This window comes from Lepisma saccharinum, chromosome 3 (assembly GCF_977018435.1).
Source record: "Lepisma saccharinum chromosome 3, izLepSacc3.1, whole genome shotgun sequence".
Classification (NCBI taxonomy): domain Eukaryota; kingdom Metazoa; phylum Arthropoda; class Insecta; order Zygentoma; family Lepismatidae; genus Lepisma; species Lepisma saccharinum.
In genome coordinates, this window is record NC_139231.1 from 106,783,444 (window position 1) to 107,071,801 (window position 288,358).

Consider the following 288,358-nt stretch of genomic DNA (forward strand, 5'->3'; position numbering starts at 1 on the left):
GATTTCCAGTGTTCCAACTTGGAGTGTACTGTGACTGATTGTTAAAGTTTGTGCAAATATCGAAATGAGCAATATCTCCAAAAAACGTAAGATTGAAAATTAAAATAGCTTATCTCCAACTTGAATTGCGTGATTTGCAAGGCGATGTGTTTTTTCAAACTAGGCAAGAAAAGGGGCCAGAGTTTTACTAATACCTTTCAAAAGAATGCTTTCCAAACCTTCGTAGTTTTGGGCAAAGAATGACATCGATGTTCGACAGCACATACATGTGTGATAGTGTTTTTTTCTTCAATGAAGTTCATCAAAAACCGTTACAGAAGCAGACTGGCAGATTCTTCACTGCCTCACCTTCTGAGACTTTCAAATACAGAAATTCAAATACAACTTTAATAAAAGAAGCAGATCGGGCTCAATATTCACATTGAACATTTACTATGAAGGATTCTTGTTTGTATGGTGTCTATAATTTCTCTCAATTCATCAATAAGTATTGGGTTTTTGTGAAATAAATTGTAATTATACAATTTTGATTTGTAATTCCATTGTTTTATTGCCTCATTTTAGAAATGTAGGTCATGCGAAAATACTACATTTTCACTTCAGTACTTACATTTTTTCTAATTTTTAATCCCCCACCCAAAAAAAATGCGGCCCGCCTATCAACCGCTGGATATAATTTTGGCCCTCGGACCTTTTGAAGTTGGAAACCACTGTTCTAGCCGCAGTTGGGGACTTTCTTAATTGTACTCTTTATCTGTGAAAAGCTTTTCAGTTTTACTGTAAAGTTCTCATAGTATCTAGAGCATTCATCACAATTTAGCCTCTACTCTTTCTTACCCAAGAGCAGTGGCGGTGATTAGGTTCCAAAACCTGGAGGGGGGCAAGGTGCCAAAACGGGGGGGGGGGCAAAGATAGTATATTTCCCTTTGTAGATAAGATTTAGCATAGTGCGGGGACAAAAGTGGCGAAAAGTGGAGGGGCAACCGCCCCCCCTCTCCCACATCTGCCCACGAGACGTCACAGAACTGCTTCAGAGACTTCAAGAGATTTCAGATGAAGAGTTCAACCAAATATTTCAAACTGCTTCTGAAAAATGTCAACAGACATTCAATTCTGAAATTACGATTTCAAGAATAACAAAACGCCCAAAGGAGATAACTATCCTCGTGCTATTATAAGGGAAGGGGGACGAGCCATTGACCTTAGGGAATGCGCACCCCTGACTGGACCTACCCCAAACTTTCGTTCTGGATACGCCCCTGATCACATAGCTGCATTTTGGCTAGGAGCCGCATACACACTAAAATATTTCGTAATTGCCATTTTCAACCCTAGATTCAAAAGCTGTTAAAAGACCAATATAGTAATCGGGAGTCATTTGAAGGAGAGTTTGCACTTCGGTTTTTCCCGAGTTTTTTTTTTATGGCTTTCATTTGAAAATTTTGATTTTGGGGGAGGGGCTGAAGCCCGACCAGCTCCCTCCTCATACATCAGTGGTTGAAGTATTTTTGCATTAGTCAGGACGATGGATGCAAGTACGCATTCACTAACTAGACAGTCCAGTGGCAAGAAGGTAAAGGGCAGGGACGTAGCTAGGTTAATCAGTTCGGGGGGGCCAAATCTGAAATTTGTTCCTATGTAAATATTTCCAGACAGTAAAGGTAAAAGGGCCTCCCCGATGGCGCAGTGGTAACGTCTTCGCCTTGTAATCAAGGGGTCCCGGGTTCGATACCCGGTGGAGGCACAAGTGGTTCGGATCCCACTTTAAACTGTAGGTCCAGTCCCGATTAGCCTTACTGTGCATAAAGTGGACTTAAAATAACAAATCAAATCAAGTAAAGGTAAAAAACTCTGTGTGTGTAATGTACACACACACACACCACAGATATATATATATATTATATTACATTATAATATTGCTACATATATAGTGCATTGGTATATTAAACTACTAAGAAGTGTATATAATATACGTATATGTGAATACTGGAGGTCAAATAAAAATTAGAGTTCAACAATTTTCAGGAAGCAAATCAATTTATGTAATTACTATTAAACTATTACTTTACAGTTTTCCTTCATGTATTTTACTTTCTGCTTGTCTCAATGACAACCTCTTCTTTTTTATCGAAACTATATCCCCTGTGGAAGTGCTAAACTGATAAATTATTCTGTGTAGGATCTTTCCTATTCATTCTGGAGGATACCGGGATTTTTTTCACCTGTTCGAGCGGCTCCGGTGCCCACCCAGCGTCGTACGTATAAAGTGGGTACATGGAGGAAACACTGGCAGGTAAACGAGGCCAGGGACGTGGTGCTGATTGATCACATCACCTCCACCTTCGGCCGTGATCAAGAAAGTGTGGAGCCCGAACTACACACCCCTAAACGCTTTCATGGCATAGCGAAAAGCACAGGGGAGCACATTACTTTACTGTTTTCATTATTTGGTATCCAGTACGTCATCATTAACAAATCATATTACATACACGCACACGCACACATATACACAGTTTTTTTGGAGTAACAATTATAACTTGTTACTTACCTTTCATTCTTTCAAACAGGCAATAACAAATACTTTCACGAGTCATCATGTAAGTAAACTGCTACATTTTCTTCGTCCTCTTGCATCTGCCCCTCCTCCCTCCCCAAGCCCTCCTACCTCCTCACTAAAGTTATTGCTTGCTCGAAGGCAGCGAGGTCATTGGACTGTTCTGGTACTTGGCACCCTGGATAGAAGCAAAATCTAGCAGAATGAACAAAATGAATCGAAAACAAAGGTTTACTGGGAAAGGGAACATTTAACCGTATTTGCGTATTGCCTTACAGAAACGGTGCACTGAAACAGCAGGGGTACAATAACTCAACCCAGGGATAAGTCTTCCCTGCCATTTGAATGCCATTTCCTTCCCTTAATCCCTTAAAGCAAGAAAGACCGCTCCCTGCAATTTGTCAGGTTCGACACAAAGGGGTCTAGTCATACAGTGACGACCACAGATTAGAAATAGGTCTCGCAGGAACATTTTATGACGGGCAGTTCAGAGAGTATTTGGGACGCAGTGCCGCCTTTGGTTGTCCCCAACCATCTCGCCAACATTTGTTGAACAAGCTTGTTGTATTGTCTCCATTCAAGCTTTGTGCTGGTCTTAGGGCCGCCTGTAAAGATGTTGCTTTCCTGAAGTAAGAAGATCGCGGTTTATTCTAATTTCTGGGCCTTCCCGATGCGCAGTGGTACCGTCGTTCCCTTGTAATTAAGGGGTCCCGGGTTCGATACCAGGTGGAGGCACATAGTGGTTCGGATCCCACTTGAAACTGTAGGTCCAGTCCCGATTAACCTTACTGTGCACAAAGTGGACTTAAAACAACTCAATCAATCAATCAATCTTATTTCTGGCTGTGAATTTAGGCAGGGACGTAATTATAACAATAATAGGACGTTATAAAAACATTAATAATAATAATAATAATAATAATGACGCTTTTAACATTGAAATTATTGTCAAATTTAAATTCTAGCACATTTAGTAGTATTCCAGCGCAAACAGCACTTTAAATTATGCGAGTGATTTGTAACTCTCCTCTAGACACTAACGTGTGCAGGTTTTTTTTTCAGAGGGAAGGGGGAGAGACAGTATAACATATTTCAAAATTAACCACTTTTAAGCTTCCTTTTGAAAGTTGCTCAAAGACAGAAATTTCGGGAGAGTTATAGCCGCATCAGCTCCCCCATGTGTACACCAGTGCCTCGAGATGTAGTAGGAAAAATAGATGCGTGCCACTTTTTTTGCGGCAATTTCGAAAATTGTGCACCTCTTAACTTGCACCCTACATTCTCCCAAAACAACGTTGATAGTTTGTGCAAGTATCATGCACAAAGACACTGAAGTAGGTGTTTTCACACTTGTTTATTTCTGTCTTGAGTTCGTGTTATCAGTAGGGAGTGGGTTTATAATAGCCACAAAGCATGCTAAATAGACAGGTAAATTGGCGCCAAAAATGACAAAATTTGACAACTTCAAAAAGCACAAAAAATAGGTAGTAAATATCAACTTGTTATTACCTTTCTTTTTCAGTTTCACACCTATTTTTTTTATTCTACGTATATTATATTTTTTTAAATGTTGTGCCGCTTTTCTGTTACTTTTAGTTAATCGCAATGTTGACGATCATGAATGGCAATTAATGAAGGAAAACTCACAAATCGCCATCACAATTATGATATGTAATATATTCGCGACTCAAATGTTCTGTTTCTTGTTGTTGTTGTTTTTTTAACATTCTTAAGAATAAATTCATGTTTTTGCTTTATATTGCATATTTATTATAACGTCACGTTCACCACGGCGGACCTCCTCGGTGTGGTTTACCACGTTGCCTTATAACCAAAGAGTGCCAGGTTCAAGTCCCGATGGAGACGCATTGCACAATGGGTCGGAGTCAAATTTAAATTATAAATCCAGTTCCAATTAATCTATTTGAGCATAAAATGGACTTTAAACTATTTTTGATTATGACGACAATGGGATCAGTTATTGTAATAGTGAAAGAAAATAATATCTCCTTCAGGATTCAAACCTCGGACTCAGTTTTACAGAAATTGTAATCTCTAGACCAGTGGTTCCCAAAGTGTGCCCTGGGGCGCCCTGGTAGGCGTACGGGGCCGCTGCAAGATGTTCCAATATTTTCACTGAAATTCAGTCATTGATATGATTGTTCCAAATACATGTTCTTATTTATTCCATGTTTCGGAATTTGAAATATATGTTTATTTTTTAACTTAAGGAAAGCAACCTATGCACACTAACAGAGCGTTACAAGTGTTAGATAGGGCCTCCCCGGAGGCGTAGTGTTAGAGTCACCACCTTGTAATAAAGGGGTCACGGGTTCGTTACCCGGTGCAGGCACATAGTGGTTCGGATCCCACTTTAAACTGTAGGTCCAGTTCCGATTAGCCTTATTGTGCATGAAATGGACTTAAAACATCAATTCAATCAATCAATCAATCAAAGCAAGTATTAGATAGGCCTACATTCTGATTTGGACGCCGTGAAAAAATCTTGAAACACTAATGGCGCGGCGAAACGAAAAAGTTTGGAAATTCCTGCTCTACACCATAAAGATTAGCTTTGTTCCTTCGTTCGTCAGTGCTATATATATTTTTTAAAACAATGCAAATATAGGTAAAGATTATTTCTCCGTTGTGTGAGGTATCAGTAGACCGTTAACATCTGCTAGCAATGCCAACAATGCATTAGTGTACATTGTTATTAGCTAGGCTTCCACTCACCCCGACATCCATTCTAAACAATGGCACTACTTATTTAATTTATTCCAGTGTTCGTGGCGGAGTGGTAAGCGTAAAGGGCTACGGAATCAGAGATCCCATGTTCAAACCTCCACCAGCCATTGGTGACTCATCCTGTTTGTCTATGCTCCCATCACCTTTCCATCCGTCCATCATTCATCCATTCACATCGACTTGTAAAAATTAACCTAATAGGTAGGAAAAAAGGTAAAATAGCCAAAATGAAAACCTATTGAATTCTAGCCGCCTCAGTGGCTGAGCACGTTAGCTACCGAATTACGATTTTGTCCCAAATTGATCTAAGTTCGAGTCCGTGAGTTTTTGTATTAAGTCCTCTTCATGCACAGATAGGCCAATCGGGACTGGACGTACAGTTTAAAGTTGGATCCAAACCACTATGTGCGTCCACTAGATATCGAACCAAGGCCAGGACCTCTTAATTATATGGTGACGACATTACCGCTACGCGATGTCCTCGCCTGGAGAGGCAGGCGCTTTTTTTGTTACTGTCTATGCGTTACTTTCTTGTATCACCGTTGCATATCTTTGACATTAGCTAGAAGTGTCAGTAAAGTAATGTAAAATCAGGAAATGAAAATCAAAGTACATCCAGTGTTCAAATTGAAATTTTTAATTTAACTCCTGACCAGGTAAAGAATTTTCCTCTTAAATATTCTCGATCATATTTTGCTATTGCTAAGAATTTGACGTAATCATTTCTTTCAACTTCAAGTAAATATTACATTAATATCAGCATATAAATTGTCAGTTTCTGTACTGAATTTTACATTAAAATTAATACTGTTGTTGCTTTGCAAATTACAATATGTATTTGATGAGAAAATATTTCCCGATTAATTTGCCTTCCTCTAAGAAAAATAATTCTGATATGAAATAAAAGTTCACTGAGACGACATCTGTGATTACTGAACTCTTGTACATTAATTGGAAAATTTGTGTTATTTACTTTGAACCATCAGTCCGTATGTTTTAGGTACAAATCTCAAAATTTGAAAAGGGAAGCTGACATGACTTTTCTCCTCAGCATTTTTTCAATTTGAACACTCGATATACAGACATATACATATTTCATTATTTAAGTTAAACTACGAACACACACACACACACATATAATTGTTTTACAAAACTGATTGGTACTCACTTTGTAATTCGCCCACAGTTCCATGCATTTTAGATGATAGGACGTTCCTCGTTTTCCTTAATTTTTTCACATGGTTTCTTCCAGTTGCGAATCCCTATTTTCCTGAAACTTGATTCTGCATATCCTGAATCTGTGCCAAATTTACGGCATGGAAAACAAAAGCATGTGTCAAGTTCCACACTATATTCTAGCCACGGCGCAGATGCAAACCAGTGTTTTTGAAATGACCGCTTTCGCTTTCCGAACGTAGTATTTGGATAGTTTTGCAAAAGTGGTTGCCTAGGATTATCTACCCCAAGATACGGTTGCATATGGCGATAAAAGAGTCATTCTTCGGGTGGTTATATCTTCGTTATTTGTAGAAAATTATCGTGAAACTTCATTTCCTTGTGTTCTTTGATGTTTATTCTTTGTATTTCAATCATGAAATTCTACTTTCATGATTTACTACTATCCGAAATGTTCATTTACATATTGCCTGGGAAGGTCTGGTTTCTGGGATTGCAACCCTGCCGTAAGGGGTGCGGCGTGGGCGTGGCTTGTATTTGTGGCTGAGGAAAATGTGGAGAACTTCACAGACGTCCCCAAGATCAGTAATTGTTTTCACATTAGTACATTCACTTGTTTTGTCTAACTTTGGAACGTCAGAACTTGGACCAACACTCTCTTCATTGCCGTCATCTTCCACATGTTTTGAGATAGTTTTAAAATATCCGGTTTTGATAAATTTATCCATTCAAGATGGAAATGCACAACAACGCTAGAACTCTTCCCACACACGAACAAATACAGTGACCGTAGGAACCCGATAGCAGACCTTCCTCGCAAGCAAGAACACAAAGCTAATCTGTACCTCTGAAGCTGAAGCATACAGCAATTTTAAATCTCAGAACAATGTCAGTACTGGAGAACTCTCTCCATAGCCTATGTCGCTCGACCACCTACTGTTGACCGCTCGGCCACGGCGGAGTCTTTGATTCCATCTGTATTGGAAGGGTCATTTGCAACAAAAGGGTCGGATCTCTGGTTTCCAGGAACTTAGGGCAAGGGTAATAACCTCTAAGCAGGCAGATTTTATGAACTTGGTTATAATCTGGTAAGCAAGGAAAGGGTGGAATTTTGCTGTCCTACATTTGCTTCCGAAGATTTTCTTCGGAACAGTGTTTCCAACTCTGCTACAAATTTACCAGAAAATAATATGTAGTATTAATTTAGGATAATTTTTAATCGATCAAAATTTTGTTTGCGGGGGCCAGAGTTACAACTGCCGGGGCCAAAGCCCCCCCAGGCCCCCCCCTAACGACGTCCCTGGTAAAGGGTAGAGATAGGACCCCACACATTCTCCACCATTCGTGGAGGTGATGTGATCAGCACCGTGTTCCGGTCACGTTAACCTCATCCCTGTCGCAGGTATTTATTTATAAGAGACTGGATGAACCCCAGAGCAGGTCCATACACGGACTTTGCTGGATAATTCCCACATAACATACCCCTGGAATCGAACCTAGGTCTCTCGCGCGGCAGTCAATATACCGCATGTTGTGTGTGTGCGATTTCTACTATCCACATTGATAAAATTCCACTTTAATACAATATGGTGATCATTAAAAGAAATCTAAATTGGTGTTCGTGTATGTGCTGATTTTGACACGTGCCAATATTTTCCCACACCACATATTTATCCTACCACAGAACTGAAGATGTAGAGTTTGTCTCGTAGGCATTCAATCTTTGTGAGGATATTTTGGGAGATGTTCATAATTTAGTCCCAAACTGGAAACAAATTATATCACTGTGATAAATTATAGGTAGTGCTACCAGATCACTGGAAAGGAAAAGTAGGACATGTTGTCCCAAAATGTAGGACTTTTATTAAAAACGTAGAACAAATCATGAGTAGTAAATAATACGCATAAAATTGACACATTTTCAGTTTTAAAAAAATAATGTTTTTTTTATGCAAAAGTTCCAAATTTGTAATCAATATTAAACAATACACTTCTTACTGCACGTGTGTTTTCAGTCGTATTTCTCAGAGGAGCCAATTCATCTCAAAATTTCTGAACAGTCAAACTCTGAAATTATACTGTACCAGTACCAAACATTTTACAGACTATATGAAAATCTATTTCTCTAAACAGTCCATTGTGCTGAGGCTAATACAAATACTCACTTAACATTTATATTATGACCTGGGATCTCTTCCTCGTTCATGGTTTTGGATTTCCGAAGTCAATTTTTTCTTTCATCTAGAAATTGAAATTATCGATTACTATGATTGACAAGGGATCAAAATAAATTTCAGCATTGAGTTTGGGAGTGCAGTCCATAGACTTATATCTTGCTTAATTTCTATTTTTTTTTCAACTCAAACATGCATTGTCTAATTCAAATTCTGTGACGCTCAAAATGTAGGACGTTTATGATTTTTTTCAAATTTCTCCCGGATGCCGGGCATACGACTAAAATGTAGGACAGGTCCGGTAAACAGATGACGTCTGGTAACCCTAATTATAGGTGAGTGTCGTGCAAAATTGAGGGGGGGCAGGGAGTGTGTGGATAAAGCGCTATTGAAGACAAAACAAAGATAATAGAATAGAATATATCTTGACGCCTTAGATTACAATACCAATAGTCTTTACTAAGGAAGGAATCTCCTAGTAGTACTGCACATGCTTGAAAGATGGCAGCAGCAGCTACGGTGCATTAACCTGACCTCTTGCTGCAACTTGTTGAACAACTAGAGCATTGATGTAAAGAGAAGAATTGCAGATTTATCTCAATACTTTAAAAATGTGCGTGAGCTTATCAATATCCAGCTTTAGGATATCGATATCTTTCCGTCGGTGTTTTCGTGATGAAAATAAGCCTTTCCTAAGCCAGTGAAACTAAGGTCCTAATAATTCTTTAACTGAGCTTACTCAAATGGCAATGTGAAGAAACTTAGTAATCATCAATCAACGTAAATTATCTGGGAATATATAATTTTACTGCATAGTGAATCATTCTTCGGCAGGGTAAATTTTCTTCCTTCTTGCTCCACCATATTCTTAATCAGTTTAATCTTTGAACGTGGATCTTATTGAATTGCTATTTTGAAAAATTGCCTCCACTCACATTCTGTGAATTTGTGCTTTTGTTGAGAGTATCTCTGTATCTCCGTTAATAAAATATCTCTACCCGGTAGCAATAATTGTTATGATTCGTCGGAAGGAGAGGGGATGTTAACACTTGAAAAACTCGTACGTTTAAACATTTTTAGTTTTCAGATTTTATGGTGGTTGCAATATATTATTAAGGGGGACTAGGTTGAACGATTTTTAGGGAAAACTGCCACTATCGTATCGGAGGGGCGGGATACTATTATTTGAAAGTGACATCAATAAATAAAAAGGTTTGTAGGAAACTGATGTTGTTGGCAGGCAATTTTCTCCTTTTGGTGTGAGTGCATACGCCGGTATTTACACAATCAACAGTGACATTTGTTAAAAAGGTTTTGTTATTGCATTCTCATTCATGAAGAACTTAGAGTTCCTATGCTTGCCGTGTTGCCACGCACAGCTTTACTCCGCTGAATAAAAGTCTGTATAAAATCGGTTTCGCAATATGAATCGACAATAATAATGCATTTTGAAAACAGATGCAAGGGACTTCAAAACAAGACCAATATTGTATTGGTAGGACTACCCAATACTAAGAAAATGTTGTTTCGCAAAATTGCAAAAAAACGTTGTTTTTTTTTTTACAAATTTTGAAAACCTGAAAATTAATAATTGTGTTTTAAAACTTTCTGCCTGCAACTTACTAAAATTTCATAACGATCGGACAACCCGTTTTTGATTTACAAAATTTCGAAGAGAGGGAATCGTTTGCAAAACTAAAAAAAGCCGGCCCTATTTTTGTTCTCACGACGGTAAGAAATAGAAGGCATACTCGGAAAAAATGTTAGCATAGATTAACGCAGAATTGAATAAGCTAAATTGTGATGTAATTCGTTTTTATGTAGGTCTACTTGTTAATTTTTAATTGGAGTCCAAACTCGAATATCTATAATTTTTAATCCGATTGCAAAGTCTGCCTATTAACTAATGGCTTTTTACTGAAGTGTTGTGTGGTGTCGTATGCTTTTGAATATCATATTTGAAGTGTTTGTTGTTTGTTGTTATTTGTGATCTCTTTTCCAATGCGAGTTATAAGGCATAATGTAAATAAACAAGCAATAAAAATCCACCTTGACAACGAACCTCCTCCTATTTTTAGTTTCCGAATATTCCGGATTTTATGCAGCGATTATGGATATGCGCAGGATTTTTTCCAGGGAGGGGCAAGCAAGGTATTTTCCTCCATAATATAACGATAAAATCTTGCTAATTATCAGGTAAATCAATTAATCATCGTAATAAGCAATAATATGCATTGGATTGTGGCTGTTCACCGGGAGTTGGACGGCGGAGAGCGAAGGACTAGCCTGTTTCCCGAGAGAAGAGGCCGAGCCTCGGGTAAAGAAATATAAAAATACAACTTTAGTACCAATGGTCAGATTCAACTGAAATTAAAGACAGCCCAGCAGCAGATTATCATCGACGAAATCCCCAAAGCAGAATTTGATAGGAGATAAATTAAGCCCGATATTAAAGGTTAAACAGCTAGACTGGATAACAATAGCTACAGACTCCCTGGCACTGTCTTCGGAACGAACGTGCAGGTTACAATAGGCCCGGTCTTAGGGTAACCTCTCTTCGAGGTGCTTTTGGAGAAGGGTCAAAGAACTCCAAATATACGGGCGAAGATAGCAGGAAAAGAGCCTACGACTTGAGGACAATTTAGGAACGCTTGGACAGAGAGGGTACCGTAACGAACCTTTTGAATCGCAAATAAATAGACGAGCGGAGAAGCGGAAGACACAGTTTTACTCAGATTTTCTTCGGCGTGTTATCGTACACAATCTCTCGCGAACCAGCCGCTTAAAGTATCCGCTTTGTGTGTCGCACCGTTCCGTGTTGTGTTTATTTCGAACGTGGCTGTTTACTATCAAGATGGAGTAGAGACAGAGAAAGGTCCTGCTGGGGGGGGGGGGGGGGGCGTCTGACCTAGTTGCCAATCCTTGAAGATGCGGAGATCCAATCTTATCGTCCGGAAGCCATCTATTGACCACGCCGCAAACATCCACGACTCCACCACGAGGACTTTAGCCTGAGCCGACAAAGGTAAGCCGGAATGGACGTGAAAATGGATAAGCTTCGTTAGCCCCGTCGTGACATCCAATGAACTCGCTTAATTATATAAAAAATCTCGAAGAGACATTGCTTATTACGGTGATTAAATTGCATCAACTATATTTTTAACATGTAAAACCGTACAGCTTTCATTTATTCAATTATCCAAAGTATTTAACATGCAGATTGTACGACGCTATAAATTGTCAATATAATTATATAACAGTGATCCTAATTAACATCAAAAGTAACAATATAAAGATTAACATTCAATTACAACAACATAAAAGGAGTAGTGTTTTGTCGTACAGGTTAAGCTCCTACCGGAACATGGTTTTCCCGGAAAGCAAAAGTAAATGTCAAATTAAGAACAGTTTAAATCAATGTAGCTAACTTTAAACATGCCGCCGAACTATTATTGTACTAATTACTCATGTCTTTTGGATTGCCGAGATATGAATGCGTGAGTGAATGTCTGAGTGAAATGGGCAATGATGTAATGTTTATGCATGTGCTCTTTTATAGAAATTACAGTATATATAGAACTAACCCTGTGGTGTGATTTGTTCTACCCTATGTAATCTCTTGGGCTCCGACTGATGGCACTTACCCTGGGACAAAAGGTAAATAGGTTATTAATGATTGCCTTTTGTTTATTTGTTTAATTGTTTTTGTGGGTTTGACATTACCATTGTAATGTAGAACCAGAACGACGTCAGGCACGTTAAATAAGTAGACGTCGCGTTACAATAATAGTATTGTCCTCTCAAGAAACATTGAAGTTATCACGTTCCTGCAACACCCTTCCAATAATTAACACATATTACTGTAACTTAGTAAATAATAATTCCCTTTATTACATTATTACATTACATACTGAATTTGCATTATCATATAATTTAGACAATTATCAACTATAAGCAACAATCATACACAAATATACAGCTATTCAATACATGTAATAAGGGGGGAACCCCCGAAGTAAGCCCGGCTCCTCCCACCTACATTCGAGGGTATGGTCTTATTGTCCTGGTTCCTAAAAATATACCAGGACGTCAGTTGCTCCGAATTTGACGGTTCCCCCGACTTTATTTCCTCTATTTCTTACTATTTGCATTTTAAAATAGGTATAATAATAATAAATTGTAATGTTATACAAGGAACATATACATGATATAATTGATGTACTTTATGTGATATTATTTCTGTTCTGGAATCCAGAACAGATGACATGACATTACATTACATAACAATATTAATAATATTATTTCAACAACATCATGAAGAACATCTTCAATAACATTGTTATTACTGTAACTGAAATTCTATGTGCGAAATATGTATACATTTATGAGAGATGCGGATACACGTATGTATACTGAGTCCAAGATCTGGGCTATCTCACTATGTCACGTGGTCCTAGGCTATGAATAGAAATAAGTTTACCAACTCCTAAGAAATCAGGTTGCCAACTCATAAGAAATCAGTTGCCAACTCATAGGAAATCAGGTTGCCAACTCTCAAGAAATTAGGTTGCCAACTCATAGGAAATCAGGTTGCCAACTCTCAAGAAATCAGGTTGCCAACTCATAGGAAATCAGGTTGCCAACTCTCAAGAAATCAGGTTGCCAACTACAGAAACACCATCATCATTTCACTGATATGAATAATATTATTTACAATTTCTGATCGATTTTCCTCCTGTATTTCATAGCCTAACTAGCCTAGAATATACGCAACTTCAGGTTGAAACAAAAAATATAATTATTAAAATTCTTCTGAACCGTGTATAGCAGAAAATCAAAGTAAAATAAAGGAAATCAAAGCAAAAAAAGTGTACAGCAGGTGACAAGGTTCGGCCCTTGAATTGATCAAGACTTGTAGAGGTATTCTGGACTACTTGTTTCCTTTAAATACGACCATCTTGCAAGTTTTCTTTTCTCCCTTCTGAGGGTACTCTCGATGAAGATACAACTGTGTTTCTGACAATGAATATTGATCTCGAGGCGCACCCGAACACACTTGAGCTCTATTTGTAAAGAGAAAGTAAAAATGCCATTTCCTTAATGATGACAGGACTTTGGTTCTTTCCCACATGCTACCTCGTCGACAGGAGAATGGACGAACACAGGGTTCGGAGTTTTAATTGCCTGGGAAGGGAATAACGGATTTCACGCAAGGATTGAGTCGATAATTACATCCGAAGTTATTCTTTCGACTCTCCATGGAATCTGAATTCCAAGCGAGGAAGTAAAAAGCAGACACGGACTTCCGTTGTTCGAGCGTGTAGGAAGGAACCAATTCTAGGATGCGTTCTCGCCAGCGATGTGTACTCTATCCTGGGAAACTCTGGAGCAAGGCCGCGCATAACGGTAGAGGAGGGGAGAAAGCGGGCCGAGCGAAGCAGTGCACGCTGATGCAAACAGCAATGGCCTTTTCCCCTCCACGCAATCTCGTTCCGCGCACGTGTTCATTGGTTGAGTCCTCGCTCCCGCCAGAAATTCCCGGGACAGAGTATAGTACCCAGGATGCTCGGCAGAGGTCTCTGCCAATAGTGGCATAATAGTGATATTCAGTGGCGGTGATTGGGTACAAAGAATGGGGGCAAGGACAGTACGCTTATCTTGGCGCAATCGATGCAATTGCACTTCATAAAGAATATAAGGAACACAATTTCTATGCCCTGCTGCTTCTGCTTTCCAGAATTTACATTAACAGCTTTGGTTTTCCAGCTCCAAATTGAATACATAACAAAATTCGCCGTCGCATAAACAGGCTGACAAATGACAAACAAAAGTTAATAACGCTGTTTTGGTCCCCAGAATAGCGAGATGAACCAGAATTAATTATGTAAAAAACTAACAATGTTTGTATTATTCTTTATATATAGTTTACTATGTATTGTATTATATTATATTATATATTGTAAGATTGAACCAATGAGTAAGAAATTTAAAGGCAATGTAAAAATATCACGCCATTGACATCCTGATATACCGTATTTTAAGGAATCAGGTCAATAAGCTCATACACTCGAATGTATGCGGGAGGAGGCGGGCTTACTTCGGGAGTTCCACCCCCTTTATTATCACTATTCTCTTGATGTACTTCTCTTATCTTCCTTTCTACATAACTTTCGTATATTCTAAATTCTCTTTATATGCATTATTACACTACACTTACATCATGCCAGAATACGTATCCATTTTTACACGTACTGTAATATATATTTGCAAACCGGGCTGTCCAAACTACCGAACAGCCTCGTCACATTGCACGGTTGTTTGAAGCCAAATTTAAACTGTAGATCCAATATCGATTAGCCTATTTGTACATAGAGGGAACTTAAAATAAACTTTGGCAAACTTGGAATTCTTGTAATTTTCAAATTACTATTTGATACAAACCTTTTTTAGGATTTATAGCTACAAAGTAACACGAATAACATTAATAAGTATAACAAAAAATAATTCATGCCGGGTGTTTCAACACAAACGCCGTGATTTCAAATTATCCTAAAAACATAGTTAGTATATTCACAGTAATAATTTGTATATGTTATGACAAAAGTCTAAAATTTAATTTAATTTATTTTTCTATCTGTATTTGTCAGGTGTTTGTAGTACAGTAGTACAGTAATGGAGGAAGGGAGACTTTCACTCCAGCAGAAGTTTCAGTTGGTGACCTGGTCTATTGAGCCAGAGCCACGCTCTCTTGTTTCTGTCCAACGACGTTTCCGGCTGAAGAATGCGTGCCCTGGTCTTCGTCGGAAACGTTGTCCAATTCGTCAGAAATGCTTCCAGCAAGACGGAGCTAGGACGCATACAACTGAACCTGTCCTGACCTTCCTCCACTCAAAATTCAACAATCGTGTGATTGCAAATCGTTACACACATTTCTTTCAAAATGGTTTAGAGTGGCCTCCAACTAGCCCTGATTTAAACCCATGTGACTATTTCTTGTGGGGTTACCTAAAGCAGGAAGTTTTCAAACGAGGACCGCGATCACTAGATCATTTGAAAGCAAACATCGAACAGTGTACTGCAAAAGTTAGTCGTGCAACCCTTTGTCAGGTATTTGACAACATGTGCAACCGGGTGAGATAAGTGATAAATCGCCAAGGTGGACATTCAACATTTTTTTATTAGACTTTTGGGTTTTCATTATCAGATTATGTATTTTTTCTTTTGTGTAGTTCTAATAAATATTTTAAAATGCCATTTGAAATCACGGCGTTTCTGTTGAAACACCCGGTATAAATTAAACCTACCGTATGAACTTTGAGCCAATGAAAGGCACACGTGGATAAAATACATTAAATTTTGATTCAAGTACATAAAAGCATTCCAGTGTCTTGATTCAGCTCAACACTTCAATCCCCCCCCGGGTAACGTCGTCGCCTTGTAATACTCGAGTTTGTTACTTAGCAGAGGCACATTGCACAGTGGTTCGGATCCTACTTTAAACTGTAGATCCAGTCTCGATTAGACTATCTGTGCATAAAGTGAACTTACAACAACCATGCAATTTCCCATGATGCATTGAGAAGTTATCGGATGGATGTTTCTATCAACGACGACCGATGAAACAAAAAAACTACAGGCACTAACTCTATAACTAACTCTCTAGCATTCTTAAACCCGAAGATTTATGGCTGCAACAACACAAGCCTTCCTTCCATCTGTCCCTATCCTGGGCAAGATCAATCCAATCTTTTTCATCCTTACCGATTTCCTTTAGGTCCATCTCAACGTTATCCCTCATCTTCTTCTTGGCCTTCCAACAGGTCTCTTACCATCTGGTTTAACAACAAGAATCATGTAAACTCTTCTTTCTTCTCCCATTCGTGCCACATGGCCTGCCCACCTAAGTCTTCTTGATTTAAGTATTCTAATAATACCTAGACATAAATATAAGTTATGCAGTTCTAAATTATACCAAATCGTCTCTCTCCATGGCACGGGCGTATCAGTTGATGCATTTGGATAAATGAAATTGGATGCATTTTCTTTTCTATTTGTTGACAGTTCGTTTACTCTCTTTTCGTCGTCGCCTTTGCTGTTACATCAGAGGTGACGATATAATGAATTTTGTTTCCACGGTTCGCGGGCCACTTTCATCGCCGTTTGTGTTTCCGCTAATGGATGATCCGCGCGTTTTTCCTGTTTGCGCTGCTCATTTGTCACGAAGAAGGGAAAGAAGTGTACTCGCGTTATGCCGCTTGGTTACAGCTAGTCGTCTGGTGGAAAGGACACTTGAAGATGAAATCCGATTATGATTTTCATCTCCATCAAACGCTGCTCTCTGAAACCACACGCTGGAAGAAGTAACAAATGCCGGAACAAAAATGGACGAGATATAGATGAAAATCCATTCCCTCTGTCAAAAATGGACGTTGTGGTGATGGGAGTCGAATACGTCAGTTTGAGTTTTTATTTGAAGTTTACTTTGTGCACAATAAACTAAATGGTATTGGACCTACAGTTTGAAGTAGGGTCAAACCACTGGGTATCGAACCCGGGATATCTTGATTATAAGGCGAGGATGAGTGATGACTAGACCAAGTTGATGAATGGATACTGACAGTAACATCCATGCCCAAGTCGGGAGTCGAACTTGGGAACTTTGATGCAGAGATCGAATGTCAACATTGAGCTGGCAAGATTCTCTGTCTCTTACCGAGTTGTAGTTGCTATATACAGCGGCTCGCTGTAGGTAAAATTTTTCACAGCGTATAGAGCTCATGACGGCTAACAGCTTTTCTTAATAAAGTTTCGACGCTAGCTACCTACCCTTGAAAAATGCAATGTTATCACAAGTATGCAACCACGGAGCACAGTTGCTACAAATGGATTAACTTTACAACTGCTATAAACAAAATATGACTTGTCTATAAATAATCAGGTAGATGTCTGCTTGGTATGAGTAATTGATTGATTTGGTTTATTTTACTTCGCTGTTCTGTCACTTACGGTTAATCGCGAAGAGGATGAGTGATGATATGATGAAACTGATGAAGAGACCGGTATTCCAACCGGACCCCTGACTTCGTAACGCTTTGCACTAACCACTCTGCCACGGAGGTAGGTTTTTTGGATTGATTGAGACGATTAAAAGTTGTAACAAAATTTGAGAAAGACTATGTATTTCAATGCATTAATGGTGTAAATATGAGAAAAGGAAAGGATAAGTTGTTCTAGGTATTCTCTGTTCTCCCGTCTGATGGAGCGTAGCTCAATGTAAATTGAATGCGAACGTTTTCGTTTGTTTCTGTGTTACACAATTAACAGCATTTATAGAAGTTCCAGAAAGCACTACTTCCAGTAAAAACTATATAACGTTGTGGTAGTTTAGTGGGGGCGTTCTATTCTCATGTGTACCAAAAGAAGTTGGTCAGGTTTCACCGTTTCCAGTTACCTTTTGGGATCAAAGGAGTCTGAAAGTTTGAAGAGGTGTTGGTAGATTTGAATGAAGGAGATTCTTCTGAAGCGAATTCCTAAAGGGTCAGCAGGTCCTGTTCGAACGAGAATCTTTTATATACACAGGATAATGCAATGGCATCACTTTCCGCTCCATGTGATCTGTTGCCAAGGTAACAAGAATAACATATCGGTAACCAGATTCTGATTCTCAGGATATGAAATTTCCTGCCGAAGACCTTGAGGAACTAAGAGGCTTAACAACACCATCTCCTGGCTCCCGTAGAACAAGACTCAAAGCTATCGGATGCTGCGAAGATGCTTGGATAGAGTCCTCCAAGCAATGGATAAATTGAGCTGTGCTAGGAGATGGTTCAAGTGCCTACGTAGATAACATGGTAATCTTTCACTGTTAGAAGTTAGCCGGAACGACGTCCCGGTACTCTGTTTAGGCGTAAAATATGTTATTTGCACCTCTAGAGCCGAAAATTTGCAATGGAATCTTTTAGACATGGTTAATTCAAATTTAGTCTATTTGAAAATCACGGCGATATACAATACATTGTCCACCCTTAACATGTTCCGATCATCATTCTAAGTATGTGAAGTCGTTCCACTCAGCTGTGGACACTCACTCAAAGTGAAGCAAGGAAAAGGGGGAAAAAACAACAGAAGATATGTTGAAAGTATTGAAAATATGCCAGTCTTGAACAGATTTTATGTTAATTAGGTTATAAAAATTTACGAACAAGATTTAACGCTTTGTATTTTAATAAATAATAACATATATATTTGTGTGTGTGTGTGCCTATAGTTCGTACAGCATTAAGATATATATGACAAGCTTTCAAATTTACGTAACCATATGTAACCATAACATTGCCATCAGATCTCACCTAAGAACACAACGCTTCGATTCACCCCCTACCCCTTTTTTTTGCGGTCGTCATGGTTACAGATATGTCGAAGCAGAAAAACTGACCAATATGATCTTTCAGACCAGTTGTCTCCTCAACCGTGCAATCATCAAACGGGGTAGACTATTTATCTTTCAAAATTCCCACGTGAAGATATAATTTCCCTCGCGCCCATTCTGCGGACACTTAAGCAAATATCAGAATATGAAAGTTGAAATTGCCTGGGTGGGAATAGGAATGATATTGTGATAGGGTGGACGGACACTTACATTCGGTAATTATGAAGCCCAACGGTGATTTTTCAGAAGGATCAATACAGTTGCGTAAGGCAGTTCTCTGGGGTAAATGCAAGTAAAATATTGGGGGCCACCTTAGTATATATATATATATATATATATATATATATATATATATATATATATATATATATATATATATCGAGATGATGCCAGAGTGGGACGCACGTACTGTAGTCAGCTAATCACCCCTCCCCCCCTCAGCTGTACAAGAAATTAACTTTTATCCAAATATTCTTCCTTCCAATTTTGTGTTATCGACTTATACGAATATATCAGATTAGTAGCTTCTTGAATCTAAATCAGGATGGCCTGAATCTCTGAGATAACTGGAAGATGAAACGGGAAAAATTTTCTGTTACTTCAACGCCAGGATTTTCTTTTGGAGGAGGGAGAAGCTTCACGCAGCCAAATAAATTGTTCGTGATCTTTTTTTTTTTTTTTGCTTGAAACATTTTTTGAAAAAATATCAGGTTAGATATAATTGCACAGATTTTTAAAAAAATACTGGGACTCCCCGATGGTGATGGTCCTTCCCTTGTAACCAAGGGGTCCCAGGTTCCAAAGCCGGAGGAGACACATAGTAGTTCGGATTCCACTTGAAATTATAGGTCCAGTCCCGACCAGCCTATCTGTGCATAAAGTGGACTTAAAAACTTAAAACAACAATTCAAACAATTCAATTTAAAAAAAATACTGTTTTGGGGAATTGTTTAAAGGATAGTAAACACTCCTCTATGGTAATTGGAAGTGGATGCGCCTTCAACTCCAAAACCATCCTCTGGCTGCGCCAAGCCAAGATTAAGAGTCGCCCACATTAGCCTCCTAATGCTAATAGCGGGTTATATACTCAAGCAAACTTATCATTTCAGTTTTGGGGGTTGAACTGGACCTCTAGATTGTCAGTGGTGACCTAACATCACAAGGTCAATTGCAATCTGCTACGAAGAAATTTCAGCCGCGTCCAATTTTGAGAGGTAGATAATAAAGTGGCGATGGGGCAGGATTCACTGAAAATCTGTCACTCAATGAAATGCCGATTGAAAGGACTGTCCCCCCCAAAAGTATTTCCATACGGACACGATGTTTAATCTTGCTGTTAGTGGACCTCAATATCATTATTCAAAATTTCAACGATGCCATTTCTTTTCGATAGACCACGGAACATATATTTCTTAAAGACTTTCTCATATAACAAGAACCGTTATATTAATAGATCATCAGTGCTCGAAGTATGTGTGGGAGGGAGGGACGAAGGAGGGATGCTATCCCCCAGCTAAGAAAAATTTCATAATGCATCCCCCACAGCTATGATAATTTGCATAAGCATCCTCCTCCACCTACTGGATTGTCTTCAAGTTGATCCAAAACTGCAGATCACAGAATCGTAACAAATTGGAAAAGTAGAACTGGTTCGAAATGTGCAAGAAATTTCAATATATCAGAAAAATGAACTTCACAAAATACGTAATGGTAACATTTAACTCATACACCCTGCGTGACAGAAAAGGGGGTACTGGCCCTTAGGGAAAAGGGATAATTGCCCCTGGACTCCACCTCCTACTGAATTTTGGGCCCCCTTTAAAGTAAAACATAACAAGTGTGGACAATGTGGGAAATTTATCTCAGCACTTATTTCAATATGAAAAGGCTTGCCCCCCCCTTGAAAATATTTGGTGGGAAGTTACATTTTAAATATCACGTGCAACTAATATTAGTGGTAAAAGATCATGAATTACCAAGTTTAGATTGTTTATTGTATAGCAATAAGGCATCGACTGGTTGAGCAACTGAACACTGCTCAAACTGAATTCATAATTGTAAACAATTGAATTGACACACTACACTACGTTTACGACAAACTGCGTAGCGTATTTTCCTATCGATGGTCATCTACGAGCAAGTACGTTTAGGCCTATTCTGCATTTCGGAGGGGCCCACATGTCAAACTGCATGGGCCCCTATGGCTGGGACAACTCGCTGCTTATTATCGTATACTCTGATATGTTACTGGGAACCAGATTTTTGTTTCGTATATCGATTTTTTTAAAAAATATGAGAGACTCTCTGTTGAATTTCTGGGAGTATATATAATTTCAGGGGTACAGAGAGAGAATATGGCGGGGCGGCCGCTACGCCACTGGATCGATACTTATACGTGTTTTATACTGATTATGGAATCACGAGTAAGGATGATTGTGTGTCTGTCAATTTTTCTTTCTTTTTTACTCTCTTTCTTCGGTTTTCTTTCTTTCTCTGATTCTCTTTGTCTCTCTCTCTCTCTCTCTCTCTCTCTCTCTCTCTCTCTCTCTCTCTCTCTCCACTCCAACCCCTCAACACGGGACTGCCTCTGTTGGCGAGTGTGTTTTATGTTCGACTCATGATATTCGGTCTCCATATTTCCGGGTTTGAGCCTGGATATAGGCGTTTCCCTGTAAGAGTCCCTTCACCAGTTTCATCTATGCATAATTTCTTCGTATCATCACGATTAGTAATACGTGTCAGAAAGGCGATACTAAATAACCACAATATTGAAAACAATACGCATGGGCGCAAAGGAGGTTTTTTTGGGGGGAAAGTGTCAGAATTCCTGATCTTTGAGTTACATTTTTCTGAAGCAAATAGGCCAATATGATTATTTAGCATCATTTCCTATTCGAAATAATATTCATAATGTGTATTCAGAACTTAACCACCCCCCCTATAAAATTTGTGTCGAAAATCTTACATGAAAACCACATTGGTAACATTCTATAATATTTAAAGAATAATTGTGAGTAATGTTTGCTTATTGCAAACATAGAGATTCTGCAAATTGTGTGATTTTTGGTGCATTTTCATTAAAATGTAAATTTCCCAACTACAGATTTTTTGCACTTGCCGTACAAATTTACAGGGCGGATTTTAATAGTATCTTCAAGAGTGCAGTATCTCCTTCTAAGAATTTACATATTGTACATGAACTGCGCCGTTTTATCTCCTCGATGGCGTAGTGGTAACGTCGTCGCCTTGTAATCAAAGAGTCCCGGGTTCGATACCCGGTGTTTTGGAGTGGACTTAAAATAAAAAATAAAACCTCTTACCCCATTGGCTATTTCCTCTAGGACCGTTTCTAGTCGTAAAAAGAGGAGAAATATCGGTCGCAATTAAGTATACTTTATTATTTATACACGTGATACATTGGACTGAATCTGTATTGTTAAGGCTCCGCCAGCAAAGTCGTTTTCGAAAATTTATCTTCTTTCGAAAAACTGCATGATATTCCAAATTCTGGAAAGTTACACCAGTTTGAAATTCTATCCAGAGCTTGCAGGAGATCTTTACCAGGAATTTTCCCAGATTTCCTAATTTCTGCGCGGCTCTGAGGTTCATTCAGCTTCGTGTAAATGGGCACCTTTAAGCAACCGTAGGGGATACACCTCGGCCGGGCGTGATGCTGATCACATCATCCCATCTATGACCGAGATCAAGAATATGTGGAGCTATATACCTCCACATCACTCTCTCTCTCTCTCAGAGAGAGATAAAGAGAGAGAGAGGGAGAGATAGAGAAAAAGAAAAAGAAAGAGAAGGAGAGAGAGAAAGGAAGAGAGAGAGCGAGAGAGAGAGAGCGATATATATATATATATATATATATATATATATATATATATATATAGAGAGAGAGAGAGAGAGAGAGAGAGAGAGAGAGAGAGAGAGGGGGGGGAGAGAAAGAAAGAGAGAGATTGAGAGAGAAAGGAAAAAGAAAGAAGGAAAGAAAGAGAAAAAGGGGGACAGATATATATGTATAGAGAGAGAGAGAGAGGGAGGAGAGAGAGAGAGAAATAGACAGAGCTCTCCTTTTCTTTCTCCTTCTGTCCTTCTTTCTTTCCTTCCCCATATGTGTTCATGGCATGTGTGCACACCCATAGGGGCACCTTTACGTTCCATGCAAGTGAATCTTTGCTTATTTTGCTTTCGCTGCTGTCTAGATATCTGCATAGACAATACCCCTACAGTGCTAATAAACTGTAAAAAATATCTAGGCAATAGTGGTAGCAGATCAGACGAAGGTTAACTTGAATGCTCTAGGAGGAATTCCAAACGAATGTGACTTTTCAGAATTGGGAATGCGATTGCGGTTTTCATAATTTTAAAGAGTTTTCAAAAGGATTTTTGTTGGAGCTGGTCAAAGGTCATGGAATCAAGGCTTGACAAGTTACCACTAGGCTATCAGGAATGACATATATAGTACCAACAAGCTATAAAAAACTAAGCACATCTCCTTTTTATGACCCTTTCACGAGAATCCTGCATGCGCTGCTGCTACCCCTTTAAAACAATGGTTACAATGAGCGAGCCGTTTACTACTCACTAGATTCATTTTTTCTTCGCCTTTCATGCCTTTTACACTTCACTAGACCATTATCTCTCCTCGTTCTTCTTTTGCATGCATGAAGCCCTTTGAAAACGCAACAAGGAAGGAGCTGGTTTGTAGTCAAAGAGTTCGTTATGGCTGCAGAAGGTCTTGAAACGAGGTGACAATTAGGGGTGAAAATTAACGATGGGGGAAGTCGAGGACCCCGGAGGCATGACCTCTTCGGAGGTAATGGAATTACGCTTCATAAGCTTGTAGATTAGGACGAGTTCTATACTGATCGCACTTCCATCTGGCGGCTGGGAAACAACGAATCAGCGATCAGTTGAAATCTCTTCGACTGATATCGGTCAATTTCCAGTCACAAGGCACCGAATGTAACTGGCGGGACGAGACAAATGAACGTCGCATACACAGAATGTTGCAAAACGCTGTAAAACGGAGGGGAGAGAGAATCGATCGGCACCGTTACTGGATAAAAGTTGTACAATAGTACACAAAGCACGGAAAATTAGTATACAAAACACCCAAACACTGTACAAAGAAGCTAAAAAAAAAACAACTGACAAAACAGACGTACGCTTGACAACATTGTAACGATAGAGCGATGTTACCCCTACAGCTTTCCATTCGCAACTGAGGTTGTTGACACTCTACGAGCCACACCCCCCGATGACGATTGGTGCACAAATGGAGCTATACAACTTTTCCGGAATGTCTCGACGCGCAGAGGCGAAAGATTGTGGGCGGGGCCAGACTAGGTGGGGAAGGGTGCGACGTTCTCCTGAATGCAGAATTCTTGCGAGCTGTCATGTTTACTACATAACTACTGAACCGCGAATGACCAGTCGAGTCGCCCCCTCCCGCTCGACCCCTTCCCTCCGCGCGTTCGTTGGACGAGGGACACACCCGCAACATGCGCCCAGGACGCGTTCTCTTACTCCAGACATTGCGGAAAAGGAGTATATGTAGATCAGCCGGCAGTTGGGTCCACGATCAGTGGAACTCCCTACAGCTGACAGCTCTCACGGACAGCAGATGCTATGATGTTTTGTTCTGTTCATTACTCTGCCTCTCGACCAGATATACGTAGAACCCCTCCGGAGGGGCGGCCCTCATGAAATTGAGGAAGTGCGAGGGTGAGGTAAATAGTCGCTCATGAGAGTGAGAGTGAGGTCAGATGTCAGAGTGGAACCATGAGGGTGAGGGTGATGGTAGCAAAAGTCAGCTCGCGAGGGTGGTTGAGCAAGATGCGAAATTCTGTGGAGGAACACAGGGGATTTCCCTCTCACCAAAAATCTTATCCAAAAAAATCTCCCCACCAAAATATTTCGGTGCAGAGTTTCTGTTTCACAACAAAGATGAGCAATTAGTTTTGACTTCAAACATACTATAATATGTCGATGATATGGAAAATACACACAAAATAACTAAGGATTATGTCTATCCCTGTATGTGTTTGTGAGTACTCTACGCTCCTTCTTCTCTCTCTCTCTCTCTTTCAAGAGACCATTAAGAGATCTACACCATGTAGCGTGTCGCAGTGTCCACGTTACAAGAATATATAAACTTAATATTCTTTTTGTATCTATATTTCTATACAATATTAATGGTTGATTACCTAGTAATGTGGAACACACCTCGTATATAAACTATACATCCCGGTGTTAATTTAAGTTTCAAGAGTTTGTTCTTTCTGCCAGCAAGCTGAGCTGGAAGTTGTTATAGGTGACAACGATGCAGGAAAGCTATCGCTAGGGACATTGAATTTTCGCGATGCGCGAAATCGCGAAATGTAAAAAAAAGATTCAATTTTGAACATTCTGCACGTAACTACACCCCCAATGATGAAATATGCATGAGTTTTATTCGCGAAGTAATGCGAAATGTGTGCTTTTCCACGAAATGAACGCTTTTTCACGAAATAACCGTGAAATATCATCAAATTAAGTAGAAAACACGCAAAAACCGGCAATCGAGGTTGCGAGCGCAAACTGTCGATTTGTAACGAAACGTTTGCCTAAAGTTTCCTACCACTAGCAGCTGAAGAACGTTTTATGTTCGATCACATCAGGAAGACGCTGCAAATTGGGATTTCCCATGCACATAATCTCAGTTCGAAAACTTCGCTCCCTGTCAAGCTGCATTCCTTTCTTCCCCCGAATGTCTACTCAACTTCCAGTTTCATTGAACTTGCTAGCTGTAGCAGCCATAAGATTAGTCTGTTCTCGCTCATCAAGGGAAACAATGGTGTCATTGGTGTTCAGTCATGAATGAATTTTGTTTATCATCAAGTGATTTTTAACATGTGTTTGTGTATGTGCAGATGTGATTATTTTATTTGTTGGACAGCAAGGATATCCTTTAAATACATACAATGAATAAATCACTTGAGATATGCAATTTAGAAATGAAGTGATTTTGTGTTGATGTTTTCTTTTTGGTTGGACAACTAAGTACTTGTGCATGTGTACAGTATATAAAATGAAGTAGTTTATCAATTTATAGGTATTTTGTATGTTGTTTCCTCTCATAATGAAAAAGTGTGTGCATTTTTTTTTCACCGCTGTATATACCGCTGATCTAACATTTTATTTACCGCTCTCCTCAGTTTTTATTTACCATAAATTTGTGTCCCTAGCTATCGCTATTGTGTAAGAGCCAAGCAGACACGATCTTATGAAAATGTTGTCACAGGGAAAAAGACGAAAGATTAGGCTGTCTTTCCCACTCTATATCTGTCGTGTCCCTTGGCGGACAGTAATTAAATGTATATCATAATAATCCCTGATTCTTTAGCTGCAAGCCAGTATTTTCAGAATTTAGCTACGTGGACGCAAAAGAAAGTTATTCCCGCGCAAAACAAAAACCTGTATATTTTATTTTACTCAACATTCTTCAAGTTGTATACTTTTTTTTTGTTTGTTTGTTGGCTTATAGCGTAGCCGTTGCGAGGAGAGAGGGGAGTTGAAAAATGCCATACTCCCTGGCCAAATTAAATACTGAGTATAACATTTAAAATTATATTGTATATTTATTAATCACAAAAGGGTAAATGTGATATTTCATACATGTATTGATTTGTATTTTATTGCGAGGTAATATTTATGTAAAGAAAAAGTTTGTAAATCGATCACGGCACCGAGAAATCAGATATAAGCAGCGCGGAGCTCGGTGGCCCGTGGCCTTTTGTATTTGAACCTCTGATAAATGCGGAACTCGTATAACCGTCTTTTCTTTCAACGCTCGAACTTCTGCCTTTACATCCACTTCGATCTTAGAAATTAGTTCATTCTGGGATTACCTTAGAACAGTTACTTAGCTTTTCTGGTCAGAAGGCGTATATTCTCTCTGTTCTATGCTCCTGGTCAGGAGATACAATTGAGAGAGTTGTGATTGTCTTCAGATATGCCGGAATTCGGGATCGGCCGATAGACTATTGGTAGTCAACGTTTGTAACCCTGGTCAGGGTACACCTTTTCTTATTCTGTGGTCACGGAAGAATCTTCGGATCTCTGGTTAGAGGCTGGGGAGAGAAAAGGAAGTTGGACACTTAACTGGATATCGACAAAACCTAGTGGGAAGAAGGATTGTCGACTGCTTGTAGGATCTTGGTCAAGATCTATAAGTAGATTGAGAACCTTTGACCCAGAATTACGACGGAACTTTCATCGAGGATTGAAGCAGACGGATTAACCCGAACCTTGAGCCGAGGAGACTCAAGCCCCGAAGAGTTACTGAGCGTGAAGCCGAGGCTCAATAGACCCATCAACCAAGTAACGATCCAGGGGCGGACCTTACAACCAATAACAATATATGCACAACAAAGTAAAAAAGTATACATAATAAAACCATTTGAACAATTTTGTAATTTATTTATTGTCATTTTTAACCAGTTGGTAAAATTCGATACCCGGTAGAGTTACATAGTGGTTCGGATCCCACTTTAAACTGGAGGTCCAGTCCAGATTAGCCTTACTGTGCATAAAGTGGTCTTAAAACAAGAATTCAATCAATCAGTCAATCAATAACCTGTTGATAAAGGAATTATTGTTCTACTTTATAAATATTTGATGTAGATAAAAGTAACAAATAAATTCATATATATAGGTATATATATATATATATATATTGTGTGTCATGCAATTACAGAACAACTATATTTCAGAAAATATAGACATTTTCAATCTCCCCCTGCTCCTCTCCGACACGTGTTTTTGAATCATAGGGTAGGACACCTGTACTCCGTCACCTCATTTGTGATAGCTGTAGTTCCATGAATTATATTGCTAGAGGAAAACGAAAGTTGTACGGTCCTTCATTCTAGCGATGACAGCCAACGATGATGGATTGTTATCTCAGAAGTTTCTGTGTTCCTCAACTACCTGGTATGTTCACAGAGCAAGAGACTAACACAATGAACAGAACTGTACTGTAGACATATGAGCCAAGCAGAGCGCTGAGACATCACGCGTCCACGGTTCGAATCCCAGAATAAGACATGGATGTTTGTTTTGTTCTTGTTGGATAAGTAATAGAAAAAAGTCAGAGATTGCAAAGGCCGGATATTAAGAGAAATCTACTCGGAAACGACCGAAAAATGAAAAAAAAACTCGGTATAATAGAAGACTAAAATTGATAAACGCTGTAAGTGCCAAAATAATTCAAACACCGTTTTCCACGTTAAACCGTGAAATGTTCCATGCTTTATAATGTGGTAAACGTGAAATGTGACTGGTAGCCCTCTCAGTAGTTCAAAGGGCGTGTAAAGAGGTCACTAGTGTGAACGTTCTTACGGGCTGATATGCGGAATGATGCGATTTCCCAACACTTTCGCTTTTGGCACTTACAACGTTTACCACTTTTAGTCCTCAATAATTGATGTCTATGTTTGAAAAATCGGTATGGCGTCTGAATGAAATTGGGGTTCGAGTCTCGGAGTGGGTGATTGATCACAATTAGGATGCTTTCTCACATAAAGCGTATGTAACTGTCACCTTGTTAGTAACCTTGGGGGTAACGGAGGCTGGAGAGGTATGGACAAGATTGAGAATATTTTGTGTCCTACTCCCCACATCTCTTATGTGTTTTCATGACACTGTTCAACACGAGGGAGAGCTTTACCTTTTAATTATAAGCACATATGCCGAAGACTCACTCGATATTTATGATTAGTAGAATTCTGTTGTACCTGCCATGGTACAGTCCCGCCACGCTTTCAGTTTTGTTTCGGTGGCAGTGACCCTCTGTTGCCGCGTTTACCTACGAGGGAACCCACGGTCAAACAACCAATCAGGCCTACTGCTTGGGCAAGAAGCGGCAAATATTAACATTCCCCTCCCCAAACCAGCCAGCAGGGAAACAGGATTTTGTCAAAGTAACCGTGCTCCAGTTGGTACGGCGGCTTCATTATTGTTCGCTAATCCAACTGTCTCGTCCTCCGTGCGAGCAATCCCGGCTTCGATTCTCGGTGCGGGTCCCCAGAATTTCGGTGGTGACCCAGCTTCAGTGGACGTCTGCTCCTCTACTTCCTTTGTGTCGTCGCTGAGAATTGCAGATATATTATATTTCTGACAGGTTGCGATGGGACACGATGCACTGGTCATGTGTTAATCAATGGAAAAGCCGCTTGGCTTTTCCAGAAGTGCAGTTGGACATGGAGTTTACACTTTAAGAGAATACAACGCTTCCACGATAGCGTAATGGCTTACTCTGTCACCTTTCAATTAAGCGGTTTCGATCCCTTTAGGAGGCTCATTATAGACCAATCACCGCTGGCATGGAAGCGTGATTCAATGCCCTGTCCAAACTATCTCTGGAGCAAGCGAACGAAAACGAGTCTTTGCGCAAGTAGTGACGCGAGACGGCTCCAGCAAGGAACACGTGAGAGGGAACGGGATTGCGTGGAGGGGGGAAAGCGACTGCAGTTACCAGCCTTCGCAGCAGCGTGTACTGCTTCGCTCTACCCACTCGATTTCCTCCCCTTCTCTGACGCTCCAGAGATAGTTGGGACAGGGTATAATGTCGCTAGGTTGTTACGGTGAAGCTTGCAATTCGCCTATTTTCCGAGCTTTCAGAAATCTTAGCACTACTACACAAAAAAAGGGTTCGGATCCCACTTTAAACAGTAGGTCCAGTCCCGATTAGCTTGTCTGAACACAAAGCCGTCTTAAAACAAATTTTGCCAAGATGATAAATTAGCAGTACATATTTAATTAGCTTATTGAGCAAGTAACACACTTGAGTGAATTATAAATGAATTTCGTGGAGAGAATACTACCTTCCATAGGATGGATCTTAATTTTCCATTTGGTGATTTTATAGAAAATTAAGATCCGAATTTCTACTTACAAAATTCAATTTGAGAGTGCCCTTTCGCTCGAGTCGAAACGCTCAATTGTTCCACAACTCTACCACTAGTCTTTCTCTTACACAGCGCTCTCTGTTCCACAGGATGCCCCAGTTCTGTAATAAAAACTGCCCGCAAACATTGACATTTTCTTCCCAGAAAGTGCTTTCCGAACGTCACTAACAATCCATCTGTAGATCTCTTGTTTGTTTCCTTGTTTATGTCTTGTCATGTTTATATATACTTTTCTTTTCTTTACCTAAAACCATCTTGACTTGTTTTTGTTAATCTATTACAGTTTCAGTGTACAATGGCCATTACAAGTGCTGAAACTTGGAATAAATAAATGAAGAAATCAGTGCGTACATTTTAAATCCGGCCCAGGAACGTATTGTAACTAAATTTTGTTTGTGTATATTGTTGTACCTTGTTGTTCAATTCTTGCATTTGGTAGGGAATGGAGGGGGGAGTTTTGTAGTTGTCGAAGCGGTAGGGAAAGAGAAAGGGAAGAAGAAGCGGAGGGAGAGAAGGGAGGGGGAGTATAAGTTAAGTTTCCGTGAGTCACGCCGCATATTAGTCAGTCGCATTGTGTGTTTGTCTGCTGTGCCGTGCCGTGTCTTGAGTGCTGAGGTGCCCTGTAGCATGCAGTTCAGTGTACAAGAACGTTCAGAACGAATTCAAGACTGAAATTGGTAAACGCTGTAAGTGCCACAATAATTCAAACACCGTTTTCCACGTTAAACTGTGAAATGTGCCATGCTTTATAATGTGGTAAACGTGAAAAGTGGCTGGTAGCCTCGAAGTAGTTCAAAGGGCGTGTAAAGAGGTCACTAGTGTGAACGTTCTTACAGGCTGATGTGCGGAACGATGCGATTTCCCAACACTTTCGCTTTTGGCACTTACAACGTTTACGACTTTTAGTCCTCAATTCATATAGAGACTTGAAGTATGGTCTTGGCGGAAGTGACGTCACCTAGTACAGTTCGAAAGCGCCAAGGACAGAAGTACGCAAGTACACAGCTCGCAGTACAGATGGTTGGTGACTAGGTCACGTGGTTTCCACACTCGTTGTTCATTTGTTTAAAATCACGGAGGTAGAAAGCGAGCAGCACAGGTAGATATACGTCATGGACCAGCAAGTGGTTGGTTATAGTTCTTCTAATGTGTGGAAATGTATGTGTAAGAGCATTTGAAAATGTTATGTGGTTTCTATGGTGAAAAACAAGTGTTTAAATGGCGCTGCAGTCGAAGATCAAATCGAAAGACTTTCACTTCGAGACCACGAGTTGAAGACCCCACTCCGAGACCATACTCGGAGGATGCTCGCTTCAAGTACGGTCTTGCACCTTTCGGACACGGCCATAGTCTCGTAGGAGGTCTGTATTAACAGAGGAAGCAGTGGAAGATATTCGAGTCATCATGACAAGATCTCCAAACAAACCTTTGCGGCGTCTAAGCCAAGAGAAGCAAATATCCCTGGGGTCAGCCAACGTTGCAGTGAAAAAGATTCTGAAACTTTATCCATATCGTCTACAAGTTTTCCAAGAATTGAAAGACGTTGACTTCGGTATTCGCGTACGGTACTGACAATGGCTGAAGACCTTCATTGGTAATGACATCAGTGTTTTAGATTATGTGTTTTTCTCTGATGAAGCGTGGTTCCACCTGAACGGCTATGTCAATTCGCAAAATGACCGAACATGGAGCGCCGAAAATCCACACATTTTTGTTGAGTCTCCCCTCCATTCTGAGAAAGTTGGTGTATGGTGTGTTATATCAAGGCGACGCATAATAGGGCCCATCTTCTTTGAAACCACAGTGGACAGTGATATTTACCAAGCCATTATTATGCAGTTTGTTGCAATGTTGGAACCTGATGAACGAATGTCCTGGTTTCAACAGGAAGGTGCAACTTCTCATACGTCTAAATCAACTATGGCGACGTTGAGCGATTTTTTTGGCGACAGGGTTATTTCACAAGAACTATGGCCCGCCAGATCTCCTGATCTCTCCTACTTCCTATGTTGTTTTTTTATTATTTATTTTAACAAACTGTTTACAGACAAAATCCACACATCTTAGAAGAACTGAAGCATTACATCACTGTTGCCATTCAGAATATCACCGCAGAAGTACTCCGTAAGGTTGCTAGGAATATGGCAAAGCGTCTGAACATGTCTATGCCGCAAGAAGGACGTAATTCCAACATTTGTAGTAAGGTACTAAATGCGCAGATCACTATATTGTAACATTTCTCATATTTGTGCTCGGGGCCGGTTTTAAAATGTACGCACTGTATATACACACAGGGTGTTTCTGTGACCTTGTTACAGACTTGCAGGGATGATGAAAGGGAACAAACGCAACAAAATGAGATAGGGAACCCTGGTCCGGAAATGCCCCAGTCAAAAGTTACAAGCCAAAACCTTCGAAGGGCAGGCTGTGACGTTCACTAGTCAATCATTTGCACGATTACATTTCGTTCATAAATATTTGAAACTAAAACGCGAAGGTGAAGGTACAACTTCTATGGGTCTATATATTAGTGAAATAACTGAGAAATATGCAGTTCACTATTACCTATATTTCCATTTTTTTCAGACACACTACCACACAATGACTATTGATTCTCGTTGCTATAGCAACGTTAGAATTCCAAATATCTCGTTTATACAGCGTATAGCGCAATAAATAACATAAAACATAATTAACGTAGTACAAAGTAATTATTATACATTTTTTTTGAACAGTTAATATAAAGTGATTTGTATAATATGAAATTAATAATTTCAATAAACATACAATTATATTGTGCGGATTCACAGGACCGTCACAACATTCCCCTCCTCCGGGAAAATGAAAACTACCAAACAGCGAGGAGGAGTTTTCATTTACAAATCAGTCCGTTGTTTGTCAACATAACTAAAACAAAGTTACAAATGGACAATATTATCTGACATTCGACAACAACATGCACATAAACAGATTTGTGCCTAACAGGTAATAACAAATCAGAACATAATACAACATTCAATTGTACATTATGATAAACAGAATGGTTTCCCTTTTCCAGTATCTACTCTCATAAATTTAATTCTCAGACAAGAGTTGATTCCTCTTTTCTTCCGAACAGTTAAACACTCGAAGATTTGAAAAGTTCACCTTGTCATAATATTGCTGGTTCATTGTGTAAAGAATTGCATTATTGTCCTTAATTTCCTTGACAAGGAATGGCCCAATATACAAGTTGAACAATTTATGAATCTGGCTGTTAATTTTAGAACTAACTTGCCTATTTCTTATCATAACCAAATCTCCTGTTTGAAGTTTAATCGAGTTCAATGCATTCTTAATCTTTCTACTTCTTCTAGATTGTCTAGTCCTGATTTCCGCTAAAAACAATTTGCGTTTCCATGGCAAAGATTTAATTTGCTCCGGCCAGCCGATTTCTTCAAATATTGAGTCCTTCATATCTTCATGTAAGAAAAGTTCACTAGGAGATAATCCGGTAACTGAAGAGCAAGAATGATTTAGTAACTGAATAATATAATTTATTTTTGTATACCAACTGGTGTGATTATCATTGCAGAATTATCGCAGTAATCTAACAATCTCCTTATTGTACCTCTCAATAGGATTAGATTTCGGATTGTATGTAGTGGTAGTAATATGCTTAATTTTTCTTGAATCCATGTAGGTTTTCCACTCATTTGATGTAAATTGGCTCCCACAATCTGATAATAATATATTACATACAGGGTAATGTTTAAAATATTGTTCTTCAAAACGATTGATAATTTCTCTGGCAGTCGCTTTTCTTAACGGATAAATCATAACAAACTTTGACATAACGTCTACAATTGTGAGAAGATATTCATATGTATGTGATCTTGGTAATTTTCCGATTAAGTGAATAGAGAGGAAATCGTGCGGTTGTTGAGAAACGACGTGATATTCATCTCTCCGCAATGGCCGACCTACAATCTTGGTTCGTGCACATTCTAAGCAATCTTTCAGGTAATTTCTAATAGATTTCCTCATGTACGGCCAAAAATATGCCCTTCTACAAGCTGATAAAACCTTCTGATGACCAAAATGTCCATTTAAATCATGCATTTTGTGCAATACCAAAGGTATAAGCTCACGTGGCACTACAAGTTTACAAATTTCTTCTGAATTGGGTTTATAAAAAATAATTTTGTCGTGAAGAAGATACTTTGAAAAGTCTTTATCAGTTGTACTATTTTCCAGGTGAGAAATTATATTATTACATTTTTCATCTGCTCGTTGAGCTTTTAGCCAAATAGAAGAAGTACCATCTTGTGAATCTTCCACAATTACTTGATTGATATATAATTTATCATCAAGTGCACAATAAGTAGTACAAGGCGGAAATCTGTTCAACGTATCAGCAATATTATTCGAAACTCCTGGGACATGATATAACGTGAAATCAAAACACTGCAGTTTGAGAGCCCATCTCGTAAGACGAGAATTAAGTGATTGTGCAGTTTTAAGCCAAGACAACGACTTATGATCCGAATATAAGTTGAAATCAGTTCCTTTAAGATATATAGCAAATTTCTCCAGAGCAAATAATATAGCTAAACATTCCAATTCGTGTGTACTATATGTAATCTCTGCTCCTCTAAGAGCACGACTGCCGTATTGTATTACACGAATTTCACCATTATCAACTTGCCAAAGTACACAACCCAATCCTTTCTGGCTTGCATCAACAGAAACACAAAACCTCAACTCAAAGTCGGGTTGACTCAATGCTGGTGCTGAAATTAGAGCATTCTTTAGTAACAAGAAAGCTTCTTGACACTGAGGTGTCCAATAAAAAGGCACATTCTTGCGTAAAAGATGATATAATGGACTAGCGATATCTGAAAATCCCTGTATAAAACGATTCCTCCAATTTGCCAGTCCTAAAAATTTGCGAAGTGACTTCTTGTTTTGAGGAACAGGAAACTGTAGAATAGCTGAGTCCTTATCATGATCGACCTTAATCTCGGAACCAGACACCACATGACCCAAAAACTTAATTTCAGTTTGGAAAAATTTGCATTTGGAAAATTTTATGGACATGTTCGTCTTCTGCAATGTCTGTAGAACATAATCAAGATGTTCAAAATGTTTCTCTATTGTTGGGCTAAATATTAAAATGTCATCCACATATATCATCAGAAATGAATGAGTCTCTGGTCCAAACACCTTATTCATTCTCTCAACAAAAACAGAAACAGCTGATTTTATACCAAATGGCAAGTAACAAAACACGTGCTGTCGTCCTCGATACGAAAAAGCTGTGTACTTATACGAGTCGGACGTAAGTGGTATTTGAAAATATCCACAGGAGAGATCAATCGAAGAAAAATATCTTGCACCCTTAAAATGTTGAAGTAGCTCGTTTATCGGTTCAACATGGGTAAGTGGTGAAATTACATGTTGGTTTAGGCGACGAAAATCCACCACTGGACGCCACTCACCGTTAGATTTTGGTACGATATGTACAGGATTTAAATAAGGCGAAGACATCTCTTTAATTATTCCCCAGGCTTTCCATTTTTCTAGTTCCCTTTCTAACGATGCTCTTTTGGCGAACGGTACCGGATATATAGGTGCCTTAATTGGTTCCTTTGTGTCTAGTTCAATTTGATAAGGTTCTACGAATGCAGATCGGGGTCGATCAGAAAACAACCTATGATATTCTATTATTAGATTCTCAAGCTGAGACTGCTGCTCCGTGCTGAGTGATTCACACGACCGTACCTTCGTTGTGATCTGATCTAGAGAAACGATAAGTAAATTTTCTGCTTCTTCGACTATAGTAACTTCCTGCATCTGGCAGCGATCCCTATCAGTTGTGCTTTTGCTAGAGTTAAATGGCTGAACTAGTTCGGAACCAGTAGACGCCATCAAACTAATTTCGTTTCTTCTAAAATCGAGTACAGCTTTGTATTGCCTTAAAAATGGTATTCCGAGAATTAATTCAGCATGCAGTTGCTTCAATACAAACATCTCCAAAGAAAAAACTTCCGAGTTAATTGAAATACTTATAATCTTCCGACCAGCAACACGAAACTTCTGATGTCCTGCAAACGGCAATAACTTAAGTTGATCCACTGTATCCAGTTTGGCACTCGGAATAATTGATTTTATACTGCACCATAATTCATAACTGACTAAATTACACTGGCTTCCACTGTCGATGACACACTGTATTGTAATACCGCAAACTGTTCCTGTGATCAGAGGTTGATCAGTAATAGGAGTAGGTATGCCAGTATCATTTAAAGTCCAAGTAGATTCATCTTCGTACCAATCTAACTGGAAAAATATTGAAAGTGGATAACAATGATCAACTTCAGATAAAACGGAATTACTTAATACAGCATACTGACAAGTTGTGCTTATATTATCACTACGATATGATTTAGACGGACCCTCCATTATGTTAGTGCGAGCAAACTGGTCCACGTTCACCCGCGACGTTCGTTTAATGTTGCTTCAGGGGCAGAAGAAATGAACTGTTTACAAGAAGTTTCTCTTGGATCGAAAGATGGAGCATTTTCATTCAATGGAGTATTCGCCACTGCAGTTGCATTGCAACTGTTTCCCGTTGACAACTGAGAAGACGAATATCCGCAATTGGCACATACACTGCACGGTTGGAATGAGTGGAAATTATTGTTAGGGAACTGAGAGTTAGGATGCAGTGTAAATTGCTGTTGTTCTTGCTCGTTTCTGGCATTGAAACTATTGCTCATAAATCTACCATTATTGTTGAAGTATCGAGAGCTTTGTGGACTTCTATTTTGCCGGAAATTTTGAGTTCCTGCACCATTACGTCTGTAACGATTATATGGTCTGTTAGTTAGGTTAGGCTTCCCAAAATTATTATTTCTATTAAATATCATCGTCTTCTGGCTGGAGTTTGATTGTTGGTTTTCAGCAACAAACGGAACATCTGTACGTGGAATCTTAATTCTTTTATTTTCATCGCTAGAAGAAACAAAATGAACACTATCATTAGGTCTTACGTTACGTCTTGAACCTTGATTTCCATTAGGTTCATCATCGTTCACAAACGATGAACTTTTAGCAACACTTTGAACTCTCAGTTTTGCCCTTGCACTATTATTGTCGGTAAAACTTTTAGAATTATTCCCATCAAGTCGGAAATTTTTTTCACGTACATTATCATGAACATTAAAACTCTTGTTCGATCTTGAATTCACTAAATCCAACCTCTTTAGTAACGCAATTACATCATCCATTTTAACTAATCTAGCAGCTAATATTGTTTGTGCAATAGATGTGGGCAACTGATTGATTAAAATGTCAATAACTTCTGCATCATTCGGACGATCAACTAAATTATAATATGCTGAATGCGTACGAATAGCAAAAACTTCTATACTACTCGTCGATTTAGGATCATATTTACGACTTCTAAGTTCAGATAATTGAGCCTGAGTTAACGAATAAGACGTGTAGTGATTCAGAAATTCGTCAACAAACTGTTTGTACGATGTAAACGAATCGACATGAGTATTATACCAACCTTCTGCAGGTCCTTGGAAACAATTAGTAATACATTCAAGCCTTTGCATGTCAGGAACTTGCAGTAAGTCTAAGTAGGACGATAAAGTTTTAATAAACTTACGTGGGCTTGATTTTTCAGGATCTCCAGAATATTTAGGAAGAACAGTAAGTTCATTCAATCTTACCAACCGTCGAGGTTCTTGAGTAAACGAACGCACACAATTGTCAGGATAATCACATCGATGATTCTGCGGGTTTGATGACTTTTGGTTAACTTGCCTTTTTCTTTCCTGCCCAGAACCATCAGAATATAAAGAACGGGTTGATTGACATAACTTGTTAGTATTACTAGCTCTCATGCGATTATTTCTAGAACGTTTGTGTCTTTGTGAAGCAATGCGATTGTGTTCGTCATCAGAAACATCACACGCTGAAGAATTAGATGATTTAGGAGAGGTTAGGTTCCGTGCAGGAATACCAGGTTGACAGTTACCATTCACATGAGAACTGTAAACTTGTACAGGATTACTTGAGTCAACATTAGTCGAAATATTTGATGTTAACTTAGTAATCTTTTCCTCACATGCTTCTACGCGCTTCGTTATTTCGTCCTTGCTCACAACGACTTCAAGTCTATGAACTTGCCGAGACAACCCTGAAACATTGTTCTGGCATTCTGTAATCTGATTATTCAATCCAGCAAGTTTATCAGAATTCTCTGCACAAGTAGTGTTGACTTCCTCGATTTTCTCTGTTAGTCCTTGCACTTCTCTTTCCATTTCCTGATGTAATGAACGTGTTGCTAATTTGCAGGACTCGGCAACTTCAGCTAATTCCTTCCGTAACGATGTACTCAATTCGTGGAAGTCAAGGTTGAGTAGTTGCTGTGAATTTTGAATTTCCTGTTGAGATTCCCTGATTTTTGTAAACTCAAGCTGTTGAGACTCTTGAGTTTCCCTCATTTTTGTAAACTCAAGCTGTTGAGAGACTTGAGTTTGCCTCATAGAATCTTGAGTTTCCCTCATTTTTGTAAACTCAAGCTTTTGAGTTTCTCTCATTTTTGTAAACTCAATCTGTTGAGACTTTTGAGTTTGCCTCATAGAATCTTGAGTTTCCCTCATTTTTGTAAACTCAAGCTTTTGAGTTTCCCTCATTTTTGTAAACTCAAGCTGTTGAGACTCTTGAGTTTGCCTCATAGAACCTTGAGTTTCCCTCATTTTTGTAAACTCAAGCTTTTGTGTTTCCCTCATTTTTGTAAATTCCACCTGTTGTGACTCGCTGATTTTCCTTAACTCTGCAAGTAGATCAAACATTTGAAAAGGAACATTACTTTGCCCCATTGACGTCTCTGCCAACACAGAAGGACGAATGTCAATTTCTTGAACATTCTCTTTACTTCTTTTCCATTGCACGAAAGCTTCAATACTGAACGGGTCATAAGATGGATCACAATCTTTACAGAAATAATTTTCATTTAACTGGTATAACTCCCAATGCTTATCTGACAAACCCAAACATTGTAAATGATACCAATGGCCACAATTTTCACAAGCTACCAACCTTTCCTTATCGGGATCTTTGCAGCACTTCACCATATTCATGGCACCATTCTTATTTTGTGATTCATTAGGATCGTCACCACAATTGATAGATCTTGCTGTAAGACTTGTTTTGGATCTCAGATTATAAGGATTACTTGATGCGTACATAATAGAAATTTATGTACAAACTAGATTCACGAAAACAATGGTGTAAGTTAACACATACGCAAAACACATCACTTAAGATCGTGCTGATAACGTTCCACAATACTGGACCACCAATTATACTGTGACGTTCACTAGTCAATCATTTGCACGATTACATTTCGTTCATAAATATTTGAAACTAAAACGCGAAGGTGAAGGTACAACTTCTATGGGTCTATATATTAGTGAAATAACTGAGAAATATGCAGTTCACTATTACCTATATTTCCATTTTTTTCAGACACACTACCACACAATGACTATTGATTCTCGTTGCTATAGCAACGTTAGAATTCCAAATATCTCGTTTATACAGCGTATAGCGCAATAAATAACATAAAACATAATTAACGTAGTACAAAGTAATTATTATACATTTTTTTTGAACAGTTAATATAAAGTGATTTGTATAATATGAAATTAATAATTTCAATAAACATACAATTATATTGTGCGGATTCACAGGACCGTCACAAGGCAACCACGCACAACGCGGAGGGGAGCCGTAGAAGAAAGGGGAAAGAATCCACAGCGCATGCCGTGGAGAAGACGTAACGTCAAACTCGATGTGTGTAGTCTAGAATCACGAGTGTCGCGGCTGCAATCAGTGCAATGGAGTATACGGTAGAGGAACTGGCTGATATGGTGCTTGTGTATGGACGAGCAAACTGTAGAGAACTAGGAAAGCAGAAAGGTTGTATCGGACCACGTATCCACGGTGCAGACATCCAGCGCACACCATGTTTCCCAGATTTTTCCAACGATTACGGGAAACGGGGAAATGTGCGACCTTAATTCCACGAGCAAGGAGGACAAAGAACTACAAGGACACCCAACCTTGAAGAAGCAGTGCTGGATCGGGTGAAAGGACAACCATCCATTAGTACACGGAATGTGGCACGTGAAATGGAGGATATTCAATGTGACGTCATCGGCGGAGAGCATGAAATCTGGCCAAACCACACGTGCTCCGGCACTCAGTCCGCCAAGCGATAGCAAGCTTGAAGCGAAGCATATGCTGCGTTTCACGAGAGACGGGATGCTAAATAATAGCAATAGCCAAGTGTGGGCCGATGAAAATCCCCGTGCCACAATCGTGGAGGGCCATCAAGACAGATTTGCTGTAAACATGTGGGCGGGCATTGTCGACGAATATTTAATACGTGGAGGAATCAAAAAGTAATGCCTCCTGGTATATTTTTTGGTAATGTGTAGCGCGTTGTTGATGTGTTATTACTATGTGATATATTAGACCTTCACTAACACTTGTGTAGTTTATGTTTCAGATTGACTGAAGAAAGCCATGGATTTGAGGCATAAACAAAGAGCTGTGATTGAGTTCTTGGCAAAAGAGGGTTGCCTCCCTGTAGAAATTCATAGGAGGGTAACAATTGTCTATGGGGACACTGTAGTGGACGTGAGCAATGTCAGATGTTGGTTGAAGAGGTTCAACGAATGATATTGCAAATAAACCGCGCAGCGGACGTCAATCAACATCACTGACGGAGGACAAGAAACGCCGGGCAGATAAATTGATTCGTCAGGATCAGGATCGGCGCATCACAATCGAGGAGTTGGCAGCCGTACTTAACGTGTCTTCTCAGGCCTTAGTCTGTGACTTAAAATACCACAAAGTGTGTGCTAAGTGGGTTCCCAAAGCACTGACCGCAGACATGCGCACTAGGCGTGAGGAAGTGTCGCAAGAGCTCCTGGCCGCGTTTGAAGCACATCAGAACGACTTTTTCAAAGACTGGGTCACTGGAGATGAAACATGGACTTATATGTATGACCCAGAGAGTCAAGTGCAATCGATGCAGTGGCGCCATAGTGGTTCTCTACGTCCCAAAAATTCAAGTCTGCAAGATCAACGCAGAAAGTGATGACATGGTGCAGACAACAAACTCCAGAGTTTTGCCAACATGGATTTGACACTTGGGTTCAACGTTGGCGTACATGCATTGAACTGAACGGTGATTATGTGGAACAGTAGGCATATGTAGAAGTGGCTTCACGCTTCACTATGATATATAGTGTAGAGATATGGAGATTATTAAACCGAGAAAACCTCGTCATGGTAATATTCACGCTTGTTTATTTCCTGGAATTGTCCGACCAGCGGGCGATCCCAAGAATGCGCTAACTTTGTAACTTCCGTGAAAACAATGACTGAAGGCAACCTTTCGAAGCCTAAGATTATAAAAGGGAGCTCACTCCCGGAGCTCAGGCTCTTTTGGATTTTGACGCTCATTCGACGCTCATATGGATAATTAGTCTCTGATTACATTTTACTCTACAACACATTAACACTACTGAACTACGACGACGGAACACGGAGTTCCGGCTGCCTAGCATGCAACGAGTCGCGCGGGATTGCTCGGTTTGGTGAGCCAAGGGTCGCAGGATAGAACCTTGGCACCAGTCACAATTCGGTCTGCAAGAAGCATCTGGACAAGAACATCACACACCTACCAGGTATGAACAAGCGTAAATAACCTTTACATTCAACATTCCATATCTCTACCCTCTTAATCGGAGCAGGTTCAGCTAACAGATACAATTAAGTTCTACCTAAAATGTATAATTGAAACATCCCTGTGACCTCAGATCCCAGGTAAAACGGGATTACAACAATAGTTTATCTTGATTGATGCATTATTATAAAGATCTGGGATGGCAGGAGACATTTCTTTTTGATACCCCGTAGTAGGTCCGTATCTTTTACCGCCACGATTAACTGGACCAGTGTACACCGTGTTTCTGAGAGACATCCTCCCTGAGTTATTGGAACATGTCCTACTTCTCGTTCGTCAACGCATGTGGTTTCAGCATGATGGGGACCCAGCCCACTTCGTAGCTGGTGCTCGTGATATTCTGACGCAGACCTTCCCTCAGCGGTGGATAGGGAGAGGCGGACCTGTTGCTTGGCCTGACCGTTCACCGGATCTGACCCCACTTGATTTTTTTTGTTAGGCCATGTCAAAAGTGTTGTCTACGAGACACCTGTGAGTAATGTAGAGGAACTCTTGGCAAGAATCCTTGCAGCCTGTGATCTGGTCCGAACGACTCCTGGGATATTAGAGTGGATGCGATAGAGCTTAATTCGACGCTGTCATGCCTGTCTCGAGGCGGGGGTGTCACTTTGAACAACTGCTGTAATAATGGCTGCAGTTACTACTCATTAAAGCCACTACAGTGATTCTTCTGTGTTTGTTTTCCAGAGACATCTTTTAAGGGTCCCCTCCGCATTGTGCGTGGTTGCCTGCCCTTCGAGGGTTTTGGCTTAAAACTTTTGACCGGGGCATTTCCGAATCAGGGTTCCCTATCTCATTTTGTTGCCTTTGTTCCCTTCCATCATCTCTGCAAGTCTGTAACACCTTCACAGGAACACCCTGTATAAATAAATATAAGACAATTTCTTAGATCCAACAGAAATACGGGTAATAAATTCCTCGGTAAATTGAAAATAAAAATGTTAGCTGCAATAATTCCATGGAGGAATATTATATCAGAGAAGTCCAGATCCAACCATGAGCTTTGCAAAGGGTACATACGAACAAAAGCATTTATCTATTTTGAAACTGTTTTTGAACTGTTGCAAAGAGACAATATAAAAGTCAAAGTTATTGTTGAGAGGCTTAAAATAATTGGCGAACATTTTCCTTGTACTGGAAAAATAGGGGCATTTGAACATCGATCGAGCCAGAAGATATTTGAACTTCTTTCGCATTGCTTACTGGGAGCAGTAAGCTATGTTGGAGCTATTGAACTTGATGAACATTTTGTTCATTCGGGTGAGTTTAATGACGTACCAGGAATCGTCTGTGCAGTAGTGTGTAAACTGCTCTTAAGCTGACCGATGCATCACAAAAACCCAGGAAACGTCGAACAAATGTTTTCGTTGTGTTCTTTCAAGTTAACAGTCATGCATTGCGATGAGCTGCACGTGATTTCTCTCAAACTAATCTCGATTGAGAGCTCAACCGGTGGTGAAGATAACAGTATGATGTGCCTCCACGATGGCATTGTGATAACGTTGTCGTCTTGTAATCAAAGGGTCCCGGGATCTTTACCTGATGGAGGCACATAGCTGTTCGGATCTCACTGTAAACTGTAGGTCCAGTCCCGATTAACCTATCTGTGCATAAAGTGAACTTAAAAACAAAAACTCAAACAGTATGACAAATTTTCAATTTGTTGTTGCTGTTGATATTTTCTTTTTCTTTGATATTCTGTGCGATTTCATGGAATGGAATTGCTGAAGCAGAGGATTTTGATGCAGTTATTGAACTTTACATTGCAGACAAGGTGAATGGGAATATTGTTGAATAATTTGCATGCTATTAGCTTTGCCGCTTGCTGAACGTACAACAGTACAATAACACAGATAATATGTTACTTATTCTAATACAGAGTCTCTGTTCACGACGTGCATGCTCATTGTGCGAGCCTCTACAAGATCCTCTAACAATTAAGACACCAGAGTACTTGTCCGCTCCCAGCAGACAATGGGCCTCTCCGATCAGATGACATAGTAGTAACGTTGTCGCCTTGTAATCAAACAGTTCCTGGTTCAGTCCCGGTGAAGGCACGTTGCACAGTAGTACCGAATCCACTTTCTAGCAAAATCCAGCCGGCTCCGTGGCGGAGTGCTGAGCGTCAGGCTCTGCAAAGCCAGGATTGCTGTGCTGTATCATTGTGTTTGTTCATTCATCATCACTACAAAATACTAATACATTATATGCACTAATATCCACCAACCCATCGTCCCGTGGCGCTTATGCAGTTTTTATCTCTGTCCCAGGTCATTTAAACGAGTTTTGTAAGGTTTAGCGAAAATCGGTATAGCTTCATTTCTATGGCAGATAATTTAGTGAAACAAGAAACATTTTACTAAGAATAAAATGTACTTTGACATAGAAAAGAAGAAGTATTGCAATCTGTATGTATTTGTTATTATTCGTTGCTTCAAATGTGAAAATTGAAGAAAAGAAAAGACAAAATTTTGCCTCTCCCCCCTCCCTATTGAGACATGGGACAGGAACAAATTCTATATCCTATTTACAACCACATGTCTACATTATAATTCAATATTTATTTTGTTCCTAATGCCCTTTGCTATCCGAAGAAAAAATGAAAAAGAAACGAAACGGTGGGACTGTAGGCCCCACACTGCCCGCCCTTGCCCGTCTCTGGAAGAAGTTCGTCATCCTCTGAATCGCCAGCTGCTGCTGACGTAATTAGGGAGTAGAAGGGCCGCTGTCGATGCATATCGACTCTTGGTTTCAAGTTCAACGCACTTAGAGTCATGAGCATAGAAAATGAACAGGGTTGCTAGGCGACGAAAAAAGGTTCTCTTCCATCGGTCAAGGTATGACCGACCGGGACTGTGGCCAAAAATGCCATCGGTCAGCACATGACCGATCGGGACTGTAAAGGTACCCTCATTGAAATTTTTTCCTCATTAAATGCTGGAATTGTACTCTTATCGAAGGCTGCGAATGTTCCTTCCATTTTTCCCTTGCGGTTAACCTAAACACTAGAAATAAACGACGTCAAATAAATCCATTCACCAACCCTTCCTATCTTTAAAAACATAAGTAAAGTAAAGTGCTCCCCTGTGCTTTGCACCACGCCATGAAGGCGTATATAGGGTGTGGAGTTAGGGCTCCACGGTTTCTCGATCCGGCCGAAGGTGGGGGTGATGTAATCAGCACCACGCCCCTGACCGCCTGTAACCCCCCCCCCCCAATCCTCCAGAGTTTCCTCCAAGTACCCACTTCATACGACGCTGGGTGTGCGCCGGAGCCGCTTGAACGTGCAAAAATCCCGGATTTCCCTGGTCTCTCGCATGGTAGTCAGACACCCTATCGACTGAGCTACCGCGTCTTTAAAACATTTAAATTTATAATAGTCACATTGTGAATGTATTAGTTTTTGTATAAGTATTTCAAGAACCTGGATGGCAAGTCTTGATACGAAATTCTGTTTCTGTGTCAGAGAGCATGAAGTGGTCGACTTTGTAGCTCACCACCTAAGTCCTTGGATTCGAGTCCCGGCTTGTTTGTGTTCTGTGCGATTAGCCAGAAATTGCAGAAAGCCGATGCTAAGTACTAAAATATACAAATACGAACCTGAGATTTCACGTTGTAGAGTCACGGACATTGCCTGGTTGTAATGAATACATTGACTTTCAGTGGAATCGTTACAACCCAGCAGTGTCCGTGACTGTACAAACAATTTCTATGCAGTATAATCTCAGTATCTAAAACAAAAAATCTTTAAATCGCCATGTACAGCGACCTCAAGTCTGTTTCTTTGCTTACGTGCACACTAAGCGACTTCTTGACATAAGTGTACAATCTGCCCTTTGTAAATGATTTTAAGTATGATCCACTTTTTAATTCGCGTTTTCTTATCGATCACGAGGGTAAGGAAATAATTAATTACTAACAACTGATGCTTACACGACAAATTAATCTTGATTTATTCTTCAAAACAGAAAAAATAACCAAAAGATGTTTCAAGAGAGCAAAGGATCAGCCTGAGGAATTCCAGAAAATTTGGCTTAAAGCCGACAGGGTGTCACATGTTAGCAGCTAGCAACAATGAATTACTCCATGGTGACAAACCAACAATGGTATTTTATACAAAGGCGCTACACGGACTTCTTGCAGGCAACAACTAAACATACAGAAGTCTTTTTTTTTTAAATTAGTCCAAATTGCAAGATACAATCATTTTTTTAGGTTTATTTTATAGTTTTTCATTATTGTTCTACTTTTTTGTTGACACACGCTACTTTTCCTGCACCAATTTGAAAGAAATAACACATTGGGGGTCAATAAGGGGATGATGATGCCACAAGAATTTCCGGGTAACTTTACGAGGTGTAGTTCTTCTCTTCTTCCCATGATGCACTGCGCCTCCTCCTGCCAGGGCCTCCGGCGTAGTTGGCCGCTGCGAGGCCCATCAGGTGCTTAGCTGCTTGGCTTCCAGAGAACCCTCGGCTCAGACCAAGATCCAATCCTCTCTTAGAGCTGCAATTAGAAGAATTTAGAATTCAGGATAGTTTGTATTTCTAGCATGAGAATTTACGGCTGTGCATACGCTTCAGTAGGCATTGGTAGCTTTTTGTAATCATATCTTGACCAGCCTGTAACGAGTACGTTACAAAACCAGATATACTAGGATCGAATCCTGGTGAGAACAGTGGCGACTCTTGGCTTTTTCGGAGTGTAGGAAGAAGTTATGGTAAACCGAGGAAGATTTGGAAAATGGGTTCAATTACATTCAGACGTCTTGCTTGTACAGCCAACGGCGAAAGAAACAGTAGACGAATTGTCCACAAACATTTTCATTCGGTCTGTATTACACAATGTGATTACAATGAATTGAAATAATGACGTCAATAAGCAGAGAACAATTGCTGCTTCGAATAAACATAGTTTCATTCCTTAAAACAACACAGGATATAGAATAAAAAAGTAATGAAAATAGTGGTTGACACTTTGCCTACCATTATCTTTGCCGTTGACTGTACTACACATTGCATTTAGAATGTTAGCTGCAGGCCCGTGCTCAAGGTGTGGCAAGAGGCCCCTTTCTCTTCACTTTGAACTACGAAATATTTAAATGTGAACCTATAAAAATCGACGAAAATAACATTGATGGTATTTCAGATTTTGCAAGAATTTATATTTTCTTCCACCCCCTATCGTGTGGATTGACTATAATAAAAAAATGTTGCTTCTACTTCGAAATTATGCTAAATGCTTTTAACTTGTCGTAGGATTTATTATTAATTATTTATTTTTTCCGGATAATTGTAATTCTGCATCTGCTTTTCTAGAGTTTTGAACTTGCGTTACTTATTTTTAACAGTTATGTAATAGTGTAAATTTCCCCCCAAAATTGTTTAAAATGGTGGAACAAACGACATGGCTTCAACGTCGAACATAAAAAGGTTTGAGAAAGTTGTTTACCCCCAACTTTCTACAGATTTCCTACCATAAAATCTCCTGACGAACTAAATTCGGACAGGATGAAGAAAAGATAGAGGATGGATTGTGACCTGGTTGTATAAAAGCTTTCCGCAGGATCGGCATACTCCCTTTAGTTTGAAACATGTCCGATGGTGAAGTAGAAATAAGATTTGGACATAATTTTATTCTTATTTCCTGAAAACATATTCCTTTGAATTCGATTTCCCTCTCCCAGGTATTGGCTTTTGCAGATTATGCTAGAAACGGTGCTAAGTGCCAACAAAGATGAAATGGTCTTTGGTTTAGTAACATTTTGTTGGGGTTGGCATCGCTGATTGAGGAAAGTCTTGCTGGTTCCTCGATTCTCGCCAATCTTCGTAACCTTTCCCCACTCCCTTGCACTGCCCCTTCCACCCCTCACCCATCTGCCTGTAGGATGAACGCCGAGGTTCCTCAGCAAGCGGCAGAAAAGCCAGTGTCATTGTCTTTGGACTGCTACTGGAGCGAGCGAGAGCAGTCAACTCTTGACAATAGCTAACCTAGGCAATTGTACGTACATTGCACTCATAATTTTATAACACGCATTAAACTCCTAAAAAGTAGAGAACTGGAAATAAGTAAAAATGAACTGTAGGAAGTTCCTCACTTCCTACATGGAGGAATCGCCCCTGGAGTGAGATATGTAAGTTTCAGTGCGTTTGTTTCCTCATGTACTTCATCACATCACAATTTATTCTCATCATCGTAGAAAAGAGATGTATAAAAATAGTGTTTATTTAAGTGATTAGGACGGAAAAAAAACCAAGTACAACATTGTATATGAAAAAAGAGATACAAAATTTACAGAATTAAATATATGAATAAAAAAATAATGCAATAGACATTACAATCTTACACTTCATCATATTTCATATTGTAATTTTCAGCCAGTTCAGCTATTAAAGCTCTATTGAGTGACAGGAGAATTGAGGTATTTTTCATATTCAATTTGAGAATTGATAAGATATAGTATTACTTCCGTATAAAATCGTTCCTTTATTTCTTGTATCTTCTAAGGTAGAAATACCTAACTGTATTAACCAATAATTATTATAATAAGCAACACGCATACGTAAATGCATTATCGTTATCAAATTTCCCTTTTCACCTTCCTGGAGCATGTTCTTCCCTCTTCGGTTAGTGCCAGGATTTTCCCGTAAAGGCTTATTTCGTTAGCATGAACAGATATCTAGGCTCTCCGTACAGAAGTATGCTTTGGGATACTATTATACAATTGTGCATAAAATTATGTACAAAAGTGTGTTTTGCTATAATCCTGTTGAGATTCTCCCACGGGTAGACTATGGGGGCAGGGGATAGCAGTTCCTACCCACTAGACGGCTAATAGAACGCAATAAACCCTCCATTCATATAAGGCAAGATAAACAAATGTTGTTTCATAAACGGAAAAAAAACAGTAATATTTAAGATAATTCGAAATGAGAAAATCGAACTGCACATTCATTAAATTATTTCTTTTACTTGAAAGCGAATCTCGAATTACATTAGTCATGCACATCTATCCTCGTCCTGATTTTGTGTGTGTATATGTGTGTGTGTGTGTGTGTGTGTGTGTGTGTGAGGGAAGGGGGGGTTACTCGCTTTCGTATGCATTAATACATCTGATAAAAATTCAAGGAGCGAGTATTTAAATGTAAGGGAGATTTCTGTTATCCATCAGTTTTAACATTTTCCCTCTCTCAATCAACCAACAAAAGACAGAAGAAAAGGAAGAAGAAAAAAGCAAATATTTTCCTTTCAACATGGATAACCGAAGTCACGCAAGAAAAAAAAAAAGGAAAAATGTCTCAGAGGACTTATCCCTTTCGATTTGAGAGAAATATCGGACAAAGGTGGTTGAAAAGCAAAAGAAGAGGGTAAGGGGAACTTGGGAGAAGGAGGAGAGAATGTGTACATAAGCCGTAAGAGTTTACAATCGAAGAAAAGAGCCGCAGCAAACAAGCGAGACCAACTGGACGTTGAGTGGCGGACTCTGGTGGAATGATAAGGAACTACAAGAACGAGGATTGCTCTCCGTCGAGAATACAGCCACGTCTCTATGGGGTTGGTCGTGGACAGATTCATTGTTATTTCTTTTTTCCTCTTTCTTTCTCCTCCATCTATTTACTTTCCCTTGCCCTTGGAAGAACTACAATGCATACTTAGAAAACTGTTTTGTTAGGGAAGTCGCCCTGAAAAAAGTTGTGCAAATAGTAACCCTCGGGGTAGAATCACAGAACATGTTTCCTTTTCGTTGTGATTTTTCAATAGATCGTCAGCTACAACTGGGTAACTGGAACTGCCAAAGGTAGAGATAGATGTATAAACATTGCTACTCTAAATTCGATTCTTTTTAGTTAAAAATTAGTTTGGTTGAGCCTCTTATCCTCCCATTTTAGTGACAGTAATGTGACAATGGTTAAAAAAAAAAGAATGGTAGGCAACAATCCGACCTTATTTGAGAGCAAGTTTCGAAGGCAATGATAAGCATTCTTTTGCACACTGTTAGTCTAAAAGGACTAAGGAGGTTAATCCAGTTAATTTTGTTCTTCGTTATTTACATATTTACAAATCATGCACTATCTCCTTGTAGTTCTTTGTAATGAGTAAAATAATTGGGCCCAAGTTACTTTTGTTTTATTGCAATTTCATTTGTACACGGTTCGATTTCGATTTACGTCTGTTAACACATATGCGAAGTTTTAGCGATTACTTACTGCGTGTTTCCTTGACACTGGTTTTTTACTTCTACGTGTTTCTATATAGTTCTTAGGCGAGTCAGTTTTAGTTCGCTTAGCATTTTAATAACAATTCTAATTATTTTTTTGTGAAGGTTAGGCGGGTCAGGTGGTCTATGGAATGTGTCATGCCTACGAAATGGAGAGTTTTGCGCAAGGTACCTCCAACATCTTATTTTTGGCCATAAATTGGACTTTTTCGAAATGAAATCTGTTCTGATTAGTTTCATGAAGAATCCAATTGACTTCTACATTCGTTCCCACTAGTCTACGATTCTTATTGTCGCTTCTACGTATTAACGGAGAGTGCCTTGTCCATGGTAAGTGCGTATGCTTGCGTAAGGTAATTTTTTGTCCCCCCCCCCCACATAAATAACCTTTTCCGAAATCCAAACAGTGCTCATTACTTTAAGGAAGGTTCAAATTTCGTATGACAATGATTACCAAAATTCTAAGACAATTAGTCTTTCTGCTAGGAGAGTTTGAAAAAATTCATAAAACAATCGGAATCGTTATCAACAATTGGCCTGAGATAACAAGGTGTCTTGTTCTCGTCTCAATTTACAAATATCACTCTAGTTCTCATCTCGATATATATCGTATAAGCAACACCATGTCCACGCACAAACTATCCCAGCGTGTAGAACGTGTTGATCTAACAAATGCAAACAAATTTCCCTGATAACGTTTTACTGTTTCACTTATCTTCTCGGTGCTAAGAACCATCAAATTACTGAATTTTATCCTGAATGTAACTGAATCTAATCTCTCTGTTCAGGTTCCCAGTTAACACTCATGAATAACTTTTTAATTGCGGAAACCAAATATATGAACTTCCTATATACATATAGATATCCGCTTGGTTTGTCTGAATAAGTCTCATGATGAAGTGATTTTGGTTAGGGTAAAATTTTCAAATAGTTACCAAAATCTCGAACATCAAGTCTCGAAGGACCTGGTTTCTTTTTGTCTTCATTTTTTAAAGGGTCATGTCGTTACCATACTTAATAGGAACAAATACCCAGCTTTATAAAGGTAATAGTATCTTATTGGACACTTGAACACCAAGGAAAAAGGAAGAATACATTTTCTTTCTGCAGAGAAGTACAAATCTTTGATTTTATATTTGAAGAGTAAGTTTCAGAAGTTGAGTTGACCCAGACAGAAGGAAGAGAGAGGAGGGGGAAGAGAGAGAAAGAGGGAAGTTTTGAAACAGCCTTGGAAAACTTTTAAATAATTTAGTACTCTACGTTCGTCGCAAATCAAATCAATCTGACGGAATGGAGGTCGAAGATGGTCTTTGCCAAGTAACCCTCGTCTTCTTAACTGTATTACATTATGACCGCAGGTTTTTATTTAATTTTGGTACCCACAATGTGGTTTCAATGATACCCTATGTTCAGTGAGGCTTATAGGAACTTGACTTGCAGTTCAATATGTAAGTTTATTATGCTGGCGGGGATGTCCACAGCAACAAGACCAAATTCCCAAATCATATCTTTTGTCAGATACTGGAACTGATGCTGCTTTGGGAAATATTTAATTGTTAGCCTTGTTTTTCTTTCTGGATCACTTAATTTAAATTACATGTTAAAGATACCAATTAAGCCTCTTACGTGGGTAGAGCACGAAGAAATAAAAAGCCCACCTATCTGTGTAGAATGAGTGTGGTATGCAATGAAGTAGATAGCCGACAAGGACCATGCAAATCTCCGAAATTTAAAGGCACAGTTATGAATAAACTTACTGAAGAATGTTACGTATGTTGTGCAGATCTTATTTTGTGTTTGTATTACGTACCTTCCATTACTTGCCATATGAACTCTTCGGGCATTTGGTGCGGTGTGAGAGGGGAGGGCAGCTGCCTGTTGAGTGCACTATAAATAACTATAGGACTTTCTCCATAGCGCTGCATCCCTGTAATCAATAGGATTTGGTTTGTTTTTCTGTGGGGCAGATAGCTATTAGGTGTTCAAATCGCACTTTTGAACTTTAGATCCAGTCCCCATCAGCGTATCTCTGCATAAACTAGAACTCAATGAATATCTTTCACAAACTTTGATTTTTGTGTTACAAAGTCAACAAGGGCACGGTTTCTGTGTCATGTTCATTTATATTCTAGTAAAACTTTGCAAGTACTATTGTATTTAGATTATTTTACGTTGCTTTTTGTGCATCTCTAGATTTTCAACGACATTTATGTGTTTATGTGTAAATATGTATCGTGAGGATTATTATTTAACGTAGTGAGTCAAGAAAGATGATGGTACGGGAGGGGAAATTTTAAAGCATTTTGAATTGAAGGGGAAATGAAAGATTTTTCTGAAAAATTTGGCGAAATATAGGGAAAAACGGCAGAAGCAAAATATAGTAACATTTCTTTCAGCTTCTGGTTCATTGCTTTTTCAACGGGAAGAATTTCACTGGACTTTCGCTTAATATCTCCTTTCATTGGTATAAAACACCCGTGAACCTTTTATAGTTAAATTAATCTACGACTTTGGCCTTTGGGGTTTGAGCAGGCGTCAGGAAATAGTTTAGAAGTGTAGATGTTCATTTACAAGTGTACTATGATAAAAATTTACTAGCCTTTATTTTAATTAAAAAAGTATTCTATCTTCTGAATTCATCTTAGTAGTTAATATGTATTGTAATTATTATTATTCAAATCATTAAATAACAAATGCAGAGTAACGTGAAGGGATTTTTCGGAAGAAAAGGGAAATTTTTGCCTTGTGCGAGGAGAAATTATAAGAAATGTATTACCCTAATTGAGAGAAAGTGTGTAAATATCGGACATGTACAGATTTATTGAACTTACAGTTTCTACATTATAACGGTTTCCATGGCTTTTTGAACTTGGGGTTGCTCTGGACTCCTATCATGAACGCCGGGTACAGAGGCGGCTTGCGCCCTTTGTACACCTTCCCGTCGGTGCCGTACAGAGGGATTTCCTCCGACGTGATGCAGTAGGGGCTCCACTGGTTGTAGAAGTGTCCCATCCTCTGCACCCTCTGCGGTGGAGTCGTGATGGTGTACTTCCCCCCACAGAGCCTCCTGGGCCTAACCTCCGACGGAAACCTCTTCTTCAGCTGGTCGGCCGCCCTCACCTTGGTCATCCTCTTCGGCCGTTCCCCGTGGAGAAGGACCTTCGCCATCTCCTGGCTGTTCCGAGGAGGGGTCTTGCCGGAGCTGAGCAGAAACGCCTGCTCCACGTTGATCAGGTTCATGGAGTCGGCTGCGGCGCTCATCTGGTGGTTGAGCAGGTCCAGCTCGTACGTGAGCAGGTGCTTCATGCTCCTCAGTGGCGGGCTGAGGGACTGCACGTAGGGGGGGATCTCCACGACGTCCGGAGTCAGCTGAAGAGGCTGCTCTCGGATCTCCTGCTGCCTGATCCTCTCGCTTTCCGTCCTCACCACTTCCTTCTTCCTCTTTTCCATCTCTTTCTGGATTTCGTCGAAAGTCATGTCGGCAGGAATCTTCTTGTCCGCCATGTTTGAATATCTGCACCTAGCACTCACACAAGTTGAAAGCCGTGCTAGGATGCACAAGAGTTACGACCACCTGTTCTACACCCTACACACTTGTACCCAGACAACATCCATTCCTCTTCAGGTGGATGTACTTACAGTACGCTCAGAGGCGTGCGGAAGAGAAGAAACACCGCCAGCTACACAGGTTCCATTTTCATCCGAGTTCCAATGATACACTTATAATTTAATATCCCATTAGCCAAGACTATTTTAAGTCTACATCATCTCTATTGCTAAGGCTACCTGTAACAATCAATAAGTAACAAAACTGCAGAAAAATGTTGAGTCGTCGTCATTTTGTTGGCTCGCACCGCCTATTTCTTAGCGGTTTCTAGCCAAAGGTGCTGAGATTTAGATCGTTCGCTTCTTCAGGAAGTTATGTCCTTCATTATCGCTTATTGAACGCTGTTGGCCTTTCTGCTTCGAGATTTTGTTCTATGGGGTTCAGTATTTTTACATTGCTATGTTTTTTTTTGGGCGTGGCTATATAGTATTCATATAGCAACAGTACGAGGTTCAGAGAATAATGTTGATATGGGTATGGGATTCCTACATGTGGTTCCTATACAGAGTATCACGATGTTTTTTTGTCGTATTTGGCATTGGAAGATTAATTGATTGTATATAAAATATAGTAAGCTTCTCTAACGTAAAAAGGGCCTCCCGATGGCGCAGTAGTAACGTCGTCGCCTTGTAATGAAGGGGTCCCGGCTTCGATACCCGGTGGAGGCACATAGTGGTTCGGATCCCACTTTAAACTGTAGGCCCAGTCCCGATTAGCCTTACTGTGCATGAAGTGGACTTAAAACACCAACTCAATCAATCAATCGAACGTAAAAGAATGATCATAAGTGTCTATTATCACCTTGCATGTGGGCACAATAACAATGAGGACACAAATGAATGTGGACACTTTGGTTGACATGCTGCACCTTTAGACCTTGTCCTGCAAAAGCGTCGTCCTGAGGTTCACCTTGACTTGAGACGAGGACAATGAAGATTCGACGCTTGCTTCCGCTGGAGATCTATGATTGATGGCGGTCTCTCAGATGTTGCTCCATCAACTCCATGGGTCGCCAATGGCCACCTCCGGGATGAATTGAACCCAACGGTCCGTCACTCAGAGGACAATGGACAGCCTCGCGTCTAAGACTCCCGTCTCTCTAAGAGCTGGGCGGAGATATATGTGAGAAAACAAGTCACTTAGAGAGAATAGAAGAATGAGATGGGTCTATGTTGTAATGCTACATGGATCCTTCCATAGATGAAACCGTTATCAAATTCTGCAGCTCTTTCACAGCATGACGAAACAACCGAAAAATATATAACGCAAAGAAAGATGGAACAGGGTTTCCAGAAATTATGGTATGCTCGATTCTACATACTAACAGTAAGCTGGGATTTAGCAGTTACACCTCGTGAGATATTATTGACTTGCATGGAAAAGTAGGCTGAGCTACAGTACTTGTGTATAGATAATTTCTAGAAGTGGGAGGGACGGAATTTCTCTTTTGGTCAGGCCAGGATATTTTAAAAAATCTTTGACGTTCAAGTTCCCGGCACTATAAATATTGAATTTACACACTATTTCTCCCTGAAGTGATTATTTTTCGCATTTTTGGATTGAAATTGCCTATTCCAAGAAATTTCATACATTTTCGGTGCAGAAAACGACAAGTATCGTGCACTTTTAATACATGACCATTCAAGATTTCCGCCTGTTCGGAGGTTCGAAAATCGAGAAATCATTTTCCGAAGTCAGGATAGCGACGCGATTTTTTAAATTTTTTTTTCAAGATCGTTGTAACGACTAAGTACTGGGCTAATCTAGTACTTGCTGGGTTTTCCAGTGAATTACATTTTATTCTTTTACTTGTACTTGCTTACCAGAAGCCGACCTCTGCGCCGGAGTGGTTAGTACTGCGCGCTACGACGTCAAGGGTTCCGGGTTCGAATCCTGGGCTAGATACGGATTTTGTTAGTGAGTGTCTCTTCATCAGTTTCATCATATCATCACTCATCCTCAACTTCGTGATAGCCAAAAGTGGCAGAAAAGCGAATTAAAATAAACATCAAGTATTGATGTATTTTCCACAGAGTACGCCTTTCGGTCTTCCATCAGGACATATGTTGTTAAATAATATCAATCAGTGACATCTTGACTTATTGTTTTAATGCTTTGTGTAATTTTGTTATTTTTATTATTGTTCTTTTCATTGTTGTTTCAGTGTAAAATGGCCACGTGCTGTACCTGAAATTTCTCAATAAATAACAAAATCAATTGGATTGGATTGACGTTTTAAGACCACTTTATGCACAGTAAGGCTAATTGGGACTGAACCTACAGTTTAAAGTGGGATCCGAACCACTATGTTCCTCCACCGGGGATCGAACCCGGGACCCCTTGATTACAAGGCGACAACGCTACCACTGCGCCATCGGGAAGGCCTATAACAAAATCAATCAATCGCTTCTCAGTTACCAATAGGTCATATAGTATTGCCGATTCGATTTGAGAAAGTACGATTTACATCACAATAAACCCATATGAAAGACAATCCGAAGGAAAAAAATGAAACGATACCAACAGGAAAGAATCGTAAAATGGAGCGAACACGAAACCAATGAGGCACGAAATAAACTAGCTGAGATGGATTCCCGATCGAACCTCTGTGGGTGTTATTCGAGGCAAATCAGCAATTACATTCCCGGCTAACTTCTCCCTGTCTGCAACGACGTTCAAAAGCAAACTTTGCCAATTCCTAAGGCTAGGTAATTCGGAACGAGATGAATACAACATGTAATATTAATGCCTTAGCCACAAATCGAACTTGGTTTGATTTCAAGGTTTCGAAGCGATTGCGTTCGACGAACGTCGTTTGCTGTAAAAACGTCTTCATCTTATGTACGATAGAAATGTGATCTGCTGCCGATGAGAATATATATTTTTTGTTGTTAAAATTCATCAACCGTTGCTTTGCCACAGTCACTTTGTTTGAATGCTCGGATACAATCTTTAACGAAGGCTATGAACGCTTTCTTTCTTTCCGTCTTCCCTGCTCCTTCTTGTCCCGGTTAATCTAACGATACACGTATTTGACTGATGGATTGATTTCGTTTACTTTACTTCTCTCTAGGGCCTCCCCGATGGCGCAATGGTAGCGTCGCCGTCTCGTAATCAAGGTGTCCTGTGTTTGATACACAGTGGAGGCACATAGTGATTCGGATCTCACTTTAAACTGTAGACCCAGTCCCGATTAGCCTTAATGGTGGACTTAAAACACCAAATCAATTTACTTCTCTTTTCTACCACGTTTGGCTGACGCGAAGATGAAGATGAGTTATGATATGATGAAATTGACCACGAAGAACACCCATGCCCATGCTGGGATTCGATCCAGAACCACTCGCGTGGTAGCGCATATAGCTAACCAATCCGCCGAGGATGTTGGCACATATTTGACATTGATTAACCAATTGCCGAATATCTTTGTTCCGTTGACTCTGCTGCGTACACGTTTCATTTTGTTGGCTATTCTACTACAGTTTGATCCAAAAAAATATCCCCACTTGCAATATTTGTTTATTTCATCATATATTTCAACTTATATCTGTTTCAATGTCATAGGAACGCCAATATTATTTATTTTAGAAACAAGTATCAATTAACTGGTGACTATAGATAAGAATGCCTATTATTGACATCCTTTCACACAGATAATCGACGTGAATTACATCATACATACACAAGAATTGAATTGTATTTTATTACGTATATGTTTCATGGCAATGTTGTAGATGGTTGTGCTTCTTTTTATTTCTGCTAAACAATTTTATTTGAACACCCCAGAGTAATTTTCTTGCATGCGTACAAGCATCTGGACAAGTACTGACTCGACCAATTAACGCATGAGAGTGGAAGCGAGGGCATGGAGGGGAAAATGCGGCTGCAGCTACCATACGTTTGCATCAGCGTGCACTGCTTTGCTCTGCTCACTCGCTTTCTCCCCTTCACTACCACAAGGTCTTGCTCCACGGATTCCCAAGACACAGTATAGGTCGTTCTCTATTAGTAAACTTCAAAAATATTGTTTAAATTAGGTCAGTTTTCATTCTCATGTGCTTTCAATAAAACCTTTGGGTGGGGATATATTTTTTTAGGACCAAACGTATTCAGAAACTTAAGCACGTCAATAATTTTGAAATTGTAATTCGTTCTGTATTATATTAAGATTGTTATTATTAAAAGAGTATGTGATTAAATGTAGGTGTAAGTGAAATTCTGTTGTGTTTGTCCATTAGATTTTTATTGTTTAATTTTACCTGTATTCATATGTCCTTATGATGTCTTAACTATGTAGGAAATTACAAACGTTCGGTGGCAGAGTAGTCTGTGGCCGAATTTGACCCTTTAAATTGCAGGAAATGTTTCAATTCAAGGTATTATAGAGATTGCAACCCTTGTTCAAGAAAGCTAATAGTGACGGAGTTTATACAAGGTGGCGCAAAAGTCATCACCTGATATTCTTAGCCTATAGCTTGGGTTTTAAATTAAAGAAAGTAGATTTTTGTGTTAAACTTTTATTGATACTTGTAAGTTTTATGTCCTAAAGTTTTAAAGATAACATCCAATAATCATTCGAATTGATGCAAATTTGGGCTCTTCTTATTGCATTTTCCATGGTGTTGGAAATCTGCGGCGGGGAAATGTTTTCAATTTAATGCTGAATATTGTCCTTTAGTTGCTGTAACGTATCTGGCTTATTCACATAAACCAATGACTTCAAATAACTCCAAAGAAAAAATCTGGAGATCAAATCGGGGGACCTGACCGGCCATGGCAAATCACCAAAACGGGATATTACTCTCTCTGCCCGGAAAAGTGTCATGCAAAATTGTCACACTTTTTCCACGTTCTTGTAGGGTATACTTATTCAATAGTATCTTCTATTTAACTGACTAAACACTAATGATATAAACAACAAGATGTCAAAATAAAGGTCAGTTCAAATAGGATGATGACTTTTGCGCCACCCTTTACTTACGTAAAACCTGAACTTAGAATCGAGCCCACAGCTATTTGACTACATAGTTAAATAATTATCGTAAACATAATTAATCAGTTTTTAAAGATGTATTTACAGTGCACACAAACGAAATTTATTATCATTATATATCTTTATGCATGACAAAATATTTGAATCTAAGTTTCTATTCTTTTATGTGTGTCAATGCTATACCATAGGCTTTTACCCACACCAGGTTCCTTTCTCATTCTAATCACAGCACAGAGAAGTGAATACACGAATGCGCCTGCACCGAGAAAAATAAAACGGCAAGGTCCCGATTTTGATATTCTTGATTTGTTTTTCTTCGATTTTCAGTCAGTTTTGGCCGATCGCGAAAAAATGAGGATCAAACGCCATAAGATGAAATTGTTGATTACAAACACACCTAGACAGGACAACAAGAGTACCACAGAGGAATATACTGGCTATGAGATCAGGCGCCAGAGCCTTGATAGTCTGTAAGTACGTGAAAGAGAGTTTGACATGTCTCTTTTCGGTAAATTAACAAACGGACTGTTAAATTTTAACGATAGATTATTGTAAATTTTGCGATATCATTTACCAGTGCACAGGAACAACAACTCTGACACAATTCCACACATGCAATTGCGTTTATTTGAGAATGGAAGATTTTTATGCGGGAACTAGCAAACAAGGTATATAAATCCACTCTTTCTGCCAACGCCTATTGTATTTTTTCTCATCTGCACGTACCATATAGGGACAGATTTGTTATGTTTGCCATCCGCTTACAAGCACAATTTTTTTTCAGCTCGCTGAACTAAAATAATAAAAAAATAAATACACAATGCCCTAGTCTCCCACCCTCTTCCGAGAAATTATCGGAAAATATTTTATTATGAATTTGTATTCATTAGAAACCGATAAACAGCTCGCAGTTAAAGGAAACCGTTGAGGCTCCACGTATTATGTTACATAACGTAACATTATCATCAAACTGTTTCACCACCAGGGTCGTAGCTGGTGATTTGTTCTCCCGGGGGCTGGAATAGAATTCAACTAGAAGCAAGATTACTTTCGAAAGATATCCAGCCACCTGCGCGAATGTAGCTAGCGAGCCTATCAACAGCGTAGAGCTTGAGCAAGATTGGAGGCTTCGGGAGTTACAACTCGCACCCAAGCTGCATGTGCAGAAATGCCAGAGATGTTTCGAAACTAATCTCACTCTACATCGGCACCGATTTTGGCACTCCTTGCTTGGAGCAAACGTTAAATTCTCGCTCTGTAAGAACCACAGGCATTATATCCCATTTGTCCTAAGTGCGCGCGCTCCCCCCCTCTCTCTCTCTCACTCTGTCTATATACATATGTAATAATTCTTTTGTCTTTAACTGCAACAAAAGCTTACGTACCTAGGTATTAAGGCAACACTTTCTTGTGACAAAATGTTCGAAATGCGGATTTGTTATAATTTATATCTGTTGAGCATTCTTCCAATGTCTTCATCATATAGCAAGCATACTGATTAAATTATTGCAGAATGCAGAAAACCGTTAATAGGACTACATTGCAAAAATGATGCATACTCTAAATATAATAGAACATCACAGCAAGGTATTACAATTATAATTGATAGTATGAACCACAACTGGACATATGTTTATGTTACTATAATATACAGGGTGTTTCTAAAGGTCGTTTACAACGCTTGGGAGGTGATTCCTCACACGAAAACAAGCAAAAAGTCTAAGTTCCATTTTTACGACTGAGGCTTCGTTTCCGAGATAGGAGCCTCGCAAAAGGTGACAAAGTGAACGTCACACCTGACTGGGACGAATACTATCACAGATAGAGAGGCGGTTCCAAGGGAATCATAAAGGAATCGTATGTGCTCAGTCCGGAAGTCACTATGAAAAGTTCACTGCACGCATGCGCAATGGAGTCCTCAAAGGAATTGGGGATTTCCAGCAAGAACAATGCATGGAAAAGGTATGTAACGCAGCAAGAAGGACCGTGACAATGAGAAATGCGTTCAAGACAACACATCCCGACCTCAAACATCAAAACATGAGCACCGAACACAAAATCCGAAAAGTTGAGCACGGTTGCATACCCCAGTTACACGCGAGGAATGAACGAATCATGTCATGTGGCATACGAGAGACACATTACTCCACCAGGAGGAGGGAAAGAAAAACACAATATCAGATGATTGCGACAACGTGTATTTTTACACGCAACAACTACGTAATATCCCCCCCCCCCACACACACATACAACAAACAACAAATGCTACAATGTCTTATGCACAGACAGTGCGTGTCACTGTACACCAACTGAAGATGTCACTTTTACCACACAAAGGGGGTGGGGAACAATACCAAGAGTGTTCTCACTGGTATTTGCCGAGGGCAATAATAACAGACGGTTTTCAAAATGTCTGCCGTTTACTTCTACGCAGAGATGACAGCGACGAATCAAGGATTGTCGAGTACGAGCAAACAAGCCAGGTGTATCTGCTACCGTCGCGGCGGCAACGTTGATGCGAGCAACGAGGTCCTCAGCTGATGTGACAGGTGTGTCGTATACGAGGGTTTTCATTTCTCCCCAGAAGAAAAAATCGAGAGGGTTGAGATCTGGCGACCTCGGTGGCCAAGGCACAGGCTCATCCCTACCAATGAACCTATTGCGAAACACGTCATGCAGGAAATGTCGTACATTACAATCGAAATGAGCTGGTGCACCATCGTGTTGGTACCACATTTCTTGCCGCAGTGCCAAAGGTACGGTCTCTCACAGTTCAGGCAGAATCTCACTAAGAAATGCATGATACGTGCGACCATTCAGGCGAACAGGGAGAATGTATGGTCCAATTAAATGATCATGTACTATCCGGCACCACACATTCACTGAAAACCTGTGCTGGTGATGGGCCAAAAAAGTGCATGTGGGTTGTCAAAGTCCCATACATGACTGTTTCTACTATTGAAGACATCCATCCTGGTGAAAATGGCTTCGTCTGTCCACAATACGTTTGCCCCGAAGTGAGGGTTTGTGTCCAGCTGATGCAACAACCATTGGCAAAACTCCATACGAGGGCGAAAGTCACGAGGTAACAGTTCTTGTACTTTCTGCAGTTTAAAAGGGTGCATTCCTTCCTCTCACAACACTCGCCAAACATTCACATGAGACGTGTTTCCTGCCCGAGCGAGCACTCGCGTACTGGTGCCAGGATGTTCTGCGACCGCTGTTAACACATCTTCTGCAAACTGATGTGTGCGTACACTTCGGGGTCTTCCAACTTCTTGCCGCGGTGGTAACACTGACCCTGTTTCACGCAGTCGACTGTCCACTACCTGAAAGAAGGTGTGAGACGGTAAACGTCTATGTGGAAAGCGTTCTCCATAAAGACGCCTTGCCTCACGGCCATTACCACGTTCCTCCCCATACATGAGATGCATGTCTGCTAGCTGCTGGGTCGTATACGCAGCCATCTGTGTAATAGGTAGCTGGAACTGGAAAGTTATTGTTTTTGTTTAACACTGGCACACTGCACAAATTGGCCGTATCACCGTACGAACACCACAGACCAATTATTGCGATACTTGACTTGCCCACTCCACCACGTCAACTTCTTTCAATACAACATACTAGTACTCTTCAATGCGTATGACAACCTAGAGCGAACTGCTGATCATATCCCAGCACCTGCAACACGACTGGAACGACTGCCGGAGAGAACCAACCCTTCGAGCTCCTCTCGCGGGAAGAGCAGTCATGAAGGTCAAAGGTAGACTACGAGAGCCAGACTTGCCTGTGCAGCGCTTCCAAAACTGGTCTCTTTTACGTCACAATGATCGCGTGCGAACACTTTTGGTATTGCTCCCCACCCCCTTTGTGTGGTGAAAGTGACATCTTCAGTTGGTGTACAGTGACACGCACTGTCTGTGCATAAGACATTGTAGCATTTGTTGTTTGTTGTATGTGTGTGTGGGGGGGGATATTACGTAGTTGTCGCGTGTAAAAATACACGTTGTCGCAATCATCTGATATTGTGTTTTTCTTTCCCTCCTCTTGGTGGAGTAATGTGTCTCTCGTATGCCACATGACATGATTCGTTCATTCCTCGCGTGTAACTGGGGTATGCAACCGTGCTCAACTTTTCGGATTTTGTGTTCGGTGCTCATGTTTTGATGTTTGAGGTCGGGATGTGTTGTCTTGAACGCATTTCTCATTGTCACGGTCCTTCTTGCTGCGTTACATACCTTTTCCATGCATTGTTCTTGCTGGAAATCCCCAATTCCTTTGAGGACTCCATTGCGCATGCGTGCAGTGAACTTTTCATAGTGACTTCCGGACTGAGCACATACGATTCCTTTATGATTCCCTTGGAACCGCCTCTCTATCTGTGATAGTATTCGTCCCAGTCAGGTGTGACGTTCACTTTGTCACCTTTTGCGAGGCTCCTATCTCGGAAACGAAGCCTCAGTCGTAAAAATGGAACTTAGACTTTTTGCTTGTTTTCGTGTGAGGAATCACCTCCCAAGCGTTGTAAACGACCTTTAGAAACACCCTGTATACCTTCATAATCATTTCCTCCCAACGCCGTCAAAATGCCTGTGCACATACTACAGAGCATTCCCTGACATTAGCTACGAGACTCGGCGGGAAGCAGCCCGGCGTCAGCGATTGTCTTTCCCGGTGAACGGGGTCCGCGACAGTCGCACGCTACAGTCTGTTTTTTTTTTTTCGCTCTCCCTGCCTTCGCTCTCTTTCCCTTTCTGTTGACGTTCCAAAAAGACGCCAGTGTAATACTCCCTCGGAAGTTGTGTTGTGTCGTGTCCGTGTGTTGAAGATTGTGGCTTAATATGGCACCACAAAAGTTTACATTACACCAAAGGATTTATCTTGTCGAGTGTTACTTCGGAAAGAGGAATTGTGGAGAAGCGCGGCGACGTTTTGCAACGAAATTTCCAGGTGTTCCCGTTCCACATAGGACCACTATATTAAACCTCGTAAAAAGGTTTAGAGTAACAGGGTCAGTTCTGAATAAAAGTAAAAAGAAACCCACGTGTACTTACTGAGGTAAAACTCGATGAGATAGGACAAAGGATCGAACAGTCTCCTCGGAAATATATCCGCCGCCTCTCACAAGAAACGGGTGTTTCAAAAACCACAACATTTAGAGCCGCTAAAATTCTTAAATTTAAGTCCCACAGAGCCCCTATTTATGGGGAAATCTAAAAAATAAAGTATACAAAGACAATCCGCACACCATCCGTGAGTTAAAAGACAGTATTGTACGAGAAATCGGGAGAATTACAGTAGACGAACTTGCACGTGTAAATGCCAATTTCCTTCGGAGATGCCAGGAATGTGTTGCAGCAGAGGGACATAATTTTCAACACCTTCTGTAGTCAAGGTTAATACACAATATGAAAACTGTAAATTTAATAGCCGACTCTAGAGACTGTTGCGGACCCCGTTCACTGGGAAAGACAAGCGCTGACGCCGGACCACTTGCCGCCGTCTCTCGTAGCGAATGTCAGGGAATGCTCTGTATTAATACTTACTCGGTACCTTGCATACATCATCAACGTTTACAAATCGTTCCAGAGATAAATATAAACTTGATGTGACTATTATAGAAACAGATGAATAGCGAGTGAAACAAGGTTGCAAAGTATCTGTGTAACGAAATGTATAAAAGGCAAGAAAAGAGTCAAATTCCGTCTCATCTCTGGCGAGTAAACTCTAGAATCAGCTGACTATAAACTGCAGAAATGAATAAAATATGGTGAAATTGAAACCAAAGATAAGGAAGTTAACATACAAGAACTGACACTATGTCTCATTTACCTCAGTGTGTAGGATATCTCCCATATTCATATACACTAGTTGCAACATTGTCATTGTTTACTTACAATTCTAAATAATTTAAATGTTATATTTGATATTTTCCTCTAATATGCATGTTCATAATTTGTTAGTATAATTGCACAAAGTGACCCAGAGAAAGGTAAACAAAATATTGACTACTTAAAACTTTCTAGTACCTTCATAATGGTGCTCTCTTTGTCTTGGCTCCTCGAGTGAATACTCGCTTACCCCCGCCCTCCACTCGCCTAGTTACAGAACCAAACACACAGGAATACTTACTTTTCTAGGTCGTTTGCCCTCATTATGCTCTGTCCTAGTCTGGCCAACATTTCCAGGATATATTCGGGGTCGGGTTCGTCTAGTTCTGACAGGTAACTTTTATGGCTGCAAAGACAAGAAGAAAGAAATTCCATCAGTTCAAGTCCTGGGAGAGTATGGTGGGAGTTACCTGCAACCAGTACAGGCGTATCTGTATGGGGTAAGGGACGTGCATTGGACACCACTTCAAGCACTGAGGATTAACAAGTGGAACCAACATGAAAATACAGCGTGGTTCATAAAGATTGGCTCAATTTCGTACGTCTATATTTCCTAAACTACCTATACATCGTATGTGAATGATCTACATAACGGGTCCAAAAAGTTTCATATACCACCTCTAGAGCGCTCGTGTAGCGCACAGCAGCGTCAGTTGAGAGCAAGATGGCTACTATACAGCACAATATTTTATGCATTGGTGAGTTGATTAGAACTGAGTCTGTACAGCATGCGGTTCGTCTTCAACATTGAACCTCCAACGAGGAAAAGCATTTGTCTTTGGAATCGCCAAATTGAGCAAACAGTCTGTCTGTGTAAAGACATTCTTCTTCGGGTGTGGAACGAATTCAGCTACTGTCTACCTAGGTACATTAATAAACTTTATTGTGACTAGAATTAAATGTAATTTGAAACTTTAGGATCTCCTCTTTCAAATGTTATGTACATTAATCACAAACGATGCATAGTTTAGGAAATATAGCCGTACGAAATTGAGTCCACTGTTTTGAATCACGCTGTATAAAGGGTTGAAGAGATTCAGGAATTCTAAACTACTTTCCATCCACTGCAAGATCGAAGTTGATGTAACCACGTGACTTCTGAGAAGAAGTTTCTCCGTTACGTGTTAGTTCTGGTGTTGTTTTGCCCATTAATATACCTATTGGTTGTAGTTGCAAATCTCATAATACAAGATCCTATAACTTCAACATAGCAGCTAAGGTGAGTGATATGCCTTTATCGCACTCACTGTATTGTACTCAGGAATCCTGCACATCTGTCATTGGAACAACCAATAGGATTTCTCAGAAAACCACTTGTATTTGTTTACATCGACTTCGTTCTTACTGCAGACAGAGAATATTTTCGCGCTTGAGAACTTTCACGGATGAAGGAAATACTATGATCTTTTCCCTGGATTGATTAAAATGACTAGCTGCGCAGCCAGGGGTCGTGAGTTCGAGCATAGATTTAGAAACACATCAATCTTTACCTACCTTATGCACATGCTGCTATATTTTCATTATTTTTTTTTTAAAAAAAGAAGAAAATACAAGGAAATTTTGAATTTAATTAAAAGTAATCAAAGGCTTATGGTTTCCAGATGGAGCTGTCAGAGAAGAGACATGGCTGCGAGCATTGTCAGACACAGACTGCACGTGCTTGGTGTCGAAATACGAACAGAACGGGCTCGGCTTCAAAAGGAGTAACCCCAGAGCCTTACACAAAACTGGAGGCAGAGAGGTATGGGAGGGCAAAAGACGAAAATGACATCATTGAAAAAGTCAGTAAGAGCAGAAACGCTGGAAAGAGAACCACATATTATGTTCCATCTCTCTCTACATTTTGGAGGAAAAATTTTTAAAAAAAAGAAAAAAAAGGGATCAGCAGTATCAAGGTAGTACGTTCATGAAGATATCTTTTAACTGCGATTGCAAAATGCGTCATTGGATTCTGAGCCTGTGCAACATCTGGAAGCGGCAGGGAGACAACTTCTTGTTACTTTCGATGACGTAATTCGAAAAAATGACGCAGTGGTGACTTTCGGAGGTAGAATAAAACATTTTAATTTTCGGTGTTCTCATAGCACGAGAAATGTAAGGTGAGGACTGAGGTGAGTTGATTAACACGCGGAGGAACCTAAATTGACCCTGTGTTCTAGAAAACAAACTTATTTTTTTACCTCATGCTGTTGTATGGTTCTTTCTAGTTCAATTTACACTGACTGTAAGAAGAAATTAATTGTTTCTGAACATTTCAGTGCAAGCGGCGTGTAATTTACAGCCGCGTGGTTGTATTAGAATGTCGGTCAGTTTTAAGTAAAAGAAAAGGCTTCTCAGGAGAAGTCTTAATTGACTACAGGAATGAAACAATTTTTAATTCTCTTCTTTTTCTAGTTTCTCTTTAGGCGAGATTCACTGCTTCTGGTTAAGATTGGCTGAGGAAGGTAAGATGTAACCAATTCTATTTTGTCTGCACGTTCTAACTAACTAACTAACTCTCTAGCCTTCTTAAACCCGAAGGTTCATGGCTGCAGCAACACAGGTCTTCCATCTGTCCCTATCTTAAGCAAGATCTATATACTCTTTCCCATCCCTACCGATTTCCTTTAAATCCATCTCAACATTGTCCCTCCATCTTCGTCTTGGCCTTCCTACAGGTCTCTTACCATCAGGTCTCCCAACAAGAATCCTGTAAACTCCTCTTTCCTCTCCCATTCGTGCCACATGGCCTGCCCACCTAAGTCTTCTTGATTTAATTATTCTAATAATATCTGGACATGAATACAAATTATGTAGTTCTAAATTATGTAACCTTTCTTCTCCACTCACCTGTCTCCTCATCCCTTTTAGGTCCAAATGTTTTCCTAAGGATCTTATTTTCAAATACTCATGTTCTATAAGTTGTCATTCCAATATCTTCGACATGCGCTTAGTCTAGTCACATCATTAACCACATGATGTTGATGATAAAGTCAAAGAAATGACGGACAGAAATATATATACAGCTCTCCACTGAAAGATATTTGATACTGTTGCTTCATAAGCAACAGACCCCAACAGCGTAACCGTAGGCATAGCTAGGGGTCGCTCACTTGGTAGAGAAAGGGTACGGTATACCAGAGACCCGGATTCGATTCCTGACCTAATTTGTATTTTACACTGTTTGTGAAATAGTGCATCTTCCGTACGCACTTGTTTCAATTTTAGTAATTTTACGTTGCTGGACTACCTTTTGGGTAAATCGCGACAATGAGGTTAAATGGGCACACAATGAAACCGTCTGTCTTGAAGGGGATTCGATCCTAAGGTCTGGCACACCTGTGCCCTATGTGTACCAAATGGTAAGAGTACCCAGTACTTTATAACCAAGGGGTCCTGGCGGAGGTACATTGCACAGTGTTTGGATTTTGCCGGCCTCCGTGGTGGAGTTGTTAGCACAGCGCGTTACTATACCCTGTACCAGCTAACTGTAGACGAGGCGAACGAGAACAAGTCTCTGCGCAAGTAGTGACGTGAGACGGCTCCACCAATGAACAGTGAGAGAAACAGGATTGCGTAATGGGCGACTGGAGTTACCCGCTTTCCCTGCTTCCCTCTGTCAGCGTTGCAAACTTTTGAAAGCGATAATACCGAACGCACATGGCAAACGGACCGTACTTTTGTCTCCGGACACGCACGCTTGGTTTGAGAATTTCTTAGGGAAATATTAGGAATTAAACAGAAAGTGCAAATTTTGACAAGCCGTGCATTTAGCGTACGGACTAAGGTCAGGACCGTACAGTTGGCAACGCTGCGCTTTCACTACCCGATTTCCCTCCTCCTCCTCTGCCTCTTGCGCGGTCCAGCTCTACAGTTAGCTGGGACAGGGTGTAGGTCAGGGGTCCCGAGTTCGAATCCAGGTCTGAGCATGGGTGTTCTTTGTGAGAACATCATCAATTTCATCATGTCATCATTCATCCTCACAGTCGCGATTAGCCAAACGGTAGCAGAAAAGTGACGCTAAATAAACAAGCGGTTCGGTCTCGATTTGCCTATCTGTGCATAAAGTGGACTTAAAAACTCAAACTAAAGCAAGAGTGAAACAGGGTGTGGAATTTCCCCAATTGGCCCCCTCAGCAGACAATACAATTTTGATAATTAAATAAAGTTGTTTTCTTTTCAAACAGGGGTATGAATAATGCGACAGTTACCTACAAAAATATTCTGTCCATATCCACCCCCCTCCTGTTCAATGTTTGTTGTGGAGTTTGGTTGAGGTCCTTGTGAAGTATTATGACGAGGGACCGGACAACACATTGTCCTCATCTACGCACATATTTCACATTTATGCATCCCCCTTTTTCAAAACACCCGCAGACGAGGAAAGTGCCGCATCAAGCACAATCGCGTTCTCCCCCCGTGGAATCATCACTATATCGGTTTTCTCTTGTGCAAAATGTCAAATTACCGTGGTTTCGAAATTCGTTTATCCTTTCCCCAGGCTCGCATGTTCCTGACGCGAGGACAAACCTTTTGGTCGCACGCCAATTACTACTTCAAAAGATAGTTGAATTCACAAACATATCGGTTCGTACGCAATTACCTCGTCAGTCCGTAAAGATAAGTGGGAAGGGGGTGCACGCGCCCCGTGGGGACACACACGCGGTTTGTGGCGGTGGAAATATTCGTTTTTTGATTCCTGTGAGAATCGCCGTCTGCGGTTTTGCTTTTTGGAAAGAGGAACCCCGCGCTTGGATTGTTCAATTTTGGACACTTGAACTGTCCTCTACACTTGTATCCCCCGTGAAGCTGGATTTCTGTAAGGGTGACAATCGGGCTACCACACAAAAGAGAACAAAGCGGACACGAAAATACCTCGCCCTCCTTTAGAAACCAGATTAAAAATATATTTTTATACGTGGTTGTTACATTCCAATGGTGATTTATTTAGGCCATACATTAATCCTGGAGGAGGCAGATTGAAGTCTCATGGTTTTCCTTGTATCTCAGCAGTTCAATGTTGGAACGAAAAAATGGACTATTACTCCTACTTTCCTGTGCCTATCTTTCACGTAGAAGTGTGTCTGTGCGTATTGATACATAGGCGTCGCCAGAATTTTTAATAGGGGAGGTCAGGCCATCTATGAAACTTGAATAATAGAAATAATAAAAATAATAATTATCATCATGGTTATTATTAAAGAATAATACAAATAAAACCATTTTATTATTATCCTCAGGGGTATAAAAATTAGTGTTGCCCACGAGACGAGACTTTGACCTGTCTCGTCTCGTGGAAATGCTGTGAAATGCTGTCTCGTCTCGAAAATGTTCGTTTGTCTCGGGATACATGATCAATTTCGTCTCGTCTCGAATTTATAAAAGCCTGTCCCGTCTCGTCCCGTGGGCAACACTAATAAAAATACAGGGCACATGAAAATTTTCACCTGACGCCAGAATTTTAAAAATTCAGTTCTAAAAAAATACATAAAATAACAACAGGCTGTAAGGGCCAGGGCCAACCTACAGATTGCAGGCCTCATTCCCATCTGCCGAGGTGGGAGATCATTCGCAACCAGTTACGGGGTGGCGTGTGGTCAGCACGACGAACCCCCAGTCGTAAGTTCCGTGAGCGGGTTACGCTACTCATTCATAGCTCCCGAATTCGCTCATGATTGTGGGTGGCCATCGGTTCCATACACAGGTCGAAATCTTAGGAGGAAAGTTGTCACGCTTCCCCCAGGAGACTCGAACCTGCGCGCGTCCCATAGCATGACGCCTTAGACCGCTTGGCAACGGTGCGGGACTTATTGAATGCATACCAGGGGTGCCCACAGAAGGGAGGGGGACATTTTTCTAAAAAATATGTAAAAAAAAAAGTTTACACCTTGGCACCATTTTGCAAAATGTGCGATGAGGTGGGGGAATCAGGATATATTTCCTTAGCAATTAATTTATTTTAGCTGGTTCCAAATCACTTTGCTACTAGGTGCACCATATTTATTCCGTTACATGAAGAAAAGAACGTGGGAGGGGGGATCAGATGAGGTGTAGTGTTGAGTAAGGCTAAAAGAAGCGACTTTCAGTAATATAGGAGGACTGTCGTAATTAAATCCTTTATAGGGATTATAACATGATCTTGGGGGTGGGGGTACGCGCCATTAGCTTTAGGGTCCAACAGTCCAAAAACTCAACATGAACGAATCACCACTGATCAGCTGCAAAGAAGAGGACACAAATTTTGTTTCTTCATTTTCTTTCTTTCTTTTTCTTTTTTACTCTGTGGTAGTTCATTAAAAGTGTATTTACATACTATGTTTCAGCGTGAAGTAGTGTAATTTGGGATATTTCTCTATATAGCACTGTAAATACTGTTTTGAAAATAATATATATATATATATATATATATATATATATGTATGTATGCAGTGTCGTATTCTAACAATTCTCAGTGGAGTGGAGGTAATCCCAGTAATTACTTTTGAAGCATCGATGTATTATATAAATCTTACAAACAATTTAGTCCCAAGAGTAAAAAAAATATCAACCATAGGGTGAATGCAAGAAACTAGATGGGAGGATTCCCCATGATCCCCTTTCAAATACACCCTGCACACATACATACACACGAAGCTCGTGTTAAACCAACAAGCACTGAAAACATAATTTCGCACACCTTCACATATATTGTGTTTGCCGATAAATCCATACCTGCGATCACAATAGTCTTGTTTTAGTACCGTTCGCGCTTGAATCCGAGAACTGTCATTGAAACAGACACACAAACACGCTCACAGACACACCTCCCTTGTGAAAAGTATCCACCATTTTTCATTTGGTACATTTTTATGAAATTCGATTCCCCAGAGCCCTAAAACGGACCGAATGGTATCTCCGGGAATTCGCAGTTTTAATGGACGCTCCTGCGTAGATTTTTCCATTGGACTATGGAGGTGATGAGTTTTCATTAAAATGGAACGGCACGAAAAAGTTTATTCATTTTTTTTACCAGTTCCTGGAAATAAATGTGTCTCCAATCAATATTTTCCGTGGAGACTAGAATCAATCCCAACAGTGAACTCGATATGGGCAAACAGAAGAATTTCCAGATGTAAGATTATAGCATTTTCAACACCTATGTACGCAACTTGACTACCTACATCTGAGTATTGTGACGATGATAACCCGGGTTTAGAACCCATTTCTCCTGACCTCGCAGGACGTCATTCTGAGCACAACACTGGTGAGGCTGACAAGCACGTAATGTTATGTAGTTTGCATGAATGCATGTTCTCTTTCCATAACGAAATTTGAATATATTTTTCAATATACTCGTATGTACGGTGAGTCACATAATTATTCGGACAGATAAGATTTCTGAATATTTACTGACGTAGTCGTGATATAATACGATGATAAATGTTTAATATTTATTTAACAAATAAAACTCAATATGAGCACACTGTTAATTATCTTCAATTATGTTTAATATAATATATTAGTAAAATATTTTCATTAAACAAAATAAACATTTTTTGTGGATTAAACAAAATTATTCGGATACATGGAAGGAGAAACAGGAAAACACGCTTGAAAAGCAAGGAACAGAAATGTCAGTATCTGGTAGGCATCCCTTTCCTTTTTAACACCTCGGATAAACGATTTGGCATACTTTCTACCAATTTTCTGGTGTACACTGGCGATATGTTGGCCCATTCATGTTGAAGTCTCTCCTTGAGGTCTGCCTTCGAGGTTATAGGTGTTTTCCTCAATTCTTTTTCCAACTTACACCAGAGGTGCTCAATGACGTTCAAGTCTGGAGACTGCGGTGCAGGATGGAGCACTTTTGGGCAGTTGTACAATAACCATTCTTGTACAACGCGGGAAGTGTTCTTCGGGTCATTATCTTGATAAAACATAAAGTTACAGAGAATGCCCATCATTTCAGCACTAGTCTATAGATTTTACTTCAGAATGTCAAGGTAACGGTACCTGTCCATTGTCTGTTCGATGAAAGCCAATTTACCAACTCCTTGGGCCGACATGCAGCCCCAAACCATTACGTGACCACCCCCGTGCTTCACTGTTGCTTGCAAATTTTTCCCTCGGAGCTCCTCATTTGGTTTACGCCACACTGCTATCCTCCCATCTGACTCACAAATATTGAATTTACTCTCGTCAGTGAAAATTACCCGATTCCACCATGTCTGATCCTTTCCTAAGTGTTCCTTTGCGAACACCAGTCTTTTTGTCCTGTTTGGCTTACTTACAAATGGCTTTCCTGGCTACACGGCCATGATAGTTTGTCCTTCTGAGCACTCTTCGTATAGTTTCAGAATGACTATGCTTTCCACACTCCTGAGCTACCTCAGCACACACCATTGGAGCACTCATCTTTTTTTTTTTTTTTTAATTTTCCTCACGATTACGGTCTCTTCTCTGGGGAAAAAAATTCTTTCTCTCCCTGTATGTCCGTGGGACTCGATCCTGTCTTCATCTTTAAATCGCTTAATAATATCTGCAACTGTACTTTTTTTCATTTTCAACAGTGAGGCTATTGCACGGTAAGTTTTACCCTTAGCGTGGTGCCATATCACTAACTGACGTTGTTCAAATGAACTTTCCTTTCCTCTTCGCTCCATTTCTACATAGAAAATGTTCTTATATCACAACTTTGTTAAACAAAACGGGATCGTAATTGCTACAGAAACCTACAGGAAACCAGAGTTAATATATATGAACAGAGTATCAATCAATTCGTGAATCGAAATTGTCACTGTATCGCAAACTTACGTTAACATTTACTATCTGTCCGAATAATTTTGTGGCACTATTTTTGCACCGGTAGGGATTCATCCTTCTTTATATTGTTGCTGATGTTCGTTTTTTAACTTTTTATCGTTCAATTTTGTGCTAAACATGACATTTTTTAAACGAAAATCAACTTCAACGCTGTACACAGATTTCACTCACTTCCCGCTCTTAAACGTTAGAAATTTACTGTGTGTCCGAATAATTATGTGACTCACTGTATTAAGTTTGCATTTGCGAATTTGGTGTACTGTCTACTGGGGTGAAATTCTATAACGCATTGCATAATTGAAGAAATTGTGTATAATTCTGCATTGATTCATACAATTGTGTTAGTGCGCAATTATATGTATGCAAGGTAATGCATTATCTTTCTTTATGTCGCTTTTATGCTTCATTAGGCTAATCGACACGATGAATATGATCGAGCCTCGGATGGAAATGATTCAAAGACACTCCACCCGCATAAATTCAGATGTATGCGCTTGTCCTGGTGACATAAAATTTTAAAGAAGCACGTTATTTCCTTAGATTTATGGTTTCTCCATTTCCTATTATGCTTCTTTATTTAAACATTTTTGTGTTTTTACAGTATTTTTGTAATTACAGTAGAGTGAGAAGTGAAAAGTTTAGATTTTATCATTATGGTATGGACATCATTCCTGTTCTGGGTTCAATTACGGGCATGGTTTGCTACTTTATCTGCGTTATAATGATTTAGGTTGTTCGTTAGTATAATTCTAAATATTGATCTTCGTAACTGTTTGCATAGTCTTGATGGAAATGTTGCATTTCTACTGATTTAGCTTTCCCCATGTCGTTTTCACGATTGCGTCATATCGAATCTTCGCATCATTACCTCTTCTTGGTTTGGTTTGGTGAATCTGCATCTGCCCGTGAACAGGATGCATTTGGAAATTAATATTAAAGATGCACGCCTACTACGGTGCCGATACATTGCAACTCGGATATCCGAGTTCCCTCTTCGGGTTGTTGGATGTTGAAGGTCAGCATTCGAGCACAAGTTGTCAGGGCCGTACATTTTTGAAAATGTAACAATGGCTTGTTAAATATCAACTAAATAAATTATTTTTAAAATAAAGATTACATTCTGATATCAATAAGCTATAACATCACTCGCATCTGTTTTGTTGCCAAATCTCTCTGGTACGGGAGGCTGGGGGTGGCTTGTGAGTGAAGTAACCCAGAGGTTAACCCTACAAGGATTAAGAAAAAAACTAAGAGAGCCTTAGGTTTATATTCAATCAACGTAGAATTGAACTACATGTGTGGAATTTACTTACTAAAGGTGAAACCAGACATCACATTTTTAGGAGTCTAGCTCTAGGACTATTAGTAGTAGCTGAGTTTCGTGACAAGAGAACCTACGGAGATACCTACGGGATTGGATTGTATATTCTCTAGTTTTCCCACGCTTGAGATGCTCTAAGAGTAAGCTGATTAAGTAGTCTCCGTTTTTGCCACAAAGGGAGAGAAGGGGTATTATTGCTTTGACTAAAGACAAGAGTAACGCCACAATTTTATACTTCCCTTCGAACTTGACGGAATTCATGTGTGGACTACCTGACACCTCCAGTTTCATAGAACTAATTAATTTGTGTGACATGCACGAATGAACATTGATATATGTTACATCTCTAAGTTTTCAAATCGGGCTCGCACGAATTGCGCATCTACCGTGGTGCAGGTGTCTCACCGAACCCGAATTGCGCACCGGACCGAAGATCGCCCCCTTCCACAGAGCACGAACTGCGCGCCAAGCGGAAGTTTGCTGGAAATACATACAGAAATGGAACAAATTCAAAGCATGTAACAATTAATGAAACTAAGAATAATAATTTTATTTCAGATTTGGGCAAAATTGTCAGTAATCATATACCAAATAACATTTTAATATAGACATTAAAAAATTTATTATGATTAAACAACTCACTTCTAGTTAACAAGATACCTTGTAAGATACGCATTTCACAAAACTCAAACGATCAATATTATCATTTCTAAGCTGTGTTAATTTATTTTCGATGAATGCGAGCTTTTTTTTGTCAGTCTGTGGAACATTTTCTTCTCGCACACTATTAACACTGACGTAAGTGTCTGTCTGGGCTGATTTGAAGCTCCTCAAGAAGTTATATATGTTCGGGTGCAGAGAATTTCACGAAGCATTGAATCTGCAGTGAAAGCTCTCACATGCATTTGTCGTCCTCCACAAAGCTGCTGAATCGGCTGCCCAAATGCCTAGTGGGAAAGTAGCGTGCTCGTCTTGGTGAATATAATTTTCTACAAGATACTCTGCAAAAACCAGTCAATTTTTCATCCTGTGGTTGTACCCCAATTATATCGCAGAATGCGCCCTCAACATCTTCGGGTTTTAAGAACGTTAGACCGAAGCAATAGTGGAGCCACTGCCCTTTCTCGGAGTCCTTGTCCTTGTATGTTGCAGACAAACCGAGCCTCTGAAGTTTCTCCCCTTTTCTTTGTCGTTTTTTAACAAAAAGTTCTCATCACGAATGGTCTTCACTTCTATTTCATCGAGCGTCAACGGAACTTTATCCGAAGTTTTGGGTAATTTAGGATGTACTTTCAACCGAGCATAATTGATGTTGTTCCTGACGAGCTTCATGTCCTTTCGGGTTAAGGTTTCCACAATGTTCCGCTGCTCCTGTAATTCTCTGTGTATTAACTTAGAAGGCATTTCCTCAATCTCATCTCCTTTTCTCTTGATGCTGTTACTCAGGGATTTTCTCCTTGAAACCTGGTCTCGGAGGGCATCATGATTGTGCTCTTTTTCCATCCGCGAAAATGTAGTTCCATCGCCGAGTGTGTAAAGTATGGCCTTACATGATACGCAAGTCACTTTATTCTCACGAGTTCAAATTAATGTCACAACTGCAAATGAAAGAAATGGCTTCACAATTTAACAGATTTCATATTAGGTCGAACGTTATTGCCTGAAATCTATCACTAGCACTTTCACTTCAGTGCTCTATTCGCTATTCGTGATTGACATCCACCTGCCAGCGCACCTGGGCCTGCTCCTATCATGTGCCGCTCTGTACGTAATTCGTGCTCGGAGATTAGTGAATCGGTATCAACATTCAACTCTGGCCAGGTTTTGTGAGCAATTCGAGTATGCCTGACTTAGGAATATTTAAAATTTAAATTCCCGTGTGAGCCTTGAAAGAGTAGCAATGCATACTTCTCATATACGCCAGTTTCGGTGAATGACTCTTTCGAATCGCATTTTGGCGACAATGCGCACCTCAAATCGAATCCAGAAAGAACTTGGTTAATAAGTTTCAATATGAACGACTTCAAAACAGTGTTCGAAATTAGCCGTCTCAAGGCGCGACTAGCACATTTGGTCTTGTGCCACTTTTGGCGAATCACTGCGTTCAGACAGAATCGGAGAACTAATATCTTACTAGAAACAGTTAGGGTTTAGCCCGCAGTAACTAAAATTTGCAATTTTTCAAATAGTGTCAATGGTTCAAATAGTGTCCTCTCAAAAAGGGTAGCTACTATTTGTTACAAATTCCCACACAGTACAAACTGTACTTGCCACGCAGTGAATAAATACTAACGATTAATCTTTTTTACATTCAACAAACATCTACAATTTTATGTGAAATTACATTATATTGCTCATTTGTATGAACATCAGGAATTTCAGACAGCTTTGTGAAAAACTGGTGAACTAACTGAATAGTGGTTGGTATTTTTATTTTCTACAATTTTTTAATCACTTACAAAGTGAAAAATAATGTTTATGTTTTTCGGTGCCTTAGTTTTCAACTTTGGCGACTAGGTTCAGTAATTTAGAAGTTTCAGTTTTTAACACGGTTATAAAAGTTTACAAACATTTCTTGGAATATACATTTGGCGAGGTTGACGCACGGAGGAGGTATTGAATGTTTAGCTACAGTTGTTCCGGCCAAAACATGGACTTGGAAATTATATTTTTATCTTTTCTGTCGAAAGCCAAAGGTCAAATGAGTCGCTGAACCAATAGGCTTTCTCCAGTTGCTGTGGTGAGGCGTTGCCGGGACGAATAGACAAAAATCAGGCGTGTAGCAACCAGTAGCAACACAGCTTTTCACCCCTTGAACTGGAGGCGGAAAGTCTGGGTTTTCTCAAGTCCATTCTTTAGCCGGGCGAACTTTAGAAATTTTTCCATCGGTGGAAAGATCGAAATAATTGGTCACCGCAAGATGAGATAAGAACCGCTCTCTTGATACACAGCCTTAGAATAGGTAAAGAAATACTGGGCGAGTCTTTTAAAAGAGGCCCCGTGAAAAATGTGCTCCTTGCATGTAGGCAACCCTGGTACACCGAAGAGAATAGCGGGGTAGAGTACAGTCCAGGATATCGGTGCCAAGTAGTTTCGACAACATGACATAGAGTGTTCAATGATGACCTTGAGGCAGGCAGCGCGCAGGTCAGTTGAGTGTAGTTGAGCGGCGAGGAAAGTTGTGAGTGTGGTTCCGTGGGTCAGGATGGTGTTAACGGTGCAGCAGCGTATCTTTGTTGTCGAGACGTATGCACGCCTCGGTTTTTGGAAACAGTGTGGAGATTTGTTTACGACGGAGTTCGCGGCGAATGGAGTTCCCAACCAAATCAGTAATGCAAAAACTGATTGCAACATGGCGGGAAACCGGATCCGTGCTGAATAGGCCGAAAGTGCGTCCAAAGACTGTCCGCACTGAGGCAAAGGTGGTCGACGCAGCGCAGCTAATGATACGCAGTCCACGAAAAATCATCTCGGCGTTTGGCCCAACAGTTGCAGGTGACCCAGTCAACCGCTATGCGGATCCTGAAGCAGGACTTGAACTTGCACGCATTCAAAGATACCGTGATGCATCAGGTGCGGGATGTGGAGAAGGCAGCTCGCGTGCAGTTTTATGGGTGGTTTATGTCCATTATTGTTCCGGAGGTGCTGCAGGATGGTTACTTGTTCATTTCCGATGAAGCATGGTTCCATTTGTCAGGCTACATAAACTCCCAGAACACGCGACACTGGTCAGGTGACAATCCACACGTGTTCATGGAGGTTCCACTGCACGGAGGTTCTGGTGTGCCGTGTCGTCACGCCGCATCATCCCCGTGTTCTTCCATGAGACTGTGAACTCGACTCGTTACATCAGTAACATATTCAACGTGTTTGTTGAACAACTGACTGAGGATGAGCGAAGGAACGCTTACTTTCAGCAGGATGGAGCCACGGCGCATACAGCATGTTCAACGATCACGCGCATGGAGTGAGTGTTCCCGCCTGATCGCGTCATCAGCCGTGGCACGAACCAACCTTGGCCACCTCGTTCTCCAGATTTATCACCCTGTGATTTTTTGTTGTGGGGAGCTCTAAAGCGACAGGTGTATACCAACAACCCTCACACACTCGAAGAACTCCAGAACAACATTATCACAGCTATCCAGCACATCCCGCAGGATGTCCTCGCCCGTGCTTTTCCGAACATGTGGTATCGTCTGCACACGTGCCTCGAGGTCAATGGAGGACACTTCCAGCACCTCTTCTAGGTAGGTTGTTGTCACGCTGTACTGTATTTACAAAAGAGATGTTTCATTCATTTACGTTTATGTCAAGTTGTCTAAACTGCTTGGCACAGATATCCTGGACTGTTCTCTACCCCGCTCTTCTCTTCGGTGTACCAGGTTTGCCTACATGCAAGGAGCACATTTTCCACGGGGCCTCTTTTAAAAGACTCACCCAGTATAAGCCGGCCTCCGTGGCCGAGTGGTTATCACAGCGCGCTACGAAGCCAGGGATCCTGGGTTGGAATCCTGGTTTGGGCATGGGTGTTCTTTGTGAGTGTCCCTGCATCAATTTCATCATATCATCACTCATCCTCATCTTCGCGATTAGCCAAAAGTGGAAGAAAGGCGAATAAAGTAAACCAAATCAATCAATAAAATAAATGAAAAATAAACAGACAACAGAGAATTAACATGCATGGAACATGTACCAAGTAACCTATCGTTCTTATTGTGTGAACCATTGTAGCCTGATTCATAACGTTACTGTAAATTGTCCCTATTTATCCATCCATAAACTGCTGATAATGTCTACAGAGAGTATTGTCAAGCCTTCTGGATGACTTAAATTCATGGAAGAACATTAAGTGAGTTTAGCCAAACAAGAGTAACTCGGCGAAATTAAGGTTAACAGCTTAACACGAACTCGAGTAATATTGTGCAAACACCTCTAATTTTAATGAGTGGTACGTGGACTGAAAAAAAATGCAACTTGCATGTTGCTCCTACAGAAACAATGCAAAGCAAACAAATGATTAAATGTCTTACCAAGGGATTCGTGAATGTTTGGTTTAGAGGAATGTATAAGCTCTACAAACATGAGCGAACGGGATGGATGCTGGTTAGAGTCAATTGTAATGAGGTGCCCGCTAGTCTCCTAAATTAAACTTTGGTGTGGGTTTTCTACAGTTAAAGCTCTGGGACGAGGTTTTTTAATACTTTTGGTACTTTGCATTGCGGAAGTGTAGGCTTCTAGAACGTTTGTGGGAGCCCGGATACATTAATTTGGATTGGGCAACTGGGCCACGGTATAAAAACTTGACTGGAGAGAGATAACGGTCTATAACCGTCAATTTTCGCTGCCGTTCAACTACCGTAAAAAATGACCATGATTGATTGGGTGTTTTAAGTCCATTTTATGCACAGCAAGGCTAATCAGAACTGGACCTACAGTTTAAAGTGAGATCCGAACCAGTACGCGCCTCCACCGGGTATCGAACCCGGGACCCCACTGCGCCATCGATGAGGCCCTAAAAATGAGTATGACTGTCCTCGAAGCAGTAACGCCTATTACGTACTTAACTTTAATTATTGTATTTTTAATGGTCCACTTCAAAAAATATATAAAGTTAAATATGTATTTCTTAGACCGCTTGAAAAGTTTGATAATTTAAAACTTACGAATAAAAATATTTGAGCTGAAAAATGTAAGACTTTGCAGTTTTTGTTTACTCCGTGGGCACATGCATAAAGTAGAATGAAATGTCTAAGGGTATGGTTATATTCACGTATTTTTCTTACTTTTGGGTCGGTATTCAGTCACTTTTGGCTAATGGCGACGATGAGAATGGATGGTGATTGGATGAGGAACGATCACGAAGAAACATCCTTGCCAACGTCAGGACTCGAACCTGGGAACCCCCGATGACGAAAATGAGAGTTCTCATATCACGTTATCATAATCAGAGACTAAATTGCAAACTTTTCAGTAGTTCGAATCCGACATTAACCTGTTTCTTGCGTTCTAAATTAGCTCTCCTAAGAATGCGAGGATATTCAAATATTCGTAGTAAAGGTCGATGAGAACTGATTGTGTAAGCAAGTGTAGAAAGTTGTGCTGTAGCTCCAATCTTTAAACGCACAGACGGATATGTAATACTACACAACTGCGTCACCAGCGTTATTACTGAATCCCCCACCCACCCAGTTCATTTCCTACATGTTATTACCATGAAAACGAAGCTAATATTTGAATCCGTGAGTTACGGAATGAAACATGATACCGAATACAAGCGAAGGCAAGAATTGTGGTTGTTTTCCAAAGCGGGATCGCATGAGTCATCAATTAGCAAGAATCTTAATTGCTGTGGTCATTAAAACTAATCTTAGGAAAAAGCGACTTGCGTCTGTCATTTGTAGATACCTAACAAAGAGATATGAATGGAATTTCAGGAACTGGAGAAGTAATTCATGGAAGGAAGAATCAAGTGAAATCCTTGAAAATGCAACAAGATTTATAAGATGTAGCTGAGTTTTACAGCTGTTACTTACAGAACATCTCCCAGGATGCAACACTGATAACCAAAATTGACATTCGTTATTGTGTCTTTAAAGATGCAACTCCAATACAAAATTGCACCAGTGAAGACCACAGGTTGCTCAAAAAGTAAGCCAGTTGAAGTTATCGTCACTTTAAAAGGTAACGGCAAGCTACTGTTATTTTATTCTTGATTATTTATAACTCGTATTACGTGTTGCAACACTGTTGCATGTATGAATAGCTACACTGTTAGAAGTTACGTAAAATTTACAATTTTCCACCGTTAAAATTTAACAGTCTGCCTGTTAATTTACAAAAAACTTTCCTTAAAGTATTCGTTGTAGCATGACAACGCACGAGCTCATATTCAATATGCAACTACCAACAACTTCGAGCGCCATGGCACCTGTTGTAATCACCATACAAGCGTCTTACATGTGTTTGGAGAACTGAAAGGAGGTTGGATGGAGAAAAGTTAGCACTGGGACGAAGCAGGGCAAGGAGACAGAACAATCAAATACACGTATCATGGCGCTAGAAATTTGTGTATATCGATAGAGGCACCATGTATAAAGATGTAAAAGTTATACAGTCCTATATGCTGTAAACGAACAGAAAAAAAATAATTAGGTTTAATCTCATTGGATGGAACGTGAATTGTTGTTTGGATTTAGAAATGATCAGCGTAGCCTTATTGGTTAGTTTCTTTCAGAAGACTTACTGCTTCACCAACCACGGTCATCGGCACAAACTTTTTATCTGAGGATGGAGGTTGTTGGGGAAGGAGCGAAGCAATGCGCGCTGCTGCAGACGGCTGGTAGCTGTAGCCACGTTTTCCTCTCCATGCACTCACTCACTTGCTTCTCGCGCGTTTATTGGTCGAGCCCTCCGAGTTGCTACTTGTGCAGACACTTGTTTTCGTTCGCTTGCTCCACATATTCCCGGGACAGAGTGTAAGTATTGGAAACTTGCATTTCTAGTTTTCTTCTTTTACGTCACTTATATGGCTCTTTACGTTAATTACAACGATTAGGATGAATGATGATGACACGAAATTTCTCAAAACACACTAACAAATAAATTCCCATACTCAGATCGGGACTCGAACCCAGAACGAGCGAGAGTGTGAGTTGACTATTCAAAGCATTCCTTCCACCAAGAAATTCATAACAGTTTACGGAGTAAACTTTTGCATCTTGCAGAATCAATTCACACACACACACACACATCAGCATTTCGCACTCTTTGCAAGGAACTGACAAGTAAACCTTCAACCTGTAGATGAATGAAGAAACCGTCTGTACAATGTATTGCCTACAATCCGTTCCCACAAATGCATCCTAAGTCAAAATTGGAAATGGCTTTCCGAGGCAAATATGGCGAACGCAAAAACTTCATGTTCTGTGTAAAGCATATTTAAACTTTTCCTGCCCGGAAGCCGCAAGGTCTCATTGATCCATTTTCATGCACGCTTGGAAACTTACCATTAGTTGCCCTACACAAATATGTCTTTGGTAATCTTGCAGGTTGTCACATGCAGCTGCGATTTCTCGGTCAACTGAATATTCAGTTTTTTCGCTTCCAAATCTGCAATTTTTCTTCATGGCTGTCCCTATGCTAGATAATTGGATTTTTCTTTAGCTGTTGTTCTCAACAGCAAAACAATGCCTCGACTGTATGTATGCTTGCGTGTCAATACTGCAGCCTGTATAAAAACTCTTTACAGGCGAATCTTGAAATTCCGATGCCGATTCCAATTCCGGATTGAGTTTCCTAGCTGTTGCAAATGCTGGGATGGTAACTTTAAGAAAGCATCGTATTTCCTTATCACATTATTTCCATCGCTGGTACAGTTAACGTTGGCATCAAGTTGAACTTGGACTGAAACTTATTTTGCGGTGGCAAATGTTATGTGATTGTGACTTTAACGATATTGTAGTATCATCCTTTGGCAAGCTTTGTGATGTATTCGAACCGAGAGATGCCGTGGTCGATTCCCATAGGAGGCGTTATTAGATAATCCCGATTGACTGGGTTCCAGGGTGGACTCTCTTTTGGTAATTATGCCAGTTAATTCTGGTTTCTTTCTTCTATCTGTCTTTCTTTACCTACTTTTTCCCTTTTTCTTAATCGGTTCTTCTTTGCTCAGTGATATCTTATTCTTCCCCTTCTTAATTGTGTTTCTCGATTCTCTCTCTATCTTATCTTTTTCTGTTTCCTTTATTTCTTTCTTCCTCTGTTTCCCCTATATCTTTCTTTCTTTCTATCTCACTCTCTCTCTCTTTCTTCCTCTGCTTCTTCATCTCTTGTTTTCTCTTGTATTCCCTTCTACTTTGCTATGTTCTTTATCTTGATCTTTATATATATATATATATATATATATATATATATATATATATATATATATATCCTCCTATCTCTCATTGTGTGTGCGTGCTTCTAACTCCCTTATAAACACTGCTGAATATTTCTAATGCAGGCTAATTTTGATAGATAAGAAGGTGGATTTCTTCGTTTGGGGTAGAGCCCACTCTCGGTCTTCGTTTGGCGACACCCTGAGGCACAATGCACAGTGGTTTGAATTTCTTTAAGCTATGGGTCCAGTCCCAATTAGCCTGTCTGTGCCCAGCGGATGACTTCAGAAACAAACTCTGAAGATGCTAAATTGAAAGTGAGCAAAAAACTGAATATTATCTGATTACAAGATGTTTCGTTGCAATTAGGCGTTATTTGGGCCAAGAACAACGTACAGTCTTTAATGTCTTAATAGTGATTTTTATTAGAACTGGCAACAGTGAGCATACAAACCACACCACAAGATAAATCATGCGTACTTGCATCATGCAACATTAGAACATATTAGGAAAATATTTTTTTCGTATATTTGTTATTTGACGTCACTTTTGCACATCTTTATGTATCACGAAGTTGGTGCTGGAGATTAGATGAAATAAGTGAAAGAACAAAGAAACACCCATGTTTTGGACGGAATTCGAATTTAGAATTTTGTGAGTCGAACACTCAATGTTCCGAACTGCCAATCACGTCAAATGTTTATTCAAAAGTTTACTAATGTTAATTTTAAAGTGTGTCATAGTAAAACAAACCTATTTCGCTGAAAATTACTCGCCCATTGTCTCTCAATTTACAACAGAGTGTAAACAGTTTTCTCGTCGGCCATCTTGAAATTACTTGACGTCTCTCAAATTTAATTCCAAACAATTTCTATAAAGTATCTAGGTGCTATTAACATGCAGTTATTGTGATCACTATTGTTAATGGGAACACTTCTTCGGACGGCATATTTGAATTCAATTCCTCAAGCCGGACCCTATGGTCGAGTGGTTAGCACATCGCGCTGCGACGCCAAGGGTCCCGGGTTCGAATCCCGCTCGGGCTTGGTTGTCTGTGAATCTCCATTCATCAATTTCATCATTTCATCACTCATCCCCATCTTCGCAAATTAGCCAAGAGGGACAAAACACGAAGTAAAATAAACTAAATCAATCAATCAATCAATCGATACCTCAAGAACAATGCATCACGTAGTCCTGGGACGAGATTGAACCATGTAATAGGCATTTCCCTTTTAAAATATCCTTGTTCAATGTGTATTGTGTATGCGATATGCGGCGTAGCTGCAGAATATCTTTGTGCATATGTTGGCTTCTTCAAATGCCAGATTTATCTAAATCGTGCACTTTGTATGTGCATAAAACAAAGTTGTTAATATTACCAAGTGTAGCATAAGAGTGTTCGTCCTTTTTTGGCCTTTTCGTTCCGAAAGGACCACAAATATGAACCAGTTTTCTGGAAAGATTGATCATGTTCGCTTCATGTTGCATAAATCTAAAAACTTAAGGAGGACCATTCATAGGCCATGCAATCTAACCACTCGACCGTTTAAGCACTTAAAAGGATCTCGTTGAACCTCTTCCAAGCTCCTTTGACCAAGTGACCTCTTGACGTACGCCGGCCGAGCGACTGATTATTTCTCAGAGTCCTCTCCTTAGCATCAACGACGTAATGGGATTCCGTATTTGCCTTTGACTCTTTGCAGAATCTCTGAATGCATCCTCTTCCCGCAGATTTTGCTGTTATCCTCTGTCTTCGATTCTGTTTATCTTATTCTGTTTATCTTTTCTTCTGTCTCCCTCGTTTTTTTCTCCGTTTTTTATTTCCTTTTCGACTTCCCTTTCTTTTTCTCTGTCTCCGTCTTTTTTTTCTCCTTTCACGTTTCTTCTCTCTCTCTTCTCCATCTTCCTTGGAGCTGGCCTCTCTCAATAACGCTGACAGTCAGAAAACATCAGTCAATCCCATCTCTGTTAACAGATTCCCCTTCCCGCTCTTGTTTTATCCTCCTTAAAATTCCATCATCCTTTCTTTGCACATACCTTGCTCTTCTCCTCGCATCTCGAGTGCGCTTCTTGACTTCCCTATATCGCTCCGGCAGGTTAAGAAAGAAAAAAGAAAAAAGATGCGTCGAATGACAAAAAAGACGAGAGCCCCTTTTGCAAAACAAGAGGCTTCGCAAATGATCATTCCGTCCACTTCTCCCCCACTCTTCCCCGAAAGTTATCGTCGCCATGGTAACGTAGGAGAAAGGGGATCACGGTGGACACTCAACAGTTGCCCCCCAGCCTTGAATTCTGCATTTTTCGATTCCGTGGATATATTTTTCCCTTTCGCGTGTTCGATCTCGTCCGCGGTTTCGTATTCAACCCATAAAGTGTTTTTTTTTTTTTTTCATCTCCGAGCGTTTTAGCTTGGAGAATTCTTCCGTGCGTCAAGTTAAGGTTACTGTTTCGCCTATGCGTTTCCAAGAATCCTGTCGCTTATTTTCTTTGTGATTTATCGCGGAAGATCGATTATGACAAGTATAACCTTCGCGTTGTCTCCAAGATTCCAGAATTTTCCTCCCCGCTCATCTACCGCCCACTCGTTATCTTACAGTACAGGAAGTACTGTGTACTATGTGTGCAATATTTAATCTCTTATTTAGTTTTCTACTAAAATTAATTTCATTCCCACTCTATGAACTTGTGAACTTTTGTCTCTAGAATGAGAGAGCCCGTCATGTTCTCGGTCTAAAGTTGATAATGACGGTTGTGTTATCAGTGGGATCTGAATGACTCTCCATGTGCAATACTGAGAATCGAACTCGCCACCTCTTGATTGCAGATTGAATAGAATATTTATAAAATTTATACTAGATTAAAACACAACTCACGATCACTGCAAGGTAATCTTATGGGGAAAAATATGAGTTAATACAATCAAGAAAACATAAAGAAGAGATTGAACTTTCAAGAAAACCATTCTTAGATGTCTAGCAAATATAAATGGCAGGAAATGAATGTCGCACAGGTAATGGAACGATGCATCAAATAAACTTTGAATGTCGACCTCATGAGACATTGTGTGATTGTGTCATAAGATGAGAGATGAAATAGGACATAAATTCGCTACATTCCCTATCAACAATCCTGAAAAATCCGAACCAGAAAATATTTTTTTTTACATTTGAGTTATATAAGAACTGAATATATTGAATTACAATATAAACTGTCAAATTGTAAAAAAATGTAATTACTGCATAGCGAAATGGCTAAAAACAACTTCCTGATTGCTAAACTATCTAGGCTCGAAATGGTGGATTGAGCAATTTTGATATAATGGAGCGGTATCCTTTGTAGATAGTACAACTCCACGAAGCTATACAACGTCGAAGTTCGGATAAAATATGAAAAGAGAAACATTATGATTTTCTATACTGCAACTATACATAGAAGAAAGTTATAAAATTATTAAAAATGAAAAATTATACGTGAAATAGGTGAATGTAGTATTCGCACGCCCTGAATATCGCCATGGTAAAGAGTATCTCCCTATTTATACACATAAAGTGGCATGTTGAACAGTTGAAGAATGTGCTACTCTATATGAAGCTTGACTTGTTCTTCGTCCAAAACCGAGCATGACTGGAGCAGTGTGCGGCGGCAGAAAAATGAACCAGAGCTCCATTCGAGGTGTATCAATACTTTTACACTCCCTGTACCTAGAACTGCAGCAAAAGTAACAAGCACGATGTTTCTTCTTAACGTCTCCACTATGAATTCTAAACAAATCTGTATTTTTCAACAACGTGGTTCTTCTTAACGAAATACATTTTCAAAAATTGATTAAGTCAACCACAATAAATTCTTCTTTGCAACGCTTGCTGCTCGTTTAACGAACAAGAACTCCGACTTGATTTACAAACGACACACGCTACCTTAGCTCGTGCGTACGTCATTCCGACGATCTGCGAATGAATACGAACACGTAGCAATTACATGCCAGTCCGCATGAAATATGAGCTCAACTCGTTTTGAAGAAAGGATATTTTTTTTTGTCCAGAAGGCAAGAGAAGTGCGGTCACTTACGTTTATGACTCGCAGGTCATTAAATTTTAATGGCCTTCCTGACTCTGCGCTGCAAGTTATGAACTTTTATCTCTTGGAAACACGAAAAACACAAGAAGAGCCGAGGGGGAGAGGCTAGTATGGATCTATTAGTGTTATTGTGAAGAAGAAGTGTACTGTACAACTTGTGTTTCATGTTCGTGTATGCCTGAAGCCTTACGAGATTATATTTGGAAAATGAAGGTTTGTTCATTTGTTGTTTTAATGTTATGTTTTCCTGTTTGATTTAGTACTTGGAGATGCACATATTAACGGTGATAATTCTTTGGAGAGCGAAAATATCTGAGGTAGAACAATGAAAATAGTAAATGAAGTTATGCAGGTTAGAAAACAGTCCTAATGAAATGAATTTGCCAGGAATGCTATATGAATAGTCTTAAAGAAACCTATACTCTGTCTTTAATATCTTTGGAGCAGGCGAACGAAAACAAGTCTCTGCGCAAGCACTGAAGAGAGGCGGCTCCCCAATGAACACGTGAGAGGAACGGGATTGAGTAGAGGAGGGAGGAGAGCGACTGCAGCCTCCCAGCAGCGTGTACTGCTTCGCTCTGCCCACTTCTCCCTTCCCTACCGCTATGCGCGGCTTTGCTTCAAAGATAGCTGGTACAGGGTTTACATAATTATGAATGCACAATATAGAATATGGTGTGCTTGTAACATTGTGATAACAATAATGATTTTACAAACAATTTAATGTTGGTAGAGGCATGAGCTCCAAGCAATGCTTCTTTCTGCACTTCGGTGGCATTAGCCAAAACATTGATAACAGGTGATGTCACGTAAGGACATATGATGGGAAAGTACTACAGCCACGAATTAAACCATTGGCTCCAGGGGCAGTTTTTTTTTAATGCTTCGGGATCCAACAGGTATGCAAATGTCGTCAGAAGAATCAAAGCGAAACCGAAGCTGGCGGGCATCGATATTTTTTAATTACATTTTTTTACGCCAAAGTTACGGTCGTGACAAAGTGCAGGAAACATTAATCCGGTAAATTGTGACGCTCCTCGGGGCGGAAATTAAACGTGCGATTCTGATCTGGGGGGCAATTGATTCCGTTCGCGGTCGCTACGCCCTATGCTATGCTTTTGTATCTCGAGATGCGATCGGGGACAAGCTGGGCCAATCTACCTGGAGTGTTTACGATGGATTTCGCGAGATCGAAAAAAAAAATATCCTCGGCTGCGATTACCGCACTTTTGTAGGCGGGTTCTTCAACTAACCGTCATTTGCTACAAGAGGCAACTTGCTTTTTTATGGGGAGACGTCACGTATTTGATCAGAAACTGGTTAATAGAGGGGATGTAATTAATTTCTTTATGTTAACATTGCTAAGATCTTCCTTCGAGCCAGAGGAACGAATCACACTGAGGGTATTTTTGTTGTTGGAAGTCCAATCTCCGTACAGGACTGTGATATGTCGCAAAACTCACCGTGGTCAGTGTCGTGGGTGAAATTTTAATAAAAACTGGGGAAAGGAGTAAGAGTGTTTCTGGCGTCCCATTAAAGGGATAGGACCACTTTAGTTTCATTTTTATTTGATTTTTGTTATTTAGCGTCGTTTTCTGCCACTTTTGGCTAATCACGAAGATGAGGATGAGTGATGACATGATGAAATTAATGAAGGGACACTCACAAAGAACAAGCATGCTCGGGCCGGGATCCGAACCCGGGATTTCTTATGGATGAAGGAAACGCTTCCGCTTCAACTAAATGTCTAGAAGTTTTAAGCATTTTTGAACAGGTTTTTCTTACTCATCGATGTTGTTTCCGGTCACGTGCTTTGTGCAAAATTATTCAGTTGCGTTTTCTCCAAAACCTGGTAAAATTCCCAACAATATCGGTCTTCATCTGCTGGTGAAGAGTCTTCACCAGCAGATCAGAACAATTCTATGAAATCCATCCTTCTTCTTATGCAACCCGCTCAACCTTGGAATGCGCCGGGTTGCAGCGCGTTGTAGGAAACGATGCCATGTCTGCTCCTTTTGCTTTACGACCGGAGATGACAACATACAGTATTGAGTTTTGAAGTCAATTTTGTGCACAGATAAGCTAATCGGGACTGGACCTACAGCTTTAAAGTGTTATCCGAATCATTATGTGGCTTTACCTGGTATCGAACGGACAATATGTTTAATGTAACGACAACAAATCGACAAATACATGCGATACACAGTATATAAATCAACCTCCGGTATTTGCTTGGAGCGACCAATGAAAAAGACCCACTCAAAACTTCATTTACTATAGCAGATGGTGTCGGAATTTGTGACCGTGACTTGAAAATATGAAGCGCATTGTCTGAACCTCATGCTGAGGGGCGGTAAACCTCGCATTGTCGATAATAAAGAAGGCCGGAGCGTGGTGCTGATCACATTACCTCCAATAATGGCTGACATCGAAAATGTGTGAAACATTAATTCTGCTACATACTTGTTTTGTGCCTTCAAGGCACTGTGCAAAGTACTCGGGGTACTTCACCAATTATAGCCACACGTGTAAAAATTGTTACTCATATTTATCTAATGGAGAATATCATAAAGCCGTTAAGACAATTGACTGGTTTAATTAACGTCTATTCTTTGTAACATTAGATCAACCGTGACAAGAAGATACGAATGGGAAAGGAAAGAGAAAAAAATAATATGAAGACTCTATGGCTTTCATGAAAAGTACCATCACAGTATTCGACTGAAGTCGAAGTCGAGAAAAATCATTATGAAAAACATTCTGGATGACAAGCTGGTGCACTTGTTTGTTTGAGTTGGTGTTTTAAGTTCACTTTATGCACAGTAAGGTTAATCGGGATTGTACATACAGTTTAAAGTGGGATCCGAACCACTGTGTGCCTCCACCGGGTATCGAACCCGGGACCTCTTGATTACAAGGCGACGAAGCAACCACCGCGAGTTGGTTCACTTGAATCTGCTTATGGGTGGACCTCAGTGGCGGAATGGTTAGCATAGTGCACTACGACGCCAGGGATCCCGGGTTCGAATCCCGGCCATAGCATGGATGTTATTTGTGAGTGTCCCTTCATGAATTTAATCATTTCATCACTCATCCTCGTTGTTCCGATTAGCCCAAAGTGTCAGAAAAGCTACGATAAATAGTATAAATCTAATCAAATCAATCTGCTTGTTCCGGAATATCGTTAAGGCTGCGGAAAAGTCCAGCATCTGTCCCAGCATCACATGTGTCGTATGATATTTCACCTGTTTGCTCTGGAGACTTGGAACTGGAAATTAGTTGCTTCCGATAACAAAGCGTTGTTTACTTACTGATCAGTTGTGAAATTTCTAATTAGTGCAGACAATGGACTCAATTGAGTAATTTAGTGCATCAGCTGTTATTGCATCTGCGTTGGCGATTCTAGTTCAAGCGCACCAAATCAATGTTTTCTTCTTGAACTGGTCAAAATCCGCAACGATCATCAAAGAACATATAAATAAATGTAAATGGTATAATGGTAATTCGCCTACATTTGGTCCGAAGTATGCCATACGGTTTGCCAAATTGTAACAACTGTGATTCCTCTCAGATATTCGCTGAGGTCGCTTCTTCGTTGAATGTGTAGCTATTTTAGAACTTATATCAGTTCATGAGTAGAGTTTTTGTTCAAGAAGGGAAGGGAGATTTCACACAGAAGCGACAGCGACACGCGAATGCAGGCTTGTGCGGCCTGTCTTGTGTCTACTGTGTGAAACGTTGCTGTTGATTGGCTCGCTCTCAAGCGACAGTTGCTGCATGTCGTTTTGGTGTGAAATATCTCTTAATTTTACTGAGCGTTCAAGGGAAATAAACATGGCTTTTGGAACGAAGGCTCACAACAGATTATAATTAAATGGGTGAGAAAAAGAAGGCAAAGATTCAACTTTTTGGTCATTTTGAATTTTGCCATTTTATTACTTAAGCTAAGCTGCATCAACTGACACAGAGAAAGCAAACATTCTCCCCCTCAGCACGTAGTAGCCAGTAAGAAATATCATTGAGGGGAAGAAGGAAAACATTCCTGGAATGCTTTTTTTTTAGCTCTCAGCACCGACAAGAAGCAGTCAACATTTGAAGTAAAAAGTGTTGAAAATATACAAATAATCAACTTTGAGCAATTGTATCCTATGATGTTTATAAAGTGCACTAAAAACTTGTAAGGCAGAGAAGTGTTTCAAATTAACAAGTACAGGTATCTCATGTAAAAAGAAGAAGAAAAGGACTATCTGACAGCACACGAGTTTATAGACTGCACTAGGAGAAGTATTCAAGTTCTACAAAGACGATGAGGTTGTGCTTGTTACTACTAATGCTTATGTTGGGAAAGTTCCAATAAACAGAAATAATTTAAAATATAAAAAATGAAGTAGTATAATTGATGCTACAACCAGCGCACTTATAGCGTACAAATGATGAGCCCCCCTCAAGCAGATTTGGCTACACTTAAACCTAGCTCAACATGCCCATATGAGTTTTTTGCTCAAGTGTAGCACCCCGTCTAATCCAAGATTTTTGTAAAAATGCCCGAAGCTACAGCGCACAAATGATGAGCCCCCTCAGATTGATTTGCCTACACTTAAAACAAGCTCAACATGCCCATATGAGCTTTTTGCTCAAGTGTAGCACCCCGTCTAATCCAAGATTTTTGTAAAAATGCCCGAAGCTACAGCGTACAAATGATGAGCCCCCTCAGATTAATTTGCCTACACTTACAAAAGGCACTTCTGTGAGATTGTTGTCCATAAATTTCTTAAAAATATGCCCCTCTTCATATTTTTTTGGATACACTTAAAACTAAGCTAAGATACACCCACACACACACACACACACACACACACACACACACACACACACACACGCACATATTTACTTCCGGTTTAAGTTCAATTGGACACCAGCCTCAATTTGTTTATCTAATATTAAAACAATGTAATATGCAGAGACTTTCTAGAATTGCTCTGTGACTCTCTCATTTCTTACATCATAAACATATGATTTTTCAACTATGAGAATAACACTACATATAGTGTCATCAGGGAGTGTATTGTGGAATTCACAGATAATTTTAATGTTTGTCCTGTCATTAACCACAACTTGTTTCCTTTTTGAAGTGTTGATGACAAACATGGGTCTCTGTGCTTTGAATTCATCTGGTGTGTAATACATGTCAGTATTGCCAGTAGTGACCCTTTTGTATGCTGTAAATGCCTCATATAATTTGAGGAAATCATCCTTGGACATGTCTAAATTATAATTTTCTCTGGGAAATACCTCATTTCTGCCATTTTTAAGATATATGTTCTTGATGTTGCAGTTATCAAATCTACTTGAATTTTTTTCCTGATTATTGTGTCTTCCAGTCTGAAACAGTACCACCACAAAATCCGGCATGTCGTATTGTATACTGGAGAATGAATTTGTAGCATCAAACTCATAATAAGTACCAGCGGCAGGCTTCTGTACACATTGATATGTATAAAATTGTAAAGGAATCTGTGGATTTTTTATTATATCTGCTTTGTATTTAAGAGCATAACTGGCTTCATATTCAACAACTGGGATTCTTAGCTCCATAGTCTGAATAATGCATTTGCCTTCATCAGGTAGGGTATTGGGCAGAGCTTCCCCTGTAGAGTTTAATGTGCTGTACCTCATCAAAGCATTACTATCATTGGCAGCTCTTCTAAATGTGATTCTTAAACCACCCTTCCACATAATATCTTTGTAATCTGAGAAGAATCCTGGCAACAGGCGCATAGGGAACAGCACTGTGTGGCTCTTGGATAATATTTTATCACCAGCCTCAAATCCACCTATTTTGTAGTAAGAAGCCTCGGTTTTGGATAATTTTACTGTGGCCAAAGCTGTGGAGGTAATGCCGGGATAATCCACTCTGTTTATAACAACACCATGCTTTCTGATCTCAATTTCAGAGAACAGATGCGGCACAAAATTATCCAACAATCTTATATTTGAATTTGCCGGATAATCTGTTCCATCGAGCTTTACAACATCAAATTTGATGTATAGATCTGCTCTGTGGGGGTGTATAAAGCCATCCCCTACATCAAGATCAACCTCAATTTCTGTGTTGGGTTGATTTAAATTTGCAAATGTCCTCCTGTTTGGGGGGAATGATTGTAGCTCATAACTCTCAATATTTTCCAATTTTTTTGTATGTATTTTTATTTAAATATTAATCTCTATGATTGCAGTTGTTGTGGCTCCAGCAAAATCAACTAATTCTTCTTTTTCATTAGTGACCATCAATTCAATGTTATCTATTCTATTATGGCACACAGGAAAATATAATGTTGGGGATGGAGTGTAGATGATTGGCTCCATAAATTCAGAATTAGGTTTAAATGTTGCAATGATGCCAGTTTGTTTGTGAGTGCCTATGCCATTTGATTTGGTGATCATACCCTCAGCCACATTACAGTGAATATTCAGAGTCTCTATGGCTAAGAATTTAGGTATATTAATAGCAGTGTGTTTGATGGCCGGTTCAAGTTTTGTGTTGTTCTCAAAGCCTAACAGCTCTCCTATAGTACCCAGATCCACTGTTTCTGTAGCAGATACAATCTCTACTCTGTGAGTGACAGAATTTTGAGTTAATACTATACCTCAGGGTAATTGAGCATTTAGAGTGGACAGATTATATTGCCCTGGAGTGATGACAATTTTTTGATCCCCTACTGCAATTTTGTTGTTGTGGTGTGTAATATTAGGGATCAAGTACATGCCATAAAATGCTTTGAGAGCTATTGTTTTGGGATACACTATATCATCATGCAATTTGAGTTTCAATATTGAATTTTGGCTGGTGAGATGGAATACCCCCATGATGTTTTAAATACCACAAGGCCTTTTGAAAATTTTCAATTGATGGTTTATTTATTTGAGACATATATCTAAGAACAGATAAACACAAATGTCCACAATTAAAATCTTTGAAATTTTGAACACGGGCATTATTGTAATAAAGATTAGCTGATTTTAGATATTTTATTAAATTTTCAGGTGGAACACCTCCAAATGAATCAAACACAAATGCCTCATTGTTTAAATATTTAAGATAACAAATCCAGTGAGTGCCCTGATTTTTGTACTTATCCAAATTAACAATGCCACACTCTGTTGAGTGGTTGCTCTGGCAAAGAATCAGACATGTACACACCTCTAAAATTTTTGATGCCCAGTGGCTTGATTAAAGCTTCAATATCTTGGTTTGTAAGCGGCTCTTGTTTTTTAAAACTTATTTATGGCTCTCTTAACACCTTTGCCTTGTTTCTCCATGGCCAGGTTATGGCGCTTCAATTCATCGAATTCTGCCTTATTTTTCTTGGCATCTATTACTGTTTTTGCTATGGCAGCTGATCCCCCAGCCAAGCTCCCAACAGCCCCAAGTGCTGCTAAGATGGCCGGGATAGTAAATATGAAACCCCCCACATGTGATTTTTTTCTAGATTGTTGTAATTTTTTTAATTGGGGGGTACTAAGCAACAATTTCATACCATGGCCCTTTGCAAGACAAGAATTTTTTTCTTCCGCTGCTTTTTGGTTAAAAGACTATCAATAGTTTTAAGAGATTTAAGATCTGCATAAGGTATTTGATACATAACACCCTTGGCCTTCATCCTAGGTTTATTATATACATATTCACAGCCCCCACCCCAGTTTTTGTTTGGTGTTCATAGCTATGGTGGTCCCCAATGCTGCTATTCTCTCACTCAAAGAATCATCTTTGCTTACAAATCTACCAAATGCAGCCTCTTCTAATTTTTTGTCTGCAACATGTCTCTTGTCAAGATCAGAATGTGTGTTGTATGCTATGTCATGGTCTCTACAAGCAGCATCTAGGGGATTAACACCAGGATCACCTCTGTTGGGCGTTACCCCCACACCCCCTATACTCCTTCATGGCGTCGTGCTAAGCACAGGGGAACACTTTACCTTTATCACCTCTGTTTAATCTATGATCCAATTTTGTGCCTGGACCACAATACTGATAGCCTGGAATGTGTAGTTCAAATGGCAGCTTGTTTATAATGTCATTAACCAGTCCCCGGCCCTCAGAAATATTCCAAAATTTAGGTGGTAGAGTATTAATAATTTTTATAAGATATCCAATCCCCTTAGTGTCATTCACTATAAAATTAGACAATTTTGTGCTTATCATGTCCATAATTCCAACCTTTTCATTGTAAAAATTGTGGTTGCCAGCATTTTCCTCCCCAGCTATCACCAATAACCTATCTACAAGTTTCCTGACATCATCAACCCAGACAAATTCTTTAGGCAGGGTGTTGTATTGTTTGATTCCACTGCCTGTCTTAATTTGTGACCATATGGGCTTGATTAAATTGTTGTATTTTGCTCCACTGCTAGACTTGACTCTTTTTTGTGTGGGATCATTATTCTGGTATAGAGCATCTGATTTTATTAATATTTCTTTGTAGTGCTCATAATCTTGATCTGTATAGGTGCCAGGCCTTTTCCTAGTCATCAGTTCCCACAACCCAGGTGTGCCGGGATATTTAACAAAACCACCTCTTTGTCCAAGATGAGATTCTGAATAAACAATTATATCATCTCCCATAAATGTTACTCTGAAATTGCCAATTCTATGTATGATGCTACCATCACGCTCTGTGTCAGCATATAAGCCAAAGACCTCATCTTTGTTGTCTTTAGGTGTGCTTAAATATTTTTGAGCAAGAAGACCCAATTCAATAGGATCCTGAGTAGCTTCAATTCTTCGAGGAGCAACAGGACTAGGTGTATGAATACTGGAAAGTGGGGTGATTGGATAATCTAATATGTTCCTAGCAGCTACAGGTACAAGCTCTGTGATCAAATTTTGATTTTGCTCTGTAACAGTTTTGATATTTTTACCTAATTCACTAATAGCATCAATAATAGGCTGTTCTGTTTGTTTGTGTTGTTCATAAATTCCTCGGTTCTGTTATTTCCATCCCTTAAATCTTTTTACAAGATAATCTCTTAATTTAAGATCATCAATGATTGGCCTTTTCATGGTTATTTATATATGTTTCAATGTCTAGAAAATTGTTGATTTTATTTCTGTATTTGCCACTATTGGGTTTTCTTGTCATATCAATTGTGACAAACCCATAACTGTCCTGGTTCCAGCACCTACTGCAAAACTTGGAAAAATCATTGTAGCTCAAGTCCCCACCTACATATTCATCATGTATGTGTTTGAGGTTGGTATGATCTTGATGAAACACACATATAAAATTGCTGTTGTCTCGGATCAGCTGCTTCGGTATTTTTGAAAAAGTCTGTGCCAGGTAGAAGCAATCTATTTTTTTGTGCCGCCCCTGTGTAAAGAAATTTCTAACCTTGTTTTGATTATCCAGTATAATGTCATCAAACACAACAACAGAATTATCGAAACATTCATGGAGTGGCTTAACATCTGGTTCAAAAGTGGCTATATCCAATCCATCATATAGCTTCATCAGCTGCTGATATTTTACTTGTTCCAAGCTCTTAGAGAAGACATACAAGTGCCTGTTTTTCCAGTCTAACCAGTTGGGTGCCAATAAAAAATTATCAATCATTAGTGTAGTTTTACCACAAGCCGATGGCCCAACAATAAGACATCTAATATTTTCAGGCAGCAACTTGCCATTTCTCTTAACCTGCTGTTCAGGTTCTGGCAGCCTTTTTATAACATCCCAGGTGCTCATATTATCACTTTGTCTGCATCGATCCAGCTGTGTTCTGGAAGTCCTAGCCATTTGACAAATAACTTGTTGCCTTTTCTGCGGATGATTTTTTCTATGAGATATGTGTCAGGCTGTTTAGTTTTGCTGAGTTCTTCTTCATAGAATCTGCCTTTGAGAATTTCTCCTCGGTGATCTTTTATTATATATGTGTTAAGGGTCCCAGGTTTAACTTGAACCACTGTAAATAATTCAGTGTTCCATTTTCATGTAAAGCCTCTTTTGAATAAGTGCTTATATTTGCTGATTCTTACTTGATCACCCACCCTGTATTTGGCCTTTCTTGTTGTTGGCTGGTATCTAGGATAATAAACAGTCCTGATCAATTTTTGCTCATCAGATGAAGTTACTTCAGAGGGTTTCATGTTGATTGTGGAATGGACCGAGTTGTTATATTTATGTAGAAGTTCGGGAAGAATATTAAGCCATTTATAATTACCTTGAAGTGTAAATTGTTTATACATAAGATTTTTTAGGGTTTTGTTGAATCTCTCTGCAATTGAGGCCTTGAGATCACTGTAACTCGAGTAATGTTTTATTGACTGGCTTTTAATAAATTGTTGGAACACAGAATTATAAAATTCTTTGCCATTATCTGTTTGCAAATAGCGCGGTGATCTTCCACTCTGATTGATGATTGTCCTGAAGGCTTCTGTAACACATTTTCCAGTCTTGGATTTGAGTGGCACAGCCCAGGCAAATTTTGAAAATGTGTCTATTACAGTGAGTAGATACTTGTAGCCCTTGTTGATTTTGTCTAAGTTTTTCAACTGTCCACTTGCCATCTCAATCAAGTCCCCTTGCCATAAATCATCTATGCCTTTTGTGACTACTGGCAGTCTCTTATAATTATGTCTGGCTTGTCTGTGTAATTCATCAACAATAATTTGTCTAGACATAATATGTAAACAAGAATATTGCAACTATAGGGTGTTCAGCATCTGATACTACAGGATTTTCTAAATATAATTTGTCTCCTATTTGTATATGAAATTCCAGACAGCCATCATCTTCAGCATAAGATGTTTCTAATGTATTGGGATCTGTAAAATCCTCTAACTCTACACTGGTGATTTTTGGTTTGTTGTCAGCATTTGTTATTGATAAGGTGGGGTAGTGGTGTGGCTGTGGTTGAAGCCAATATTTGATCTTGATTGGTCTCAGTGTGCCCCCAACAAAAAACTGGTAATAAAATTGTGCAGGGGACAGCATATATATTTTGCCGCCTGGTGTAAATGGTGAATCATATTCTTTGTTGGGGATGCTGTACAATTCAAGAATTACTGTATGTTTAGGATTCTCGATTATGTCTGTTATTTCTTTTTCTGCTGTAAGCAATCTGCTTGTTACAGATTCAAGGTGCTCATTGATGGTCCTAACAACATCATCATGGCCTGGCTTGATTTTTATGTCCACAATAAGTTTCTTGTATTGTTGCACAATCTCTTGAAGCTGGATGGCAAAAACAGACAGAGCATTTGCTTGATTGGATTCCATGGTCCCTAGCTGTTGCTTGATATTAGCTACAATTTGTTGCAAATTTTCAATAACTGCCAATTTTGAATTTTGAGCAGTAAGATCATGGACCTGTCTTCTGATATCCTCAAACAGGGCATGCAGTTCATTAATATGTTGATTAGTTGGTAGAGTGGCCACTGTCTGAGTAAGTTGTTTGATCTCTGTCTGGATATTCTTGATATCTTCTGATTTCAATATGCGATTCACTCCTCTCTTAATATTTTTAAGTTCCTGTGATGTAGGCAGATTTGTTACAGTATTTTGCAAAGATTCAAGTGCCAATTTCACATTATTTAATTCAGATGCATCAGCCACATTTTGCATAGCATTTTGGAGCAGGGCTATATCTGCCTGAGTGGGTGTTGATTGTTGTAAAATTTCAAGTTTTGTTTGGATATCATCGATCAAGTGATGAAAATGAGATAGTTCAGATTCAGTGTTGAGGTTTTCAAGCTTTGTGATCTGTTGCTGGACACTGACAAGTGTGTCTACAATACCAGGCAGGCGAGATTCTAGAGATTCTTGTACATTTGTCAAATCACTTTGCACTGCTGCTATTGTACCCTCAAGATGGGTTATGGTACTTTGAATTTTTCCAAAATCTTGATATGTTTCAAGTTGCAGCTTAATGTTGGCAACACTCCGAGTTACTGCACTCAAAGCATCAGAAGATGGCAAGTTGTTCATAAAATTTTCAAGTGTCTCAATTTTTTCTTTAACCTCGGCTATGGCATTGTTCAGAGGGTCCAGATTAGGTATTTGGAGTGATTGAATCTGTTCTTTTAGAGTGGAAATCACTAGATCAAAATCTTCTTGTGATTTTATGCTTTTGACAATTGTTTGGAGCTGTGTCTGGACATTATTTATCTGCTCTTCCAATTGCTGTTTCAATTGCTCAGAGTTGGTGGTCTGGGTCTTAAATTTGGCTTGAAGAGCTGCTACAGCTTCTTCTAAACTTTGAAAATTATCCAATGTGGCCAGGTCAGTATATTTCTTAAGCAATAATTTGAGTTCAGAATCAATTTTAAGAAGAGGGTCCATGCATTGTGATTGTAAATTTGTAATTTCTAGTTGAAGACTGGCATTGAGTGTGGTTTGTAAAGCTTGTAAATCACTTCTTAATTTCTTGACTCTGACATCAAGCATCAGAATCTCATCACTGTGATCTTCATGCCTTGTATGGCCAAATATATCATTAGGCATTTTGTTTTAGTGGTTATTTATTATTGAATATCTGATTCTTAATTCTATAAAAAAAGGTATAAGCTTGTCATATGATCCCGGGACCTCAATATATAAGCAGTCACCAGCAGAAACAGTATATACAGTGCCAGAAATCATGTTTGAGTGCTTAATTCTATAAATATTTCTCCCTACTGAAATCTTGACATTACCCTCAGGGGTTGTAATAAATTGCAATTGACCACCTACAGGTAATTGGTAATGATTTAAATTATTGTTAAATATGTACAATGTTTTACCTGTTTCATCATCAACATCTGTAAATATGCTGTTCAGATGAATAATTAACAAAGCACTTAGTTTAGATATCATATCAGAAGAGGGTTGTGGTGTTGGCAGGTCCATAATAGCCTGTTTTTTGAACCCAAATAAGTTCATAGGCATGTTTATTTATTTCAAATCATGCTCTGTAATTGGGCATTGATTGCTATTTTTCAAATCACAATGACCCCATGGTAAAGTATGTATGCCACATGACAAAATGCATCTCTTATCATCATGTGGGTCCAGAGCCACTTTTCTTACAATATTGCTAGTCAATAAGTGATCCACACTCTGAATTCTATTTTCTGATGTTCTGATTGTGCTACATGATTTGAGACAATTTTTGTAATCTTCAAATTCAAGCTCTTTGTCAACAATTACTCTGCCAATGCCCTTGGCCTTTTAGGCAACAGCGCCACTACATGTTTCAAAACTGTACATCTTGGCCCTTAACCCAGCAAATGCCACAATAACATCACCAAGTGTCTCATCTTTTAACTTGCCAGGCACCTTTTTGTTGTGGTGTTGAATCTCTGTATGTTCACTGGTATCAAAATATTTAAGCAATTCAGGCTGTGCTATATCTTGATAAACATCTTCTGTTTGAATATCAAGAACAAAACTATCTGTGTCCATGTACATCAGTTTTACACGATCCTTATAAAAAGGCTTCAACACATCATAATACAATTTTAACATGTGTAATTTGGCCAATTCCAATATCACAGCCCCTACATAAATAGGCTTATCAAACTTAATCTTTGTTTTTTTCATGTTGAAAAGTGCCATATTTTCATCATAAATTCTTCTGTAATTGAAGTTGGGCTTTGCAATCAATTTTTTGCTCCGGCTGGGGTCAGTAATTATTTTAACATCAATATGTTTTCTGACATTTTCAATTGTTTTGCCATACACTGAATTGACCATCAATTTAAACAAAGTTTTATCAAATTGGCTCAATGCAGATGTTTGAAGCTCTGTGTTTGTATCAATATATGGCTTCAACCATCTTGAGTGCCTGAACCTCAAAACTTTTCCAACTTTGGTCACTTGAACACCATGTTTCATCAGGAACTGGAGGTTTTTGTAATATATGACATAATCCTGTTTCGGCTCTAGAGTCATCATCAATTTCTTCTGTTTAGAGCCAGGTGAACACTTAACCTCAGGAATTGGGGGCAGATCAGAAAATGTGTTGTGTAAATTATCTGGAATTGTCAGATCAACCTCTAAGAACAGGCCATAGTTACTGTCATCAAAATCTTTAAGATCTTCAATGTTGAAATCTTCAACCCACTCAAGGCCTGCATATGGCAATTTTTTCATCATGGCATAACCATACAGGCTGTTTGCATCCACATACAATATATAATTTGATGGCAGAGCTGGATCATAATCAGGAATATATTTGTTATTTGCTCTGGCATATCTCTGAGAACATTGCACCATGCCTCCTCTTATACATTGTTCCATAAACAGATACATATCTTGATCCTGGATCAGATCCAACTGCATTTTAGTGTTTAAAAACATTGCAGACCATGCTAGGCCCGGAGCACTGTAAAAATACATTGGATCCAGCTTATAATTTTGCATGGAAGATTTTCTGAATGCCTGCAGTATATCAGCTAAGAGGGTCACATCAAGTTTTAAATAAGCCTTGTGATAATCACCAAATGTCTGGCATTTTAAATTGTTCCACATCAATTGGGCATGGTGATAATCTTCATCAGTGATTCCAGATCCTCTGATTTTGCTGTAAAACTCTTGTTGTGGTGGCAGAGAACACTCATCAAATTTAGAAAAATCTGTAACATACTCATATGGATATACACCCTTCCGCCTAATTAATTTCAGGTCCTGATTTGGAAACAAAGCACATGTGATTTTGAATTGATCATCAGATAATTGAGTGGCCAGTGTAGCCAGACTAGCAGATAAAATTCTGTATGAATCAAGAAATCTTAAGTGAATAGGAAAACTATTAACTTTAATTATTTTGCTAATGGCAATATATTTCTCATTATTTTCAGCTAAAATATTTAAATTCTGCTTGTCAAACCCCTCGTACCTGATCAAATGATGAAAATCATAATTGGATGCACCATGGCAAAATATAGGGACAAATTTTGGTCTCTGGATCTTAATATTGCAGCTATTACACAGGGCCATTAAGAATTTACCATCTGTATGAGAATGGTGATGAACCTTGATATTTGTATCTGAAAATTCAGAATCACATACCGGGCATTTTTCTGCATTGTTGAAATCTTCAATCTGTTTCTCTGTTAAAGGCAACATAGGTTTTGATTTTAATAGGACATTAGATGCTATGTCATGGCACTCATTTTCTATTCTATGTGCAAATTCTTTGATGGCATCTGCTTTCATGTATAAATATTCTTTACTAATCACACCACCCTGTACAACCACATAATAAAAGCTGGAAGGTTCATGTAATTGATATGATGTAATTGAAGATTCCTCAGGGTCTGGGCTGCAGAATGCAAGGGGTTTGAGGTTTGATTCAAAATCACAGACTATATATGCTGGGTGTTCCAACAAGGCTTCAAACTTTTTGAATTTTGCATTTTCACTTGGCATTGGCATCACCATATGAAAAGGTTTATGGTTGCCACAGTATTTCAGATGCTCAATTAACTTGTTTTTAGCAATTTCTGCATTTTTTCCCCGAACCCCATTCACCATTTTTTGACCATCAAATACAGTCAAACATCTTCTGCACAACTTGAATATTTTATGAGTTTTGTCTAGTTGTGTTCTGACTAAAGCTTCAAGATTATGTATCAGAGTGTAATGATTTGTGCCATCCCCTTTAATTAAGGGCAGATCAATCGGAATAGCAGATTCATCATCAAGTGTACTGATTCTGAGAGGATCTATCAAGCAATTGTCACGGGCAGTAGAACAAGTAAATACATTAATAGATAATTGTTTGCCATTGATGTGCCTGGCCTTTTTTTCAAATTTATCAATATTCTGAACAAGCATTGGATATTCTAAACCCTCCATTGCCTCATCAAAATTATTTTCATGTTGTTTATAAAAAGTTATTCGCTGAGGATCCTTTGAAACTGGATACAAAGCAGCTACAATACACCACAAAAAGCATTTCTGGTCATTATTTTTTATATTAACCACGGCTGTTTTGTTTTTGATATTGGCAGGTAATGGCACATAAGTGGAACCTTGTAATGGGCTGAATTCAGAAATATTAACATATAACTTGTGTGAAGATCCGCATAGGCTCCATCCAGACTCTTTTGCAGCAAATTCAGAGTGTTTAATATTCAATTGATCTATCAAACTGCTTATTATTTTGTCTGAATTTACATTTGAATATACCGGTACAGTTTCTGTTATGTGGGGCTGTGTAAATTTTGTGCCATTTGGCTTCTTATATTGTGTAAACAATTTGAGAGACAGCTTATAAGAGCCATTTTGAGCATTTAGAATTGCCTGCACATCTGGATTTATACTGTTCAAAAAATTCTTAATGTCACATCTTGGCTCTGATACAAAACGGTGATCCCTTAATTGGCCGTTAAAACTGCTATGGATGGGTTCATAGCGTGGCTGCTTTGCCGGTCCAGCATTAACAGGTGTTTCATGCTTCCTTTTCAGACCAGATGTAGATGGTTGAGGGGGCAATGTTGATAACTGTGCAGAACAAGAACCCACATGTCTATTGAAATATGTCTTGCTAAATATTTTGTGGCATTTAGGACATATTTTAGTGGGAGTTCTATATTTTCCTGGGTCACAATTCTTTTGGTGTCTGGCCCAATTGGGGCTGGATATATTTTTATTACACTGAATGCAATATTTTTGATTTGGCATTTTTGTTGTTGGTTTATTATATAAGATTTCCTGGGGTTCAATTCAAAATTTTGTACTTAATATATATATATATTTTGTTCAGCTGTGTGCTTTGTATATTTCTTGTGTATATTTAATATGTTAATATTGTTAATTTTTATTCTCAGTTTATTATATAAAATTTTTTGGGTTTTAAACCAAAACTCTATGCTTATTATGACAGGTTGTAAAGCTAATAGCCTACAAGTGGAAAAAGAGAATAAATATTAATCTACACTGACCTTCCGCAAATGCCTGCACAGACATGCATGTCCTAGAAAGGCAATGACCTAGCGCTGAGTGTTATGTATTGATTTTTGTATAACAGGCTGGGACAGATATAAGCCTGACTCTAAATAAGAGTGGATTACAACAAACAAGCTGGATGCAACAAATATCAGATTTTTTATACAAAATATAAGCCCCTTTTGTTCAATATACCAGAAATATATTTAATATGAATTATATATTAAACCAAACAGGCCTGTAAGTATGAGAAGCACTGTAACAACACATCTGTTCTCCTCAGCCACTCTCACAATACTGGCTGATATGCAATGCAAAATCTCTTTATATACCCTAAGCATGGATTAAAACATCTGAAACAACAAAGCAATCAGAATATAACACATCATCACATTATGTCATAATTAACCAATCAGAAAACAACACATGCATAATATTGGATAATAATTTGTTGCACAGCATGATGCAATAGAAATAAACCAGAAGTAAGCATGTGTGTGTGTGTCTGTGTGTGTGTGTGGGTGGGTGTGGGTGTGTGTTTTATGAGAATTTTGGCTTAATTTTAAGTGTATCCAAAAAAAATATCAGGAGGGGCATATTTTTAACAAGCTTATGGACAACAATCTGGTAATGCAACTTTTGTAAGTATGGGCAAATCAATCTGAGGGGGCTCATCATTTGTACGCTGTAGCTTCGGGCATTTTTACAAAAATCTTGGATTAGACGGGGTGCTACACTTGAGCAAAAAACTCATATGGGCATGTTGAGCTAGGTTTAAGTGTAGCCAAATCTGCTTGAGGGGGGCTCATCATTTGTACGCTATAAGTGCGCTGGTTGTAGCATCAATTATACTACTAAATGAAAAAATGAAGACATGGCCAAAATTGTGCGTTAAGTACCAGACGACTGCAAAGACTTTTATGACATTATTTTATCAAGGCCTACATCCGTGCAGTCCGCATATGATGAACATTCTGATAGTGACTAGCAATGCTGTACAGAGAATACTGTTCAAGGTAATGATCATGTTACAAGTTCATCTGTACTTGAAGAAAATGATGTGTTACTTAAAATTTGTTATCGAGACTTGTTAATGTGAACATTTTTATTGGTCAGAACACTTATCTTGCATTCATAGTAATGCTATATCAACTAATAACTGGGCTGTAATATTTAAAAAACTGCATTTATTGCTTGCTACGTTTAAGTGAACAATTTACAAAAAGTATTGCTTTGTATTATAATTTCAGAATAGAAAGTTTATTTTATTTTTTTTAATTAATACAGTATTCTGAGCCACAGAAATATTTCGTTGATTTCACAAAATATACACTATGTGGAATATTTTTCTTCTTTCTCTGACGCATTCAATTCTCGACTAGGCATTCAGACTATTCCTCTTATGTACGAACTGAAGTGAATTGTACGGAACCGAAACAGGCTCTTGTGGGTTACTTCCCTTTCAATTTCCTTTCAATTAACTTGTCAATGGCAGTCTGCGTTGTGGTGTGCCGTACCGTGTCGGCCGTTCATAACCGGTTTTCTTCCCAAAAGCTTCATTCTATGAATCAGTCAGAAGTTCGATTCTTACAGTCGACACTTAATATTTGTCGTATATTCACAATGGAGCCCTAACGATAATAATCTTTGTCGCAAACACGGAACAAGAAAACAAGAAAAAGATGTAAAATAACCTAATTGTTATTTTTTTTCAATATTGATGCAGCATCATAACAAAAGCTCGACGATGTTGAAGCGGATTGCAGAAAACGCGCAAATGATCGATTCTGTTGTTATCGCATGGCCATATACACGCGTAAGTGCTCAAAGAATAGGAATACCGCTATGGTTCAACACCTAAAACTGAGGTTCCCAATGGAGATCGAACTAAGATGATTCGAGCTGCCGGAAGACCTCTAACTACTTATCGCTGTGGAGAGACTGTAGTTTATCTGATAACAAAATTCATATCCATATACCACGCGACAAGGTCTGGTCATGAAAAATCATACTCATATACCAAGAGTGCTGGAGATTACAATAAACGGTGTGAGTATCAACTAGACTGCTCCAATAAGCATTCTTCGCTCGGGCAGCAAATAGTTCGCATGGACGGCGCTAGATAGTGTACAGAAGTGACAGCTTTTTCTTCACAAAACGAGTGATACACACGAAACGCCCAGTAGTACACGTATAACCGTCATGTCTGTGGTAGTGGGCCCTCAAATATGGATCGTGAAAAGAAAGTCGCAGTGTGATTAAAACTTAAGTGAACATAGTTATCATCTCTACGTTAAAATGTAGTTTATCTATCTTACCAGTACATAGTGATATATGGAAATGAAATAGATGATTATGGGCTGAAACTACCAGGGCGGATTTTTACATATAACTATATTTCTACGATTATTGCAACATTGAAATGTTGATTCTGTACGACCGAGTAGGAGATTCGAACGAGTATGACTCACTGAAAGTAGCACCATGCAGTACTCTAGTATCTACATTGAAATATGCTGTTCTTTAGCTAAGAACTAGAATTGAACTAACGCCTGAAATATCAAACAAAATCGTCAGTTTGGAGAAGAACTAAAAATTACAAGGCATCAGTGACACGAAGCTAGAGGAGAGAGGAGAGGAGTTTGTTCAAACAAAAAATTTACATGTAAAAGCTCCGTATTTCACAAAATTGTATAATTTGTCTCGTACTGTGGTATCATTTAAAAATAAAGCAAGAAATAAAAAAAAAGTGTGGTTTAAAGAGAAATTGTGGGGTGGGAGTATGAATTCTCGTAGTATTCCACACAGGTTCAGAGCAGCTGATCCCATATTTATACAAGATCAAAACTTTCCCAAAGTTGCCTGTAACATTTGTTGTGTTTACGTTCCTAACCACGCAGGAAAAGAAATTCCCGAGACGCTCTTCAGCTAAAGTTCAACATTTAACGAAGCGCGAACAAGGTATACATACACGCACGTCTCTTGACACAGGATTTCTCTCTCTTGGCGAAACAACCACCCGGAGAACTGCAGATTTATTCCGGGAGGATTAATTCAAAACTACCCTCGAGCACGAAGCAATACATCCGAGAAACAAGCTGCATGAGGTATTTCACACTAATGCTCCTATATACACTACGGTAATTTTTTTCTGCCGGCACGAAAAATCGAAAGAAATGCAAACAAATATGTACACAGCGTTTATTGTTAGCTTTGCATTATAATTGTACCCACAGCAAATCAACTTTTGGAGAGTACCAGAACTTTTTTTTTTTTTTTCGAGAAAAAGACGTCACGTGACAACCGTGATAAATCGGACAGGGTGAGAGGAAGGGATAGATGCACAATAGAGCTAAGTATGCCGGCCTCTATGGCGGAATGGTTAGCCTGGGGCGCTACGTCAGGGGTTCGATGTTTGAATGTTTGGCAAGACATAGGTGTATGTATCTTCCATCATTTCATTCATCGTTTTCATCATTTACACTGATCATAGCAATAATTTGTAGAAGTATAAATGGAACGTGAATATCTAAAAGTAAAGAGAAATGGAAGGACGTAAAGGTCTGCATTGTTACCAAATGCTTGGATGTTGTAGCAGACGAATCCAAAGGGAATACAGGAGGAAATAGTAAAGAACAGAAGATAAACGGTATTGAATAGAAAAAATGAACTAGCAAACAGTACGTTGATTCATTGATTAATTGATATGGTTATTTTACGTCGCTTCTTCTCTACATTTGGCTAATCGGGACAATGAGAACGAATGTCGAGAAGATGAAATTGATGAAAAACTATCACAAATACGTGGACAAGACAACAGAAGTTCCACAGACGATTATACTTGCTGTGGGCCCAGACACCAGAATCTCTTTAGTCTGCTAGAATGCAGTCGAGGAAGTGCAAGAATGGTCCACTATTGCCTTCTGAATGTCCACTCCTTACATCTTTTGCAAACAGTACGCGTTTCCACGGCATCGTATATAAAGCTTTCTTGACGATGTTCGCAGAAAGTCCTGTTTCATTGTTCTGTTTCCAATTGATGGGGAACCAGAAGCGCACATACTAAGATGTACTTTTTAATAACACTTTTTCCTCGGGATATTTTACTCCAGAGGAACTGGCTGCTTCTTGAACTGCAAATCCACATGTGTCTTTGTATGTATTTTTCGTCAGGACATTTTTTCAACTTCTAAAATATTTATTGTCAAAACTGGTTTTCGAATTAAACCGAGATGTAGATTGGAGATTGAAAATTTGCATTCAAATGTAATTCGAAATGTGAAAGTTTGAACATAATCTACGCAGTATAGAAATCAATTAACCTTCAGAAGTCAAATTAAGTGCAATTGGCTTAAGTCACATTTATCTGATGTTCGAAACATTGAAGATTAGGACAAACATTCAGACACATTGTTTGTGTATACTACTATACATGATACATGCATACGAGGGCAGCTGGAAAAGTTTCTGCAAACTACCACCGACAGTAGCGCTAGTGTTTCGCTATTATAAAAATCGGAAGAATAGAACATTTTTATGTTTAAATTATCTTTCATTGTTTGTTTAAGCCTGTTCATTTATTTTTCACAGCAGTTTGAAGAAGTAGTTTCGTGTGAGAAATGGAAATTTATCGTGAACACTTTCAGGCAATGATTTTTTATGATTTCAAATGTAGTTTAACACCTAAGCAATGCATCGAGTGACTTCATTTGGCTTTTGGGGATGAAGCACGATCCAATAGGACTGTGTACAATTGGTTTTTTTATTCCAGCGGGGTCGCACATTTCTCAGTGATGAATTTCGTGAAGGTCGTCCATCCACATCTGTTGTTGCCAGTAATATTGATGCTGTGCGTGAAATGATTGATAGAGATCGGCATGTGACATACCGTGAGATTCAGGCATCCTTGAACGTTGACATGAAAGCAATACATACGATTTTGCATGGTCATCTGAACGTACGGAAACTTTCAACCCGTTGGATCTCACAAAACTTGACCGAAGCTTAAAAACAGGCTCGTATAAATTGGTGTAAAGAAATGCTCAAAAAAATTCAACCAAGGCAAGTCAAATTTGGTGTACTACATCGTTACAGGGGACGAAACTTGGATCTATTCATACAAACCCGAAACTAAACAGCAATCCACTATTTGGGTGTTTCAAAGTGAGTCGAAACCAACAAAAGTTGTTCGTTCGAGGAGTGCTGCTAAGCAAATGATTGCTTGTTTCTTCTGTTATACTGGACATGTGGCAACAATAGCTTTAGAAGATCGAAGAACTGTAAATGCTGAACGGTATACAACAATTTGTTTGTCAGAGCTCATCAATGAATTGCGTAAAACAAACCCAAATCGTCGCATTATTCTTCACCACGACAACGCCAGTTCCCACTCAGCCCACCAAACTGTTGATTTTTTGTCCAGTAAAAATGTATTATCCGTACTCACCTGATTTATCACCTAATGGCTTCTTTTTGTTCCCACACATGAAAAATAAGATGCGTCGTGAGCGATTTGCGACGCCTGAAGCAGCTGTTGACGCATTCCGAACAGCGGTTTCTGAGGTATCAGCTTCAGAGTGGAAAAAATGCTTTCAAAATTGGTTTGAGCGTATGCAAAAGAGTATCGAGATTAAGGGTTAATACTTTGAAAAACAATAAAGCCATTCCCAGAATTTCACATGTCTTTTTTCATAATGATTGCAGAAACTTTTCCAGCAGCCCTCGTATATTTTTTTCAGGGATATGTATGTGCAATTTAAGCACACGACATGCAATTTTAATTTAATCTAATGAACTTTTCATGATCATTTAAATAGTTTAAAATTAATAAAATATTACTTTTAGATAATTAAAATTTACAGTGTAACATTAGAAGGCATCCTTTACAAGATACTACTACACTTATTACTTACCTATTGACGGGTGCACTTTGGGAGATCTGGACGCTGAGGAATAAAACGGCTCCAAGCAGCAGGGAGTAAGAGGCCAGGGAAGTTGGATTCATGGCTGTCTGATTGAAGATGGGCTGGAAGATCTGGAAATATACATTCATTTGTCAGATACTCGGTCGTAAGACAATGAAATGTGTAATATTACAGATGAACTTCACACTAATACTGAACGCTAGTTCCTTAATTTAGAGAGAACCAAAGCATTATCTTGATTTATTAAAATTGGTGTATTTACTTCGTAATAACCGTAGAACTGCACATGTAAAGTATTAAATGGCTTCGTTGTGCTATGTGCTCCACCACCATACTTTACCGAGGTAGACCGAGACAGAAATATTGCGTCATAAGTAGACCTCGAATTTTAGGTTTTTAACCTATTTTTCCTTTACAGGTATGTAATAAATAATAAGTTATGTCAGCGTTTCGTTAAAAAACGCAACAACTGATGAAGTTTTATAGTGTCTAAAACACTATTTTGCTTGTTAGAACCTATTTTAGATTCATGCACCTAAATCAAGCCTTTTTTAAAAGGTTTTTTTATATTTTTAAAGGTTTTACAGGAATTTTATTATCACACAGAGGCATTTACTTTGTTTGGTCAAGAAAAAAATCAATGACGAACGTGTTTGAAACGTACTCTCTGTCGATTTTCCTTTCTCCAAGTCTATGTTGATTTTTCAAAGCTCTAAACAAGGCAAGATGTTTGATGCCACTGTTACCTGTACAATCCAAAGTGGTCTGATCTGTGTGGTCTTACTCATTTTCGCTTCACTTCAGTGCTTTGGGGCATTCACGCCTTGCAAACTAACATTTCAGCATTGAAGTTTGCATCACTGAGTATGTTTTTGTTGAAAGACTATATATTTTCAGCACATAAGATGATCCTCACAGACAAAATTGCGGAGTTTGACTGTGGATAACATGGAAAACATTGTTGCCTAACTATACGGCGAAGAGTGAATTCTAATAGCAAATATCCAATGGTAAGTTCTGCCATCGCCGTAGGGTTAGGCATAGCACACAACGTTATGGAAGATAGTGCGTATTTCAGGATATAGTTGTCCCATTTTCATTGCCGGTGACTATACCTAATCAGCATTTTTCAATAATTTTGAACTATTTTAAGTATTTTTAAACCTACTTCAGGATTTTTCGAGCCTAACTTAAGATTTTTAGGATCTATTTTAGGATCTTTAGAACCTATTTTAGGGTTTTTCGAACCTATTTTAGGATTCTAAAAGCACAATTTTAGAACCTAAAAATCCGTGGTCTAGTCATAAGCAAGCGTCAAATCTAGTTAATATTGCATAGTGACGAACACGGAACACGTGTAACAGAAAGAGGCAACTGCCACAGTGTGGATGTTCATAATTTCAGCGTTTTCGTTAAAAGATCGTGGCGATATTTAAATTTTGTTAACATTACTCATTATAATATATTATTATACTGGAAAGCAATATATATCTTACACGCATATGTCTAAATGAGTTGTGTATGTATTGTGACCCAAGATGTTCAATTGTTTAATTTCTTACTGTTCTACTTGTTGCATGGCACACGCAGACTTGTAATGCATCTTATTTTTGTTGCTTACCGTCGCTTTTATGTCACTTTTAGCCAATCGCGACCATGAGGATGATTGGTGATTAAGATGAAATTGGTGAAAGGCCACACAAAAGGACATCCATGCCTAGGCCGGGACTCGAACCCAGGAACTTCATTTACGAAATCGAAAGTCTACAACTTGACGCGCTCGGCTACAGAGCCTGCTTCAACACCTGTTGTTTGTTATTAATTTAAATTTATTGCATTTCTTAATTATGTGGAATTAATGCGATGTATTCTAGGTTTACCTCCAATCAAATTACACTGTATAAATCAATTTTGAATATGACGGAAAAAAAAATGTGTTAATAACATCTAGCTCTGAAATCTTGCTATCAGAGTGTAGCAAAATTTCGCATATTTTAGGCTTATGAAACGGACTCGCTTGAGCCTCAGGCATGTAAATCTAGTTGTACGCGACTCAAATGCGGAAGTTGATCAACATTTGCGTTAGCATAGAGCCACAAGCGCCTTGCTCTTTCCGTTTTAGAAGCTTCTCTGCCTCCACTTTATCGAAGCAAATTACGTGGCCATTTCTCTTTCCCTGCTTCGTTCCTGCTCTTCTGCTACGGAGGAAGCAAATACAAATAATTCAACTGTCAGATGCCCACTCGGAAACGCTCCTTTTCCATTAAGGAAAATATGAACCTCTCCCAAATGAAGATTGCCAGTCCTGTCAGAGAGTGTATTAGTCTTCAACGGAAGGAGGAGGAGCGGTTTATCCTTCGAAAGGGAGACTCCATGGTAACCACTGGTTAGCACTAACGTCATCATTATTATGAATACCAAACAGCAGCCCGCGAGCCCCTTGACGTGCCTTGACAGCTGCCTGCTTTCGCCTTTATGCAAAAGAGAAACCGCACGTTGGCCAATAAGTAGAATTTGTTTTGCGCTGTCCGAATTTTTATAGCCTTATTGGTTATTATTGTTTCTATTTCCACTTTCGTATTTTTCCTACTTCTTGGTTAATCGTGGCGAGGTAGGTGAATGATGGAGTAGATGACGGGACAGGGTTCGGTTCCTATAAGGATCAAACTCGTACCAAAGGCAGTCCGGGAACCCTGTTGTAAAAAGGTAAGCTATTTTTTTCTCTCTAGGAAAAATAAAGGAATATTTTGAATATAAGATTGCAGTAATTCTTGTGGTACGGTTCCTAAAAGTCTTGAAATGAACCGATATGTGTCCCGTATGTACTGTCAGGCACATATCTAGAAATATATTTGGGAAGCAAGTGTCTCAGAAATATTATTAATAATAGCATAACAAGAATAATAATATAAATGTTTGAATTAATATGTTAACATAATTTATAAGCCTATCCAATTAATATTGTATTGTTATTATTACATGAACATGTTAAAAGACGGTTTAAGAATTGAGACATAACCGTATGTATTCATTATCTAGCTCACGTGTAATTAAGATCGCCAAAATTTGTATAAAAACAACTGTCGTGGAAAGCAAATTAATGTGAAAAGATAAAGATATGAATATTTATTGTATAACAAAAAAGTATGTTAAATCCAGTTGACGAAAAGTAAAGTTTTTGATTTGTATTTAATGCATATTATTATAATTAGTAGTGTGCATAAATCTTATTTGAAACTGTCATTCAAAGCAGTATGGTCCCGGTTTAATTCTAGTGTTGCAGTAATTTTTGCCGAAATAAAAAACACTCGATTATACAACAAATACAAAACAAGTTATATCTTCATTATTTAATTTCCGTACTTCCTAAGTTTCTCCCTGTACCTCCCCAAAATACGTCCTTAGTAAAAGTTGAATCTTTGACGACTAAATGTTATTCATCGGTCGCCGAATAGCGACTAAATTAAGGAAACTGCAAAGGTGCGTCTGCTAACATTATTTTCTTGTAATAAACCAAACGGGCAAGTAAGACGAGAGTTGACGTGCGACTTATTGACGGCGTTGGCGATCGTGACTGCAGGACGCGTTGTCACTTTCCAGCGCTTGACTTCTCCGTCAGAATGCGCTGGCGATCGAGATACGGAGCCTTTTGTTCGTCGCTTTTGAGGAGAAACAAAAGGGTGGGGAGCAACACGGGATGCACAATGAAACGCGGACAACAGCGGAACAATCGCAGAGGAGGTGAAGAACCGGTTGGTACACGGAACAGCTGTTCCCGCGGCTAAGACAGCCTCGGCCGTGATGAAATCCACACACTAATGTGGACTTGCATCATCAATTCACTTTTCATCTGCTTGGGCAACTACCCATTAACTTTGTACCTCATTTTGATGTAGCCAAACCGTGCGAAATATGTAGGCTAAAAAACTGAACTATGTAAAAAATTAAGTAAATACATAGGTACGTCAGCAACTAGGTCACAAACGTTTATATATAAAATACTAAGTGAGATACTGGCTTGAAAACTGTTTTTATTTTTCAAGATAATCTCCACCAACATTGATACACTTATCCCATAGCTTTATCATTGCCCCAAACCTATTGGATAATAGTTTATGGGCTGCTGTCCCAGTCGCAGTGGATCTCACGTCCAACATCATCATCCATGTAACGTTTGCCGCCACCTTGCGCACACGTTTATGGGAAATTCAAACGGTCATGGATTATACTGTAGGCGTAGGGCGTAGGCTAAATCATGAGAACACCCTATTGCAGTTGCTATGCTGTCTATCGTCACTCGCCTGTCAGCTAGAATCATCTCATCCACCCTTAATATCTCCACCACGAGTACGGTCGCTTCTTTTAAACTGAGCTGCCCATGCGTGCGTCTGCCACTTGAATATCAAGCTGGATTGTGCTGCCACCTAATGACACCTTTATAAACTACTCACTACTATTTTCAGCTATCCGACATTAGGTTGTGACATATTTAGCGACTTCCCCTCGTACATTAAAACATATTTCGACTTTCAAGTTCGGAGCCAATTAATTGTCCTAAACATGATGGTCCAACTTCGAAATTTTGGAAATCTGACAGAGAATCTCACCTACAGCGAATGACGTCCGAATGTCTCCCGGTGATGTTAGTTGTCTGTTCGCTACTCCCATGTGCAGTTATGAAACAAATCTTGTACACGAAACTCTTATAAATATTTCATTTATGAAATAAGTCTTACGACATAATATGTCTCATAATAATGTCTTATATGACGAGGATATTATTTTACACCGATACATGGGTGTGATACGGACAGATTAAGCCCAGGTCGGAAGGTTAATGGCCATACCGGAACAGTTAACTCTTGGGCTGATGATGTCAATAAGTTAGCTGTCGAAATAGGGATCAAAAAAATTACGGAGAGGTCGATCATTACAACAGGACTTTTGAAACAGAAAACTTGATTGTAGCCGGGGGCCAGTGACTTGCCGTTCATGTTTAAGAACTGAGAGAGAACGAAACGCAGCTCGCAAATCAATTTAATCACATTTTGTTCTTTTCCTTTTTACTTTAGACCTATTATTTTTTTCTGTGATAGGAAGGTTGCTCTCAGGGCGGGGTTTCAATTAAAGTCGATATACTCAATGGAGAGGTGTGCAGAATGAGATAAAGAGAAACATAAATACAGCGAGAGAAAACTAGAATATCGAGAGAGAACTGGAAAACGAGAGAGAGAGAGAGAGAGAGAGAGAGAGAGAGAGTTGTAAAAAGATGAAGAGAGAGAAAGAGAGAGTTAGAAGACAATAACGAAATAGAAATCGAGGTAAAAGACGTAATGAGAGACAGGAAATTAGGAAGTAGAGATGCATAACGTGAAGGGGCACTTGAACAGTGTAAACATTCATCTGGTTACTTTGTTTTCGGTGTTTGAACAAACAGGTTGAGGCTGTGGTTACGGTACTATGGCATATGTTGCTAACGTCCTAACCACCAATTTCCCTCTTGTAACCGCTGCGGTTACCCAAGTTTCGATCACCGATACGGTGTGTATATGACGCAGTCTTCCGTGGAAAATGCGCTAACCTGTTGCTTCGGGGAAGGCACTTTACTGGATCTAAAAGCAATACGAGGGTCACTATTTATATTTTGAGCCTAACAATGAATAAACAGGAATTTGGCATTGAAAACTGCTTTATTGTTTTTCGAAGTATTCTCCTTTATGGTCAATACACTTTTGCATTCGTTCGAACCATTTGTCAAAGCAGTTTTTCCAATCTTCTTGAGACACCTCCATAATATGGTTTTTGAACGCATCAACGGCGTCTTCCGCCGACGAAAATCGTTGTCCACGCAATTTATTCTTGACATTCGGGGACAAGAAGAAGTCATTGGGTGACAAATCAGGACTGTACGGCGGATGACCCATCATCTTGATGAAGAATGATCCGACGGCGTTTGTTTGTTTTCCGTATTTGACCGAAGACCTCTGGCAAACAAATTGTTGTGTACCATTCAGAGTTGACCGTTCTACGTTCCTCTAAAGGCACAGTTGCCACATGACCAGTTTTCCCGAAAAAACAGGCGACCATTTGTTTCGATGTGCTTCGAGCGCGAACAACTTTTGTTGGATTGGGTTCATCTTGAAACACCCATACAGTCGACTGCTGTTTACGTTCCGGCTCATATGCATATATCCATGATTCGTCACCTGTTACAATCTTATATACGTCTTTTGAAGCACCACGATTGTATTTATTGAGCATTTGTTTGCACCAATTGACGCGAGCGTCTTTTTGAGTTTTTGTCAAATTGTGTGGGATCCAACGAGAACATACCTTTCTCACAGCTAAATGATCATGTAATATTTTATATATGCTGGTGGAACTAATGCCTATGGTTGCCTCAATCTCACAGTATGTCACATGACGATCTTGCAGTATTAGGTTTTGCACAGCATCAATGTTTTCTTGAACAACAACTGATTTTGGACGACCTTCGCGAATCTCGTCGGTGAGCGAATGGCGGCCACGATTAAATTCGTTATACCAGCGTTTCACAGTGGCAAAGGATGGGGCTTCATCGCCAAATGTGGAAGTAAGTTGATCTATGCACTCTTGTCTTGATAATCCACGTCGAAAGTCGTAAAAAATCATCGCACGAAAATGTTCACGAGTTAATTCTATTTTATTGTTGTCGCGCAATCTCCAAGGCAACATAAACAACACAAATCAAGCTATTGACAAAACATTTGAAGTACGTTATGGTCAATAATGCCAGACGATTCCGTGCAAACGTCAAATCGCGCCTAACTTCAATCAGTGTTGCCAAGGCTCAAAATATAAATAGTGACCCTCGTAACGTTTTACCAAGCACAAGAGCCAGCTAGGGTTATCAATACATGTCGTGAAACCACCGGCTCTAGGTCGAATGTCGAGCATTGCGTGGATGGTTCTTCGTGATGTTTCCTCACCAATTGTTCATCATTGTCGCGATTATCAAAGAGATGGCAGTAAGAGACGTAAAGATTAGACTGCATGAGAACTTGCTGTTACTAAACTCTGCGAGACAAGGGTCAACCTGCTTTTTCATTGGTCAATTCGTGGCCAGAGCATCGAATCCCATCGGCCCTGTTTTCCACCTTTAGAGCCCGACACTTCTTTTCAAGTAGCTCGCCAGACTCCCGGGTTCGAATCGCGACCTGGACATGGGCGTCCTTTTTGTGTGTCCGATAATCAATTTCATCATATCATCACTTATCCTCATCGTCACGATTAGCCAAAAGTGGCAGAAAAGCAACCCTAAATAACAAAAATACAAAACAAAATTCGTACAGAAGTAGCTCGCCGATTGTCCTCAGACTGCCGGTGGGTCAGTACCACTTGACGTGCGTCCACGTGTAGACAATGCAGTCTGATTTGATTTGTTCTTTAGCGTCTCAATTAGATTACCTGTGCATCAAATGTATTTAAAGCAAATCAACCACAACAACCTACAGTTTAAAGCGGGTCTGAGCCGCTGTACAATGTGCATGGCTGTACAAGGCGACAATGATAGCCGAGAATCAATATGAATGTATAACTTTTCTATACGCATCTAGTATTTGAGACATTGGTCGCAGCAATATTAAACTGTATATTTCCATTGAATATAATGCAAAACATACTTAACATATTAATCCCAGAACAATAGGTAGCAATGAGAGTCGCACGAAAAGCCTCTGCTGGTCGGATGTGTACTATGGGCAGTAGATTGGGCAACTCTACATTAGATGACGCAAACGACAGAGCAAACACAATTGAACGTCCTTGCTCCAGTCGGGGATCAAACTCCAGAGCTTACGGAAGCGAGCCTTCCCGCCAAGACGCCACTCCTGAGCGTGCAAGTTCGTGGGCGATGCTCAGGTAATCAAAGTCGCTCTAGAGTAACTCCGGGACACTTAGGGGAGACCGGCATCCTTTGATTCCATCGTCCTCCTCAGCAGAAACCTAATGGCTTGGCGAGCGAAGATCGCAAGAGAGTTGATTAAGGGGAGTTAATTGCCGCAGCCTTAAACAAGAGACGGCGACTTCTCGCTCTTGGACGAAACGCTTGCTCGCCGAGCGCGAAACGATTTAATTGGAGGGGAGAGAAAAGAAGCAATTAGATTAATCCAAACACTCTTGGGAGACGAAATTAATTCTCCTTTCCAAGCTCGTATTTGTTGCGCTTGTTACATGGGTGTTTGTATACTTCCTCTCACACGGTGATTCGTAAGTCCGGAAACCTTTTTTTTTTTTGACAATCACCACAGATAAACTATGCAGTGGATAGTGAAAATTCTGATGCCGTAATACAACAAACACTCTAAGGTTCTGTAGGAAACCAGACGAGTTCATAGTTACCATGGTTTGCCGCTAGAAAGCAGTAGAAGCAAATATATCTCTAAGTAAACGTGAGAAGGTGTTTTGCGCGTTGGAACACCTTGTCCGCTGTGAAGATTTCGAGTTGTCACAGGGATGACGCACGTGGACATGGAACAGTGGCTGATGCCACAGCTTACTGAAGGCAGTCAAGATTATATCTTTCAGATACATGGCTGTCCGGCTCATTACCACCAGGAAGTGTGACGGCACCTCAATGTCAATTTGCCTCAAGTCGAATAGAATGCGCAGCTCAGATGACGTGTGCATGCGATGGCCACCCCGGTCCCCTGATTTAACTCCATGTGATTTCTTCATCTGGGGATTCGCGAAGGAAAATGTCTTTGTTCCCCCAGACCCATCTAATCTCCAGGAACTTCGCAGCCGTATCTTTGCGACTGTGACGCTGATCGACCGTAATACGTTAATACGACGAAATGCAGTATCGGTTAGACATCTGCCTCACCAGCAAAGAAGGACACACAAAGCATTTGGCATCAGAATTTCCACTGTCAGTTGTATCGTTTATATTTAGTAATCCTCTAAAATGTTTCACAAGCTCATGAATCAGCCTGTGTAAAGCCTCTCCAAAAGGTGTAGACGAATGTGGAAGATATTCCATATCTAAGAATAGTGCAGAGTCTGTTAAATCGAGACTAGTTCTAGACCTTGAGCGCCCAAAATAGGGCCAGTATCCGCTTGCGCGATCATAGCTGACCATACATACGCTGAAAATAATGCTCACAAGATATTTGCCATCTTCCTCCTTCGTTACTCTTCATTCATTTTCTTCTTTTTTCCGTCATTCTCTTTCTTTTTCAATTTTCATCACTCTCTTTCTTGTACTTTCATCCTTGAATTCCTCAAAAACAGAACAAATTCTGTAATCCTGACATCCATTTGTAATGAACTCAAATTATAATGTTCCAATATCAACTTCCTCAAATGATCTTTAACAGTGCGTATGTACAGGGATGAGCAGAAATAAAACGAAGGCGTATCACTATAGCATATTATGTAAATGGAATAGATTATTCACATCTTGGAGATTAATTCAAGAGACAGAAGCAATTAATCTGTACACTTGTTGGAGATTAATTTAAACACAACACTCACAAACTGATACTAACCAACAATAATGTCTTTCAAGTGGTCACTTTGTGATGCTGCACAGCATTGGAGTCTTATCAATCGAGAGTATTGGGAAGCATGTTTTGAGGAGTGTGTTGTGAAACATCAGAAAATGACTTATTCAGACATAAGAATGGCTCACCGAATATTTATCAGTACTTGAAATTTACTTTTTAAATATAACTCACAAAGTAACTAATTTTGAAGTGGCTCAGGTACCTGTTACTTTACTGTGCGTTACTTCTACAGTTATTTTATTCTAGATAAGATAAAACTCGTGAAACGTATTGCGTGTATAAACTGTGAGCATCTGTTTTTACTTTTACTGATGACGGTCTTAAATTAAATTAATTTTCCTTAAATTATAAAAAGCCTCATATGTTTAAATACGAAATATACTCTTTGGCGGGGTGGTTTGGACACCGCTCTACGACGCCAGGTGTCCCGGGTTCGAATCCAGGTCTGGGCATGGTCGTTCATTGTGAGTTTCCCTTAATCCATTTCATCATATCAACACTCATTCTCATCTTCGCGATTAGTCAAAAGAGGTAGAAAAGCGAAGTAAAATAAACCGAACCAAATCAAATGAAACGAAATATATGAGCATTACGTTAATATGGATCCGCTCCGCGTAAAGCACTTAACCTTTCGATTTAAATTCATGGCGTAATTTTAAGTGCATAGAAGTTCGTACGATTAGGGAAAGGAAACACGTACGTACATGTGCATACCCCATTTTTTAACCTGTAGTTCGCCAACGGAGGAATTTTGAATAGACACTCGAACTAGATCCTTTTTCATCTGCATGCGGAGGGATATTTCTATGGTGGGATCATTTTCCTACAGCTGCCGATCACTCGACTCCTTCTTGGTTATTTCTGGATGCAGCCCAATCCGATGGATCTGGGATGACGGCCTTACGTCCATGCGCCGATCGAAAGCCTGGGTCAGTAAGCGTATCCTGTGGCGGAATGAGGAAAATGGGACTATTTTTTGTGCTCATTAAATCGCAAGCGATGAAGCCAGTGGCGATGTCATTATCCAGATCGTATTTCATAGACTAAAAACTTTTTCTTCTTTTAAATAAAAGAGGCGGACGTCCACACGTGTCCTCAAGGGTCATCTATTTTAATGACGAATCCATATCAGGGTACTGACACGTGTTGTCTTGATGTTAACATTGTGCTATTTTAGCAGGGAACTGTGGTTGGACTTTAGGTGTCATATTTTGAGTAAGCTCTTACTATTCCAACTTTAATTTTTCTTCAATTTGCGCCGATGAAAATTTAAACTCGTTACCTCCAGATCACTGCGCCCCAACAAATATATTGATTGATTTGGTTTATTTTACTTCGCTTTTCTTTCACTTTTGGCTAATCGCGAAGATGAGAATGAGTGATGATATGATGAAATGGATGAAGTGACACTCATAAAGGACACTTATGCCCAGGCCGGGATTCGAACACAGGACCTCTGCATGATGGCCGGCCACAACAAATATATGACTATACTCCCTCAGTACCTAGTGGTAACATTGTTACCTTGTGATTAAGTGGCCCCGGGTTAGAGAGGCACGTAGTGACTCTGATCCCACCTTAAACTTTAGATCCAGTCCCGATTAGACTATCTGATCATAAAACAAACTTTGAGAAATGAACTGAGCACAATCCCCATAGAGATTTATACTGGCTCTGGGGCTCACCCAGCCTGAAATAAAAATGGTTATCTGGGGGCAAACCCTGGGGGAGGGGTAAAGGTGGCCGGAGCGTTGTGCTGATCACATCACCTCCAAAATGGCCGAGATCGAAGAATGTGTGTGAGGCCTTACCCCCGTCATGGCATGGTGTAAAGTGTACGGGGAACAACAACAAAAAAGACTAGTGAAGGCGCCAAAGCCTCGTTGGCGAGCAAGAATTTAGTTTTCGGAGCGTAATAAGTGGAACTATACTCTGTCCCGGCTAGCTCTGGAACAAGGGAACGAAAACAGGCCTCTGCGCAAGTAGTGACGCGAGACGACTCCTCCAATGAAAACGTGAGAGGAAACGGGATCGCGTAGAGGGGGAAGCGATTGCAGTTACCAGCCTCGAGAGTTAGCTGGGACAGAGTTGAAAAGATTTGCCTCTTAAAGTTTTTCGATTCTCACGAGAATGTCGACACCGATATCCGGTAGTACTTACGAGTGTCAAGTTCCCTGAAAAGTCTACGAATTGAAAATTATTTCCTAACTGTACTTCCTGGAATATTCTCCAAGGTGCATGTTTCAGAACACAATTAGCATCCCGAATACCCGTGTCCAGGAGAGATCTTCCCGGAGTGCTCCTGGGATTTACCTGTCTTGTCAGATTCTCGCAGCGGAGTCAGGGGATCTCTCGGCCGAGTATATCAGGTTCCGTCATCCGTCCTTATCGGCCGGACGCGTTTGTTTGCCATGAAGGCCGGTCGTCACTTTCAATTATTGTCCTCCGCGGAAGACGCAACGCGATTGAAAAGGGACGCAAAAAAGGCCACTCCTCCTTTCCCTGTCTCTCGAAACACGTGACCGATATTCAATTTCTATATCGATTCGGCTATAGGTGCAACTTGGTGCGATTTGAAGGGAAAGTGGTTATTTTATTTCTTATGGTCGATACTGTTCTGTAAGAGGTCCCTGTTTACTTACAGTGGTTCGTCGTAAACTTTGTTCCCGAGTTCTAATTCCCAGCGTTCCTTGTCCAACCCCTTTCTGAAATACCGTGACCGAGCATGTTAAGTGGTCGATTGATTGATTTAGTTTATTTTAATTCGCGTTTTGTGCCTCTTGGCTAATTTGCGAAGATGGGGATGAGTGATGAAATGATGAAATTGATGAATGAACATTCACAAACAACCAAGCCCGACCGGTATTCGAACCCGGGACCCTTGGCGTTGCAGCGCGATGTGATAACCACTCGGCCACAGGGTCGGGCTTAAGTGGTTGACTCGCGATTTTTCAAGGTATGATACCCCATCTGTGAGGGTTAATTATATCCGATCATCATTCACCCTCACGGTCACGATCAGCCAAAAACTGCAGAAAAGGGTCCCAAATTAAGAAGCAAATACAAAATACAAATACCTCCAGATGTACCATGAATGAATATTAACATTCAAAATATAGTGCAATGCATAAGAATTTGAAGAATTTGGGAAATGATTCGCTGTCAGAAAATGGTAAATACTATATTTTTGGAGGCAGTAACATTTTGGGGGCTCCATCCTTAAATATGCCACTACAGTACATTATTAACTGAATGGACATGAAGCCTTCATGATGTTGCACAAGATGTTTTATGATTTAATCTTTTACGTTTGTATCAGAACTCTATTTCTCTGTGGAGCTGTTTGTTGACAACAACAAGGAATTTATTCATGTGATATATGCAATCATATGTACGTACACACACACACACACACACACACACACACACACACACACACACCATCATATATATATATATATATATATATATATATATATATACACACAGACGCGCATAGGCAGATCTGGCTGATTTTGAATAATAGACGGGATTATGAATCAAGATTAAATATTTATTCAAATTTTCGACAGCATTTATTTCCGTGTGATATTTGTGCAAGGAAGAATAAATATATCACTAACACTGACCGATTCTTGGTTTGCTAACACCCCTTCCAGGAACTAACATTCATTGGAACGCTGTCCGTCAAAGTCAATAACTGCTTCCATTTGACCTATCAGTATCGCAGCCATCATTTTGAACCTATGCATTAAACATTGCAAACATTAACGCAAGCAATGATCGGGAAGTACACAAATCAACTTTTAAAGATAACCCCTTGGAAATATGGGCCCCACAAGGGGATGGTCGGATGACCCTCTGTTGAACAAGGAAAACTTGTGGTTTTGTTCTTTCTTTTTTCTTTTGATTCTTTCTTTCTGTTTTTAACTTGTTGGTGGAGTCGGTTGGACGTCTGACTGCTACGCAAGAGACCCGGGTTCGAATCCCGGAATGGATGATCTTGAGTGGAAAGTTTTCGAACAATGTCCCTGCAAAGAGCGGCTCTCTGGGTCTCATCCAGCCAGTAATGAATGGGTAACTGAGAACCACGTTGGTGAGTAGAGGCCACTGGAGCGTGGTGCTGATGACAGCACATCCAATATGACCGAGATCTTGAATGCTTGGAACCCTACATCCACACACACTATGTACATTCTTGGCACGGTACAATGCACAGGGTAGGACGTAGCTTTACACTTTCAAATAGTCTTTTCTGTATTTTGGCCTTCCTTTGTAAATCTGTTCTTGCTTATTTATTCCATCTTTTCTCCAATATTTTTCAACTATCTTTCTGGTCCTTTACTTTCTTTTTCTCCTTACTCACTCGAACCCCTCTCTCTCTCTCTCTGTGGTCTTTCTCTATTTCTCTCCCTGTTTATTTCTTTCTCTCTGTTCAATCTATCATTTCCTCTTTCTCTCACTAAAACATTGATTTTACCGTCACCGGTAAGTATGACGTCACACATTTTTCTACATCTATATATCACACTTTCAAACACAACATTTTATATTTTGACTCCCTTCTCTTAAAAAGATCCGTAGGCGTCCATGTTTACTAAAATATTTGATTATTTCAAGTGCTTCACACTCATTTTTGTCTGAATAAAAGTGTGCAAGTCGCCAAGCACTAAACTATCTTGGGAAGGTTTAAAGCGTTGAAGTAAGAAGCCTTTGTTCGGTTGTTGCTTCCATTATTGACTATCTGTCACGAGGTTCTTTGTTCATGAGGGAATTTTCTTCCCACAGTTGTGATGAGGTCTTTTTTTTCAGTTGAAGAGATTACAAAAGACTTTTCTCCATTACCAAAGATGCTTTCCGCAGTAAGCAGCAAACATTTTAGAATAGTCGTCTCTTAACTGCCTGACAGTTTTCAAATTGCATTCCGGTGAACACGGTCACCATACGCATAATAAAGTTTCTGTGAGCGTGTGAAACGCGCTACATCGTCCGTTTAAAAATATTTTATTAATACATGTTGATATTTGTATCGGACAGTAAGGCTTGGCTTCGGATATTCCTATATTTATTTTCAGGGTGGTTTTAGTAAGGGGTGGGTGAGGGTGATTTCACCTCTTCTGGGTTAGTTGCAACTAGGCTAAGATTTATGGGGAGGGCCTACTCATGTTCTGAGTTTGAACTGAGGAAATGCTTTTGAAGAATACAACTAACTATCTGACATTAGTTGGGTTAAAAGTTTACAATACAATAGCCTGAGTGTTTGTTTCCTCTACGATATAGTTATTTGTTCTTTTCTATGACTTTTCTGTTTGGAAATGCATAATGTATGAAATGTACTAAACATTAAGTAAATTTGTGAAGTTATACAAGTTCGGGAATTTTAAGAGAGGTAGTTCAAGTGCGCTAGGACCTTTGTTGTTCCCTCCTGCTTCCCTCGAATTTCCTTCGAACTGGAAATTTTCCCAATACTACGATAATTCTTCTGCTGAATGCATTCTTCAGGCCTGTACATATTAGGAATAGGCAAAAACTCTCGTCTCAACCTCGTCTTGAGTCTCGAAATATGCAATATGAACATTATATACATCGTGTCACAAACTTTGACTGGGTATAGAGGTCACGAAGAACACACAACTTTTCTTAATATGGATTGTTTTTGTTTGATGCCTCGCTCCAAGCCCTCGAAAAACGGGCAGCACAATTTCACAATTGTCACCAATGGATTGACTTTATAATTAATATAAACAAGATATACGCGTGATTCAAAATGATTTGAACGATAAGAAACCGTTCCAGGAGCGATAAAACTTTATCAACAATTAAAGTTCTATGAAAATACTTTCAACCATATCCTCAAGTTTTGTTTGCAACAGTCGTCGTAGTTCCAAATTTCTTCACTAGGTGGCAGGGTGATAAGTTCCAAAATGGCTGCATGTGGTGCAGAGAAAGCTTTTTGCGTCCTACAGTTTCACGTTTGTCGGTCTGTTGTTAGTATTCAGCGTGAGTTTCATACAAAATTTCGTAAAGAACCACCATCCAAGAACTCCATATGTAAGTGGTATGATAAATTCAAGATAACGGGATGCATTTGCAAAGGAAAATCGTCCGGTAGATCGTCCACGTCTGAGGCAGATGTCGAAAGAGTTCGAGCTAGTTTTCAATGCAGCACCCAAAAGTCTACAAGGAAAGTGAGTCAAGAGCTAACAATGAATGCCTCGAGCAACTGTTTGGCGCGTAGTGCGTAGGCGTTTGAAGATGTATCCCTATTGCGTGCAGTTGTTACAACATTTAACACCTAATGATCACACGTCCCGCAAAAAATTTTGTGAGTCATTTCTAGTTATGCAGCGGCGACGATGATTTTATTGACAAACTTTGTTTCAGTGATGAGGCTACGTTCCATGTGACAGGAAGAGTGAACAAGAAAAATGTTCGCATCTGGGGGACTGAGAATCAGCATCAAATCGTTGAAGTTGTGCGTGATTCACCGAAGACGAATGTGTTTTGCGCCATTTCATCAACCAAAGTGTACGGTCCGTACTTCTTTCACGAGGAAACTGTGACTGGACAAACATTCCTACACATGCTTACTACATGGCTTATGCTGCAGCTTGAAAGTGACAGTGCAAACTTCATCTATCAACTGGATGGAGTCCCATGCCACTCTCATCGCCATGTTCTAAATTACCTTAATAACAGACTGCCAGACTGGGCGATCTACTCAAAATGATCAACAGTTACTACGTTGGCCACCAAGATCCCCGGATTTAACCCCCTGTGATTTTTTCTGTGGGGACATCTAAAAGACATTGTGTACAAACCTCCTCTACCCGCAGATGTCAATGAACTGAAAGAGCGCATTACTGCTGCAGTGTAAACTGTTGATTCGGACATGAGAGAAACGGGTCTGGGCGGAATTGGATTACCGAATTGATGTATGCAGGGTAACAAAGAGGGCTCACATAGAACATTTGGGAGATACTGTGTTCAAAATTTTATCAAAAAAACTTGGACAGTTTTAGGAATTACATGTAAAATTTAAAGCAATTTGGACAAAAATTAAAAAAAATATATAAGAAATTGAAATCGTTCACATCATTTTGAAGCAGCCTGTATTACTTCTATAAAATAAATAACCAGGTAGATAAGTTGGTATGTCTGAAAGATTAGCAAAATAAATTAACTTTGATTTAGTTTTTTTTTCAATATCATAGCAAAGTCTCGAACCAGACCGAGAGTCTCGAACACCAAGTCTCGGTCTCGTCTCGATTTTACAGAGGTGTGTCGCTGCCATCCATAAGGAATTGAAGAATGAAGAAACGTTTCGCGAAATTCTTGAAGAAACTCTTGCGCCGTTCGGACATGCTGACGCGTTGCACTCGGCCGTAACCTCGTCTCCTTTATTTTTATTTATTTGCTTAAGGGAAAGATGCTTCGGATCAAGCAATCTGTGGCTTCCAAAAGCCGCAAATGGGTCCATCAAGGCAGGTCATCGAGGTTCCGCAACGGCCATTAACTTCTTGATGGTGTCAAGGTCGAGTGGCCAGACGTCTTCTGCGAGCCCCCTCGTCCCCCGCTTATGAGTCGGGAAGAACAATGTACACATAATAAAATCCACGAAGGGTGGAGAAAAGGAGATTGGAGACGATGTGTGGGATGCTCCGGAATGCTTATCGAGCACCAAGTACTAATTGCCTCGCGATGGAACGACGCGATTGATAAATGAAGGACAATGGGTCTCCCAGGCCTACTTGGTCGCTGCTAGAGATGAGGATTATGGATGACCTAATATAACGGCATGAAGAACGCAATCTCATTGAGGTTTATTACCTTTAACGATTACATAGTAGAATGGTTACTTGACGTCATCAAGTTATTTCCATTTTTGTATTCCTTGCCCACTGACATCGTTGAATTCCAGAAAGTAGTTGGCTAAAAAGTATGGTGGTATTTAAAGGGAGAATGAGGGGATATTTCACCCATCTGGTTACCACATCTCCCTCTATGGTTGTAAATTTTAGTTTCTTGGGGAAGGTGACATATATATATGTAAGTATGTTTGTGTATAATATCCCAATGCTTTGAAAGAAGTTACTGGTAGTACACTTTATGCACAGGATAGGACTCACAGTTTAAAGCGGAATCCGAACCACTATGTGCCTACAGGCGACACCAACTCTATCACTCATACCATCGTCGTGATTAGTCAAAAGTGGCAGAAAGCGACGCAAAAAATAACAATTAAATCAATCAATCAAGGTACAATCATAGTACCGAGAAGAGACAAGGCTCGGTCATTTCTGGAATTTCGAGACGAGGCCGTTTTTTAAAAGCATTTTGCATAACTAATTTGTTATTATTTTGAAACTGGAAGACAGACCGAGATGACAGCGAGACCTTTTCTATGAGAACGAGATAGGCATTTGAAACACGAGACGAGGCTCTTCATTCACGAGACGAGATGCCAACTCTCGTCTCATCTTGGTTGCATCCCCTAAAGTTCTTACTCTTCTAACATTTTCCTAGCAGACGGACTCCTCGAAAACAAACAGAATCTCCGAAGGCGCGTCATCTCAACCAGTTACCAACGACTTGCACTGCCAAATGTAAACAACTGTTTGCTCCGGATCCACGTTGCAACGTGTCGCTTGATGGAGGCAAACGGCCACTTAACAAACATCGTCCATGTTTATCCGCTCGCATCCGAGAGGAGTGCCTTGGGGCTTCCTGTCGGCACATGCACACACACTCGGGCGCAAACAACGCACTCGCTCGCAAAACTTCAGCAGGAATTTTAATACCGTAGGGGTTTTTTCGGGGGGATAATGAAATGCACGGAGAATACCTGGTGTATGATTTTTTCTCTACTGCGAGATGCAATCTCCCGCGACTCTCTCGTGGTGTGGGCGTGGAGATGTATTCTCGTGAGTGATCAAACGAGGAACCGCGACAGTAACGGGCCGAAAGAACATTCATCATATTTCCGGACTGAAACCAGCTACGAAAGATTTATGCTCTGAATTTGGTTCAAACGTGAGAAATTTGCAATGGTGTCAGCCAGAACGCAACATTCTGAAGAATAATTACAGTAAGTGTTAAGAGCTGGCTTATAACCAGAATCAGTAGTGATGGCAAGTAATATTTTTTCGGGACCTTGACGACGACGTTAAACCTTAAAAGTGGTCAGTTTTTCATTTGACCTCATTGGTCTCCTTGTCTCGTTCCTTATTCTAAGGTTTCTCAACTGTATTTTGTAGGAAGAGGACGAGATAGGGAATATGTATTTGTTTACTTGGTTTATTTTACTTAACTTTCTGCAACTTTAGGCTAATCACGAAGGTGGAGTGATGATATAATGAATGATAAAGGCACACTCAAAGAATGCTCAGGCCGGAATTCGAACCCGAAACTTCTGGCGTAGTAGCGCGCCGAGCTAACCACTCCCCCACGGAGGTCGGCAGCAGCGACAGAGAGAGAGAATAAAGGAAGTGAAAGGAGATAAATTATAGAAACATCAGAAAGAGAGAAGGGGAGGGAGAGAAAGAGTTAAGAAGAGAATGAGACAAAAATAGGGAGGAAAGCATGGAGTAAGAAATAGTAAAGAAAAGAGGAGTTAAACAAGGAGAAAGTCATTAAGGCTGATGAAAGAAGACGAAATGCTAAAAGAAAATCTACACCAATAAAATTTCCTTCTCGTAAGCCAAAATATTCCTTTTTTTGACCTTAAAATTCACAAATAAGAAATACGAAAAATAAAATAGAAAATAAATGGTCACTAATTGTAGGGTTTGTGAAGAACTTTCGTTGTAGGAGGCTGTAAATACGATTTCTGGGGTGCAAAGGAAAATTTAGCATCAAATTAGGTTTTTTAAAATATACTGCTGGACAAAGAAAACCGGACACTTTAATATTTGACATCTGAATTGCAATTACTTATGAATTACGCTCTCAGTTTGGTAGTTTTCTGTAACTTTCGTTTTTGTTCTAATTTAACTTATTAATGTATGTAGAACATCCTCAAAGTTTGTTTTCTGTTGAATATATTTCCAATAATTTAGTTAGCCTTCGAATCAGAATGTATGCGTTATCACAAAAAATGCAAGTGTCCGGTTTTTTTTGTCCAGCAGTATATTTTTTGTGTGAAGGGACTTGCGATAAATTTATGAAAATTTTAGGTGAGTTTGGGTAAATCGCTGATTAAATGTATACTTAATAATTTATTTCGTTTACGTGAGACACCAAATTTACAAACTTTGTTTTATCTTTTATTATGAATTAGATTTATGGCATGAAAATTCTTATACCTTTTAGCTCAATTACGATCTACTGAGTTTGAACAGAAATGAAAGACGTTTGCGCTCCACCAGAAGCGGAAGAACAGAAGCAAGCGTGATTACGAAATTAAATATTGGAATAATGGATTAGTAAATGACGTCTGATTTTCACATTTGTTGCTCCTGTAATTTTCGGATCCAAATTTCCACGTTCCTGGGAAAACTCCCTGCTTCGTACAAACGCTGAGTAGAGACAATGTTGTTGGTTCGGCTGGATTAATCAGAACACGAGGGCACTTTAAATGCAGTTCTTGCACTTTCGAATCCACATTTCCACAGTTAATCGGCAGAAAGACCAACCGGTCACCTCCCATGGCTCGATCAGCGGATGATCCCTCGTGAGAGGTCCTGGCGATTCAGTTTGTACGCGGATTAAACAGGTGGATGACGTCACTGGTTAGTTTCGACCCCGGAACTCTCGTTGCAGCGTCAAAAAAGTAGTTCGCGAGAGGACCTCACGGTCAGCGCACGTCGATCCCTAGAGGGAGGCAGACAGACCACAAAGTCTACGGTTACGAATGCGCCATTAAGAGGGGGGAAGAGGGTGGGCTTTAGCCCCCCCTGAGGATATTCGCTCAGTTTACCCAATACTTGCTGAGGACCCTGTTTCTTGATTGGATATGCATTATTGAGGCACCTCAGCACCGGGAGTGAACGTCCCCGCGGGATATCCTCAATTACCTCTTATGAATATGTAACCGTTAAGTATCGAGTTTCTGCATTTGCGTCTCTCACTTGGTTTGTGGGGCTTCTTTGAATAAGTAACAGAAAATTGCCTCCGCCGGATAAAGTTCGTTTTCGGTTGTGGTCCACTCTTATGTTATCTGCTCGTCTCCGAGTTGGTGCGTGCTTCTCGGTTGTATCCATGGTAACGGGATAATGTCCATACAGTGGCGGCGATTGGTTGACCAAAACTGGGGCGGGGGGGGGCAAAGATAGTATATTTCTCTTTGTGGATAAGATTTAGCATAGTGCGGGGGCAAAAGTGGCGAAAACTGGGGGGGGGGACTCGCCCCTAATCGCCGCCACTGTAAGTCCATAATTTATTGTAGTGGCTGTTCAGAAGGGAGTCATAATCCCCCGTGGAGCACTCTATTTACGGATACACCCTCTTGGGGAAGTTCCTGGGCACGCCACTGGTTTGTTGTAGATATCTCAAATCTCTTTATCCTCTTCAATTGAATCTTTCGGAAACTAATTTCATTTTATTACTAATATTGTATTTGTATTGGCTATTACATGTTCTTTTAGACCATTCTAGGTTAATCATAACGACGAGGATGATTTGATGGAGAAGCAGAAACGGAATGCCCTAAAAATGATTCCAATCCAGCACCACTGGCTTCACAGAGCGTTATGCATGTAACAAGGTAGAAAGCAGGAGCATATATTCTAGGTTAGCCGGGCTGTTTGCGGAGCTAGAAGTCCAGACACTACAGTACAAAAGGAAAATGGATTACAAAATGTGAATATTTTATTTTATTTGTATGAGAAGAAGGTGCTTCAGGAGTTTGCAACCTTTCTTCTCACGAGTTGGCAACCTCGCCTGGCTTCTTAAAAATTCCTCTATTCGAGATAGCTTAGGTCTAGAATCTAGCATACGCTGCTGGTAGTAAGGCATTTCTTCTTATGCCAACACCTTTGGAGGATACCGTTGTATGCCAGGATCCCTGTGATATCAAGTGTCTAAGAGAGTATAGATACATCTACCGAGGATAGACATGTCTACCAGGCCGCTTTATACAAGGAATAAAGTTAGGGTGAAAAGTAATGGAGGAATAGCTATCCACAGATCACTATGAGTTTGCTGCGAGTTGCTTGGAGACCACTTTGCCTGTCAACCCTGAGGAAAAATAGTGCCAAAGTGCTCTGCTTTTTTTTTCTTCTGAAATTTATCATTTTGCTGGATTTTAGTAAAGAGGTGCCCATTTCGACACACGCCAGGATTTTCGACAGTGTGGCATAGGTAGTTTGCCGTCGTTTGATTGTGTTGGTGTTTTAAGTCCACTTTATGCACAATAAGGCTAATCGGGACTGAACCGACAGTTTAAAGTTGGATCCGAACCACTATGTGCCTCCACCGGGCATCGAACTATTTTGCCGTTTATCTTGAACCTCTAAAATTAACGGATATCGTTTGAAGCCAGCAACACTGTTGCTTATTACGGACGCGTGGGCGTATCTTCTTTCGGGTGTCAGTTTAATTCGGGGCCTGTTTTTGACACGAAATCCTCTCCCCATTCGCAAGCGAGATAACGTCAAAGAGAGAGCGAACCATTCAAAAGAGTTGATAGCGGCGAATAAGCCTCAGAAGAGCATCCGCGGACAGAAAATGTTCACACAATCGATGATTTCTTCCAGCAGGAGAATCTGTCTCCGTCCGTCCCATGCATGTCCGCACGTGCCGTTTCCCCCGTGAATATGCTTTTCTCTTCCATTATCCTTAGGGGAAGGATGAAGAAGCAATTGTACAAGTGCCGTGTCCTTAAAACCAAAGTTCTGTCTGCAGCATCAACAAGAGAGTTCTCAGATTTCCAGAACTATTTCTCTTTCCATCTCACACGTCTCGTTCGAAACGCAACGTAACTCATCTTGTGAGATGTTAGGAACAGATTCAGCATTTGAAAAATGACGAAGAGGACCATACATACGAAATTAAAGGAAATGATGCCAAGCTAGAAGACCCGGTCGGTTCTTGGGCCTGACTCAGCAGCCACTTTTTCCAAAACATCTATTGCTGGGAAGTGGATTATGTTATGAACCCTCATACATTGAGATACATATCTCCAATACTTCACGTTGGCAGTTTCCTTCATACGAAAAGTTCTATACAAAAGTTGAATCGGTCACAGGAACAGAGTTGTAACAAAGTTTTGCCGACAGAGACGTACAGTTGGAGAAAAATTGCTTTTGTTTTCGAGAATATAGTACCGACACCTTTTATGAATAGACGGAAGAGTTTCCTGCACCGTGAGACTTCCTATTTGAGGTATCTTTGTGCTATTTCTGTGACATTTGGTTTCTGTTAAATACAACGTTGTTCGTTTGGCCGTTTCACTCAACGAAGCAGGTCAAAGGTATATATTTTCTACAATGCAAATTTTGGAATAGTGAAAAAATAAGAAATTGTTGCAGTGTCATAATTCGAAGTTTTGTGTTATGTCTATGATTTGACCGATATGACTCGTGCGCAGTTCACGATGAGATTGAGAATACCGAATTTAGGGGCAAAGTGGAAAAGCACTATTTTAGGGCCATGTGATTGCAGCTAGGAACACTAGCAATACATAATTTTGCCCGCAGATTAAGGAAACATCTGCTTACGTACTTACCATCAATCGCATGAAAATCATTCATCATTTGTTTTAAATTGACTTGATCATCCACGATGTTAATGGCAGCTTTAACGCTCAAGAAAGGTCGCTGTGGTTCCAATCGGTACGGCGTATGATTGTCACGCGAGAGACCCGGGTTCGATTCCCTGCGTGTGCATTCTCACGTGGAAGCGTTTCCAACAATATCCATGCACAAAGCAGCTCTGGAGCTCGACTTTAATCAATGAGTACCTGCGGTCTAATGGCTGGATAAAGGCGGCGAAAGCATGGCGCTGATCACATCACCACCACTATGTGCCTCCATGGCACAATACAATGGACAGAGAACATCCTATATTTTAGTACCCCTTTCTACTTGATGCGGAGGCTGTTTGCTATTCCTAGCGGAATAGAAGATGAAAAGGCATTTACAACATCTGTTAAACACCGAGTAGTAGCAACACTCCATAAATATGAGTCTCTTTGCTGACTGGGGCACCAGAAGAGGTAACAATCAACACAACAACAGTGTTTACATTAATCGCCTCCACAGCTGACCCTCCTGTCCTTTTTGCTTTCAGAGAGAATCCTGAAGCCATCTTCTGGGAAGATACCTCAGTTGGATGCATAAACCATAAGGTTTGCTCTGCCCTCACGTATTCGACAGCTTTGCGAGTGGGCTTCTGTGCAAACGTGACACAGTCCTGTGGCTATTTTGTACGCAGCTTGCATACAATGGTTGCTGCCAATTAACTTTCAGGTCCTGTTAGCGTCTTCTTTACAAATAATTGTAAATCCTGTATTTCCTGCACGGGCGCAACTTTAGGCCTAACTTTGGGGGGCAGAAAAAAACGTTTTTCATTCCATGATAATAGGGTCCAGGATAATTTGCTAAATCTGTTATATTTGCGAAATTGCAATAAGTATATATTTTTTTAATTTCTGTGCTCCTCAGGTCCAATAAGGTTAACATGATCATTCTTAACTTGTAAATGTTAATATAACATGAATATTTTGAAGAGGGGAAGCGCCCCCCTTTCCCCCGCCTATAATTTCCTGTCGGAGTGCTATCAGGTTTGAATTGCTCCAGCAATGTCCCTGCATGGAGAGGTTCTGGGGTTCACCCAGCCTCTAAGAAATGGGTACTTGAGAGCAACCCTGGTGGTAAAGGCTACAGGAGCGTGCTGCTGATCGCATCACATCTGCAAATAGTCGAGATCTTGGATGTGTGGGCTCTACTTCAACGACAAGTAAGTGACTTGTTCTTTCTCTACAAAGCAATTAACGGTGTAATATTCCAACATTATCAACCGTAACATTTAATGTTCCCATTTTAAAAAACACGTCCCCCGACTCAAAATCTTTCATTGCGAGAGAACAAAAACATCGGATATTTCCAACCTCTCCGGTGTGGCGAGCGTAAGTAACATCATTGATATTTTTACTATGAGTTCATACAAACTTAAAATGAACATTACTGAAACACTGTAGTGAACCTATTGTAATAATATTATGTAACTATGCCATTATACAGGGCCGTACCCAGGATTTTTTAGGACAATTTTCTTTCTCCAGGTAGACGAGTTTCAGCTTTTGTTTTAGGTACACTAGGCTAATCGGCACTGAACATAGTTTCAAGTGGGATCAGAACCACTATATGCCTCCACCGATCCTGGTAGACAAGGCTTAGCATTGTGCAAGGGCAAAAGTGGAAAAGTATGGGGGGCAACTGTCCCCCATGCCCCCTAATCGCCGCCATCCTGGTAGCCTTGCATCAATGTTATAAAACTAAAACTACCGAATATTTCAGCGAACACAGCAGACCTCTGGAGCCTACCTCTCTCCACAACAAACGTATTCATTTATGCAAGAAAAAACTGTTTTTTTCCAAATTTGTTATCTTCGAAGCTTTTTATATGTTCATATTTAAAGATTTCATGGTTCGAGGGGGGGGGGGTATGGCCCTCCTGGCTCCTCCCCTGGGTACGGGCCTGTCATTATAACACTATAATTGAGTATTATTGGGTGCAATAATGAAATAAATGTTTCGATGGCATGTTGCATTGTGCAGAGAGGAGCTTTACTTTTACTTAAGAAAGAGAGAAGGAAATAAGGGAGTAAAGAGAAACGGGAGAAATACCGGTAAAGTAAGTAAGAGAGAAAGTGACGAAGACAGGGAGAAAGAAAGAAAATAGAGAGACTAAAGGTCCAGGGGAATCTGGATAATAACACCAATGAGTGTCGCAGAAGGACGATAACAGACATATTGACAGATTGACTGACTGAAACAATAAAACTTTGCACTGGAACAGCAATTTTTCAACCACCGAACCCCTCTGTATACGCCTTTCCCTTTCTGTACAAAGTTTCAGCAGTTCGATTTTTTTCACGCTGTGCGGCGCTGCCATGGCAAGCTGAACTGCGGCGTCTTTGATACATGTCTATTTCAAAAGGCTGCGGGTTTCTAGCACCTGGGAACTACCGTTGTTAACTTGATTGGGATAACAACGTCAGCTTTCCACGGAGCCAATTGAATAGGGTGGGGAGAAGAACTTGGATCTAGGAATACGTTTATGTCCCAGTTTTTATTTCAAACAATGTTGACAAAACTTGTTTCAAGCGAAGTTTGTCTGTTGAGGCTGTGGTAGATGGAGAGTATTGTCAGGGAGATGAAGAGAGGAGAGAGGGGGTGAAATACAATTAGCGGCAGTCTGCAATCTCTGACGTAATTCCTTTGAAATTGCTATTCTAGCTGTACCGTCCGTAGCACGTTGCGCGTTCCGTTCAAACCTTGAAAATAGACGCGTGTCCTGCGGAAACGGTTCAAATGGAGAAAAACATGTACAAACAATTCTGAGCGGTGGATTTCCCGAAGCATTGCCAAATCGAAAATTAACCCAAGACTGAACGTGCGAAACCGAAAATTAAAAATATCTAACACATAGAGGTTGCGGGATGATATTTCAGTTACCGTTGCATAATGGCAAGAGCCTTATCTTTACCACTAAAATCAGAGGGGTGCTCAGAAAGAAAAATGTGGAAGGGGTGGGTGTTCGACAGAGTCGTAAATGTCACACACTATTTATTACAATTATGATCCTAGCCTTCCTGTTGGTTCAGAGAGTTGAGTAATCGACTCAGGATCAAGCAACCGAAGATTCCGGGTAAACTGTACTGGACCTGCAGTTTAAAGTGGGACTCTAACCACTATGTGCCTCCACCGAACCCGGGATTACAAGGCGAGGACGTTACCACTACGCCATCGGCGAGGTCCAATTCCGGGTTCGAGTCCTGGCGCGGGTGTTCGTGAGTGTACCTTCTTCTGTTTTTTCTAATCATCATTCATCGTCGTGATTGGCCAAAAGTGATAAAAATTTACGTCAAGAGGTTTGTCCATGTTTTTGGAAGTCCGCTTGATGCACAGGTAGGTTAATCGGTACTGGACCTACAGTTTAAAATGGGATCTAAACCACTATGTGCCGCCATCAGGGATCGAATCCGAGATCCCTTGGTTACAAGGCAACAGATCTGTCACTAACAAGAAAAACACGAATAAAATTATTACCGTACACACATAATACGTATTTTCATTCTCTTTTATTAGTACCATTGTTGTCTTCCGGGGATGAACGATCCACGCACTCCCTTTTGGCACTACCTTTGCTACAGTTTCCAATTTCGTTTAGCACTGTATATAAAACATGCTTAATTCCAGGCAGAGGAAAAGCAGCTCAAGTGTAAATCGCCGTCCTGCCATATATTCCATGTTGCATGCATATAGCCCTTAACATAGTGGTCAGGATAAAATTGCTTTCTTAGGGGCTTTTTGAAAAACACAGTTTGCAACGCGTGTTGTCGCTGGAATTTTACCATTATTTGCCGTTTGTGTCAAAAGGAAAGATAAATTGTAGAAATGTTATTGCTTTTTAATGATTCCGGAACAAAAAGCTATCCTTTACTCTGCAACCACGTTTGCATACCACAAAAGGAATTTGCGTAGCTTTGCTTTTGTTTTATTTTACTTCGCTTTTTGTGCATCTTTGACTAATTTGATAAGATGGAGATGAGTGATGATATGATGAAATTGATGAATGGACAATCAAAAACATCCATGCCCAGGCCGGGATTCGAACCCAGGATCCCTGGCGATGAAGCGCAATGTGCTAACCACTCCGCCACGGTCGCGGACAGAATTTGCGTAGCAAACGTTCATTTAGTAAGTCAACTTTCTTCTTGAATTATATTATTTTTACACACCTAGTTGTTAAATTTATTACGATTTTGCGTTGTAGGATTACAATGCGAGCAAATTTCACGCAGATGCTCGTCTGATCATACGGTAGCAATCTCCGACATATAGGATTCAGCTTGCTGATGTGTATTGGTTTCCGAGGAAAGAAGATCAACTTGTTTGGTTTCCTTATCTCCGGTGCACACCTTTCTGTCTTCGGTGAAGTTCGAAGTATTTGAAACCGACCAGTCTCCCTGTGGTCGATGGTAGTTCAAAATCCATACATCAAGCTTCAAAAATACTGAAGTAGGATAGAAAGATTGCCACAGGCCATGAGAGTGATATCCAAGAGTAGCCTACTTATTCGTATTTTGTTCAAACTGATGATTGGAAATTCAGGTACGTACGACCTGTTTTCCACAAATTAGACCCGAATCGTTTTTATATTTCTTTGCTATAGCCGAATCTACAGGAGTCTGTGGAGCAACGACGCGTATAATGGTAGAGAAGGGGAGAAAGGGAGTGTGCGGAGCCCTGCTGCAAACGGCTGGTAGCTGCAGCCGCGTTTTACTCTTCATAGACTCATTTCCCCTCTCATGCCCTCTCGAGTCCTACTTGCGCAAATGACTTGTTTTCGTCCGCTTTCTCCACAGACTCCTGGCACAGAGTATAAGACACGTTTTGCATCTCTTACAAACAGATATGTGGGGATATGGTAAGCTAATTCTAATTACGGGCGGATGGAATGAAGGGAGATAGCGAAAGCGCGGGTCAGCCCGAAACGTTTGATCTTGATCGGCGTAAAGGTGGAACAAATGTTGCCACATGTAATGAGAATATTGTAAACACAAACATTTAATTACCAACGAACAGTCACTGCTCGGGGCACGAACATATCCCGAAGCTTCGTGTACATTGTGATAATTGTGGTCAAACGACCATGGACCATCGGCTAATTTTACTTTGATTTTCCCGCCGATAGCATCTCTCCCGTGACGAACGATGATATTCATCGCCGCGCTTGACAGATTGTTTTATTTACTCTGCAGGGTTTCTAGTGTAATTGCATTGTAAACACATTTATCATGATTGGGAATATATTTGTTCGTATTTCCGTCATTTTACGTCGCCTTTCTACCTCTCCAGGCCAATCAAACTGATGAAAATTGACGCGTCATCTCAGATTCGAACGTAGGATCGATGGTTTCGAAATGAGAGGCGCCAATGAGTAGTGATAGTTACTTGTAATGCAGTTTGAAGTAATAGTTACATATCTTAGCATTTCTAATCATAACTAGCTAAGTAACAGTTACTTTTTTTGCAATAGCACTAACGTTATCAACAGCTACTTTTACAATTATTTACGACATTAAAATTTTAACTTCAAATTATGTTTCAAACTGTGTGTCTTCTGTGGATGCTAAGGTGAAATTATTATCGTGAAATCGCCTAAAGTAAAAGGAACTAGACTTCGTTGACTATTAATATATGAATACATATTATATACCAGAAACACAAGTAAAGCACATGCAAGTCTTCATATATTAACTTTATTACAATTAATGACCACTGATTGTGGGTAACTTGTTTGCAAGGACATTCAAGCAGAATGTAACTGTAAAGGTAACGTATAGTTACTTGCAAGTATCAGTAACTATAACTGAGTTACTTTTCAAAACAAGCAATTGTAACTGTACCTCAGTTATTTTATGAAGGAAGTTGTAATAGAGAAAGAATCATGCGGATCAAGGGAAAGAAATTGGAAGATTAAGAGACAGATATTGAAAGAGTGTGACAGAAAGTAATAGCGAAATCGAGGAAGAGAAAGAGAGAGAGAGAGAGAGCACGCAAGAAAATAGGAGATATAATGGTAGAGCAACAGATGAAGAAAATAAAAGAAGAGAGGGAGAAAGAGAGTAACAAAATAAAGGCAGAGAAAAAGAAACAAGAAATAAGGAGATAGACAAATGGAGTAGAAAGGTGATGGGAAGTGAGGAAGAAACGAAGAGATACAGAGAGGAACCACTAACGCACCCACCCTTGAACCCACCCTTACAAGATTCTCTGGCAAAGCCAATCACTGACGAACGCAGGAAGGGGAGGGGGGATGGATGATGATGGGGCTACAAACCCTCCCGATACTTTAAGAATATCAAAATTTTAATTTTAATTGTGGTAAATACAACCCCTTCTTAAAAGAACCCCCGATTAAAATTTCTGTCTCTGAACAACTTTTAAAACGAAAGTTCAAAAGTGTTAATTAGGAAATATTTTGTGTATCCCACCACGCTTCTATAATGCAGCTATGTAATACTATATACCTTATCTTTACAATTCCACCCACTCTCAAAAAAAAAATTCTGCGTACGCTAGTGAAGCTCATACGTGCCTTTACAACGGTCATGCTAAACTCATGGCCCTCTCCATAGGCTCTACTCCAACGTGAAATAGTCATAGTCCGCCCTTCTTTTCATAAAACCGGTCTACATGAGAATGTTTCAGAAAAAATTATAATGGAACACAAAGGTACGAGAGATAAGAGAGATAGAGAAAGAGGTAGCTAGAAATAAAGAGAGTATGACATAAAGAGATAGGTATAGACAGCGGCGGCTCGTGACTTTTCAAAGATGCGTGCTACAACTGATGCTGTTTTTCATGTACTTATAATGACCCCTACCCCCCACCCCACCCACGAATGTTAAGTGGTCGACTTTCGATCTCGCCATCGAAGTTCCGGGTTGGAGTCTCGGCCCGGGTATGGGTATTCTTTGTGAATGTTCCTTCATTAATTTCATTATTACAAAGTACAATATTACAAAGAATACCCATACCCGGGCCAAGACTCCAACCCGGAAATTCGATGGCGAGATCGAGTGCCTTTAAATACAGTGCTGTTGTCAAGATGTTTTTTTAACAGCGTTGTCTAAACTGCTGAAAAAATTAACGAGCCGTAAAAAATCCCCAGGGTTTGCGGAGGAATCTGTTTCATCGTGGCCACGCAGATCCAACTCAAAAGCTCCACAGAACTTGATGCAATCTATGATTTTTGACAAGACGTAGATATTTTTTTTCAACTTGTTCATTATGCGATTCTAGATAAGCGTGGCTTAACTGCGTTGCTATGTTGACAGTTCCGAGAGAGACAAAATTTAACTCATTATTCATGTGCTTTTTGCTTTCACTATGCTTTCTCATATATTCACTTAAATGTCCTAGATCTTTTACCCCTCCATTAGACCACGAATCATTACTTTCAAAAAGGTATGCAAGGAAAACAGAATAATGTATTTCGAATTTGACACCCACAAAGCCATAGTTCACTATCGTACAGTTTTATATTAAATCGCCTTCTATACGTAGCGTTCTTATCTCCCTTTGCATTTTGCGATAGATCCAAATCTGGCAACGGCCGTCCTAGCGCTTTTATTTCCAACTTTTCTTCAAGTTTTCTTGAATAGAAAGGTCGCTGCAACAAAGAATCCACCGAATTCATGGTACACTAACACACACTCACTTTCACTTCTAACAACAACACAAAGCTAATCCTTCACAACAATGACCACCACTTCACACGATTTTAACACAATGAACCTCGCGGAAAATTTTCGGGTCTGGAAGCCGGGGAAAAATGACGGTACTCTGTAAGTTTGTTTCTTGACGATTGAAGTGCTACATAAACACAAGGAAATATATTTCTAGCATTTAAAAACAGGTAATTTAGATAAAATATAAAATTTCCTAAACATAAATTACATAGCAGAATCCACTTTCGGAAGCAAGAAAGGCACGGACTATAGTTTCAGAGTTGCAATCTTTACAACTTACCACTGAAATAGATAAAAGGCTAAGGGTTGTGTCAATTCGCGTTACAACTTTTTGCAGGTGCTGCTAATGTATACATGTTACAAACATTACATAAGTCTACACTGATAACGTACAGAACGTTTGAAAATGACATTAAAAAACGTTGTTCTGACAGAGGCAATAGGTTGTCGTAGACTTTCTTCTTATCCTGAGATGGCACACTTACCGTGCTGTGTCTTCCTGTAGCACGCTAGCAGAGGATTTTTCTCGAGCCGAGACCCTATCCCCCGTACGAATCGAGGAATGGGGGTGTACAGTATTCATGCGCGGAGGGATGAAAAAGGGGCGAAAACGTGCTGTTGAGATTCTAGCACGGTACAGTATTCCTTATAGCCCCAACAGCGCGAGGGAAATACGTGGCGCCGCCGGTAAATGTTGAGGCTCTTAACATGAGAAGTTTCACTTCACTTTAGGGCTTCATTAAACTTCTTGCATCTGTGAGATTTGCTTTTTTCTTCTTTTCATTTTAACAAATTTAGCAACGTGCTATAGCACGGTAGCACGTATTAAGCAGCCGCCACTGGGTATAGAGTAAGATGAAGATAAGATAGCAAGAGGAAGAGAACAGTAGAAGGCAAGAGAGAGAATGATAGAGACAGGTAAACGGAAGAAGGAGATAAAACAGATTAACACAAAGTTACACATTGAAAGACAGTGAAAGAAAGAGAGAAAGGCAGAAAACAGAGGTGGAAACAGTTCCTATCCCGCTATCTGAGCATAAAATGAATTAAAAACGAAACTAAAAATAAAGGTGTAGCTTTGGCTTGTTAGTTTTGTGACCCTTGATGAGAATTCGAGACCTTCTTCCTAATCGAGCTCCTAGCTCTATCGTTTTTGCTGCGAGCGGTCCCTGATTAGATTCCACGTGTGGGCTACTCGAAAGCAACAGAAGCTTACTCCGCTTTCTAAAACCAGGAAACAGCTGTTTTCCTTCGGTAAATGTTAATAACCCGTTAACATTTCGAGCAGTCTTGGTATAAAGCGCATTTTTCGGGATTGAGCAGTTCTGCGGCAATCAGGCATGCAAAACGATTAATTTGGCCCTTCTTAGCGCTTTTTACTAAATAAAGGAAAGCACTTTGCATTTTCTTCTCTGTCACTTTTGTCTTTCGGGATTACCAGAGCTCAGATGAATGCCATTACAGAATCCTGATGGAAGAGAAGCTGGGGGGTCAACCTTAATAAGCTGACGTGGAAAGCGCTCAGGAATTTTCCCATATAAACGGCTGCTTTTTTAACCCTCTCTGAGATGTCTTCCCTCTTTACAATGCCTTTATTCACTTTCATTAACCGGTCTCTGGTCTTTTAAGGTATATCAGCAAATACTTCTTTTTTTAAAAATAAAATAAAAATAAAACTCGCTATGATATTCCAAAGCCTATATGTCGACTTCCGTGACGGAGGGATTAGCACAGCACGCTACGACGCCGGGAGTTCCGGGTTCCAATCCCAGCCTCAGCAGGCTTGTTCCTTGTGAGTGTGCTTTCATCAAATTCTCATCGTCGCGATTAGTCAAAAGTGGCAGAAAAGCGGCGGTAAATAACAAGAATCTAATTAAATCTAACTCCAAATTTTAGGGATTTCAAGTGAGTATTCATGAGGTTTTCTGTAGCTGTTATAGAATAGGGATTACTATAGGGAAACTATTACACATATCTAACCAACATCCAAAACAAACCGCACGAACATTCACCAAAATTCTCTGCAAGTAAATCTGAACTGACTTTTGACTCACGGAAGGTTTTAAATTTTCCTAAAAGTATTTGTTGATACAGTCCAAGGGATACCGCGCGGAAAAGCAAAGGGAAATGCGTTCGAATTCCAGTTAAGACATGAGCTTTTACTCCTAATTGACACAATCAGATGCAGAGCACACATGAACATAAGGAAATATTGCTAAAGAGGAGAGAGAAGACGGGCAAGTTAATTTCTCGAGTACAGAATGGGACGTCTGGAAGAGAGCAGGTCAAGTTACAATAACGAAGATTGAGAAATTCCAAATCCCATGCACGTAGTGTGACGTTAGTGCCCAGGGCGTTTAAAGCAACAGAGGCACTAATGTGAGGGTACCAAAGACTTCGCTTACGTCACAAGCAATCAAACAGTTCACTGGAGCAAGCGGTTCATCATTGTCTTCATCTGCCGGAGTTCCCTCTAGAGATGAATCCACACGGCCCAATCTGAGAAACGACAACTGACGGTGAGGAAGGACAATTAAGAGATTTTTTCATCCGTAATATCTTTCCGGATTTCTTTCCCAGCAAGGAACAGTCATGAGTTGTTTGGAGATTCGATTCGTTTGCTCAGACGGAATTGTTATGATGCAGAACCAATGGTTCTTCAAGTTTACCCTTTCCAAAGAGTTGATTAGTTTTCTTGCTCCAGGATATGAGATGATTTAATCATCTTAAGCTCGGATTCGATTTGTACTGTCCGCAACACAATGTAAGGATAAGTATTTTTATCTTTAATATCTTCAACATTCGGAGAGTAATGATCGGTCAAGAAATGAAGGAAAATATCAGTGACCATTGCTATATTACATCATCACTTCCTCTGAATGACTGAGGTTTCTATGTTTAGTGATGGATGTCTCATCTGTTTCATGTTATCGGTTCAGTTGAGACCAGTCAAGTGCACACAGGACTCTAAATGCATTAAATCGAGATTGATATACTTTTAGTACATAGATTGATTGACGCAATTAATCGTGTAATTTGAAATGATCTTGTCTGATCTCTACAAATAATCCATTTTTAGTGCATCACAAGGAGCAGCAACTGATAAATGTACCTCTTGAAGCATTTCTATGTGTAATGTGTATCTTGATTCCCCAAACGTACACCATTAGCAGATGAACTTTTATGTATTAATAGTGTCAATATTTGTGTCAATTGTGTGAGGATTTGAGAAAGAGATGTGAAGTTACTGAAATAACATTTTCTTTGAGCATGGGTCTCATTCACGATTATCATGTCAACTCACTATGTTGTTTCGGGTTACAAGCGAGGAAGTTTGATGTCTCAAATGGGAATCAGCAACTTTCGTTCCAGTTGTGTCCCCTTGGTGTTACGGTTTCTTTCTCCCGCTGCTGACTGCGGATGCTGAATTCGAACTTTCTCCGCGTTATTCACGTATCGTTCTGTTATCTACAAAAGCCTCCCGGACAGGGGTAGCGTCGTCGCCTTGTAAGCAAGGGATCCCGGGTTCGATACCCGGTGGAGGCACATAGTGGTTCGGACTCCACTTTAAACTGTAGGTCCAATCCCGATTAGCATTGCTGTGCATAAAGTGGACTTAAAACACAAACTCAATCAATCAATCAATGTTATCTACAAAGGCGTCCACCGAAAATATTGGTAATTTTGCTCAGTACTTTTTCGGTTTTTATTGCATTTTAACATTGTTTTAAAAGTTCAATTGGGTACTCCGAGAATTATGCAGTGGATAATCTACGTTTTTATTCAGTTCAGGTTCAAAGAGAGAATTGCATTGTATTAATCTTCAAGTCAAGATAAAAATATTACAATTTGTTTTTCTATTAACATAATTAGTCTAAAGCATCAAACATCCGCTGAACTTCCACAAGTTCCGTAACTCTGGTCCTTCCCGATGGCGTAATGGTAACGTCGTTGCATTGTAAACAGAGGGTCCCGCGTTCGAGGCCCGGTGGAGGCACATGGTGGTTCTGATTTAAGAACAACATCAACAACAACTCTGTCATGGACAATTTCAAGTGCAACTTTATAGGTCCTTAAGTAAGTAACCTTAACGTAAATTATGAAAATTGTTACATCATTAACTAAACCCGATTTATGAAAGTAAAACTTGAAATCGAGAGAAGGGCTTCTCAATGTTGATAGCTTTGGTAGTCAACTACATTTAACTTTGGCATAACTTAGCTGCATGTGGGAATTAAACCTTATCGTATGCCAGTGCCTTCTTCGGTATCCTTTTTTATACGACTTACCTTCCTTATTCTCCTTATCTCTTTTTCCCACCTTTCTTCTCTTTCTTTTTCCTATTTCTCTCTCATATAGTGCAAAGTTACTTGGATTATATAAAATCAAAACAGAAAATTGTTTAAAAGAGGCAGCTGTTCGGCATATGTAACCGTCATTATGCTTCTCATTGCATCAAATACATTGGAGCTGCTTTTATATCGTAATACATTAACGTATCCATTTAACTTGCTGCATCTAGAGCCAATAAAATACTGACTATAAAATGAATTAATACGTACCATAAACTTTGATATAACTTGGTGGATCGTAAATCTTTCATTTGATAGGCTGTTTGGTTGGAATTCAAGCTTTCCACCCATTGTCTTCCGACACATCAAGCTTTGGCAATATTTTCTGAGCGTTCACACGTTTTTTACTCACGTTTTATATTTCTCTTTATGGGAGATTATTGGCTGAGAATGATTTAAGCTGAGAAGCAAGTGGGGAATACCTTATTTTTTTCTGTTTCGAAGGTAGTTTTATTGTTAATTAATGCATTGTATCTTACTCAATACGTAAATTCCTTATAACCTGAGTTTCACCAAATAATTAGCTTAGATTCAAACGGCAATAAATAAAGGTTGATGCGTGGTCGATTTCGTTCACAATACACAGCAAAATGTCCAACAAAATTGGTATCGGTATTGGTCTTGTGATTTATTAAGTTGTTAATTTGCTTTCCATCCCTTTCTCAATCAAGTACGTGACCAGTCAATTGCTATGAAAGGAACGAATCAAGCACATAGGGTATTTGACTCACAGTACACCTCACTCGGGAAGTAAGTCAGTCAGCGTTTGGACCATTATATTACTTCAGCATGTATGAGATGGCGATGGAACAGGCGAAACGGAGGAGGAAGCGCTGGTGGTCTTTGTTAAAGGTACCATCCCAGCATTCATCTACAGTGACCGAGAGAACTCGTACATGATCGTTGGTCACGACAGTCACGGGTTTAGAATATCGTTGACCCTGGGAACAGAAATGATTGCAAGTTAGTAGAAGAAGAGGAGTATACGTATTTTCATTTTTCGTTATTTTATGTCGCTTCTGTGCCACTTCTGATTAATCGCGACGATGAGGATGAGTGATGATCAGATGAAATTGATGAAGGACACCCACAAAGAACACCCAGGCCGGGACTCGAATCCGAGAACTTCTGTAGTGACAGTGAAAGCAAGCCGACGGTCAGCAGTAGTAGGATGAAAGATTATATAAATTTTACAAAAGTGTTATGAAATTAAATATCTTTTCCAACAATGGAGAGTTTACCTTAAGAGTTTTTGGATATGTTTTAATCAACTTTCAAATAAAGATAATAAGCTCTCTTAACATAATGACCAAAGTTTCTCAAATCTATGTTATCTCGAACTTAAATTATAACAAAGACACCATTATACTTTAGTTTATCTCATATAAGATATCTAAGTAAACTGGGTGGGGACGAATTATGGATTCAGTAATGCAAGTGAGATGAAACAACCCATGTTCGCGTAAAGAAAGGAGAAATGGAGGAAACTAGAATCCCCAAACTAATTACAGTAAATCTTGAGGAAGGAAGTGCCACGCACACAAGACACTTCACCCCACTATACATTAACATTTCGTCGTAAACCTAAGGTAACCAAAAGAGCAGTGACCAAGAGCCTGCGTCGTAGGAGAGTCTCAAAAAAACTCACTCAGTGATAAAGATTATTCGATCCTCTATCAACATCGGTCGATATAGGCATAACGCTGTATCGATAAAATTTCCGATAACTCTACCTGTCCAATTCTGCCATGTTATTCTATTTATGAATATGAAGACATAAATCATATTCTCTGCTTGAATATTTGCATAAATTGCATAAGTGAGGAAATTTGTTTTCAGGATAAAACCCATTAAAGTTTCCTGGTTACATACTGTATATTAATTAAGGAGGTTAATGAACAATTCAGAATCTTCATGGAAAATTTGCAATTTTATATCCTATCGATAGAATATCGGTTGCAGATATAATTAAATCCTATATCGATATCGTCAAAATGTTTATGTAGCTCTTGTATATATATATTAAAAGTTTTCATCATGCAGAATATGTGTAAATGTGTGTAAGCTTCTTATTAAGAGTTTCTAAGAATACGAAATCAGTTAAAACTCAATTTTTCTCATAACTGTACAGTCACGGACACTGCTGGGTTGTAATGAATACATTCACTTTCAATGCAATCGTTACAACCTGGCAGTGTCCGTGACTGTACATGTAAACTGCAGCAAATCATGAAATATTGCACACTCCCTACTAAAATAATTCAGAAAATTATGGTCATTGTGGTTTTTAGGTAGCAACTTTTATTGTTTTGTCGTACGAAAAGTACTAATATTTTTCAAACACACTACATTGCTATGAAAAATGTTCTGTTCATCCTGCGAGTTATGCATCAATTCTTCCTAATATTGGAGGATGGGGATTGAAGCCGAAACAATTCTGCGTACTTCAAATCTGATTATTGGCAAAATTGAACGCTCACATGTCGACGGATTTAATTGTAGAATAAATCGATTCTTAATTGGTTTAATTGCATTCATGCGGCCAAGTTAACTACACCAGTTGTTGTTCGTCAAAAATAACTCGAAGTGCTATATCTGTTTCAGGGGAAGGGGGTGTAGAGGGGCATCATTTGGAAAGATATCTCTCTTCCTTTCCTCTTGTCAAAGAATGAAACGATTCTTTAAACGCTGATCTTATTTCAACTAATAGCGCAACTAGGTTTTTATTCACCTTACAAAGACACACAACACACACACACACAAAACAATTATTTCGTAAAATTTAAAGGGCTTGATTGCTGTTATTAACCAAGATATATTTTTTCAGCAGCTTTATAAAACGTATGTAATGGTGTCCGAATATAGTTTACCAGAAAGAAATAACATTTGTTCCAATATTTTTGTGTTGGCAAACAACAATTTCTTTGTTTCCTAATTAAAGAAATGTGTTATCATTTACAGTTTGTTTTAGGCTGAAATTACACAATTTAACCTTGAAATTAATTTCTCTTAACCAAAGGAGAACGTGATCTGTCACATTCCATTCCAGGACCTCCACTTGTTTGAAGTTGACTCAATACACCGATACTAAATTTGCACTAAATACGTTTCTTAACATTTCACGTAAATTTCAACCCCTAATCTTATGATTACCAATCAACGTGATGTGTATGCTACGACAAACGGTTCCCATTATTGTGAACTCCCGTGTCGTTATGTATATTGATCATCACTTTGCTTTTTGTAGTACTGTAAATCAGATGGGGATTATTTGGGCCAATTCGCGATGGGAGCGCACTTTTAGCAAGATCTAGCTCACTTTAAACTTTAGGCCCAGTCCCAATTAGGCAACAAACATCAACAGTCGCGAGTCGCGGATGGGCAAGTATCCTACGTAACTAAATTGTTAGCGCATTCGTCTTTGGTTTCATCTGTTCTAAGTTCGATTTCCGATGCGAGCTCTCAATATTTTGGCGTTGACATAGCATCGTGAGGACAATTTGGGAAAGTCAGAAAACAGCGGCGATGTTACTCGACGCGCTGCCCACGCGTCACTCAATGAAAAAGCCACTTGAGAATTCTTGATCCTAAGAGGGTTGCGCCAGTAAGTTTGTTTTTAGGAGATAAAGTTATTCCTACAAGCAAGGAAATTAAGTGCGATCTAATAAAAAATAACTGCAGTATAAAATAAACGACCTTGCAAAGATAATTCTCTGAATAACCAAGAAGAATTTTCTTAATAAAAGATAAGCACGACCGTTTTTCGCAATAAGGAATTTGCGAAGGGTTAAAATAAGAACAAAATATGAAAGAAAAGACATTTTTTTGTTTCGCGAGAGATTTCTCCCAGTTGCTGGAACTTCTTCGTTTTTAATAACAAGGCAATATTAAGGACGAAAACAAGAACAGACTAGGAGGTGAGTAGACGAAGAAAGGTGAAGTAAAAGACACAGTGAGGAGGCAAGCTCTGTATAATACAGGTGAAAGATTTCGGGGGATTGTCCATGTGGGAGTGGAAGAAGAAAGGTTGACGTGAAGCCAGCTTCTGAATTTCCTCGCTTCCGAATGATACAGCAATGTTTATTTGTCAACATGTCCATATTTAATTTCCGTGGCACTGCTGACGGTCGGCGATGTGAAGTGATGGATCGAACGAGGAGCAGACATTACCCAGGATTCAAACTTGGAACTCTGCTCTATAGTAATTCCTGCTGCCCTGTCAAACGCATTGAGTGGTCAACGAACGGCCTAACCTCGTGTAACAACCCAACCGTACTAGTTAACATACAGAATATATTAATGTGACGCATTTCTAGCCACAGAATATTGGGCTCCCGCTTTTGCTTTAGGTGCGATCGTCCTGGGTTGGACATCTATCCTGTGCATGGGTCTTCTATAGAGTGTCCTTTCATCAATTTCATCATATCATCACTCACCCTCCTTCTTGCGGTTCGTCAAAAAGTGGCAGAAAAGCGAAGTAAAATAAAGCAATGTTTAAAACATTCGCGGTGGAAACTCCGAACATTTCTGCATTGACCCAGAGGATTATCATGAGGATAATTGTGGAGCTTCCCGAAAACAAGTAGAAGGGTTTTGGTCTCGAAAGACAGAACAGCGGCGATGAGGGTTGTTGTGCCATGGAGTTTGAATTAGTTTACAAATTAGCATCATTATAATGTTATAGCCTGTGTTTAATGTTATAACTATTTGTTATATTGGTCATTAAGTATAAACGTTTCGAATGTTCTTGACGAAGTGGATGATTCGATTATGAATTGTGATACCTGTGTATTTATTGACTATACTGCCGCATTGCGTGCAAGAAGGAACCATGTACAGTCACAAACAATAAAAATGAGACACCTATGTCCTGAAGTACTGTCTACTTTGTTTCCGTCAGAATTGTGCGGAAAAAAACTCACAGCCGTAATTTCTGCATGAAAAGAAAATTGTAATAAATAAATAAATATGCAATCATTTTTGCAATTGATAGGTTGCAAATCGCTCGCATCGTGGAAGTGGCAGGATGGGAGAAGGAAATATTTCATTACCTCCTCTCCCCCTTTTAAACTTCACCTCGATGTTATTACTGCTATTTTCCGGCAATAATGATTTCAATAAGAGGCAACGCTCTGCTTGTGAAGCTCGTAATGAAAACGCTTCTGTCGGCAATTGCAAAGAGGCCATTTGTTCCCCAACTATTCGAAATGACGCGATGGTAATTCGTCCTTCAATGATACCGAAATGGCTTTTCCTCTTTCCATCTGTCATCTCCAGGCCCTCTCACTGCATGCAATTAAGAGATCAATATTCATATGTTAATGTTATGCGTATACGTTTGCATATAGAGAATCGTTTGATAAGCTACACACGCTGCTGGTGATGGCAATGTTTACCTTTTGGCTTACTCTGGTCACCAGCCAGCAAATTATGTTTTGAAATCTTTCGGGGTCAGAGTCCGTTGAAATTTCCCTTCTCGGTGATTGAACCCTGGAAATATCTATTCAAAGACTAGACGATACCAGTTGTATTTTCTGCTGGCGACTGGAAAGCAGCCATAACCTGTGTTCGGCCAACATCGTTTATTTTCGCGTCTCAAGGAACCGAACGCAGCTGGCCGGAGAAACAAATGAGTGACGGGTGTACCGCATGTTACCAAAGCTGTTGCAAGTGCACAATTTCTACTTTAGCGAGAATCAACAATTAAAAATAACACAAAGAGAAACAAAAGTCGAAAATAAAAAGGGCTTTTATGGTTACGAGCATATTTGGCAACGTTGCCACAGGTCAGCTGATGTGTACTTGGCAACTGAGATTGGAGCCCCACCGGAACATACCCACGAAAACGATTGGCGGGGATAAATTGCCATCAAGGTCAGCCGTCAGTTGGGGGGGGGGGGAGGGCAGTGGTAAGTGTAGTGATATTCAAAATCTCATACTTCTCGGCATCACTAATTAATATCTTATAATTAAACCAAGAAGACGTCGGTGGGGAGGCCATGTAGCACGCCTGGGAAAGGATAAAAGTATACATAGTCCTTACTGGGAAACCTAATGGTAAGAGACCTGTAGCAAGGCCAAGCGGAAGATAGACTGACTATATCGAAATGGACCTGAAGGAACTGGTGAGAATGGTCAAGAGTGGATTGATCTTGCTCAGGATAGGCACAGATAGAAAACGTATATTGCGAAAAAACACACAAAAAAACTTGGGGTTTAGGATTTCCACAAAGTTAGTTAGCTATTTCAAAAGGTGTACGAAATTTTAGCACATTGAGCACTATGCTGTACAAAATAGAAAACCAGTAGTCAAATCTCGTAGAAACAACTATTGCTCGTAGTATGTATTGGGGGAACAGAGGGACAATCACAGTTTCCTAGGGGTTCGTGTGTGTGGGGGGGGGATGGTGTACGGTAACAGTTTAGACAGTCTGTCCTTTTCTTTTCTTTTTTTTTTTGCAAATTAAATCGAAACTTTTTTGTCAATTATGAGCAAATTCCCCAGCGAAATTCGTGAAAAACAATAACGGAAAAATTTTAAAAAAAAGTTGGCTGAATTTCGGACTATTACGACCCAGCATGGCGCACTTGTTTTCACCCGGTCGTGGAGACGGGAAGATGACTTCAAAACAACGGCCCCCTCCCCCCGTCTTTAAAAATCTGAAAATACTACAGTAGCATTTTCACCGGAAAATATATTTTTTCAGCTAAATGATGTAGTGCAAATGTTCAGTTTAAGTTAATTACATTAGGAAAATTGAAATTGTAAGTATGATGAAACAAACTATCGTTTTGACGTTTCAGTATGTAAAGCACAAGTTGACAGTGAAATTAGATACACATTACAAAAGTTAGTTTTAAGGACTGGACGTACAGTTTTAAAGTGTTTCACAGCGATCAGTGTCATAATTTGTAACAGCCTTTTCCCCTTATACTAGATGCCAGAACAGTATCAACGTATATGTTACGATTGTTATATAATTTGGAGTTATGGTTCCAGTACATATATCATAATTGCAATTTAAATACTAAATATCGCTAATTTAAGGTGAAATGTTATTTATTATTACGACAAATGCGCAACTTGAAATTATACAGATGTCGTGGCAGTCAATTCTACATTAACGCAGCATTCGGTTCGCATATGGTGAACTACAAATGAATCATAGCACACAAGCTAAAATAACGTATTTTATTGCTAGAAACTACTTTTGATAATTTTTAGCACACATGTCGTGTGTGCTAAAAGTGTCCGAAAAATGAAATTCTTTAAGGAGTGTGTTGAGAGTGGTCAAGAGATGCTTTAGAAGAGTTCAACAAGTGGCTCCATGCTAAATACATTCCAGAAGTGTAGCAAAGAAACAACTTTTGAGAATTCAAGTACACTTTCCGAGTTTGGAACACTTCCTGAACAGTTTGACAAACACTATAGGAACATCTTTTGGCATACAGAGAATCCATCAGTACTTGAACCTGACAAGACTTTCCTTTTCACATTCTCACTTGAAACACCAAGTGGCTTGCCAATGCTAAAAATAATTATTTACAACACAAGTTGAAAATTAATTGCAACATGAAGCAGCTAGCGTGTTTGTACAAGATTCGGAAAGGGGAAGTAACCTCGTGGAGAGAGAGAGAAAAAAAACGATGTGTGGGAAAGGCCAACACGAGGAACAGAGAAATGGAGAGATGCCATAAATTTCCGGACGCAGCATGAAACAGCTGATACAAGGAAATAAAATCCGAGGAAATATGAGAAAGGGGTGGGAGTCGGAGTGTTTGTATTCTCCGCTGGCGTTCCTCGCCGTCCAGGAAAGGGGGTTGGAGCGTTTACATCCCTTGTCATTTGGTTAGGTTAGGTATAGCGCAAAGTGATTGCTTCGAGAGGGCTACTGATTTAATTCCATATCCATTGGGGAGGTTGAGATACCGTATATTCAGGGCTATGTGAGGAAAGGAAAGTGCTCCATCTCTTGCTATAACCAAATTAGTTCTAACACAAACTTTACATTACCTAACAAAATTTGTATAATTTATAGTTATTTTCTACTACACATAAGGATACTGATACTATGTTTATTGAGATCTTTTCACACCGAAATTACCCCTGAGGGGCATTAGTGTATGTACATTATAAAATACATGTTGACATCGCACATAATATATATATCGATACATTAATTTGGCAGTATGTTTTTATAATAGGATAACAAATAAATAATACAATGTAAAATCATACAATGACAAATTATATCTTTAAGTGGACTAGTGTTGTAAAAGTACAATATTATATAGTTTATACAATCTAAATTTATTTTATAAAGATATCTAATTCCTGAAATTCTTTAACTGAATATAATGTACAGTATATTCCAAAAGCAATTTTTGCACCTTACTTTTAAAAACCGTGGCTCTTTCAATTATTTTGTAACTATTTCGTAACGTATTGTATAACTGCATGCCTGTGTAAAAATGTCCTGTTTGGTATGCAGTTTGCCAAACTTTGGGAATGTGGAAGTTAGAATTGGAATCGATACCAATACATTAGATACGTAGATATTGTGCTCCGAAATTTGACTTTCAGAACATATAAACACAATAGAACAGAAACAATGGAATTTCCAGCTAAATTGATTTTAGAAGTATTAATAATTTTCTGTACTTTTAATAAGTTTTGAACGATACAGTGTTGTGATTTCCCTAAGCCATATGGGGCAAATTGGGTTGTTAGTGGGGTAACAACTTTTTTACGGTTGTCTTCCTTTCCACAAAAGTTGCACTTCTACTTTTTATTTTCTGTACTATCTTTTACTTTTTACATCTCTCTCCTTGCGAATTTAACTTTCTTGGCATGATGATTTTAGTAATTGACAAGTAAAGATAATTAACAAATTACCAATATATTTGCTCAAAGAAAATCATAAATCAGACATTTCTGCTGCATTTTCTTCTCTTGCAAAGCTATACACTCTTAAGAAACCGTATCATCTTTCATTTTCTCCACGTAATCAGTAACTACACAGAACTTAATTATAATACTCGTTCTGTTGGTTTAAACAAAAGTACACCATAGCATGTATTATTCAACATCGAATCACGCCACTGTGAAATTTTCAGGATGAATCTTGCACTTCGAGAAAAACTTACACTCTCACCCACGACATTTCCAAAGAAAAAGAAATGATTTGAAAATATTTCAATGTATGGGGATCTGTAGTACAAAAATCCCGGTGTGAATGTCTCTTACGGTTTTCGTGATATTAACGTTAGAAGTTCAGAATTAAGAGACTATCAAATCGCTTCGTGGCACTGGGTAGGACTACCATATTTCGTTTTGAATTCGCCAGAGATATGTATTTACCTTAAATTCATCTCTATCCCCTTTACGTTGAGCTGCTAAACAGCGGGAGAGTTTTACGCTCAGAGCAAAAGCGGCCCTGGCTCAGCAGTGGACCATGAGTTTATCGAAGCTTCGAGGCTGAAAAAAAAAGAAAGAAAGCCTGCCATCTATCGGCCGGAATGACAAACCCTTCGACTGTAACAGCCACCTTAAATAAGAAGGGTGGAAGGAAAACTAAATGTGCAAACTTTGACTAAACATTTGTCATCATGAAATATATCATATTTTTCTCGCACGAGAAATATGTTATCATGAAGCGTTCGAGCATGGAAAAACATTACACAAAGCAAATATGACGTGTACGGTGGAAAAGAGTATACAATGCGCTGTTTTGTTGACTTGTAGGCAAAGAAAATTGTTAATTTATATGGGGAGCAAATATTACGATATTATACTGCAATCCGTCTACAAGGGCAGGAACTCTCAGCAGGATAGCATACTGTAAAGTCGAAAATTATGTGTACACAACCTCCTTTTTTATACTTTATGCACATGTGTATCCGGGTGTTGTGTACTTTACCAATATCACAATTGTGACGATTCTTGGTGAGAACAATTGCCGCTCTAGAAATAGTAGGATATTTTGCTGTCCTTTAATATTAACTCTCAGTTATTTTATAAAAAGTATTAAATGGATAGAGAGAAATATCCAAAACATATAGTAAGTTTTCTTCCCTAAATCCTATCTTGGCTTAGTGGATAATCTCAATTAGATTGCTCGTACAAAATTCTGAATAGACGAGAATAGCGCACAAGGCGGTAATGCCAACTAAAGAAACTAGTAGACAAATTGGATTTTTTTTTTCAGAAAACTCCTTTCGAAAGCTGTTTTTTGTTACGATTGCCATCACAAGATGATTATATGAACATTTTGACTCATCAGTAACATTGTCTCATACTGTAAAAAACACACTTTTTTTTACAACTTCTAGTATTAGCAGCGATAGAAAATAGTTTCTGGAAAATGTGCAATAAGTGTATATTTTTACAATGTTCAGTGCCATATGCCGAGTCCAATATCTGGACTGTCTAACTATGACACGTGGTCCTAAGCTATGGAGGAAGGGAGAAGACTAGTACGGCGTAAATACCGTGTATAAGTGGTTAGACACACCCATTTTGCCAGTTCTCGGCGTCTTCAAGGAAGACACGTTGCCATGCCAATGACAGGTAGGTTGCAAACTCCTAGGATATCAGGTTGCTAAGTTCAGATTCACCATCATCTTCTCATTGAAATGAACATTTTTATGCACATTTTGAAATCGGTTTTTCTTCTGAATTTTATTCTCTTGGCCCCTGATAGATACTCGTATAAGTTGGACTCTGTAAACAGTCATGTAATGTGGAACCATTATATCGAAGGAGTAACGTTACCAAAGATATTTAGACATATACGTACATACATGTACATATATATAGTAGTAGACCGAACAAATATGAAAATTCACTTCACCATGGCGTAAGAATTGCGAGATACGACGAAACTGTGCATTCTCATAGGTTTGGACAGACTAAAATCACCAATTTAAATTGCATTCTTTGTAACCAAGTGAAAAAGGCTCTTAATTTTAGTAAATTCAAAAACACTTGCTTTCATCTGCATTGTGTCAACGAGTAAACAATTGAAACCGCGACCTGGGAATATATTTTAAAATTTGCTTAACAATATTTGAATCTGTGTACATTGCACCAAAACAAAACGCGATTGACCCTAACTCTACTGGACTATTAATAATAAAAACAAGCAGAATTTGTGTAACTCCATTAAAAATATTACATAAATGAGCCAACACGAAGTTCAATAGCGACATAGTTTTTTGTTCGATGGAAGTGTTGATGAGAGTGTGGGTGTGAGGAAGTGGAGATACAGTTCAAAGTGTATGCTTAAAATTTCCTGAACTTTGTATCTCCGAAATCGAAGTCACTCTTCATTACGGAGGTTCTGAGACAATTTGTATGGCAAGAGGACACAACTGGAAATTCTTAGAATAAGTTCTAAGCTGCCACGTGGCTAAATAATGATCTGTCTACGCTATACAATATCCTTCCTAACGATCACAAACATTATGAAAACCAAAAAAGCACCAAAGGCGAACAACACAATGCTTAAGATAAGATGGTACATCTGGCAGAGAATGAAACTTCTAATTGTAATCTTCAATCGAGGCTTTGAATGCGTGTCTATGTCTTTACCGTTAAGAAATTATAACGTAGTCATAACCAGACAGTTTCTGTAAAGCCCACCCATAACAATTACACAATGCTCTTGTGCTCTTGATATGTCTTTTTAGTATGGAAAAGATGAAAAAATCAACAGAAAAGAAATTCCATTCACGGCTAATTCTTAAGATTTCCAAAAAGTCCTGAGACCAGCACGATATTAGCAATTGCTAACTTTCGCAAAACATTCATTCCGGGATACGAGGAGCTTAAAATATGATTTATACGTTCACCGGGACACTTCGGAATCCCATAAAGCATTTTAGACGGTTTTAACTTCGCGTCGGAGCACTTTTTCTTTTATCTAGACGAAATCCATTTCCATTGCCAGACGTCGAAACGACATTAAGGGGTATGAATAAATAACATCTTCCCGCAGCGACACCCCAGCGTCGGTACGAGTCATTGTGTTGCGCCTGAAAGACAACTCGCAATATGGAAGCTATACTTATTCCTGTTTTGCAAGGAAGTGGGCGAGTGATTGTGAGAATCAGACAGACAAAGAGAGAGAGAGAGAGAGAGAGAGAGAGAGAGAGAGAGAAAGAGAGATAGAGAAGAAATATGGATATTATAAAAAAAGGAAAAGTCGAATTGAATATCGAACTGAAAATGGAGGCAGAAAGAGAAGAGAGAATAACAAGAAGGTTGAGAGAAATACTGGGAGGGAGAGGAAGGGTAGAATGAAATGAGCGAAGGGGGAGCTACTAAGAGAGTTAGAGACAGAGGGGGGGGGGTAGAGTTAGAAAAAGAGTTTTATATATATACAGAGCATTCCCTGACATTCGCTACGAGACTCGGCGGCAAGCAACCCGGCGTCAACGCTTGTCTTTCCCGGTGAACGGGTCCACGACAGTCGTACGCTACATTTTTTTTTCTCGCTCTCCCTGCCTTCGCTCTCTTTCCCTTTCTGTTGACGTTGCAGACTGACGCCAGTATAATCTTCCCTCGGAAGTTATGTTGTGTCGTGTCCGTGTGTTGAACATTGTGGCTTAATATGGCACCACAAAACTTAACATTACAACAAAGGATGTATCTTGTCGAGTGTTACTTCGGAAAGAGGAATTGTGGAGAAGCGCGATGACGTTTTGCAACGAAATTTCCTGGTGTTCCCGTTCCACATAGGACTACTATATTAAACCTCATAAAAAAGTTTAGAGTAACAGGGTCAGTTCTGAATAAAAGTGGAAGGAAAAATGGGGAAATCTAAAAATTTAAGTATACAAAGACAATCCGCACACCATCCGTGAGAGTATTGTACGAGAAATCGGGAGAATTACAGTAGACGAACTTGCACTTGTAAATGCCAATTTCCTTCGCAGATTACAGGAATGTGTTGCAGAAGAGGGGCATCATTTTCAACACCTTCTGTAGTCAAGGTTAGTACACAATATGAAAACTGTAATTTTAATAGCAGACTCTAGCGACTGTCGCGGACCCCGTTCAGCGGGAAAGACAAGCGCTGATGCCGGCCTCTTGCCGCCGAGTCTCGTAGGGAATGTCAGGGAATGCTCTGTATATGTGTGTATATATATATATATATATATATATATATATATATATATATATATATATATATATATATATAAATACACACACACACACACAGATAGAGTTAGATAGAGAGAAATTTGCAGATACGGAGTGCGAAATAGGGAACATCATGAACACAATGAGGCAGGAAAGAGTAAGAAAGAAGCATGAGCTGTGAAAGAAAAAGAGAAGAGGAATTACAGAGATAAGACGAGAGAAACGGAAAAACAGAAACGAAAATAAGAAAAAAAACAGAGGACAAGGATGGAGAAATAGTGAGTGCTAGAGAAAAGTAGACGTTTCTCTTTCGATTCCTCAACCAGTCAACTATACTGAACGCAACGCCACCTGACGACTGACCTTGAAGGCTATTTCTGGCCCTTTCTGTTGTCCCCCAATCATTTTCGGGGGCGTGTGGTCCGATGGGTGTCAACAAACTCAGTTGCGAAGTAAAAGCTGAAGGGATCACATCCCTCTTCCGAAGCAACGTTGCCAAGCGTACTTTTGTTTTTGCCAGTTGTCTTTATATGACTGTGTACCCTCCTGCACTACGACCCGTGGGTGGTCCTTCCGGAAACTTCATCGTTCAGGACCATGTGTGCAGTTGCACCATTAACCCCCGCTGATTTCTGGTGATGACAATACCGTTGCCCAAGAAGACTCTTTCTCGCCTTACGGTACGTTTGGCAACATGTGGTGTACCCGCGAAAATAATCGCTGTTTCCCAGCCCAGTTGGAGTTGCGTTCAGTATAACAGCGTCGATTTATTTCAGTCAAGGAGTTAAAGCCCGGAGGCAAACTCCTGCGAAACGGTTCCTTCTTAATTGACGCTCCGCGAGTCCATAATTGCTACCTTCCAACGCCCGATCGCTACAAACTGGAAATTAATGAAGTCTGGGGACTTCTTTTATTCGCTCGTGATTGATATCGGAGACGGCCGCAAATTGAGACGGAAATTGCGAACGATTGATACGGCAAAGAGAGTGTTTGCGAACTCCTGGAATTCGCACCTTCGTAACCGATACGTCGGTGGTAATTTTGTTGGTTCTGGGAAGCGGACGGTGGGCTTGGGTGAGATGATTCTTTCAAACGTTGGCCGTGGTGGCAATTATAAATCAATCAGAAATTAACTTTGCGGGAACACTGGATTGTTGATGTACATTCATCAATGTTGATCCAAGATTCTGAATGACTAAATCTCAAGTAATTTAATTTATTTCCCAGTTCGTTTCATGCCAGCGTGATCGTCATGATATCCCATTCGGGACGGCTTGCCAGGGGCGTAACGAGACTCATGCGGGCCCCGGGGCAGATTACTCAAGTGGGGGACCGTCAGTTACTGCTATTATAGTGGGTGGATCTAACAACACAAAAAAATGCGTAATTCTAGCATATGAGGTGTAATCAAATATAATTCTCTTCATCATGATTAAACATGCGTTTGTTTTTTATAAATGCTAGAGACGAATGGTACAAAATAATAAAATAAGTAGTGTGAAACACATCCTTTACTGATTAACAAGTTAAGGTTAATGATTAATTACAATGCTTACATTATACATAAATTTATTATCATTTACTCAAAAGCATCGATTTCTTTGTTAAACTTGATTTTTTTTTTTGGCTCTGTCATTTTCGTTGAAAGTGACCACTAAGACGTTTCTGACTCTCACGACTGCGTAAATAAATTTTTAAAATTTTAAATTTAGAAGATGGCGTCTCTGCCTTTGCCACTGTGAGAGCAACAGTAAAATATAGTCACCGGCAATAAAAATAGGACACCTAGATCTTGAAATACTGGCATCCCTCCACTGCCTTATGTGTGTTGTGTAACTCTACTCTACGTAACTCTAGCAAAACTCCTATTAAAAGTTGCTATTGAAGTCGGTTTATCGCCGTAGAATGAGCATCGCACATTACGCAATGTACAAGAGCCAGTATTTCAGCCAGTATTGCCGATGACTGTACGTGAAACAAATCGTTCACACGTAAGAATAACTGAAAGTCAATTAACTATATTGTATAACAAGGAGATGAGCAAACTCTTAAGCATCATTCATGCAATTTATCTTGTGTCTGAAAGAACTTCTCATAATACATATTTGTGACTGACATAAAGGTTTCGAAATGTTTTTTGGAAATTTTCAGGTTCATTGAGAAGCTCCGTGTCTATAGATTTGACTAAGAGAAGGTTGTATCGCTTTCTATGTATCTACAATTGCTTTCATGCCTTTAAAATGATTGTCCAGTTGTGAGCACTTTATGTTCCTCATTGGGTAAAATATTATTGCTACGTTGAACCAACTCTCTCGGTTGGCAAATCTTTGGGCATAGTTCGTCAAAGTGCTTATCTTTTTTATTCCTTTGTCAGAGAATTTACTTTAAGTCATCCTTCTTGGCACATATTTTCATTTCAACAAGTGATTCAAATGATCCCTGAAGCTCAATCATTTCTAACAAACCGTTCCGTATACAGCCATGTCAAGAGAGAGCGCTTGTAATGACTTAGAAATGATATTCATCTGCTCCAATACTTTACATTGAATCGTAAATAATAAAATGAAACTGAAAGATTCAGTTTTACCCTTAAAGCCAATAGCCACACTTTTTTCATTTGCTTCCTGCTTGATAATATTATGTAAGACAAATTTTCAACATACAAAAGGATTTTCTTTAAAGAGCATACACAACTTCTTATCTTCCTGCCCGTCGTTTTAGATTAAGTGTTTTGAGAGTACTATTCGGCATATTTCTATTTTAACTCTTGCCATCGCAAAATAATGTTACCAAAAATAATGATAGACATTCTGAACTGTTACGAAAAAACAGGGTTCTTTCCCGGTTACCTTCTAAAGCATTAAGAACCGAATTTAAGCAAACCTTACTTCATTGTGTTGAAACCTACATAATTTTACCCCGCTAGTATCCTTTGCTTAGCATAGTGGGAAATCGTGATATATTTACTGCAGACGTGCACCTATACGAAACCACCAGAATTGGGCCTCACACTTCACTATAATCTGATTGCGGCGGGACAGTCTAAAATAAACTTAGGCTGGAAAATCCGTTGAAATCTTTCAGCCTTTCGGGGGCCCTTTTACGTCGGGGGCCTCGGAACACCGCCCCGGCTGCACCAGCCTAGTTACACCCCTGGGGTGGACGAAAACTTATCAGGTGAGCTCTGCTTCATATATCCATTACCTCTCTTTGTTCTTTCCATTATTACACTCCTTGTTTAATTTTCTCTGTTCCTTGTTATTTTGCTTACTCTCTCTCTATTTCTCTCTCTTTCTTTCTATGATTCTTTATTTATCTACTGTCTTTTCTTGTCTATTAGGTTTTTCTCTCTTAATTTCCTCGTTGTTCTATTCTCTCTCTCTTTCTTTTCATTTTTATTTATATTCTTCTTTGCCTCTTTCTCTCATAATTTCTCTGTTCTTTTATTTCCTTCTCTCCTTCACTCTCTCTTGCTTTCTAGGTTTCTTTATATCTTTTTTGTTTGCCTAATGTTTTCTCTCTTATTTATCTGTTGTTCTCTCTTCTTCTATCTCTCCCCTCTCTTCCTTTCCATGTTTCTTTATATTTTTATTTTTCTATTTTCTTTCTTAATTTCTCTCTTGTTCGTTTTCCTTCTCTCTCCCTTTACCTCTGTCTCTCTCTCCCTTCCTCTCTTTGTTGTCTATTAAGTTTCTATCTTAATTTCTTTGTTGTCGTTCTTCATTCTCTGTCTCCCTCTTCATCTCTTTCTTTGTTTGTCTATTATGTTCTTCTCTTAATTCCTTTGTTGTTCTCTTTCCTTTTCTCTCCTTCCTACAGGTCTCTTATCATCAGGTTTCCCAACAAGAATCCTATAAACTCTTCCTTCCTCTCCCATTCGTATCACATGACCTGAGTTTAGCACATCATAGAGTTCTTTTTTTATTATTATTATTTGGAGAGGGCTTAAGTTTGTTATTAAGCCCACGTGTTTGTTAAGTTAGGCTAATCAGGATTGTATATACAGTTTAAAGTGGGATAAATACACAGTTTATCCGCCAGGGATCGTACCCTTGATCACAAATCGACTGCGTTTTGGGTATAAGCCCGTTAACAATGCCTTCAATACACCACTCCCTAAAATGCAAGTGTACGGTGCAGGAGCAAAAAGTACGACCTATTTGTCATGGTGTGGGTACAGGTTTGAGATGCTGGGATGTTGGCAACGTTGGGTCAGATGCTGGAAAGAGGAGAACGGAGAGAATCTCGCTCCTAGCGGCTGGTGGCCACAGACTTCCAATTATCATCTAATTACCATTGGAATTGACCAACGCTTCAGAGTCACTCTCTGGCGACGATTGACCCTCACCAAGACTTTTCGTCAGAAGATCTTCTGGACTGAAAGTCAATTCTTTATACACTTCCAGCTTCTGCGGATCTTGGACGTATCTCTGCAACAACTTCTTTCAAGATGTCCGTTATTTTGAAGAAATACGCCGATATTTATAATCTACAAATGGAAAAGCGGATTTATTCGAACCAACCAAATGGGTTTGGTTGAGTTTATTGTGACTAAACGAAAATGCACGGTAGCCTCATTAAGTATGGTAATTTTGTCTGAAATTATTTGATAAATATAAACGAATAGAGGGGCTTAAGGGGTGACCTTCTCTGGGGACACTCGCAAGTCAACCTCTCTTCCACGTAGTGCACCCTGGGTTGCATTTTGCCGGCTGACGAGTCTCTGGCGCCAGGATAATCCACTGTTGGCGTGTGTGCTTGTGATTGTCACTTTGTCATCATTTATCCCGATCGTTGCAATTAGTCAAAAATGTGAGATATGCGACGTGAAATGAACCAAAAAGATCCGATTTGGTCAGAATTACTAAACAAAATTAGTGATCGTGAAGAATCAGTTGTAAATTGAGTTAACAGATGTTTGGTCAACGGCACTTACTTTTTTGAATGTTCGAAACATTTTTCTTGGAACTGAGACTTCTCTTTCTACACCAAGGTGATCCATCGTTTGAATTGTTTAGACGTTGTTCAGATGTTTGTATTGATTTCGTGGCGTCTAAACGTAATTTCTGTTCCAAATATCCAGTCGCTGCAACGAAAAAACAATGTTAAAATGACACAGTGGTCCCAAGTGACTTACACAACATTTTGATCACTTGAACTTCAAATGGCATTGATTACAACCATTCATCTGTGTTATTTTAGCACCATTAAGGTTAAATGTTGACCAACAGGTAGTGTGGACATCCAGAGACCACTTTTTGTCTCGCTTTAACAACACTTCTTTTACAGTGTGAAACACTGCTTTGGTCACCGCTTCAGAATTCTTTTCTTTTCAGTTTCTAGTTTCTTTTCATTCTGTCTCGTTTTCTTCCTTTTCCTCTCCTTCTGATTTTTTCATTTTCTTTCGAATCGTTCCTTCTATCTTTCTTTTTTTCTAACCCAATTTCTCCTTTCTATCTTCTTGCTTCAATTCTCTTTCTATCTAATATTCTTCCTGCCTTCCTCTGTTCTTCATTTCTATCGTTCTCATTTTCTTTTTCCTGTGCCTGTGTCCGGTTCTTTATTATATTTTATGTCATATTCTCTCACTTTTTATTCCTCTCTGCATGATGGGTTGTTCTCCTGTAAAAGATTGTGCGATTTACCCATGTAGGGTATTTGGGTGGGCATGAGTGTCTGCTATAGAGTTGTAACTAGAACTTTCTGTAGCAGGGCGAGAGGGAACTTAGCGTCCTTCACATCTAATCTGCGACCTCTTTGCTCAGGACAAATCTTATTCTCCTATGATCAATATTTACAACCAAACAGCAACTCCCCGAGTCCGTCAAGAATTCCGCAGCATTATTGTCTCAAGTGCTCGCACTCCTCTACAACAAAACCCTTTCCTCTCTTAACTGTAACAAAGTTCACTTACCAAAAGGAAATTACCCCACGACAAAATGTTCGCAATGAGCATTTATGGATATTGCGACATACGAAGGATCGATAATAGCATTTCTCATAGAGCGACATTATAAAAATTTTGCTAGCCTAAAATGTGCATAATGTAGCACTAAGACAAGGTATTATAATTGATAATATTAATCAATAGTGAGAATACTTCTTGCCTTTTAATGCAACTGTTGTATGCAGCTTCATAATAACACTAAACACCTATTTTGATTGTTTCCGATTTTCAAAACGTCCCTGGACGTACTTTTACTTCATAATGAACAAGTGGTAAATAATAAATTTACAATAGAAGTATAAATTTGAAACGGTTGTATTGTGAGCGAAGCGAGCAAGAAACGTTTTTCTACTTCTTTGTAAACTGAAGAGAATAATAATTTAATAGGGTATCAATACTTTTGCAAGGTGCTGCAACGTTCACTCGTTTACAACTTTTTTCTCTTTTTGCTTGTATCAGCGGCCCCTTTGTTTCGGCCCTTCAACGTTAAGAGCAAATGAAAATAATAGAATCGAATAAATTTCTGTATATCTAGTAAGTGAGAATTCAAAACTGAAATCATATGTGTTTGTGTGTGTGTTTTTATGTATGCATATATATGTACGTTTGTGTGTATGTATATGTGTGTGAATCTGTGTGTAAAACATGTATTATGTGCAATATGAATAAAGTGACTTAATTAAATTATTATTAATAACTTAGTTAAATTATGTAATATTATGTAACCTTGAATGTAGCAGAAATGTATTCCGTCATCAGTTTAAAGAATAAAATATTATTATAAAGGTAAAAAAGTAAAATGTTGTAAAACATATCTTGAAAAATTATACACAAAAGTGCCTCAGTATTACATCAGAAGATATAATAATGTAATTGCAAGCACAGTTATGAAATCTCAACTCTTGGATGGATTAAATGGTAACGCTAATTGAGGTACATTTAGCACAGCGCGCTACGACACCAGTGGTCCCGGGCTCGAATCCGGCCTTGGCATGTGTGTTCTTTGTGAGTGTCGCGCCATATCATCACTCATTCTCATCTTCGCGATTAGGCAAAAGTGCCAGAAAAACGAAGTAAAATAAACCAAGTTAATCAATTATGTAGATAAATGTGTTCATCGTGCAGGAATCAAATCCGAGCATAATGTGGGATAAATTAATTGTTATTATTTTACTTTTAATTATTATTTTAATTTTTAACTCATGCATTGAATCTAAATCATGATAAGCCTTTTTCATGTAGCTAACTATCTCCGTAAAATAGTTCTTTCGATGTATGTCAAATACACTGTGGTATATAAATACACAACACACACACACACACACACACAATAGTGTCTGTTCTCTCGGCTGGTGACGCACCAAACATTCATTCCTTGCTCGCGATGAGCACCAAGAAAACCAACCATCAAAGCTTCAATATATTTGACGCGAACAAGGAAACGCAATGGGAATATTTTAGCCGTGGGAATTAATTCGCGCTGATGAGGGGGAAAAAAACCATCACTCTGCGAGTTCCCTTTGAGCTCTGGAATAACCTAATAAACAGCGATTTCCCCCCACCCCCATCTTCTCCGTGCAGTGCGCTCCCCGTCAAACACATCATCCGACATGACGACAGTCCTTTGTAAATTAACAGCGGCGGTCATTGCCAGACTTTGTAAATACTTCATGGGCGAAAGTTACTTTCAGCTCCCACTCGTTCGGAATTCATTTTACTTCGAGCTCCTCTTCATAATTAATTTTGCTCGCTCTGCGTCGCCACTTCGCTTTCATCCGACCTTCCGGACTTGACGGTCTAGCTAGAGAGCCTATCGACAGTGTAAAACGTCAGCGAGAAGCTTCGCGGTAGGTGCTGGATTGAGATGACGTCATGGGCTCACTCGTTGATTGGTGGTTTCCGGAGTTACGACTCCCTCTCAAGCTTATAATGCAGAACAGCCAGGGATGTTACGGAGATAATCTCACTATAGGTATTTTTCACCTACGTCACAACCTGTTGCATTGTGGTTATTCGATCAGCCATGATTGAGGCCAGTTCTTGTAAACACGGAATTTAAGCGGGCGAGCGGGATTTACTAACCCCGTCTGGTTCGCTGCACTTTTTGACTCTCTCTGTACTTGCGCATCTAGTTGGTTACACGGTGCAACACAGACTCGCCTATTTCGTTGATTTGGTGTCAAGTAGTGTATTTGGTGTCTGCACCGACCGTTTGACCTACGTTCTGGGTCGGTGTATGTGTGGTGTATGGTCACGTGGTGAGTGCTAACTAATCAAATGAACGTTTAAAGCAGCAGACAGGCATTTGTTGAATCTTCTGAACTTGAACACCGATATCCGTCTACTTGGTTGAACTTCATTTACTTGCACCAGCCTGACACCGGGATACACATGCACTACAGCGAGTGTCAAAAAGTGCAGCGAAGTAGACGGGGCTACAAACACAGATATTCGTGATTTAAAACAAACGTGCAGTTGTAACGAACGCTACGTGGTGGATATTTCCTTGTAAATGACAAATAAAATTGGTCGTAAACGTGGCAGCTGGGCGTATCCTCACATGAAACCCACATATACTATCAGCTGAGAATGCTTTCGGATGATTGTACAGTCACGGACACTTTTGGGTTGTAACAATCTCATTGAAAGTAAGTGTGGTTGTTACAACCCAGAAGTGTTCGTGACTGTACCAAAAGGCTCAAAATGACATTAGGAGTATCCACGAGAGCCCATAGGAAAGTTTACAGAAGGTGTAAAATATATGCGGGATACGTCTTGAAAAATATCGACACAATGAAGTCCACGTGAAGTCGTGTTTGCTAGTTATCAAGGAGGGACGTTGGGGGTAATCCTTTGTTAAGATACTCAAATGTTAACCTCTCTTCTACATTGAGAAGACCGTGGCAATTACAATTAGTAATAAATATAATGTCAAAGCTATACTTTGAAATTAACACTACCTTCTAATTTCTCAATTTTGAAATTCCTTGCTCGCAACGACAGAAAACTGCGTTCGACAACACCCTGGTGTTGAGACTGCAAAACGAAGTTACGTTGGTGCACTACGAGATTTGCCAACTACAAATCTGTGGATCTAATTCTCGCAGGTACCTCGCGTCGAAAGTAACTTTCCAGGAACAGTTTACCATTCGCTTTTTCATCGTTTATTTTTGACGAAGTTATTTACGCCTGCAGGCAACAGGTACCCGCATGTTGGATCTAGATACACAACAATACGACATATTAACGTGATACGTTAACACGTTAAACAACGTGGAAAATAATCCTCCCCAAAAATAACCTGGGAGAGAAAGACAGCCACGCTAGCCTGCATGAGCGCACTGGTCAGAATGGGATAAGAGGATTTAGCACCGAAGCCGAATTATGACAGGAAAAGCAAGTTACTTGAAACTTTTCTGCTGGTGCAAGCTCGTAATGATTTCTGTAAATAAAGAAGTCAGTTGACGCTTTTGACATAGGCTCTCTCCCAGAAAAACGGTTTGGGAATGAGCTAACGTGTGATTCTAATAATGGGCGGATTCGGATATCGAATCCTAAAGATATCGGATATTGAAGATTCTCATATCGGTCCTGGGAACACGGGTTCACATGTCAGATACAGAATTCGAGATTGGAATGTCGGACTCATGATTCGAAATTCAGATATCGGATCTAGGATTCGGGAATCATGTATCGGATTGACGATTAAGATATCGAGTCCAGGATTTTGGATTTGGATATTGGATATCGATATCGTATCCAGGCTTCTTGATTCAAATGTAATATCCAGGGTTCGTGAATCAGATATTATTGATTCATATTCGAATGTCCATTCTCAGTTCCTACCAGGAATAACTCTTGTGTAATCTACTTTAACTAGTTTATTTTCTATCTTCCCACATTTAAACTCTCTCTCTCTGTGTGTGTCTGGGGGGGGGGGTAGGTGGGTGTGGGTGTCAGTGGTAGTTTTTCACTGTATTTTTTTACAGAGGTAGTTATTATTCCATTTCGTTTCGATTCTTACATCCTTTTAGTATTGCTTTGCCATGTGAATACCTTCCCATAAATATGCTACAGCTTGACTTTTTGCTTTTTTCAAACCTGGCAAGCAAGTCGCTTTGTTCGGAGTTGAAAGCAGTCTTTCTAGTCAATTGATATTTCACCGATTGCTCTAGTGTGAATGAAATTTCTCCTGGTTAAATTGGTTAGTTGGTATCAGATTAGAATGGTCCATTTTTAGCCTTGAACCGAAACATGACCTCCAGGGACACCTTTCTGCATTCTACATAAGCAGAGGAAGAATATATAAAGCCCTTTCCTACCTCTTTGTTGAGCAGAGAGAAAATTTATGAATTAAAAGTTGGCTTGAAAGTGATATGTCTGTAGTAATAGCGAATTTGGAGGTTACTGTTATCTAGAGCATAGCCTGTAATACTGTATATTACCATTAGAAACTAGGTAACAATATATCGAGAATTCATAGTCTTCATTTGCTCATCTCTTCTTGTTTCCTATGTGTTTTCAATATATCAATCATGCCACCTTCTAGAAAAGTTCTTTATTTTATCTTTCCAGGGATGTAAGGGGTGACCCTTTTGGAAGACACCCAAATGTAAACCTCCTCCCTTCCAAGTAGAACACTCTGGCCTGCATTTTGCAGACTAGCGAGGCTCTGGCGTCTGGACACATGTCCAGTATAATCATCCGTGGGACTCGTGTTTTGTGTCCTGTCCTTGTGTGTTTGTGATTATTGTTCTTTAGTCCATTTCATCTTGTCAACGATTAGCTAAAAGTGTCAAAAAAGGGAAGTGAAGTAAATGAAATAAATCAATCAATTTATATTCCCAAGCAATTTTAAAGATAGAATCGCTTATCTATCTGTCTAATATATAAAAATGGATGCATGTGTGTATGTGTATGTTTGTTCCGGCATAACTCTCGAACGCCTGGAGCGATTTCAACCAAACTTGGAACACGTATCACCTGCAACCTCGAAAGAAATACTGTGAGGTAAGACACCCCGGGCACCCCTAGGGGAGGGGGTGGGAGGTGCTGATATGCAAAAATAATCGAAAACGACCGATATTAGTGTGGAATCCATAGTTTTCGGGGTCGCTAAGATGAATAGTGACATTCGTAATGCCGTTCAACTCCAAGTTCATCACCTATCGGGATGGGGGTGAGAGGGAGTGAAAATTAAAATGTCAGAAATGACCAAGATTAGTTTTTGGGAGTCTCTAAGCTAATTGGTGACATTAACGAGACCAAACTCGGTACACATATGACTTACAATGTGTAAAGAAATACTGTGGGGGTAAGACACCCCTGGCACCCCTAGGGTGGGAGGAAGGGGGTGACATGTAAAAATATTAAAAAACGACCGATATTAGTGTGGAATCCAGTTTTCGGGGTCGCTAAAATGAATAGTGACTCTCCCAATGCCGTTGAACTCCAAGACACCCCTGGCATCCCTAGGGTGGGGGTTAAGAAGGGGTGACATGTAAAACGACCGACATTAGTGTGGAATCCATAGTTTTCGGATGAGTAGGGACACTCCCAATGCCATTCAACTCCAAGACACCTCTGGCCACCCTAGGGTCGGGGGTGACATGTAAAACGACCAATATTAGTGTGGAATCCATAATTTTCGGGGCCGCTAAGATGAATAGTGACATTCCCAATGCCGTTCAATTGATTTATTCTTGCTCTTGGAGGTGGAACTAAAAATATTGTTCATAAATTGTTGTTAAATTTATATTATAGTGAATTTGTAAAATATATTACTTTATAATTTGTATACTGTACTTATGCTTTTAAATAGATGTAAATAAAATTAGTTACATTTTACGCTATAGTTAGAATTCATTAAACACCCGGGCAACGCCGGGCAATCAGCTAGTAATATATACAAACACAAGATAATTTCGTTGTTGTGCGTTCTTCTCGCTTTGTCCCTTTTATTTTTTCTTCAATTATTGTTTATTCTCGTTTTCTGTCGTAACTTGCCTCATTTTTCACTTTATCTCCCTCTGTGTGAATCTGGCTCCACTGTAAAACCCTTAATCGTTGTGTCAACATGCTACTTGGAGTTGTTTGAAACCTGGGTGAGCAGGAAGGGGCTAGAGCCTACCCTGGAGCATCCGATGGCGATGTCTCTATGGTCAGACCACAAAATGCTGTAGATGGCGAGGTCGTTCTGATGTAAGGCGCCAGGCCTCCGTAACCCTGCTCGCAAGAGTTAGAATGGTGCTTAAGGATGCAATTACACCAGAAGTGATAGTTGGACCCTCTAGCCTTCCATGAAAACAAGCACATTATCGTAAAACGATTCTCTCAGCTATTGTTACACTAGAACTCGAACTCAAGATTCATCCAAGACAGGTAACAAACAATGAGCTAAACTGGAGAAACATTTCTTGGAGGACCATGCAAAATGATCCTCTATATGAATGATACGAATTGATTCAAAGAAAGTTTCTACCTCTTAGGGAAAATGTCGAAGGTACGCTATGGGAATTTCACTTGAAAACTACTTCCGCATTCTCCCTTCTTTTCGTTGCTATACTTTAGTCCGGGTTTCCTTCCACAAGAACGGTCAGACCTAGTTAATTCGAGTTGGTTAAACATTCACGGACGTTTAAATATTAAACGACCAAACAGAACTTTAAGTAGGAAAACGTTTGCGACGTAATTGGACATTCAATCTTCCAAATTGCTGTATTTAGTTTCAACCAAGCGCCTACGTGTGGAATAAAAGAAATGAAGTCACAAAAATTCCAATTATTACTATGGATTATCACTGACGCAGTGTCCAAACCACTAACGTATCGTTTGATTGATTTGGTTTATTTTACTTCGTTTTTCTGCTACTTTTGGCACATCGCAACGATGAGGATGAGTGATCATATAATGAAATTAATGAAGTGACACTCAACTCACAAAGTGTCACCCAGTGTGGGATTGAAAACCGGGACGTCTGGCGTCGTAGCGCTGTCACTAACCTGTCGTGTCCGCAAAAAACTCTGTAAAATAACTCTCTTAATGTCCACTTTATACACAGAAGGCTAATCGAGACTGGACCTACAGTTTAAAGAGGGACACGAACCACTGTGTACTTCCACCGGGTACCTGCTCCAGGACCCCTCGTTACCACTACACCATCAATGAGGACAATAACTCTATGGTACAGTGCGCTCTCTTTAATTCGAACTTGGATAATTCGAATTATTGGATAATTCGAACAAAAGCACATTCCCCTTGAAACCCCTATCTAAAACAATGTTAAAAATGACTACTCAATTCGAAATTTGTAGGTTAAATTTGGATAATTCGAAGTCAGGTTTGCAATAATTTAACATAAATCTTTCCAAGAAAGATCATAGTGGTTGCTACATAAGAAATTCCAACAGATGACTCGTCCCCGTTTTCTTCTTGAAAAGGTTGTTTTTATGGTTAACAGATGTGCCGACGGCAGATAAGAGAGGGAATCCCCAGAGCTTTTGTTTGTAGGAGTGTGACCTTCACCCTCATAGAAACAAGTTTAGAGGGGAGCGGATAGCCGGACAGAAGGGGTCATTTGTCTGTGTTTTTTTAGTGGAGTCACAATGTCGAAACGTGGTGCGTACAGTAGCTTAACATTACATAAGAAAGTTGAAGTGCGTGCGAAAGAGAAAGCGGTGACTTCCCCGATATTGACGGGTGTGTTTTAAAGTGGTTCAAACAATCACGTGATGCGAATATTCCAATAAGTGTACTGTTCCTGGATGGAGATATGGATAAAACGTAGCAGTTGTAAGGTAAGGTGTACTGTTTGCGTATTAATGCAGTTTTATGTTTAATACAGTGTGTTATTTCATTGGTATCTTTTTTTATTATATTCTGGTTAATTCGAATTTTGGATAATTCGATTTTTTTCGTAGCCTCTTGGAGTTCGAATTAAAAAGAGCCCACTGCATATATGTATGTATGCTCTCGTTAAGTTGCTACTTATTTTCATTTCTGGGAAAAGAGTAGCCATATTTGCTTGAATCAATGAGATGGCTTGGGTTTGAGACAGGGGCTGTGTCAGACACGTATCTAGAAATATATTTCGGGGGGGGGGTACGAACCAAGAATCTCAGAAATAAAAAAATAAATTTTTAAATTAAAATAATAAAATTATAATTAAATATTAATTTAAATTTATTAATATTTTATTTTTATTATTCTATGAATACGTAAAATGATGTCATAAGAATAGTGATATAACAGCACGTATTTATTATCTACTTTCCGTGTACTTGAGATCACCAATTTTTTAAAAAAAAACAAGGAAATTAGTGTGAAATGGATAAAGAATGGAATCTTTATTGAATAATAAAGAAACATGTTAGATCCAGTTGACGAAAAGTAGTTACTGATTATTATTGTATGGATATTATCGTAAGTAGTACTGTACATAAGTCTTCTTTGGTATTGTCCATCAAAGCAGTATGATCCCGATATAATAATCTTTGCCTTCAAATTTCAAAAGAAATAAATAACTATCGATTATAGTACAACAAATGCTAAACCAGTATATTTTTATTATTTTATTTTGGTTCATGATAAATCGTTCTGGGATCTCCAGTTCCCCTGGAACCCCTCTAAAATACAACCTTGGGCTGTGTGAGTTGCTTCTGTGCCCAATTATAAGTTCATGTTAAAAGGAGAACAGTTGTCAGCAATATTCAGAGTATTAAGAAGCCTGGAAAAACATCTGTAACTAGTTCATTTGGGTACATCAAGATGCGCTGGACGTTTCCCCTGTGTCAACAAATACATTCTCGACTTTTTACTCTTCTCGAAAAAAATGACTATGATATTCCAAATTCTGAAGCTCTACGTCTGTTCAGAATGTCTTCCATAGCATTCAATTTGGTATGCTTTGCTTTCGCTGCTGTCTAGATATTAGTAATAGTTTCGTGGCATCATACGTTTTCTGTCACAAATATCTAGCTAATTGCGAAAGAAACGCATACGATTGCTCTAGTCTAGAGGGAATTCTGCACAGATGTCAGTTTTCGGAACTTAGATTGTCATAGAAGAGGAATTCTCGAAAAGTATTTTTTTCCATGGGCCAAAGGTCCAGCCTGACCTTAAGTTAACGTGACAGGTTGTGGTTGAGGCCACTGGTCAACAAAAACTAAATAGCCTCAGAGTGAGATGGAGATGGGAAGGGAGAGAGAAAGAGAGAGATGAAATTGGAGAAACGTGGTGGGGGAGGTAGAGGAGAGAACAAGAAAATGGAGAGATAGAGAAAGAAACGGAGAATGTGAGACAAGAGAAATGGGAGATCAAGACAGAGAGAGGACAAAAGCAAAACAGAGAAAATGAAAGGAAAGATTTAAAGGGATGTGACTTACCTCCACGTTACTGAATGGAATTACTATTTACTTCTATAACAGTTACTCAGATAAGCTGCATGACCTTTCTCATGTTGTAGTAAAAACTTAAGTTGAATACTAACCTTACTAAAAGGTTTATTTCTAGTAACTACGGAATATTACCAAGAGTAATTAAGTTTTAGTCCTTTCTTCCTGATTAAGCCATTTAAGGCCGTAGAAGATAAAGAAGTCCTCAGTTAGTGATTGATTTATTGGGTTTATTTTACTTCGCTTTTCTACCACTTTTGGCTAATGGCGAAGATGAAGATGATTGCTGATAAAATGAAATTAATAAAGGACACTCACAAAGAACACCCATTCTCAGGTTGGGATTCGAATCCGGGACTCCATAAGTCGTACCTCGGTGTGGTAACCACTCCGCCACGGAAGTCGGCGTCCTCAGCACCTGCCTTGGTATTTATACATTTTTGACGATGACACCTGTTGACCTGAAGATCGCCGGATTGCTGATAACTTGATTATTGTGTAATTTGCATCGTTACGTTCACATATCCAGATTGGTCAATTCCAGTGGGTCTATCAAATTAATTATGACGTCACTGGTGAGAGATTATGACGCAATTTGAAAACTGAATCCGAAATTGTTTTAATATTTAACCTTCCTTCTTAATAAGGTTGTCTGTGATGCAATTAAAATTTAATGCAATAATAAAGCATGGTATTAACTTTGAGTACCAATAATATGAAGCGTTTAACTGCAGTGTAACGCTCAAGTGAATTGAATGGAAAGATAGAAGGAAAGAATCAGGTAGAAAGAGAGAGAGAAGCATGGGAAAAAGAAGATGGAGAGAGAGGGATGAAAAGAAGATAGAAAACGAGAGAAGAGAGAGAGAAGCAGGGAAAATAGAAGATGGAGAGAGGGATGAAAAGAAGATAGAAAACGAGAGAAGAGAGAGAGAAGCAGGGAAAGTAGAAGATGGAGAGAGGGATGAAAAGAAGATAGAAAACGAGAGAAGACAGAGAGAAGCAGGGAAAATATAAGATGGAGAGAGGGATGAAAAGAAGATAGAGAACGAGAGAAGAGAGAGAGAAGCAGGGAAAATAGAAGATGAAGAGAAGATAGAAAACGAGAGAAGAGAGAGAAAAGCAGGGAAAAGAGAAGGGGGATGTGAAATAGAAAAAGAGAAAACAAAAAGAGAGAGAATAACATGCAAAAGGAGAAGGGGAGAAAGGGATGGAAAGTAGAAAATCAGAAAATGGAAAAAGAGAGGTCGCTATGAAATGACACACCACGCGTCAGGAAATTAGGCGACGCCCATTCACCAACGCGTAAAGCTTCCGTCTCACTTGTTTCGGTTCGCGTCTATTGAACGCAAGTGTTGCGGCGCTACATTACATTGAACAACAACTGTCGAATAAATAGTAATAATCAAATAAAAAGTTTCCTTTTCAACCCGATTGGAAATAAACAGCGTGAGAATTCGCCAGCTTTTATAATCGAAGCGTGAAATAGTCCAGAACGATAGCAGATGTGCGCAACGTACGAAGAGAATTCTGTGGAAACATCCGCGTTGGCAAATCACAAATCCATGCTTTTTTATATGGAAAATTCATGACACAATGAGACAATACTTTCACCCGTGCTCGTTTGACAGAGCAAATTGTTGGTAATGTAAAACTCCAGAAACAATTTCAATGGGGCAATTTTAACTTCGTGTATTAATTGCAATTTCATCAATAGCAGAATCTGATATAGGCAGTAAATTGAACATTCCGATGATCTGTTTAACGAAAAGAGGATATTTTTGCTGTGTGTCGCCTCCTGCAGTGTGTGATTTTAATTATTATCATGCGCTACGAAAGCATGTGTTCGAATTCCGGGTAAGTTGTATTGTTCTAAATATATATTTTTTATCTTCCATCTTGTAAATTCTTCATTCATCCTCATCGCAACATTTGATTTAAAATGGCTATATATATTGTGGACAGCGTACTGCCAATAAGCCAGTTTAACAATGTGTGTGTGTGTGTGTGGGGGGGGGTGTATAATTAGAATAATGCAAATTAATTTTTATCGTGCCTATCTCTATGGCGGTGTTGTTAGTACAGTTGAATCCCGGTTTGTAAGTGTCCCTTCATCAATCTCATCATGTCATCACTCATCTTCATCTTCGTGATTAGCCAAAAGTGGCAGAAAAGCCATGCTAAATAACACAAATCAAATCAAGTGAAATTGTAACCAGTCTTTTCTTGCAACTTCCAGTCCACTGTTGTAATAACTTCAATGAAATTACGATACCGATGCTTGAAAATTGTAACAATTGAAAGTTGTTCAAAGTATTGATTGATATTAGTGGGTGAGTATTGCACTCGCACAACGCATCAATTTTGCTTTGAAATATTAAGAAATTACATCAGATTACATACCTAATAACCTATTACGTTATCAAAATACACTTATTTCACATAAAAATTGGTACAAAATCAATTAAAACTTCGAATTTTGTACAACTACCAGGATAATTAGAATCCGCGAAAATGTCGCGCGGCATTTTTTGCTGACCCCGCGAACTTATCAAGGCGTCGTCGGAACAGTATAGGCCAGTATCGGTAAATAAAATCCAAATACTTTCCGATCCCGATGCCGATGCCCTAGAAAGAAAGATGCACCACCGTTACGGACATGTATTCACCCCTATTCGAAAAAACCTCGTTCACACCTGCCCCCACCCAATTCCAGACACCCACGTATACTTACATGGCGAATAATTGCGCTGTTTCTGAGAGCGACTGGTGATTGGTTCCAATATCCGAAGTGCTGACCAATCCAGAAATTAAACAACACCAGAGAGTAAATTACCTATGAAAGCTAGCAAGTAAATACCACAAGGAAAGAAAATGAGCCACGGGAATTGATGACGACGTCATAGTGCATTTGTTACAGCTTTCTTCGAGTGTAAGTATATTTTCTCCTCTTCCCCAAGGCACCTCTGCACACTTCATATAGAGTTTGAAAAATCAATAGGCCACATAAAATTTTGTTTGACTGCGAACGACGTTATTGCAACTTGGAAATGGAGGAGCATGGGAGGGGGGGGTTTGGTCTGGGGAGAACGTAGGAGCAAGGAGCGTGGACTTTCGCAACGGCTTGTTGCTTCCGTCGCGCTCGTGTTGCTTCCCGAGACAGGTCAATAACGGCTTCGAAATTACGAATGAGGAGAAGAAACGTGGTGCGGTGGAGCTGCGATAGGGATTTTTTTTTAAAGACTTCTTTCCTCTTTTATGGATGCAAGGGAACAGTCGTAAAATGAACGCAATGCTTAGTTTCTGCTGGGTTTTTATCGTTCGTGCCGGTATCGAGATGGAAGGGGTGAGAAGGTGGCAAAAGGATCGCGTCGCAATTACATTCTTCCGACCGTCGGAAAGCTGGATCGAGCCGAGCGGAATTGCTCTCGCCTGAGTGGGGTCCTAGGTTCGAAGCCTGGTCATGTTTCATTACGTTCGTGTATTTTGTCATTTCGCCATTCGTCCTCACCGTCACCCTACGAGACAAAAAAAGCTACGTAAGATATACAAGCAGAAACTGATAAACTTCTTACTTTTCATTGATGCCCCTCCATTAATAGATTTACATGTTACTGAACAAGAAATTTGTTTAGTTGTTGAATCTTTGTTTTGAGTCTACACAGATAGGCTAATCGGGGCTGAACGTACAGTTTAAAGTGAGATTCGAACCACTATGTGCCCTAACCGGGTATTTAATCCGGGATCCCTTGATTACAAGCATTTTCATGTATTTAGAGTTATTTATTAAAGCCCGAACAAAGGGGCTCACCACCTCATCCTCTCTCCCTTGGGACGCCACTGAGTACAGATGGTTTTCCGCAATAGCAACTGTTCTGTTTCTGACTAACGACTGGGGAGTAAAATGCCTGCCAGTTATGAAATGACTATAACATTTACAGATAAGAAGATTAAAATTATGCAAAAACTGCACAGATATATCACGAAATGAGTCATTCATAAGTTTTTGAATGTCCAGGTCATGAATTCGCAGTTACACAGTTAAACTGGGACAAAAAGCAGGTTATAAATTGGCCCTTCGTTTCAAAAAAATATGGAAGACCACTAGCATATGCGGTGTGAGGAGTGGGCTGGCTGCGTAACTACAAACAGTCGTCTGTCATTAAATACAGTTAATTCAACGTAAATAAACACATAACCAGCAATTTATTCAATATAAACAAATATTCTGTGTTATGAACTCTGAAAAATAAACAAGGCTTTAAAACGTTAATAAGTTTTAATTATAAACTTGTTTACTTGAACGAAGATGAAAATTATCACAACGCGCATTTCCCGTGTGGTGTGGTAGGTGCTAAGGGCATTCAGAGAAGCACACTATGAAATAATTATGTGCCCTTGTACAAAGTGAATACTATCTTTAAGAAATCAAATTATTTATGTTCATAGAACTGCAACGCATACTCTTGACGTGATCAAGTTCTATGCGGTGCATTAGACTGCCGTAAGTATTCAACAGTTCTCCCGTGTTGATATCCCGTTGACGTTCAGAACTTTCGAAATGGAACGAAGAAGCTGTTCATCTTAGAAAAGTCATCCATAATGCTTCTAGGGTGGATGTCATCAATCTTGCGTCCTCGTGGAGAATCACTGAGTGATTTGTTTCGTACGCTTCCGGCGAAACACTCCCTTGAGTTCGTTCAATCTACGCCTCGTAAAGTAGATCCCAGACTGCCAGGAACTCCCCACTTATGGCTGAGTCTTCGGATGAGAATGTCAAAAAGTTAAGCGCGTTGTGCTTCTGGTTCTTTTCTAGTTTCCATCATATTTGTAGACAAATGCGCTAAGTATGCTTTGATTAATTTGATTCTTTTGTGTTATTAAAATGTTAAAGTGTATTTTTTATTTTATTTTTTGATTCTTTCCTAATATATGTTTTGTATTATTAATTCATTCAAATAATATTCATATTACTTGAAATTTCGTTTTTTTACAGTAGTGAAAGATGCTCCTAATTTGTTTGTTTGAATTGTTGTTTTACGTTCACTTTATGCACAGATAGACTAAAGGAGACTGGGCCTACAGTTTAAAGTAGTTTTCGAACTGCTATGTGCCTCCACCGGGTATCGAAACCGCGACCCATTTATTGAGGGGCGGCTAGATGCTCCTAATTTATTACAAATTTAACCACATATAATATTCCATATAACCAATACCGACAACCGACCGTGAAAATATTAATTACCGAACTTATAAGGATTATGCGCTTATTTAATCAATACATTCTACAAATAAATAACGTATCTAACTAACTCTCAGGCATCCCTAAACGGAAGGTGGATTGTTATAGTAACACATGTTTTCCATCTGTCCCTATCCTGAGCAAGGCCAATGCACTCTTCACCATCCTTACCAACTTAAGTCATGTCCATCTTAATAAATATTGCCATTCCCACATACCTCTTACCATCAGGTTTCCCAACAGGAGCACTGTAAACTTTTATCTCCCCCACCCCTCCTAAATGTCCTGCCCACCTTGTTGATTTAACTATTTTAATAATATCAGCGGATGAAGAAAAACACGTTTATTTAAATAGGGTATTTTCTTAATTGACAGCTAATATAGTCTATGCATACCATACATATAATAAAATATAGCAAATAAATTTTCCTGTCACGTCACCTTGCTTACAATAAAAGTCACATTTTAATAAATGATAATAATAATAATAATTTCTTCTGAACCTATAAATTATTGTGAAAATTTGAGTGGAATTATTCGTGAATTGAAATTTTCACTGTTCACAATTTTCTTCAATTTACCAAAGATTTTTAGGTAAATTATTTTCGCATCTCTACACAAGAATTTCAAATGAATTCTGTAGGTAGCCATAAGTTACAGGCTTATTATAAATCAAATTAAGTCCAATTATGGGCACTTTAATCGATATTCAGCGGATATTCTCTATCTATCGTTTATTAAGTCGTATTATGCTACTTGCATAATGTCTGCCCAGGTTATTTTATTATTACTGTTATTGCTATTCACCCATATTTGCCTTGGCCTCCCCAATTATGCCTTACCATCAGGTTAAGCATTTGATTTGATTTGATTGTTTTTTTTTTATCTTCGGCTAATCGTGACGATGACTGATGACATGATTATATTGATGAAGAGAGACACCATGAACACCCATGCCCATGCCTGGACTCGAACCCTGGACCCTTGGCGTCGTAGTGCGCTGTGATAACCATTCCGCCACGGAGGTCGGCTCAGGTTAAGCCCGACGCGAGGGGTCCCTGGCCTGGGCATGGATATTTGTGAGTGTCCATTCATCATATCGTCACTCATCCCCATCTTCGCAAATTAGCCAAAAGTGGCGCAAAAAGCGAAGTAAAATAAAGCAATTCAAGTCAGGTTAAGCCTTATATGTCATACATGATCTATCGACCTTTGTGTTAGGCAACGATACATGTCTCGGGAACTATTTAACTTAAAATTCCGTTGAACCGTTGTCTCATGTTTTTTACCAGAGACTTTTCAAAAAATGTTCGTTTCGAGAGCAATCGCATGTTCTAAACAACAGAAAGAAAAAGCAACAGGGAAAGTTGGATCTCTTGAGAATTTCGTCTACAGCAGTCAGATGAGGCGTCGTTTAGATATCTACATTAGTTTCGTGCCACTGTAAATCCGTTTCATTAACGAATATGTTGGCAACAGCAACTGCAAAACGCGCTTATGTTCTCTAAATTCTCTGAGTGGATTTCTAAATAGTGCTTGGAAATAGAAAATTCAAATAGTGGTGGTTGTCGAGACTTGCAAAGGGTCTATCGTACGCAAGTAGACAAACCCGGAGCACCGTTGCGCTATGCCGGTTGCATAACATTCAGGCGCGTCAATGTTGCTGTCGATATCTGGCGATTAGTAACCTTTCTGCAAAATATTCCGGTATGTTAGTTTCACTATTCATAGAACTAACCTAACTAATATAATTGGGATTGGTTATCTAGTAGCTTCTTGCATCTAGTAACTTCTTACAAAATAAGAAGAAAAATCTCTAAAGGGACGAATGAATATTATGCTAGATACGTTATTCACTATAGCCTTGAGCAGGCTCAGGGTGCTCTTTGTGAGTATCCCATCCTCAATTTCCTCTAATCATCACTCATCCTCATCGTTACCATAAGCCAGAAGTGGCAGGAAAGTGACGGTGAATAACAAAAATAAAAAACTCTTCGCGGTTGATGGAGAAACAAGGTACTTGAGAAACTGTTGCCTCACTTAATTTCGACGTGTCCAGGAAAGAGAACAGTTTGTTTTAAGAATGTTTGTTAAGTCCCAGGCTCGAACCCTGACCAAGGCATGAATGTATCATTCATTTAATTTCCTCATTATTTATCCTAGTTGTTGCGATTAACACAAAAGGTAGAAATGCAACGTAAAATCAGCAAGTTTATAATGTACATAAATCTACGTGCTGTATTTTGGTAAGAGATAGCAAATATTGTGTTCGTGTTAGCGCTGCGATCTGCATTTAAGAAGAAAACGGTACTATTACAGGTATTATATTTCTTATAGCACAGCTTCCATGTGGCAATATTGTAGGCATGCTTATTTTCAGATATTAAATTTTAATTGTTACATCCTATTGTAATGAAAACGTGATATTCGTTAAGGTTGGGCTAAATCAATCAAAAAAGTTATATTTTAACATTAACATTCCAGATTTACACTTCTATATTTTTATTATTATTAGGTCAATTTTTAGGAAAAATCAATATATTGTCAAACGAAAGCCGTAGAAATATTTTGTCGCTGTCATCTATGCCTGCTTTCTGTTACTACATATATATACAAACCAAAGTGCGCAGTGCCCACGAAAATTCTCGAGAATGTTGTTCTATAGAGATTTAGTACTTTGATAATTTAGAATGTCATCCAAATCTAAAGAAAATGAAGGATTTTCGAGAGGACCGTCATCGAAATGTAGCCGCTATTTATGGACTCTGTGAAAGCCAGTGTCAAATGGTAAATGTTACTTACGTTTTAACTATTCTTATTTTACAAACCTATGCACATGTGTGAGAACGAAACGTAAAATATGGTTGCGAGTTACTTCGAAAAAGTTAAACAAAGAACTTACGAGTTACTCCCTGTTTAACAAGGAACGCATTAGGAATACATGCAAAAAGAAGAAAGTTTGTAGTTGCCGTGAAGATGGAGGGCTGAAATACGGGTTTTGATTTTCGGTTGCGAGATTTCTAACGCGTGCGGTTCTTTTTTTGTAAATACATTTTAGAAACGATGTAGTGGTTTCGCTAGCGCGGGAATCGAAACGTGATGTGGTAACGCCACGGCAGTTGGGGAAAATCAATTCCGAGAGCGCGCGCGTGTCTCCTTGTTCTCCGCGCAACAGGTTGAAACTTTCGCGTGCGAGGAAGAATTTCTGCTCCGACGACGATGGCTGTTGCAGTGCGAGAAGTTCCAAGATGCGAGGAGAGCGCCGGGGAAGTCCCTGGAACTGCAAGGGTTGATAATAAAAGGGTTGCTTTCTCTGTTACTCACGTGACGCCGAACTGGAGCGGACCTCTGGCTTCTGTAGGTTGTGTTCGTGGCGGTTGGGGTCGCTTGCTCGTCCTGCGATTAAGGCCGGGGGGGCGTCCGAGGCAGGCTATATAGGAACACCTCTCCCGCCTACCAGAAAACTCTCCGCCAATCAGAGCGTCGTGGCGATCTGTGATGTCATCAGGCAAAGACACACACACATACATATATACATACAAAATATCTCTCGATAAAACCCGTCCATCTAATGTACTGGGATCATCCCCCTCCCCTCGAGTTTTGCGTTAGCACTTACGCCCACAACTCAACCCCTCCCCCTTCTTTTAGACCTCTTTCCGACGATGCAAGAATCGATTTCACTGCAAGTTTATAAAAAAATTAAATGCAACAAGCAAATCGTCCGGTTGTTGTAATTCTTCATGTCTAAACCGTTCAAACAAAGTAAAACACGTATCTCTCCTATGGAAATGGTCAGCTGCAAACACTAATACCCCGCTAACTTTCTACTATCTTTTTTTTTCCTTTACATGCGTTGTTCACCTAACAAGTTACTAAAAGTGAAATCGCGCTTAATCAGCGCAGTGACCTTCTGTTGCCGCGTTTACCTACGAAGGAACTTGCGGTCAACAGCCAATTATACCAACCGCTGCCCCCCTCTTTTGGCAACAAGTGGCAAGCTCTCAAACCCTTCTCCCCGAAGCAGCCAGCAGGGAAACAAGATTGATTGACTTGCTTTATTTTACTTCGCTTTTTATGCCACTTTTGGCTAATTTGCGAAGATGGGGATGAGTGATGAAATTGATGAATGTACACTCACAAACATCCATGCCCAGGCCGGGATTCGAACCTGTGACCCCTGGCTTCGTAGAGCGATGTGCTAACCACTTCGCCACGGGGCTGGCTCGGGGAACCAGGAGTTCATCGCGAAGATGAGGATGAACGGTGGTGAGATAAGAAGGATGAAGGCACAATCACAAATACTCTCAACTTCAGAACCGGTCGTCCCATGTTCACGTCCCGACCTGGGAATGTGTGTCTTGTTGTGAGTGCTTCATTAATTTCATTTTTTTCAATTTATCATCACCAGAGACCAGATTTTAAAGGGAAATTCTTTTTTATTTTTCAACACGCATCATGGAATAAATAACAACAGTGTTGATAATTATCTTCCAACAACAAGATTACATGGTTTTGATTTCCCTTTCTTCCCTTTTTCAGCTAACATTCCCTTTTAAAAAAACACCTTCCATGGTTCCTTTATTGACAAGATATCAAATATTTTGTTCCCTGAACAAAACATTCAACAATTGTCTATTTGGTGCAGTTAAAAGGAAAGAAAGAACAAGCGCCTTCTACCTTCCCTTCCCTCCATGAGTGTTGGGAGTACGTTGCAGCAATGAGCCCTGGTCAAAGCAAACTATTGTAGGTGGCAGCACCCCTGTTGTGTCCCCACGCTTTTGATGGGCAATTGTTCTCCCATTTAAATACATGGGGAATTTGATGCTGAACGTGCTGTTATTACATTAAATTGCAAGTTTAATTTCATCTTAACCTCAGAAATGATGTCTGAACATGATAGTTGAATAATCAGTCCTGTAAAAGTAAGAGATTTTTGAAAAGACGATCGTCAACAACAGAAAAGATATCGGAACTCAAAAATAGCCTTAAAATTTGTTAACGTCATTTGCAATTTTCATAATTTAAGTGTTTTATTGTTGTGAATCCGGTAAAGAATAATACATAAAAATTCCGCGCGACTGTATTTATATAGTTGTTTTTAATAACTAACTCTCTTTTTTACGTGATATCATGCTCTTCACATGGCTAGTTCGTATGGTTTTGTGTTTTATACATACACATTTATCGAGAAGAATACGTAGTTATTATCTAAGAAACTAAAAGTTAAAATATACAAAACAGTAATTTTGCCTGTAGTATTATATGGATGTGAAACTTGGTCCCTTACATTGAAAGAGGAACATAAATTGAGAGTATTTGAAAATAAGATCCTTAGGAAAATCTTTGGACCTAAAAGGGATGAGGAGACAGGTGAGTGGAGAAGGTTACACAATTTAGAACTACATAATTTGTATTCATGTCCAGATATTATTAGAATAATTAAATCAAGAAGACTTAGGTGGGCAGGCCATGTGGCACGAATGGGAGAGGAACGAGGAGTTTACAGGATTCTTGTTGGGAAACCTGATGGTAAGAGACCTGTAGGAAGGCCAAGACGAAGATGGAGGGACAACGTTGAGATGGACCTAAGGGAAATCGGTAGGGATGGAAAAGAGTATATAGAACTTGCTCAAGATAGGGAAAGATGGAAGGCCTGTGTTGCTGCAGCCATGAACCTTCGGGTTTAAGAAGGCTAGGGAGTTAGTTAGTTAGTTACAAAAAAAATCTTCTGTTCCATGTCTCACAACTTCTAGAGCTTTCCTTTTTGCAGGAATTATAATTTTAAAATTGTTGTTACAAAAAAAACAAAAAAGACAACAAAAATACGAGGGGAAAAATATGCAATGAAAACATACGTTAATGTTAAATTTTCGGATAGGGCATAGTGTCATAGTGTTTAATAATAAATATCATGCGCTTACACACATAATATTTTTTTTGTAATTTTGTGTGTTTCGCCGATTCCTACTCCCGCCTTTGAAGTACACATGGTTGCAACCAGAAAAAAAACATAAAACGTAGTGTAAAAATCTATTTTTTTTTTATTATGGACCGATGCGAGCTATAGGGAGGACCCAAATGAGGTCAAGTTTAGTGCTCTTTCTGCATAAACATACTATATTTAGCCCGTTTGCGCAACCCTGCCTTTGCGCTTAAATATATTAATTCTTAGGTTCAGGAGATTATAATTTTCGGAAACTTGAGACTGGCTACATAATCTTAAAGCTTTGCTAAATCCATTTTTATTACACGAGAAATTCTTACCTTCGTTGAAAATAATGTTTGAATAGCCATCCCATCGCGCTCCAATGTAAAGCTTAGGGCAACCAAATGACGAACGAAATTCTTTAGGGACACAACAGGGGTGGCGCCGCCACCGGAAAAGTTTGGCAATGAACAGCCCCATTGTTGAAACAATGCGATCTGGGCTTATGCAGCAACAAACGCATTGTAAACAGTATGCCTGTTGGGTTGAAACTGTATTTATCTGCTAGATTTAGACTTTTATTGTGAAGTTTTTTTAGAATAGTTTTAACTTAACTGTGTGAGAGTGACGACAGTATTGAGTGTCAGTGAAATGGCGAACCAGATACAAGTGGCAGCAAACTATGGAATGCGGTAAGCTGTTTCAAGGGAGATTTCATCGAAACAGATGGTAAAATTATGGCCGCGGTGGCTCAGTCGGTAACGCGTCTGACTACCATGCTCAAGGTCCCGGGTTCGATCCCCGGCCGGTTCAAATCCGGGAACTTTTCTAACGGTGGAAGCGGCCCCGGCGCCTACCCAGCGTCGAATAACATGGGTACCTGGGGGAAACCCTGGGGGGTAAAGGCGGTCAGGGGCGTGATGCTGATCACATCACCCCCACTCACGACCGGATCAAGAAAGTGTGGGGCGTTACCCCCACACCCCCTATACGCCTTCAAGGCGTGGTGCTATGCACAGGGGAACACTTTTACTTTAACTAGAAAAAAAGAAAATGAAAAAGGGACTATAAGTTTATTTTTGCACTCCACTAAAAATATTATTTTAAATTAAAGCACAATATGTAACATTCATATATAAAAAGGGATACATTAATACGAAATTTAATGGTATATATGGACGATTTATTCTTGGACAGTGTTTTCTTTTCGGATGAGGCCACCTTCCATGTTAGCGGTCATGTTAACCGATACAATTGTAGGATATGGGGTTCCGAAAATCCTCACGAGGTTCGTGTGAGAGAACAAGGTTCTCCGAAATTGAAAGTGTCGTGCGGCGTGATGAAGACCAAAATCATCGCTCCCATCTTCTTCGCCGAGGGAACACTGAATTCCAACTATTACCTGGACATGTTACAGCTTTTCGTCGTACCCCAACTTCCACCCGGGGCCATCCTGCAACAAGATGGAGCACCATGTAATTTCTCAAATCTCGTTAGAGGCTTCCTGGACGAGCATTTCAATGGAAAATGGATAGGAAGAGGTTCGAATTTTATTGAATGGCCCCCACGGTCACCAGACCTTACTGTGTGTGATTTTTTTGTGGGGATATGTTAAGGAAAAAGTTTACTGTACACCGGTTAGAGATTTGCAAGACTTGCGTGAAAGAATTGTGGTTGTAGTAAGCAACATTACCCCGCACATGCTTCAAAACGTGTGGCTTGAGGCTGACAACCGGTTTGACATTTGCCACTAACAGTTCACATGTGGAAGTGCGCTAGTTTTGTTGATTTGTAAAAATAATAAAAATTGAGTTGTTACATGTTTGTACAAAGTTTGGACAAAAAATATTGGTAAGTAAAAAAGTTGTGATTTTTTCTTTTATTATACGCATAAGCGGGACACGCTGTACATGTGTGTGTATTGCGCTTTCATATAAAATAGTATTTTTAGTGGAGTGAAAAAAACATAGTCCTCTTTTTCCCATTTTTGACAATAATTTTCCCTTTTTTGTCCTTTTTATAGGATTTTTTCCCTTTAAAATCCGGTCTCTAATCATCACTGATGTGTGTGTGTAGTTGTGTGTGTGTGTTTCGTCGCGATAAGCCAAAAGTGAAAGAAAAGCGACGTAAAATTACAAAAGTGCAACTATTTGTTGTATCACTGTTAAGCCTTGTTTTCATGTTAATAAAACATAACATTCTGACCAAGGCAAAATTTATTGCATAAAAAATATACACTAAAAACTTCTGAAGAAGACGCTGTTACAGAGTGGAAACGTTACGTTTTTAGTGTATATTTTTTATGCAATAAATGTTGCCTTGGTCAGCATTTTAATGTTTTATTATTTGTTGTATGTGTAACGAAAGATAACATATGGTAGGTTGGGCTCGCTTCCAACGTATATCGCGATGGAGCTGAGAGTTGAACTCAAACGCGCCGTGGGTAAAGCTGGGATCTCCATTATGTTAGACTCTAACTATTTAGAAAACCTTGTTAGTGTTACTCACTTGTCTTAGTGTGTTGTTTTCCAAAAGGACAACAGGTTATAACAACAAAATTATAACAACCTACCGGAACCATTCCTATCTGCGATAAGCTGGGTTGTTAAAATCAAGTAATTATAAATAAATTCAATTCCGGTCCAGGAGAGAAAATCAGCAAGCGTAAATGGGTTCTGGACTGCAACGAGCCTTTTTTCATCTGTAAAGTATTTCAATCAGGCTCAGGAACTTTTTTTCAGGATCAATTTAAATACGGTCCAGGAACCTATTCTCGTGATCAATTTAAATCCGGTCCAAGTTCCGTATTGAAATGAAACAATACTCAACTTGGACCGAATTGAAATTGTGCGAGAGAAAAGGTTCCGGTTTTGTTGCGAAACCCAATAGGACCTATTAGAATTCATGGGTTCCTTACCTTTAACAATCCTGCTGTTTAGTGCACAGAAAAAAAACTTTTTAAAGAAATTCTCTTTCAGAATATTCGATTGGCTTATTTTTTCCATATACATAAGTAGATATAATCTTCGTCCCGAAGTTTGATCGCATATGGACTCTACGAAACCCGGTCTCCTCGCAAATGACGTCACTTTCACCGGTTCTTGAAGTGATTTAACACAGGCGCCTTTGAAGACACCGACAAAATCCCTCCCTCTAGATTTCTTCCCCCACTTGCTTCAGTCCTATCCACAAACACACCTTCCGCCCACCAATCTTTCTATCAAAGCTGCCGGCGTCTCTTGCCAGACACGCATATTGTCTCCCGGACAGTTTTCTGTTGAAAGCTTGTAACCTGACACCTTTGCCCCCGAAAGCAATATTAACTGGAAGAATGTCTGTGGAAATATGCGTCTTATTGTCACAGCTATTGTGATGCACTGCACATCTGACATAACTGGGACGAGAGCTTCAGAAATATATCAGCGTGAAAACTTTATTCTAAATTATTATTCTATTCTATTATCCTAAATAAGCCACTGAAGTTTAATTGTAACGAGAAGAAGGAAGTTATTTTAAGAGATAGAATTATTGTAGTAGGTGCCAGTCATCAGTGTGTGTATATATATAGGGTGACTGGTAATTAGATGTATTCCCTGAAAGGGGTTAAAGTAGAGACAATTTGCAATAAATTTGACCATATGATACCCCGTCCGAAAATTAGTAGTTTTCGAGATTATCGAATTTCTTTTCTTTCTTTAAAAAATGACAATTTTCCACATAAAATGATGAATTGAGAAAAAACTGCTCATTGTATGGAACTTATTTCAGCATTTTCTGATAGCTAACAAATAAGTGGTTCGTTGAAAAAAAAGTTCTTCCCAAATAACAATCACATGTAAGTAACGGGTGGGTCTAAACTTACAAGTGATGATAAAAAAATGCACTCTTAGTTTACTTGGCAACGTATTAATAACAAAAATGGTATGACACGAAGCGTACAAATTACTTAAATTACTTCCTTGTGACATCTGTTATCCAACAAGCTACAAATGTTGCTAACATTCACATTTGTGTACAAGAAATAATACTTCATTCATCTTCATGTGAATGGAATCAATGAACAATACAATTAAAGAACATTACACGTCTTGATCAAAGTGGGCACCTCCGTTAGGAATGCAGGCACGCAGGTTTTTGCGGACATTTGGTCTCTTAACTCGTGATGTGATGGTGTCCTTGATGTGTTGGCCAGCTGTTAAGATCCTCTCCCTGAGCTCTTTTTGCAAGTTTACCGGTGTCTTTTCATGTGGCTCCAAATGTAAAAGTCGCAAGGCGTCAAATCGGGAGATCGAGCCGGCCAGGGAATCGGGCCGCCTCGGCCAATCCATTTCTTTGGGTAATTTTCATGCAGCTACTGTCGCACGCCCAGGCAGAAGTATGGATGGTCGTAATCAACAATCATTTGATCGAACAATTTTTCCTGCCGCAAATCTTAAATAGCATCACCTATGAACATTTTTTGAGGAACGGGATGGCAATGTTGATGGAGGATGTGCCTCTAGCTACAAGACGTGACATGATTTACCAGCATGATGGCTGCCCAGCTTAATCCCCCGACTAATGATAGTTTGGAATGTCGCATGCAGAATGCATCCAATCGAAAAATTGCACAGAAAAAGAAGTTTGATACTATTGAGGGGGTATGTCAATGCCACAAAAAATTCGTCGTCGCCACCCACCCCTTAGGGGGGGGGTGTTAAATGTGAAATTTTAAATGGAACACCCCCATTCGTTTTACATATTTGTATTCCGTGTTGAAAAAGAAGTATTTTTTGTTCGAAAAAGTTTGTAAAAAATTGCAACCTTCGAACATTTATAAACATTTGGTAGTTTCAGTTTCGTTTTGTTCCCTTTATGTAATAACAGTTTTGGTTTGGATTGTGCAATTGGGCGCTGCAAACAGATGCAAATGAATGAACAATTCTTTTTATCGGTGTTATTCTCTGACGAATCGTTATTCACCAACCATGGTCATATCAACAGACACAATATGCATTATTGGTCTGTTGAAAATCCGCATTGGATTCGAGAAGTTGAACACCAAAGACCTTGGAGTGTAAATGTTTGGTGCGGAATAATTGGAAGCCGATTAATTGGTCCCTATTTCATTGAAGGCACATTAAATGGACAAAAATACACAGAGTACACAGAATTTTTGGTAAATATTCTGCCAGGGCTGTTAGAAGAATTGCCACTGCACCAGCGCTGCAACATGTGGTATCAACATGATGGTTGTCCAGCTCACTACTCCATTCAGGCTCGAGCCATGTTGGACACAAAGTTTCCTGGTCGATGGATAGGACGTGGAGGACCCGTTTCTTGGCCACCTCGTTCACCCGATCTCACGTCGCCTGATTTCTGCCTTTGGGGATTACTTAAAGAAAAGTGCTACCACGAAATTCCAACAACGCCAGAAAACATGCGGCAACGAATTATTGATGCTTGTGCCTCTATCACTCCTGACATTTTGGGATGAACAGTGTGGAGCTTCAGACACTGTGTTTTGAAATGCATTGAAGAGAACGGTCGTCATTTTGAACATTTGCTTCTTTAAACATTTATTTGTGTACCTCAAATGATAACTAATTTGTAGTAACATACTTAATTTTGTTGTTCATATGAAATTGTTCCTTGAAACATAAGAGTTGGAACAAATTAATATTATTTATTGTTACACAAAAACATAAATTTCAAACGATTTTCTTTTGCCGAATTCTTTGCACACATTTTTTTGAATAAAATTCGTTTTTGCAATGTTCTCAACGGAAACCAAAACTGTTATTACATAAAGGGAACAAAACGAAACTGAAACTACCAAATGTTTATAAATGTTCGAAGGTTGCAATTTTTTACAAACTTTTTCGAACAAAAAATACTTCTTTTTCAACACGGAATACAAATATGTAAAACGAATGGGGGTGTTCCATTTAAAATTTCACATTTAACACCCCCCCCCCCCCTAAGGGGTGGGTGGCGACGACGAATTTTTTGCGGCATTGACATACCCCCTCAATAGTATCAAACTTCTTTTTCTGTGCAATTTTTCGATTGGATGCATTCTGCATGCGATATTCCATACTATCATTATAAATGGACCACCCGGTATATATATCTATAATGTGTTGGAATATAGTACTGATATAACAGCTTGCTACCTGCCACGATGCCTATTAATTGTGACTAATGTATGCATAAAGTACTATTCTTGAATGATCTAGTAACACAATTGGATAAACAGGGTGCTCAGCTAAATAAATGAGTATCCATGGTGTACTCTTAGGCTGAACACACTGTATTTTCAATTGTGTTTTTTCATCCAAGCAGAGTCACAGACTATTTAATTATTATTGTTATAATTATTACTATTATTATTATTGCTATTATTACTGCTATTATTGTTGTTTTTATTGTTGGTATTGTTATTATTATTATTACATTACTACTACTACCAGAGGCGTATATTCGGGGCTATCTAGGCTATCTGCGAATCCCAGACTCAGTGAATAAAATACAGAAAAAAATATTTATCAGAAAATGTGCATAAAATTGTTCATTTCAATAAGAAGATGAACCTGATTTCTTAGATGAGTTGGAACATTGCCGGTTTTCTTTGAATTCGCGAGACGGCTGGCCCAGCGCCGGCGGGCAACTCCACGGGGGTGACGAGCAAGCTTGGCAGGGTCCCGATCAATGTTGCAAACCAATTTTTCCCAGCATGTAATTTCCCAGAATCAGGGAATTGTGGAGCCAAACTGTTACAGGAGAGAGAACAGGGTTGCATATTGCGGGCGAAAAACCCTCTGAACTTCCTCAACAGTCTAGGTCAATGTTGCAAACCAATTTTTCCCAGCATGTAATTTTCCCAGGAATAGGGAATTTTGAAGCCAAATTATCGCAGGCAAGAGGAAAGTGTGTCATATGGCAGGGACATTATTGAACGCTTGCAGAGGAGTTGAAAAAGAGGTCATTGACCTTCAAACAACTAGAAATACAGTGGGGAGTAGAAAATTGTTGGCTGAGCGGGAATGGTTTATGAGTGCATCTAAAAATTACCGAAATGACAAGGACCAGTTCTAGTTTAGATCGCGTCGAGTGGTCTTGGTGCGTGGAATTTATTTAGAGGCAGCGTGTGAATACAGTAGTGAGTGGATTGCACTTTTGTGAATGATATGTGCTGTGTTGTGTAGTGAACTGAAATGAGGGACATAATTAACAAGCTGTCTACTCGGCTTACGAATGACGATAAGCTCCAAATCGTTGTGGATTTTTCTTGTATGTCCACTTTATGAACAGATAAGCTAATGGGGATCGGACCTACAGTTAAAGTGGTATCGAACCCGGGACCCCTTAGTTTCAAGGCAACGACGTTACCACTACGCCAACAAGGAGTATCTGAACTTAAAATCGTGAAAATAGGTAGGTTGAAATTTTATTTTTATTCTCGTATATAGGCGTACTATTTCACAATATGGGCCTTATAAAGTACATACATTTGTATTTTCCATATTCTGCGTATCTATATACAATTTGAATAAGTGTATACTTAATATTAATTCATGTAGGACAAAAAGCTTTTTTTATAGTTAGATAATCAGTGTAAATAGACTGTAAGCTTAAATGTAACCTTACTTCAAATAATAATAATAGTTTAATAGTTGCTGTAATTTACAGAAAACAATACTTTTTGTTTACAGTATCTCTACAAATTCACCATTCGAATTACATTAACTGTTTCCAGAAATCTCAGGGGGTGGGAAGTGCCCCCCCCCCCCTGCGGGTGCCCATGTAAGATGTGACATGAGCTGCAAGTCAGGAAGTCAAAGTGAGAATAGTAATGGCGAAAGAAGCCTCTAACAGGTAAAATGTGTTTTGTGGACCTTTGGACAGAAAACTAGGAAAGCGACTAATGAAGTGTTTCGTGTGGAGTAGATGCAGAAACCTGGACCCTTACGAATTGGGAAACTTCTGAGATGTGGCTATGGCCAAGAATGGAAAGTGTAAAATACAACAGACGAAGTAAGTAATAAAACTGTATTGGAAAGAGTTTGGTAAAAGGAGAACAACGCTGGAAGTGATCAAGGAAAGAAATGAAAATGGGCTGGGTCACTGGCTAAGAAGGAACTGTCTGCTGAAAGACGCACTGGAAGTTTATAGGGGAAAGGATCCGGGGATGAAAAAATACCTGTGAAAATGATATTAAATTAAGTGAATCCTATCCTGACATGAAGCGTAAGGCGCAAGGTAAGAAAGCCTGAAGGTTGCAGTGAAAACCCTGCCTATTAAGGCAGAGAACGATGAATAAATATGTATAATGCGCGCGCGTGTGTGAAATCTAGAACGACCGGAGGAAATTTCAATTAAACTATTCAGTAACCTATCAAATGAAACGAAAGCAGAAAATATGACAACGTTGAAATACAAATTGAAAAAACTATATAGCGTATTGAATATAATATATTTTATATTATAAATTGTAAATTATAGATATTTTGTAATTATATTTTTTTGTCTGAACTCTACTGAACCCTCCAAATACCAATGTATATGGTTTATATGGAAATGATTTGAATATCACAATTGGTAAAATCAGATAATCAATTAACTAAAGGAATAAAGCGACAATTAAAAAGCAACACTTTTCTTGTTTACTTTTGCACATTTGAAGAAAAATCCCTTCACGTAGTTCAAACTTCAACTGTTGATTGATAAATGTCAAGCACTTGTTGCGAAAATCTCATACGGAATATACTACAATGCAAACACAACAGGCGATCACAATTATTATTCATTTTAAGGGGCAATGTCGTTTATTCTGCCTCTCCGTGTGAAGTAAGGCAAGTAAATATGAGGTCTGATGTCAAATTGTTCCGGTTGAAGCGGGTTTGTAGCCCAGCTCTAAGCGGCTCTGAGATCAACCCTAATGTGATGTCAGCGAGTGGTGACTTGTCTCATGTTACCTGTCGCTATTCCCTTTGCAGTGATGGGATGAACTACCTCTGAGGGTATTAAAACATACTTTTTAAGCATCCAACGCTCACCTCCATGTTCATCGCAGACACAGTGAAACAGAAAGTAAAATTCGTGTGGGTATTAATATGTCGGACAAATTTACAATTCATGATGGGTTAAAACAAGGAGATGCATTATCACCATTGCTCTTTAATTTTGCCCTGGAATATGCTGTTAGGAAGGTAAAAGAAACTAACGAAGGACTAAAATTAAATGGTGTGACTCAGTTGTTAGCATATGCAGATGATGTAGACTTATGAGGGGATGATATAAATACAATTAAGAATAATGCTAAAATATTTTTCAAAACTGCTAAAGAGATAGGTTTGGAAGTTAACAAAGAGAAAACTAAATATATGCTTACAGGCCGAAACCAAGTGTTAGGTAATAATCAAAATCTAATTATTGATAACAACTCGTTTGAACCAGTTTCCAAATTCAAATACTTAGGAGTAATATTAACAAATGAAAATCATATTAAAGAGGAAATAAAAAGTAGGCTTAATTCAGGAAATGCATGTTACTTCTCTCTTCATAAACTTTTGTCTTCTCGTTTAATATCTAAGAAACTAAAAGTTAAAATATACAAAACAGTAATTTTGCCTGTAGTATTATATGGGTGTGAAACTTGGTCCCTTACATTGAAAGAGGAACATAATTGAGAGTATTTGAAAATAAGATCCTTAGGAAAATATTTGGACCTAACTAAAAGGGATGAGGAGACAGGTGAGTGGAGAAGGTTACATAATTTAGAACTACATAATTTGTATTCATGTCCAGTTATTATTAGAATAATAAAATCAAGAAGAGTTAGGTGGGCAGGCCATGTGGCACGAATGGGAGAGGAAAGACGAGTTTACAGGATTCTTGTTGGGAAACCTGATGGTGCGAGACCTGTAGGAAGGCCAAGACGAAGATGGTGGGACAACGTTGAGATGGACCTAAAGGAAATCGGTAGGGATAACTAACTAACTCCCTAGCCTTCTTAAACCCGAAGGTTCATGGCTGCAGCAACACAGGCCTTTCACCTTTCCCTATCTTGAGCAAGATCTATATACTCTTTTCCATCCCTACCGATTTCTCTTAGGTCCATCTCAATGTTGTCCCTCCATCTTCGTCTTGGCCTTCCTACAGGTCTCTTACCATCAGGTTTCCCAACAAGAATCCTGTAAACTCCTCTTTCCTCTTCCATTCGTGCCACATGGTCTGCCCACCTAACTCTTCTTGATTTTATTATTCTAATAATCTCTGGACATGAATACAAATTATGTAGTTCTAAATTATGTAACCTTCTCCACTCACCTGTCTCCTCATCCCTTTTAGGTCCAAAGATTTTCCTAAGGATCTTATTTTCAAATACTCTCAATTTATGTTCCTCTTTCAATGTAAGGGACCAAGTTTCACATCCATATAATACTACAGGCAAAATTACTGTTTTGTATATTTTAACTTTTAGTTTCTTAGATATTAAACGAGAAGACAAAAGTTTATGAAGAGAGTAGTAACATGCATTTCCTGAATTAAGTCTACTTTTTATTTCCTCTTTAATATAATTTTCATTTGTTAATATTACTCCTAAGTATTTGAATTTGGAGACAGGTTCAAACGAGTTGTTATCAATAATTAGATTTTGATTATTACATAACCCTTGGTTTCGGCCTGTAAGCATATATTTAGTTTTCTCTTTGTTAACTTCCAAACCTATCTCTTTAGCAGTTTTGAAAAATATTTTAGCGTTACTCTCAATTGTATTCACATCATCACCCAGTAACTCTACATCATCTGCATATGCTAACAACTGAGTCACACCATTTAATTTTAGTCCTTCTTTAGTCTCTTTTACCTTCCTAACAGCATATTCCACGGCAAAATTAAAGAGCAATGGAGATAATGCATCTCCTTGTTTTAACCCATCATGAATTGTAAATTTGTCAGACAAATTAATACCCACACGAATTTTACTTTCTGTTTCACTGGTGCATATTTTTATCATACTAACAAGCTTCTTAGGTATTCCAAACTCTACTAATATATTATATAATTTATCTCTTTTGACCGAATCATATGCTTTTTTGAAATCAATGAATAGCTGATGGACATTTTGATTATATTCCCATTTTTTTTCAAGTGTCTGTCTGATGTGAAAAATTTGATCTGTAGTTGATCTGTTACGTTTAAATCCACATTGATAATCACCTATAATTTCATTAGCATATGGGGTTAGTCTTGTTAAAATAATGTTAGACAATATTTTATATGTTGTTGAGAGTAGAGAAATTCCACGGTAATTATTGCAGTTCATTTTATCACCTTTTTTAAACACAGGAACAATTATGGATTGTTTCCACTGTTGAGGGATTTCTTCTTTATTCTATATTAAACAAATTAATTTATGAATTTGACATATTAACGAATTTCCACCATATTTAATTAACTCAGCTGGTATTAAATCAATGCCAGGTGCTTTGTTATTCTTTAGCCTTTTAATAGCATCTTTAACTTCAGTCAAGTTAGGTTCTGGAACTAAAGGTTCTGCTGTGTGTACTTCATTTACTTCTGATTTATCTCCTACATGGACATTTAAAAGGTCATTAAAGTAGTTCTTCCATCTATTTAGAATATCGCTTGGGTCAGCTAGAAGATCACCATCTTTATCTTTTATCAAGTTTACTTTAGGTTGCCACCCCTTTCTAAACTCATTTACACCTTTATATAAATCTCTGATATTTTTATTTTTGCTGTCTGTTTCAATTTCGTTAATTTTGCTTTTCAAGTAATCTCTCTTTTTACTTCTAAAAAAGCGGTTAACTTCTCGCTTTATTCTATTATAATTGTTTAGATTTGTATCATCAGAGTTATTTAACCACCTAAGTCTAGCCTGATTTCTTATTTCTATTAGATTATGATATTCATTATCAAACCATGGCTTACTTTTTCTCGGTTTATGGTATCCTATACTTTCTTTAGCTGCTGATTCTATTGCATTACGTATGTGCTCCCAATTCTTATTTACGTCTGTTTCATTTATATTTTCATCATCATTTAAATCCTGCAAAACATCAAATCTATTTGACAGTTTAATTTGGTAATCTTTCTTAATTCTTTCATCAGTAAACTTTCCTGTATCAAATTTTATAACTTTTAGATTTTGTTTCTTATGATTTATCACTGAGAGTCTTTCTCTTAATTTAGCAATTACTAAATAATGGTCACTGGCACAGTCAGCACCTCTATGTGTACGAACGTCAATTATACTAGTATGCCTTCTCTTATCAATGAGAATATGATCTATCTGATTATGAGTTTTACCATCTGGAGAAGACCAGGTATATTTATGGATATCTTTATGTTTAAATGTGGTACTTTTCACAATTAAATTCTTTGAGGTTGCAAAAGTAATCAATCTTATACCATTATCATTACTTAATTCATGAAGACTTTCTTTACCAATCGTGGGTTTAAATGTCTCTTCTTTGCCAATCTGTGCATTACAGTCACCTAACAGAATTTTCATATCATACTGAGAAAATTTATCAAAGACCTGTTCTAACTCTGTATAAAAATCATCTTTAGTATTATCATCTTTATCTTCCGTTGGTTCATGTATGTTTATTAAAATAATTTTGCACCACCTACCCTGTAAAACTGCATATGATATCCTATCATTAATAAATTCTTCTGTTTTAAGAGCCGAGATAATTCTATTATTTATGAAAAAGCCTGTTCCAAAATTATGATTTTCAGTACCACCATAGAAAAAAGTATAATTTTTAGTTTTACAATTCCCTTCTCCTGGACACCTAACTTCCTGGACAGCTACTTCATCTAATTTATACTTGACTATCTCATTAACTGTACACTGAAATGCCCCAGGCCGGTAAAGGCTCAGAACATTCCAGGTGCCTAATTTAATATCCTTATTCCTAACGTAGATCTTATCCTTAGTCCAGGGACCTCCCAAAGTAGTCCCCACCCGGAGATCCGAACGGGGGACTATTTTACCTCCGGAATATTTTACCTTGGGAACATCCATAGCCTTATATTGCTGTTTCTTGACATTTTTTTTACAGTGCAGAGTTGTCAGCTCTACGCCTAACCCCCAATATGAATGGAGGAACTACTACACAAGACGAACACAAACACATTAGACAGCACAACTACTATACAAGACACACACAAACACATCACAACTATAACACAATATAAATAGAGGCCTGCATAATCTGCATTTTACCTACCCACTGCCCGCTTGCCGCGAGGACAGGTATACCTGCTCGCCTGCCCACGGCAACGAGTCGACTTGCGTCTTTACCCGGGTTCTTCGTCTTCCAGGCGCTCTGCGCTTACAAGGTAACTGGGCATTCAACAAGACCCGGGCGCCTGCAAAACCTGCTGGAAGGAAACAGCCCTCCGGCAGCGTGTCGCTCCAGGTGTTTCATCACCACGTGGACAGCTTCAGCCAGTGTTGCCTACTTACGGAGCTCGTAAATCCTACGAGGTCCTAGGAGGAGCTCTCTCCTCCAAGGAGAATTTATATACTTAGCGATTTCAGTTCAGCGTAAGCAGTTTTTATCTTATTGCCAGGAAATGCACGCAGTATTACAGCTTCATTTATTTAAATGAATGATCGAGCAAACAAAAATCTCCTCACTGAAAACTAATTGCTTTTCATTGCATGGTGCCTTAACCAGGCACGCAGTGGCGCAACCAGAGGGGGTAGGGTGCATTGCTCACAAGCTTGGACGGAAATTAAGTCTAGCGGAAGGGTCAGGGTGGGGGTCAAACATTAAAGTACAAGAAAAAACAGACTAGCAGAATTTAAGAGTAGCAGTGCTAAAGGGTACTCAAGATGGAATTAATTTTCATATTTTTCTTGCATTTTCCTTCCAGACGGCCAAGGGCACCTGCAGAGGGGGAATGGAGGGATAATTTCAACCCCTTGATTTCAAATTTTATGAAAGTAGAAATATATTATAAAATATTATCCAGTCTCATCAAGTTCAATGCCGTAGCAAAGGGGTAGCGGGAGTCGGCCCTGAGCGCCGAACGATCTAAGTGAGAAAAGTTTTAAAACAGAGAATGCTATGGCGGCCCGTGATATTATTTGCTATTAATGTTGGTTTGTTACGAGTTGGATGAATTGATTATGTAATACGTCGCTCCATGTGAAAAGAAAATATTGTAGATGGAAATTTTACATGCCATAAGTCTGTACATTCGGAATGCATTTATCATGCACTTTCTTTCTTTCAAAAACAGTTTGTGTGCTTGTTTTCCATTATTAGCTAATGTGAAATTGACGTGTTGAAAAAAATATTTCTAATCCTCTGTTTCAACACAAATGCGCGTGAGAACCGACTTCTACCCCCTTTTTGCGTGATTTATGAGGATTATAATGCCTTTCATGCTACTTTATTACTATTATTGTGATTGTTCTTGTTGGCACGTTTATCCAAGTACTTGGCCCTACCCCCCAAACGAGGGTAACGGCAATGGCCCTGGCTGGCTACGGCCCTGGTGTTCGCAGTAGAACAGTGTGTTGTTCGACTCGCGACCTCAGCGTCGAACGTGACATGTTTCAGTCCTGTCCTATATCACTATATATACGTATATTGGTTGTTTACGACATATACTTATGGATCCTGTGCCATATGTGTACCAAGTTTGGTCATCACGAATGTCACCAATTAGCTTAGAGACTCCGAAAACTATGAATTCGACACTAATCTAGGTCATTTTGACATTTTATTTTCCCCCCTCTCACCCTCCATCCCGATAGGTGATGAACTTGGAGTTGAACGGCATTGGGAGTGTCACTATTCATCTTAGCGACCCCGAAAACTATGGATTCCACACTAATATCGGTCGTTTTGGATTATTTTTATTTGTCAGCCCCTTTCCACCCCCAACCCTAGGGGTGCCAGGGGTATCTTACCCCCACATTATTTATTTGGAGATTGCAAGTGAGACGTGTACCAAGTTTGGTTGAAATCGCTCCAGGCGTTCGAGAGTTATGCCGGAACAAACACACACATATACACACATATACGCACATACATCCATTTATATATATATAGAAGATTAAACCAGCCTACCTCTTTGGGGGATGAACTGCCATGGTATGTTTACATTTTTCTCCTGCCCAAGCTTTTCAAATACAGGTGAATTGCTTTATTTTCAAATCATTTTTGAGAACCCCAGTTATAACCGAGGTGCATATGAAACAGCACTGCTTTGAAGAACCAGTGCGTATACATTAGTTTCGTCTGCGTTTTCCGTGTTATTTTAGCCTGTCATAATTAAATGCTTCGTTCTCAGCACAGCTTCACCTTCGTTATACTACCTGGAATTCACATCGCATTCGCAATATTTAAAAATATCGCGTAATTTAAACGTTTCTTCCATACCAGCCATGACAACACGTTGCTAATACGTACTACTACTGAATGTCAACAAAGATTTATTCTACATAGAAAGGCCATATTGGAAGCGACACTAGCGCTCAGGTGGTAATTTTAATCGCGAATAGCAATAACCTCCGTGGCGGAGTTGTTAGCACAGTGCGATAAGACGCCAAGGGTACTAGGTTCGACACCAAGGGTACCAGGTTCGAATCCCGGACTGTTCATGAGTGTTATTTGTGAGTGTTCCTTCATCAATTTCATCATATCATCACTCATCCTCATCTTCGCGATTAGCAAAAAGTGGCAGAATAGCGAAGTGAAATGAGTCAATCAATAATTACCAATAACAAGGTTGTTTTAAGTTAAATGAAACTTGTATTTTTTTCCACTTTTCAAAATATAGTTCTCACAGAGTTTGTGCAAGATATACTGACCAGGGGGAGAGGGGAAAAGTGGAGAAAGACAGAAATGAGAAAGAATAAAGAAACGAGAACAAAATCGCAGTTTCAGACAGAAGACCGTGCAGGTCGAAAGGGAGAGCAACAGGTGGTGCAATGAAGTGGCGCCTCTAGCGTAGAAAAGCTGAATTTCTTGCTCCAAGATGATCTGCGTGGACGATGTCCTGTTCGAGATATTCATGCATGTTTTTACACCAAAAATATCTGTCAGGAAGATTAAAATAAGATTGGCACTTCGACAGTCGTACGACGTTCTCTCCGTCCCATTGCGTTTATTATCAGCTTCTCTCTGTTTTGCTTCTATTTCTATATCTTTCCCTGTCTGCTTCTGTCTCTTTCTCTTCCTTTTCTCGTTTCTCCCCCCTTCTCTCACTCTCTGCCTTGGTTTAATCCTTTCCCTTTCCTTTTCTGTCTGTCGTGTAATTTCTATCTCTCTCTCTATGCTTGAGTTTCCTTCCTTCCCTTTTCCTGTCTATTCTCGTTCAAATCTCTCTCTCTCTATCTGCCCCGGTTTTATCTTCTTTTCCTGTCTGTTGTCATTTCTCTCTCCTTCTCGCTATGTCATGGTTTCTTTATTTCCCTTTTGCTCTCTATCCATGTTCTTATATATTTTTCTTTTCGCTATATGGCCTAGTTTCATTACTCATATCAGAGCGTATAGAAGAAATAGTGTGCGCACTCCCTGAGTTGCCGTGGTCCACCGCCTAGATGGCAGTGGTGACGTTTGAGAGGGCGCGGAAGATGCTCGCGTTGCTTACATAACTAACTACATAAGAAACAAAGATGCATGTTACTTACGTTTGGAGAAAAACTCAGCAGCTGGATAGTTTGGAGAATTTCCGAGATGATTTTGCTGTCTTCGAGGCACTTAATTCCTTTCTTATCTCCTTGGTGCGGAAGATAAATCGACATTTCAGATAGTGAAATACGAGTTTAGGTAGCGTAGTTTTTACAGCAATTATATTTAAATTGTCCAAACACTCAAAAAATATATCACCCCATAAACTATTAGCACATGATATTTTTTCTGCAACAAATTCTTCCACTCGTAACAGCACATCATAAACACTTCTCGATGCATAGGTAAGGTATTTACAGCCGTCGCCCGAACCATAGTCTTGGATTAACGTAAGTGAGGCAGGTACATTAGTTGGTTCCCCGTGCAGAAAAGTTGTACACAGTTTACAATCCGTCACTTTGGAAATATACCGCACTATGTATCCTGCCTAATGATACACCAAGTATTTTTACCAACACTTTGTTCATTTAAGTTCGGTATGTTGTTTTCCCAGTCCGGTATTTGAATTTCATCTTCCACAATGGAAATTTTTTCCCTTATTTTATTTTCAGCTTGCTTCTTCACCGAAAGATTTTTATTTTCGGTTGATCTTGCCAGAGTTCGCATTTGATTAACAAAAGACGTCAGAGGAGATTCTGTCCTGTATTCACAGTTTCCGTCCGCAAATAAAGCATATGTAAGTGCAGAAAATCCACAGTGGAGGGATGATCATCACAAGTGAACGACCGCAATATACCAAAATGGCGTTCTAGGGGATCTTGATTAAATTTTCCTGTCAAAACGTACTTTAATTGTTCTTCCACAAATATTCGGACACTTCTAAAGTACTTTCTAAAGTCACTCTTAAGGACTCTAGAGTTTTTTTTCTGAAGCGAAGGAATTTCGATTATCTCTAAGGACAGCATTCCATTTTATTAAAGTTGTATGTGCTTCTGATCCTTTATATAGTGTCTGTGCAGGAGTGAATGAATTTAATGCGTCAACCAGGCAGTTTAGGTCCCTTGTGAAATTTTCTGTTGTTTCACTGCCTTCTAACCCCTCTGCATTAATACTCCGATAAAATTTTATTTCATTAGCAACAGGTCTGCTGAACAGCTGCATTGCGAGTCTTACATTCATTCGTTGGAATGAATTTGGATCCAAATGAGCAGAGGTCACTTTGTAGCAAGCTTTCATACCGGAAAGTTCAGTAGATGAGTCATGTTCATACACTTTTCTATAAAATGAATAATCAACAATATCACCATTATAGTACACCTGCACTTTATCATGGAAGTTATTCCTTATGCATTTAAATATATGTGGTGCGTCTGAAAATGCCCAAAGCTTTCCACTAGAGTCAGCTGGATTGCATATAGAGCACTTAAGATTGTTTCTGTTTTCGGAAATTCCTAAGCATTTCCATAACTTTTTGTTAGATTGGCTACCGTCAAATGTAAAACCAATAATTCTGACCCCTGCTTTTTCCAAATGTATGAAAACCTGGATAAGTATTTTTGTGAGAATGTCACCAGGGGTGGCATTCCTGCTAGCATATGCTGCTCTGGGTTGAATCCAATTATACAGAAAAGGAACAAACATAAAAACTAGAGCATGATTTGCTAATTGATTCTTGCTTTCGTCTGGAGTAAGATTTCCCAAATCAACAAAGCCGTCTATTTCTAAGCAATTAGAGTTATACTGAATTGCTTCCCTAAGTTTAACTTCATCAAAAATCAGCATTCCGCTACGCTCATTCTCATTCTTTTCACTAAAAAAATGTGTTATAGCGTCGATGGCATGGGAATTTACGCCGTAAGGACATTTAAGACCCTTCACCAATTTTCTCAAGTGAGCTTCAGAAGGCAAAGGTAGCAAATCGTGATGCAAACAGTGTCTATACCCCTTGGGGGACTTAATTTTTAATAGAAGACAATCCAGTATAAACTCAGAACTCTATCTCATTCCTGTCTTACTTTTCAGTTGGCATTTCTTTAAGATTGTATCAAATACAATTTTTTGATTTTTGCTAAGAGACGCGAACTGTTTTGACTGTGTGACCGTTGTCTTTAATTTAGCATCTTTAACGTCTTTTTCAAGCAAATATATTTTAACCTGTGCGACCTTTAGTTTATTCTGCGTTCTAATTAAATTGCCTTTCTTATTCTTAAGTTTTTTTCTTTAGCAATGCTATTGTATTGCTAGCATCCGCAGTGTGAAGCAAATCATCCTCTACTGATAAGCTTAATGATACATTGCGACGAGTACTTACTTTATTATCATCTGTCCGCAAGGATTGCCTTTTCGTGGGAGATTTTCGCTTCTTAACTGTCTTAGAGAGGTATTTGGGCAGATTAGGAAATATATGAGGAACTGCTTCTGGTTTTAATTTCCACCTTTGTCGTGGAATTTCTAATCTTTCGCCATCCACTATGAACGAATCCACTTTCACTAAAAGGTCAGTGGAAAAATTAATATCACACACATAGCAATTATGACTTAGTTTTTTATCTTTTCTAGGGATGGCACTCTCCCATTTTGAGAGACCATTACTGTCTTTAGGTGGCCTAAAAAAAGTCTACTGCCTGAAGAACAGCGGTCATATCCAGATCTACAGCCGGGTACGAAACACGTACAGCTGGCAGCCGACGAGAAGAGCGCTGGCAGAAGAGGTGTGACGTACTGCCAGGCGACTCCACTCTTTCGCGTGGGGGAGGTGCTCTTCCGCCAGAACTCTTCTCGTCAGCTTGACAATGACCCGCCAAGAAGAAAACAAGACTTCCTTCTCCCCGACCACCCCCAACCACCCCTAAATTCTGCAAATGAACCTGACCCTCCCTTTCCCTCTGTGCCCCGTCACCCTTCATTCAGCGATCTTCTCGTCGGCTGCCGGCTGTAGGCATCTTGTAGTTTTCGCTCGCTGCTGTCTCAAACACAATAATAATGCGTTGAACACAACACAAACTAGTCACAACGGATCAATCACAAATCTAACGACACTAAACTCAATAACGTAACAACGTTGTCATTAATAAAAGTACACAATGTTATTCTAGCACAACAAAACACAACGCTCTACGTAAAGCGCGGCCGCACTGCAAGCAGAAGACGCTCGCAAGCGAAGGTGCTGCCAGTGTTTCGGTGGGGCACCGCTCTATTCACTTGGTTTACAGGAAGAAAACGAAGTGCACACACTTTCCTCTTCTATACGCTCTGCTCATAAGTATGTTGGTCTCGATATGATTTTTTTTACGGTAAATCTTCGTTGCATGCAAGAGAAATATACCAGACGTTTGATCTGTTGAAGCAGTTTGATGCTTAAAATTCATTTTCTCATTAATACCACGAGGGCGCGAGCAGTTAAGAAACTCAGAAACAAAACAAAATTCGAGTACAACAACCTTTCAAGCAGCTACTCACGCTGAAAAACATCAATGGTTCATTTGATTCATTATCGTAAGACACACATATTTCACTCTGTTCTTAAGTATAAATAAAGTTGCAATTTTGCAGGTTAAGAAAACAAATATTCGAATATATACATATATATTAAGATTGGGAACAAATTTAGAAATTAAGCCTGGGTTCCCTGTATTTTTCCTTCTTTAATTCGACCTGGTTAGGTGCAGATACGAAGCAAGAACTGGTCATGCATGGTCGTAAGCACCTCCTACACAAAAATGATAACCTACATTCGCGACACAGTATGCCTCCACCGTTCTGCCGTTTTGATCCCAGTAGAGTGAAGGCCAGATAGCATCGTTAGGAGGGCCTCGTGCTTCAAGTGCTGTGGACAGAAGCATGGTGCGTTGGATGCTGCGGAGGTCGGGGGCAGTCTTGTCGTTACGTCATGGAATGCCAATTTCTAAAAATGTATGCCCGCAGAAAATATTCGCTTTCAATTCCCCTTCTCCTATCCCTGCAAAAATGCTATTTCTCATGAATGTTGGCACAGGCGGATCCAGGATATTTTTCTGGGAGGGGAACAGCAGTATATGTATATTTACGGTAGTTTATTTGAGGGAAGGGGTAAAATATGGCAAAGCTTGTCTTAGGACGACTGTGTGTTCACGTAAGAAAATCGGGACTAGACATTCACTTCAAATGTAATCGAAATACTTCTTAACTGAGAAATGGACCCGAAGTTCTTGGCTACAGTGATTGTGTAAATATTAATAAGGATCAGTGGCGGCCCCTCCATGGAACAGAGGGAACAGGCTGTTCCCTTCTACTTATCGCCCTTTTTAGCTATTTAAATTATCTATAATTACATAATAAAAACACTTCTTTCTTCCGAAATCAACGCGCCGAAGAAAAACTTTCACCGTGACTGGACGTTTGTTTACTTCACCTACCCTCGTCGTCCCACGCTCTGCTGTCTGTTGCCGAGTATTTCCGACCACGCGCGAAGGTAAACGATCCTCATGGTGCCGCGGAAGCTGAACTCTCTAGCTGTTCCCTACGAGAGACATAGCGAATTCGTTTTCCTTCGAGTTTTTGCTATGTGCTAAAGTTTAATTGCGTCGTAGTGATGGTTTTGAGTGTAGTAAGTCTATAGTTTCCTAATTTCATTGCAAAATTGCGTCTGTCATTCATAACGAACTGGAAAAATGTTCTACAGTCTAAGCGTCTGCTAAATGCCTTGGCTAACAGCTGCGAAATAGCTTCCGAGGGAACAGCTCGCATCCACCTGTTCCACCAGCCCCAAGACGCACGCAGCGGCAGGACAAAGCGAATGTTGCTAGTGTTGTATGATCGACCGGCTGAAGACGAAAGCTTTTAGTTCATTGAACTTTACAGAAAAAACAGCAAACCAACACCTATCCTAACCGAAATAAAAACTAAAACTAAATCGTACACAAGACATTTTCAAACAAGTTACTACAACTCTGTAACTGTATACTCTTCCAGTGGCAAATTATTGTTGTCCTTGTTTGTTCCCGAGAAGGGAGTTTGGAACAGTTCGGGTTTTGTCACAATTTCTACAAATGTAGTGGACGCATGGACGTCTACAGGATTTTTTCCAGGGAAAGCAAAGGAAGGCATTTTTTTCCAGGGGGGACAAGCAAGGTACCTTTTCCCCAATAATAGTGTTGTACCCTAAAAAAAAAAACATTGCTTAAATTTGAATTTATCATATTCATGCAATAATTAACACATATTATTGTGGCTGAAATGAAATTATATGTGACAAATATATAATTTTTGGCTGACTTTCATTTTCCGGGGACGCGGACAAGGCCCCCCTTGCCCCCCTTCTGGACGCCCATGAGTGGACGTCATAAAAAAAACTCGGCCATCTGATTGCCATTATTACAATGCTCAAGTATAAAAAAAAATGTCAACTTAATCTACAAATAGAGAGATGAAACCGGTTTCGACAAAACATTTTTTCTCTGAAAACTCATAAATTGCTTTTATTAATGTTTCCTATGTTGCGCATCAACAATTTTGTTTTTAATGTTTTCGTTACATTATATCATATTTGCTTTAACAATGGTATTTTCATAATTTTAACGTGCTTCATGTATGTGACTTCTGAAACTGTTTAGCATATGTTTCGTATGTTTATTTGGTTCATTTGAACAAGGGTTGAATTTTACTTGGTCTACTGTATTATATTACGATAGGTATGGGAGGGGAGGGGGCAAGTGCATGTCACCTGTTCCCCTGCCTGATTTAGCACCGCACGCCACTGATAAGGATTTAGAAAATAAAGATATAAGCTCGAGGTTTAAATTCTCAGGAAAGATTTGACTCCATTAACGTAAATATACCTACAATATATTTCACTGCGTTCTTTTTTAGGGTATCCTCAATGGAGTAATACTCACGTTCCTGTAATCAAGATGTTCCATATTCGATTTTCGGTTGTGTGAAAAAAATATTTCTTCTGTATTAAGTTTTAATACTCGTACGTATCCTACAGGCACGTGTCTAGACATATGTTTCGGGGGGGGGGGTCCGAACCAAGTGTCTCAGGAATAATAATAATAATAATGTTTAAATTAAAATAATTATATTAAATCAAATTAATACTAATTACAATACATAAATTAATATTATATTATTATTACACGATTAGGAAAAAAGACTGTAGCTATAAGAATAGATATATGTATAACGGCGCATTTTCATTACGTAGCTTACCTTTAGTTAAGATCGGAATAATTTACATAAAAACAAGTGCTCTGGCAATGAAATTAATCTCAAATAGATGAATTATTGAATATTTATCGAATAACAAAAATGATGTCACATGTAGTTGGAGAAAAGTAAGTTTCTGATTAAAAAAAGTTCAGACGAAATTAATAACCATCGATTATGCAACAAATGCTAATATTTTCATTACTACTTAATTTTACTTGGTAAGTCTTTCGGGGGATTCTGATCACTGGACCCCTCCTAAATAAGTCCTTCCTGTCCTTCAAAGCCGTATGATCCCAATATAATCTTTGTCTTCCTATAAGTTCAGAGAGAACTTGGACTCTTCGGGCAATACTCAAATTACTTGAGCGGGTTTGAAGTTTAAGGAAGTTATACAACAGATGTTTACATTACACTTCTACTTCATCTGTAAGGAAAAATTGATTGTTTTGCGATTAAATTATTACGATATAAAGTAATTGGACGAAGAATTCTAATTTTTGTACTGACTATTCTTCAATGATATTTCGAGGGAGAACAAAGACGCCCTGCGGGTGGAAGGCTGAATACGGAACCCATACGGTGCTACTGTAGTTTAAAAGTTATTAAGCTGTTAAGCTAGCTGTATTACAACAGCAATGAAATCGGTCAAAAGATATAAACGTGGTCGTGATTTAGGAGACACCCTGTAGAAAAAAATGATTTCCTTGTGGCTTGCTCTGCTTTAGCAATAGTGTCTGAAAACAAAATAATCCGGGGAAACAGCGGCGCACACGTATCTTGGAATCGCGCGCCATCACGTAGTCGAATGCCCTTATTTCTCCGGCAATTATTATCTTTTCTGGATTCAGTGGCGCGAGCGATCGTTTCGGGTCATCCGTCACGGCAAATATTGTCCTCCTCTCGTGCCATATCTGCGTCACCATGGAGACTCTGATCTCTTGACATGGTCCACCGAATTGACACCTGTTTCAACTTCCGGGAGTGGATTATTATTCTCTCTCTCTCTCTCTCTCTCTCTCTCTCTCTCTCTCTCTCTCTCTCTCTCTCTCTCCCTCCCTCCCTCTTTTAACTGGCATGCACCTGCTGTTTCCACAGTATTATTTTAAATGCAAACCATCGTCAAAAAAGATAAATGCTCTGAGGATATTCTACACCAATGTGTCTCACAAATGTCTGGTCCGTTATACGTGGGTGTCTTGACTTTAGGGGCATGACCAAACTCTTTATTCCTATGGGAAGATGTAAGGTCGTTTTTAGGAGGGTATAATGGCAGATTTAGCAGCAAGATAACCATAAGTTCGAGTTACGGGGAATTTTAGGTGTGGTTGAATCACTGCTAAACTTCCATTATTGTGGTCAATTTTCTTATTTTTCTTTCCATTATAAATTCCACTCCTTATTTTAAAAAAAACGTGGCGCAACAACCCGTGAGGGGCAAGGCTAACCTACCAACTGTCGGGCATCATATCCAACCAGTTACTGGGTGGCGTGTGGTCAGCACGACGAACCCCCCAGTTATTGTTGAAGTTTACCGTGGCAGGGTTGCATTACTCACTCGTAGCTCCCCAATATCCTCACGATGGTGGGTGGCTACCGGTCTCATACACAAGCCGAAATCTCAGAAAAAAAGTTGTTAGGTTTCGCCCAGGAGACTTAAACCTCCGCCCGTCCCGTAGCCGAGCCCAAAGCATGACGCTTTACACCTCACGGCCACTGTGCGGAACTCATTCTTTATTTTAATTTTCCTTATTTTAGCGCTAACATGGAAAGAAGCGGGCGGTTTTAGTAATCATAGATCTAACTAACGTTGGTTCGGGGGGCCCAAACCCACCCCAGTGGCGAAACCACATGACAGAGGATGCATTCCCCCCCCCCAACCTTGGACAGAAGTCAATTCTATGGGGGGGGGAAACATTGAAGTAAAATAAAAACAAGGTTAGCTGAATCTAAGAGTAGCGGGACAAAAGGATACTCAAGATGGAATACCCAGATAGCACAGACAGCTTGCTGCAAGCATGAAGCAAGCTTACCATGGCAAGTTAAGTAGCTAGCAGCAAGCTTGCCATGGAAAGCTATTAGCTGGATGCAAGCTTGCATTAAGCAATCTAGTTACCACAATTGGAAGTTGCAGCATCTTGCCAAGGCATGCTTGCATCAAGCTTTTCATAAAGCTGTAAGCTTACAGAATGCAATGCTCGAAGTAAGGCATAATGTGTATATTTAAGCTAAATATATATATATCTTTGTATGTATACACACATATGCATAACAGCAAAACTAGAAACAATTGGGGCTAATTAACAACAAACACCCATGTTTGTAACGTCACAGTTTCTATTTGCAGCTTATAAAAACTTTCCATGCTCCCCAAAATAGGCAATAGTTAGGCTGAAGAGTTCCATGAACTAATCAATTTCAACTATACGTTGGTAATCAATTTTTCTTTGCAGTTTTTTTTTTTCGTTCATCCGTTTAGAGGGTTATGTCCCTCTCTTCGGTACGTGCTGATACTTTTAAATATATAATAATAATAATAGATAGGCTAAGTGCACTTTTTCTATTTTTGGGATTATGAGATGAACACTAACCTGGTCTTGAAATGACCTTGGATTTTCATGGCTATATTATATAACACCCTACTTTCATTCTTATGTTAGTAAATAAATACCCTTTCTTGTAGTTTGATTATTAGTTGCAATATGAAGGGTATAAATGTGGTCGTAATTGTGGTCGTAATTGTGGTGGATGATGAATGGTGTATAGTTCATAATCAGGATGTCTGGGCCCGATGGTCAGAGTATACAGAGTTAAAAGATGTTGTAATGGAGTATACAATCTGTACGGGTAGCAGTCGTGTATTGCATCTTCACGGATTGTGTGAACCAACGGTGGGTGTTCTTTGTTCATCCTGTTATTTATATATTCTTTTCGCAATGCCTCTAGGTGAAGTGTTATATGTGGAAAACTTATTCGTGTATATAAGAGTCGAGTTGGACTTGGTAGTTTGATTCTGTATGCCAGTCGACATGCATGTCTCTCTATGATTTGTAGTCGTTCATAGAACGAGTCCTCTGCTGAGAGCCATGCTGTGTGTCCATACGTAAGTACGGGCCGAAGAAAGGCCAGATAGGTATTTAGGAGGATGTTTGCTCGAAGTCCCCAATTCGTGCCGACAAGTCTCTTCATCAGCTGTAGTCTGTTTTTGGCTTTCTTTTTGATGTTCTGCAGGTGTGGTGTCCATGTTAGTTTTGTGTCAAATATGACACCAAGGTATTTGACGCTGTTGGTTGGTATTATGCGTGTGCCACGGATCTTAAGATCTAACAGACTTGGATTTCTTTGTATCCGTGAGCGACATCCTGTAGGAAGAAATATTATGGCTTGAGTTTTTGCGCTATTGATGGTGAGTCTCCAAGTGTCGCACCATCGTTGAAATACATTAATAGCTGGTTGCATAATGCGATTTATTGCTTGAATTGTAGAACCACAAGCCAGTAGAGCTGTATCATCAGCGTATTGGTATGTTGACACCTGAGAGAATGTTGGCATATCTGCGACATAAAGTAAGTAGAGCAGTGGAGATTGATTGATTGATTGAGTTAAAATTTATGGGTGCGTCGGCACTTAAGGCCATTTCGCACCCTTCTGTATATACGGGGAAATGTCCCCTTATCTAAAATTCTGACTGAGATTTAAAAAAGGGGGTTTAGATAGCCCCTTGGGAAAGAACTAAAAGTGCAAGGTTGTAAAGAGACCTGCACGAGACAAACACGACACATTAAAAAGTCAGAACAAACTAAAAACCTCCTTACAGACGGTGGAAGAGTCCAGCTCTTCGCAAAAAACTAAAAACACGTGATAAAATACTGCTGTCATCACCCAAGAGGGATGACAAACAGCCGGAAAGGTTAAAAGTCTGCCGGAGGTAAGCAAGATCGACACATTCAACGAGAATGTGTCGAATGCTTAATAAAACATTACAAGCACGACACAACGGTGGGTCCGGCCCTTGAAGTAGGTGACCATGCGTGAGACGGCTGTGTCCTGTACGCATGCGGGTAAGAATAACTTCTTCTCGCCGAGAGGGACGAGACGAGGAACGCCAAGCACCTATGGTGGGCCAAACAGCGTGAAGCTTGTTCCCCGTTTCCGTATCCCACTCGGCCTGCCAAGTGTCAAGAAGGCGACAACGGAACACGTTCTGCAGGTCGGTAGCTGGCAAAAGGTGGACGAGAACGTCGCCATCTGCATGAGCAAACTTGGCGGCAGCATCAGCTGCTTCGTTCCCCTGGATGCCCACGTGGCTAGGGACCCAACAGAAGTGTACATCCGCACTGGCAGATAAGGACACAAGCCGTCTGAATATGCGTTGCGCTACCGGATGCCGGGAATACGGCGAATCCAGAGACTGCAACACGCTGGTCGAATCGCAGCACACAAGGACTTTCTTCAGCCCATTGACGTCTGCAAAGTCCAGTGCCTTTAGAATGGCGTACAACTCTGCCGTAAAGATGGAACAGGCAGGATGTAGCGAGAAACTGAAACTTTGAGAGTCTAGGACGAAAGCGCAACCAACTGATTCGACTGTCTTGGACCCATCCGTGTAAAACACATTAAAATTGGGGTGCTTCGCACGAAGCTCTAAAAACCGTTGCTGGTATACAACCATTGGTGTTTCTGCCTTTGGAAGGGCAGTCAGGGAAAAATCGATAGAAGGTGCAGGAAACTCCCAGGTAGGAAGAGGCGGAATGAGTGGAGAGACGCCAGGAAGATCACTGTCAACACCAAGTGCTGACAGGATCTCGTCTGCACGAACACCAAATGGTCTAGTGACACTAGGGTGGAGCCGATACCTTGCCAGCCTACCCTCGTCTGAGATGGTGTGGAATGAAGGATGTGAAGGCATCGAGCGAAGATGGAGGAAGTAGTTAACTACCAGCCGCTGTCTTCGCAGAGACAGCGACGGCTCAGATGCCTCTACATACAAACTGGCGACTGGACTGGTCCGAAAGGCACCAGTGCACACACGTATACCAGCATGGTGGACGGTGTCTAGGATGCGAAGTCTAGATGGGCGGGCAGAAGAATACACAACACATCCATAATCTAGCTTCGACCTGATGAGTGCACGGTATAGGCGAAGCAATACCGTCCTATCAGCACCCCAAGAAGTATGAGATAAAACGCGTAGAAGGTTGAGAACTCGAAGACAAGAGAATTTTAACTGGCGAAGGTGAGGGAGCCATGTTAATTTCTTATCGAAAATGAGGCCCAGGAAGCGGACCTCATTCACGAAGCACAGGGGAGATTTCCCCATGTACAGGTCAGGATCGAAATGACATGTACGCTGACGACAAAAGTGAACACACACGGATTTCTCGGATGAGAAGGTGAAACCTGTTTGGGAGGACCACTCAACCAAACGGTTTATCGTCAGTTGGAGTTGACGAGAAGCTGACGCGAGATTCCGTGAGCGACAAAAGATCGTGAGGTCATCTACATACAGTAGACCATGTACAGGGGCAACAATGCTTGCCATAACGCTGTTCACTGCTATGGCAAACAGAGTCACACTTAATACGCTTCCCTGCGGAACACCGTTCTCTTGTTCGTGAAGATCCGAAAAGGAGTTCCCAACACGTACGCGGAAAAAACGATCGGATAAAAAGTTTTTAATAAAGTACGCCATATGGCCACGCACGCCCCAAGAATGGAGCTGTTTTATGATGCCAAAGCGCCACGTTGTGTCATATGCTTTTTGGAGGTCAAAGAAAACTGCAACTAAATGTTCCTTGTTGAGAAATGCATCCTGAATGTGTGTTTCCAGCTGAACCAGATGGTCCAGTGTGGAACGGTTGGAGCGAAAACCACATTGAAAATTACTTATCAATGAGTTTTCCTCCAAAAACCAGGTGAGACGCTTGTTGATCATGCGTTCCATCAACTTGCACAGACAGCTGGTTAAGGCAATAGGCCTGTAACTCGAGGCTGCGGTGCGTTGTTTACCTGGTTTCAGGATGGGAACAATAATAGCTTCTTTCCAGGAAGTGGGGAAAGAGTCCTCCAACCAAAGCCTGTTGAATACCGCCAGAAGGAAATTTCTTGCTCCAATGGGCAGATGACGAAGCATCTCATAGTGGATCTTGTCCACTCCAGGAGCTGTATTCTTTGAATCTCGAAGCGCCTGATCGAACTCCCGTTCAGTGAATCGAGAGTTGTATGGCTCGTTGTTATGACTTCGAAAAACTAGAGGGCGTCGTTCTTGACGGTCCTTCTCACGGCGGAAACGTGGTTCATAATTTTCAGAGCTAGACGCATCAGAAAACTGCGTGGCCAAGATATTAGCTATGTCTCCAGAATCGGTGTGCAACGTCCCGTCGTGCTCCAGAGCGCTCAGAGGAGTAGATGCACCCCCCTGGATGCGACGTACTTTGGTCCAAACGGCTTTCGACGAAGCCTGCTTCGTCAGGGAAGACACGTATTGGACCCAGCACGCCTTCTTACTGGCTCGAATGAGCCGACGGGCACGGGCACGCTTAATGCGGAACTGCTCGAGGTTTGCGGCAGTGTGGTTTCTATTAAATCGATCGAGAGCATGATTGCGGTCCTTGATGGCTGCACTGATCTCCGCAGTCCACCATGGGACTGGTCGTCGCCTCGCAGGTCCACAGGGATGTGGAATGGAGGCGCGTGCAGCATCATGCACTCGTGACACAAAGACATCTAAGGCGTCGATTGGTGGTAGAGTCGACGCAAGATCGATTTCAAGGTCCACTGCACGCTCGAAGGCATCCCAGTCGGCCCGACTGAGATGCCAGTGAGGGTGTTGTTCACGTGAGTGCTGAAGATGTTCGAAGGTAAGAATGAGAGGGGAGTGATCACTCCCACAGAGATCAGGGTGAACGCTCCAAGATGTGGTAGGAGCAAGGCTGGGACTGCAGAAGGACAAGTCCAACGCAGAGTGTGTGCCTGAGGAAGGACTGAAATATGTGGGAGTCCCATCATTCAGCAACGTTAAAGCTGATGCCTCACGGAATTGATCTACAATTTGACCCCGGGGCTCTGTACGAACGGAGCCCCACAAACGATGGTAGGAATTAAAATCGCCTAAAAGAACTACAGGAGACGGAAGTTGGTCGAAAATAGAAAGGAGGTCGTCAAGAGAGAATCGCTCCTCCCTTGTGATGTAGACACAGCACACAGATATTGGCTGTGGTAGATGGACCCGCACAGCGACCGCTTGGAGGGGGGTGGTGAGAAAGATTGGCGTTGAGTGGATGTTATCTCGAACACCGATTGCAACACCACCGTGTGCACGACGACCCTCAGGAAGCTTGTCGGTGCGGTAAAGTGTGTATCCGTTGAGAATCACTGATTCATTTGGACGAAAATGTGTCTCTTGGAGACATATGATGGCAGGGTCAAATTCAGATATTAAGATTTGCAGTTCCTCGAGATGCATACGGAAACCGTTAAGGTTCCATTGGAGACAATAAGCCATAGCGGGAGGTATTATAGTTACCTTTTGAGGCGTACTCTGTTTCTAGGCCCTGTCACCTTGATAAATTCTTCATCCGCGGCTTCGTCTTGTATCATGTCCTCAGGTAAGGACACAGAGGGCGAAGAGGATGAAGAAGGGGGAGTGGCGGCGGGTGCTCTGAGCACCCGCCGGGCAGCTTTGAGCTGCGCCTTAAGTTTCAGGGTGGTGGCTGCCACCCTGACTGGAGAGCTACTGGTCTTGAGGAAGTATTCTTTACTATGTACCTGCTTGAACTTTTTCTCCGTGGAGCGAGGAGTGGTTGCTGATTTCCTCGAAGCAGGACGAGCTACTACAGGAAGCGTTGTTGTTTGAGTGGACACGTCGCTGGTTTGTACACCTACACTGCGACGGCTAAGAGCAGCTGCAGCAACTGTAGCGAATGGCACAGGTAAACTAGTGCGTATGCTGTCACGGAGACGTTGTTTTGCTTCACCAGCAGAGATTTTCTCTGTGACGACCAACTCTCTGATTTTCTTCTCTTGTTGGAAAGAGGGGCAGTCACGATGCCAGACTGGGTGCTCGCCTTGGCAGTTAATGCATTTGGGACCTGAAGAACAAGGTTCGGTCCCATGATCAGGCTTACTACACTTACCACAAAGGGCGGTAGTGGCCTTGCAGGAAGGCTGAGTGTGCCCAAAGTGCTGGCATTTGAAACATCGCATCGGGTTAGGGATGTACGGACGGACTTTGAGTCTCAAATATCCTGCCCGTACAATATCTGGGAGAGTGGTCGTTTGAAACGTCACTATGAGTGAAGAATTTGTACTAGTTCTCCGGACTTACGCGTCTTTATTCGCTGCACTGCGGTGACATGTTGGTCTGAGAGTGCTTCAAGAATCTCTTCCTCCTCAGCATTTAGCAGATCCCAGTGGCGAATCACACCTCTACTACTGTTAAGTTGACGGTGAGGTTCAACATTAACAGGGAAGTCGCCCAAAGATCTTAGCTTTAAAAGGTTGTTTGTCTGGCGATCTGTGCTGGTCTGGATCAGTAGACTCCCGTTTCGCAGCTTTTTTATTTCTGGTACATCTGAACCAGCGGCGTAGTCTAGCTGCTTCTTGATCAGAAATGGTGACAAGTCCTTTAATGTAGCTGCTGGATGTTTCTTGGTTCTTGCAGATTCATCGTTACTATCGGTCTTCTGCACTATACTAATTACAAGATAACGTGGCACGTTACTTGTCTTTTCCATTACCTGAAGCGGGCTCGAAGGCCGCGCTCGTTTTGGGGGTTTCCCCCCGTTTGAGTTGTTTTTTGTACCCATATACAAAGAATATTTTAAGTGGAGGGTCCATAAAATGTCGCCTCGACATGCCCTCTATGCCGAGGAAGGCCTACCCCCAAAAATGGAGGCTACTCGAGGACCAAACCGAAATCCCCGAGGCCACGTTCGCGACTGCACCTACCCCTGCAGCCAACACTGTCCCATCGGCACGTGCAACTCACACCTTGGGATAGGGTTTTTTTTTATCGAGGTTGTTTGTGCTGTTTGCACGTGTTACATTTGGGTGGTGCATTCAGATTTGTGCACTCTTTAGTTGTGTGTTGGCCAGAACAATAGCCACAGATAGGTGTTTCGGGGCAATTTGCCGCAGTGTATTTCTGGCAGCGTTCGCATCGTAACGGAAGAGGTGCCCTTGAATGCGATGGTTCAACCCTATGTCGTTGGCGATATATATAAGCCCCTTCATGAAGTAAGCGATCGATTGTGCTAGAACAATCTGTTATTACTCGCATCAGGTAAGTTGGTCCGTTGTTGTTTTGGATTCGAACGCATTTTATAACTTCATGCCCTTCCAACCGTAGTTCTTCTAATACTTCTTGGTCAGCGAGTTCTGGATCTACGCCTTTAATAACGACTGACATATGAGGTGGTTTGTTTGGGGGTGGTGATTGTTTGGCGGTTTTGGGTGTTAGTTGGGATAGAGCAGCCTGTGGTCCAAAAATTTCGAACGAAACTTTGTTTCTCAAAGTGGATAGAAATTGCGGATCTCTGGATTTGATAATGATGCCATTTCTGGTGAATATAATTTGTTCTACTTGTGCTCGGGGGAGGTATTTTTGTAACTGTTGAAGGAGCAACTTAGGAGTTCTGTACTTGGGGTCGTAATTTTGTAGTAGGAAGTTGTAGACAGTGGAATTTTCTTCAGTTCGATCATCAATTTGTGTGGTATCTCTGGGATTTAACTTTGGATTGCGTGTTTGTTCTTGATATTTTTGTTTCTTTGGTAGTTGAAGAGGAGATCGAGAGCGATCCCTGGGTGTTTTTGAATCGGCTGAAGTGCTTCTTGAGTTGCCTCGGTCTTGTTTTTGGATTATCCTGTCTCGAGAGTTTGCACCCCCTTTATGCATGGTGAGCGAAGGGAGGCAACCTAGTAATCCTTTTCGAAGACGAGACAATTAGGAGACAGAGTTATTTCAGGTGTTGCAAAATAAGCAAAGTACAAGGTGCTGCAAACGTGGATTGTAGCACAGTTCGCTTCTAGTTAAGCAGAGTACAAAGTGCTGCAAACGTGGATTGCAGCACAGTTCGCTTCCAGTTAAGCAGAATACAAAGTGCTGTAAACGTGGATTACAGCACAGTTCGCGATGCACAATCAGGGCTTCAGTTGTCACCGTTAGGTTTCCACCTTGATTCTCGGGGATTGGGCCTCCCCGGATGCCATGATGTCTTTGCAGTGTTTTTTTTTTTTTTTTTTTTCGTTCATCCGTTTAGAGGGTTATGTCCCTCTCTTCGGTACGTGCTGATACTTTTAAATATATAATAATAATAATAGATAGGCTAAGTGCACTTTTTCTATTTTTGGGATTATGAGATGAACACTAACCTGGTCTTGAAATGACCTTGGATTTTCATGGCTATATTATATAACACCCTACTTTCATTCTTATGTTAGTAAATAAATACCCTTTCTTGTAGTTTGATTATTAGTTGCAATATGAAGGGTATAAATGTGGTCGTAATTGTGGTCGTAATTGTGGTGGATGATGAATGGTGTATAGTTCATAATCAGGATGTCTGGGCCCGATGGTCAGAGTATACAGAGTTAAAAGATGTTGTAATGGAGTATACAATCTGTACGGGTAGCAGTCGTGTATTGCATCTTCACGGATTGTGTGAACCAACGGTGGGTGTTCTTTGTTCATCCTGTTATTTATATATTCTTTTCGCAATGCCTCTAGGTGAAGTGTTATATGTGGAAAACTTATTCGTGTATATAAGAGTCGAGTTGGACTTGGTAGTTTGATTCTGTATGCCAGTCGACATGCATGTCTCTCTATGATTTGTAGTCGTTCATAGAACGAGTCCTCTGCTGAGAGCCATGCTGTGTGTCCATACGTAAGTACGGGCCGAAGAAAGGCCAGATAGGTATTTAGGAGGATGTTTGCTCGAAGTCCCCAATTCGTGCCGACAAGTCTCTTCATCAGCTGTAGTCTGTTTTTGGCTTTCTTTTTGATGTTCTGCAGGTGTGGTGTCCATGTTAGTTTTGTGTCAAATATGACACCAAGGTATTTGACGCTGTTGGTTGGTATTATGCGTGTGCCACGGATCTTAAGATCTAACAGACTTGGATTTCTTTGTATCCGTGAGCGACATCCTGTAGGAAGAAATATTATGGCTTGAGTTTTTGCGCTATTGATGGTGAGTCTCCAAGTGTCGCACCATCGTTGAAATACATTAATAGCTGGTTGCATAATGCGATTTATTGCTTGAATTGTAGAACCACAAGCCAGTAGAGCTGTATCATCAGCGTATTGGTATGTTGACACCTGAGAGAATGTTGGCATATCTGCGACATAAAGTAAGTAGAGCAGTGGAGATAAAACCGATCCTTGCGGTACTCCGGCGTTCAAGAAGATAGGGTGAGACATATTGTTATTTATTGTTACATATGCCATTCGGTTGGTAAGAAAGTTGAAAATTAAACGAATGTAACAGAGAGGAAGGCGAAACTTATGCAGTTTATATATGAGGCCGGTGTGCCACACTTTATCGAATGCCTTTTCAAGATCGAATAGTATTAAACAAGAGGGTTTAGATGTATTGTACTGGTTGTAGATTCGATTTGAGAGTCTTAGTAGGTTATCCAAGACGCTAAAGTGTGGCCTAAATCCGGCTTGGTGTATCGGGAGAAAATTATTTGACAATAAGTGAGAGTGTAATCGGCGGACTAAAATTTTTTCAAGGATTTTGCTGAGTGTTGATGTTAGTTGTATTGGTCTATAGCATTTTGGGTCTGTACGATCTTTATCAGGCTTCGGAAACATGAGTACCTTCGACACTTTCCATTCGACAGGGTAATATCCAGTGCGAAGGATTAAGTTGTATATCAAGGCGAGAAATGACAACATTGCTAGTGGAGCTTTCTTTATCAAAACACATGTTATGGAATCAAACCCTGCGGCAGTGTTTCTTTTGTTTCGGACTGCGTTTGTTATATCATCTGTGGTAATTAAAGTAGTAAGAGGGTGATTTGCGTTGATAGCATGATGAGGGCTGGGTTGCAGTTGTCTATTTTCAGGATGTACCTTCCTTGTTATTTGAGATTCTAATCTGCTATTAGGAGCAAGCGGAAGCGGAGGAGTAAATGTGTCTTGGAGAATTTGTGCAAATTCATTTGCCTTTTCGTAATCATTTGTAAGAGCTTGTTGTTGTGAGAGAAGAGGATACGTAGTACTTGTATGTTTTCCTGTAAGCATATGAAATCGTTTCCAGAATTTGCTAGGATGGCTTTCAGCATCAAGGTGATTGCAAGTGTCGATCCACTGGCGTTGTTTGTGTGCCTTTATGTAGTTATGGACAGTTCTTATCCATTGACGGTGAACTCGCAGACATTCAGGATTCCTTGTTTGTACGTATTCCCGATAGGCACGACGTGATGCAGTCACTAGATGAAGGTATTTTGGTGGTAGTTTAGGTTTAAAACTGTTCACAGTTATCTGTGGTATATGTGTACTTGCTGCTTGTTTGACTTCTGACGTGATGTTGTCTACAGCCTTATCTAATTCGTTAGAGTTCGTTGGAGGGGTGAGATTTTGAAAGACAGTGGCGAGATCTTCTCGATAACCTTCCCAATTTGCTCTGTTATAATCATAGATCCGCTTTGGAGGGACCTGTTTGTGTTGAGTATAGTGGTGCACTGGTAGAGTTATTTTAATTGGTGCATGATCACTTCCTATCGGTGCAAGGACTTCTATGTTAATTTTGTCAGCTAAGGAAGGTGATACAAAAACTACATCGGGGGTTGTGTTACTCTCTGGACGAGTTGCAGATGGTAAATCTTGAAATATACCTGTAGTATTATTATCGATGGTAGTGTGGAAAGCTGTTCGTTCTGCATTTGTTCGACTATGTATATTAATATCAGCTAGTATGAAGTAGTGACGGTATGTAGTAGCGATATAAAGAAAGAAGTCCGTAGGTAGAGGGCTAGTGGGTCGTATATATACAGTAGCCAATGTCACATTTATACTTTTGAGATAAAGTGTGGCAATAGAATATTCTTGGTATGGAAATTGAGGTGGTAATATATTTGTTCTATAGGGAAATTTTGGTTTGATCCCTAGGGCTACTCCACCACATAATCGTTGCGCCGTTGTAGGACCAGGTGTATGTAGCAAGGAATACCTGGGTATGTAGAGGGGTGTGGCTTTGGGGATACGGGTTTCATTCAGTGCAAAGAAATGAATGTTTTCTTCCAGGAGTAGTTCCTGGAATATAGCTTTATATTTCGGTAGAGAACGGATGTTCATAAATAGAAAATTATATTGTATATAGCCCGCCATAATTATATAAATAACAGTTAGGTTTTTAAACTTCAGTTTCCAGTGGTACAATTTGAAAATGTACATGTGGACCAGAATATGTAGCGAACAGATGGACACGAAAAAGAGTCTTAGCTGTCTGTACTATCTGTTGTAATATATGTTGGCGTAGAAATGGGTGGATATTTTGTAGGGTTAATGTTTGAAATCTAAGTAGATCTTCAACAGTCACTGGTTGTTTCAGAGAGTTCTGTGGTGGAGTTGTAGAGTCCATAGTTCTTAATGGTACAGTTAGGTCAGGGCGTGAGGCTTCGGGGTTTGGGCGTGCAGCACAACGGTAACTATATGAGGGATGAGCCTGTTTGCACGTGTTACATTTGGGTGGTGCATTCAGATTTGTGCACTCTTTAGTTGTGTGTTGGCCAGAACAATAGCCACAGATAGGTGTTTCGGGGCAATTTGCCGCAGTGTAATTCTGGCAGCGTTCGCACGTAACGGAAGAGGTGCCCTTGAATGCGATGGTTCAACCCTATGTCGTTGGCGATATATATAAGCCCCTTCATGAAGTAAGCGATCGATTGTGCTAGAACAATCTGTTATTACTCGCATCAGGTAAGTTGGTCCGTTGTTGTTTTGGATTCGAACGCATTTTATAACTTCATGCCCTTCCAACCGTAGTTCTTCTAATACTTCTTGGTCAGCGAGTTCTGGATCTACGCCTTTAATAACGACTGACATATGAGGTGGTTTGTTTGGGGGTGGTGATTGTTTGGCGGTTTTGGGTGTTAGTTGGGATAGAGCAGCCTGTGGTCCAAAAATTTCGAACGAAACTTTGTTTCTCAAAGTGGATAGAAATTGCGGATCTCTGGATTTGATAATGATGCCATTTCTGGTGAATATAATTTGTTCTACTTGTGCTCGGGGGAGGTATTTTTGTAACTGTTGAAGGAGCAACTTAGAGTTCTGTACTTGGGGTCGTAATTTTGTAGTAGGAAGTTGTAGACAGTGGAATTTTCTTCAGTTCGATCATCAATTTGTGTGGTATCTCTGGGATTTAACTTTGGATTGCGTGTTTGTTCTTGATATTTTTGTTTCTTTGGTAGTTGAAGAGGAGATCGAGAGCGATCCCTGGGTGTTTTGAATCGGCTGAAGTGCTTCTTGAGTTGCCTCGGTCTTGTTTTTGGATTATCCTGTCTCGAGAGTTTGCACCCCCAACTTGTTGGGGGAGCCCTTTATGCATGGTGAGCGAAGGGAGGCAACCTAGTAATCCTTTTCGAAGACGAGACAATTAGGAGACAGAGTTATTTCAGGTGTTGCAAAATAAGCAAAGTACAAGGTGCTGCAAACGTGGATTGTAGCACAGTTCGCTTCTAGTTAAGCAGAGTACAAAGTGCTGCAAACGTGGATTGCAGCACAGTTCGCTTCCAGTTAAGCAGAATACAAAGTGCTGTAAACGTGGATTACAGCACAGTTCGCGATGTACAATCAGGGCTTCAGTTGTCACCGTTAGGTTTCCACCTTGATTCTCGGGGATTGGGCCTCCCCGGATGCCATGATGTCTTTGCAGTGTTTTTTTTTTTTTTTTTTTTCGTTCATCCGTTTAGAGGGTTATGTCCCTCTCTTCGGTACGTGCTGATACTTTTAAATATATAATAATAATAATAGATAGGCTAAGTGCACTTTTTCTATTTTTGGGATTATGAGATGAACACTAACCTGGTCTTGAAATGACCTTGGATTTTCATGGCTATATTATATAACACCCTACTTTCATTCTTATGTTAGTAAATAAATACCCTTTCTTGTAATTTGATTATTAGTTGCAATATGAAGGGTATAAATGTGGTCGTAATTGTGGTGGATGATGAATGGTGTATAGTTCATAATCAGGATGTCTGGGCCCGATGGTCAGAGTATACAAAGTTAAAAGATGTTGTAATGGAGTATACAATCTGTACGGGTAGCAGTCGTGTATTGCATCTTCACGGATTGTGTGAACCAACGGTGGGTGTTCTTTGTTCATCCTGTTATTTATATATTCTTTTCGCAATGCCTCTAGGTGAAGTGTTATATGTGGAAAACTTATTCGTGTATATAAGAGTCGAGTTGGACTTGGTAGTTTGATTCTGTATGCCAGTCGACATGCATGTCTCTCTATGATTTGTAGTCGTTCATAGAACGAGTCCTCTGCTGAGAGCCATGCTGTGTGTCCATACGTAAGTACGGGCCGAAGAAAGGCCAGATAGGTATTTAGGAGGATGTTTGCTCGAAGTCCCCAATTCGTGCCGACAAGTCTCTTCATCAGCTGTAGTCTGTTTTTGGCTTTCTTTTTGATGTTCTGCAGGTGTGGTGTCCATGTTAGTTTTGTGTCAAATATGACACCAAGGTATTTGACGCTGTTGGTTGGTATTATGCGTGTGCCACGGATCTTAAGATCTAACAGACTTGGATTTCTTTGTATCCGTGAGCGACATCCTGTAGGAAGAAATATTATGGCTTGAGTTTTTGCGCTATTGATGGTGAGTCTCCAAGTGTCGCACCATCGTTGAAATACATTAATAGCTGGTTGCATAATGCGATTTATTGCTTGAATTGTAGAACCACAAGCCAGTAGAGCTGTATCATCAGCGTATTGGTATGTTGACACCTGAGAGAATGTTGGCATATCTGCGACATAAAGTAAGTAGAGCAGTGGAGATAAAACCGATCCTTGCGGTACTCCGGCGTTCAAGAAGATAGGGTGAGACATATTGTTATTTATTGTTACATATGCCATTCGGTTGGTAAGAAAGTTGAAAATTAAACGAATGTAACAGAGAGGAAGGCGAAACTTATGCAGTTTATATATGAGGCCGGTGTGCCACACTTTATCGAATGCCTTTTCAAGATCGAATAGTATTAAACAAGAGGGTTTAGATGTATTGTAATGGTTGTAGATTCGATTTGAGAGTCTTAGTAGGTTATCCAAGACGCTAAAGTGTGGCCTAAATCCGGCTTGGTGTATCGGGAGAAAATTATTTGACAATAAGTGAGAGTGTAATCGGCGGACTAAAATTTTTTCAAGGATTTTGCTGAGTGTTGATGTTAGTTGTATTGGTCTATAGCATTTTGGGTCTGTACGATCTTTATCAGGCTTCGGAAACATGAGTACCTTCGACACTTTCCATTCGACAGGGTAATATCCAGTGCGAAGGATTAAGTTGTATATCAAGGCGAGAAATGACAACATTGCTAGTGGAGCTTTCTTTATCAAAACATATGTTATGGAATCAAACCCTGGGGCAGTGTTTCTTTTGTTTCGGACTGCGTTTGTTATATCATCTGTGGTAATTAAAGTAGTAAGAGGGTGATTTGCGTTGATAGCATGATGAGGGCTGGGTTGCAGTTGTCTATTTTCAGGATGTACCTTCCTTGTTATTTGAGATTCTAATCTGCTATTAGGAGCAAGCGGAAGCGGAGGAGTAAATGTGTCTTGGAGAATTTGTGCAAATTCATTTGCCTTTTCGTAATCATTTGTAAGAGCTTGTTGTTGTGAGAGAAGAGGATACGTAGTACTTGTATGTTTTCCTGTAAGCATATGAAATCGTTTCCAGAATTTGCTAGGATGGCTTTCAGCATCAAGGTGATTGCAAGTGTCGATCCACTGGCGTTGTTTGTGTGCCTTTATGTAGTTATGGACAGTTCTTATCCATTGACGGTGAACTCGCAGACATTCAGGATTCCTTGTTTGTACGTATTCCCGATAGGCACGACGTGATGCAGTCACTAGATGAAGGTATTTAGGTGGTAGTTTAGGTTTAAAACTGTTCACAGTTATCTGTGGTATATGTGTACTTGCTGCTTGTTTGACTTCTGACGTGATGTTGTCTACAGCCTTATCTAATTCGTTAGAGTTCGTTGGAGGGGTGAGATTTTGAAAGACAGTGGCGAGATCTTCTCGATAACCTTCCCAATTTGCTCTGTTATAATCATAGATCCGCTTTGGAGGGACCTGTTTGTGTTGAGTATAGTGGTGCACTGGTAGAGTTATTTTAATTGGTGCATGATCACTTCCTATCGGTGCAAGGACTTCTATGTTAATTTTGTCAGCTAAGGAAGGTGATACAAAAACTACATCGGGGGTTGTGTTACTCTCTGGACGAGTTGCAGATGGTAAATCTTGAAATATACCTGTAGTATTATTATCGATGGTAGTGTGGAAAGCTGTTCGTTCTGCATTTGTTCGACTATGTATATTAATATCAGCTAGTATGAAGTAGTGACGGTATGTAGTAGCGATATAAAGAAAGAAGTCCGTAGGTAGAGGGCTAGTGGGTCGTATATATACAGTAGCCAATGTCACATTTATACTTTTGAGATAAAGTGTGGCAATAGAATATTCTTGGTATGGAAATTGAGGTGGTAATATATTTGTTCTATAGGGAAATCTTGGTTTGATCCCTAGGGCTACTCCACCACATAATCGTTGCGCCGTTGTAGGACCAGGTGTATGTAGCAAGGAATACCTGGGTATGTAGAGGGGTGTGGCTTTGGGGATACGGGTTTCATTCAGTGCAAAGAAATGAATGTTTTCTTCCAGGAGTAGTTCCTGGAATATAGCTTTATATTTCGGTAGAGAACGGATGTTCATAAATAGAAAATTATATTGTATATAGCCCGCCATAATTATATAAATAACAGTTAGGTTTCTAAACTTCAGTTTCCAGTGGTACAATTTGAAAATGTACATGTGGACCAGAATATGTAGCGAACAGATGGACACGAAAAAGAGTCTTAGCTGTCTGTACTATCTGTTGTAATATATGTTGGCGTAGAAATGGGTGGATATTTTGTAGGGTTAATGTTTGAAATCTAAGTAGATCTTCAACAGTCACTGGTTGTTTCAGAGAGTTCTGTGGTGGAGTTGTAGAGTCCATAGTTCTTAATGGTACAGTTAGGTCAGGGCGTGAGGCTTCGGGGTTTGGGCGTGCAGCACAACGGTAACTATATGAGGGATGAGCCTGTTTGCACGTGTTACATTTGGGTGGTGCATTCAGATTTGTGCACTCTTTAGTTGTGTGTTGGCCAGAACAATAGCCACAGATAGGTGTTTCGGGGCAATTTGCCGCAGTGTATTTCTGGCAGCGTTCGCACGTAACGGAAGAGGTGCCCTTGAATGCGATGGTTCAACCCTATGTCGTTGGCGATATATATAAGCCCCTTCATGAAGTAAGCGATCGATTGTGCTAGAACAATCTGTTATTACTCGCATCAGGTAAGTTGGTCCGTTGTTGTTTTGGATTCGAACGCATTTTATAACTTCATGCCCTTCCAACCGTAGTTCTTCTAATACTTCTTGGTCAGCGAGTTCTGGATCTACGCCTTTAATAACGACTGACATATGAGGTGGTTTGTTTGGGGGTGGTGATTGTTTGGCGGTTTTGGGTGTTAGTTGGGATAGAGCAGCCTGTGGTCCAAAAATTTCGAACGAAACTTTGTTTCTCAAAGTGGATAGAAATTGCGGATCTCTGGATTTGATAATGATGCCATTTCTGGTGAATATAATTTGTTCTACTTGTGCTCGGGGGAGGTATTTTTGTAACTGTTGAAGGAGCAACTTAGGAGTTCTGTACTTGGGGTCGTAATTTTGTAGTAGGAAGTTGTAGACCGTGGAATTTTCTTCAGTTCGATCATCAGTTTGTGTGGTATCTCTGGGATTTAACTTTGGATTGCGTGTTTGTTCTTGATATTTTTGTTTCTTTGGTAGTTGAAGAGGAGATCGAGAGCGATCCCTGGGTGTTTTTGAATCGGCTGAAGTGCTTCTTGAGTTGCCTCGGTCTTGTTTTTGGATTATCCTGTCTCGAGAGTTTGCACCCCCAACTTGTTGGGGGAGCCCTTTATGCATGGTGAGCGAAGGGAGGCAACCTAGTAATCCTTTTCGAAGACGAGACAATTAGGAGACAGAGTTATTTCAGGTGTTGCAAAATAAGCAAAGTACAAGGTGCTGCAAACGTGGATTGTAGCACAGTTCGCTTCTAGTTAAGCAGAGTACAAAGTGCTGCAAACGTGGATTGCAGCACAGTTCGCTTCCAGTTAAGCAGAATACAAAGTGCTGTAAACGTGGATTACAGCACAGTTCGCGATGCACAATCAGGGCTTCAGTTGTCACCGTTAGGTTTCCACCTTGATTCTCGGGGATTGGGCCTCCCCGGATGCCATGATGTCTTTGCAGTTTTTTTTTTTTTTTTTTTTTTTTTTTGTCCTCGTTTTCCATTTAGAAGGCTACACCTTCTCTTTGGTAAGTGCATTGTTTTCATAAATGTTTTCCCTTGCAAGGTGATGGTCTAAGTGTGTTTTCAGTATTGAAGTCGTACAGATTTACTTATTCTGGGGGTAGTTCACTTAGATGGTATTTATTCAGTAGTGGGAACATTACTTGTTAGGAAAGTAATAATTGCTATGGTGCGGCATGTGTTGGATATATCACGTGCCGTAGTTCCGGAGGATGATGGATTATATACAGCTGATAATCAGGATGCTGTGGATCTATCAGGAAGGTATACATGGTTAAGAGATGCTGTAATGGTGTGCAGTGGTAAGTGGGAAGGCAGTCGTGTAGAGCATCTTCGTACATTGTGCTGAGAAGTTGTGGATGGTGCGAGTTCATTCGACCAGTTATATATTTGTGACGGATGGCTTCGATGTGGGTTGTGATTTCCGGGAAGGTTATTCGCTCGTACAGTAGTCGTGTAGGACTTGGTAGGACTACTCTGAAGGCCAAACGAAGAGCATGTCTTTCCAGAACTTGTAGTTTGTGATAGAATGAGTCTGGCGCTGATATCCATGCAGTGTGGCCGTAAATTATTGCTGGTCGAAGGAAAGCCTTGTAGGTATGTAGGACAACCTGGGAGTTGAGTCCCCAGGATGTTCCAATTAGCCGTTTGAGCAAGCTCAGACGATTTGTAGCTTTTTGGACGATGTTGAACAATTGAGGTTTCCATGTTAGCTTGGAGTCAAATATGACTCCTAGGTATTTTGCAGTGGTGGCAGGCAGAATTGGCGTTCCCCGTATTTTGATGTTTAATAATGTTGGGTTCCTTTGGATCTTCGAGCGACAGCCTGTCTGTAGAAACACCAATGCTTGCGTTTTGAGTGCATTTATTGTGAGACGCCATGTGTCACACCATCTTTGGAAGGAGTTTATAGCTGGTTGGAGAGTTTTGTTTATAGCTTGGATGGTTGAACAACAGGCGAGAAATGCGGTGTCGTCAGCGAATTGGTAGATAGAAACTTGTGGGGGTTTTGGCATATCGGCAACGTATAGTATGTAGAGTAATGGTGATAAAACAGCACCCTGTGGAACGCCAGAGTAAGGGAAAATGGGGTATGACATCGCTCCATTTACAGTGACATAAGCGACCCTATTTGTTAGAAAGCTGTGTACTAATCTGACATAGCAAAGCGGTAGTTGGAATTTATGGAGCTTGTAAATGAGTCCAGTATGCCATACTTTGTCAAATGCTTTCTCCAGGTCGAATAGTACTAGACAGGATGGTTTGGAAGTGTTGAAGTGATTTGTGATGCGAGTCGTTAGTTTTAACAAATTATCAAGGACACTGTGTTGAGGTCTAAAGCCTGCTTGGTGCGACGGAAGTAAACTGTGTGCTTGTAAGTGCATGTGTATGCGTCGAACAATGATGCGTTCGAATATTTTGCTAAATGTTGATGTGAGCTGAATAGGTCGATAGTTTGTGGGGTTGGTACTATCTTTGTGTGGCTTTGGAAACATTAGAACTTTCGAAATCTTCCAGTCTGTCGGGTAGTGTCCTGTGCGGAGGATAAAATTGTAGATAATAGCCAGAAAGGACAGCAATGCAAGCGGGGCCTGTTTGATCAATACATATGTGATATTGTCCAAGCCGGGAGCGGTGTTTCTCTTCCTACGCACAGTATTGATAATATCTTCTGTTGTAATAGGAAGAGTTAGAGCATTATTAGGATCAATATCGTGCGTATTGCTGGGTTGCAGTTGCCTGTTATTGGGGTTGGTGACTCTGTCAATTTTGGTCTGGAGGCGGAGATTTGGAGCTAATTGTGGTGTTGGAGTGAAAGTGTCTTGCAAGACATTTGCGAAGGCATAAGCTTTTTCAGTGTCGGTGTTTAGGGCTGCGTCCTTGATTGTTATTGGATAAGGAGTACTACTGGATTGTCCAGTGAGCACCTTGAAACGTTTCCAGTATTTTGTGGGATGGCTTTCATCACTCAATTGGTTGCACGTTTCAATCCATCGACGTTGTTTATAAGCTTTTATATAGTTTTGTACGGTACGCAGCCATTGACGGTGTAAGTTAAGGGATTCAGGATTACTGGTCTGGAGGTAGTCCCTGTATGCTCGTCGTGATGCTGTGATTAGGTGAAGATATTGCGGAGGTAGCTTGGGTTTGTAACTATTCAGAGTGGCCGTAGGTATGTTAGTGGTTGCCGCACTGGTAATCTGAGCAGTAAGATGTTCCACCGCCGTATCGAGTTCCTCTGAATTGTTTGGTGGTGGATGCGGGTGAGAAAAAGCATTCTGTAGCTTTTCACTATATGCATCCCAGTTCGCTTTGTTGTAACACCTGATTTTTCGAGGTTGTATTGTACTGCTCGTATTGCGGTTACCAAGATTTAAGGTAATTTTCACTGGGTCATGGTCACTGCCGATGGAATCCAGCACAGATATGCTCAAGCAGGCACTTAGAGATGTTGATGTTATAACAACGTCAGGGGTAGTGTTACTTATGGGGCGTGTGGCTCTGGGCAGTACATGGAATTCTGCTGTAGTGTTTTGGTCCAGAAATTGTAAAAAGTTTGTTTTGTCTTGCATGGTTCGACTATGATAATTGATGTCCGCTGCTATGATATAATGTTTGCTAAGGGTTTGGATATGTTGAAAGAATTGGTATGGAATAGTCTCCCCTGGTCTTACATAGATGGTAGCAAAAGTAACGACCCGGGATGGAAAATAGATGGTACTAGCAGTATGTTCTGGCAAGTGGAAGTTTGGTGGGAAGGTAACTGTTCGATATGGTAATTTTCTATCTACTCCAATTGCTGTGCCGCCGTTTACTCTTAATCCCGGCGGACCATCGTGGCGTAAGATGTTGTATGGTGGAATATGACAGATCATTTTTGGAGCAAGATAGGTTTCGTTTAGCGCAAAGCAGTGAACAGATTCTTCCAAAAGCAGGTGTTGCAATAAAGCTTTTCGTTTAGAAACGGATCGGATATTTAAAAATAGAAAATTATACATATTCCGTACTGCCATATTCAAAACCTTAAACCGCAGTTTCCAAGTGGGATATGTGGAAATGCACATGAGGACCAGAGTATGTTGCATGGAGTTGCAAGTTGAAAATTGTTTTTGCAGATGCTGTTACTTGGGTTAATATGTGCGTTCTTAAAAATGGGTTCACATTTTGGAGAGTCAGGGTGAAGAAACGTATTAGATCTTCCACTGTTACTGGATGTCGTAGTGAATTGTCAGGTTCTGTAGCAGTGTCATTGGTGCGCGGGGGAACTGTTAGATCAGGGTGTTCAGGTATTGCATCTGGCTTGGCTTTGCATTTGTAACTGTATGTAGGATGGTTTTCCGTACATGTGACACATTTTGGTGCAGCAGTTTGGTTTTGACATTCTCTGGTTGAATGGGGTCCTGAACAGTATCCGCATTTATCTCGATTTGGACATGCAGCAGTAGTATGCTTGTTATACTGTTGGCATTTTTCGCACCGTAATGGAAGAGGTTGTTGAGAACGGGATGGTTCAACTTTGTACCTGCGTCTGTATATGTATGCTCCACTGTGTAGTAGGGTGTCTACAGCATTTTGTGAGTCTGTTAGGACCCGCACCATGTATGTGGGTCCGTTGTTATTGCGAATACGGATACATTTGCGGATTTGTACACCTTCGCATTCCAGTTCCTCAAAAATCTCCTCGTCTGTTAGACTAGGTTCTACACCCCTGATGACAACTGATAGTAGTGGGGATTTATGTGGTGGTGGTGGTTGTTTTTGAATGGAAGCATTTAGTGTTTGGATGTTTGCTTTGGCTCCATAGATTTCAAAAGAAGCTTTGTTTCTAATTAGTTTTGCAAAGTCTGGATCTGGTGATTTCAATATGATGCCATTACGGGTGAACAGTATTTGTGCAATTTGTGCCCTTGGCACATACTTAGATGTTTGTTGGAACACATGTTTTGCTGTGTTGAATTTGGTGTCGTAGTTGGTGAGCAGGAAGTTATATAAGCTGGTATCCTGTTGTTTGGTTTTTAGTTGGGTTGCATGAGCTGTATTTCCTGTATCTCGTTTAATTGGTGATCTAGATCGTTGACGTTGAGGTAGAGGTAATCCTTCGTAGGAATTGCGACGTCGGTGTTTTGTGGAATAGCTGGACGTTTGCATTGGATCATTGGTACTTCGTGAATCTAGCATCGTCTCGGAGTTTGGACCGTCCGTCCGTTTAGTACCTCCGGTGAATGTTTTCACCCCTTCTCGCTGTCGTAGCAGCGTTGCAGGAAGACCATGATGCATATCAGAAGACCACAACCGTGAGTTGTTTATATGATCCAATAGAACAAACGCAACTCCTATGGGAAAAGAGGGACAAACTGAAACCAACTGACAACTCAATCCAAAGAAGCGAATCCAAATTCCAAACTAATTGTAGAGCCCAAGACAAAAGAAGAGGAAGGATGAAGGTAGTAAGGGAAAACAGTTTCAAAAAATAGTGCAAGTCGTATGTCTGCTCCACTCAACGTGTTCAACCAAAAAGGTTCCTCGCAATCACCTAACCACCGTATAGGCACAATTGGTACCGTTTGTCCGTTCCAGACTTACGGCTTCCACCTGGAATAATTGGCCCACGATGCGTGACACAAGAGAGACCGACTTACGATTACCTATACCTGATGGATGTCTTTGCAGTATTTTTTTTTTTTTTTTTTTTTTTGTCCTCGTTTTCCATTTAGAAGGCTACACCTTCTCTTTGGTAAGTGCATTGTTTTCATAAATGTTTTCCTTTTCAAGGTGATGGTCTAAGTGTGTTTTCAGTATTGAAGTGGTACAGATTTACTTATTCTGGGGGTAGTTCACTTAGATCTTATTTATGCAGTAGTGGGAAAATTACTTGTTAGGAAAGTAATAATTTGCTATGGTGCGGCATGTGTTGGATATATCACGTGCCGTAGTTCCGGAGGATGATGGATTATGTACAGCTGATAATCAGGATGCTGTGGCTCTATCAGGAAGGTATACATGGTTAAGAGATGCTGTAATGGTGTGCAGTGGTAAGTGGGAAGGCAGTCGTGTAGAGCATCTTCGTACATTGTGCTGAGAAGTTGTGGATGGTGCGAGTTCATTCGACCAGTTATATATTTGTGACGGATGGCTTCGATGTGGGTTGTGATTTCCGGGAAGGTTATTCGCTCGTACAGTAGTCGTGTAGGACTTGGTAGGACTACTCTGAAGGCCAAACGAAGAGCATGTCTTTCCAGAACTTGTAGTTTGTGATAGAATGAGTCTGGCGCTGATATCCATGCAGTGTGGCCGTAAATTATTGCTGGTCGAAGGAAAGCCTTGTAGGTATGTAGGACAACCTGGGAGTTGAGTCCCCAGGATGTTCCAATTAGCCGTTTGAGCAAGCTAAGACGATTTGTAGCTTTTTGGACGATGTTGAGCAATTGAGGTTTCCATGTTAGCTTGGAGTCAAATATGACTCCTAGGTATTTTGCAGTGGTGGCAGGCAGAATTGGCGTTCCCCGTATTTTGATGTTTAATAATGTTGGGTTCCTTTGGATCTTCGAGCGACAGCCTGTCTGTAGAAACACCAATGCTTGAGTTTTGAGAGCATTTATTGTGAGACGCCATGTGTCACACCATCTTTGGAAGGAGTTTATAGCTGGTTGGAGAGTTTTGTTTATAGCTTGAATGGTTGAACAACAGGCGAGAAATGCGGTGTCGTCAGCGAATTGGTAGATAGAAACTTGTGGGGGTTTTGGCATATCGGCAACGTATAGTATGTAGAGTAATGGTGATAAAGCAGCACCCTGTGGAACGCCAGAGTAAGGGAAAATGGGGTATGACATCGCTCCATTTACAGTGACATAAGCGACCCTATTTGTTAGAAAGCTGTGTACTAATCTGACATAGCAAAGCGGTAGTTGGAATTTATGGAGCTTATAAATGAGTCCAGTATGCCATACTTTGTCAAATGCTTTCTCCAGGTCGAATAGTACTAGACAGGATGGTTTGGAAGTGTTGAAGTGATTTGTGATGCGAGTCGTTAGTTTTAACAAATTATCAAGGACACTGTGTTGAGGTCTAAAGCCTGCTTGATGCGACGGAAGTAAACTGTGTGCTTGTAAGTGCATGTGTATGCGTCGAACAATGATGCGTTCGAATATTTTGCTAAATGTTGATGTGAGCTGAATAGGTCGATAGTTTGTGGGGTTGGTACTATCTTTGTGTGGCTTTGGAAACATTAGAACTTTCGAAATCTTCCAGTCTGTCGGGTAGTGTCCTGTGCGGAGGATAAAATTGTAGATAATAGCCAGAAAGGACAGCAATGCAAGCGGGGCCTGTTTGATCAATACGTATGTGATATTGTCCAAGCCGGGAGCGGTGTTTCTCTTCCTACGCACAGTATTGATAATGTCGTCTGTTGTAATAGGAACAGTTAGAGCATTATTAGGATCAATATCGTGCATATTGCTGGGTTGCAGTTGCCTGTTATTGGGGTTGGTGACTCTGTCAATTTTGGTCTGGAGGCGGAGATTTGGAGCTAATTGTGGTGTTGGAGTGAAAGTGTCTTGCAAGACATTTGCGAAGGCATAAGCTTTTTCAGTGTCTGTGTTTAGAGCTGCGTCCTTGATTGTTATCGGATAAGGAGTACTACTGGATTGTCCAGTGAGCACCTTGAAACGTTTCCAGTATTTTGTGGGATGGCTTTCGTCACTCAATTGGTTGCACGTTTCAATCCATCGACGTTGTTTATAAGCTTTTATATAGTTATGAACTGTACGCAGCCATTGACGGTGTAAGTTAAGGGATTCGGGATTTCTGGTCTGGAGGTAGTCCCTGTATGCTCGTCGTGATGCTGTGATTAGGTGAAGATATTGCGGAGGTAGCTTTGGTTTGTAACTATTGAGAGTCGTCGTAGGTATGTTAGTGGTTGCCGCACTGGTAATCTGAGCAGTAAGATGTTCCACCGCCGTATCGAGTTCCTCTGAATTGTTTGGTTCTGGATGCGGGTGAGAAAAAGCATTCTGTAGCTTTTCACTATATGCCTCCCAGTTCGCTTTGTTGTAACACCTGATTTTTCGAGGTTGTATTGTACTGCTCGTATTGCGGTTACCAAGATTTAAGGTAATTTTCACTGGGTCATGGTCACTGCCGATGGAATTCAGCACAGATATGTTCAAGCAGGCACTTAGAGATGTTGATGTTATAACAACGTCAGGGGTAGTGTTACTTATGGGACGTGTGGCTCTGGGCAGTACATGAAATTCTGCTGTAGTGTTTTGGTCCAGAAATTGTAAAAAGTTTGTTTTGTCTTGCATGGTTCGGCTATGATAATTGATGTCTGCTGCTATGATATAATGTTTGCTAAGGGTTTGGATATGTTGAAAGAATTGGTATGGAATAGTCTCCCCTGGTCTTACATAGATGGTAGCAAATGTAACGACCCGGGATGGAAAGTAGATTGTACTAGCAGTATGTTCTGGCAAGTGGAAGTGTGGTGGGAAGGTAACTGTTCGATATGGTAATTTTCTATCTACTCCAATTGCTGTGCCGCCGTTTACTCTTAAGCCCGGCGGGCCATCGTGACGTAAGATGTTGTATGGTGGAATATGACAGATCATTTTTGGAGCAAGATAGGTTTCGTTTAGCGCAAAGCAGTGAACAGATTCTTCCAAGAGCAGGTGTTGCAATAAAGCTTTTCGTTTAGAAACGGATCGGATATTTAAAAATAGAAAATTATACATATTCCGTACTGCCATATTCAAAACCTTAAACCGCAGTTTCCAAGTGGGATATGTGGAAATGCACGTGAGGACCAGAGTATGTTGCATGGAGTTGCAAGTTGAAAATGGTTTTTGCCGATGCCGTTACTTGGGTTAATATGTGCGTTCTTAGAAATGGGTGCACATTTTGGAGAGTCAGTGTGAAGAAACGTATTAGATCTTCCACTGTTACAGGATGTCGTAGTGAGTTGTCAGGTTCCGTAGCAGTGTCATTGGTGCGCAGGGGGACTGTTAGGTCGGGGTGTTCAGGTATTGCTTCTGGCTTGGCTTTGCATTTGTAGCTGTATGTAGGATGGTTTTCCGTACATGTGACACATTTTGGTGGAGCAGTTTGGTTTTGACATTCTTTGGTTGAATGGGGTCCTGAACAGTATCCGCATTTATCTCGGTTTGGACATGCAGCGGTAGTGTGCTTGTTATACTGTTGGCATTTTTCGCACCGCAATGGAAGAGGTTGTTGAGAACGGGATGGTTCAACTTTGTACCTGCGTCTGTATATGTATGCTCCACTGTGTAGTAGTGTGTCTACAGCATTTTGTGAGTCTGTTAGGACCCGCACCATGTATGTGGGTCCGTTGTTATTGCGAATACGGATACATTTGCGGATGTGTACACCTTCGCATTCCAGTTCCTCAAAGATCTCCTCGTCTGTTAAGACAGGTTCTACACCCCTGATGACTACTGATAGTAGTGGGGATTTATGTGGTGGTGGTGGTTGTTTTTGAGTGGAAGCATTCAGTGTTTGGATGTTTGCTTTGGCTCCATAAATTTCAAAAGAAGCTTTGTTTCTAATTAGTTTTGCAAAGTCTGGATCTGGTGATTTCAATATGATGCCATTACGGGTGAACAGTATTTGTGCAATTTGTGCCCTTGGTACATACTTAGATGTTTGTTGGAACACATGTTTTGCTGTATTGAATTTGGTGTCGTAATTGGTGAGCAGGAAGTTGTATAAGCTGTTATCCTGTTGTTTGGATTTTAGTTGGGTTGCATGAGCTGTATTTCCTGTATCTCGTTTAATTGGTGATCTAGATCGTTGACGTTGAGGTAGAGGTAATCCTTCATAGGAATTGCGACGTCGGTGTTTTGTGGAATAGCTGGACGTTTGCATTGGATCATTGGTACTTCGTGAATCGAGCATCGTCTCGGAGTTTGGACCGTCCGTCCGTTTAGTACCTCCGGTGAAGGTTTTCACCCCTTCTCGCTGTCGTAGCAGCGTTGCAGGAAGACCATGATGCATATCAGAAGACCACAACCGTGAGTTGTTTATATGATCCAATAGAACAAACGCAAATCCTATGGGAAAAGAGGCACAAACTCAAACCAACTGACAACTCAATCCAAAGAAGCGAATCCAAATTCCAAACTAATTGTAGAGCCCAAGACAAAAGAAGAGGAAGGATGAAGGTAGTAAGGGAAAACAGTTTCAAAAAATAGTGCAAGTCGTATGTCTGCTCCACTCAACGTGTTCAACCAAAAAGGTTCCTCGCAATCACCTAACCACCGTATAGGCACAATTGGTACCGTTTGTCCGTTCCAGACTTACGGCTTCCACCTGGAATAATTGGCCCACGATGCGTGACACAAGAGAGACCGACTTACGATTACCTATACCTTGATGTGGCTTTGCAGTACTTAGCTCCTAATTATATACTCTGGGATAAAAATATTTATCATGGGAGTTTCACTTTTATTCACCACATTTTATTTTCTGATCTTTGTTGCAACTTCAATATTCACACATCTTTCGAAATATAATAAAACACATTTTTTCACTAACTACAATCAAAGCTACCCTTATTTATGTTACTAAAACTTACAATTGAGTCGCGCTGCCATCTAGTGTAAGCCGCATGAAATAAAAGCTTTGGTGCTTTATTCACACTGGAATTCATTCCACTGTATTTCGGTTTTATTTTATTTTGTCACTATTGTTTATGTTTAGTAAGAATCTCTATTGTTATATTAAATGGGTGTCTGTATTGTTTTATTTTTTTAAAAAAAATGCATCCTATCGCGCTAGTTATCACATGCATCAAGCTTACGTCCAGCTTGCCATGTCAAGCTTGCTTTGACAAGCTAAAAGGAAGCTATCGCAAGCTTGCCACAAGCTTATGTGCTATCTGGGTATTTTCATGTATTTCTTGCATTTTCTTCCACACGGTCAAGTGCACCAGCAGGAGGCAATTGCCCCCCTCTCCAGTTAAATTTTTTTTTATGCATGTATAAATAAGTTTAAAATTTACCTGCTTTCCTTGCTGGCTCAAGTTCAGAGCCGTAGCTACTCTATATCTGTATTTCTTGTTTCGAGTACACAGTGATTTTAGAAAAAAGAAAGCGCATGGCATATTATTTTGATTTAAACTTGGACAATATAGCATCCACTTCTTGTGGTGATGACCCTCCATTCAATATTAAACAACACTGCTCAACCAGATGCTGGCTCGTGTCTCGACAATTTTAAGGACTATGAAGTAATATGGAGTTGAACTTACGAAGAAAGAGGGCAACAGGACGGCTTCTAGACTATTTAAATGTTTCACGAAGAAAACACTATTGTTCATCATACGTATATGTAACATTATACATTGACAAGGATAGGTGGCAGAACAGCCCTAATAAACACGTGCTCGCCCGCTTAATAAAGAAAATGTATTATTATCACATTGCGTTGAATAATTATATAATCAAAATATAGTTAACTCTAATTACAATTTTTGAAAGGTTTATCTCAAGTGTGTCGCTACTAAGTATTGAAAAAAACTTGCCCCCGCAAATGGAAAAAGTCTGTTTTTATGCTTTGCCCCCCCCCAAAAAAATATCGGAATACATCGGCGCCTATGTCCTTAACACCTGCATACTTTGTTTCTCTTTCTTTCCAGATGAATGTATGTATTTCTCAAACAGGGCAAATTGTGTTGCTTGGGAAAAGTTTTATACTTTGTCCTCCGGTACAGTGATTACAACACCTCAGAGAAAAACATGGCTGCTGTAGTGTTTATATTTTGTTCATTTAATATATGTGTGTCTTTTTTTGCAATTAGTAAAAGTAAGGTAAAATATTAATGCAACATTTTATATTTTTCTTACAAATATCCTATATTTCTAGTCATTTTCGACTTTGTCAGCATAAATGACACGGTAAATTGCATCATGTTTTGTAACAATGAAAGCTACCTTATTTATATTGTTGTGACCTTTTAGTGAATTTGTGTGTGAATGAAACAATACCGTACATTGTTGAGAGACGCATATACATACGTATGCCAAAAACAAAACAGTTATATTACAGCAAACTATAACCTTTAAACTGGATTGTTCATAGTACACCATATATGACACCACCTTGGTGGACATTAGGCATTCAAGTAGTTATATGCAGGTCATACAGGTGGTTGAAACTCTGCATATAACGGAGGCAGTGCAGCAAAATATTCAGTTCAACATTGTGAATTTCAGCAAGTCAATGTTAAGTTTCTGGAGAATTTTAAGTTACATCAAGAAATTAGCAAAACATATTTGGTGAGGAAAACCCAATTCTGTACGAGGGTCACTATTTATATTTTGAGCCTTGGCAACACTGATTGAAGTTAGGCGCGATTTGACGTTTGCACGGAATCGTCTGGCATTATTGATCATAACGTACTTCAAATGTTTTGTCAATAGCTTGATTTGTGTTGTTTATGTTGCCTTGGAGATTGCGCGACAACAATAAAATGGAATTAACTCGTGAACATTTTCGTGCGATGATTTTTTACGATTTTCGACGTGGATTATCAAGACAAGAGTGCATCGATCAACTTACTTCCACATTTGGCGATGAAGCCCCATCCTTTGCCACTGTGAAACGCTGGTATAACGAATTTAATCGTGGCCGCCACTCGCTCACCGACGAGATTCGCGAAGGTCGTCCAAAATCAGTTGTTGTTCAAGAAAACATTGATCCTGTGCAAAACCTAATACTGCAAGATCGTCATGTGACGTACTGTGAGATTGAGGCAACCATAGGCATTAGTTCCACCAGCATATATAAAATATTACATAATCATTTCGCTGTGAGAAAGGTATGTTCTCGTTGGATCCCACACAATTTGACAAAAACTCAAAAAGACGATCGCGTCAATTTTTGCAAACAAATGCTCAATAAATACAATCGTGGTGCTTCAAAAGACGTATATAAGATTGTAACAGGTGACGAATCATGGATATATGCATATGAGCCGGAACGTAAACAGCAGTCGACTGTATGGGTGTTTCAAGATGAACCCAATCCAACAAAAGTTGTTCGCGCTCGAAGCACAACGAAACAAATGGTCGCCTGTTTTTTCTGGGAAACTGGTCATGTGGCAACTGTGCCTTTAGAGGAACGTAGAACGGTCAACTCTGAATAGTACACAACAATTTGTTTGCCAGAGGTCTTCGGTCAAATACGGAAAACAAACAAACGCCGTCGGATCATTCTTCATCAAGACAATGCCACCAGCTGTCACACATCTCGTCTAACAACCGACTTTATGAACGGTCAAAAAATCGAATTGATGGGTCATCCGCCGTACAGTCCTGATTTGGCACCCAATGACTTCTTTTTGTTCCCGAATGTCAAGAATAAATTGCGTGGACAACGATTTTCGTCGGCGGAAGATGCCGTTGATGCGTTCAAAAACCATATTATGGAGGTGTCTCAAGAAGATTGGAAAAACTGCTTTGACAAATGGTTCGAACGAATGCAAAAGTGTATTGACCATAAAGGAGAATACTTCGAAAAACAATAAAGCAGTTTTCAATGCCAAATTCCTGTCTTTTCATTGTTAGGCTCAAAATATAAATAGTGACCCTCGTAAAGCAGTTTTCAATGCCAAATTCCTGTTTTTTCATTGTTAGGCTCAAAATATAAATAGTGACCCTCGTATTAATAATATGCCATGTCATTTTCAACTGAAGTAGTAATGTGAAGATCTCAATGTTTTAATAGGCCAGTCAATAAGGGGGTCCAATCAAGAAAAAAATTAGGGAAAGCTGGAACAAATTTTATTTTTCTAAAAAGGTTCTTAACAACATATTAATTTTGCACCCCTGTACCACCCCGGATTTGGCCGCCATCTTTGAAAAATGGCGCCCAAAATACGTTTTTTGCAAATATCTCGCTTAGAAAGCACTTTACAGCAAAAGAGGTTAGGATGAAAAATAATCTACATAAAATTCTCTACAAAAAATGTTCTGTGCATTTTTCTTTTAGGATGCTTCGTTTGGGTGCTAGATGAGCGAGAATGTTAAAGTTATTTTCCTGCCCCGTTTTTCAAGCACAGAACTCAAGGAAGCACCTGTTACATGATGTTTTGCAGTATATCTCTTCTATAAAACTGGACTTATTACATTTGTTCTTTCTTTAAGAATGTCATTTATGGTTCAATTGCTTTGATCATTGCATGTAGTACTTTAAAGGAAATAGTTTAGTGTGTAAAAAGGTAAAAAAAGGTAAAGTGCTTCCTTGTGCTTTGCACCATGCCAGTTTAGTGAGTGCGGGAGATAATATGTTTGGTTGGAAAGTCAAGGTATCTCCAAAGGATTATGTTGACTTTGTCCAAAAGGGCTACTTAACAATAAAACACCAATCTAATCGAGGAGCCCCAGGTTCAGTACCCGGTGGAGGCACATTTGGTGGTTTGGAGTCCATTTTGACCTGTAGGTCCAGTCTCGATTAGCCTATTCGTGCATAAAGTAGACTTAAAACAATAATTCAAACCACAATAACACGACCACAAAAGTTTTGGTCTCTGATCTGGTCATATATGACGACTGAGCCGTGATGTGCCCCATGAAGAGTTGTGGGGGGCCAGCAGAGAAGTGACTGACTCAATGCTAACCAAGTGGATTTTTGGCATGCCTACTAGTAAAATAGATGAGCTGCATGTCGATGTTCGAAAGTCTCTTATATCAAGAGATACGCAAAGCCTTCCAGTTCTTTTGTCAGTGATTCTCTCTCACCCATCATTCTCTGGTTTTGATGGTATAAAGTAAATAATTACAGGATTAACAGGAAACAAGAAAACCAATCCTTCGGCTGCTCATGATGTTAGAATGTCTTCAATGTTGGGTATTTGGCAAATGTCAAGTTTGAATGAAATAAGAGAGATAATTACTGGATCAGTCACTTCTGAAGTGAAAATCAGAAATGTATTGTATCCAGTTGATCCAGAGTTTTTATTTAAAATAGTAGGAAGTTAGGTGGCCAGGAGAAGGGAATTGTAAAACTAAACATTATACTTTTTTCTATGGTGGTACTTGTAATGATCTTCAAATTAGGCAACACGTTAACGAACAAAACAACATTTATTTTAAATTATAACTTCATGTTATATAAAACTACATGGAAGACATTCAACCAAGACAAAAGACAATCTCTCTCCAACTCGACTTGTTCACAGTATCTTTTCTACAATCTTTTATCTTTTTCTTAACTTCTATCAATTCTCCCCCTCTAACAAAAAAAATCATTCATAGGTCTTGTTACCAAAGGTAAGTTGTAGTCTATCCGGCTCCTTCTTGTTTCTAGAAGATCTTCGAAATTCTCTGTTTTCTATGTTCCTCGCTTCCGCAGGTACAACTGCCTCTGGTTCCCCATGTCCTGGTGCTGCCTCTGTATACATTGGAAACGTCCAAAAGTCATCCAACTCCTCTTCTTTCTTCTCAACCTCCCATCTCTGACCTTTATAGTTGTTCTTAAGCTTTCCCACTTGATGTCTGTGCACTCTTTTTGTAAATCCATTTTTAAGTTTCACTTCTAAAAGCCTTGCTTTTACTCTCTTAATCACCTGAGCTTTTATAAACTTAGGCACTAAGGATGGAAAATTTTTTACCCAAACTATCTCTCCTGATCTTGGCATCCAAGATTCTGCCTCATATTTATTATTTTCTATCTTTTCATCTATTTGGCAATTTGGTAAGTTGAATATACTTCTCGGCTGATAACTCATAATTCTTTCTGCTGGAGACATTCCTAATCTTTGCCACTTCGAAAATCTTAGATAGTATAAAATACTATCTATACTTTTTGTCCAGTCAATTCTACGTCCCACATTTCTACTTTGAAAATATTTCTTTCTTAATAAGCCTTTAACAGTCTGCACCCACCTTTCCGCTAAACCATTACTTTCCGGATTCCAAGGCGGTGAATGTAGCAATCTTATTCCATGCTTTTCACAAAATTTCTCAAATTGATTACTCCTGAAAGGCGGTCCATTATCTGACACAATAACAGAAGGATAACCAAATATCTGGAAATTTCTGTTTAAACATTCTATAGTTTCTTCTCCATTTGTCGATCGCACCTGCCATATTTCTGTCCATCTAGAGCAACTATCAATGAATAGCAAAAATTTCCTTCCTCCGTATTCAAAAAAATCAACATGTATTCTCTGAAAAGGAATCTCTGTTTGTTTCCATCCGACATATTTGTTTTTCGATGTACTTCTTTGAAAACTATTGCATTCTACACATTGATTTCCCAACCTTTCAAGATCCTCGTCTATTAAAGGCCACCAGTAGAATTCTCTAGCCATCATCTTCATTTTAGGTGTACCTACATGTTCTGCATGTAACAGCTTCAACACTGTTTCCCTGCATTCTTTAGGAATTATTATACGTCTTCCCCACATAAGGCATCCTATGTTCATGGTTATTTCATTCTTCCTTCCATAATAATGTAAGATCACAGTATTTTGAAACTCTTTTGGAAGTGAATTAGGCCACCCAACATCAACCCATTGTACAACTTTTTGTAAAATGTCATCTTCTTTCGTCTTCTTTACTATGTTATCTAACAATAGAGGTTCAATTTCAAAGGTGTCAATATAATTTAAAGATTCCTCAGCATCCCCTGTGTCTTCCTCTATTGGCAATCTAGATAAAAAATCTGCTACATCTACACGTTTTGTGTAAACAATTGTGTATGAGTATTGTGATAATAACAAGGCCCATCTTTGCAAACGTGAACATGCTAACGATGGAATTGCTGCTGCCTCTCCAAAAATATATTTTACAGGTAAAGAATCACTATAAACTATGAAATGTTTTCCATAAAGATATTTATGAAATTTCTTAATGCCCGTCACTAAAGCTAACGCTTCCCTTTCAAATTGGCTATAATTTCTCTCTGAAGGCGCTAGTGTCGCCGAAGTGCAGGCAATTGTTTTCAATTCACCCTCAATCTTATTACACAACTGAGCCCCAACTCCTACACCACTTCCATCTACAATCAATACAATATCTTGATCTGGATTGTATGGAGTTAATATTTCAGCTTTTCGCAATGCTTCTTTGGATTCAAGAAATTCCGCTTTATGTCGATCTGTCCACGACCACACTGCTCCTTTCTTTAGCAATTCATAAAGATGTGTTATCTTCATAGCGAACTTTGGCATGCTCCTATGATAAAATGAAATCATTCCTAAATATGACTTCAATTCTTTAACGTTTGTTGGCTCTGGACAATTCAATATTGCTGTCTTATTCTTGATTAAAGGTTGGAAACCATTACTAGATATCCTGTAACCTAAATAGTCTACCTCTTTTTTGAAGAATTGACATTTATCGAGATTAACTTTTATATTGTAATATGTCAATCTATCCAAAACTAGTTTTGTGTTCTTGAAACATTCTTCTTCTCCACGGCCTGTTATAATTAAATCATCCAGGTAGCATTTGGCAAATGTATAATCTAACAGTACTTGATCCATTGTTCTTTGGAAAATCTGGGCACTGCAGCTTAAACCCATTGGTAACCTGTTATAAGTGAACAATCCCCATTTAGTATTGAGCACCAATAACTTTTTAGCACTCTCATCGAGAATAGTTGAAGATATGCTTTGGTCAGGTCCAACACTACATATGTGTCTGCATTCACTAAAGAATTAAGTAAATCATCCACTCGTGGCAAAGGATAAGTTACTTTTTCTACCACTTTATTGACGGTTACCTTAAAATCAGAACACAGCCGTAGATCACCATTATTTTTCTTTACTACCACTAAAGGTGTACCCCAATCAGAATATTGAATAGGTGACAAAACTCCCAATTGAACTAAATTATCCAATTCAGCCTTTACTTTCGGTTGTAAACTGTATGGAACTTCGTATGCTTTCTTGAATATTGGAACTGCTCCCTCCTTGATTGGTATTGTAGCTTTAAATTGCTTAATAGGCTCACAAATATTACCAGAAAAAACTTCTTTGTACTTATTTATTAAGTATTCAACTTTCTGATTAGTCAAACTTGGTTGCTTAGATACTGTTAGCAAACAACTGTCCCTAGAAATCGTTAACTGAAACCAAGATTTCCATTCTGGCCATAATTTATCCAACCAGGTCCTTCCTAAAATAGGTGTTTTCAATTTATTTCGGGAAATGTACAAGGGCATTTTTAATCCTCCATTTTCTAACTGCACATCCAGCATAACTCTCCCTACTATTGGTAGTGGTCTCCCATCTGCATTCCGTAAAGTGAGAACACTCTTTATAACTGGAATGTTCCTAAAATTCGTTGTATGGAATTCATCATCCCAAACAGATACTGCTGCACCCGTATCCACTTCGAATTGGACTTGTTTGCCATTGCACATCAACCTAACTAAACAATTATCAGCTTCACTTCCAGAGCTACTCATTTCAACATCCGATTTTTGTACATATAATTGATTCTTATGTACATTATTCTCATGTGAAGGTTCATTTGAATTCTCATTAAGACTCATTAAGTCTAACCTACTTTTCTTATTACCGTACACAGGTTGTTTAACTTCCACATGTAGGCCGTTTAACAACAAAGGCTTCATAGATGTATCAACATCATGTCTCACCTTAGTTGAAGCTTCGTTCCTAATAACATTGCTATTTTTATTCTTACAGCACTGCTGAAAATGACCTTTTAATCCACATTTAAAACAATGTACATTCCAAGCCGGACATTTGTACTTTTCGTGTACATTATTACACCTTGAACATTTAAAAGCACCTCTCTTACTTTGCTGACTAACTGTTTCATCTTTTTGTACATGATGTACATTACTGAATACAGTCTTATCTTTTTGATAAAACAACCTCACATCTTGCTCTACCATTTCCATGGTTGATGATAAAGATACAGCTTTTTCAAAATCAAGCTCTGGTTCAGCTAATAATTTCTTTCTTGTTACTTCACTACGTATGCCAAAAACTAATTGGTCTCTCATCATTTCATTAAGAAACGTACCAAATGAACAATTAGCTGCTTGATGCTTCAAACATATTACAAATTCAGATAACGTTTGCCCTTCCTCTTGTCTCAACAAATGAAACTTATACCTTTCAGCTATGACATTTCTTTTAGGCTTAAAATGAGTTAGTAACAAAGTACATAATTCTTCATATGTCTTGTGTGGAACTTTTGCTGGTGCTACTAAATCACTTAGTATATCGTACACTCTTCCGCCAGCTACGGAAATTAATGAACAAACTCTTTTATCTCCTGCAATATTATTTGCCAAACAGAATTGGTCAAATCTTTCAATGTATGTTTGAATATTGCCACGTTCCACATTGAACTGTTCAAAAAACTGTACATGATTACTAACCTCCATTATTCATAGCTTCTTATTCATAATAAGACTAATCTTCTTATACACATTATTCTTGGTACCTTCGTTCCATATCCCATCCTCGTCGCCAATTGTAATGATCTTCAAATTAGGCAACACGTTAACGAACAAAACAACATTTATTTTAAATTATAACTTCATGTTATATAAAACTACATGAAAGACATTCAACAAAGACAAAAGACAATCTCTCTCCAACGCGACTTGTTCACAGTATCTTTTCTACAATCTTTTATCTTTTTCTTAACTTCTATCAGTACTGAAAATCATAATTTTGGAAAAGGCTTTTTCATAAATAATATAATTATCTCGGCTCTTAAAATAGTAGAATTTATTAATGATAGGATATCATATGCAATTTTACAGGTAGGTGGTGTAAAATTATTTTAATAAACATACATACACCAACGGAAGATAAAGATGATAATACTAAAGATGATTTTTATGCAGAGTTAGAACAAGTCTTTGATAAATTTTCTCAGTATGATATGAAAATTCTGTTAGGTGACTGTAATGCACAGATTGGCAAAGAGGAGACATTTAAACCCACGAATGGTAAAGAAAGTCTTCATGAATTAAGTAATGATAATGGTATAAGATTGATTACTTTTGCAACCTCAAAGAATTTAATTGTGAAAAGTACCACCTTTAAACATAAAGATATCCATAAATATACCTGGTCTTCTCCAGATGGTAAAACTCATAATCAGATAGATCATATTCTCATTGATAAGAGAAGGCATACTAGTATAATTGACGTTCGTACACATAGAGGTGCTGACTGTGCCAGTGACCATTATTTAGTAATTGCTAATTAAGAGAACGACTCGCAGTGATAAATCATAAGCAACAAAATCTAAAAGTTCTAAAATTTAATACAGGAAAATTTGCCTATGGAAGAATTAAGAAAGATTACCAAATTAAACTGTCAAATAGATTTCATGTTTTGTAGGATTTAAATGATGATGAAAATGTACATGAAACAGACGTAAATAAGAATTGGGAGCACATACGTAATGCAATAGAATCAGCAGCTAAAGAAAGTATAGGATACCATAAACCAAGAAAAAGTAAGCCATGGTTTGATAATGAATATCATAATCTAATAGAAATAAAAAAAAAAAATCAGGCTAGACATAGGTGGTTAAATAACTCTGATGATACAAATCTAAACAATTATAATAGAATAAAGCGAGAAGTTAACCGAATGTTTAGAAGTAAAAAAAGAGATTACTTGAAAAGCAAAATTAACGAAATTGAAACAAACAGCAAAAATAAAAATATCAGAGATTTATATAAAGGTGTAAATGAATTTAGAAAGGGGTGGCAACCTAAAGTAAACTTGATAAAGGATAAAGACGGTGATTATCTAGCTGACCCAAGCAATATTCTAAATAGATGGAAGAGCTACTTTAATGACCTTTTAAATGTCCATGTAGGAGATAAATCAGAAGTAAATGAAGTACACACAGCAAAACCTTTAGTTCCAGAACCTATCTTGACTGAAGTTAAAGATGCAATTAAAAGGCTAAAGAATAACAAATACACCTGGCATTGATTTAATACCAGCTGAGTTAATTAAATATGGTGGAAATTCGTTAATATGTCAAATTCATAAATTAATTTGTTTAATATGGAATAAAGAAGAAATCCCTCAACAGTGGAAAGAATCCATAATTGTTCCAGTGTTTAAAAAAGGTGACAAAATGAACTGCAATAATTACCGTGGAATTTCTCAAATCTCAACAACATAAAATATTATCTAACATTCATTTAACAAGACTAACCCCATATGCTAATGAAATTATAGGTGATTATCAATGTGGATTTAAACTTAACAGATCAACTACAGATCAAATTTTTCACATCAGACAGACACTTGAAAAAAAGTGGGAATATAATCAAAATGTCCATCAGCTATTCATTGATTTCAAAAAAGCATATGATTCGGTCAAAAGAGATAAATTATATAATATATTAGTTGAGTTTGGAATACCTAAGAAGCTTGTTAGTATGATAAAAGTATGCACCAGTGAAACAGAAAGTAAAATTCGTGTGGGTATAAATATGTCCGACAAATTTACAAATCATAATAGGTTAAAACAAGGTGATACATTATCTCCATTGCTCTTTAATTTTGCCTTAGAATATGCTGTTAGGAAGGTAAAAGAAACTAACGAAGGACTAAAATTAAATGGTGTGACTCAGTTGTTAGCATATACAGATGATGTAGACTTATTAGGGGATAATATAAATACAATTAAGAATAATGCTAAAATATTTTTCAAAACTGCTAAAGAGATAGGTTTGGAAGTTAGCAAAGAGAAAACTAAATATATGCTTACAGGCCGAAACCAAGTGTTAGGTAATAATCAAAATCTAATTATTGATAACTTGTTTGAACTAGTTTCCAAATTCAAATACTTTTAACAAATGAAAATTATATTAAAGAGGAAATAAAAAGTAGGCTTAATTCAGGAAATGCATGTTACTTCTCTCTTCATAAACTTTTGTCTTCTCGTTTAATATCTAAGAAACTAAAAGTTAAAATATACAAAACAGTAATTTTGCCTGTAGTATTATATGGGTGTGAATCTTGGTCCCCTACATTGAAAGAGGAACATAAATTGAGAGTATTTGAAAATAAGATCCTTAGGAAAATATTTGGACCTAACTAAAAGGGATGAGGAGACAGGTGAGTGGAGAAGGTTACACAATTTAGAACTACATAATTTGTATTCATGTCCAGATATTATTAGAATAATTAAATCAAGAAGACTTAGGTGGGCAGGCCATGCGGCACGAATGGGAGAGGAAAGAGGAGTTTACAGGATTCTTATTGGAAAACCTGATGGTAAGAGACCTGTAGGACGGCCAAGACGAAGATGGAGGGACAACGTTGAGATGGACCTAAAGGAAATTGGTAGGGATGGAAAATAGTATATAGATTTTGCTCAAGATAGGGACAGATGGAAGGCCGGTGTTGCTGCAGCCATGAACCTTCGGGTTTAAGAAGGCTACAGAGTTAGTTAGTTATTTTACTAAAAAATCACAAGACCTATTCAGAGTACAAACTGTCCTATACCCGTTGTAGCTGATGAGGTAGGGATGTGGAAAACCAAAAAGCCTTCTCTTTATGATCCTCTTTGAACCACTCTCTGAAAGTTTCACAGATGGTATCAACAGAGAAGGAATCTGCACCACCAGAGTTTCTTCGCATTATATTCTGTGAACGCCTTCAAGGTTCCACAAGGGGCCTTGTAGCTGTAGAAAATTGGGCTAAAGTGTTCAGTGATCTGTGAACATTGCAAAGATTTACCTGTTCAAAACATTACACTGTTCTGTACTCTGTCCGGGGAATATCTGGAGCAAGGCCGCGCACATTATTGTAGAGAAGGGGATAAAGCGAGTGGGTGGCACGAAGCACTACAAGCTCCTGTAAACGGCTAGTAGCTACAGTAGTTTTTCTCCCACCATGCAATTCTGTTGTCTCACGCAGAGGTTTGGAGTTGGGGGTGTGGAGTTAGGGCCTCACAGTTTCTTGAGCACGGCTGAAGGTGGGGGTGATGTGATCAGGGTGTGGAGTTTGTGTTCATGCTGATAAGCTTTGCACTGTTTGTTACATTAAAATTTAGTTTGTTGCATTATGGACATACTTTATAATTTTCTGTATATGTAAATCAACCCTCCAGTGAGAAGTAGCAAAATTTTGAATTAAGTAGCTGGCCTAGTCCTTGTCTATTTTGTTATTGGATTACGTCCATACAGTGCTCTTTTCTGGGAAGAAAGGTCTCTGTACTCTTCAAGTTTGTAAGGGAGCTTTCAGACAGAAGTGATTGACAAGTCGCTATGGTATGAAAGGTTGCATTAATTTCCGAGGGTTCATTTGTGTTGCTTTTCACCTGTCGCTTTGGTCTGAAAGCTCCTTTACTATGTTCATTGTAAGAACTGCTCAAAATATTGTGGTATATTCATAAATGATTGTGCACCTATACACACAACATTAAAATGAAATAATTAAGGTACTCACGTTTTCCGCAAAGCTGTTTTATATTATTTTCTATTAATTTCGGTAGCCACAACCACCATCCTCGTTGGAATTCGTTGTGTTGTTGATTGGCACGTTTCTGTCGTGTTTTCCTAAATCGTCGCTAGGTGTGCTGCTGTTGCCTGTATTTCTGTGCATATGTCGTCTGCTGTTCACCGGTGTTAATTGCTGCAGTAACAGAAGCCACCTGACCACTATCTATGTTCAGTTCATGGTTGTAGTGCATGATGGTGTGTGTTTCTTTGATTTTTGTATCTATGAGAGTGTGTGATTTGTATTTGACATGTACTTTCTCAATTTTATGGATGTGGAATTTGATATGCTTGGCAAGTTCGGTGGTGGGTTGGGCAGTTTTTGCATTTGATAGGTACTGCTGAATTCTCTCACTGATGGGCCTGATGGATCTGCCGATATAATGAGCCTTGCACTCGCATTCAGCATCATAGATGCCTGGATTGTTGACGGGGGAGAGGAAGTACCGTTTATGTTTGTTTAGTTGGTCAGTTATTTTGGAGGTTGGTTTGTGTGCTATTTGGATGTTGTAGGGGCGGAGGGCTTTGGTAAGGTGGTTGGATGTGGTAGCATGGTAGGGAAAGGCAAGCCACTTGGTTTTGTTACTGGGATCTGGTTGCGATGGTGGAGTGGGTTGTGTTGATGGTGCAGGTTGTCTGACTTGGATTTCAGCTTTGCTGCACCATGTGGAGAGTTGACATTCAGTATATCCATGTTTTAGTGCCAGTTCCATGATGGTTGTTGCTATCTCGTCCCTCAGGTCTTCTTCTCTGGAACAGTAGGAGAAGGCTCTTCGGAAGAAGTTTAGCCATACGTTGGCCTTTTGCTTGGGTGGATGGTTGGATAGTGCATGGATATATTGGTTGCCTGCATCTGGTTTTCTGAAAACTGTGGTTGTGAATTTGTTGCCCCCACGGCTGATGGTGAGGTCCAAGAAATTGATTTTGCCCTGCTTTTCATCCACCCCAGACTAAAATTCACCATAGAACATGATCATGGAAATGACATTAAAAGAGTTTGATTGGCTCTTGTTTTGGCTTAACAGATGGGGGAGAGGGCACATTCAACTTGAGTACATATGGTAACATGTCGCATTCCAGTATATCACATCATCCTTTGCTGTTTCAGATCCCCTCAACGTTGGCCAGTTTGCATTCAGTTGTGAAGTGTTTCCTGAGTATTGTTAATTTTCGTATATGCAATGTATACAGCAAAGTGGCAACACTGGTGGCTGCTTGGCAACATGGCATCCCAACAACAGCACTCCATTCTGACATGTCATGTATTCACGGAAGTATTTTGTCACCTTTGACTGCTAGCGAACTGTATGCATTAACCTGTAAGGAACACAATAACATAGACAACAGTATTCAGCCAGCGATATGAGAAATTCATTTTCATTATTCATTGGCTCCTAGTTCATGAGGGGTGCTATTGTAGTCTGTCCAGCTTTGAAATGTAATCTATTTGGAGACTGTGAAATAAATGGTGAAGATTAAAAAGCACAGAGCTCCTGCTTAGTCTAATTCAGTGATTCAGAACCAGGGTGCCGCGAGATATTTTAGGGATAAACGAAAAAAATATTAGAAAGTAGGCAAAATAAATATTAAGTTGAATTACAAACCAATGGATGTACTTTTGCCCTTTTCAACTTCATATTTGTACGAGCAAGCCTGCTCTGCTATGGCGACAATAAAGTCCAAAGCAAGAAATAGACTGCATAATCTTGAGGATGAATGTGTGCTTCATTAAGGCCTGATACCAAACATTTGTGCTCTAAGCATCAATTGGAAGTCTCACATTAATAAAACAAAACTCTTTTGAGTGATTTCCATTGTAGTAAGCTGCATTCTATTATGATGTTTCTTCCTTATATTATATTTCAATAAATTAATAAAATTAATATTGGAGCAGGTATTTAATTGACTATAAATTTGCTCCTGATAACATATTCCACTTCGATTTAAGATTAAAAATTGAAAAAAAAATTGTAACAAAGGTGCCCCAAGGTTTTAATCTCATTCCCAAGGGTGCCGCAAACATAAAAAGGTTGGGAATTCCTGGTCTAATGGTTAGTATTCTTGCCTTTGGTGTAATGCCCCATGTTCAATTCTAAATTTTGGTGTTTACTATTGGGGAGCTACTTGGAAGCAATAGTAGATGGAACTAGGTAATGGCCATGTGTCACCCAATGGAAAAGCTGCCTGGCAGGTTCTGGCCCAGGGATGTTACACCATGGAGGTTTTTTTTTTCTAACTCTTTGTCAGTTGCGATCCCTCCATGGAACAGAGGGAACAGGCTGTTCCCTTCTACTTATCGCCCTTTTTAGCTATTTAAATTATCTATAATAACATAATAAGAACACTTCATTCTTCAGAAATCAACACGCTGAAGAAAAACTTTCACCGTGACTGGACGTTTGTTTACTGCACCTACCCTCGTCGTCCCACCCTCTGCTGTCTGACGCCGAGTATTTCCGACCACGAAGGTAAAAGATTCTCATGGTGCCACCTCACACCACCACGGAAGCTGAACTCTCTAGCTGTTCCCTACGAGACACATAGTGAATTCGTTTTCCTTCGAGGTTTTGCTATGTGCTAAAGTTTAATTGCGTCGTAGTGATAGTTTTGAGTGTAGTAAGTCTATAGTTTTCTAATCTCATTGCAAAATTGCGTCTGCCAGTCATAACGAACTGGAAAAATCTTCTACAGTCTAAGCGTCTGCTAAATGCCTTGGCTAAACGCTGCGAAATAGCTTCTGAGGGAACAGCTCGCGTCAACCTGTTCCAACAGCCCCAAGTTGCACGCAGTGGCAGGCGAAGGACAAGAAAGCGAATGTTGCGAGCATAGGGTAGTGAATGTTGTATGATCGACCGGCTGAAGACGAAAGCTTTTAGTTCATTGAACTTTACAGAAATGACAGCAAACCAACACCTATCCTAACCGAATTAAAAACTAAAACGAAATCGTACACAAGGCATTTTCAAACAAGTTACTACAACTCTGTAAAATTATTAACTGGATACTCTTCCACTCCAGTGGCAAATTATTGATGTTCTTGTTTGTTCCCGAGAAGGGAGTGTGGAACAGTTCGGGTTTTGTCACAATTCTACAAATCTAGCGGAAGTCATGAAAAAACTCGGCAATCTGATTGCCATTATTGCATTGGGGATGTTTGAATTACAAGAATGCTTGCAAAAAAAACAAAAAAAAAAAAAAAATCTGAGAGAGATGAAACAGGTTTCGACAAAACATTTTTTTCCTCTTATTACTCATAAATTGCTTTTATTAATTTTTCTTTGTTGCGCATCAACAATTTTGTTTTTAATGTTTTCTTTACATTATATCATATTTGCTTTAACATTGGTATTGTCATAATTTTAACGTGCTTCATGTATGTCATTTCTGACAATTTGTAACATATGTATTGTATGTTTATTTGGTTCATTTCATCAAGGGTTAAATTTTACTTGGTCTACTGTATTATATTACGACAAGTATGGGAGGGGAGGGGGCAAGTGCAGGTCACCTGTTCCCCTGCCTGATTTAGCACCGCACGCCACTGCTCTTTGTACAGACTCCTGTCAGAGCAAGCTTCTTTTGAAGTCAACAAAAAAAAAAAAACAGCTGTTGTTGCATTTTTACAATGTTAGGCTGGGACACAATTACAGTTGCTTTCAACACAAACGCAGGTCACATTTTTCCAGAAATGGAGGAAGTTATAATTCCTTGAGTTTTGGAGAAACTGAGTAAAATAAATTAAATACTTAGTCGTATAATTGAGTTTTTAAATTATGAGAGCCTAGTAGTAGCTGTTGGAACACCTGAAAAATCACGTATCTTGCAACTCACTGCTGTTGATCAGTTCAGTGTGCGAGTGTCTCAAGAATATTAACACTTTGCAGACTGGCCTTAAAAAAAAGTGTTTTTACAGGAGACTCTTCTTTCCTCCCATTTTTCAGAAAATCATAGTAAATATGTTGCGAAATATCTCATTATTTACCATATTCTTCTGAAATCTCAAGACATCATCTTTTATATACAGCACATTTTATATACATTTATGAATGTTTTTCTGTTACAGTTTTTTTAAAGTAAAAAAAAAAAAAAAAAAGTTACTGAAACCATATTTTCGAAAAAAGACTTCTTGAGATGGAAATCATCACTAACTGCAAAAATCCAAAGTGGAATCCTTGTAAAGAATTTCTAGTGTGCATAAATTGTTCAATGCTATTCTTAAGAGTATAATATTAGTTATGTAATTCAGCATGGGTACAAGTATAATTCAGCAACAAATAAAGCACAAAATAAGGTGGTTACAACACACGTGCACAAGAATATCCCCACGTTCATTCCCAATACAATTGCATAGAGAACGACAGGCTATGTATGCCCGTTGCCCATCTTATTGGAGTTCCTCCAGAAAGGGGTAATATTGATAGAACATGCAATAATTGAGTACTAAAAGTGGTAAACATTGTAAGTGCCAAAAGCGAAAGTGTTGGGAAATCACATCGTTCCGCACATAAGCCTGTAAGAACGTGCACACTAAGCCAAGCGTCAAGCTAAGTTTGCAGCAGGTTTTATGTATCAAATCCGCACGAGAACTGAGCTCAGAATCTTCCATGCCAGTCTTGCCTCAACCACCGAGCTGCTTACATCGTAGACACTGAGAAAATCCGCAGTATTGCCAACCGCACAACACATCAAAACCCGTATGCATGTCAAGCAGAATGTATTTTTGCTTCTTTTTGTCTCCTGAAACATAAAATTTTATAAGTACTTTCTGTGCATAGATTTTTTAAATGCGTCATTACTTAATATAAATGTGAAATAACTTCTAAACATGAGAGCATGTGTGTATATTTCGAGCACGCAAAAAGAAAAATGAACAAAGATAAAAGTAAACAATGATAGGCCCCTCTTGAATTTAATGACAAATTATTGTTTTTGGTTTGGAAATAAATACATTTATGAAAAACTTGATTGCTTCGTTCGCAATACATCCGTTACTGTAAGACACACGCACTTCAAGTTATACCAGCAAAAAAAGAGCATGATTTGTTATTGGTGACAATCAGGTGCATTGTCTGCTGCTATTACTCTGGTTTCAATTTATGAATCACTTCACTAAACCAGGATTCAAATCTTGGGTCTGTCCATTTCTTGCTGATAATCACCCTTTCTTTGCACGGAACAGTAAATATGTACCTTCAAAAAAGACGTCATTGTCGCCAGTTGATGAAACAATAAGCCTCCCCCTTCCCCTCTTCTCGTCAGTTTCTTCAGCCTTGGCGGTGGTTTTGCACGGTGGGGTCTTTCAATATTTGGTTCAATGTACACCCCCTCCGAGTTAAAGCACGTCTCGTCCAAGTAATAAACATGTTTCTTATCACGGCGAGATCTTTTTTTCCTAAACTTAAACCGCAAATCATTCAGCACCCGTGATACAGTTCGTGCACACATTGATGGCAAATCACCTCACGCCCTGTTTTACTTTGATCATGTTGTCGTAAGGAGGATTATGCATTTAAAACAACTTGCTTGATTTGAAGAGCTTTTCCCTTCGGAAATAACACTCTGGTAAAACCGCACGCTGAACAGGAGACCTCGATTCAGCCATTCTCGCCTCTGTATAGCACCATTATTAATCAATCACAATAAACATAGGGTTAAAATAGTGGAATGTGCAACACTGGTATCACGAATTCCATGCACTCTGCAACGTATTCAGTCTTGCTCGACTCGCTCTTGGTCTTCAGTGCAATACAAACCCCAGTTGGCGAATCTGCGGATCCTAGTTTGTCTGCACAGTGATTGCAACCGATCAAGTTCATACCTGCTAATGGATATATTATTTTGTCTGTATTTTACAAATTACATAACTGTTTTCTTGCAAGTATGCAGTTGTGTCGGAATAGAACCCGTCTCAGTGGAACTATATTCTGCACGCACGTTTGGATCTACATATGTGAAAACCTGCTGCAAAGTTGACTTGACGCTTGGCTTAGTGACCTCTTTACATGCCCTTTGAACTACTTAGAGGGCTACCAGCCACATTTCACGTTTACCACATTTTAGTATGGCACATTTCACAGTTTAACCCGGAAAACGGTGTCTGAATTATTGTGGCACTTACAGCATTTACCAATTTTAGTCTTCAATTCATTACAAGCTTGCAGGCATGTGAGATTTGACACATGCTTGTGGAAACTCGATGGCAACAGCACTATTGGGGACTTGCCAAGCAGCTTCTCATTGGGTAACATGTCGGTAATTAATAGTTGCATTGCCATTTTTTTCTCTTACCAGGCTGGAGTCTGCTACTATTGCTTCCAATTGTTCTTGCAATGCTGGGTCAACACTGAAATTTTGGGGGCCTGCCACCGGATATCAAACCAGGGACTGTTTGCACCAAATGCCAGAGTGCTAACCATTGAAATGACATTTAGAATATTGCACTTGTTTCCACTTGCACCAGTTCAGAGACTGTTTTAATTTTGGTATTTGAAAAAATCAGGAAATTATATAATCTTGTTTGTAATTCTTTACACACACCGCTTGTTAGAACAATTTAACAGACATTATCATTGCATGATAGATTGATTTGGTTTATTTTGCATTTCTGCCACTTTCGGCTAATTGCGAAGAAGAGGATGTAATATGATGAAATTGAAGGAACACACACACAAAGAACACCCTTACCCAGGACCCCTGGCATCATAGCATGCTGCGCTAACCACTCTGCCAAGGAGGCAGACTTGCATGACAATTGTCTATTGGTCCTTTATCTTTTATATTTTGCAATGTGTAGAATATAATATTAGAGCCGGCGCATCACCTGATAATGTTCGCATGAGCACGTGAACACTCATGTATATGTTCTAAATTTCGTACATATTAAATGCACACACACATATATTTCTTCGAAATAATACTTTTTTGATGTTCGAGTATACACACACAATTTAGTCTGTTACGACTAGGGTTACCAGACGTCCGGATTTTCCCGGACATGTCCTGCATTTTAGCCTTATGTCCGGCGTCCGGGAGGAATTTGAAAAATATCATAAATGTCCTACATTTTGAGCGTCACATAATATTAATTATGAAATTAGGTAACAGAAGAAAATCATGCAAGTTGCAAGTCTATGGACTGAGCTTCGAAACTAGATAGTGAAATTTATTTTGATTCAGTCATTGAACAAAAAGAAAAAAGTTGGTCATGCTATTAAACAAATGGGGAAAACGGAAGCACTTAATCAACAAAGTTTTTGGACCACTTTCTGATAACGTCACTGTTCAGTGCCTGAGCAGAATTTCTTGCCTTAGAGTTTATACTGATGGAAGAAGGTGTTACCCATTCTTATTCAATATAATTTAATTGTAAAGCAGGGGTATAGAGAACAAAGCTATTCAGGATGTCTGCCAGTCAAAAAAGTCATGGAAGTCAAGAAAAAGTAAAGAAATCAACAAGTAGGTCAAGAAGCTAATAAGAAGGCAATAAATTATTCTTGTGGTCAAGAATTTTTGCTATCATAATGACTGATTAGTTGATTCAGTTTATTTTACTTCACTTTTTTCTGTCCTTTTGGCTAATCGCGAAGATGAAGATGAATGGTGGTAACATAAGATGGATGAAGGAACAGTCACAAACATATAGGGACAACTGACACTAGCCCTACATTAGATTATACTGGCTTGAGTCCAGATGCCAAACACAGTTCAGGATGCATTGTACAAGAAAGCAGATCTAATTCTCTTCTTAAATTCAGCTTCAGTTCTTATCTTAACCGGTCCTTTGGTAGGGATTTTCATTAAATAAATATTTATTTTCTTAATTACTAATTTCCAACTTTACCTAAGCAGGGGTCGAATAATAAACGTTAAGAAAAACGGAAAAAAGGTCTAGAAGAGTCCAGAAAAATTCAAGAATTCTGGATGTGTTATTTTGATAGACACCCTGTTCAGGGGCGCCGACTTGTCAAAAATATTGGGGGGGGGCCTCTGATCTCTGAAATAAATGAATGAATGACTCACCCCCTCCCTTTTAAAAAAATAAGAATTACGTCTTCGTATAGCAATTTTTAAGCAGCTATTATATTCCTCATGTAAATGAAATGTAACATGAAAAACGTGTGTCTGCTCATTTGTTTTTTAGATAACAATTGACATTTTTATTTACGTAAAAGTAGGCTATGTATTTACATTAAGAGGCCAACATAACAATTTTATGCCGTCCTCGGTAGCCGAGCGTGTTGGGTGGTCGGATCAACTTGCTTTGATCCGGAGGTCTCGGGTTCGAGTCCCGGCGAGGGCATGGGACTTGTAAGGAAAGGACATGTGACGGGTGCAAAGAACTTTAGTGTTGACGTACCCATAAAAATAGCGAATATTTAACAGTTTTATTTAATTATTTACATAAATGCTAATACAAATCGCAGGCAAATAGTTTTACTTTTTTGTTCTTGCTACAATATTTTACTTTTTAAATTTAATTTTGTAATAATAAAAAAACACACAGCACGCCGTGCTTTAGCAATAATGCCTTTGATCATAGCCCTTCCCGCTTTCGCAATACAGACTTTTCATAAGCTTTCCTTGCGTACTTTACTGCAAGCCAGTGTTAAATAAACTCAAAGACTTTAGAATTATTTTCCCCTTATACTTTGGACTAGAGGAAGAGATTTCGAGGATAACTAAATATCGTACATATCAATATTGTCTGAAAGTCGTGTTTACGACCTCAAATTGTTCAGAATTCACTAAACAACATACTGGTATAATTGTCATATCACCTCGTTATTTTGAAACTGTTTTTAGTAAAAATGTTAACAATACTCATAATTATATACTTAGTATATAGTAATAAGTCATGTGTTTTGCTGTCTCCGTTCATAGCCTCCCCCCCAAAGTTGATGGTTTAGCGGTCTCAGCCCCCCAAATTTGATGGTCTAGAACATTTCAAATGTGTATTTAAAGTGAAGTTCATGTTGCACAACAATTCAGAGTAAACTTTACAAGAGAAGCAAAATAATACATTAGATCCTCTTAAGCAAAATTATTTTAGAGGCTCTGCCCCCACATCATTAAAATTGGGGGCTCGAGCCCCCCAAGCCCCATGTAGTCGGCGCCTATGACCCTGTTATTGAACTAAAAACTACCCAAGATGAAACTGCTGGAACCATTTTAAATTATGGTAATTGCTGAATATTTGTTTGCCATTACAGGTCATAATTCAAACGTTGAGAGAGTACTTTCATTACCATCAGCACAACAGACTCACAAGAGAATTATTTTTTCATAAAGTCTGTAAAATGTTCGTTTGGTACTGGTCCATAATTTCAAATTGACTGTCCACTCTAACATAAATATAGTTTGACTAAACCTGAAATTTTGATAAAAATTGTCTCCTCTGAGAAGTACCACTTAAATCATATAGTAAGAGGTGCATTGATTAGTGTGATTGCAAGTTTTGAAATTTTGCATTTTTTAAAACTAAAAAGTGTCATTTTTCAACTACAGTTCTATAGAAATATGTATTATTTATTGAGAATGTTTTGTGTCCTACATTTTGACTTAATGTCCTACATTTTGGGACAGCATGTCCTACAATTCCCTTACAGCGATCTGGTAACCCTAGTTACGACGTCTGATAACTTTTTTAGATAGTTGGTAACACTGACTCCCACTGTGTTCCATGGTTGCAATGAACACAATGGCTGTGTTGTGTGCTGTGAACTGGCAGCTAAGGGGCTGTTGGCCACTATACCCCGAAAATGTTCACTGCCCTGTGCGAACTTTGTGGTGCGAACCCTGATCCAAGCGGCAATACTTCTTACATTCGGCACCAGGGCGCAGCATATACGTACAAGGCACGTCTAGGAGGACTCGAAAAGATCGGCGCTACATAGTTGCAACCTTTAGTGAGAAGTTGCTAAACCTGGCAGATTTTAAATTCCAGTGGGCGCTAAAATTCACGGAATAGTGACGAGCGACTTTTCTTTAGAAACTATACGACGCACGCTTTTAGAAGCGATATCGGGTGGGGCCACGCAGAGGGTGTGCGTGGCGATCAACCATTGGCAGGAGTGCAACGTTGTAAAGTTAGGAGACTGCGATGCGGAAGTTAAAAGCAGTGTTCTTTATTTTTCTTGCGCGCAAGAAGTTTTCATAAAACTCGCCACTTTAAGGTTCATCATAAGACGGGAAAAGACATTTTGAACCTGACTGTCCAAGTCCCATAAATTTCCGTCGTCTACAGCCGGAGTTATCGTTACTTGAAGAAACAAGGGAAACACCTTTCATTTCTTTCAGCCTGTCTTTTTCGTTGCCACCGTGTTGATGCAGCTGAGTTGTTGTGTCTAGGGAAAACTGTGGGTGTTAAATTCGCCTCGATATAAACAATGACCCTACATTGTTCTGGGCGTTCTCGAACATTGAAAGCCTGGGTCAGTTTGAGTTCAGCATTTTCGTAGCAAGGCCGGTGTAAAATTATTCGCTCATCGTTCACTCGTGCACCACAAAGAACAGTTTGTGAAAAGATTAAATACAGTCCTTTCATGCGATAGTGTGTGTTCTTTTTATTTTAAATAATGTCTCTCAAAAAGCGTAAGTAGTACAGGCACCAAGGGTGCAAAATCTAATCATTAACCTCCAGGAGAGTGATTCGGAAATGAGTGAAATCAGTGACACGGATACCCATGGGCGTCCGGGAGGGCCCCCCTCCTGGAAATGAAAGTCAACCAAAAATTATATATTTTTCACATATAATTTCATTATAGCCACAATAATATGTGTTAATTATTGCATGAATATGATATTCAAATTTAAGCAATGTTTTTGAGGGAACAACACTATTATGGAGGAAAATGTACCTTGTTTGCCCCCCTGAAAAAAAAACACCTTCCTTGCCCCTCCCTAGAAAAAATCCTGCGGACCTCCATGCGGAGACCGAGGAAGACGACGAGAGCGGTGATGAATAAATAAATACCTTCAAGCTTCTTTCAGGTATGGGTTTCTCGTATATGCTACAGTGATATGATATTATAATCCTGTGTAGAAATATTCATATTATTTCACTGTACTCATATATACCGTGCATGCATTATCAAAAATAATGGACACATCGCGAATTTTCTGTCCTTTCTTTGCGCTAGCAGTTAGTTTGGCAACAGCGCAGTAGCACTGGCTGGGTATTGGCCGAACTCATGTTCCTTCTAAAAGCGTGCGCCGTATAGTCTGCAGGAGTTACATAATATCTTTCCAAGTTTATATGATTTGCGCATGTGCGTCTAAGGGCAATTCAGACTGTGCAACTTCCTTTAGTAATCTACGTTTTTCATGCCAAGGAAATAACTCTCACCAACTTAAATTGCAAAGGAAAGGGCTGACTACATTTACATCAATTCAACGTGCATTTTTCTGGTAACTATACTCAGAATAGTATGGGGTCGTATGGCCTAAATAGTTGTTACCGAAAAAAGTTATCAATTGATATTAGTAAATCATTTTTACTACTCTCTACGTTATTAGAATATGCTTATTGTAAAGAACAAAATATAACTTTCAGAAAACTAGAGCTATATTTTTGCTACACATACATTTTCATACTTGAAGTTAGAAAGTTGAAATAATATATGCATTTAAATTATCACAATTGAAATTAAATGCATTTTTAATGTGCATATAAACGCACATACATTCAATAAACCTGGTGTAAGTTGATCCCCACAGCATTTTTTAAAAATACATTTTGTATTTTTCACCAGCAAATTTCATTCAGCGATTTTTAATTAGCGCATGTTGAAGATTTAGAAACTTCTGCGTTTCAATTGTTGGCAACACTGCTGCTGTGGAAGAACAGCAAGGGAGCACGTTTGTTTTGGAAATATCAAGTACCATTAGTTTTTCGTGGCAACAAAATAGTCTATGCTCTTTGGCGGCAATGGGTAAAAGGCGGTTAGTGTCGATGTCGAGAGCAAGATATCTATTGACAAGCGGTTGGGTGAATGCACTGGCTTTTAGGCGTGCCTGCGTGTTGTGCCATGTGTGTGTAGTGTAGTGTTGTGTTTTGTACACTATGAATACTGTTAGGAGTTTGAAAGAAAAGTCATTTTCGCAATTGAGCGAAACAGAACGAACTCAAGTAAATAGGATGGGCCCTCACCAGCCGACCTCTACATTGTACAAGAGGTAAATACTCCCAAATGCATTATTAAAAGAACATTAAAAAATTACTGGTACACGAAGTACAATTGGTTATGTGGGTGCAACGTCATGAACGCGCAATTTTGTTTTCCTTGTTTATTGTTTGGAGGCGGCAATTCATGGACAAACACAGGACACATCCTTGGCATTTGTTACAATTTGCACATGCGACTTGCTTAAAAAGATACTGCACGAAACGAATCGTTCCAATCCAGATGCAATGTATAAGATCAAGGATAGTAAATATGTTTGATTGATGTATTTGGTGCTTTAAGTCCACTTTATGCACAGTAAGGCTAATCGGGACTGGACCTACAGTTTTAAGTGGGATCCGAACCACTGTGTGCCTCCACCGGGTTTCGAACCAGAACCTCGATTACAAGGCGACGACGGGTAAATATGTTAATGACAACGATGAACAGATGTTACTATACGCTTTAAATTGGTGGTTCCCAAAGTGTGTGCCACAGCACCCTGGGGCACCGTGATTAGCTTACAGGGGCACAACGAAATGTTCCGATATTTTCACTGAATCGTTAGTCAATGCATGAATGTTTCAAATATCTACTTATTTAGTACTTTTTTTTACATATAAAATGTTTCTGAATTTGAAATATGTGTTTAATTTTTAACGTAAGACAAGCAATCTTACAAGTAACTGAGCGTTGCAAGTGTTCGAGAGGGCTACATTCTGGGCACCGTGGTAAAGTCTTGTTAAAACTAAGGGAGCCGTGAAGCAAACAAGTTTGGGAACCCTTGCTTTAAATGGTCAAAAATCAATCTCTCCCTGAACCATGGCTAGGAGGAAAAATACGGAACACTAGGAAAGAAGGAATACAAGCAATGTCACATTGACTGATACTTCAATCACAAGCATCACAACCGAGTTATTGTGGGCAGGGCGAGGGGATATTCTGTACAATACCCAAATATCTTATACTATATACAAAATATTTTTTTCTGGACTGGAGGCGTCTTCCCCTCTGTCCCACTAACGATGCACATGCTTTCAAAGCTGAATGAATGTCGTTGGTTAACATATGGTCGGTGTAATAGAAAGTAGATTGTGAAGTATGATAATCTTGCGTTGTACATACCTGAGATTGCATGTTATACTAATTAGTTTGCACTAGCCATCACTAATTGTAAATAACGTAATTAAAAGGGTGTTAATTGAATAAAAGAGTATTGTATTGCTTCAGATATAGCATGATTTTGGGGGGAAATTGTTGAAAATAAGTTGAACTGTTATTCTTACTTGTTCAATATTGAAGATGAAGTTACAAGGGAGAGTAGTAAATCTCCAATCAGTATAAAAAAATTATTGTGAACACCCGTATGTGAACAGCACGCGACGCCACTGTATTAGAGCTCAATATTTGTTACATTGCAGCATTTTTATGAAATGTGTACAGAATTATATAAACTTTATAGGACGGATTGCAGGGATCTGACTTGATGAGGCCTTAAGAAACAAGAATAGCAAATGTGTGAAAAGAAGGACCACTGTTGACACCAACAGCAGAAGGAAGAAGAGGAATTAGAAAGGAAGCAACTTTGGAGGAAACAAGAAATCCCCCTGGAGGAAATGTGAAGTGCGTAGACTTAGTTTCAGTACACCTTGAGAATACGTAAATGGAAAACTTCTCATTGTAAGAAAGTTCATTGTTGAGATTTTGTTGTAAGAATCCCCGTTATCCTCTACTAATTTTCAAGTAAAGTCTACTTCTGAACTTGCAATGTTCATTGAAAGTGCAGAAGCAGACATTACTTGAAGAAGAGTAGAAGATAATGGGGATCCTCTTGGCTCCTGTTCACATAAAGTGACTCAGGAGTCTAACATCCTCTATTGGAAAGGATCAAGTGCTGTGTTACACCCAAGGTAAATGTTTGGGATTAGGCATTCTGAACATTTGCTTTGGATGTACAACAACCCTTGACACCAATGGATGTCAGATTCAGTTAAGTCACTTTTAGTGAACAGGAGTTTCCTACCTTCCCCTCCTGTATATCTTTAAAATGGAAATAAAATTTGAGGAATGTGACCTCTCTCTTCTTATTAATTTTTAGCATAAAATGTTCAGGTGGGGGAAGGTTTAAATTTTTCTTAACTTGGACTTAGGGTGATTTTTTAAATGATATTTTTGACCAAAATATGCTAATTTTACAGTAAATTTCAACAATTTTCAAGTTTTGTAAATAATTTTTATATATAAGTCCAAATTTATATTAAAAAACAAAACTATTTGCCAATTTTCTTTATTTTAGCATATAATTGATACTAAAATGTAAGACAAAACAGAACATATTTCTTGCCAATTTAAATGCAAACAGCAGCAAATATACATACACTTTGCAAAATATTAGTATGTATGCATTCCTGCCACTGTTCAAAGATAGCATCAAATTGGAGAAAAACCTTCAGGATGAAAGATTTTTAAAATGATTCTGGTTCTCCACTGCTGCCATCTTCCACCTATCTGCAGTCGATCACTTGGAAACCTGCCTCTCACACATTCTCCTGAAAATAAAGAAATTTACGAGTCAATTAAGAATTTGATATACATTTCTCCAAAAGTTAAGACCACCCTGAAATATTTCTAGCTTCAGAAATCAATGTTGCAATACAGTATAGCCAACCTTACTACAGGCCTTGTTACTAGATCAGGGTATCTAGCAGTCAAGAAAAAAGGTCAAGAATTGTTTACTTTTTTTTACAGTATAGTGAATGTATATTGTTATATACCTGTACTGGGATTTGATCACTTTGTTTCTTAAGAATTAAATTCTTGTAGACATGAAGTTCAGCAAAAATATTATACGAGGGCTGCACTGAAAGTTTCGGGAAAATGACATAAAGAAGAAAAATGAAAGTACATCAATTTTTTATTGCTTTTCAAAATATTCACCCTTTACAGCAATGCATTGTTTCATGCGATGGAACCAATTGTTGAAACAGTTATGCCAGTCTGAAGTTGGTACCTGCAAGACATGCATTTCGTATGCTTCGATAGCCTCTTCGGGAGTGAAGAATCAATGACCGCCAACTTGTTCTTGATTGTTGGGAACAAAAAAAAAATCACATGGGGCTAAGTCAGGTGAATAAGCTGGATGAGTCATGAGTTCAACTTGTTCATGATCCAGAAAGTTCCTTGTGTCAGATGCTGTGTGCGAGCTGGCATTGTCGTGATGCAGAATGTTTCGCCGATTGGGGTTTGAAGTTCTGATCACGTGGAGTACTTGTGGCAGGCAAATTGTGGTATACCATTCTGCATTGACTGTTCTATGATTCTCTAGTGCACCAGTCGCAATGTGACCTGATTTACCGAAAAAAAAGAGGCAACCATTTTTTCGACACACTGTGTGCACGAACAATTTTCATTGGTTTAGGCTCATCCTGGAACACCCACACAGCAGATTGTCACTTTGTTTCAGGTTCATAAGAGTAAATCCATGATTCATCGCCTGTGACGATGTTAAACACAAGATTTGATGATCCCGACTTGAACCGTTTGATCATAGCCTTGCACCACTTCACACGGTCGTCTTTTTGTGCTTTTGTTAAATTGTGTGGGATCCAACGGGCACAAAGCTTTTTCACACCTAAATGATTGTGCAAAATTGTTTGTATTTGACTCATGCCAATACCTAAGGAACGCTGAATTTTGCGATAAGTCACGTGTCGATCACTGTTGATTAGTTCACGAACTACATCAATGTTTTCTGGCACAATGGCTGTCGATGGGCGGCCTTCACGAATTTCATCACTAAGGTTAACCTGGCCACATCTGAATTCTTGAAACCAGCGATAAATTGTCGTCTTTGATGGGGCATCTTCGTGAAAAGTTTCGATCATTCGAGTAACACACTGTTGCTGTGTTAAACCTTGCCGAAAATCATAATAAATCATGGAACGTAAGTTATCTCTAGTTAATTTTTTTTTTTTTTACAAACACCTCACTTCAAACTTCTATCGAGAAACAAAAAAGAATTTGTGTTACAAAAGACCTTGTATTTACAGTCGACAAATATCACAGGTTATAAATATACCAAAATCTAACAGATTGCACAGTTGCCAGTACCTGATTCCTGAAACTTTCAGTGTGGCCCTCGTATAATGTAATGTGGCCATTTCCCATCTAGGATTAAGTCTGAATCATTAATTTTTACATGCATTAATAATTAAAGCAACATCTGTTGTTAATGTACAGCTTCATTTTTCATCTTAACCAACCTTGTGATAGTAGATTTTTATTGAATAAAAAATATCTATTTTCTTAATTTCCAACTACATCTAAGTAGGGGGGTGATGAAATAAATGTTAAGATAAAGGTCATGAAAAAGTCAAGGATTTTGGATTTGTTATTTTGGTAGACACCCTGTATAGATCCACCAAGCTTTCTGAAACCTTGCAAAATATGTGAACTACTGCTCCCACGCTAGGGCTTCAGATGGGTTGGTGGATCTATAGATGGAAAAAGAAACCTGGTCACATGAAGGTAGAAACTATATATTCAGGCAGACTTTTAATCTTCTCAGCTGTTATCATCCCTGTTGGGAGATGACATATTCTTATTCTTTTATGCAGTGACGTGCGGTGACGTCGACACTTGGGGTAGCAGTCAGTGGCGTGCTCAAGGGGGGGGGGGTTGGTGTGGGTCACACCCCTCCCAATATAGGGCCCAGTATTCCTAAAAAAAAGAATGTCAATAACAGGAAATGATTGCAAAATGATGAATGAGTACTAAAAAAAAAATACACGTAAACCCCACCCACATTCGAAAATAAAAAAAAACGATTTGATTTGACTACTAAGCCAGAGATTCTGGGTTAGAACCTCGGCTTGGCCATGGGTATTCCTTGCGTGTGTCCCTTTATCAATTTTATCGTATCATCTTCGCGATTAGCCAAAAGTGGCGGAAAAGCGAAGTAAAATAAACCAAACCGAGCAATCAAACAATGATCTGATTTCATTTTTTTTACTTAGCGTCGCTTTTTTGTCACATTTGGTTAATTGCGAAGATGATACGATAAAATTAATGAAGGGACAAACACAAAGAACACCCATGCCCAGGATGGGGTTCGAACCCGGAACTCCTGATGTCGTAGCATGCTGTGATAACCACTCCCCTGCGGTTGGTTGATTTGGTGTTTTAAGTCCACTTTATGCAGAGAAACAAAACACACTTTCTTGTAGTTTCTTCAATAATATTCATTTGGCTTTTTGAGTTCTGAGATACATTTTTCATTCCAAATTATTTCATTATTCACTGCAGAGTACAACACATAGGACAAGAATGCGCACTCATCACGGGTTCGAATCCTGGCCTGGATTGTTCATATGAGGTCCCTTCATCAATTTCATTATATCATCACTCATCCTCATTTTCGCAATAACCAAATGTGGCAGAAAAGCGAAGAAAAATAAACCATACCAACAAGAATATGAACGCGCGTTCTCTTGCCCAAATAAATACTTCTGTATTTAGGACTGTTAGAGGCCAAGAGTAGTATATTTAGATAAAACACTACTAAAACGAGAGTGAGAGAGAGCCCGAGCACATATTTGTAATTTAATATATTCCATACTTGAAAAAAAAAGAAAAAAGAAAGCATAACATTATTGTCTGCACATAACACGTTCCCATTTCATAAATAATAAAACTACATCCCATATTATACATACATATTGTACAACGTGTAAAATGTTGTGTAAATACAGAGAACATAAGTACTGCAGAAAATTTTACCCTGAGTTCTTTAGAGGATTTACAAAAAAATCTATGAGAAACCAATCCCCTATCTGTCCTATAGGAGATAGACTGGGGGACCTGAAAGCACGGGCTTTCAACCATTGCAGCGGGGGCGAGGGGGCAAAGGGGCAAGGGAGGTAGAGGTAGAAATCTTCCTTTTCCTTCGAGCGGCCGTTCTACCTGGAAACTGGTCAGGCGGAAGAAGACCGAGCTAGGGTATCCAGCCAGCTTTCAGGGTGGCTACAAACAAGCAGAAATGAAATTCCCTGACTTTTCCAGGTTTTCCAGGACAAAATTTACATTTTTCCCTGACAATTACAAACTAAACTAAATCGATGTTTTTACAAATAGAAATAATAAACTCATACAGATCCACGTATGGTTTTGTTAAGTACCAATATTATCTTCTATGAAATTGACATAATTTCTCTATTCTCTATGATTTGAATTCAAACTGCAAAATAGTGAATTTGGAAAATTATTACAATTCACAAGCTAGGGATTACGGAATGTTGTCATACGCAGTAAGTTTAAAATAAAATACTTGATTATTTTTAAAGTTACGACTAAATGAGATAAGAGTGAAGAGTGATTGATTAAGAAATGCAATTTGTAATTTATCAGTCTCCTTATACATTCTCGGGATTAAATGTTGATATTTCCACTGGTGTCATATTTCCTTACATTATCAATGGGATTTCTGCTTCAGTACAGTATATCCAAGTGAAGTACTGTGAAACTGACAACATGCAGTTTTACCATTAATGCTGATGAAAAGTGTATGTAGATATTAGAAATTTAACGCAAGAAATTTATAGAATCTCATTGTATAGGTACCTGACTTAGCTAACCACACATTAAAACAGGAACACTCTAATAATAAAAGCTTCTGAAAGTTCATATACGAGGGGCATCCTGAAAAAAGGTCCAATGTTCCCTATACGCAGCACTAGTGGTCGGAGAGCGACACACACACATGCAGGCAGGAAGAAGTGGCATGTAGCTGTAACCTGGTACAGTTGCAATGCAGCCGTTTTAAGAAAGTTCTAGGTTAAATATTGCAGCTCTCATACAGTCTCCCACCGACTGCGATGTAGCCTACGTGTAGTAATCAGATTTTTGCACGCTCAAAATTTGGCACAGAGCAATCAGCAATCGTGAGCAGACCAGATGTTGTGAATGATAGTATGGTCAGACGATGGTGCAGACAATTCACGAAGGCCAATCAAATGTGCACAACCCCATACAGCTGAGTACACGCGGGTGTTCCATCACTTCAGGTGAGAGATTTTGGACCACTTCCTGTACAGCCCTGGCCTTGAATGTACCGACTTTCATCTTTTTGTTTAACTGAAGAGGTCTCTGGCAGGGCAAGGAGTTCACAGCAACACTGCGGTAGAGATAGTTCCAGTCCTTGCAGTCAGACACATATACCATGGGCATACAAAATTTAGTGCCATGCTACGACAAATGCCAGAACAACGGTGGTGATTATGCCGAAAATTAGGTTAGGAATCACTGTTACTAATGCAATAAATTACAACTGATACTCTTGTTTTATTTATACCTAATCGGTAGGGACCTTGATCAGGGTGGCTACAAACAAGCAGAAATGAAATTCCCTGACTTTTCCAGGTTTTCCAGGACAAAATTTACATTTTTCCCTGACAATTACAAACTAAACTAAATCGATGTTTTTGCAAATGGAAATAATAAACTCATACAGATCCAGGTATGGATTTGTTAAGTACCAATATTATCTTCTATGAAATTGACTTAATTTCTCTATTCTCTATGATTTGAATTCAAACTGCAAAATAGTGAATTTGGAAAATTATTACAATTCACAACCTAGGGAAGGATTACGGAATTTTATCATACGCAGTAAGTTTAAAATAAAATACTTGATTATTTTTCAAGTTACGACTAAATGAGATAAGAGTGAAGCGTGATTGAGTAAGAAATACAATTTGTAATTTATCAGTCTCCTTATACATTCTCGGTATTATATGTTGATATTTCCACTGAGGTTTGGAACCCTCTGCTTGCAAGAACCATGACTGCGGATTCATTTTTCAATGCATAAAGCTACTTCTCTCTTCTCTGTAAAGCAAACAACTTAACTTTTGCATATAAGTGAAACAATTGAATCGAACAAAATAAAGTGTCATATTTCCTTACATTATCAATGGGATTGCTGCTTCAGTACAGTATATCCAAGTGAAGTACCGTGAAACTGACAACGTGCAGTTATGCCATTAATGCTGACGAAAAGGGTATGTAGGTATTAGAAATTTAACGCAAGGAATTTATAGAATTGCATTGTATAGGTACCTGATTTATCTAACCACACATTAAAACAGGAACACTTTAATAATAAAAGCTTCTGAAAGTTCATATACGAGGGGCATCCTGAAAAAAGCTCCAAAGGCGCCTATACACAGCACTAGTGGTCGAAGAGCGACACACACACATGCAGGCAGGATGAAGTGAGTGGCATATAGCTGTAATCTGGTACAGTTGCAATGCAGCCGCTTTAGGACAGTTCTAGGTTAAAGATTGCAGCTCTCATACAGTCTCCCACCGACTGCGATGTAGCCTACATTGCACGCTCAAAATTTGGCAGACGTCGTGAGTGATAGTATGGTCAGATGATAGTGCAGACAATTCATGGAAGACCAATCAAATGTGCACAACCCCATACAGCTGAGTACACACGGGCCCTTTGCATCACTTCAGGTGAGAGATCTTGGACCAATCCCTGTACAGCCCTGGCCTTGAATCTACCGACTTTCATCTCTTTGTTTAACTGAAGAGGTTTCTAGCAGGGTAAGGATTTGACAGCTACACTGCGGTAGAGATAGTTCCAGACTTTGCTGTCAGACACATATACCATGGGCATACACAATTTAGTGCCATGCTACGGCAAATGCCAGAACAATGGTGGTGATTATGCCGAAAATTAGGATAGGACTCACTGTTACTAATGCAATAAATTACAACTGATATTCTTGTTTTATTTATGCCTAATCGGTAGGGCCCTTGATATTTTCTTATTTTTTAAAAAATTGGTGTATTTTCTTATTTTATAATTTTTACTATACGGTGTTATTTTTCCCAAAATTCACATTTTCATTTTAGCGCATTTTCTGGCAAATATCTGAAATTATACCTTCATGGTGTTTTTAAACTACTGTTTCAAATTGTAAGTCACATGGCTTACGCCTCTTCGTGAGAGTTTGATATCTTGAAAGTTATTTTTCATACCCCTTTTTTAATTTTAAGGTAAGCATTTTAGATAATGGAATTTTCCCTGTATATACTGAAGGGTGCATAATGACCATAAGTGGCGATGCACCCAAAAAATTAAAACCAATCATTCTCACGTGACAGGTACCGATATATTATGGCACCAAAAATTGGCGTTATCTTTTTTGACTTGTTAGTGTTATGTTTCCTAAAATTCGCGATTTTGTTTTAGAAAATGTATCTGCCAAATATACCAAAACGTAATACTCCATTGTGCATTTAAACTATTATTTTAAATTGTAGGTCAAATGGTCTACGGATTTTGGTGACAGTTTGATATGTTGGAACAGATTTTTGAGGAAGTAAAGTGTTCCCCTGCACTTTTCCATGAATGTGTATAGTAGGGGTGTGGAGTTAGGGCCCCACACGTTCTTGATCACAGCTAAAGATAGGGGTGATGTGATCAGCACCATGCTCCTGGCTACCTTTATACCTCAAAGTTTCCTCCAGGTACCAGCTTCATATGATGCTGGGTGGGCGCCGGAGGAGTTTGAATAGGTGAAAAAGATCCCGGTTCTCCCCCGCAGGGGATCGACCCCGGGTCTATAACATGGTAGTCAGATGCCCTAACAACTGAGCATTATTTCTCGCTCGACAAATGCCAATGGTGCACACTTAGCTTGGTAATTCAAAACACATCTCACGCGACAAATCCTTAAGATGTGGCTCCCGTGTGACTGTAATTACACACTCGATCTCCTGTTAGAACCCTGCCACTTTGCTCTGTGATGCAAATGGTTTTGATAGAAGTTGAAAAAATCGTGGGAAATATATGATTTAATGTGGCTGTGGGAATTATTCCATGTACGTATAACTCTATAGTTCACTCTTGAGTAAAATGTTGGAAAACTTGCATGTTCTATGTACACAAACATGGCCTAGAAAAGACAAGAATGTTGGATTTCATGGAATATTTCGAAAAATATCGACAAATGGGGCATCTGGAGCAAAGTCATATTTTTTTAAATGGAACGATATACAATAACATGCATAATATAAAAGAGCACACACAGAGAAACACAACGCCGTTGGTCTCATGCATCTACTGCACATAGGAACGAAGATATGGTCATGTGAAAATATGTAAACAAACTAACAAGTGGCCCACTTGACCGTCAGTACCACGGCATGTACAAGTATGAGATGTCGGAAGCCATTGGACAAGATGAAGACAGAACGTGTTAAAGGAAGAAAAAATACAGTAGACATCGTCAGCACCATGTATTTGACAGTGTTACAGCATAATTAAAATGACCATGACAGTATGTCGAAGAACCACTGCGTAAGAAGCGAAAACCTGTCAAAGTGTGTGTTCAAAGTGGTGGCCGTCAGCTGCGATACAGGCAACGAGGCGCCCACGCAAAGATCGTTGCACAGAATGTAGCATCTCGTAGGGAATGTCCCTACAGGACGCAGTAATGCGTTGTTGCATATCCTCTGGAGTTGTTGGCACATCCCGGTAGACAATGTCCTTCAGCTTTCCCCACAGGAAAAAGTCTAACGGTGTCAAATCTGGGGAACGAGCCGACCATTTCACAGGCCCTCCACGTCCAATCCAACGATTTGGAAATGTATTTTCCACACATGCTGTAGCGCGTCTTGCACTGTGAGCCGGACACCCGTCATGTTGGTACCACACGTCCCTCCTTGTCTGAAGTGGTATGTCCTCCAATAGTACAGGCACTTCATGTTGTAAAAACTGTATGTATCGGTCAGCATTCAGTGTCCCTTGTATAAAAAAAGGGCCAATGAGATGTTCACACACTATACCACACCACACGTTCACACTCCATGGGCGCTGGTGTTCCACTTGGCGAAGCCAATGTGGATTTGTCACCGACCAATAGTGCATGTTCCTTAGGTTGATATTTCCATGATTGGTAAAAGTTGCCTCGTCAGCGAAGAGGATACGTGACAAATCGGGTGTGTCGTGTCGTAACATCCATGTGCAAAACCGAACACGGTCCACAAAATCATTCCCGTGAAGTTCCTGATGGAGGGAGATATGATATGGGTGAAACTTGTGTGTGTGCAGAATGCGCAATACACTTCGCTGACTCATCCCAGCATACCTGGCAATTTCACGGGAGCTAACGTGCGGATTCACAGCAACAGCGGCGAGAACATTTGTTGCACCTGCCTCACCTGTAGTTGGCTTGTTCCGCACACGTGCTCGTGGTGTTACACTTCCGGTGTCTCTTAATTTAATAAATAACTAACCAAACAGATGTCGAGATGGCTGTCGTCTGTTCAGATATCTCTCTGCGTACACACGGTAGGCTTCTGAGGCATTCTTTCGGCATTCCCCATAAATCAGGATCATGTCCGCTTTTTCTATGTTTGTGAACACCATAATCTTCGCTCTTACCACTACGACTGCTTGCTATGAACTAACACGATCTCGTGTACTGCTATCAAAACTTGCTGCGTAAAGGCAGTTCTGTCAGGCACCTGAGAAGTCTTACATGCCGTGGTACTGACGGTCAAGTGGGCCACTTGTTAGTTTGTTTACATATTTTCACATGGCCATATCTTCGTTCCTATGTGCAGTAGATACATGAGACCAACGGCGTTGTGTTTCTCTGCGTGTGCTCTTTTATATTATGCATGTTATTGTATATCGTTCCATTTACAAAAATATGACTTTGCTCCAGATGCCCCATTTGTCGATATTTTTCGACCCACCCCATACCTCCGATTTACGAGCCCCATTTGATATTATTGTTTCCCGCAAACCTCACAGCGCTACTGTTTCTGGTTTCTTCGCTATTTCGGGTGGTACTTTTAGGTGCCTCACGCGGTATATACCATTTGGTTGGATTCTTCTTGATATCTAAGAATAGTGCAATGTCATTGTAACGTATGTTAACTTGTGCGAAACCAGTAATACGTCAGGATGATGAAAGAAAACCTTCGTAAACATTGCTACATTAAATAAGGTGAAGTGAGCCAGTAGAGTAATAACATTTCAGCAGCATATTTGCAGTCTAAAGCTCTTCTTGTTTATGCATTCGATTTTTATTGGATGTTGCAGTCCATGCAATTTCTGTCGCATGTAGTAGTGAGATACTTTGTCGGGTGGCGATATTCAACAAATTCAACTTGTATGGCACCCAAGAACATGAAAAATTTTACGTTCTCTTAAGAAATGTCCATTCTTTGAAACAAAAATACTAAAATTCGCACCTTCTTCCCAAACAGCGGGAGAAGAGGGGGCAAACTCCAAATTTTTATTTTTTCATTGAAATTTGGGGGTCGCGCCCCTCAAACCCCCCTTTCTCGGTTCGGCATTCTGAATTGTACACGGTTGCATGCTCTGATGTTTTAGCTGCAAAACAAAACTTATCCGAAGTAGATTGCTCACATAGTGCCAGAGTAATAACAATTTACCTCCAAAAATGCAAATTACCTATTTTTCGTAAAAAAAAAATATCACATTTTGGCTTATTATTCAAATTGTATGGCACCCAAGACCATGAAAAATGTTACGTTCTCTTGAGAAATATCCATTCTTTGAAAAGAATACTAAAGTTCGCCGCTTCTCCCCAAAAATAGTGGGAGAAGAAGGGGCAAACTCCAGATTTTTGTTTTTTCATTGAAATTCGGGGGTTGCGCCCCTCAAACCCCCTTTCTCGGTTCGGCGTTCTGAATTATACATGGTTGCATGCTCTGATGTTTTAGCTGCAAAACAAAACTTATCCGAAGTAGATTGCTCCCATAGTGCCAGAGTAATAATTTACCTCCAAAAATGCAAATTACCTATTTTTCGTAAAGAAAATATCACATTTTGGCTTATTATTCAACTTGTATGGAACCCAAGAACACGAAAAATGTTACGTTCTTGAGAAATATCCATTCTTTGAAAAGAATACTAAATTTTGCGGCTTCTTCCCAAAATAGTGGGAGAAGAAGGGGCAAACTCCAGATTTTTTTTCCATTGAAATTCGGGGGTCGCGCCACCCAAATCCCCTTTCCTCGGTTCGGCGTTCTGAATTGTACACGGTTGCATGCTCTGATGTTTTAGCTGCAAAACAAAACTTATCCGAAGTAGATTGCTCCCATAGTGCCCGAGTTATAACAATTTTCCTCAAAAAATGCAAATTACCTATTTTTTGTAAAAAATTAAAAAATCACATTTTGGATTATTATTCAACTTGTATGGCACCCAAGAACATGAAACATGTTTCATTCTCTTGAGAAATGTACATTCTTTGAAAAGAATACTAAAGTTTAGGCCTTCTCCCCAAAATAGCGGGAGAAGAGGGGGCAAACTCCAGATTTTTGTTTTTTCCATTGAAATTTGGGGGTCGTGCCCAAGCCCCCTTCCTTGGTCCGGCGTTCTGAATTGTACATGGTTACATGCGCTGATGTTTTAGCTGCAAAACAAAAGTTATTCGAAGTAGATTGCTCCCATAGTGGCCGAGTTATAACAATTTTCCTCTAAAGAGTGTTCGAATTTGAGGTGTCAAAATAAATAAAAATAAAGTCAATGAAGAGGAAATTCCCTGACATTTCCCTGACTTTTTTTGACACCTCAAATTCCCTGACTTTTCCCGGTTTTCCAGGTTTTCCAGGTCTGTCGCCACCCTGTATATTTTGTTACTTTTTTTCAAATTGTTGTATTTTCTTTCTTTCTTCTTTTTTTTTTTACTATAACGTGTTATTTTAACGAAAATTCACATTTTCATTTTAGCGCATTTTCTGGCAAATATCTCAAATTATACCTTCATGGTGTTTTAAAACTAATGTTTCAAATTGTAAATCACATGGCTTACGCTATGACAGATCATAAGTTCTCTAGTTGAAAATGTTGTATATAAAAATAATCACGCTGTACAAATTACAACTTTGCCAGCAATGTGTAAAAAACTACAATGGCAATCACGCTGTACAAATTATAACTTTGACAGCGCTGCAAAGAAAAGTCATATTGGCAATCGCATTGTATAAAATAGAGGAATAGGAGGGTGGAGATATTCTGTGGCTTGGTTGAATGGAAGGCGGGGTTGTAAGTTTATGCGATGCATGTTAATCGGATTGTTTTCTAACAAATTTCAAGCATGTTTGCATGTAAAAATTAATAAAAATCTGAATTTACTAACACCAGACTTGTTTTTGACATTTTTCAAGAGTTAGCGTATGTGGTTTAAGCCTGAAAGGTAAAAATCCAAGTAAGGAAGTTGGTCCCCTGCGATTCTCAAGTTGCGAGAAGTGCTACGAGAATAGGTAGGCGGTCATAAAAAGCAGTGGAGTTTTCTCTATGGGTAAACGCAAATATAGGCCTGGGATTTATAATTTAAAACCTGTACTTTTTTAGGTGACCTTATAATGGCCAAGTAAATTTAAGAGTGACTATTTAGTCATAGAAAGCAAGTATGCTCTTCCACAACATATTGAAGGTTTCATATTGCAGCAGTGCACAATCAAAAGGAGGCTAAAATGAAAGATGAAAATAAAGTGAATTCAGGTCTGTTTATGTACGTTGATCTTCACGCACATCCTAATCAGGAAGGTGTGTTTACATATGGGAACCATTTTGAAAATGCTGAAGACCAAATAGAAGCCCTGCTTCTTCCAAAATTAATGTCACTAAACTGTGCTAATTTCCACTTCTCATCATGTGATTTCTCCCTGAGGAATATGTATATGAGTGTAAAGGATAATGAAAAGAAGTGCACTGAAGGATTAGAACCGGTTAAAGAAGATGAAGAGAAAAAAGATGAAGAAAAAAAAGATGAAGAGAAAAAAGATGAAGTCCCTTGGAAGAAAAGCAGAAGTAAGGCAACTACTACAAAAACATCTGGTTCAAAGTGGCCAAAAGACAGAGAGAAGTTGGACGTAGGAGGACAACAACAACATGCAAACAGGGAGGAGGAAAGGAAGAGAAAGGAACCACTTTACCCTAAAGGAAATCACATGAACAAAATACAAGGCATTGAATGCCCATCCTGGAAAAAAGATAAGAATAAGAATGAAGAGGAAAGGAAGAAATACATTTTGACCCCAGCGAAGAGTTGGTTGGCAAAGCTGAAGTCAAAAGATAAAGGTGCTCCACTGAATCCAAGAGTGACTGATGATAATGATAATGGAGAGGCGGGAGATAATGAAGAAATGGTAAGAAAAAAGGGGAGTGTGCAACAAGGGAGTTGGTTCAACAAATTGAGAGAAAAGGATAATGCTGGAGAGAATAACAAGAAAGGTGGCGTAACACCAGTTCATACCAAAAATGAAAAAGAAAAGGATAAACGTGAACAAACAAATCAGAGAGATGCAGAGAAAGATAGTTTGGAAAGTCCAAGATCTGATAATTCAGCAAATAGTACAGATAGACTGAAGGAGGGAAAGAAGAAGGAATGTTAAAAGATTTTATGAGACTCAATACGCTGTCTCAAAGATTATTCGTCTAAAGATTATAATGTGAAATATTTTACATTATCATCGCAACTAGTTTGCAAAAACGAAATATGTGATTCCACGATTGTGATAGTGTTCAACTAGTTCTTGTTTGGTGCAAAGTGAATTTAAGTGGTTTTACGTGAAAAATAAGAAATATGGAGCAAATATTGGCTGAATTACGAGCTATCTCGAAGTCACAAGAGGAACTTAAACAGGAGTTAGGACAAGTGAAAGCAGAATTTAAGAGTGATCTAAAGAATCTAGAAAAAAATATAAGAGCTGATCTGAACATCCGACTGAATGTCATGCAGAAAGATGTGTCCCTATACAGGCAAGAATGCATTTCTAGGAATGAGAAGGTTAGGAGTGAAACCCAGAAAGTTGACATGGAAGTGAGAAAATTGATAGAAGAAAAGGATGAATTGCGTCAGGAACTGGTGGTTGTGAAAAACAAACTTTTTGAACTGGAAGAAAGAATAGAAAACAATCAAGCCAAGACTGTATGGTGTCATCGTCAAGTACAAGTACCAGAGTCTGTCAAAAAGAAGCCTGCATTTTCACCTGTAGATCACCAGGAATCTACTGAAGAGCCATCAGAGGCTGAAGAATGGTTTAATTTTATTGCTGGTAAATCCCACACAAGTGAAAATATTCCCATCGAAACAAGTGAATTACAAAATGGTAATGTTTCCCATGAGGTAGAACATTTAGTGGGTATTGTGAACAATACAGTGTTGCCCGTTTTGTCAGGTGTAGCTCAACAAGTTAAAGTTCTACAGAATTCAACTACTACCATGCTACATAGGTTTCGGGAAAGTGACTCAGATATTTCACCCAGCACAATTAGCTGTCATTCATCTGGGCTTAAGAGTAGAAAAAAGAATAGGTCTAGGAAAAAGTCTCCCTTAGTAAATGTGAATAATAATGATAGTGTAACGACACTTTTCCCTAATGGAACAAGTAAGAGTGTTTCTAGGTGTAAAGAAAATCAAGTTTCCTCACATGTTACTAAAAGAAATTTCTTGAAGTCAGATCAATTAAATAGGTTTCCGAAATTCTCTGGAGTTTCTAGTGAACTAATCCCATCTGAATTCTTAGATGATGTCGAAGAGAATTTCGAGTTATTTCAAATAGCAGAAACAGATTTTATGACTTATGTACCAACGCTGCTAACAAAAGATGCTAAGCAATGGTACAAGATCTCAAAGCAAAAATTTTCAGATTACCAATCTTTCAAAATTCAGTTTCTGAATCATTATCAAAATTCTAATTGGAAAACAACGATGCTCACCAAAATCTTGAATTCCCAGTATCAAAAGTCTGTTCATGGGTCACTGCTAACATTTTTCATGGACCAATGGAAAATTTTGCAGATTGTTCAACCTACCACTGACGAAGCACAAAGGCTAGCTCAAATTGCTACTTTGATGCCTTTCAAAATTAAGGAAATTTTCATAATGAAACCTGTTACCGAGCTGAGTGAAGCCATCACGGTAATAGAAAATTCCGAAGCCCTTAGCAAAACTTCATTACGTGAAAGGCCACAGGCAGTATTTAACAGTAGAACTAAAAACTTTGATAATAATAGAAACGTAGCAGTTATTCAAACTAAATGTACTGATCAGTCTAAAGACAGAGGTGACAAACTCAAGTGCGAGGTTGTTGATCATTCCAGCACACAGCGTAACTCAAAAAGAAATGTAATCGCCATTGCTAATAAGTCTACTTTTTCGGGAAACGAGTAAGTCGCTCATGTCGAGAGGGAGGTGTCATGAGTGTACCTGCTAATCCTCCTTTGCAACAACCCAACTCTAGTAATCTTAATCACACACACAAAAAATTTTACAATTCAGTCAAAACAAATACCGAAGCACAGGTCATTGAACCCTTGTACAATAATGTTCATTTGCTAGGTGATTCCATGATGATCCGCGTAGCAGAAACCTTGGCAAACTACACTGTTTCATATGATTCACTAGGTAAACGGAACATAGGGTTATGTACTAGCGGCCAAACTATTTCCAACCTATCTCAAAAAATCTGTCCAGATACCAAAGTTGGTAAAAAAGTGATGTTGCTTATTGGCACCAATGATTTTTTGAGATATACAGAGCTACACAAAATGAAAAGTGACCTCAAAGGTTTAATACACAAGTTATTACCTTTAACGAATCAGTTAATATTACTCACATTACCACCAATCCCAAAGTTATTAACTGCTGACAATCCTGATTTGTGGAGTAAGTGGAGTCAGTGGAATAATTTTCTAATGGAGTTAGGTAATGATGAGAATCTCATTGTAGTGAATATTAGTGATCTGTTTTTGAATGCAGATTCTAGTATAAAACTAGATCTATTTGAAAAACACTTAGGAAATCCAAGGAATCGCCGAATTGATTTAATTCATTGGTCAAAGTCTGGGATGAATGTAGTTTTTGATTTCTTGAAACAAAAAGGTCTGTTCAATGATGTCAATCAAAATGAAATCACAGTCCAGGCAGACATACACCAGTTTAACTCGTTAAACTAGTTACGAGCTCATGTCAAAAAGCAGGTGATGTGAGTGATGCGATAAATCCTGCTATTCATTTTATAAACTTAAGTGAATGTGATGAAATAGATTGCAGTGCAGAAATCAAAAATTGTAAGCAACCCATAAATACTAATAGCAAGCGTAAACCTTCTGCTCACATAAAAGTAAGAATAAACAATAAGGAATATACTTCTTTACTCGATAGTGGCGCTGAGGTCAGTGTTCTCTCGGAAACCCTGTGGAAGTCTATTTGTACTCAGGCTTCTAAACCACGGCTATTGCCAGTTACGGGAATTAAATTAGTTGATTATACAGGGAAAAGGAAAGACAAACTAATAGGTTCCACTCATTTGAACGTTGAAATTTGTGGACTTTCCTTTTACATTAAATTCCTGGTAGTCAGACATTTAAAAGTAGACATTATTCTCGGTTTAGATGTCCTATACAATATTGATAGTACTTTAGACTTTGTCCAGCGAGGCTTACTCTTGGAATCGAGCGAAGGAAGCAAATTCTCCAAATTTATCGCTGTTTCAAATGAAAGTTGTCCGGAAGAAGAGTTAGATTTCAGACCTTCTGTATCTAACATATCCCCACGGTCATCCTCTCATCCTTCTGATGAAGACTTGTGGAGAAGGGTTAAAGAGTGTGAACATTTAAATGAGTCACAAAGGATAGCTTTATTTCAGTTGTTAAAACAATATAAAACATTGTTTTCTGAATTACCAGGTCTCTGTAACAAGTATACACACACAATAGAACTGGATACTTCCACACCAATAGTTAACAAAAACTATCCAATACCATTAGCATATAGGGATGAAGTTGGCAGGCAAATAGAACAAATGTTCAACTTAGGCATTATTGAATATTCTGAATCAGAGTACCTATGTCCTCTCCTAGTTGTAGTCAAGCCCGGAGGAGGCATTCGTCTCTGCTTAGATCAAAGAAATATCAACAAACATGTCAAGCTTGAGCAATTACATCCTATGAACATAAATGAACTCTTAATGAGTTTCCATGGATGTCAATGTTTGTCCTCCCTAGATTTGGTTAATGCTTTCTGGCAGGTCCCCTTACACCCCAAAGCAAGAAAGTATACTGCTTTCAGTTTTCAGGGAAAACTTTACCAGTTCACAAGGGTAGTGTTCGGATCAATCAATGGAACGTCTGCTTTCATTAATGCTCTGACACGAACCTTGGAAGGTACGGAATCTTTTACAGTATGTTATGTAGACGACGTAATTGTCAAAAGCACGTCTTTCGAACAACATCTTTTTCACTTAAGACTTATTTTTGACAAGTTACAAGATGCCAACATGACACTGAGACTGGACAAATGTAGGTTTTGTCAAGTCAAGGTGGAATTTTTAGGGCATTCTATCAGTGCACAGGGTTATGAGAAATCTCCCAAGTATGTTCAAGCCATAAAAGACTTACCTGTCCCTTGCAATATCAAGCAACTGCAGAAAGTCTTGGGAAGTTTCAATTGGCTATCAAAATATGTTAAAGATTATGCCATCATGGCACATCCCTTGTACCAGTTATTGAAAAAAGGCAAAAAGTGGGAATGGGATGAAAGTGCACAATGCTCCTTTGAGTTGTTGAAACAGTCCATTATTGCAGAAACAATGCTTTACCATCCAGATTTGAACAAACCATTCTTTGTTCAAACTGATGGATCAAATATAGGCATTGCAGGATATTGTTTTCAACTGGTAGACAACAACATGCGTCCGATTGGATTCGTGTCAAGGATTTTGAAACCTTTTGAGAAATCATATACGTCCACTGAAGTAGAAGTGTTAGCAGTACTCTTTACACTGGACAAATTTAAATCACTGTTGTTAGGTAGAAAATTTACTGTTATCACAGATCATAAATCCCTCACGTGGCTAGAATCTGCACACACTTGGAACAATAGGCTGACCAGATGGTTTATTCAAATACAACAGTACTCATTCCATGTTGAGTATTGTAGAGGTAAAGAAAACCTCTTGGCAGACCTGTTGAGCCGATCTTTTAATGACCATAATAATGAACTCATATTCATGAATAACTTTGAGTATCTTGATGAGTCATTAATATGTGATAAAAACAATTTTGTTAATGAACAAAACAGTGATCCGTATTGCAGTGGTGTTAAATCTGTTCTCGCTGGTTGTGAAAGTTCACAACAGAGCAAACATCGAAACTGGAAAAATATATACCTTATTCACAATGATCTACTTACAATCAAAGATTTTCACAATCCAAACCGGATAAGAATATGCGTGCCTCAATCATTAGTAAATCTTGTACTGCACAAGTATCATGATGAAGGTGGTCATTTTGGTACAGACAAGACACTCGGTAAAATTTACCAAATATTTTACTGGCCTCATATGAAAAGAGACACTAAGTCTTACATCACTGATTGTGAAATTTGCATGAAAAATAAACCAGATAAACATCCTCCTAAGTATCTGGAAATCATGCACAAACCCTCAAAACCAGGTGAAATATTATTTATTGATTTACAAGGTCCATTCATACGTTCCTCCAAAGGTGAAAAATATTTACTAACAGTATTAGATTCTGCTAGCCGTTATCTTGTGGCATATCCTATTGGCAATAGTACAGCTTCCATCGTAACTAGAAAACTAACACATTCTTACTTCATCCATTTGGGAATACCAACAATCATTATATGTGACAATGGTCCACAATTTCGTGCAGAACATTTTACAAAAGGTATGCATGCTCTCAATGTAAAAATTTTTTACATACCCAGTTATCATCCAAGTGCTAACTTAGTGGAGAGATATCACCAGGAAATAAATAGATTGATGCGTATATTTTGCAATGGTAAACATAAGCAATGGTCTAGCCATGTTGCTGCCATTTTACATCTGTTAAATAATTCAATTTGTTCCAGTACAGGTTATGCTCCTATAGAACTCAGGCTAAATATTGAACCTCAAAATATCTGTAAAAAAGTACTAACGGATCGCATTCCTGATGTAGAGATGTGGAAAAATAAGCTGCTTATGGCAGAAACATGTAGTTTCAATAAGAGACAAAAACATATTATAAAACAGCATGAAAAACAAGCAACAAAAAATCCAGTAAAGCAAGGCGATCTGATCTTCATAAAACTGCATCCTCAAAGTGACACTATCACTTGCATTATAAAAAAATATTGTAATTTATACCAAGGTCCTTTTGTTTGTATGCAAATTCATGATGATAACACAGTGAAAGCCATATGCTGCAACACTGGAAAAGACATTACAAATATTTCCGTAAAAAATATCAAAGCTTGGCATTGTTCATTGGACAAACAAAAACTTTGGATAAACAAACTTTTAAGCATGCGTAACGATTTGCAACTTCATGAGTTAGGTTTGGAGCAGTTGCATGATGCTGTCTAACGATATTTATTAAGAGCATAATAACAAATTGTAAATTATAGTGGTACCATATTTGTGATATGTGGAGTTTGTGCATACATGTTGTCTATTGCATGTTATGAATGTATGCATGCTAATTTATGTATGCGAGATGCATATGTTATGATTTTATCTCTGCATGCAAATTGTACATGATGTGTTTTCTTTTTTTTTACTGATGCATGTAAACTGCACGTGTGTTGTTTTGTGTTTATTCTTGAAAATTGTACAAATTTGGTTCTGCGATTATGCATACAAACTGTACATATGTGTATTCTGTTTTGTGTTTATGCATGTTAAGTTATTTAATATATGAATCTGATATTTTGTCATAATCTTACATGTTATATCTTTGTTTATGTGGTGTTTGTTTTGTAACTAACTTCTTGCATGTAGACAATGTCATAATTTTAGTAATGCATGAAGTATTTGACATTTCTTCTTGATTCTCAGTAAGAAAGTCAAATTTCCCAACCCCGGGGAATTTATGACAGATCATAAGTTCTCTAGTTGAAAATGTTGTATATAAAAATAATCACGCTGTACAAATTACAACTTTGCCAGCAATGTGTAAAAAACTACAATGGCAATCACGCTGTACAAATTATAACTTTGACAGCGCTGCAAAGAAAAGTCATATTGGCAATCGCATTGTATAAAATAGAGGAATAGGAGGGTGGAGATATTCTGTGGCTTGGTTGAATGGAAGGCGGGGTTGTAAGTTTATGCGATGCATGTTAATCGGATTGTTTTCTAACAAATTTCAAGCATGTTTGCATGTAAAAATTAATAAAAATCTGAATTTACTAACACCAGACTTGTTTTTGACATTTTTCAAGAGTTAGCGTATGTGGTTTAAGCCTGAAAGGTAAAAATCCAAGTAAGGAAGTTGGTCCCCTGCGATTCTCAAGTTGCGAGAAGTGCTACGAGAATAGGTAGGCGGTCATAACGCCTCTTTGTGAGAGTTTGATATCTTGAAAGTTATTTTGGGAAAGTTATTTCCATACCCCATTTTTGAATTTTAAGGTATGGATTTTAGATAATGGAAATTTCCCCGTATATACTGAAGGGTGCATAATGACCATAAGTGGCGATGCACCCAAAGAATTAAAATCAATCAATCTCATGTGACCAATATCGATATATTATGGCACCAAAAATTGGCATTGTATTTTTTTGACTTGTTAGTGTTACGTTTCCCAAAATTCGCGTTTTTGTTTTAGAACATTTATCTGCCAAATATACTGAAACTTAATACGCCATTGTGCTTTTAAACTATTATTTTAAATTGTAGGTCAAATGGTCTACGTATTTTCGAGACAGTTTGATATGTTGGAACATATTTTTGAGGAAGTAAAAGTAAATAGCTCCCCTGCCCTTTTCCATGAAGGTGTATAGGGGTTTGGAGTTAGGGCCCCACACTTTCTTGATTACGGCTGAAGGTGGGGGTGATGTGATCAGCACCACGCTCCTGGCTACCTTTATCCCTCAAAGTTTCCTCAAGGTACCAGCTTCATATGATGCTGGGTGGTGCCGGAGCAGTTTGAATAGGTGGAAAACATCCCGGTTCTCCCCCGCAGGGGATCGACCCCGGGTCTCTCGCATAGTAGTCAGACGCCCTAACGACTGAGCTCCATTATTAGTCGCTTGACAAATGCCGATGGTGCACACTTAGCTTGGTAATTCAAAACATATCTCGTGCGACAAATACTAAAGATGCTGCTCCCGTGTGACTGTAGATACGCACTCGATCTCCTGTTAGAAACCTTGCCACTTTTACATGATTTAATGTGGCTGTCGGAATCATTCCATGTACGTATAACCCTATAGTTTACTCTTGAATAAAATGATGGAAAACTTGCATGTTCTATGTACACAAACATGGCCTAGAAAAGACAAGCATGTTGGATTTCATGGAATATTTCATTGTTTTAGGACATTCCTTTAAAAAAAATCGCTAAAAACGCCAACAATTCGCATTTTATGCCAAATACGCAGTATTTCGATATTTCTAACGGGCGAAAAATGTGTCCAGATATCACTGCACATTCCTAAACATAACTTCACAGCAATTACCATTTTTCACGGTTTTGGCGTTTGCGAAAAATCAATGTCCCTACTAACAGACAGGACAGAGAGTGGCGTTAATTTCATTGCAATATTAGTGTTGCAGTAAATTTGAGGTTGGGAGCATGCACTTGCCAATTTTTATAATGTTCACCAATGCAGATTTATGTTTCACTTTTTCGTGATAGTATTCAATATATATCCCGTTTGGTTGGATTCTTCTTGATATCTAAGAATAGTGCAATGTCATTGTAAACGTATGTTAACTTGTGCGAAATCAGTAATACGTCAGGATGATGAAAGAGGACCTTCGTAAGCACTGCTACATTAAAGAATGTAAAGTGAGCCAGAAGAGTAATACATTCCAGCAGCATATTTGCAGCCTAAAGCTCTTCTTGTTTATGCATGAAATTTTTGTAGGATGTTGCAATCAATGCAATTTCTGTCGCATGTTGTAGTGAGATACTTAGTCGGGTGGCGATATTCGACAAAAATCGTATGTATCAATGGAACCTATTTGTTTCAATGTTCCTTCAGTTTGACCAAGAAAATGCCTTACTACGACGTCCGACAACTATCGGACGACACCACCGGCTCTTATCCCCTCCATCTGTTAAGTTGCCTTACTACTCCTATACGGACAAGAAAAAAATGATAATTCAATGCATTTTCCATGTAATATTTAGAGGCTTAACCTTTACTCCCTCGATGATATCATCAGAGTAAGGTCATACTGGCCCGATGATACCATATGGTATCATGGTGCCGATTACGAAATGAATGTGCTTTTTGGACCTATATACTCTTATGTTTGGGTGGAAACTCTGACACAGGTCTGGAGCAAGCCTGGGAAATTCATATTGATGACCAACCTCCCCCCTCTCCCCGCAACATATCCATGCCACATTTCCGAACAGAGTTTCACATTTTTGGCTCATTATTCAACTTTTATGGCACCCAGGAACATGAAATGTTTCAATCGTTTTGAAAACGTCCATTCTTTGAAGAGAATACTAAGGTTTGCGCCTTCTCCCCCAAATAGCGGGAGAAGAAGGGGCAAACTCCAGATTTTTATAGTTTTTTCATTGAAATTCGGGGGTCGCGCCCCCCAACCCTCCTTCCTCGGTTCGGCATTCTGAATTGTACATTGTTGCATGCTCTGATGTTTTAACTGAAAAACAAAACTTATCCCAAGTAGATTGCTCCCATAGTGCCCGAGTTATAACAATTTTCTGAGTAATATGTAAATTACCTATTTTTTAGTAAAAAACAGAGTTTCACATTTTGGCTTATTATTCAACTTGTATCGCACCCAAAAACATGAAACATGTTTCATTCTCTCTGGAAACGTCCATTCTTTGAAGGGAATACTAAGGTTTGCGTCTTCTCTCCAAAATAGCGGGAGAAGAGGAGGCAAACTCCAGATTTTTTTCTTCATTGAAATTGGAGGGTCGCGCCCCGCAAGCCCCCTTCCTCGGTCCGGTGTTCTGAAATATACACGGTTGCATGCTCTGATGTTCTATCTGACAAACAAAACTTATCCGAAGTAGATTGCTACCATAGTGCCCGATTTTTAAAAAAATACTTCCAAAAATACAAATTACCTATTTTTCGTAAAAAAAAACAAATTTTGGCTTATTATTCAACTTGTATGGCACCCAAGAACATGAAACATGTTACGTTCTTTTGAGAAATGTTCATTCTTTGAAAAGAGTACTAAAGTTTGCGCCCTCTCCCCAAAATAGTGGAGGAAGAAGGGGCAAACTCCAAAGTTTCATGTTTTATCCATTGAAATTCGGGGGTCGTGCCCCCAAGCCTGCTTCCTCGGTCCGGCGTTCTGAATTGTACACGGTTGCATGCTATTATGTTTTAGCTGCAAAACAAAACTTATCCGAAGTAGTTTGCTCCCATAACAATTTTCCTCCAAAAATGAAAATTACCTATTTTTCGTAAAAAAAAAATAATCACCTTTTGGCTTATTATTCAACTTGTATGGCACCCAAGAACATGAAACATGTTTCACTCTCTTGAGAAATTTCCATTCTTTGAAAAGAATACTAAAGTTCGAGCCTTCTCCCCAAAATAGTGGGAGAAGAGGGGGAAACTCCAGACTTTTATGTTTTTTTCCATTGAAATTCGGGGGTCGTGCCCCCAAACCCCCTTCCTCGGTTCGGCGTTCTAAATTGTACACTGTTGCATGCTCTGATGTTTTAGCTGCAAAACAAAAGTTATCCTAAGTAGATTGCTCCCATAGTGCCCGAGTTATAACAATTTTCCTTCAAAGAGTGTTCGAATTTAAAATTCCCGCCGAGAAGCCCGGGGGAGAGAAATATCTCTCTATCTCTCTCTTTCTCTCACTCTCTCTCTCTCTCTCTC

The 288,358-nt window shown here is 39.4% G+C and overlaps 2 protein-coding genes across 4 annotated transcripts in view; both read right to left on the reverse strand.

Annotated features, from left to right (window-relative positions):
- Positions 1-45,793: 45,793 nt before the first annotated feature.
- Dh31 (diuretic hormone class 2) lies at positions 45,794-182,913 on the reverse strand. The gene is made up of 4 exons (XM_083120081.1): positions 182,844-182,913; positions 110,462-110,583; positions 64,808-64,912; positions 45,794-46,363 (listed from the first exon to the last, which is right to left on the reverse strand). Exons 2-4 carry the CDS (start codon positions 110,551-110,553, stop codon positions 46,207-46,209), a joined length of 354 nt encoding a protein of 117 aa, XP_082976207.1. The 5' UTR covers positions 110,554-110,583; positions 182,844-182,913; the 3' UTR covers positions 45,794-46,206.
- Positions 182,914-264,742: 81,829 nt separating this feature from the next.
- The window catches only part of LOC145985281 (E3 ubiquitin-protein ligase SIAH1A-like), a 166,702-nt gene continuing 143,086 nt past the window's right edge, over positions 264,743-288,358 (reverse strand). For all 3 annotated transcript variants that reach the window (XR_014441414.1, XR_014441415.1, XR_014441416.1), the window contains exon 4: positions 264,743-265,014. The gene's annotated coding sequence lies outside the window, so the exon portion shown is untranslated. The remainder of the gene's footprint in view (positions 265,015-288,358) is intronic.

Excerpts from the sequence above, each read along its gene's own strand:
- Dh31 (XM_083120081.1), bottom strand. The coding sequence starts at position 110,553 with ATGAATCCAACTTCCCTGGCCTCTTACTCCCTGCTGCTTGGAGCCGTT. Across the intron at positions 64,913-110,461 it reads CAAAGTGCACCCGTCAATAG|CCATAAAAGTTACCTGTCAG; the intron begins GTAAGTAATAAG and ends TTGTCTTTGCAG. Across the intron at positions 46,364-64,807 it reads AGGGCAAACGACCTAGAAAA|CTCTAAGAGAGGATTGGATC; the intron begins GTAAGTATTCCT and ends TTCTAATTGCAG.